Here is a 285,562-nt window from a genome sequence, read left to right as displayed (position 1 = left end):
TTACAAAATGTATTTCACATGACAAAACAAACATATTCTAGACCTAAGGAAAAATACATATTATACCCCCAAATAAATGCACAATATCGTGGGGGGTGGCTTTGTGCGGAACGCAATGGCCGCCAGCTAAAGTTGCTCAGTAGCACACCCGACCACCTTCCGTATATCCGCCTAAATAATCAGATGCCCATGCAGTTGAGGGGCCACCGGAACTACTGCTGAGGCTGGGACACCGAACAGCGGCTTCGTACAGTCGCCGGAAAGTAGAAATATCGGCGCCCCAAGCTGTGGCCTTATTGAGCCAGGGGGCTGCCGCGTTGGGAAGTTGGGCGTGACGCTCTGATCGATCCGGCCCCTCGTGAATGTGAAGCCGCGGACGTAGCTGCTGTTGGACCTGCGGCAGGAAAAAAGGCAGTCCGGGTCTGGAAATCCTGTCCCTAAAGCAAGTGGCCACGGCTTGATCACCTGCGATTGACTGGGAGGTGTTCCTGCCGGGCATGCGTGATTGAGGCCCGCGGAGAGTGCCGTAGTGCGGAGGTCCCAACCGGAGATCCCAGCCCTGCGGCATCCTGGGCACTAGTGCTCTGGCCCGCCCGCCACTGTGAAGGTAAGTGACGGTCTGGTGTGGGGCACTGAGCTGCAGAGAGACTACAGTGCAACTGTCAGTGCTGCGGGGCACCGATCCAGACTTGGCCCGTTGGCCTTTGGAAGGCTGGGAGTTGAGGCAGAGCCTGAGGGACATAGCTGATCAAGCCTTCCCAAGCGCTTGTAGAGGTCCGAGGACTGGTTGGACAACCCAGTTGAGTGCGCAAACAGAGGCCCAGAACTATAACCGTTATTGTCGCAAAAGAGGAGGCACAAAGGGCGCACTGGTCACCAACAGCGGGAAGCACGTACCCGCAGTGACCTGGTGTGTAATGCCCCTCCCCTGCTGGTGCTGGTGAAAGAGGGACGTTATATGTGAACAGCAAGGCAAGACTGGGCACTACTGAGCAGAGAGGATTACCGCTGAGGGGAGAGAGGCCTGGAGCCTACACGAGAGCTGGTCCTGGCTGCTCCATTGAGAAAATGTTGAATGCCAAGGGCGCAAAAGTGACACAACAGACTAAACTAGACACGTATGTGCTGCGAAAGCAGGCCGACCCTGAACACGGTGACAAGGGGAAAAGGACGACTGGATCTGAAGGGGCGCTTCCGGACCTGACGTTAAAAGATGTAATGGACGCCATCTCAGGTGTGCGCTCATCCCTTGAACAGAGGATGGTCACCATCACGTCTGAAGTGATACTGTTCTGAGCTGACCTGACTAAAACAGGAGAGAAAGTGAAACCAATGGAAATCGTCACTGCTAGCCTCATTGGAGACGCAATGCAAATGCAGCAAATATCCAGAACCTCCAGGCCTTTCACAGCTTTGCAGGGAACAAGTTGGATGACTATGAAGGGCGCACCAGAAGAAACAACGTTAGGATTGTAGGTCTGCCGGAGAGGGCGGAAGGCCCTGCCGTGAACTTATTCATGGAAGAACTAATACTTGCATCTTCAGCCTAAGGGGTTGTCAAAAATGTTTGTGGTAGAAAGGGCGCATAGAGTTCCTAGGAGACGCCCAAAGCCTGGTGCGCCTCCCCGCCCTATGTTGGCAAGACTTTCACATTTCAGGGACAGAGATGTCATATTGCAGACTTCGCGTATGGGCTCCCCACCCTTGAAGTATGAGAACTCGGATTTCCTTTTTTCCAGATTTCACCTTGAATGTACAGCGACAACGATTCTTTTTGGAGATGAAGAAGAGATTTCGAGACAGCTTCAGTATGCCTTGCTATTACCGGCCCGGCGTCGAAGCAGATGGCAGGGTCTGGTTTTTTGATGCCCTGGAGGCGGCTGCGCACTGGCTCAAAGTTTGGAGAGCCGCGAAGGACCATAATGCCCACTAAGTGGCGGACCATGCCGGTTCATCTAATGGCCCAGTCTGATGAGAATGTGGTGCTAGAGGCTGATTTTGGTGCCTTGCCCGGCAGTGCCTTCGATCAGCAGTGGCTGAACTTATGTGACGGACAATGGTTTGACTGCATTAGTTGATTGTCCTATTTATCCTTTTTGATGTTGAGTGGGCTCCTCTGACAGGGCGCATTGTTTTTTGAACTTGAGGTGGTTGTGTTGGCGGAGCTTCCACCGCCTATTATATTCTACTTTTAGTTCAAGTTTGGGCAACAGGCACTCTGCATGAATTGATTTATGGGCAGTTCTAGGCCCAGTATGCAGGGGAGCAGGAAGGGGGGGTAATTAGGGTGGAGTGGGGTTGTTTAATGTTCTGTTGGTGAGAACGACATTGCATATTGCTAATAAAGCGATGGGATGCCCAATCTCTGAACCTACACATGGGGACGCACTGGGATAAGACCTTTAACTCCTAAGTTGGAATGTAAATGGGCTCGGGGACAAAGTAAAGCATAGTATCGTATTGCAATATGTCAAGCGCAATGCCCCGAAGGTGGTGCTTCTCCAGGAGACGAACTGGGTAAGTAACTTCTGCAAGGCCATGAGCAGATGGGGCTACCGGCTGGTGGCTCAGTCTGGTTTTACCACAGGTTCCATGGTAGTGGGCATCCTAATCAACAATTACTTTCCGATGTCAATGCAACACATGTGGACTGACGGGATGGGTAGATATGCAGCAATTTCCAGACAGTGGAAGGGGTTGCAGCGCCAATCCTTCAGAGACCTGGGTAAAATGGTGTTGTCATTCCCCGAAAGCGGTCTGGTCGTGGGAGCAGACTTTAATTCAGTGGTGTTGCGCTCTCTTGATCGCTGTCCACCCTGTATCATCAGTCCCTCACAGAGTTGGCTCCCAGACTTCCTTGAAGCCATGGGGCTTGTGGACACTTGGAGGATGTTCCACCCTGAACACATCTGACACACTTTCCATTCCGGGGCTCACAATCGCTTATCTCTTATAGATTACCTTCTCACTCCGCCACCCCAAGCGGGGAACATTAGGGAAATCAGACACCTCGCCCGAGGTATATCTGATCACTCCCCACTGTGGTCAAGGGTTAGAGGAGAGTGGGACAGGTAGCGCCTATAAACCTGTGTTACTTCAGGAACCCAGTGGTAAACGACAAGGTAGTACCAGCTATACTACACTTTCTACAGAACAGGGAATATGTGAGTTCATCCCAAATCCTATGGGAAGCCTTTAAAACTATAGTGCAGGGTCTGGCTTTCTTGCTATTAGCAGGGGTGTGGAAAGAAAAGTCGAAAGAACTAACTCGTTTGGAAGATGAAACCCCCCTCATGGAAGAAGATGGCGGGGAACCAATGACACAAGGTAGGCTTCATGCAACCGACATGGCTAAGTCATTGGGCAGAGACAGAGAGGGTAGGCTCTATGACCTGGGGGACACGGCTGGAAAGCTACTGGCATGGCTGGATAAAAAATATCTGGCAAGTAGACTGGTTCCTGAACTGAAGGGATCGGAGGAAGCTATAACGGACCCGCAAGAGATCGCTAATGAGTTTGCAGATCGCTATCGCTCCATCTATCGTGCAAGCTCTTCCTTTACAGAAGAGGACTCGCAAGCTCTGATCAGGGACATAAGACGTCCCTCCCTGGCCGTAGATGACCGAGACCTTGGAGAAAGCGACTTTACTAATGACGAGGTTGCCCAAGTGATTAGAAGCCTCCAGTCTGGTAAAGTTCTAGGCCCCAACAGGCTGCCAATTGAGCTCTACAAGCTAGAGCCGGATTTGCTTGCCTCATACATGCGAGCCATGTTTAAAGAATGCCGTGAATCGGGGCTGCTCCCACTAAAAGGGTTGACACATTGGTCACTGTACATAAAATTGCAAGCCCAGAGGTGCATGCTTGTCCTACAGGCCCATCTCACTATTAAATGCTGAGCCCAAAATACTCACAAAAATACTAGCCAGTCGTCTGGTTCAAGTAATAGGCAAACTAGTGCACCCAGACCAATCGGGCTTCATGCCCCACCGAAATACAGCCTTACACCTGAGGAGACTACATGGCGTGTTGGGGTGCCGGGGCATGATTCAGGAAGCTGCAATTGTGGTCTCACTTGATGCCGCGCTGGCTTTCGATACAATAGAGTGGCCATATTTGTTTGCAGTCTTGGCCAGGATGGGATTTGGGCCCAATTTTATCAGGTGGGTGCACCTTTTGTATGCAGAGCCCCTGGCGCTAGCGGTCGTTAATAAGAAATCTGAGGTATTCAAACTAAGCCGTGGCACGAGACCGGGGTGTCCGCTGTCTCCCCTCCTCTTTGCTCTTACCCTGGAGCCACTGGCGGCGTGGATTTGTGGAGACCCAGTAATCCAGGGACTAAAGTGGGCTGACACGTGGGAGGACCGCATTTCTCTTTATGCGGACGATATACTGCTTTATCTCACATCCCCCAAGTCGTTGCTCTACAGAGTACTCCATATATTTACCACCTTTGGGAAATACTCTCGGTACACGATCAACTGGAGCAAATCCATGATGTATGGCCTTAGTGGTGAGCCGCCTCCACTACCTAGGGGGTGTCCCATGAAGGAAGCGAAAGAGGACTTCCAGTATTTGGGGATCTTTATCATGTAGACGCCAAAGCTAGCTACGATCGAAACATATTCCCCCCCCTGCTGCTGAGGCTAAAGCAAGATGCGGCCAATTGGAAGATTCTACCGCTCTCATTATTGGGGAGGGCAGCATTATTCAAAATGTCTCTACCACGTTTTCTATATGCGCTCCAGAATTTCCCAGGTCTGTGCCGAAATATTTTAAAGAGGTGGAAAGTCTCCAGAGGGAACTGCTTTGGGATGGTCGCCCTCGCATAGCCCTTCCCAAACTGTCTTGAGTTGGTGTGACGGGGGATAGGGTTTCAGACATTAGGAAGTATTACTGGGCAGCCCACTTAGCAGCCATACATCAATGTATGTACCGACGGGGGCGACCCAGGTTACAGAATGGATAAATGGTTATTGCCGGGAGGTAATTACAACAAGGCCCTCTATTCCAGGCCCAGAAAATGTTCTCTTAACAGGACCAACCAGACACTCAGTGCATGTATGGCCCACAGTTAATAGAAGCCTGGGATGGGAACGAAAGCTCACAATGGCTACTCCTTAGTGGCACTCTGAGCAACTGGGCACCCTGAGAGGTTCGAAGGGGTTTGATAAGAGGGACCTGATAAGGATCACGAAAATAGGGGACCTATGGCACAAGGGAGAAATTACCTCCCTCGCCACCTTGCAACAAGAATATGAACTGGCCAGCACGGAATACTTTACGTATCTACAGGTGAGACGGACACTAACGTCGCACTTGCAGAAGGGAGTATTCCCCCCCCCCCAGATGCTTCGCTGTTGGAAGATAGTTTGCTCGATGGGTACCTTCAAACTAAAGCAGTGTCCTTGACATATAAGAAGCAGATCAATAATGCAGCAGACCCTCTCAAAGTGATCCGGGACCAATGGGTTGGAACTTGATGACGAAGAGTGGCAAGAGGCAGAGGCCTCCCCGCGGGAAGTTGCAATCTCCTCCAGGTTGCGTCTGGTACAATTGAAGATCCTCCATAGAATCTGTGTCGCAGGGACTTGGCTCGTCGGTATGGGAAGGGCATACAAAGGCATGTGCAGGAGGCAAAGTGGTCAGGAGGGCACATTTTTGCATAGCCTGTGGGAGTGTGTGTATATACAGATATACTGGAAGGGGATACATGCCTGTCTAGGTGAGGTCCTCTGACTTGTGGTAGGGATTGAAGCTAAGCGATGTCTTTTAAATGTCTGGGAACCCACAGACTTAGGTAGGAAAGACCGAATTTGGGTCACAGGCTGATGGTAACTAAAAGGAACCTGGCAAGATTGTGTTGGGCCTGGGACACCGCCCAAAGTTGAGGAGTGGAAAGCAGACATGGACTGGTGTATGCTACGGGGAAAAACTGTGTATGTTTCTAGAGGGTGCCCCAAAAAAATAGATTGACATATGGAGCAAATGGAATGGTTACTGTGGTAATATATGTGAACCCCCAGCTGTTCTCTTTGGAAGATCCTGTAACGCCATAGAGATAGCTACATTGCTATATTGTATAATACATTGTATAACGGTGACGAGTGTGACTAGAAGCATGTACTGTAATTTATCTCATCGAATTGTGAATGGAAATGTCTTTTTGTTTAATAAAAAGATTAAAAAAATATATATACACACAATATCGGGGCTCGAAAAATCCACTCTCCCGCCTGTATTTGCGAACCAGATTCAATTAGGGTGAGCTATATTTAGGTTCTACTCACCCTTTCTGGTGAGTAGGAAGACATTATGACTTTTGACCTCTGTCTTTGAACGCAGAGGAAATGTGACCCGATTTAAAAACCTCTTTATGCTCACAAAGTGAATGAGCAATCTTATTACCTTGTCACATTTGATCCGCTTCCAGAAACTGAGGTCAGGTGCATTTCAGTTAGGTCAAGTACATTTTTTAGGTTACTAGACCCTCCAGTCTATGAAATTTTTTATTTTTGCAGCCCTTAATATACACCAAAAATTCCCTCGAGGGCAGGGCAGCAGAACAGTCCTTAGTCTGAGTCTTCTACAGGTCCAGAAGTGATCCGAAGAGTTCGCTCTGATGGTCCAATATGTATACCTGGTGGTGCCACTACCAGGACATGTAAAACGTAGGAGTACATGTCCAAAATGGTAAATAAAATTACTTCTGCCCTAGGGGCTTTTTAAGGCCTCCCTAGGGGTGACCCAGAAGTATTAGAAAGGTTTAGGCCTGGCAAGTTGTGTTTTTTTCCAGGTCGAAATAGAAGTTGAAACTACACATACAATCTGCAATGGCAGGCTGGAGACTGGTTTAAAATGCTACATAAGTGGGTGGCACAATCGGGCATGGCAGGCGAGCCGAAGATGGCAGACATGTAGTTCTGAGGCTCCGCGCCGGGCCATCTGGAATCCTTTGACGTCTGCCCCTGGAGACCCCTCTCTGCTAGGGGGCTTGAGGTAATGGGGTGGATGGAACCTATCATTGCAACGAAGAGGGCCTGGTGTACCTGACGGAGGACATATTCTGCAGAGTATCTCTGACCTGGGAACATAATGGCAGCCCTGTCTCTTGCAGTGGGCAGGTCGATAGTGCTTGATGGCCTAGATCCGAAGTGCCAGAGCCCCAGACACTGCCACAACACAGCGAATGCAGGGGGCTGCCGTGGTGGAAAGAAGAATCCAGAACCCATCAGTGGGGATCCCAAGCCCTGAATCTGAGCCCGGAGGGTGCTTCGTCCCCGGAACAGGCACGGAGGCCGCTCCGGAGACAAACTAGGTGCCCGACTCACCTGCTGGCACGCCCGCTGCTGGGCGGAAGGGAATGGGACCCTCCCGAGTGCAGTGAGATGAGCCTGGCCCATCTGAGGGTAGAGCAGTGGGGCTCTGCGGCCTGGCTGGGCAGGTCCCTCTGTGGCGATTGGCCCTTCAGGTGAGCTGCAGCAGAAGTTAGCCGCGATTGGCGCGGGCTACGGAGTGACCACTATTTGGGAATTGCCACGTAGCGGTGGAAAAGCGGGTCACCCTGACAAGCAACTTGAAAACAGAGTCCTATAAGGCACTACAGTGAGGAATTGGGGACTCATCGGGGTCCGAGGAGAAGGCACACAGGGACACGTGGCTCCCGACCCGTTTGCAGACTGCTGAGTGTAAGAGTGAGAGCCCTGCCCAGGACTGGCAAACAATGCAGTGAGTCCGATCCCTCAGGGGGGAGCATCAGAGGGCTGCAGTCCGGATGAGTTTCACCCTGCAGCGGTGGGACCAGCGCAGACACTATGTGCTCGGGGTGGATGGACTAGCACCAGTTAGTCTCCTAGGAAGGCTGCCCGTTCAATACATGTACTGTGGGGAGGTGGATTCGACCTTCTGCCTTATTCCTTGAGTAGACTGAAATTAAAAGCTCCCCACTGGGGTGCCTACCTAGTGATACTTCAAAGCGGGGTCCTGGGCATACAGCAGGCTGAGTGTGCTACCTGGGTATCCCCACTCCCCATCCTTGAGTCGAAACAGAAGAATGCCTGGACTTTGCCGGGCTGCTACTGATAGACTACATGTGTAAGCTTGGTTCCTTACTGGAGGAGGCATGGTGAAAACCAGACCTAGGCACAGTACACTGCAGGCAGGGGACGCTTCCCTGCCCCCACATGGAGACGGTGAGAATGGAAATGATGAGAAGTCCCTGATACACGACCACCTGGATAGGGTATTAGCTGCTATCGCAGATACGAAATCCATGCTCCAGGAGGACATTGGTGCAGTGTCCGTGGGGCTTGTTTGCTGAGAGCGGAACATCACAAATTATCCGAAAGAGTCAAGGAGATGGGGCAGACGCTGAAGGACCTAATTCCAGACCAGAGAGCCACTACCCACATAGTTGAGGATCTTGAGGCTAGGGTACTCACACTAGAGAATAGGGCAGAGGATTGAATCGCCGCAATAATATTCGCCTAGCGGGCCTACCAGAGGGATTCGAAGGGTCGCATATGGTGACTTTCTTAGAACACTGGCGTTCCACGGAGGTGGCGAAGGACCACCTTACTAAATTCTTTGCTCTGGAGAGCGCACATGCAATGCTGGCACGACCCTTGGCGCCAGGGAGGCCTCCCAGGCCGGTAATGGCTAAATTACTGCACTATAGGGATCAAGCATTACTTTAGAGGACACTGACACACAGCCCCTCCGAGGTGGACCAATAGCAAGGTCCTCGTTTTCCCAGATTTTACAGCAAAAGTACAACAGCAATGAGCTTCTTTTGGAGAGGCTAAGAAGGCACTCCGAGCAGAGGGTATTCAATACTCTGATGTTTCCAGCCCGGCTATGCATTATGCTTGATGGCAAAACATCCTTCTGTGATGCCCCAGATGCTGCCTGGGCTTGGTTAGAAGTGTACAAAACAGGAGAGCCATCGATGAGACGCAGAGTAAAAGTGGAAATACCGGGCATAAGTACAGGAGGCGAACCAAACGGCCAACTGGGAGCTCCATGGCGCGAGGTCGCTCCACTTCGCAGACTAAGGTGGTACTGAAAGCAGCACTAGAGACCGTGGTGGATCTAGTATCCTCGCAGAGAGCAGCGGACACTGGGATTGAATCCTCTGGGAGACGCTCTACAAGTTCGGACTCTGGTGATTCAGCTCTAGGGGGAAAGAATCTGCCAATGATTACTACGCAATCAGCTGATTACATTATATAGCAAAGTCACCTGTTAATTGGAATCTGACTGCCAAGGTGGATATGGACTCCTGTAATGGATGGGTTGGCCAGCGCACCTTCAAGCATTTTACCGGATTTGCTTTGCCAGGCCCCTCCTGTTTTGGATTGCCCCATTCAGACTCACGTGGGGGCTTTCCCTCATTAATGTTTTATTCTTCTTCTTCAGGTTTGGATGGCCATCCGTTGCTGGACTGCCGTGGTATGCGGGAGTTCATGGTTGGGGAGTTAGATTCTTTGTTCAGTGGCCCAGAGGGTGGTTGGCCAGCATTGGGGAAGTCATGGAAACGGAGGGAAAGGTTTACAGCCCGTTATGGGAAGGGAATTCTAGTCTGATACCATGGTGGATATATGCCCCTCAATAAAAGTATTAACCTGGAATATCCGGGGCATGGGCTCAGCTTCCAAGCGGCACAGGATTCACCGTTATTTGTGCTGACAAGGGGCCCAAGTGATCATGTTCCAGGAAACCCACCTCATGAAGGAGGATGTTTTCCGACTACGCCGCAGGTGGCGGGTCATATATTCGCTACCTCTTAATCCGCATACTCCCGGGGCGCACTGCTGTGGCTAAGGGCGGGTACGCCCTTTGAGGTCCTCCACTCTACTATTGATCCAGAAGGCTGGACTATGTACTAGTCCAGGGTAGGTTGTTGGGGAAAGAGGTCACCTTGGGTAGTGTATATGCTCCCAACCAAGATCAATTAATATTCCTTCAGGCCCTAATGGTGCCTTTGTCTTGTCTGGTGGCAGATGAATTACTTCTAGGAGAGGATTTTAATTGTGTAGCTAACATTAGTATGGATAGGTCCACTCACCCTTTATGTGGAACAGGTGCGGAGAGAACATCCAAGGGTTTTTGCGAATTGGCGGCACATTGGAACATTGCAGACATTTGGAGGGTACACCAGGCTATTGATCAGGATTACTCCTACTAATCATGACTCACGCCTAGACATGTTCATATACTCTTCCAGAGTCTGCCCAGGTATCATACACACTGAATTCCTGGGCCACATGCTGTCTGACCACAATCCACAGTTGCTTGCCCTATGTCTGGCTGCAGAGCCGCCGGCGATTCTGCTGTGGTGTCTGTCTGCAACTATTGGAAGGCGAACGCTTCAGAGGCACACTCTAGTCAGCGGCCTCAGAATACTTTGAGATCAACCAGGGTACGGCCAGGGACCCTCTCATTGAATGTGATGCTTCTAAAGTAGTGTAACTGGGCCAATGCATCGGTCAAACGTGTGGGCGAAGAGGGAATTGAATAGAGAACTTGCATCTCTGGAACGACTACATGACCTGGGTAATAAACTGGGCGCGGATGAGACTATAAGATCATAGCACCTTGTGTTGGGACACTACAATAATGAAGCCTTGAAAAGACTTCACCGAGTTCATATACGAGAATACCAAGTGAGGACACATGAGGAGGGGGGCTGTTCGGGGAGGCTTCTGGCATGGCGGTACATCCAGAAACAAGAGGCTAGCCCATAACATAGATGCTAAGCAATGAGTGTGTACCTCTGTATACCCTTTGAGCTATAAATGTAGCTTTCCACAGCTACTATGAAACTCTTTACAATCGACACCAGAAATGATACATAATCATCATAAGGAAATCTCCTTATGTGTAGCCAGGATCTAGACACCCAAATAGACCACGGAGGACCGGTAACTGCACTGGAGACCTGAAAAGCCATTAAAGAGATAGCCAGGGGGAAGACACCCGGCCTGGATGGCCTACAGATAAAATTGTATTCAGTTTGCCCCAACACTGATTCCTAAGCTTGAAACTGTATTCTCTGAATCCCTGCGATTGGGGTATCTACCAATGTCATCCAGGGAGGCATTGGTGGTCTCCCTACCTAAATTCAAGTCCACCTCTGTGGGCCCAACGGGCTATCGCTCTTTATCCATGCTGAACGCAGATTTTAAAATCCTAAGCGAAGTATTAGCAACAAGGCTACTCATGCATATGCTTGAGCTTAAACATGAAGACCAGAACCGATTCATACCTACTAGATCCACCTCGGGATCTGCGAAGGCTGTTTCACGTTCTTGATCTCCCACCATACACCCTCCAATAGCTGGATGCTTTGATAATTTCTATTGACTTGGAGAAGGCGTTCGATTCTCTAAGGTAGGATTTTTTAGATTTGGTCATGAGACACATGGGACTGGGAGAGCTGGAACCGTTGGGAATGCCTGTTATATATGATCCCAACTGATGAGGGTTAACTCTGGAGGGGTGGAATCGGCGACATGTGGTTCACTGCGGCACTAGAGAGGGATGCCCATTGTTACCCCTGTTATTTGCACTGGCTATTGAACCCCTAGCACTGTATGTACAACAGGAGCGGGACATGGGCTGACAGTGGGAGGAAAAGAACATGTGAAATCACTATTTGCCAACAACCTGTTGCCCTACGAGACCACAAGAGTGTGATGAACGCCATAGTACTGTTGGAGAAGTTTGCCGGCTTTTCGGGTCAACTGGGCCAAGACACACCTGTTCCCTGTCAGAGTAGATGTGATTCGGTGCTCAGTGTGTGTCTGCAGGTATGGAATAGTCACCTTGGTTGTTTTGATTCTTGGGTATACAAGTATTCCATGCGTTCGAAGACCTACGGGATGGTTATCTGGGACAAGTAATTAGATCTCTCAAAACTAACATACCGGTCTGGAGGTCCTTAGAACCATCAGTGAGGTTACATATTTCACTTTCTAACATGATTATGCTTCCCAGACCCCTATATTATTTTGTAAATCTCCCACTCTTGCTCCCACGCTTATGGTGGAACGATCTGTACTCGTTGCTCCGAGAGCTGATCTGGGATGGGGGCAACATAGGGTTTCCCTGGCAGTCCTGCAGAGAGCTCCTGAGAAGAGGGGGTTTGGTGGTGCCAGATTTTAAACGATACTATTTAGCAGTTCAGCTCAGTGGCTGGCTTACTGGCTGATTGGTAGGGACCTTGAGTTAGTGGGCCGTATTGGTAAATCCTCAAATGAAGGATTACTACTGGCGAAACTAATCAACCCAAAGGTAAATACACCCACCCCGGAGTCTTGCTACGAATAGCGCTACAATGCTGGAGGAGATGTGTGGGGTGCATGTGCGTGGGGTTCATGCCCAGACCTGCCACTAGTGAGCCTACCACATGGAGACCCTCCCTACCCTTTCACAAGTGCCCAGTTAGCTGACTAGACGATGGCGAGACTAGTGACAATTGGTGACTGCTTTCAAGTGAGAGCTCCTACCCTTTAATGACTTGATGGAGCAATGTGGGTTGCAATCTGGTCAGTTCCTAACGTACCACGTGATAGTTAGGACCTATAAAAATCTATGGACTGGGAGTCAGGGAGAGTGCATCCAGTCTTACAGGCACTTGTGACGCTGGGTTCAGCTCTGCATCTGGTAAAATTGCTCTATAGAGCGCAAATGGAGATGCCCACAAGACCGCTAACGGAGACAAGAGGACATCAATGCTAGGCAGCAAGCTAACGGACACAGAATGGACTAGATTTGTCGAAAGCCCTTAACGTATTTCTAGGGAGAACAGTTTTAAATACAGTCAATTCAATTACCTGCATATGGCATATTTGACCCCATACCGACTCCAGGTTTTGCACGGAGGGGAACCTAGAACCTGCACTAGGTGCCGGATGCCCGATGCGGGTTTCAAACACATGACATGGGATTGCCCATGGCTGAGGAGATATTGGGAAGCAGTCATCGGCACGATTAATGGGGTTTTGGAACGCACCCTCGTATGCACCGCAGTCTGTCTGCTTGAACTCTTCCGCAGGCTCAAAGCCCGTAGGGTAGGCACTAGATCCATAGGCCTAGCATTGATATTAGCGAAATGCCGCATAGCACTAAAGTGAAAGTTGAAGATGAGTCCTTCGGCAGTAACATTGGAGCGAGCCGTAGAAGCATGGTCCAGGGCGGAGGTGAGGGCATTAAAAAGGGAAGATGTACGAGGACTCAGGCAACGCCCAATGGCTGAGCAGTGGACAGAGGTGCTCAGAACATTGAGAACGCACGTTACTGTCAGCACAGATGAAACACAGATAGGTGCACTCCCAGCAGGGACCTCGGAGGAATCCTCCCCTTGAATAATCAGTGACCAATAGAGTAGTAATGGCCCGAGTTGACACACTAGGCTCTGCACGCCTGGGAACCCCCCTCCCCACCTGGCTACACATCATCAATCAAATACATAGTTGAGGGCTCCCCTCGAGGCTGGCCTGCACATACTGTCATTGGGTAATATTATAGTTACTTTTTTCTTTTTCATCTCTTTTTTTATGTTTTATTAGTAACTTTCCCTAATGGCAATAGAATTAGAACTGTTAGCTTCTGTTGTATGTACTGTTGACAGTAATAATGTCGGTCTCCGCGACCGTGACTCCTAGAGCATCAAACCATGCTGCATGGTCAATTGCATAGATACAAGAGGTAAGAGTACGGGATACACTAGACAATAATTTGGCACAACTTAGTTATGCGTATTACTACGATTAATAATGTGGACAGAAAGGACTACGATTAATTAGTTAATTAGGATTAATACCACGATTAATAATGTTGACAAAGAAATGAGGGATAACGCCTATCCACTTATAGCGTTACTTGAATAACCATTTAACAAGGTTTTGATACAAAATGACTGTAATAATGCTTAATAGACAGATGATGGAGAATGACTTGCATAAAGCAAACTTCTGTAGTACCTTGTAAGCCTATATTGTTTTCTCCTTACAAGCCAATAAAAATATTTTGGAAAAAAAAGTGGGTGGTACAATCAGTGTTGCAAGCCCACTAGACATTTAATTTCCAGGCCCTGGGTACAAGCAGCACCCCTACGAGGGACTTATGGGTATATAAATGTGGTAATTGGGTAAGAGACAATTTCACATGTTTAAAGGAAAGCACAAGCATGTCAGCACTGGTTAACAGTGATAAAGTGCACGGAGTCTTAAAAGCCAAAAGAAAAGTATTCAGAAAACAGGACGGGAAGGTAAAAGGTTTAGGGAGGATCCTGCAGAGAGGGCCAAGTCCAACAGCTAACTGGTTGGGAGAGCAATTAGTGTAACCTGCAACAGAAATTCAAAATCAACTTTGAAAGTAGATGAGATTCAGCACCCGAGACCTCACATCGAAAAACACCAACATTCGACGACATGGATGGAATAAGAATTAGCTGTCCAATCTTTGACATTGCTTCTTGTGAGTATCAAATATTTCAAACATTGCCTTTCAGCGATAGCTGTTTATACAACATCCAGACCTCAAAAACAAAGAAGGATTTGTTTAGCACAAAGCCCAATCTCTACACCTTTTGAAAACCTTTTTATACAATCTAAGCACTTTGTGTTGGCCAGGTAACCATATCATCCAAAGCACCAGTCCCCAAATTTTAACTAGAATTCCGGAATACTGTTCATTTTCCAGTTTAGGGGTAATGGACATATCCTTAATAGGAAAGAGTCTTCATATTTAACCACAAATAGTCAATAACATATGTATAATCCCTGGTGAAAAAAAGTAAATGTAATATCCTGTGTTATATATTTGATTTGTGCCTCCTTTATTTCCTAAGTGTCTCCTAGTCTCTGGAGTGGTGGTGATGGGGAGTTCAGAGATTGCGTAAATTGTATGGTTACCTTCTAGGGATTGCCCAATATACATGGTCTGAGTGATGTTGCTCTGCAGAGACTGTTGCCTTGTAACTGACTTGTTAGATAACACTATGACGATTCCTTCAGTGTGCTTTTCTGGTGGGTGTCCTCTTTTATACATGTACTTTTCACAGTTTGGTGATTGAGGTTCAAAAAGTAATTTCAAGAAGAAAAGAGGCAAAAAAATAATAAGTTTGAAGAAAAAAGATCATGCATAGCCAGTGACTTCAACTACCTGGAACAACTAGATGAGAAACGAAAGATCAGAGTAAGACAGCAGTTAACTTAAGCACACACAGAGAAATGGATACACCCAAACAGCCAATGTAGTTATGTAACAGATGATTTCTCCAATGGACTAAGCCAAGACGTGATTGTCGAAGTCTTAAGCCAATGGCAGATAGGAGCTGATCGACGAAAGCCAATGGTTTAAAGTGGCGGTCTCAAAGCCCACTCTGTACATTGCTAGAAAGACGTCTACTTTGACAGCTGTGCTGTCAAAATTCAGACCTAAAAAAGAGCAACTCCAGCCTGAGGACATGTAAAAAGTGACAGTTCTGAGAAGAAGTGCAGCTGTTGTGGCAGTGCATTGTTCCAGCTCTGGGAAAAATACATTGTACAACAAGAAATCGAAATTGAGTGGTGGTGCAGAGAAGACAAAAAAACATTTTTCTGTTATTTTTGTGGCGGCGTGAGTTGCTTTGAATAGAACTTAATGTTATTGGGTACTATGCAGTTTATATCATAAGGTAATGTCCTATAGATTTCGTCTGCCTCTCATTTGATTTTAAATGATGCTTTGTAATTGATTCTACAATGAAACATGGTCTATTAGTCCAGCTCCCCACCTCTTGAGAAGAAAACTTCCTAAAATTCAGGTCTGCTAAATAGGTGTTAAAAATACTGAATCTTGGTAAAGACTTTGGTATGAGCTCGCAGTAACACATTGGGGGCTTTGGTAATACTTCTACCCAATTGTTTCCTTGATGCCCTACAAACTTTAAAAGCAATTGTTTATTTAAGCTTTTCCTCACTTCTTCCTATACAAATGTTTTGAGATGTTTGATTTTTAAAGCAGACCTACTTGTCGCATCAGACAAGAAGAAAACGTTCTACTTGGCCTGTCACTGTTTATTTAGGTATATAGTCCCTATAGATCGATAATCAGGAGATCATGTTTTGTCATATAGCACGGGCTGCAAGGGGGAGTATACATTGATGCCAGTGGCTGGCTGATGTGTATGATGCACATACCTATCAGTGGGAGCAACTCGTGCATAGATAACATTAGCTCTTATGGAACATTAGAACCAAGTATCCGTGCATGGGCTGATAGGTAGGTGACAACTAGCAGAATTTAAATGTACAATGTAGTACAATTTCTGAGGCGTGGCCAGCAGCTGATGGAGTAGGAGCCTTCCTCAGGTGGCTCCCAACTGCCAATCCTCATTCAGTGTCATCCTGCGGATTGTAAACCCCCCTGGCCCCCTTCCCAGGGCTTCTTCCCCTCACCACTGGATAGCTGGCGGAGGTCGGACTCTCCAGAGGGAAGTCATTTGGAGAAGGTTAAACTACTGGGGACAAATGGGGAAGACGAGCAGAAGGAAGCATCTTGACCCAATGGCCCAAAGTCAAATGGGCACGGAGGATTCTACTGCACTGGCCCCCTCCAACGCATCGTAGGACGACTCGCAAGCAGAGCTATAGCGGGCTCGAGACTGGCCGTCGAGACCAAGATTGACACTGTAAGGGAGGTAATAGATCTCTTGAGAGCCGACCATCACTGGTTGGTGGTATGAGTTACTGCAACGGAAATGGAGAATATTAAACCGACCCTAACCACAACCACTGACAGTGGTGGAAGCACAAGTGAGGGTGCTTGAAATGAGGGCCGAAGATGCTGAAAACTGGTCTCGCCGCAACAATGTGCAGTTCACAGGGCTTCCGGAGAGGGTTGAAGGGAGAGACATGGTGGACTTCTTGGAGAAATGGATCAAAGAGGAGGTGGCACCGGAAGGCTTATTCCCATATTTAGCACTGCAGAGGCCATAGAGTGCCTGCGAAACCTCCTTCCCCTGGAGGGCTGCCGTGACCTGTGGTGGCTCACCTCTTGTTTTATAAGGATAGAGATCGTACTCTGACAAGGTCGGCAGAAAGACTTCTTGGTTGTAGACAAAAGCACTGTCTGACTATTTCCTGATTTCTCTAGAAAGGTCCTAAGGCAACGATCATCTTATTTAGCAGTCAAGAAAAAACTGCGTCAAATGGAAGTCCAGTATGCAATACTCTTTCCAGCGAGATAAAGAGTAGTGACCCCTTTGGGTACCTGATTCTTTAGCACACCACAGGAGGCATGGGACTATATAGAGCAACAAGCACCCGCACATGCTCCCCTGGACCAACAGAAGAGAGAGGGCACCCAAGGCAGCGTAGAATATAACAAATCTATTGGGGCTCCCTCCAGAGCCCAAAAGCAAACCATAGCGGCAGTGGCATCTCTGAGTGCCCCCGACTCAAGTGGAGCATCCTCCCCTGTGAGAGAGGATCCACAAGACCCTGACTCTGAACACAGCACCAGCATGATGGGGGGGACCCAGGACATGCCGACAGTTACCCCTGCAATGTCGGATGAGATAATTTGACACTCTCCCGGCGGGAAGATCCATATGAACAAACTCCGAGACTAGGGAAACGGGGAGGGGGATTTATCTGGTGTTGGGACACTCAAAACCTGAACTACTCACTGGATGGGTGAGAGGGTGGCGGTACCGTGACGTCAGACCCAACAGATGTGAGGGAGGCAGGCTCAAAGTTTGAGCATTGTTTACATATGTTTGGATGAGGAGGGTTTGCTCGCTTGTCCTAAGGAGAGGTTAGTTGGGGTTGTTATAGTTTAAAATTTGAGGGAGTTACAGGTCTTGTAGGCCAGACACTGATATTGCAGAATCCTAAGCTGTGCTACCACCAGCATGCATGGAGAGCTCTGCACTGAGGGACCCTCCGGGACTACACTTGCCCCACCCCAATGGTTGGTCCTCAACCTTATAGGATTATTACATGAAACATCAGGAGGATGCATACTATGTCCAAGCATTATAAAATTCTCTTCTACCTGAATAAACGGGGGTTCAAATAGCCCTCCTGCAGGAACCCACCTGTCGGCAAAGGAGGAAGAGGCTCTTAAACATAGATGGTGGGGTCAATTACACTACACATCGTACTCTGCCGTTGCTAGGGGGACAATTATTTGGATTAGGGCGGGGTCCCGTTTCAGTGTACTGCGGAGGTGATAGACCCAGATGGCCGGAATGTGGCAGTAACAGGCAGATTAGACGACCGTGACATAGCAATCGTAAGCATAAAGGGCCCTAGCTCAGACCAAGGGGCCTTCCTGGCCAAGATCACAGGTGCACTGGCATCCTATCTACCTCACTCTGTAATCCTTGGGGGGGGGGGGGGACTTTAACTGCATCGTTGCACCCCAGGAAGGACACTCCCATCCACCCCTTAGAGACGCTCCAACTCCTAGAATAGCAAGGGCATTTATGGACTGGCAGAGCAGATGGGGCTTAATAGTGTGGTTCTGAAAAATCTGGATTCATATTATAGTATTTGACTCGAGAATAAAAACTTCGTCGAAATAGGACGAATTTGGTATCAAAAGACCGAGAATGACGAGTACATCAAGTACATGTATTTTCGGCATATTCGAGTGACGATTTCACCTCGAAAACGTCATTTTTCCTTCTGAACCCTTAGCTGCATGTTGCCCTCTACATAGGCCTTAATCCAGTCGAATTTGATTCCACAAGGACACATACTCCTTAATCGACTTCTTCCTGACCCCAGTACAAGTTAGAACCATTGCCCCAGGCCGAACTCGTTAGGTCAGTTCACTCCCAGTGGCCGAGCAAGATAGTATCTAGGCCCAACCGGCCATAAAACCATTTCAGCACGCACACCTGCCATATCTCGCTCACATCTTTCTTCACTCCTTTTCTTCGCTTATTTTATGGTGGGGAGGTGACCATTTTTATTAGGGGTCCAGCGATATCTGATGAAATGTTGGGCCTTGCCGGATGATTTGTTATGGGCAGCACGACGTGAAATATGTACATGTCATCAGGACTCTGCTTTTCTTTTGTAATCAGTAACCATAAATGAAATACCACGAATCCAAGGAATGTTTTGCCCAAGGGTGAATATTGTGTATAAGAAGAGAAGCCTAACTTCGTGAAAGTGTGCAGTCTCCTGAATATACTTGTATCGTACTTCTAGGACCCTGTCACCTTGGTTGCAGCCAATAAACTAATCTTTGACTTCACCTGGAAGACTCTGAAGTTTCTGCAGGTCTGACTCAGGAGAACCCGAGGTCTCTGGTGTGTTGATCCCCTGGCACCGCTGGGTTACCGGTTCTGTGCCGGTTCTTAAAAACCCAGTACCTCATTTAGCGCCCAGCGTTTGGGGCGATTCCAGTGGTACCAATCAGCCTGAAGATCGTGAGGAGCTTCGTGTGAAAATTCCGGAGGAGGGCCCACCACCTCCTCGACCCCTGCATGTCGACGTGGTCCGAAGGTCTTTACTGCGAGGTTCCCCGCTTCCCGACGGCTACAAGGACTGCTGCCCTGGCTATCGCCCTGATGTTGGACCCTTGAAATTTTCGGTAGAGCGAAACGCTGAGACGAGTCTTCTGGTGAAGCCATCGATATTTTTCAGTTAAGTATAAGTGGAGCGTCTCCTAGTCCTTAGTTGGACTTACTTTGTGGTATCTTGGAGATACATAAAGGTTTTTATTGGTACTTGCAAGCACCATAACCGAAGGACTCGTGTATTCACGAGAAATATCGTAATCGATAAATCCTTTGAAGTTTTGGAACTAGACTAGAGAGCGAGGATGCCTAGTCTTAGACTCGGGATTTGGTTTTGTCTTGGTAGTAATAATAGGGACTCCCGATTGGAGGACTCATGTCCGGTTCCTCCAGTTGGAACTCCGACTTACGAGCTATACGTTAAACATGGGGTAGGCCCCATCGTTTACAACGAGGTATGGATTAAATACACTAGGAAAGATGGTGTTTTAAAATGGCCCCAATATGGTAGCTTTGATTCTGAAATCTTAGACAACCTTGAAGTTAAACTCTTCAAAAAGAAAGCCCGGCCGGCGATGTTTGACTCTTTCCGCTTATGGCGCAAAGAAGCCAAACAGAAAGAAATTAAATTAGCTAAGAAAAATAAGAGAGAAGGGGGACTTTCAGTAATGCAAGCTGCCGTGCAGTTTAAAGATAATGAGGAAGAGCAGATAAATGAGCAATTGCACAGGCAACGTAAAATGGCAAAAGATAAGTGTTATCCAGTTTTGCCGTCTCTTCAGCAAGGGACAGCAAAAGAGCGTGAAAAAGACCAATTAATGTCGCAATTATTAACCTCGCCACCCCCCTATGCGCAGAATGCTACAGCACCCCCGCAACCTTTAGTTGCACAAGCTGCGCCTCTGGCTCTTCCACAGCACTCACCAGCTGTTCTTCAGCTGGCTCCTACTTCTTCGGTGCAGCCTCCTTCAGGCCCACCGACAACTTCTGTTTCTCCTGTGTTTTCTACGATTTTGCCTACTGTACTTTCTACATCTCCTAATGCCCCCTCTATGATTTTGCCTAGTACCACATCTATTATTCCTCATACGTCTTCTGCCATCTCTACCCCCGCCTTATCTCACCCCGTTTTTTCGTCTGTTTGTCCTTCAGTTTCACCTTCCCTTCGGCAGAAAATGGCCAGCACTGTTACTAATCTTCTTTTACCACTTTTCGGGTCGCCTGCTACGACCCCGAACATAAGTAGAAGACAGTTGCGAAGTCAACTGCCTGATTATCAAGAGAGAGATTCCCTGAATAACTTAGCTCGGAAATGGGTCATGGACACTGCAAAATATGATTTACAGTCTGTCATGGAAGTTTTCCATCAATGGGAAACAGCGACACAGAGATATGTGTTCGAACAAATGTGTGTCTTTCTTGGCGAGGATTTAGAAGACAATGATCAAGAATGCATCCCGTTAGAGATGTGTCGTGTGCGATTTAAGTTTGGAGAGGGTATGATTGTAGGTCCCGATGTGGAAAAAGCAGTTGAAATGCTATTATCATATCGAAGTAAGGGAAGTAGTTCTGGGTCACCATCGGAATATAGTGCATCTAGTAGGAAAAAGGCACGACAATACCCTATGAGAGAAGTTCCCCCACAATGGAGAGAGGGTGACGCGACAGCTGTCCCACCTGTCCTGCCCCACTTTCACCGAGTATGGGTACATGTTCCATGGAAGCGAGCTGAAGTTTTAGCACTCAAACAAACACTACCAGATCCGCGTAAAAATCCTGCAGGGTACTATAAAGAATTGTCGCAAACTGCTGGGTCATGTATAATGAATTTGGCCGATATCGATATGTTATTCGGGAACGTTGTTCCACAGCCGTTATGGGGAAAAATTCGTCATGTAGATCATGACCAGGAATTAGATGACACGTGGGCTAATATTACTGCTGCAGATGCACGACAAGTTGGTGGTGCCAAGCCTAAGCCTCTGATAGCGGAACTGCCTGGTAGAATAGTAGATTACATGAAAACGATAATGCCTGCAATACGCGTAAATTGGGATAAGTTATCTGCATGCAAGCAAAAGAAAGAAGAAACTGTGTCAGATTTCTTCACCAGATTTGAAGAAACATTCATTGACCACAGCGGTCAAGATATGACCACAGAAGGTGGTCAGAGATTGTTTGTCGATAAATTTGTGCACAATCTACTTCCAGACTTGTGTAGAAAATTGAAAGATTCAGAAAGTTCTTGGGTAGTCTCATCTTCAGCCCAGATATTAGCTACCGCACAGTACTACGAGAATAGAGACAAAGATGAGAAAGATAAAGTAGAGAAGAAAACTAGAGAACTCAAAACGAAGGTTTTGCTACAGCAAGCCTATCCTCCACGTGGTGGTGGTAATAAAAATAATAATGGTCCGAATCACTACCAGAACACTTTTCAGCAGCCTCAGAGAAACTTGCAGAGATTCGATTACAATCAGAACCGCGTAGGTCCCAACCAGTGTTTATACTGCAAACAAGAGGGTCATTACAAATATGACTGTCCTGCCCTGCCACAACGTGCAAATGGATTTTCTGGCGTAAGAGGTCGTGGTAGTCAGCAAGCGCCTAGAGGTAGAGGGCGTGGAAACGCCCCTCAGGACGCACGTTCCCTTCCACCACAAAACTCTATGAACAGGTTTGACCAGCAAAATAACGTATCTGACAGGACAGCTCAATACTACGTTGATGAGTATTACACGGAAAATGAGCAGTGGGAGAATAATGATTGCTAGGACAGCCTTAGACAAGGAGAGGGAGTTGTTTCAGTTCCAGTAGATCAGAGTGGACCTTACGTTGAGGTGATTACATCGGGTGTGTCAGAACCTTTTCTGTTGGATACTGGTGCTACAAAGAGTTCTATTATGCACTCCAAACTCCCTGGCGCACCTTTGTCTGGCGAAATGAACGTTTCCGTAGGTTTTTCTGGCGCCCCGGTTAGAAATCCGATTTCTGACCCTTTATCTCTTTCTGTTGGTCCTTGTGAATTCGAAGCACCCCTTATTTTGACAACAGGTTGTGGTGAAAATTTACTAGGATTAGATTTGCTAAAAAGATTGTATGCGACTCTGTACTGTTCTCCTTCAGGAGTACAACTGACTTTAGGTAAGAAAGTGGTTTCTCCCATGTATTTGTCGAGAAATACGCTTCCAGCAGAATTGGCACTTCTTCCAGATATTCTTTGGGCTACTGGTCCGAATGACGTAGGTCTTTTAGAAATTCCACCGTATATCGTAACATTGAAACCGAATGTCAAAATGCCACGAATTCCCCAATACAGAATATCCAATGAGGGCGAAAAAGCTTTGCTAGCGATTGTTTACGAGTTGATTGAGAAAGACGTAATTGAAGAAGCACGAGGAAATGTTTGCAATAGTCCTGTTCTGCCTGTTTTAAAACGAACTGACCCTTCTCAGCCACCTGTGTATAGATTTGTGATCGATCTTAGAGAAGTAAATAAGATAGTGGTGCCACAATTCCCAGTTGTCCCCGACATTACAACATTATTGACTGATTCCAGCATCCGCATCCTGGTTTTCGGTGATTGACCTGAAGAATGCTTTCTTCAGTATCCCGATTGCTGAGGAAAGCAGGGATATTTTTTCCTTCAGTTTAGGTGGTCGCAGTTTCCGTTTTAAACGCGCTCCTCAAGGCTACTGTGAAAGCCCCTTAATATACAGTCAAGCTCTGAAAGGCCAGCTTGACGCAATGGTTTTGCCCAAAGGTACCACTCTCGTACAGTACGTGGACGATTTGCTCATCGCTGCGGATACTGAGAAAATCTGTAAAATGGCCACGTTGACATTACTGCGCCATCTATGTGATCTGCATCACAAGGTGTCACTTTCCAAGCTTCAATATTGCCGACAAGAAGTGACCTACTTAGGTCATCTCTTCTCGAAGGAGGGGAGGAAACTGACCCCAGAAAGAATTCAGGCAATAGCTAAATTGAATGTGCCAAGAACGCAGAGAGAAGTACGCTCTTTCTTGGGCATTACATCGTACTGTAGACAGTGGATTCCAATTTTTTCGTTATTAGCCAAACCCTTATTGGCACTAACGTGTACAAATACACCCAATCCCATTCCTTGGTCTGATGAGTGTCAGAAAAGTTTTCTCGAATTACGCACAGCATTATGTTCGGCCCCTGTGTTAGGTAACCCCAACTACAGTAAGCCCTTCACATTATATGTCCACGATAAGGAGGGCTGTGCATTGTCCGTGCTGACTCAGTTATACGGAGATAGACAGCGGCCATGTGCCTATTTTTCGTCAACTTTGGATCCGGTAGCACGAGCATTGCCAAGTTGTCTAAGGGCTACAGCAGCAGCAGCTGTTTCTATTCGACAGTCTGCAGGTCTAGTAATGAATAATACACTGATCGTGATGGTTCCGCATGCAGTAGACACATTGTTAAATAGGACCAAGACACAGCACTTAACTAGTGCTCGACTGTCCAGTTATGAATTGACGCTACTAGCGAGCCATGTGCACATAAAAAGGTGCAGTACCTTGAACATAGCCACATTGTTACCAATTACTGAGGAATCGGATGCTTCAGAACAGCACGATTGTTTCCTCAGAACAGAGGAAGAGACGAAAGGAAGAGTTGATTTATTCGACACTCCTCTCGCTGAATGTGATGGTACATTATGGGTGGATGGTTCATGCTTTAAACTCCCAAATGGTAACGTGACTACAGCATATGCTGTCACAACTTTGCACACAATCGTTGAAACTGCGCGAATACCACATGGTTCAGCTCAAGCCGCTGAACTCGTGGCACTTACGAGAGCATGTGTGTTATCCAAAGGAATGAAAGTGACTGTCTATACCGACAGCCAGTATGCCTTTGGAGTGGCTCACAGTTTTGGACGATTGTGGAGAGAACGTGGGTTCCTGACTTCGCATGGAGCTAAGATTCAGCATGGTCAGTTGGTGAATGAGCTTCTTGAATCACTAACGTTGCCCCTGAAAGTAGCGATCGTGAAATGTAGTGCACACAAGAAAGTGATTGATGATGTTGGTTGTGGAAATGCATTTGCTGATGAAACTGCTATGGAAACGGCAAAGAATGTGATGAGCCGAATGTATGTTGCGAGCCCAGAAAGATGGACTGGTGATGTTGGAATATGTGAAGACACGATAGAAAGTGTGAAGTCCATCCAAGCTGAGGCCACGGAGAAAGAGTTAAGCATGTGGAGAGAAAGTACAGGGAGAATGGATGCAAATGGTTGTTGGATTGAATCGACAAAGCAACAGAGATGGTTGTTACCCGATGCATATGTACCTGCAGTGGTTACGATGGCTCATGGGATGGCCCATATCAGCGCGAAAGGGATTTGCGAGTTGTTGGCCCCAGTGTGGAAGAATTCAGGGATTCCCAAGTGTGCAGAGAATGTTGTCAAGAATTGCATGGTATGTCTGAAGCACAATCCTGGTAGGGGAACCCCAACTCCAGCTGGTCATTTTGCACCTCCTACGTACCCGTTCGAGGTTTTGCAGCTAGATTTCATACACATGGAGAGGTGCAACAACTTAAAATATGTGCTCGTGGTTGTTTGTGCCTTCTCAAGATGGGTAGAAGCCTATCCCCTAAGGGACAATACTGCCTTGTCCACAGCGAAAGCCCTTGTGAAAGAGTTCTTCCCCAGGTTCGGAATGCCTAGAATGGTCTGGTCGGACAACGGAAGTGAATTTGTGGGTTGTGTGATGAAAAGAGTGTGTGAAGGGCTAGGCATTAGGCAGAAGTTCCACGCTGCAAATCACCCCCAATCAGCTGGATTAGTGGAATGTTACAATGGCACGCTTAAACTTAAATTGGCCAAAATCCAAGCGAGCACGGGTCTTAAATGGCCTGACGCTCTACCCTTAGCACTCCTATCCACCAGAATGACTGTGCATTCGCGAATGAAACTAAGCCCCTATGAAATAATCTTTGGTCGGCCAGCCAGCATATGGGGAGTGCCTAGGCCCACGAAGTTTAGCGAGCTGCAACACCCCATTTTGCTTGACTATTTGTATGAACTGACGGCTAAATTGCGTGTTTTATATCAACAGGTCCACAACACCTTGCCTCCGGTCTCTGAGACCCCGGGTCACTCCATTGACCCCGGTTCCTGGGTGTTGGTCCGCAATTTCCAGAGGACAAGAAACGACCAGCCCAGATGGACCGGGCCTCACCTCGTCCTCCTGTCTACAAGGTCGACTGTTAAAGTGGAGGGGAAGGCCAATTGGGTCCACGGGATCCATTGTAAGAAGATACCCTTCCCTCTGCCACATGACCAATGGGTCCGAAAGGGAGGCACTGACTCAGAGCGCACAACTGATGAACGTGTAAAAGAAGCAAAACGTGATTGTAAGAGTGGGAACATTTTTCAAGAAACTACGCCGCCATCAGAACAATTGAACTCTGTGGAACCTGAGCTACTATTTCTGGACCAGACAGTACCCGGGAAAAGACGCTACAATTTACGACCAAGAAAAACAGACTAAAGTAAAAGTGATTTATTTTATGATCAGAGAGAAAAACCTGTGGACTAATAAAAAATACGTTTTTCCCCCCAAATCCTATTTTTAAAAAGTGCAGATTCTCCCATCTAGGTAACTTGCTTATTTTTGTTTTTTTCGAACCGCCATCCGGGTTCCGCTGCTAGGGTCGCGGTTGATTAAAGACTTTTGGGTGCAGCTGACGACAATAGGTCGCTGGTTCCAGTTGGTCCAAGGGAGCCACCCTAGACTGACGGAAGCATCCTTTAGCAGAAACAACCTACCGCCGCGGGCAGCACCTTAGAGAGGATGGAGTTTCCTGATGTGGAGAGAACTGCCAAACAAATGAACTTTAAGCAGAGACTTTTGAAAACAATGAGGAAGAGAATTTTTATAATAATGTGTATTTTTATGCTATTTAGCGTAATGGTCTTTTTGATAAGCTATGTTTTATTCTCTTTTCATGTGACATTCACGCCCACTACATCACCCATACCTCCCCCTACTGTTTCCTCTCATTTTTTCCACTCTTTGCCTGACCACGAATCAAATAGGAGATTAGAGTTCATTAATAACTCCTTCGTTCAGTTATTACACCAACACCAACTTGTAATGAACACAACCAACTGTTGGGTGTGTGGTCTCATGCCCCACACCACGGATAGAGGTATCCCCTATTTGGTCCTGCCATTTAGTCGCAATGGGTCAGTATGGGCATATAGGACAATGTTCATATATGCACGAGAAATCCAACCCCTACGTTCTGTAAAAGACAACCTCAAGACTAGCGCCCTAGTCAAGGGTATAGTTGACATGATCAAGGAAGTCACTTCTTACGAAGATACCCCGGATGATGAGATACTTGCATATGTAGGTTGGAATGTGACCGGATATGGCACTACATTAAGTGAGAAACAGCAAGCCAAGAGATCGTCCCCTATCTGGATCGTACCCCATCAAGGTCATCTGTGTCTGCAAGGTATTGGTAAGAATCCCAGAGCTCAGCTAGGGAAGAGTGTCTGTACAGGAACGTACGTTTTTGGATCTCAGACTTCCCCTGCCTCTTTAGCCGCTAAGGGTACTTATTTCATCTGCCATGATAGAGCCTATACATGGTTGCCCCCTGACTTCTCGGGCTCATGTTTTGTTTCATTCCTGTTACCTCCCACCTACACAGCAGCGGCGGATTACCATCGGACAAGGGTAGTTAGAGGTGTCTTGAGTAAAGAAGACACTGCAGGTCAAGAATTTGGTGATTTTGCAATGGGTGTCCTGCCGTTCTGGGGAGCCATGGCTAACAGCAGAAACATAAGGCAATTGACAAGGGTAGTTGAATCCACCGTGATTGAAACTGCTGGTGCCCTTAGTAACCTGACTGCTGAGCTCCAGTCGGATCGACTGATGACCCTTCAGAACCGGGTCGCTTTGGATGTAATACTGGCGGACCGAGGTGGAGTATGCAAATTGATCCAGTCCAGTTGTTGCATTTTTATTCCAGATAATGCTCCAAACTACATAAGATTTCCGAATCTATTCATGTGGATAAAGGAGATTGGTCATTAATGGGATGGTTCTGGGGACTGATATCTGCCTGGGGATGGAAAATTCTGATGGTCATTGGGATGGTCTTAGCCATTCTCTTCCTGTTCTGTCTATGCATACAGTGTGCTTCTGCAATATGTGGCCTCTGTGCTACATTATGTGTAAGGAAGCCTGTGTCAAGACATGAGCTCAGCACTAGAATGATGTTGCAGCAACATCTCAATGACTTTAGGAATATAGATCTGGACTCAGATTAACATGAGGATAGATTAATTGCCTATGTAAGGGCAAAAGGAGGGTCTGTGGTTCTGAAAAATCTGGATTCATATTATAGTATTTGACTCTAGAATAAAAACTTCGTCGAAATAGGACGAATTTGGTATCAAAAGACCGAGAATGACGAGTACATCAAGTACATGTATTTTCGGCATATTCGAGTGACGATTTCACCTCGAAAACGTCATTTTTCCTTCTGAACCCTTAGCTGCATGTTGCCCTCTACATAGGCCTTAATCCAGTCGAATTTGATTCCACAAGGACACATACTCCTTAATCGACTTCTTCCTGACCCCAGTACAAGTTAGAACCATTGCCCCAGGCAGAACTCGTTAGGTCAGTTCCCTCCCAGTGGCCGAGCAAGATAGTATCTAGGCCCAACCAGCCATAAAACCATTTCAGCACGCACACCTGCCATATCTCGCTCACATCTTTCTTCACTCCTTTTCTTCGCTTATATTATGGTGGGTAGGTGACCATTTTTATTAGGGGTCCAGCGATATCTGATGAAATGTTGGGCCTTGCCGGATGATTTGTTATGGGCAGCACGACGTGAAATATGTACATGTCATCATGACTCTGCTTTTCTTTTGTAATCAGTAACCATAAATGAAATACCACGAATCCAAGGAATGTTTTGCCCAAGGGTGAATATTGTGTATAAGAAGAGAAGCCTAACTTCGTGAAAGTGTGCAGTCTCCTGAATATACTTGTATCGTACTTCTAGGACCCTGTCACCTTGGTTGCAGCCAATAAACTAATCTTTGACTTCACCTGGAAGACTCTGAAGTTTCTGGAGGTCTGACTCAGGAGAACCCGAGGTCTCTGGTGTGTTGATCCCCTGGCACCGCTGGGTTACCGGTTCTGTGCCGGTTCTTAAAAACCCAGTACCTCATTAGATTCCTGGAGACATCTGAATCCCAAGAGCAGAGCTCTCCTTTTACTCCCTGGTGCATGACCTTCACGTCAGATTAGACACATTCCTATGCTCCCTGGACATGCATGCGCAGACCCAATCAGTGGAATGCTTAACGCATACACTGTCAGAGCAAAATCCGGCCCTCCTACACATGTGGTGGGGACACTTGCCCCAACGCATACCAACATGGTGACTGAAAACTGAGGCTTTAGAGAACCAGGTGTTTCTTAAGGAAGTTGGAGAGTGCATTGCGAATTACTTTGTTGATAATGCAAATAGGACTAAATCTTGGCTGACAGAGTGGGACGCATTAAAGTGGTACTCTGCGTCAAGTGCCTGGCGACCTCTAGGAGTGTGTGGCGCACACTCGAGTCAGACCTTGAGACCGCAGACCAGGCATTTCGTCAACTAGAAGTACAAAGACCAGGACATCCAGAGTTGGGCCAAGCCCTACTGGATGCCAAAAAGGAAGTGGCCAAGCAAACGGAAAGGTTACGAAACTTTGATTACAAGAAATATAGGGGACGCACACATGCACAACAGGACAGAACCAGATCCCTACTGGCTTGACTGGCCAACCCAGCTCGATGGGGCTTTCCGATACTCGAAGTAGGGGATACCAAGGGACACATACTATATCATCAGGAGGAGATAAATCGGAGATTCCTAAGGTTCTACGCCAACCTATATAGCACTCGATTGAGACTGGAAGAAGGAATAATCGGGGAATATCTGACCGCTATCCCACTCCTCTCTCTAGGGGTCAAGGAGGCAGATGAGTTTGGGGGTCCCCATAGACATACTTGGAGGTAAGAGCAGCGATAAAAGGTCTGGCCAGGGGCAAAACACCTGGTACGGATGATATACCCATCTATTATATAATGTTGAGTAGCCACCAATTGATACTCTCACCACTGAGTGACTGACTACCCTTTAGTAGGTGGGTGGTTGGTTTTGATCATATTTGGACGATGGCACCACATTCAAATGAAACTAATAATTGCTTCTTTAAAAAAAAAAATATATATATATATATATATATATATATTTGAGGAGCATCAAACCAAGAATTCATAGCTGTACACAAGGAAGATGTTCACAATAGTTTAAATACATGTTAAATACCAAATAGGTACAAATCACTCCATCAGATTGCCCTTAAAATGATTCCATACTTGATGAGCCTCAGTCTTATCGCATTATACGTTACCATAGTTTACTGGTTATAATTATTACATCGCCAGACTTACTTGACTAGCGATGTTATAGCTAAAAGGTTGATTCTATCTATCCAGTCAGCCACCGATACCCAAACTAGGGTCCCCCACTTTTTCGCCTTGCTTCGATATATGTTGCAACCCGAGATAAACCCATGTTGCCAGGAAGAAAACAGCTTGGCTCTGACCCTGCTCAGGCGTGTCGCAAGTATCTTCAAGTAGATCTTCAGGTCGCTATTAATCAACGAGGTGTATATGAGCTGGGATTCTATGGGGACGTCCCCTTTCTCATAAACACCACAAAATGAGTGGATGTCCATGAGCCTGGGTCTGGAAACCCTCGCTGAGCTTCCAGGAAGGTGTTAATCATATCCCCAGCCTCTACAGAATAAAATACACAATAGAATTAAAGCGAAATCTTTTCTGGCCCTGCTGCCTTCCTAGATGCCTGAGAGTTGAGTGCTAATTGTACTTCCTTCAATGCGATAGTAGCATCCAGAGCCGTCTGGTCCTCTTTGTCTAACACTCCTCCAATTATTAGATCAAGATACTGCTTAATTCCACCCACTGACGGAGACCACATTTACTGATAGAGCATTTAAGTAATATTATGAAACACCTACAATAGCTTCCGAGATACTAAGTAGTTGCCCATCCTTGTCCATTAGCATTCACTCAGAGTTCTTATAGAGCTCAATTAATCACCTGTGAGGGTCTCAAGGTGCTGGAGGGGGGTTCTCAAGAAGGAGCTGCATAGCACTGATACCGCTATGCACCTCCTTCTGTCGCATGCGCAATGCCAGGAGCCTGCCCTCACTATCACTATACTTGTGACTCTCATGCCTCTGGGTTTGATACTTCTCTGCTATATTTCCAGTATAAAAGCTATTAATACTAGCTTTAACCATTATAATCTTTTGGAGGATCTCCTGGTCTTCTGCATATGCCTTATTATGCGGAGCTAATTCCATCTTTTTAATTAATCCCAGGCTGCACCCGCTGCTGCACTTTCTTTATTTCTATCTATATCATCTGTAAACCACTCCTTCATGTATTCTGTATATTCCGGATTGAAGTAGTGCCCCTTATCAAAGGTCTATGTTTGAAGCGATCTAGTTGCAGCGATTTCCTGACACTATTATCAGAGGATTGTGTTCCAAAAAGATCCTGTGGAATTTCTCTATACCAACCTACCCCACAAGCACAGGCGAAACCAGAAAATTTCTTGTGAGAGTAAGAGAAAGATGTATAGCCTTGGTCATGACATTTTAGCCTAGCCCAGGCTTCATTAAGTCCTTGATTTCTTGTGAGCTGCTGAACTGTCCTATAAATTATAGGTTTTCGGCCGATATGCATGCCCGCCTGTGATTTCCGAGTAACATCCACGTGGAGATTGAGATCACTGCACACTGCAAGTGAGTTTGCAACAAAGCCAGCTCCACATCTAAATATTCAATTGCTGCTGATTCATCCATATTAGAGCTATATTTGGAACGTATGGGAAAGCATAACCCTACTACCTAACATTCTGCCAGTGCCCACCTCCCGAATTTATCTGAAAGGCAATGCTACACGTTACAAATATTCCTTCTAGCCAAGATTGCCACTCCTTCATGGTGATTCCCTGCATAGTACAGACCAAGAGGATGTACTCTAGGTTCTCACAAGATCTTTCGCCTCCCCGGTTATGTGTTTCTTGCAAGTAGATCATGTCTGTACCCAAAGTTCTCATCCCTTTGGCCACCATGACCCCCCTTAGGCCTATCATTCAGGCCATGGACATTAACTGTGTAGATACGCGACTTTCTTGTTTGCGCCATACGTAATACATAGTAGTGTCTTCATAGTTTGGCTAGTTTCCCATAACTGAGTTATATAGGAGCTGACTTTGCTACATAATTCCTCTGTCTTGGTTAGGGGTCCCTCACGCCCCTCGCCATACTCCTTCCTTAAACCAATTTCTTGGGCTGTTTCCATTAAACAAACCATGTTACTCTTCACATCCCAGCTCTGTATTTTACTCCCCTTAAAAAGCCCTCCCACATCCCACCTCAATCACCCATCTCCCCCCCCCCTTCCACTCTACTGATGCATTCAGACCCATGCTTGGTCTGCGTAATGGTTCGTGCACCCATCTTCCTACCAAGCTTAACCATTATTCAATCATGAAAGAGAAAAATAAAGAAGCACCCTGAAGACAGAAGCATCTCTTATCAAAGTCCAAATAATCACCCTATGTCAAACCCCTCAGACATTCCTACAATACTCCTCAATGCGTGCTCTCCAGATATTCCTTTGCCTTGATCATTAATCAAAAAACATGAGTCCTGCTGTTAAAAATCACCATAAGTCTTGCACGATTAATTAGGAAGGCTTTTGCCCCCTTATTCTGAAACTGCTTTATCAGCTGCCTCAGCCTCCAAGACCGCCCAACTGTGATATGGCAAAAATCTGGTCTCACAAAGAAACAAAAGCCGGTCTACACAATGTTTGGAGTCCGGATGGACATTTTCAAATACCGCCTGTCTAATAATGAAGTTACCAAAAAAGTCCAAGACAGATTGTACAAAGATAACAATTGCTGTCCCTCCATTCTTTATAATTACCCGCTGTAACATTAACTCTATCAGATCAGTTCTCATTGGACATGTTGAGTAGGCTAGAATATCCCTTTTCTTTAATAATGCCCCAAACTAGCACTACTCTTACAGTCCTCCGCACAGAAAGCTCTAGTAAAGGGAGAATTCAACCTGTGGGGAGACAATCCCAATATTGAAAGTGCTGCAAACTTCATTGAATGTATGGTGGCTACGGTCAGACAGAAAACAGACAAACTTGGAAAGCTGACCACATACTTCTTATAGCGTTCACTCCTAATGTTAAAATGGAAAACGTAATGATACAACCTCTGAGATGGTCCAATCACTCCTTAGTATCCTTCTAGCCTACAAACGTAAGACGTCGTACTCGTCTTGAAGTAAGCTGCATACGTACCCAGCTCAATTCAGGCATCTCTAAAACATTACAAAATCTTAAAGATGAAGAGGTGAGACTACCTTTATCCCCAAACCCAGAAACCAAAATTGAAGCATTTTGCACTACACTACTACTATGCTGAATAACCTTGCCCCTTGTAAGAATAAAATCTGGATTGGAACCAAAAAATGATGAAAGTCACAACTTGTATAAAAATGGCATACCAATTTGGTGATTACGTTCAAGATATGTTGCAAGATATATAGAAGATGCATAGAAGAGGTGTTACTTGGATTAAAGACCAGAATATCAAATTGAGATACAGAGTTGCATTTCTCTCTGCATGAAACAATTGATCACAACTATTGTCTCAGACTTCACATGAGTGATTAATGTTTCGACGATTTAGTAACCAAATCATTCAGCCAAGCTATTGTGACTTAAAAAAAAAAATCAGGACAACCACAGATCCTGGTCGTTTATTATCTAATCTCTAACCTGCTGTGTTCCAGCAATAATCACTGAAAAAGAAGTAACAAAACAGCACAACTATGTGGAACAAAACTACATTCCACATGACCATCACCTGAGGCTTAGACCCCCCACATCAGAAAGAGGGTTCCTTATCTCACCGGTGAAGACCAGCAATTAGTTTTAATATTGCTCAACCTCTCAGTGGCATACAACACAATTGACTGTGCAATTATACTGAACACTCTGGGAGTATATAAAGATCACATGAATGATAGTAGCCTATATCTGCATCTGCCTTCTCAATATTAGTTCAATGTGATTTGAATCCATGACATTTGCTCCAAAAATTATACTAGTAGCAAAAGGTTCAGCACCTCTGTTTAAGCAATACATGCTGCCTTTCTCCTAAGTCCCAGGTCAATGTAGGGTACACGTTCAAATGTGCATTGAAGACATTGAAATTCACATTCAGGTGGAAAAGCCCCAGGAAAGCTGGAACAAATTTACAGTGTGAGAAGTTGGCCTGGTATATGCTGTCCATTCTAGTGGGCACCTTGCACTAGTCCAAACAACCCTTATTGAAGGTAGGTTTAAAGACAACCTATATAGAAAGCTATCCTAGTGGTAGCTGTGGAGAGCAGCCTTCGGGCTAAGTCTTGAAGGAATGTAAAGCAGCTTGTTTTACCAGTCTATAATCTCATGAATGACCAAATGAAAGGAGAACCACACCAGGTATATATATATAAAATATATGTATTTATTCTAAACACCTCCTTTAGTCTTTATGAGGCTAGAGGCAAAAGTACATTCAGTAAACCTATTTAGCACACAGTAAATTAGCACAAAATATGGTTAGCCCTAGGGGCGTACCAAACGATATACTATGAAAGTGGTACAAGAACCATGATAGATATAGAGACCAGGCCTAGAGCCTATAGAACCGCTGGGGCAACCAGGAACCACCCAAGGTAGTGACACAGAGGACCCACGGGGGACGCGTGCAGTGTCTAAACGCAGCCGCGAATCACTATTGACTTCTATGGAGAAAGTTGCGATTAGAATTTTAAAGATTAGGGACACTTAGAAGTTGACTTGGAGCAAACCCCTTTAGAACTAGGCAGTTCTAGAGTCAATACCCACAGGAGCACCGGAGTACTCGAGTTACCTCACCCAGGGAAGCCGGTGCATAGGTGTGTTTTCATGTCGGGTTTTGTAGTTTTTTCTATGGCGAGCTGCTGAAAAATGCTGCAGGCGACCAAGTGGAAAGTGTCCGGATCGATCGGAGATCTGAAGAACCTGAAAGCAGAGGGGACAGAGTCTGGGTCACTTTCTAGTGACTCAGCCACAGACTCCTAACAGGTATTACACCCTACTGCTTTCAAAGATCATCAGGCACTGTGGATGCACACCTAGAAACTCTCAATCACACTCAATGCCATCATCTTGGCCATGCTCTAAGCCCTGCCCCCAAACCTTACCCGTGCGCTTCCCCCACATCCTCCCTATGATGCCCTTGTGTGCTTATACCACTCCACGTTGCCTTTTCACCCATATGCTGCTCCCTTACCACCCCGTTGTGTACTCTCATCCATGTGCTCCCACATGTTCCTCTTTCTCTCTATTTGCTTCTCCTGCCATTGGTGCTCCTTCTCTACACCCTCTGTGCCCCACCTCAGTGTTGCTCCATCTTTGTTCCTCCCTGCACCCAGTTAATTCCCTTTCCCCTGTGTAGCTTCCCCTACCCATGCTACTTTTTTTTGTTTACAGATCCAACTCAGACCGGCAAACAAAAAAACGAAAAACGAAAGCAACATTCTGTAGGTATGTGCCTACAAAACAACATGGCTGGGCTGGGTGTTGCTTTTTTTCTCTTTTTAAAAAGACATGCTGCATAGATTCAGGTATTATGTACATTATAGCTACAACCACTGATGAAGGTTTTCATAGGCAATACCTATTGGATTTGCCAATGTTTGTTTAGGTATTGCCTTTACTGTGCTTCTTGCTGATTACTCACTAAATTTCTGCTCTAGGCAAACAAGTCCTGAATGGTCCAGGATGGCAAGGTAGCCCTGGCAGGCTGGCTGAAGGCACGGTTGGAGTGATGAGCAGGGAACAGTGACAATGATAGCTGGGGAGTGGTTCTGCTCTCCTAAGGCAACTTTCATCGTAGTATACCTAGTTTGAGACCCACACATCTACATTCATCTGCACATCTGGGTGGGAATCTCTATACCTATGCCTGCTCAGTACCACAAACTTTAAACAAAAAATCTCAGAATGGACAATCAAGTAAAGTAACCAGCTAAGCGGACTATGATCCTAACAAAATACAATAAAAGGACCTACAGAGATGCCAGATTACTGAAAACCATAAACTGTGCGCCTCTGTCTCACAATTTTTCATCCATCACACTGCTGAGGGCTGCGTCCCATAACACTATAACCGTACCTCACGCACAACACTGAAACACTTCCTACATAGGATCAAAACAAAGACAACATACTTCCAGCCACACACTCCATATGGTGTATCATGCTACACTTCTACGCAAGTGCTTTAGCACCCGACGTAAGAGTAGTGAGCGCTTTATAAACATTGCAATACAATACTAATCTCTTCTGGGTGTGCTAATGCAAGTTTCTTCCTATGGAGACTGAATTCAGGTTGCCTGCTGCCATTGGGCCACCCAGGAACCACCAACCACCTGCACCATAAGCAAACATTGACATAATAAAATTTTGCTTTCATGGAACAAGGTTTCTTTTTCACAAGTCTGAAGAGAAATCAGTAAAAGAGGTGAGAGCAGAGCGGCGAAGAGACTTGTATGCGCTACTGTGGCTATGACGTACCTAGCCATGCCTACTAGGACTGCTGGATCTGCCGGGGATACAGCATTACCGCACAATAATATCCAGGGTGGGTTTAATGGCTGCCTCAGTTTTCTTTGCAGGAATGGGAAATAATATGCTGTTTCTACCTTCCTGGCTGATAGAAGCACACAGTATGCCACTGTATGCTTTGCTTTTCTCAAACAAATTCCCCAGAGTGTTACCTGAGGAGAATTTTTGCAGGAACACAAGCACAATCTCTCCTAACTTCAAAAATTAGAATCAAGCACCACAAACACCGATTCTGCTCACCTTCACCTTTGTTGCAGTACTTGGAATGAGACGGCTGGAGTGGGATGATTTTTAGTGAAAGACTTTAGAACTAGCTCTTATGATACATGTTGGAGTGAGTAAAAATGTTAAGTAAAATCAGTATTAATTATTTTTTTTAATAAAAAGAGTAGTGAATTCACGACCCATGTGTCGATGACAATCGAGACATGGACTGGAAAAGACCAAGACAGAAAGGTGCAGTTGCGGAAATAAACCTGTGGAATTTTAAATGAGAATTTTATGGCTTTTAAACCTTCAGATATGTGCAAGTATGTACTTCATCAGGCTCCACATCATCTATCTGCTCCCTTTGACACAGTGCCTCATTCTAATAATCTGTCCACACTTTAAACTTGGAGTTTGCAATTGTGTGCGCAAATGTCTCCGCTCCTGTCTTACATCTAGAACTTAATCAGTCTCTTTCCCCTTTTCACTTGGGCTTTTCTACAATAACTTGCTAGGCCCTGGTCTGTGGCGCTCCTTCCAGAGCCCCAATGTATTCAATGCCTGTCTGTCTTCACTCTAAATGCTGCAGTTGCCCACAATATACATGCATTACAGTCAAACAGATATTGTAGATTAAAAATGTCCACGTTCAGCGCAGCGCTCCCACGGAACCGAATCCCCACTTTATTGTAAGTCATGAACAGTGCTTCAATAATGAACTCTGAACTGCCTTAATATTTCTTGAATACACTTTTAACAAATTATACTGTTCGACAATAAACGCCCTGTGTACACACCCTGAAAGTCGTCCTATTGCTTGTAACTTTCCTTCTTGAAGATTAGTTGGTTTTTCTACAAGTTAAGGCGAGCTCCCCTTAATATAAATAGCCTCAGAGGCCCGGCCGGGCCCCCACACCATTTAATTAATGAAGAGGCTCAGAGGCCCGGCCGGGGCCCAGGTGTGCGTGCTGTCACCATGCGCACCATTTAAATTATTTAGAGTCCGGGCATGCCGTGCGCACTGCGCACCATTTCATTTGTGATGAGAGGGCCCCTGGAGCTTGCCCCCCCCCCCCCCCCCGCAGCACGGCCCTCCCCCGCAATGCGGTGGCCTGTGTTACCCCCTTCCAGGCCCGGCTCCAGGAATTTTTAATTGGGTGGGCCAAGGACGCATTTGGGTGGGCCACTGCGGGCTCGATTTGTCGCATATATGTCTGGGCAGACTTGCGTCAGGGCCCCCTTTATCTCTTCTTAGTCTTACAAGGCCCAGTAAAACTCACTCTTTTCCAAATCTCTTTTTAATGTTATCACTCTCAAAAAGTGTCTTTCCATGTAATGTTACTTTGATTGGGAAGAGGAGGTTTCTGAGGTGGGAGGATCAGGCAAGTGACACTTCTCAGGCTCCCTCTGTGTGAGCCTTCAGGGAGAATCCATCTTCATTAATACCTCCACCTGACCTCGGACTCTGCAACGCACTCCCTTACAGGCTTGAATATCCACTTCTCTCCAGTGCATCTTATCTCACAGATGACCTTGGACCCCAGCCCCATATCAGGCACCATCTCCCAGTAAAAACATTAGTAAAATCACCTTCATACTTAAAACATTGAATAGAGCAATAAATATAATTAGCATGCACTTTAAAGTATGTTCCACAGTGGCCCTTATGGCCCGACTGCTAATTAAATAAACAAAAACAGAAAGGCCATGACAGGGCCGGCTTCAGCGCTGATGCAAAAGTCTTTTTTGGCGCTGCACCATAAACCTCTTTCTCCAATAAATACCTTTACTCCCACCTTCCAACAGTGCCCCTCATCCATGCATGCCCCCCCCTATTGACCTCTTCCTCGGATTCCCTCACTGCCACACGCCACAAGTGCCCCTCATATCTCCATAGCCCCTCCCCCTCATGACCTCCTCCTTGGAGACCAGTACCCCTTATCTCTCTGTAGCCCCTCCCACTCAAGACCTCCTCGTCTAACTCCCTCACTACCATCCTCCACCAGTGCCCCTCATCGCTCCATAGCCCCTCCCACTACCTCCTCCTCAGACTCCCTCACTACCACCCTCCATCAGCGCCCCTCATCTCTCCATAGCCCCTCCCCCTCATGACCTCCTCCTCAGACTCCCACACTACCACCCTCCACCAGCGCCCCTCATCTCTCCATAGCCCCTCCCCCTCATGACCTCCTCCTCAGACTCCCTCACTACCACCCTCCACCAGCGCCCCTCATCGCTCTATAGCCCCTCCCACCACCTCCTCCTCGGATTCCCTCACTACCACCCTCCATCAGGCCCCTCATCGCTCTATAGCCCCTCCCACTACCTCCTCCTCAGACTCCCACACTACCACCCTCCACCAGCGCCCCTCATCTCTCCATAGCCCCTCCCCCTCATGACCTCCTCCTCAGACTCCCTCACTACAACCCTCCACCAGCGCCCCTCATCGCTCTATAGCCCCTCTCACTACCTCCTCCTCGGATTCCCTTACTACCACCCTCCATCAGGCCCCTCATCGCTCTATAGCCCCTCCCACTACCTCCTCCTCAGACTCCCTCACTACCACCCTCCACCAGCGCCCCTCATCGCTCTATAGCCCCTCTCACTACCTCCTCCTCGGATTCCCTCACTACCACCCTCCATCATGCCCCTCATCGCTCTATAGCCCCTCCCACTACCTTCTCCTCGGATTCCCTCACTACCACCCTCCATCAGGCCCCTCATTGCTCTATAGCCCCTCCCACTACCTCCTCCTCGGATTCCCTCACTACCACCCTCCACCAGTGCCCCTCATCGCTCCATAGCCCCTCCCACTACCTCCTCCTCGGATTCCCTCACTGCCACCCTCCACCAGTGCCCCTCATCTCTATGTAGCCCCTCTCTCATATGCGTTTCATTTGTTGTATAGCGCTACTCATATCAGTGTATTGTGTGTCAGTATTTTACATCACGCACACATTACACAGAGACAATGAATCATAGAAGTATGTAAATCAGTCTACAGGGAATGTCACATAAGCCAATGAGGATTACAAGGTGTATGAATCACATGCCATCCATACTGGTGGGCAGTATATTTTAAGAGGGTTTGGTCTGGGGAAACCCAACCTTAGGATTTAAAGAGTATTCCATGGGGGTCAGCTTTACTGATAAAAATGTGTATCTGCCCAAACACACTCATTTTAGCAACATTAGAATAATGAAAGACTGGGGAAGTTCTAACTATATCACAAAACAAAAAAAGCGAAGTTCTAATTATACCATTCATGTTTGTTTGCAGCTCTTTGGTGGCAGTTCATTGTTCACTGCCTTTTGTTAGGATTGTAACTTCTGAAGTGACACAAGGATCTCTGTGACAAAGGCAGTAACCCACTGAGCTATCCACATAAAAGACAGTGCGTCTGCATTTAAAAAATACTAACAGACAAACGATTGCTCTAAAGCAGGATCATTAATCACCAACTTTCTCTGGGCATTGCCATTTTCTATTGTTTTATTGTTCACCAGCATCGGCTATGATGAAATGATAAAAACTGTTTAAATGAAGCATATACGAAGTTTGTGTCCTGCTGGGCCTGTGCAGATTTTAAAAAGATTTTTTTTGTAACACATTCTCTTACCTACTCCATTAGTCATACTTTGTATCACAGCCTTATGTGATAAGCAGCTGCAGGGGTCAGGGGGTGACTAGGAATAAACAGACCACTTTTCCCCTGCGCTGCATAGAAAAAGAAATATCAATGCAGCAGGACAGGAGGCAAAGGTTACCAAGGGTTACCGTTGTCAAAGAAAGGATTTGTCCCCTTTCACCATGCAGAGATGAAGGGGTGAAAAAAGTAAACAAAGCCTAGTTAACATGTTAATGGTCTTTTAAAGACCTGTTAAGTACTTTGGTGCGGCTGCGAAAATCTTAAACTGTCTGTGTGTGTGCGCCCGGGAAAGCTGTCTCTCCCCGGGCTGACACACACGACCTGTGCGTTGCACGCCTGCCTTCAAGCCCTCACTGCGAGGGCCAAGGCTCCTGTTTGGGTGGGCCAGGCTCATCTTTGGGTGGGCCGGGCCCACCCGGCCCACCCGCTAGAACCGGGCCTGCCCCCTTCACTCAATACAATGTATTAAAAAATATAATAAACAACATATTAGTGTTGTCAATGACTACGGTAATTAATTTACACTGGAGCTAAACAGTTCTCTTTCGCTTTCTTTCTTTCTGGATGGGTGTTGAGGTTGGTGGGTATCACAGGCTTTCTTCTGACTGGACTTATCATGCTGCTATTTATTTTTTAGGGTTGGGCTTGCAAGAGCATGCGCTACCAAGTGCATCTCACTAGCAAGACACTATTATATACAAAAAAGACTTTGATCCTGCCTATTGCTTACCATTTGTCTGCTTCTCTGTCACTCTTCTTTGTAGCATCCCTAACTGGCCAGTGTAGCTGAAACGTCACTTACGATCATGTTTATGTAGCAAGGACCAAGCACAGATTGCTTCATGTTAATCAGTGCCCATACGCTGCTCCTGGTGTGATTGAGGTACTACCCCCACCCCCACTTCCTGCCTGCTGCTCCCTCCATAGCTTTGTTCTTGTTTATTTTCTCCACATCCACCCAAATGTTGTTTCTTCTCTCCCCTCGTGCCCATTTCTTCTCCTCCTCCCCTATGTTAATTCTCCCTCTCCCAACTGAAGCGCTGACCGCATCATAGCTCTTAGATTTTTTCCCCCAGATGGGTTGTGCTGAGATGACGCTGGAAGAAATTAGGGGCAGATTTACAATAACTGGCGTGACGCATCTGTGCCGTAAAGGCGGCGCATTGCTGGAGTTGCGTCGCAAGCGCGACGCAGCTCCAGCAATGCTCTGGGGGGCCTATCTGTCCAATGCTGCGTCAAGCCTTACGCCTACTTCAAGCAGGCGCAGGGTTTTGACGCAGCATTGGCCTAAAAGTGCCTGCGTGAAATCTTGTAGATTTCACGCAGGCACTTTTGCGAGGCGCACCTGCCCCGGAACGCCCACCCTGCGCCGGAACGCCCACATGTGGCGCAGGGCTTTACAACATGACGCATCTGCCTAGATGCGTCACGTTGTAAATGGGTCGCAGGGATGCGCCACGTTTACGCCACCGTTGCGTGACGCAACGGCGGTGTAAACGTGGCGCAAGTCCGACATAAATCTGCCCCTTAGTGTTTTAGAAACCATGGTTGATCATATGTATTGCTGCGACTGCGGGCTCAATTATAAAGCCGTAAGGTGGCTATCAGCCCGGCAATACGAAAGCATCTCCTGCAGTCCCTCCGCTTTATGTCAGCAATCCCCCTAGATGCTTTTAACAAAACTGGAAACGAGAACTGCAGTACAGCTGAGTAAAGCCGTACCTGTGAATATTGAGGCCTGCAAAAAATAGTATGGAAGCAATTCAACACTTCAAAATACGACAGACAGCAGTTGCAGCCTGTGCAGAGCGGCACAGAAGAAATCTCAGCACACACTAGAGAGTACATGACCGGTTGCCCAAACTTTGTGATTTAAGATGACCACAACGTTTCAGTCCAGTTTCAGACAGGGTCAGCACCTGTTTAACAGTGCAGGCCATGAGCTGCAGTGAGGACTGTCCTTCCTCCATAGCAGCCATAAGCAGAAGAACTTGCAGAGGTGCCATCCCTCACAGTATTTCCTTCTCCCTCATGTTCATTCACTTTTCTCTGGCTCTGCTCTCTTCTCTGCCTTTATCTCCGTTCCTTGGTTCTGAATGACGTTAGTGTGCACTCATAGCTCCCAAGTTTTCAGATGGCTTATGTGTCAATGAGTGACATTTTACTGCTAAATGTGTGACACTTCCTTGTGAGTAACTCAAAGCAACGACTAATATGTGAGTGTTTTATTATTGTATCCAGACATATAACAAAATAATCAATAAACCCTAAAACAAGCATGACCTGTTTTTGTACCAATGCTCGTAAGCAGTAGCAGATGAAAGGGTAATAAAACAGATTTTGCTGTGATTTGGAATGAAAAAGGTTTCACTTCTGAAGATATGAGACTGTGAATTAAACATTAGTAAGGTCTATAGAAGGCGAGTGGTCTTCAGAGGGCTTCATTCACTCAGCTGTCCACTTCACATCACTTTCTCTGCAATTCCTCACGTTTATCCACTTACTTTCCTTCTCTCACCACATTTTTTCGAAATTCTACCTATATTCTCTCACACATAATCTACTTCCTCTTCATTACTGTCTTTATGTTCCGTCCTTCAGCATGTACCTACCTGTGTCCAGCCACAGAACCTGTAATTTCAACTCACCTATCAACCTTTAATTCCAGATGAGGTGTGGGTGGCGCTCAACCCAACTTTGTGGGAGAAAGTATTTAAATAGCACAGAGATAATTCCTGGACCCACTGCAAATTTAATTTTTTTCTTCCACAAAATGCCTGGATGATCCCGGGACCAGACTGGTTGATAAAAGAGACATACATTAGGTCTCTAATTAAGGCATAACAATGCTCAAGTGAACACTGGGCCAAATAAAGTTGAATATATGATGATACAACGAATTCCGTTGCAACGCATGCCTTTACCACGCATGCGTTACAACGGAATTCGTTTACCACGGATAAACTTTTCCTCGAATAATTGCGTGGTGACGTCATACGTCGTTAAGAGAAAACGGCCTTTTTTTCCGATTTCTCTCAAACGACGCTGACGCCGACGTGACTTATGGTGAGTTGTTTTATTTGGGGGGGAGACCCCCCCAAGCCCCCCTTTTTTTCTTTTTACCTTTACCACATATGCCTTTACTACAAACATCGTAGTAAAGGTATGCGTGGTAAAGGCATTAGTGGTAACCACGCATGCGTTGTACTGCATGCGTGGTTAAACATTTCGGGGAAACGGCTTCGTTGTAAAGACCGTTTCCCGCTAAAGTTGACGTGTGAGGAGAGGGCAGGAGGCAGCCCCTCTCCTCTAATAAAGTGTAAAGTAAACGTGCAACACATTTACTGTAAACAAGCTGGCTCAGGCAGAGAGTTGGTATCCATAGCAAAAATTCACCTTCTGCTCCACCTTGGCCCGGCTCTAACAGTTCTGCGCTGCACAAACAGAAGTGCACTGGGCGCTCTGGGCCTAGAGCTACAGCGCCTTGTACAGAGGAACTTTTCATTATTAGGTATCATAACGCATTTTAATGTGGTGATGCAAATACTACCATTAAAATGTGTTATACTAACTAAGCAGTGATGCGTTGCACTTGGCAGGGCTGTGCACTGCCAGAAAAGCAGTGAGAAATGCTCCATTTGTGGTAAGGGAAAATGAGAATTCTGAATGATGAAGTAAGTTTCTATCTTATAATGTATTAGATAGATATATATGATAAGCATTTACAATGCAATGGTTTTGCCTTTGTTAAAGTTAGAGCTATTGGCATTGCTCTTGACATTATTTTTATTTATGTTTTTTTTTAACATAAATAAATGGCATTGTCATTTACAATGCCAATAGCTTAATCTCTCGCAAATGCCACACACAAACACTCACATTGACCCCCCCACACACACACACCCACACAGAGCCCCCCACACACACAGGCGAAACCTAAAAAGCACTGTCATAGCCAATAGCTCACGCCTGTGCAATGGATATTGGCTGTGCCCATATCTTTTTGTAATTATATAAAGCAGTGCCGTTGCTGTGCAGCATTCTCTTGACATGAAGTTTGAGCATTTTGCGTTTAGTCTGGTACCAAAAAGATCAATTTGTGGATAACTTCATTCCTGACAACATATTTTGAATGAGGTTTACACTTAGCTACCACTAGTGATTTTCATTGTAATATATGCTTAGCAGATCTGCTTGCCAATTTAGGAGACCTGGTAGGTATAGTGCCTGGCAGTCTTATAAGAAGCCAATGCTGTATTTCTTGTTAATCCAGAAACATAATTAGGGATCTGGTACCACCATGTTTGAATAGATAATACACTGTGGATGTGTTGGCTGTTTGGATCAACAATCTGTTCCTGTCACTTTTTAGAAACAGGTTGGTTCCGTCTGCTCAACATCGGGACCTTAGAACCATGACGTCACTTGGGCGTCTTGGTACTTGTTGCTGGAGTTCTATAAGCAAGAACAGTAAAGAAGGACAACACTTTCTAACTGTACTGCCCTTTACAGAAATATGGCCTACCCCTTAAAATATTGCCTGCTATGTAATGTTGCTGTAAAAAGCTCAATTGCAGAAAGCACTGGCAAGCACATTTTTAAGCTATGTGAAAGTCTTCGATTCTTTGAGCACATCGTATACTAATGGTATTGCTAATGGTTAAATATTAATTTGATTTCGCTACATACTGCAAGTGGATGCATCTGTTTTGTACATAAACAGCGCGCATTGTTTGCTTTCGTTACGATTTTACAGTGTACACATTTTGTTTCTACTACTTTATTTACTTGAAATGGCATATCTTCAAGATAGTCGTGAGATTGACAGCAGCAGCTGCACAGTGGTATTGTAACGAGGCAGGAAGGGTGAGGGATAGGGAAGCGCTCCACGGAAACCTGGCAGACCAGCACTGTTATGAAAGTTTCAAAAAGAAGAAACAGCGACGCAGGGTGGGCATGCAGAACATGGGATAAATGCTGCATTAAAATGTAAGCAGCTACGAGCGCCAAAGGTGAACACAGGCATAAGCAGGAAACCATGAAAACAAGCATTTGCAATGCAATAGGTCTCGGATTTATGAGAGTTTGAGCTATTGACATTGCATACGACAATGCCTTTTATTTTTGTTTTCGTTTTTAAAACATAAATAGAAGGCATTGTGATTTACAATGCCAATAGCTTAAACTTGTGTAAAATCAAGACCTATTGCATTGCAAATGCTTGGTTTGGACTTGTGCCCTGGACAGGGGGTCAGGGGAGTGATAGACCGGCATGACTAAAGCAGAAGGGCGTGGTAACAAAAGGGCAGGGGTGGAGACAGACGCATGGGTAAAGACTAAGGCCCGGAGAGAAACAGAATTGGAGGGGAACAGACAAAAGTGCAGGGGTGAAAGAGAAGCATGGGTAAAGATACAAATGTCGAGGAGAAACAGAAAGGCAGAGGTAGAGACGGAGGCAGAAGAGACGGAGGCAGAGGTAGAGACGGAAGCACAGGAAAGACAGGAAGGCAGGGCAGAAACAGCAGGGCAGGAGTACAGACCAAACACGGGTAAAGACAGAAAGACAGGACGGCAGGGGGAAAAGCAGAAGGGCAAGGGGAGAAACAGAAGGGCAAGGGGAAAAGCAGAAGGGCAAGTGGAGTGAAGGATGGGAAAGGTAGAAACAGGAGCCGTATTAAAGACAGAAAGGCTGGGAAGAAACAGATGGGCAAGGAAAGTGACCGATGGGCATGGAGGAGACAGAAGGGTATGGGGAGAGAAGGGTATAGGAAAAACAGAATGTTGGGGGAAGAGACAGGCGAGTGGAGAATCATATGGTTGATGAAGAAACAGAAGGGAAGGAGGCAGTACAGAAGAAGGGCAGTAAGAAAAGGTTAGGGTATTCCTAGTTTCCATCCCATTCATAGGGGCTGCACGCAATTTTACTGTTCATGGGCGGGGTGGACTCAGGGCGTGCACAAGATCACACATGGTGGCGGTACGGCGCTCATAGAGCTGTGAACAAGGGATGTGCATTATTTTACTGCTTATGGACGAGCCTGCTTGGTGCATGCACCGGAGCACACATGCTAACGTGTAGATCGCTCACAGAACGGGTGACTGCTCCCGTTCACACGGGTTGCATGTTATTTTAATGATTATGGACGAGATGGAGTCAGTGCGTGCACCAGAGCACACATGGCGGTGTGTGCAGTGCTCACGTCGCGGTGGACGATTGCTCCCGGTCACGCGATCTGCACGTGTATTTTATTTTTTGTGGCGAAGTGTCCTGTGCTCAGAGGGAGAGGCAGGAGAGACCCCAAGGAGCACAGCACTCGTGAAGCAAATATGTACAGTATTTATTGTAGCATTAGGTAGCATGCAACACTATGTTTTAATTAGGACTTGACATTTCTCTGTGCAGACGATGGCATATGGTAGCCCCAGCCCGTCCTGTCCACCCGCGTGCCCCCGACACCACCTTGATATCGGTGTATCCATGGTTTCCCCCTCCCCCGCCATCCAGCCTTGGCCAGAGCTCAGCTGTTTCAGGCTGGAGCATTGTCTGCGCCGCGGAACGGCAAGAGTTAACCTCTCTGCCGCATCTGCAGCCTGCTCCACGAGTGACCGGCGGGCTCAGAGCGCGGAGGACCCAGGCAGCGGGGCGAGGGCTCTGGATGCGGGGAGGACGGAGGTATGTCGCCGGGGGTGGGGGCTGTAGGTAAAAGCGCTATCACACAAATACAAAGCACTGATAGGCGCTATAAAGCAGAGGCGCCCTGCCACGGCCTGGCTGGCAGGGACGGGGATGTGTGTGTGATGGGGGGCGTGGGCTATGCCTAAAAGATCCCGGCGAAGAGGGTGGGTTGAGAGCCCAGCTGGGGGTCCGCTGTCACCTGCCGGGGGCAGCCGCACAATAGACAGCAGTGCTCTGATCCTCGCGGTTGTTGGAGTGAGAAGCAGCGGGAGGGGGGCGGGAAGACGGTAGGGGGGCGGGAACGGGGCCGGGGAGACACAGAGAGCGAGGCAGCGGTAGGGGGGCGGGAACGGGAGCCGAGGCAGCGGTAAAAAGCAAAAAAACAAAGCAAGCACTCACCTGGACTTCTTCCGGGTGCCTTCAATGGCGGACCAGATTCGGGGGCGTTCCCGGCTTTCGGCTGACGTCGCGTGACGTCGGCAAAAGCCAAAGAATCTCGGGAACGCCCCCGAATCTGGTCCGGCATTGACGGACAGGCCCCTCGTCCAATGGCTAGGCTCCATTTATGGAGCCAGCCAATGAATGACGAGGGCCGACCCAAACCCACACTACAGTTCTCATTAGGTTTTCGCCTGCGCGAAAAAGATGCGCAGAGCGCATCTTTTCGCCAGGCAAAACCTAACAAGCATTTACAATGCAATGGTTTCGCCTTTGTTAAAGTTAGAGCTATTGGCATTGCTCTTGACATTATTTTTATTTATGTTTTTTTTAACATAAATAAATGGCATTGTCATTTACAATGCCACTAGCTTTATCTCTCGCAAATGACACACACATAGCCCCCCACACACACACCCACACAGAGCCCCCCCACACACACAGCCACACAAAGCCCTCCACACACACACCCACACAGAGCCCCCCACACACACACCCACACAGAGCCCTCCACACACACACCCAAAATGCTTGTAGATTAGATAGTCTATTGCGCTAAAGTACGGACACCAAATGGTTACACTCTGTGTTGGAGAGGAGTTCTCCAGCTATCGAATCGCTGATTCTAAGCAAATCAAACAAGCCTTGGAAAGAACCTTTTTTTTGTTTTGTTTTTTAACACTGGGTATCGCTCTGATACGACATTAATGTTTCACATTAATGTCGTTTCAAGTTCTTAGTGGGAGGCAGCATTTTACTTTCGATTGCAAAATGACACACTGTTGAAGTTTCACATCGTGTGACGTAAGCAGACAGTGCCAGTAAAGAGAAGTCAGGCCATGTGCAAAATGAAGTGAACAATACAGGATGTGAGTATATACATGGGAGGGGGCATCCGATCCAGTGAGAATGTTGAGACTCCAGAGTAGAATGCAGAATAGAGGAGTGGGCAACAGCCCAAGGACAGTGCAGACCACTGTACACACGGCAGAGCATTAACAGAGAACACAGAGCAGGTGGGACAATGCAAATCACAGGGCAAGGAAAACTAGAGCCCAGAGTGCACAAGACAAGTAGCAGTGCTGAACGCACTGTGCGTGCACCAAAAGTCTGGAGTGTGCAAGGTGTATGCCAACCAACTGCAGAATGTACTGGGCAAATAGCACTGCTCAATGTACCTAATGTACTAGTCATCTAGTGCAATGCATTGGGAAGTGCACAATGCCATGCAAAATATGCGTCAGAGCCTGTGGTATAATGAAGTACAAAGGGCAGATATAATGCAGGGTGGTTGAGAACACTTGACATGCAGTAGCACCTTGTAGGGTTTTGTGTATATGGAACATAGCACGATTCGTAGTACAGCACATTAAACCAGATATGACATAGGGGCCTCAGGTACAATGGTAAAACAACACTAATTATATCCGCTGCCAGTACACAGCGTACAAAGCACAACAGAGGCCCACGTGCCCGATGCAGGTCCAATGACACAGGGTTCACGGATCAGGGTGCCCGACCATCCGCATAAAGCAGGGCAGAGAGCACAAAGCCGGGCTCCGTGCGCTGCCTGTGCCCCTCGCACACACCTAGGCCCTTCAGCCACTACACACTGTGAACACCGAGGAGGGGTTCCCCGAGGACCGGGGCGAGAGGGCATCACTCACCGGTGCAGCACCAGGAGGAGGGGGACCCGCCGGGGAAGCTGGGTGAGTCGGGGGCCAGGCAGACACTGGAGACGAGATGCGGGCACTCCATGACGGTGGCTCCAGCTGCTCTCACTGTTGTCAGGCCGGGCAGCAAAACAAGCATAAGAGTTTGTGAAAACAAGCCCACAATTAAACCCACAATACCTAACGCACTCACCGGACTGCTCCCAGGAGGCGGCGGGGGCGCTTGCGGTGTCCTTCCTCTGCCGGGGCCTGGGCTCTCTTCTCGGGTGCCGCGGGCGGGGCTCTCCTGCACCGGGGCCTCGCGAGTTCCGAGTAATGGACGTGTCCCGGCACCCCTCCCTTCTCTGCGGCCGCACTCACCGGTACTTGGACGCTGCAGCTCTTCCTCACCCGGTCCCGCTTCTTAGGGCCGCGTGCTCTCACGGGCGGCGGCGGGGCTCCTCTTCCACCATGGAGCCCTGCCGGTGGGTGCAGCTGCTTCTCCTTGTCCGCGCTGGGGGAGCGGGACTTCCGGGTCGCCCCCTCAGCTTCCGGGTCGTCGCGGGCAGCGCGGCGGCCCGTCTCAGCTACTGCAGGCGGGGAGTGAATTCACCGAGGGGTGGGCTCGCTCGAGGTGAAAATAAACAATAGCGGCAAGGTCCCTGGGCGCCTGCCAGGGGACAATTTAATTACAAAAAAGCGAGGTGAGCACTCGCTAGGGCAGAAAAGCGCTATGAAGCGCTCTGGGTGTTTTTCACGAAACTCCCCGGCCCGAGCAGGAAGGCGGGTGCCGGCAATGCCGGACCAGATTCGGGGGCGTTCCCGGCTTTCGGCTGACGTCGGCAAAAGCCAAAGAATCTCGGGAACGCCCCCGAATCTGGTCCGGCATTGACGGACAGGCCCCTCGTCCAATGGCTATGCTCCATTTATGGAGCCAGCCAATGAATGACGAGGGCCGACCCAAACCCACACTACAGTTCTCATTAGATTTCTCCTGCGCAAAAGCTGCTTGTGCAGCTTTTTGCAGTCGAAACCTAAAAAGGAGCCCACAAAGGAAGATGTGGACTGAAAGCTGGCCAGTAGAGATCTAATCATAGCAAGAGTTCTAAATGACATACAACAGTTCCAACAGAAAGAATCTACAACTTAAAGGTACAACGCAAAGAAACATAACATAAACGTACGTTTTTATCTTATAATGTATTAGATAGATATATATGATAAATAGGAGCCCACAAAGGAAGATGTGGACTGAAAGCTGGCCAGTAGAGATCTAATCATAGCAAGAGTTCTAAATGACATACAACAGTTCTAACAGAAAGAATCTACAACTTAAAGGTACAACGCAAAGAAACATAACATATTACACCACTGTTAGCGTTTTTTTCCGATTTAAATTATTCCATGCACAATTAAGTGTCCTGCCTGTCACCAAAGAGGATCTGTGTGGTTTGTTGCTGTGAATGAGTTTCCAACTGTGCTCCACTCTCCTTATTTAGCCATGTACTTACGTTGTTGTGGCGTAATGGCCAGAGCGGCTGACTTTGGAACTGGGGAATCAGATTCTTCAGCATTCATCTGTTAACTGACCGCACTGTGGCACAAACTTTATCAACTACACCCAACAGATTACGTGCCTCAAACGCACAAACACAGAACACGACAGCTAGTATCAACAAAAAACATTTACAAATCAATAGGTTTACAGTGGTAGCCAAAAGATGAGACCTATTGGCTTTGCATTTTCTTGTTTGTAATTGTATGCACTACAGAGACTATAATTCAAATACCTTTGTCAACGGAATAGGATTTGCTATCAAATAATGACATAATTTGCATTTTTGTACGACTGCAGTCTATATTATTTTTCTTGGTGTCGCACGGTAAAAGCGGGCCCATATATTGTTGCCGTTCGTCTGATTGAAAAGTTAGCATTTTTATTAATGGTATATTGTATTATTTTTAAAAACGAAAGGGTATTACTATTGCTGCTCGCGTGATCATAGTCTTTCTACTGTTTTTACTCTCCGCGGATACCGCGCAGGCTTGAATCTCTTCCGTAGATAGGATGGCTGGTTGGAGACTGCCGTTGCTGCTGCAAGTGACAGCGCTGAGCTGCGTTCTTCTCGCTTCACTGAGCTGGGGTAGCAGCTGGGCATGGCTGCGCTTTCCGCTGCTGCTGGCCTTCACGGCACTGTCCACGCTGGGGTTCTCGTGCATAGCCGCTCCACGGAAGGGCCTTCGGCGAGTATGCGTGCTAGTGCTCGGTGACCTGGGCCGTAGCCCACGTATGACGTACCACGCACTTAGTCTAGCACGCTGGGGCTATGCTGTCAATCTCCTTGGCTTCCGGGGTAAGCTAAGGCTGTTCTTTAAAGTGACATGTAACAGTGCTTTAATTGAGACCGGTAGTCAGTAACGGCACTTCTTATTTTTATCCATTCAAGTACCGACACTTCTCTACCGCCACGGAGAGTACCGGTGTTCCTGTCCGATATATAACGTTTCTTTCTACTTCCTGTGGGGCTGTCAGCGTGGAGCCTGTCCCCAGTATACTCTGACACCAAGCTGTAGCCCTGTGCTGAGTCCCTGTTCAACATCTGCTCATTTGTATTATGTCTTTAACGTGGGGGGCTGTTGAGAATTTCACTTTCATGCTGAATTGACAGAGCAGTGTCCATTCAGACTCTGCTCTGTCAATCACATTCACACCAGCTTGTGCTTTTGTGCATGTGCCATGGCGGCATGAAATGCGTGAAAGGGGTTCAGTAGTTCTGTGCTTTATATTGTTATTGTACAGATCTCTAATACGAGCAATGGACCAATTAGGTATATTTTTCCGAAACATGTCCAGCAAGCAGAGAGTCTTGCAGAATCCGTCCATTGTACCCAGTTAGTTATTTTCTTAGGCTTCCCATTCACTGTGGACAACACACCCCTGTTCAATCACTAACCTGAAACTAAAATATAGCATTTTTGTGGGTTCTGTGCTGAGATTCCTTATGTGCCTGAAGACGCCATGACTCAGTCAGTCTTAGTTATTTGAGGTCTCAAACATATTTCCGTGTGCTACATAGGATAGCTTGAACCAGGACCCTAGTAGTTCCTAGAAGGTTGGTGGCTTAAAGCAGAGGGTGACCGATAGTATGTATTCTATAGTGTGGAGGCAGGGATTTCAAAGAATCTACCCTAGAATATTTTCCTACTCGCCGTCTGATCCCAACTAACAACAGTGTAAGAAGATGGCTACACATTTGCCTTCATGCTCTACTGTGGCACCTCTGGACTGGCGGATTCATGGCTCATAAAGAGGGATAGTTCAGATGTTTGACATCCTCCTTTCAGACTCAAAAAAATGTTTATTGACTGGTTTCCATAGTGCCTAAAAACCACGAATTAACACAGGGTACACCCATCACTGCCTCTCCTTCCCCATTGCAGACCCAATATTACACAGTGTTTGTCCATTATACAGTACTGACCCAAATTAACATACAAAACTGCCAATGCCCAATACCCCACAGTGTTTAGATCATATAATGCTTTCCTACAACACTGCAGGCCTGACATCACCTACAGTGGTGACCAATGGGCACGGTTTCTACTTTGTCAAAGTCGTTCTTCGGATTCTTTCATATGGTCTGAACTGGCCCATCCATATAAATAGAATGGGCTGCATGAATATGCCTATTGCATATAAGAGAAAATTGAGGATGAGCCCTTTAAATGAGGATCTCTTGAAAACTATGATGCTGAAGTAGAGGTGGTTCCAAGGACTGCATAGATACTGTTTGGTGTTACCTGGTTAAAAAGAGAAAAATGTTAAAGCAGTAGTCTGAGAGTGCACATGTTGAAGCTGCTGTGCTGGAGTTTCCCTCCTCAATTTCCTTTCATGTGTGAAAGATAGGTGGAAGGACCATGGCCACTTGCATTACAGACCCCTTAACATATTGTGAATATCTAGAGATCATTTTAGACCACACAGCATATTTCTAAATCACTTTAAGTGCAAGCGGCTGCATGCATATTTTAGTGCGTTATAGCAGCAGACCAGCTATTAATTACTCTTTATGTGTTTATGTCACTTGTGCAGAGGGAATCTGCACATATAAGGAAATTTGAGACTACTAACAAGGTTAATGCAAGTGCAAAATTAATATTCAACTGATCGCAGCGGTACCATTGTATCATGTCCCGCCCACTAGCCACACCCCTTGCTCAGTTTGAGTACCTGCACTTATTGTTTCCCATTTAAAGCACTTCGTGTACAGATGGAGTGTCGTGCTCATGCTGATCATGCCCATGTTCCAGGTATCAGACATTCTGGGTCAGGCAAAACATGGAAGATTTGGGGGTTCGTGCAAACTCACTTAATGTTGCATTGACAAATTCTCTCCCTCTGTCTATTTAATCAAAAATATGCACTCATGTCTGAATGCCTGATACGTTTCAGTGATATAAACACACTCAGATGATAAAATGTGCACTTATAAGAAAACATGCAAATGTTAGTATCAAGGTTGTCCCTATCTATTGCTGTTTAAGTCTCTTTATTAAAATGTCTTTGTTTTTTAACCCTTTTACCTTTCTATTTGTGCTGCTATTGGCCTGGCAGCCATGATTGACAGCATCTAGAATCACTCAAAAACAACCCAGCTTCCGTTTTTATCCACATTTAAAAATAAATACAGACAGGAAAATAAATGTTTTTCTGTCTGCATTTATCTGTAAAAATCAGTAAAAACGGCAAACAGGGAGACTTAGTTTTATTTTCTACCAATCGCCTGCTGTCCCCACTCTTGTTCTGGACTATTGCTGCCAGAGTGGGAGAAAGGATGAAAAGATTTCATGGACAATACAAATGTGGCCATGTAGCACAATAATATATAGACAGTAACCATCACACTTATGCCTTGGAACAGACCCAGTTCCAGATGCGTTCATTCGATCACTTCCTTTGTGGCGGAATAGGGAAATCCAACCTCCTGCCAGCTAATAAACTTACTTTGGATGCATGAGACAAGGCAAATTCCTTATTGGATGGAAATGTAAAATTACACTGGAAACACAACTATGGTTGGGCAAGGCCCTAAAAGAAATCACCAAACTCGAGGGTTTTGCTTTCTGGGATAGTGCTGCCCTCATGCCCTTTACCTCCCTACAGTGCGATTTTCAACTACAAGATCACCAACAATATAAATACAGTTGCCACATGCCCGGAAAGCAGAGAATATTCCCCAAAACCTCCCAGACTATGCCCCTCAGAAGGCAGACTCCTAAAAGGTGAACTATCTGAAAAAGCGTTATCTTACACTTATAAAACAATAACAACATTCTGGATGTCTTCCGGAAATTGAAGCTAACAAACATGGGAAACAGAGATGGGCACACTTGAGACATTGATTGGGAGGTGGCACTAATGTTCCCAATAGAAATTGCGAAAAGGTCCCGGCTACGCCTCATACAACTAAAAAACCTTCATAGGATATATTATTACAGGGCCACCTCTATAAGATGGGCAGAACACCTTCACCCGAATGTCTTCGGTGTGGGAGGGACTGTGGAGACTTCATCCATACCTTGTGGTTATGCCACAGCCTACAGAGATATTGGGGGAAATACGGGCAGAGTAGATTTTGAGCCTAGAATTCCGATGTCCTGATGACCCCAAATACATGCTATTGGGTATACCTAATGATGTTGACCTACCGCGTATGAAACTATTGTTGTGCAATCTGGGATTAGTGGTTGCTTATTGAGATTTAGCCAGAAAGAGGGGGTCTCCCATAACACTGAATCCCACAGAATGGAGGAAAGGTATGGACTTATTTATGGCTGCGAAAAAGTGACATACAAGAGTCGGGGCTGCCCATGTAAATTCCTAAAAAAAATATGGGGCAGTGGAGGACTACTATGGACTTGCTGGCGCTGATGACTCTACCATTGATTTGTCTCAGTGATAATATAGTGCCATGCCACTTTACTTATTTTTCTTTACTGAAAAGGTGTATATCACTGTTGTACCCTACCGGGACTCTTCATACTATCTGAACACTTACTGTCTGGTTGTCTTACTGCCATGCTCGTATGTTTTGAAAAACAAAATACAAATATTTGGGGGGAAAAAAGGCTGCAGTGAGCAACGCTTCTGGAGTGCAAGGAAGGTTGGACGGACAAATGTTTTTGTTTTGTATCTCACTAATGCAAATATGGAAGAAAAAGCTAACTGGCTCAGATGCCTCTGTGTCATCGAGCTAGACACAACAACCATTTTAGATGAGGGAAATCTATTGTTGGGAAGCTCTAGTCACCAATACTTCTACCAGTTAGTCTGTTGGTTCTCAGAGTAATATTGTTAGCCTATATTATCACATCATTTTGAATGGGTCTTCTTGCACACTGCCACGTTATTGTGTTTTATTGGGAAAGCCATGTTAGGTGAGTGAACACCACTCAGGAGTCAACTAATGTGCGAGAAGCACTACGCTCTTTCTCGGCAGCACCACACAAGTTCTGCCCACTCAAATGCTGTAAACATGTGGAGGGGAAACTTTACTAGACAATAATAAAACAGTATACTGCTGCAGGTACACTAATTTGCACTGCCACATTAGCTACTGTATTTTGGGATACTGTCTTTCGCTTCTCTCTTTCACATTACTCACTCCTCTTGTGAGTCTAAGCAGGTCCCCTTCAGGTTCGTTTTGTGCAACATTAATCAAGGCTCAAGTGCAGGTTCCCCAGTTGGATTATGGGTGTGCTCAGTTCAGTACAGTTGCCTAGATACAACCTCACCACAATGCAGGTCTCTATGCGTATCAGCATCTTGTGTCTCTGATCTCGCCTGCTTCCAAGATGAGACGGCAAGGTTGCAAGAGTGGCCCTCAGTCTGGGTAGGTTGCAGCAGGATGGGACAGTCATGAGTCCTTCAGTAAACGCAGGTAATGGACGTCAGTGAGGGCTCATGGCAGGCATCAGGCCTGCTTCTGGGTCAGTGGGCAGCAGATGGGCTACCACTTACTTGTGTGTCACAACAGCATCAGGGGTGTGGAATTTAATAGCATATCTACTTGTCCATGGGGCAGGTTGCTTCATAAATCTACTTGTCTTGTAACAAAATCCACTTGTACCTTTGGTGCCATGTAGCGCTGTGACAAACTATGGCAGCAATCTCATTATATAGGAGCTCTGATATAGCCTCTCTGATTATGCCAAGGCTCAAACCATATTATTGCTTGAATACTTGTAATCCCCTTATGTTGCCACATTTTCGCAGATCTACACACTGGGGCTGAACGTAGTGGTAAGCAATAGTTCCAGGGTTAGAATGCCCTTTGGAGTCTGTGCAAACCTACTAACTTGTATGTTTTAAGGGCTTTCAACATCTCTTCTCTAATATTTTCCTATACTGAGGTATGTTGGAAATTTACTCCTGACAAGGGCAGACGTACACCTTCTTCCAGTATTAGGAAAAAAGTGTTTGGAAGTAAAGTGAACTTGCAAACACTCAATTTTTCACATGAGCTAATCTACACATGCATCTTCGCTCATGCTAACATATAGTTCACAAATATTTTCTAGGAGTACTATTTCTTGTCCCACTTCCGTAAATTCTTGGGAATTCACAAAAGCCGTATAGCTGCACTTAATGCACGGACATGTACCATGGGTACACTTTTGAAACTTTCTTTAATAATTGGGTTCCTAATTTGGTCTAATGTTGACCATGACCTTTTGCGTTTATTAATATTTATTTTCTCTCTCCATTCTGCTCTTTCACAAGGAGCATGTTTGCACACAAAGTAGTTTTGTTCAGTGCCAGTAACTACTGTGGCAGTGTGTGTTTTTTGAGACCAAAAACTATTTTTGCTTTTGCCAATGTTTGTTATAGTGGTGAATGCCCAGCACTTCCCACAGCAATAATGTTTTATAAAAACCATGCCAAAAAGTGTCCCACATTGACAAAACTAAACAGTTGACCACCAATTTCAGACCTACTGGCTTTGCCAATGCTTGTTTATTTTTGTTTCCCATAATTTTATTGAAACTGGTTACACAGATTTTTTTAATTATGAATATTTTTGGGAAATACTAGCATGCATCAACACATGTAACTAAATGATGCTGCAAAGGAATTGTACCTGAAATTGTACAGTGCTTTGGAGAAATGTTTTTTTCCTGCTTTCATTATTCTATCAACATTTTATTTTGAAAGCAAAGGATCATAAATCTTGCTTTCAAGCTTCTGCAAATATTTGCATCAAATTAGAGAGCATTCTGGGAGCATTATATATATATATATATCTTCATATTACTAAACTTTGAAAATGTGTGTACACATTGTTATACTGGAACCACTGTCAGTAATGCAGTCAGAGCTTACATTTACTTAGAGTGCTCACCCTAATAATAAAGGCTTTCAATCAATGAACCACAAATACAAGTTTGAGCAGCAATAACATATGGGCAAAAATATTACCTTAACTACATACAGTGCCCTTCCCTGATCCATAATGTGGTACTGCAAACTGGCAGCCAAAGGGTTTGTTCTGTAGAGGGTTGGGCCTACTTGTCCCAAGGACAAAATTCACATGAAAACTTGTTGCCCTTGACCTCAAACAATATGTCCTGGGCGTCAAACTATAGGAATTCCACATCCCTGAGCACGCTAGCAGCCATTGTATGCATATTGTAAATAGTACCGTGGTGACTGTCGTGTGCACAAGTCTTGGCTATGACGGGCTGTCCACCATAGACCTAGTTTTTTACTTCTGTGACAACGTCAGCCCCAGGAACAGCTCTGGGTTTTGGTGGCTACATTCACCATGGGCATGACTCTTGATTTAAGCAGTGAGGTCAACCTTGATTGTTCCTATTGCAAGGCCGGCTGTCTGCCCGTGATTCCCTCTTGGAACTCTACTTCTAGAGAGACTGCTCCCACCTTCTTTGGACTTGCAGATCGCTTTCTGTAGTCTTCGTTCTCCTGGTAGACCCTCCACAGTAGTCTAGAAATTTGTGGCACTGCAGGGAAAGTTTTATATTAAGGGGGCGGGGTTTTTACCCAATCAATCCGCATGGGACCTGGGTGCTATACGGTGTAGTAAAGAAGGGTCCCAGTGGAAATCAGTACATTTTGATTAAATTTATTACAGAGCAGTAAAAATAGAAATAGATACCAAACAATGTCACTTAATCACAGTGAATGAACCATATTATTTGGTAAATGAAAGTGCTCCAGAAAGGAAAGGGGGTGGGATAGCGTGATGCTGTGAGGGAAGAGGAAAGTGAGGAAATAAAGTTGGTGACAACTTTTGTATTGCGAAATTAATTCAAATTACAATACAGATTACATGGCTTCAGATCTCTGAGCCGAAGAACAAGGGATCGTAACATATCCCGAAAAAGTCAGTTTCTGTTGACACAGGAATATTCAAATTAATGCGGGAGTGTCAACTGAACAAAGGATGAAGGTAGCCGTCGACGTTTCGACCCCACGCTACATGTGTAGGCGTAACTAGTGCCTTACATCGGGGTCTTCATCAGGACAGGGTAAACACCAGGGGAGCACTACAATATCTGCTCGAGTCGAGCAAGTCGCATAGCTTTGTTCGCATCGATTCCACACGTGATATCTTAAAAGCCCGTGATAGTAGGGAAAGTCCTATGTAGTTAACGGACAATGGCGGCGCGTCCCAGCGGATCGCATCAAGTCAGCCGCATCTTTTTAGTGAATTTTGCACGGAGCTCTGCATCGTAGCCTTCCCGCGGTTGCAGACTGCAGACGCGCCGCAGTGCTCCCCTGGTGTTTACCCTGTCCTGATGAAGACCCCGATGTAAGGCACTAGTTACGCCTACACATGTAGCGTGGGGTCGAAACGTCGACGGCTACCTTCATCCTTTGTTCAGTTGACACTCCCGCATTAATTTGAATACTCCTGTGTCAACAGAAACTGACTTTTTCGGGATATGTTACGATCCCTTGTTCTTCGGCTCAGAGATCTGAAGCCATGTAATCTGTATTGTAATTTGAATTAATTTCGCAATACAAAAGTTGTCACCAACTTTATTTCCTCACTTTCCTCTTCCCTCACAGCATCACGCTATCCCACCCCCTTTCCTTTCTGGAGCACTTTCATTTACCAAATAATATGGTTCATTCACTGTGATTAAGTGACATTGTTTGGTATCTATTTCTATTTTTACTGCTCTGTAATAAATTTAATCAAAATGTACTGATTTCCACTGGGACCCTTCTTTACTACTGCAGGGAAAGTAACACCTCCTGTGGCTTGACATGCTCTTTCACTTTCTCAGCAGGCAGGCTGGCTTCCAGGCACTTCAGGTCAGGGGTATAACTCTTCCTGCAAGTAAAGACTCCAATTGATGTACCCTCTCTTCTGGAAACCTGGCTGTCATACAGACACCAGTTCTAGTTGTTGTCCAGCAGCCATTAAAGTATGCTGCAGAATACCCCCTTACTTGGTGAAAGAACTTTGGGCCATATGAATGAAACTTTGGTTTTGCGATTCTCAGATATCGATTTTTTTGCGAATGGCTATTTGAGAATCGCAAAATGCTATGTATGTAGGATTTGCAAATAATTTTGCGAATCCTACATATTCCTTAATTGCGAATCGCAAATTGCAATTCGCAATTAAGGAATACCTCCCCATTCATTCCTATGGGCCTAAAGGCCCATAGGAATGAATGGGAAGACATACTCAATTTGCGATGTTCAATTAGAGAATCGCAAATTGAGAATGCAATTTCTAGTGTGCCAGGGTGTCAAAAGGACACCATGTTGCACCCCTGAAATGTACATGTGTGCACATGTGGCACACATACATGCCCTAAGGGCATGTATGTCCGCCACATGACACTTTGAAAAATGCAAAAAAGTGCATTTTTCAAAGAAATCGCGAATTACCACCAACTTGAAGTTGGGGTTAATTTGCGATTCCTTAAGGCCAAATTGCACTTTTTCTGGGCCTCTTACATTGCATTTAAGGAATGGCAATTTGCGATTCCTTAACCGCATGCGCGCTAGCGTTTTCCCGCTGCGCGCTGCGATTTTGAAATCCCGCGTTACGTGACCAGGTCAGCTCGTCATACGCGTAGCGCAGGTAACGCCCCTGACGAGCTGACCTTGTCATGAGCGCTGAAGGGGTTAAATGCAATCGCAAAATAAGGAATCGCAAATTTTGCGATTCCTTATTTTGCAAGGCAGTTTTGCTTTCATACATCCCACTGAGACAAATTGCGATCGCAATTTGGTATGATACATATGGCCCTTTGAACTGGAGCAACAAAGATTTAAGTAGCTCCCATTCGGTTTGTAATCTCAAGACGGGTTTGTGGCATTTCTTCTGTCAAGTGCGCTCTCCAGGCTATTCTCCAGGCAGAGCCTTTGTGTAGTGTGACGATCTTCATAACAGGGTAGTATCCAGCCTGAAGTACCCATAACAGAGGCCCAAAGAGGTGTGAATTTTCTGCAACTGGCTTTTCACCAGCCAGGCTGAACAGTATCAGGATAATGGCAAAAGGCTGGGTTCACCTAAAAGATCTCTTTCGCCCTGAACAACAAATATGAGATTCCCACCCGAACACCTACCAAATGATATTATCCCAGTAAAACTGATCAGCAGCTCCACTCAGCAGGGGCTGCTTAAGTGAAGTTTAAAGGAGACGTGCCACCTCGATCCATTTGCAGGAATGACCGCAATACTCTTCCAATGAATGTGAAAACAATCTCCCCTACATCTTGTGCATAGTAGCAGGCGGTTTGTAGCTCATATGGATCAAAATTTACCAAAAACATGACAATACATGTTTCTGTGCTCTGGAAGGTCATTCAGAAAAGTTGAATGGTCATATTTCAGTTGCTTAATGCTGCATTTACATGTTAAATTGGAATCAATAGGTTGAAATATTTAAGAGACAGTGTTCCCGTGTGTGAAAATGACAAAAGAATGAGGTTAAACTATCTTGAAATGTGCCACATTATGCTGCATAATTTGCCTTTTCGTGACACATAATTTAGTCAACACTTCTGCATAATTTGGTCCTCCACAGCCACATAATTCCAGTGGCCCTGGGTAGTAGTGAACCAAGAGGCAAGTCAATTGTCATATGAACCCCCCTAAGACTTTTTTTTAACAAAACTGGTCCTTAAGGCTTCCATTACCCTGGCTCACTCATGCCCATACTGTGTGTACTATTCTAGCCACAAACGCACACAATCGACTTGGGTGTTAGTACTAGAATCTAGGTTGCACATTGATGCAGAATGTTACAGATTTCAGAGGAAAAGGGGTCTACCAGCAATTCCTGAAGTGGTAGTACCTTAGAACATCCTGATTCTTTGGCAGCACAGCTGAAGGCCTCCTCATCACTGGCCCTTGCTGTTTGGAGGGCAAATTTGTATTACGACTCCTGTACTCGTTTCACTCGTCTAGCATCTCTTGCCCCTGCTCAACCACAATTCCAGAAGCACAATACAGTTTACCAGATAACAAAACAAAAAACATCTACAGTCACTCACCTTTAATTTAATCAAGGCTTCATCAATCCTTCATCAGTGTTGTAAATGCCTGTGGGCAGCAGAGGTGACTACAGGCGCATGTCAATGACTAGGTCTGCATCCAATCCAGTCAGAATAGTCAACAACTCAATGAATCAATGAAGATATATATATATATATATATATATATATATATATATATATATATTTCCAAAGGAACTCTAAATGCCTTGTATAAAACACCCCCTAAACCAAACAGGCTGTGAGCCACAATATCCTTTTAATCGCTGGCCAATAGCAGACCATTTTAGTCAAAAAGATAGAACAGTCGAACGATCTGCCTCAAAACATATACCTACATTAAAAAAAAAAAACTGCTTTAAGATTACTGAAACAGATTCTAGTATGGCTGTGGTACAGAAGCAACAGTGATTTCCACATGGATGGTTTTAAAACAACAGTGGATTAAACCTGGAATACTGGCATGCCTGTTACTTGACCTCTCCCTTGCCTTTGATACTGTTTACCATCCCAAGCTTCTTCTTGGACTTGTCAACATCAGAGTGCAGGGCGCATAAGTGAAACAGATTGCATCTTTTCTATCAGACAGATCATCTCACTGCTCCCTTCATGTCAGCGCCATTAATTAAATAAAATGTATTTTATTGATTTTCTTCGAACATACAACTGCGAGACTCAGCATTGCAATGTATCATTACACAGTGCATACATATTTACTTGGGACAAGTGGTGTAATTTGTCGACAATACCTATAACCAGTAAACGCAATACAAAAAAGGGGAAAAGCATAGCATTCTCATTTACATTCCTCTGTTACAAATGGCACACTGGTGGTTCAGCATATTGGAATGAGTTCTAACCGAGAGTGGAGAACCGTCAAGCCCGCAGAGTGAACAAGGGTGCCCTGGCGCCCTGGGCATACTAACTGTTTATGTGTGCGGGAGAATCACTCCTACTACTAGTGGAGGTGTGCTGGTAAGTATTGTATAACTCCCCGAAGTTTTTGGGCCTATTGCGTGGTGGGAGTAGCTCACTAAAAAGCTCCGTCTGCGTACTGCAGAAGGTCATGTCGTTCTTCCATTGGGTGATCGTAGGTAGAGGGCCTCGCGACCAGTTCATACCTACCCTACGTTTTGCTGTCAGCATTCCCATATCAACCAACCTGCGTACACCTTTAGGGATTAACCTAGAGTAGCCTAATAGGGCAAGTGAGGGGTCCGGGTCAAGAACCAACTTTGTGATCTGCCCTATTTCCTTGAAGACCAATACCCAAAAGGCCGCTATGCCGGGGCATGTCCAGGCCAGATGGAGGAAGTCAGCCAATGGTGCAGAGCAGCGATCACATTGCGCGTTTTCCCTCCAGCCATACCTGTGCCGCCTCTCCGGCATATAGTATACTCTGTTTAGGTATTTAAAGTGTATCAGTCGGTGTCTGACGTTAAGCGTGATCCGCTTTGTACTGCTTCAGCAATAGGTCCACATAGTGTCAGTTATATCCATGCTCAAATCCTGCTGCCACGCCAGGCGCGCCTTAGTGTACTGGTTTGCTCTGTATGCCATGAAAGAGTTATAAATGGTCGCAACTATGCGCTTTGGAGATTTCGCCTGTATAATGAGTGTTAAAGCAAGAAGTTCCGGTGGTTCTAGGTATTCGTCCCCCAGTAGCTCCCTCAGTACGTGCCTTGTTATATGGAATAGAAATCCAATATCCTCCCAGCTCTTGGCCACCCCGCCATCGAACAGCTCCCCTACTGTGTGTATACTCAGAGTGAGAAGCGCCTGCATGACTCCTCTCTCTCTGCAGGGTGATAGCCATGTGCACCAGTCTAGCTGTATTGCCGGTGAGTAAAGTATTCAAAAAGTGGGGGTGGTGATGGACAGAGTATCTGAATTAAACAGAACACTCGTACCCAGTCAAAAGATCAGGGCTTGATCCATCACCGTTTTTTAGCTCACTGCACCATCCCAGCTCAGAACCTGGCTATATGCAAATTAGTCTGTCCCTGGCCCAGTGCATCATGGGAACAGGGCGACCAAACTACCAAGCCAATTCTTTACTGGAAAGGAAACATGCTTCCGGGGACCGGTTTCTGGCATTACAGCCGTCTGCGGCCCGGCTTGCTTGAATCCTGATGGTGCAGTGAGCAAGGGACTCACATCTGAGAATTGGCTTGGTAGTTTGGTCTGCCCTGTTCCCATGATCCACTGGGCCAGGGACAGACTAATTTGCATATAGCCAGGTTCTGAGCTGGGATGGTGCAGTGAGCTAAAAAACGGTGATGGATCAAGCCCTGATCTTTTGACTGGGTACGAGTGTTCTGTTTAATTCAAATACTCTGTCCCTCACCACCCCCTTTCATGAATCGCTTTGGCCACTATATGAGTGGCAGGGTATGCTCAGACATGAGTCCCTTGCTCACTGCACCATCCGGATTCAAGCAAGCCGGGCCGAAGACGGCTGCAATGCCAGAAACCGGTCCCCGGAAGCTTGTTTCCTTTCCAGTAAAGAATTGGCTTGGTAGTTTGGTCTGCCCTGTTCCCATGATGCACTGGGCCAGGGACAGACTAATTTGCATATAGCCAGGTTCTGAGCTGGGATGGGGCAGTGAGATAAATAACGGTGATGGATCAAGCCCTGATCTTTGGACTGGGTAAGAGTGGTCTGCTTAATTCAGACACTGTTCATCACCACCCCCTTTTCTGTATCGGCTCCGCTAGAATAGGGCGGGCACCATCACTACAGGCGGCGTTTCAGGTGGAGCGCACACGCAGCCGCCATTACAGCGTGGGTCCCGGGCGAGGACAGGAGCATGGGTGCAAGCAGGGCACAGAGGCACAAAAAACGGATCACAAGCAGGGCACAGAGGCACAACAAGCAACGAGGGGGCAGGGGCAGGAGAGCAAGCACAAGCAACGAGGGGGCAGCAAGATCAATCAATCAATCAATCAGAGCATTTATATAGCGCACTACTCAACCGGGGGGTCTCAGGGCGCTGGGGGGGGGGGTCCGCTGCTGCTCGAACAGCCAGGTCTTGAGCTGCTTCCTGAAGGCGAGGTGGTCCTGGGTCAGGCGGAGGTGGGTCGGGAGGGAGTTCCAGGTCTTGGCGGCGAGGTAGGAGAAGGACCTTTCCCCTGTGGTGGCTCTTCGGATGCGGGGGGACGGTGGCGAGGGCGTGGCCGTTCGATCGGAGCTGGCTTTTGGGAGCGTAGAAGTTGAGGCGGTTGTTGAGGTATCCTGGGCCTTCGTTGTGTAGGGTTTTGTGTGCGTGGGTGAGGAGGCGGAAGGTGATTCTCTTGTTGACCGGAAGCCAGTGCAGGTCTTTCAGGTGTCTGGAGATGTGTGTCATGTTTAGGGATTCCCCTACGCTGTCCCTTTAAGAAGCCTGGTATTTAATGAACCAGGAAACAGGGAACGACGCTTCACGTTCCTGCGTCAAGCTTCCCTTGTTTCCGGTTCCGTCCTATTCCTGTTTCCTGACTTCGTAGTTCCTGTTTGTACTTTGCTGTTGTCCGCTGGATTAGCGTATGCGTCCCCTGCACCAACTATTGTGGGCCTCGCTTACGCTTTTGCTTAGCAGCGCTTCGCTGCCACAGGCGTACTTTGTAAGCGCCTAGTTTCCTCTCCCCCTTTCCTTGTGCCTCGCCCGGCGGCCGGGCTTTGCTCCGCCATCCGGCCGGGCACAGCTTCGTTCACTGCTGTGTGGAGAACTTGTTCACGGCTCCATTGTGAACTTCTTCGTTTTCCGCTGATTATTGGTTCCACCCGGCGGCCGGGCTTAGCTCCGCCATCCGGTGGGACTAGTCTTCCCTTTTGCTTCCCAGTATTTTTATACTACACCTGACGGCCGGGTTTGTGCTCCGCTGTCCGGTGTTGGTGTATTCCCCATTTCTTATTTACGTAGTTAGTCAGTTAGGTTTCTCCCTACTTTCTCCTGTCCCCATTCTGTTCTCACATTACCTTCACGGTCCCTGTTTCCAGGATATTCCACTATAACCTTAACTTATCCTGGAACCCCCGTCCTTGGTATTTTGGTGGCACTCTTGCGTGGATCAGGGTGGGTGCATCTATTCCTCACTACAGGGAATCACGGTAAGAGCGCTCATGCGCTACCAATCTTTTTTGCATTATTATTGATACATGTGGATGGATTATATAGATTTCGTTTTGGTTCTCATAGATGGTGGTAAACATCATAAAGACATCTGCAGAAGAAGTGGGTGGAAGGTTCTTTGTGTGCCAGACAGTATTGAAAGTGTCTTCAAAGGCTGTTCCAAGATAGTTGAAGTAAGAAGGGGTTGATTAGACCACTATCAAAACATACAACATCTAGCCTATAGTGCTCATTCACTAATTGTGTCATCCTTATCATAGCTCCAGATGCTGTACCTTATTTCCACCTTCATCTGCTAAATCAGCGACATATTAAGAACCTGGGGTACGTGATATGTTTGTGTATATGTAAAATAAATATTCCAGTTATTGGAGTAGAGCTAGAGTGTTTTGCTTCCTCTTGTCATTGCAGCCTACCTGTTTTCCTGTTACCTTCATTGAAGTACCCCGTATTCACTACTGGAGATTGCCATCAACCATCATTGTCTTCCCCCATCTTTCCTTGTTTTGTTTCCCTGTTTTCCCCTGGCGTGTCTCTCGTACTCTAGTGCTTGATAGAGTCGGAAGACCGCAGGGGAAGGCTGCGGACTACTCTTCAGATTCCTGACGCTCCTGTGGAACCAGCCTGCAATCCTTACAATGTGGTTGCGACGGGGGATGTCCAGGATGAGTCATGCTGAGGCGTTCTGGATCCGCTGGAGTCTCTTCTGGAGTTTGGCGGTGGTTCCGGCGTAGAGGGCGTTGCCGTAGTCCAGACGGCTGGTGACGAGGGCCTGGGTGACCGTCTTCCTTGTCTCGGTGGGGATCCACCGGAAGATCTTGCGTAGCATGCGCAGGATGTTGAAGCACGACGAGGAGACGGCGTTGACTTGTCCGGTCATGGAGAGGGAGGAGTCCAGGATGAAGCCCAGGTTGCGTGCGTGGTCTGTTGGTTTGGGTGCGTTGCCTAGGGCGGAGGGCCACCAGGAGTCGTCCCAGGCGGAGGGTGAAGATCCCAGGATGAGGACTTCCGTCTTGTCCGAGTTCAGTTTCAGGCGGCTGTTCTTCATCCATTCGGCTACCTCTTTTTTCATCCCTTCGTGAAGGTTGGCTCTGGCGGTGGCGGGGTCGTTGGTGAGGGAGAGGATCAGCTGGGTGTCGTCGGCGTAGGAGATGATGTTGAGGTTGTGCTGGCGTGCGATGGCTGCGAGGGGGCTCATGTAGACGTTGAAGAGGGTTGGGCTGAGCGAGGAGCCTTGAGGGACGCCGCAGATGACTTCGGTGGCTTCTGATCTGAACGGGGGAGGCGGACTCTCTGTGTCCTTCCGGCGAGGAAGGAGATGATCCACTCCAATGCCTTCTCCTGGATTCCGACGTTGCTGAGGCGCTGCACTAGGGTGCGGTGGCAGACAGTGTCAAAGGCCGCGGAGAGGTCTAGGAGGATGAGGGCCGCTGTTTCTCCGTTGTCGAGCAGGGCTCGGATGTCATCGGTCACTGCGATCAGGGCGGTCTCGGTGCTGTGGTTGGCCCGGAAGCCAGACTGCGAGGGGTCGAGGGATCCGTTTGTCTCGAGGAAGGCGGCCAGCTGCTTGTTGACGGTCTTCTCGATGACTTTTGCAGGAAACGGGAGCAGCGAGATGGGGCGGTAATTCTTGAGATCGGTGGGGTCGGCTGATGGTTTCTTTAGTAGAGCGCTGAGTTCGGCGTGCTTCCAGCTCTCCGGGAAGGTGGCGGTGTTGAAGGAGGTGTTGATGATGTCCCGTAGGTGGGGTGCGATGACAGCGTCGGCCTTGTTGAAGACGTGGCGAGGGCAGGGGTCGGTCGGAGATCCGGAGTGGATGGAGTTCATCGTGCGGACGGTCTCTTCGGTGCTGACTGGGGTCCAGGCGTGGAGGGTGGTGGTGGGGGGCGGTGGTTCGATCGTGGCGTGCGTCGGTTGAGTGCAGAAGCTGTTGTGTATGTCCGCGATCTTGTTGTGGAAGTAGGAGGCGAGGGAGTTGCAGAGGTCTTGCGAAGGGGTGATGTCGTTGTTTCCGGCGTTGGGGTTGGAGAGCTCTTTAACGATGTTATAGAGCTCCTTGCTATTGTGTGCGTTGTTGTCCAGTCGTTCCTTGAATGCAGTTTTCTTGGTGGCGTGGATCAGTTGGTGGTGTTTTCGGGTGGCGAGCTTGAGGGCAGTCATGTTGTCCGGTGTAGGGTCTCTGCGCCAGGTTTTCTCGAGTGCTCTGCAGTTCTTCTTGGAGCTCTTGAGTTCGTAGTTGAACCATGGGACTTTCTTGCTGCCGGGTCTGCTCGGCGGGGTCTTCAGAGGGGCGAGGTTGTTGGCCGCTTGGCTGGGGTTCATTGTGCTGGTGGGAGGGTTCTTGCTCAGGGAAGTAGCGAGCTGGTCGGCAGTGATCTTGTTCCAGCTTCTGCGTGCAGCCTGATGCTGGTGATGGTGGATCGTGGTCCTTCTGAAGCTGAAGTGGACGCAGCTGTGGTCCGTCCAGTGGAGTCCGGTGGCGTGGCTGAAGGCGATGTCCTTGCTGGATGAGAAGACTGGGTCGAGTGTGTGTCCGGCGTAGTGGGTGGGGGTGGTCACCAGTTGCTTGAGTCCGAGGTTGGCGAGGTTGCCCAGCAGGGTGGTGGTGTTGCGGTCGTTGTTGTTCTCCAGGTGGAAGTTGAGGTCCCCGAGGACAAGCACAAGCAACGAGGGGGCAGGGGGGCACAGAGGCACAAAAACCGGATCACAAGCAGGGCAGGGCAAAGAGGCACGAAAACCGGATCACAAGCAGAGCACAGAGGAGCAACGAGGGGGCAGGGGCAGGAGAGCAAGCACAAGCAACGAGGGGGCAGCAAGCACAAGCAACGAGGGGGCAGGGGGGCACAGAGGCACAAAAACCGGATCACAAGCAGGGCACAGAGGCACAAAAACCGGATCACAAGCAGGGCACAGAGAAACAACAAGCAACGAGGGGGCAGGGGCAGGATTGCAAGCGCAAGCAAGCAATGAGGGGGCAGCAAGCACAAGCAACGAGGGGGCAGGGGGCACAGAGGCACAACAACCGGATCACAAGCAGGGCAGGGGACAGAGGCACAACAAGCAACGAGGGGGCAGGGGCAGGAGAGCAATCACAAGCAACAAATTGGCAGCAAGCACAAGCAACGAGGGGGCAGCGGGGCACAGAGGCACAAAAACCGGATCACAAGCAGGGCGGCACAGAGGCACAAAAAACGGATCACAAGCAGGGCACAGAGGCACAACAAGCAACGAGGGGGCAGGGGCAGGAGAGCAAGCACAAGCAACGAGGGGGCAGGGGGGCACAGAGGCACAAAAACCGGATCACAAGCAGGGCACAGAGGCACAACAAGCAACAAGGGGCAGGAGAGTAAGCACAAGCAACGAGGGGGCAGCAATCACAAGCAACTAGTGGGCAGGGGGGCACAGAGGCACAAAAACCGGATCACACGCAGGGCAGGGCACAGAGGCACGAAAACCGAATCACAAGCAGGGCACAGAGGCACAACAAGCAACGATGGGGCAGGGGCAGGAGAGCAAGCACAAGCAACGAGGGGTGGCACGAGGGAACAGACGCACAACGAGGGGGGCGGAAAGCACGAGGGAACAGACACACAACAAGAGAACAGACGGCAAAAAACTTACCTGCACAACGCCATGACACCACCATCTTTCTCCGAGGCGAGGCAGAAATGCCTCGGAGAAAGCAGCGTAATTTTCTGATTCGGGGGCGTGGTTTTCTTTCTCTCCTCTTCCCATTGGCTGGAAGGTAAAATTCCAGCCAATGGTAAGAGGAGAGAAAGAAAACAAGAAAGAAGGGAAAAAAAACGCCCCGAATCGGAAAAAGACAGGGCTTGAACGGAGTGATGCCCCTCTCCTCCAATGGCTGGCCTCCGTTTAGGAAGCCAGCCAATGGAGAAGAGGGGCGGGTTCAAGCCCCCATACTAAGAAACATTAAATTTCGGACCGAGACTGCGCAAGCGCAGCCTACGGTCCTCGACCTAAAAAGGACAGTAACCACCTGAAGAAATGTATTACATAGAACATGGCCAACAGGTATATTTGCTACTCGATCTCAATTTTTTGTTTCCCCTGGAAACTAAAAAGAGGGCACCAGAAATGTAATGACTTCAATTCTGTCAATTTCAGGGCAATCAATGGAAGCACTGTATAATTAAGAATATGTTGCTGCTAGACAAGTAGGCGTCTTATTGTATTTTTCAGGGGCAGCATCAATGTCAAGGAGCCTGTAAAATTGTCTGTAGAAAAGAAAGGACAGGTCTTAGGATTTCTTTTTACTGTCAGCCCTGTGCGACCTGGGTAGTTCTCATTTAAACCTATCTTCCTTGTCTCTTTCATCCTTCTATCCCTCTCTTCAGGATAAGGTCTAACGTGCTCAACCAATCCTCTGTGGAGGACTTGATCGGCAGGTCAAAGTTTCTCCTCTTGACAAACCTCCCAGCGTGACACCCTCTAATGCTTCTGTGTCCCTATCCATCTTTTTGGCTATTTCCAAAGGGCGTTTTCCCTCACTCAGAAATGTAATTGGGACAGAGGACTATGTTTTCTACAGGGTTGTTGTTAGGTTTGAACTATCCTGGGGTCCAGCATTAAAATACATTTATTTTCTGTCATGTTCAGATCGTTCTGTTATGAGAGCGTCATCACAAATCAATATTAGAACTCTGAACTCTCTCATTCTGACAGATACCCTCTACTTCTAAAGTGCAGGGTAAGAAGGTACTGTTAACCTTATGGTTGTTATTGCATTGCCAAAGACGATTGTGTCCAAAAGAGGTGGGGTTATAATTTAAAGGAGGTGTTAATTTCCTGTGTTATGGTAAGTTCCGGCTCTAATTTACATGTAGCCATAGCAGCAAATGATAAGCAAGCTCTTTTTTGTTTTTGATTTGGGTTCAGTCAAAGCAAACAGAGTTTCTGGAGAAGTGAATGATATATTCACTTTGACATTGAGCCATTATTTCTGAACATATATATTTTTTTAAATAAAGTTTTTTTTCTTTTTTTCTGAAGGTACAAAACCGCATAAGGATATCCTATCTAACGAGAGGATAAAGATTGTGCCAATTTCTGAAGTTAACCTGTGGAAAGGTAAATATAATGCATTTTGAGAATTTACACAGGCGATGTGGAAATGGAGACAACTACCTGTAGTTTTACATCTAGTGATGAGGCAAGAATATTCTTTGTAAAATTGTATTGCCCATTAAAAGACTAGTTATAGTATTTCAGGCCAATATTTGCAATTATGCATTGATCTAATCATCATAGTCATCATCAGGAAATCTTTATTCGGGTTAATTAAAACCACAAAAGATACAGATTAAAAAAATGCATACAATTATACTGCAATTGACGATTATTTACAACCAATCAATCAAACGATCAAAACATTTGGTAAAGCGCACTACTCACCCGTGAGGGTCTCAAGACGCTGGGGGGAGGGGTGCTGCTACTGCTCGAATAGCCAGGTCTTGAGTAGCCTCCTGAAGGTAAGTAGTTCCTGGGTCTGCCGTAGGAGGATGGTGAGGGTGTTCCAGATTTTGGCGGCGAGGTGGGAGAATGATCTGCCGGTGGTCGCTCTTCGGATGCGGGGGACGGTGGCGAGGGCGAGGTTGGCGGAGCTGGTGGTTCGGGGTGTAGAAGGAGAGTTGTCTGTTGAGGTATGCTGGTCCGGTGTTGTGGAGTGCTTTGTGTGCGTGGGTGAGGAGCTTGAAGGTGATCCTCTTGTTGACAGGAAGTCAGTGCAGGTCTCTCAGGTGGGGTGTGATGTGGCTGCGGCGGGGGATGTCGAGGATCAAGCGTGCAGAGGCGTTCTGTATGTGTTGTAGTCGTTTCAGGAGTTTGGCCGAGGCTCCTGCGTAGAGTGTGTTTCAGTAGTCTAACCTGCTGCTGACAAGGGCCTGGGTGACCGTTGTTCTTGTTTCGGTGGAGATCCACCTGTAGATCTTGCAGAGCATGCGGAGGGTGTTGAAGCAGGAGGATGAGATGGCGTTGACTTGCTTGGTCATGGAGAGTGTTGAGTCGAGGATGAAACCTAGCATACAATGCTAGGTTCCATATTCTCAGTTCGCTATTTGGGCCCCGTCAGACCAATGTTACAAATAGTGTTACTACGAAGATAAAATGATTCAGTAAAAGCAATGCAATTGCATTTGTATAGTGCCTGTGTAGCAATCTTTTTAATACATTTCTTCCTCATGCACCAGACAAAGTGTAAATATTTAACCAAACTATGTAGTGTTCCTACGGTGGTATCAGATCTGACTATCGTAAGCAAAACATAGAGTGACAAATCACTTCCTCCTTGGAGCTACATAGGCCTTACAGAAAAACAGTAGATGGGCCACTGATTCCTCTTCCTCATTACAAGCCCCACAAAAATTATTTTTAAAATTTTTTATTTGTAACTTTTCACCACAAACTGAGCGGTCATACACTGTTGCAAGATTATTCTTCTGGGAGTGACCCCACACTTCCGTGGCATAGTCTGCACCACCTAAAGCTTTAGCAATATATATTTCTAAGGCAGGGGAAACAAACCTAGTAGAGGTAGGTTTGGACACTCCATGTATGGATGCATCAAATGTTATGTTGTAGTTTTAGCGTACTCTTATTGATTTACATGTACCAGGGCATATTAGTTGTCAGTTTTACTCCCAGGTCGAAATCCTTCACCCTTTCTAGTACTAGAGCCGCTATATGTTTTAAGAGGATTAAGGGGCCCAGAATTCTGGTTCATCTAGGAAGATATCCCTGGGCATCCGATCGGTGCCTTGCCTGAGGTAATGCCATTTATTGCGTGCAAGGTATCTGTAAGTGCTATCTTTAGTGGTTCTGCATTCATCAACAGAGAGTATGTTGCGAGTATATCTTCCCCACTATTACCATTATCAGTGTATGTGTATATATACAGGGCAACAGTGTTTTTGATCTATTTATAAGGCTGGATATGACAATCTATATTACTTGAATTACTGCGGTTCCCTTTGACCATTATGTGCCAAAACATATTGCAATCCTTTAGTTTTGCCACAGTGAGTAGATCATTCCACTTCCTGCTATCTCTTCACAACTACTTGTATACTTTAGTAAATTTCCCTTGCATCTCTGATCAAACCTAGATTTTTTACTCTTAATGGCAGATATGAGGGTATTTTTTTAGCTCTTTTGCATTCCTTATTAAACCATGTATTGTGAATTTGATTACCTTTGTGGGGCGAGTTCTCAGACCTTTGAAAATATTTAAGTAGGGATGCAAAAGAATTGTTGTGTATATTGACAACTACACAGTAACTGTTATCCAGAGAGGTTGTCAGTCCTATTCTTTCCAGTGCCTCTACCAATTCCCTATATATCCTTGCTGGATGCGGGCGCTTTTAACCACCCGCATTGATCTAATGTAATATTCTCCTTTCTTTGCTTGTTGCAAAACTGGAGACGTGACACATGCTCTCAATCTCTTTCTCTTTGTTTCACACTTTGATTACTTTCCTTGCTCTTTTCCAGGTCATTTAAATTCTTAACTTGCTTTTTACCACTGCCTTCACTGCATTTCTAACCAGGAAGGTAGTCCATTCAGCATTTTTTCTGTGAAGAACATCCTCATTCTACTCTTTTGGTTTGACGTTTACTAATTTGCAGACCATTTAAAACAGGAGATAAATGAAGCACTTATATCTGATAGAGACTACTAGCCGCAGATTCCTTCACATAGAATTATCCCCAGGCGTGAGACTGGATCCGTAAAACTTTTGCCACAGCATCCCTGCGCGCCGTGGGTGGGGCGACACCACGCGACTCCGCCCAGGTGTCGTCCGCGTACGTGACATCAGCGAGGTCACATAAGACCCACCCCGGCGCGCCTACGTCAGTTTTTTCCTTTTCCGCGTGTAACGCGGATCCGGTCCTTGCTACGGGCCTGTTTGGGCCATCTTTTTTCCTTCCATTGTCCCTTCTTTGTGGAACAGTGTGCGAATGCCTTCGGGCTTCAAGACTTGCACGTGTGTGGGCGTCTTATGTCGGCAACGTACCCTCACCTCATTTGTATGTGGTATTTGGGGGAGGATCACGGCACCACTGATTGTGCGGCGTGCCAACAGTTGAAGCCGAAGTCAAGGTGGGAGCGCCGGATGAAACTTCTCATGGCGCGGCTCTACAGGTCTACGTCCTCCCCTCGGTCTGCTTCGGCTTACGGCTTCAGATAAGGCCGTGGTCGTCGTCTTCGCCCTCCTCCGATTTCACGTGAGCGTCGCTCCCCGGTGGGTAAGTGTCGCAGTTTGTCCCCGGGGGCTGGTTTCCGGCCTGCCGGGTGCGTGGGCTTTCCGCGGATGATGCGGCCTCGCGTGTCGTCCTATCCACCGTTTCCTGGTGTTGGGGCGTCGAGAGTCCAGCTGTAGACATACGCGGCAGCTATGCAGGCCACGCTGGCATCTCCTTCTCCTTCCCTTCCTGGGGCCTCAGCGGATCCCTTGCCTTGCGCGGGGCCCTCCGCGGCGGTGGCTCCGACCCCGGCGCCGACTGGTTCGGATCCAGGCTTGGAGGATGTGGTGCTGTTGGGGTGCGGCTCTTGTGGGGCACCTCCTTCAGACCACGGCATCTCTGCCTCGCCACAAACTTCTGCGGGAGTCCCTGTGGTGGTGTCTCGGGAGGTCGCCGGGGCTCGGGTTGCATCCCCGATCCCCTCTGTGTCCTATGACAAGGTGGTCCTGTCTAAGGCCGCGGTGATGCTGCTACGGTGCCGGCAACGGCTGGACCGTGCAGAGTCACAAGGGTCCGTGGACCCTCTTCGTCACGCTCCGGGTCGTGGCTGGGTGGGGACCCCTCGTCCCTCTACGGGACCCTCTCAACCCTCCCCACCGGCGGCTGCCTTGTCGGAGGTTGAATCGTCCCTGGCGCTGCCACATGGTTGCCGGACGATCTCTGCCGCATTCTGGGTTGTGGCTGGTGGAAGGCTTTGTGTAACTCCCCAGGCCCTTCTCGTTCCTCCGTGCAAGCGGCTACCTCGGCGGGGGATGAGTCTGCGTTGCTCCGGCGCCGCCCCGAGGCCAGTTCGGTTCTGGCTCCACTCCGGTCCCCAATGTGGTGTGACTGGGAGGAACCCTGTCCAGCGACGCCGGGTGGTGCTGACGTTTTGCCTCAGGCGGCGGACTCTACGGCTCCGCGCAGGTGTCGTGCTGCGGATTCATCTTCGGACGCTCTGTCTTCTCCGGAGGCCGGCTGTATATTGGTGTCGTCCTCCCCAGAGACTGGTCACCGCGTGGTATCTTTTTCATCGGCGTCGTCAAAGGGCGGTTCCCGCCTTTCCTGAGGCAGAGGTGTTTGTCGGAAGAGCTGCAGGTCCCTCATTCTTCGGCTCCTTCTGACTTCCAGGTCTAGCCCTTGCCTGTCCCGCTTGGCTTCGGGGACGTTCGCCTTAGTTTGCAGCCGTTGCCCACCGAGGAGCTGCTTTCTCCACCCCGGGGCCCTATGGAGGCAGGTGCGGCTTTTGCCCACGCGGTGTCCACGGCCGTGGGCATTTTGCACATGGGTGACCCGGTTGCTCACTTTCCGGCGGACCACCTTTTGGAGATCTTACTTCCCTTTGAGGATTTGCTCCTTTCTTCCCTGACAGGGGATTGGAGGCGTCCCGCCTCAGGGGATCCGGTGCCTCACCACCTTCTGCACCGGCATCTTCCGGCGCCGCGTGACCCGGCGTGCCTTTCCCTCCACCCCTCTGCTGCCAGTCTGCCTTTCCCCTCCCTGCCGCTACTGTTGACTCCACTGTCCCGGGAGGCCTGCTGGCTGGATTCTTGGGGGCGCAACATGTTCGTCTCGACCAGCGCTACCCTGCAGGCCCTTAACACCTTGTGTGTTTTGGCTCGGGCCTCCTCTTGTTTGTGGGACTTGGCTGAGTCTCTGGGATCCGCAGCCTCCCAAGAGACGGTTCAGGTCGACTTACGGCATCATGCTGTGGATGGCCGGGAGCTAGCAGCGTTTATTCTCTGCTCTGCTTTAGACATCTCAGAGGTGCTGGGCGGGCCATGGCTTCCTCAGTCGCCCTCCGTTGCCATGCTTGGCTTCAGGACGGCGTTTTCCCTGAAAATATTCGGGAGTGGCTCATTGATCTTCCGTTTGACGGCACCCTTTTGTTCCATGTCCCGGCTGACTCCGCCATCCAAAGGTTCCTGGCGGGACTCCGTCCTCCTCCTCCTCCTCCTTATCCTCTTCCGCCTTCCCCTCCTCAGTGACTGCTGAGTTGGGCTGGTTTTGGGCCTTCTTGGGCCGCTTGTTCTGACTGTGTAGTGTGCTTTCTGGCCATTGAGTCCTCCTTGGGATTTTGGCATTGTTGGCTGCTGGACGGCCCTTTGTTGCCTTTGTGTGTGTGTTTGCTGGAGTTGTTGCGCAGACTCGGCCCTGAGATTAGGCCTTCTGCTTTGCTTGGGCTGCTTGTCAAGCCTTCTGCGGGGTGTTTTTTTCCCCGTGGTCCTTTTGTTTTTTCCTCTGCTGCGGAAGTTCTTCCAAAGAGGGTTCCCATATCTTGGGACTTAACGTACCCTATGTGGGGTAAGAGTAGCTATTATATAGCTTGCGCTCTGCTAGGGAGTTCTGGTCGCCTTCGGGTGCCGCTTCTCCGTGGCGTTTCTGTATGTTGCTTTTGCTTCTTGAGGTCGTGTGCGCGACCCCTCGTAGTGTTGGGGCCGGGCATTTTCTCACCTTCCTGCCCCTGCCCTGAGGGCTGGGGTGATTCTGAGTGCTCCGTTGTCGGGCGTAGACTGCCCGGTCTTTCTGGGACCCGGGCTGTTCTTCTTGCTTTTGGCAGCTTATGACTGTTGGTGCTGTTATGGCTGGCCTGTTGCCTTCCATCTAGAGGGAGCTTGCCTTCCTTCCCTCTTTTCCTTGGGCTTTCTGGGCTTCTTCTTCTGCTTCTTCCTCCTCTTCCTGTCTTGGCATTGGATGGAAGTCTTTTTCCTCATACACCCTCTGGGGTCACTGGTGTTCTCCTTGTGAGGGTTTCTCTTGCCTGGCTGGGATTGAGTTTCTCTTCTAGCCCGCAGATCTGGTCCCCTGTGGGACTTCCTGTTCCATCCAGGCTGGTGGGGTCCTTTTGCAGACCCTCCTTACCTGTGGGTATGGCTAGGGTATCTATTCTACGTGAAGGAATCTGCGGCTAGTAGTCTCTATCAAATGTACGAGTTACTTACCTTCAGTAACGATGTATCTGGTAGAGACTTCTCTAGCCGCAGATTCCTTCACGGCCCACCCTTCCTCCCTGTTCTGCGAAGACCCTTGTGTTGGTCCTCGGTACGCGCTCCTGGTGGGGGGCTGTGTCTCCCCTGAGTCCCTTCTTTGCTCCTGACAGGTGGCTCCGTCTGGTTGCGGTTCATTCCTCTTCTTAGTTCCTTGGAGGATGGGGTTCCGGTGCTTATGTGCCCAGCTGCTCTGGTTACTCCAGGTTTGGTGGGTTTACCTTCATTCTCTGTCCTTCCCTCCCCTCCCTTCCCTTCCTGCTGAGGGTCCTGGCCCCTCTGCTTACCTCCGAATAGGGGTCATCTGGCTAGGCCCTGCCCTTATTCCTTGGGGGGTGGTTGCCCTCTATGCTGGGGTGGCTTGGAGGTTTGTGTTTCTGTCTATCTTGGGACTGTCTCCTCTTCCTTATTCTGGATGGGGGTGGTGGCCCTGTTGCATGTATCATGGCTTTTCCTTGTTTCAGGGGGAAGACTGTCTATGTACTGGTAGGGTGGCTGCTCAGGGCTCTGCTCTGTTCTTTCTTCTGCCCCTGCCTTTGGACACTGCAGTGTTGCACTGTTCCTTGCGGTGTTGTTTCTCTTCTTTTTTCTACTCTTTCGCACACTGTTCCCATGCTCCCACAGTGTTTTGTCTGGTGGCTCCGCGCTGTGGTGCGGAAAAGTTCTCAGAAGAAAACTGGGCGCCGGGGTGGGTCTTATGTGACCTCGCTGACATCACGTACATGGACGACGCCTGGGCGGAGACTCGTGACGTCGCCCAGCCCCCGGCGCGCAGGGATGCTGTAGCAAAAGTTTTCCGAATCCAGTCTCAAGCCTGGGGATAATTCTACGTGAAGATAAATATCGGAGAATAGATGCTCACGGCAATGGCAAAAATAATATGTGGTAGAGGGGGTATTGAGACACTTCTGTAAGTTATATAAATAAATCTGCATTTGAACCAAATGATTTAACAGGATATACTCTGCAAGGTGGATAATCTGTGGAGTGCTGTGAAGATACCAGACTCTTTGTTAAAAGGAAGTGGTGTTCTTCTTTTTTGAAGTGATCATAGTTGGGCAGCTCCAAGGCTGAAATTAGGGCCAACTAGTTTGCTTCTGCCAGCAGGGAAACAGACCTGACTCTTGATATAGCCTATGAGAGTATCCAGCCTATGGTCAGATTTGAATATTACAATGAATAACTGCACAGGATCATATGCTAAACTTATGCTGAACTTTCATCCAGCTTCCTTGATGTTCAAGTAATGGATGGCTTTGGAAAGCTGAACTGGGTGCGAATGTCGAAGTTTAAGACTTTTTCAAATTGGCAGAATAGTTGTTGTGATGAAAGGGAAGTATGGAATGTGAAGTGGGTTAGCATTTTGAAGACTTTTAGTGTCTGATGATGTGAAGAGTTGGCTATAATGTTGTAGTCTGATTGGGTAACACCTTCCAGAATACCTTCACATGACTCTTGTGACTGGGCTGCTGGCTGGAATCCCTGAATTAATCTCGCCACTGGTGATCTCTCGAGCTTCATTGTAGTCCATTGTTTTTCATCAGCTTTGTTACTCCAACCAGAGACCTGCCATACACCAATGAGTCTTGATCCTTCTCCGTTAGAACAGTCCAACCCGACTGCCATAAAACGTCCTTTCTAGACGAAAACACAAAACCCCCCTAGTCTGGTTGTAGTTAACTGAGGCCTCATTAGTGAGGTATAGCTAGAGTACTGTGGAAAAGTGAATATAGGACCACATTTTGGCATAACTTCGGGTATTTTATGCAACAACAATAAGACGTTGGAAGAATTGCTTGTATTAATGCTAGCAATCGCTTGTGGCCGTACCCATTCCTTTTTTTCCACCCAAAAAGTCTCTACAGTGAACTGCCATATGCAAATTAAATATGGTTCTGTTTTAATAGGAACAGTCGATGGCATGGCAAACCATTGCTGAATGAGTGCATTTATTCATTTTTTGCTGGGATTGATTTCTGAGAGCTTGTTTACTAAGCAGGATTGCATGGCAATCACCTACTGTTAGCATATTTGCACAACATAGAAGCTATTAGTGTATCACACTGCAGGATCTAAAGCAATGCTATGTCTAATTAGTGCACGTTTTACCCTGTGAGCACATACTGTATTAGTCATGTTGTATCATTATGACTGGATGCCTGCAGAAAATATTATTGTTGGGGCCTACAGGTTCATACCTGAAATACTGTCAGGAAGGGTAGTTAGTGAGGTATTCTAACCTGTGTAGCAAGACCCTACACCTTACCTTGTATATCATCATGCCTAATGAATGATGTAATGTATAACACCCTTCCGCCATAGGGCTGGAAAGCAGATCACAGTGGAATGGTGGCTGCAGGCGCATAATTGTGCTCTTGTAAAACATATACAAAATGCCTGGTTCTAAAGGATCCAGAGATCTCTTAACAGGAAGTATTCTAGTCTCACCCTCAGGTAGCACACACAAATCTTAATACTTGCTTGGATAAAGGTGCTGGTGGTATAACATCAACAACACAACTAAATAAATAAATACCATAGGAAGGATAAGGAACAATAGAGCCAAACCAAGCACAGAAAAAGCAAACATGTCTTATCTGACTGCCAAAGGAAATTAAAAGAAGTTCAAAAAGGAGTAAACTAACGTTATTGTAGCAGTCTGATGTAACCAATTTTATTTGATTGGTGATGTTGAAAATGGAAGAGAAATGACTTACTGTGAGTCTCATTAGTGAGAGAGGGTCTAAGTTGTGTGGTAAAAATTACCATTTTTTGCCGTGGTTAACAGATTTACCTTGGGCATTGTTATTTGTATGGTTGTCTCTATGGTTGCACGTCCTACAAAGTGTCCCTGGAATAGTAGCCCTGTGCTGATCTGCCGCCAATGTAATCCTCTCCTTGAAACACAATATTCTTCTGCCAAGGACATTTGTGTCACAAGTGTCCTGAGATCTGTTCCACGATATTTTTTGTGTTGCTTCTCTGCAATGAGATGGGCTAAAATATCAATATACAAGAATGGTAATATACTCGTACATGCCTCCGACACAACTCTAGAACTCTTCTACCAGATTTTCCACAAGATAAAAACACGTTTCACAAACAGAGCTCCCGACTAATTGCAGCGCTTCAACCAATTCCCCTACAGTTTCACCAGAATGCAATCATCACGCACTCTTACAACACCCAAACCCCCTTCTCCCAAATCATTCACACTATTAATACTCGCCCGAACAATACCACAGTGATGCTTGTGAGAGGTACCATTTCTTCTTTGTAAGTTATGGATGCACACACTATAATCCAACTGCACGACGTGATGAAATGCTACCCCACCGTTCAAGCAACGACTATCAAACCCCATTGGCATCCAGAGAAGACAGTTATTTTGATACTCCGATAGCCATAAATTCTCCAACCACACCCCACAATACCCATAACCAAGGCACCCCAGTATGCCAGCCCTCTAGACTCTGCCAGACAAACAATGCGAATGCAACAGACCAACCCACGAATAGAGCTATTGGAACAGGCATAACCCCCGTCCTCTACACTACAAACAATCAAAACCCATGTCAAATTCACATACATACATCTCATGATCACCACAAAACATAACCAAATTAGGCAACTGGATGGTAAACCAGCACCAATTGTGAACAAAAGGGTCAAACAGACGCACACCCCCATCAAGCACACACCTGCAAGACAGATTACACCAACTCCCGCTTACAGAAAAGACATAGCTTACACAAACGGAACAGCACACCTAAGAGATTGGCAGTTAGAAAAACCGAGACGCTTCCCATGTGTCTGACCTGAATTCTAAATACAACATATTTCACAGTGGCACAACCGTCTTGCTCGGCTGGAACACATAATAGTCAACCTTAGGCAGGATATGAAAATGATCTCAACAGCCCTACAAACGGCCCTATGCACCATACATGATTGTAAGCCACAGATGCTGCTTGGATTAGATCCCAACCATGATAACCAATACCCTGCACACCCAAATCAAACATGCAGCCCTGGCCAACAAGACCAGTGTCTGATGGTACCTGTCGGCCCAAGAGAACACGCAATCCGTTATCCAGGTAAGACATCCCTGACCTGTTATAGACATACCAAGAAACCTCCTAGACTCCCATGGCACTTTACTCCAACATACTGACCTTTATACACGCCAACCAATGTAGAAAACTAGTCAAAATCGACATATTAAACCACAGAATCTAATCACAATCCTATCCTCCCTGACCATCTAAATAATCCCCAGATAAGAGTGACAAAACTTAAATGCATGTTCAACAATTGCAGGTCGGCTTCCAACAAACCACGGACTTAGCCAAGGCGATCATGGCATACTATTCTTGACTGAAACATTGCTTAATCCGTTGTCCATACCCATTTCAACCTACACTGGAATGACACGAGGGACCCACAGATCTACATCTTAAAAAAAACTTCCTTAATGACCAAAACCTCATCCAAACATGCACTGAGCTAATACATGGCAAAGGAGGCCACACTTGATCTAATCATATCAAAGATTGGAGCCTTAAGCATGGACTCCCTGAACCCAAAGGACTTGTTCCGACCTCACCAAATAGCATTCCATATTACTATACGAACACAAAAAAATAGAGATCAAGGGATCAAACCCATACATTGGGCTGAAGACACTAAAAACAATCAAAGATGAGCTTGCCTACCTCTATCTTAGCAACCATTCGCTTCCTCGCGATCTGCAGAAAGTGAAGATCTAACAGACTACTACAACAATAACATGACAGACATAATAGAGGTAGCAGCCCACACCTGGTTCAACAAGAACCTAAATAAAGAAAAAAGACGATTCAGCTTGAGGAGAGTCTATGGAGACTTGAACCCTCCACCTTTCAGTTTACCTAACTGTGGAGGAAAAAAATAACACCTACAAAAAAAATATATGGAATGCTAACGCATCTTTCTTCAGAATTCAACTTGATTCAGACATTAATAGATCATGTAAACACCTTCAAATCATCAAAGAGGTCAGCTCCAACAACTCCAATATCATTACAAACCTCTCCACGGAGAAATGCAAAGCATTTGCACCCTTTTTTGAAGACAAAATATTGGAAATTGAAAGAGAAATGGCCTTCGGCAATGAAAAGAATCAAGGGTGGCAAACAACAACGAACAAGTAACTCACCTAGAGCCCACAAATCCAGCAACACAGAGGTTTATGTATATCCCAAAAACAAAAATGAAGCAACAAGGAACAAATTCAAATCCGTAGATGAAGAGGAAATTGGCAAGATCATCATGTCTTTAAAACCAACTTCACAAATCAATGATCCACACCCCTCTACAATCGGAACTTGTCTCCCCATTTGGAAAACAAAAAATCACAAACACATTTCTAACGCAAGGTATTATACCAGATTGCACAAAGATTGCGCAATTAACACCCATCCTAAAAAGCTTGGCACAGATCTAAATACCACCCCAAGGAAACTATGTTACTCCGGCAGACATGCATCAACGTGCTGCCACGAACATTTTTCTTAGATGCTGATTTCCTATGTAGAGTACTTTGAATGTCTTGGAACGGACTCAGCAGTAAAACCTGAGAATGAATGAGCTAAACCAAGATCTGATGTTTATGTACAGCGCTCTGATACCCATGGGTAATGTTCCCCACTTTATGAAACTTTCTAAATAAATACTTGGTGGGAACCCTCTGATGAACATGGGGTCCACATCTTGTTACCTCTTGTGAACTTGGATGAGTTCTGTCTCCATGTCATGGTATGACTAGAAGTTTGTGACAGTTGAATATAACTTGGCTCTTAAGCCATTTTCCTGTGCTCCTGCTACTCTACAGAACTTGATCCTGGGCTTCAGATGTGGCCTCTACCTTTAGACTCCAATCTTCAGATTGGGATTCAAGATATGGCCTCCACACCTGGGCTCACTAGTCTTAGCAATACCTCAGATGCTGCCATCAGTAATGCCCATTTGAAGTATCGGAGATGCACTGCAACAAAACCAGTTTAGATGGTGCAACTTTTGGTACACATTTTCTTCAGTTTACCTCTCAACAGAGGATTGTCACTGGCGCCTGTTGTCTGCAGGAAGGAGGGCAAGGAAAATATCCCTGAGAGTCCCTCCCCGCATTCTTATTGTCCCACGTGATTATCTGTCATATCCGCATGGCGGGAAGCCAAGGGTTGGATGATGTTGCATACTAAAGGACAAACTTTTTAAATCTCAACATCTGCAATTCTGTCTGTAGAGCAATGACGTTATTATGCTTGAGCAGTACAAGATGAAGAACGGATGTATTAAAATGCCTGTAAAAGAACTGCTACCAGTAAAACATATATTTTCCCAACATATGCATGTTAAATGCGATAGAAAATACAGCTTACATGGTTTCCAAATCTTTATTGAAATATATAGATTTAAAGTATTTCTCAAACAAGGCATCTTCACAAGCTGTGAATACTTCTAGGTCACGACCCCCCCCCACACACACACTAGAAAAGACACACATTTTAATATTAAAAGTTCAGTTCATTTATGAAAACATTTGTTATGCTTTCACTATACTGAAAAACATTTCGAACATGGACGTGCAACCTGACAAAACAATATAAAACTGCAGAATAGAAAAAGATGACTGCTCCTTTAAATCATGATTCTAGGTTCTGCTGATCCTACTTTGACTAAACGAGTTCAGCAGTGGAGATGTCAATCTTACTTCAGTACTTTGTGTTCTCTGGCAGAGAAAGATGTTGGAAGACCTCGTTTTGTTACTCAGTTTTATTTTTTTTATTTTGGAGGCATTCTTTTTTCATCCAAGTAGTTGTTTTGCCATTTTTTCTCACTTTAGTAAAGAGCAGATTTTGTTGTTATTTAATATTACAACAGGTAAGAGGAGCAACTGTATTCTATCTTTTAAGTATTGCCCCAGGGTGATAGGAGCATGTCCGCTAAAGATTGACATTCCAATTGCCAATACAATAACACATGTATTTGTAAAGCATTTCCCCCCCATGGGACATCTTCTCACAGAATAACATTGCAGCTTGCTGGTAACATTGATTCAGAAATCACTCCCCGAAATAGGCTTTACATGTCTGTAGTGATGGCTTATAGAGAGCTTGTCTCTAGACAAGTGCCTAGGAGGGGCCCTGCCCCTTGCTCTGTCATCTCCTGTGTGACTTCCAAGCTTCCTGCTAGGTTTCTGCAGTGCCTTCCACCCATCTCTGTTCCTGTTCTCCGACGTGAGTGTCTTTTAGGACTAAGGCTCTCTTCTGCATTGTCTAAGGCTCCAGCGCTTAATATTTCAAACGGGGCTGTATGGTAGCATGTGGACCTATTGGTGCATTAGGTAGAATTTGCTGAGAAAATCAGTGCAGCAAAGCCATTACTCATGAAAGGGAGGCTGCACATCTTTTTTTAATTATAGAAGTGCCATCATGAAGAATATGAAGCAATGTAGAAGGTATCATAGCTGGCTCTGTTCTGGATGGGCATATTCTCTTGTAGATTTTTTTTTAGGCAACAGTTTGATGAAGTTCAGCAATGCTATTCAAGGCTTCTGCTTGCTCTTCATCCTTTATTATTGTAACTTCCAAGCTTAACAGGAAATGTAACTTTCCATTGTGTTACACCAGCCCCTACGAATGACACATTTGAACCTGCACTAGCACTAAAGTGGTTCAGTCTGACTATTAAAGGCTGTTTAGATGCAGGTGAAACAGATTTCTAGTATCCTTGTTCAGTGAACCCGATTTCCACCGAGATTAAAAGACAATCTAGGGCTCGTAAACACCCTGAAGGCAGGTAATATTGTGCACCCAGCCTTCGTTTAGTTGAGGATAGTGTAATAGAGGGCATAATAGAGAATGGTGAGAGGAACTGTAGCAACTCTTACCTTCCCCAAACAGCGTGATCCAAGCAACGATTGTCTTCAGCAACACCACCCCTAAGGAACTGCATTGGCAGGCACGGTACAAAGAATTTCATTTGATGCTTGAGTGCTGGAGACTCCTATCACAGCCTCATTCTCATTAATTTACGTTCAATTATGCTTCTCTTGCTGGGCCATGCATTTGAAGAATAATCTTCTCTTGCGAAAGGATTTTGCTGTCTTAGTAATGAATGTAATGCAGGAAGCAACAGTAATCTTTTTCAAAAGATTTGTGATAGACTAGGAAGGGCAATATCTTACAAAGAGGCCCATTTTAAACCCGATGGGTCTCGATCACAAAGTCTACATTCTAAAACGAAAGTTCAAGAGGATCACTTTCATAGCCAAAACTCAGTTTCTCAACTATTGTGGTTTCATATCTCCCCAACCACAGTTTGCACATGCTGGTGAGGTAGTTCCATAGGTGCTTCCTTTGTTGTTTCGTCATGGTCTTGGGACCGTAACAATTCTAGGTAGTTTTCTTTGACTTTAGGTCTGCTCTGAGGGATTTACAAAGTGCCAGGCAAGAAGTGTAACATATCTTTGATAATTGTTAGTTACATGTCCATAATCGCACAACTGGGAAAGCTTCCTTATCATTTCAGATCTCCGGAACCCTGCGAGCCTGCTCCACCATTTGAGTTTCTTTGTGAACTGGAAGAAGTTGTTGACTATTCTGTAAAGTCCACATTTATAGACCCAGCACTGATAAAACTGATCCTGTCTGCAGGCAGGTACTAGACGGGTCTGAACAAGAACCAACATCACTGGTAGGAACAAACACTGCTAGATGAGCAGATGGGATCTCCAGTTTCAAAGGCATCAAGACATCAGGGAAGACAAGATTTTTAACTCGCCACATGCAGCTCAGTTGCTGACTTTGGTGGACCAAAAATGACAAATTTGATTGGTTTATGGAGCCACCGCATTGTAAAGAGACTGTTTTATTGAGTTCCTTTCTCAGCAATTAGGAAAAGCACTTGAAAGGTCTCACCACTAGGGTTGTCTGTTTTTTGCTGTAATTCATTCCTTTACTTTTTCAATTTTCTGGAAGTGAGAGTCAATTTGTTAATTCGCAAAGATTTTCTGTCCATACTTCAAGGAAATTGGTGTTGGTGCAAACAGACAATGCAATTAGCATGTTCTAAGCCTGAAAGGAAAGGTGAACAAGGTCTGTGGCATTTTCCCCACAACATTAATCTGCCAATTCAAATCGGCACTGTACAGTGCACAACAAGCGAGTTAAAATTCAGTAAAACATAGAAACAAGTTGTTAACCCGATCTTAAAGGATACACATTTCGCTTATCTTTATTTATTGATCATGACTAATTATTAAGGTATAAGAGCCTAAATTAAAGGCTACTTCAGTATCTTGCTACCGTGTTAAATGTATGGGTGAATCCACAGGCTTTATTTGTTCAACCATGCTCAAGGTAAAAGCGTATCACAAACTAAAATATATTTGTGGATTGAAGTTTTGTTGCAAGAAAGAGAAAGCAAATAGAGCTCATACAAGTTGTCCTACAATCCATTCAATGATGAGCTGCCAGATCAACTTTGATGTGTAACATCCCTTTTGCTGAGTTATGTAGGGCTTCTACTTCGAATTTGGTTCACACCTTCTATGTTCATTATTTATTTGACTCCAGTGTTGTGGCTGACCCTCAAGTGATCAGCTATCCCTTAGAAATGCGTTTAGCCTGGGGCTTAAATGCACCCTTCCCTTGTTAGTATGGGTAGTGCCCTGCATCTTTTTGTAAGGTTATGCGTCTGTGGAGGACTCTGTGCTTGAGAAGCGAAACTCACTTACTTATAACAATAGTTTACCTTTGAGGGTATCTCTCCTCGTTCCAAATCCAACCCCTCATTGAAGTGTTTCTCGTTAGTTCCATTTTCAAAGAAAGCCCTCGAGTAGAGTGGAATTTCTGGGGTTGAGCTCTCAGCGCTTTTGAAGGCTCCACTGACCTTAGAAATTACATTTAAAAGAGCAATTACCTTTATCTCCCTGGTGCTGCAGTTTTAAACTTGTATCGCTGTTTTTAAATTCCGATTATAATTTTTTTTTAGTGTTTTGTGTGCCTGACCTGGACTTATTTTAGTTTATAAGTTTCAAGAGAACACATTTTCTGAAGAGTTATACAAAGAAGTAGCCTTTACTTTTTAGTGAATTCATATTCTTGTGAGTAGCATACATACATGCATAGTGACTGCATATAAAGGTCACTAGTTCCTTTAGATCTACCCTATTCTAGCCTTTGGCATTAATGCCATTGACTTCCTCTAGTTGTTACTGGTCGTTGTAAATAATTTTTTTATTTTTATTAATATAGTTTTCTCTTTCTTACTTGCATTACATATTTTCACGTTTGCCCTTACTCATCCGCTACAACTTTGGTGGCCTATTCCCAATAGGGGCCACTCTCCCACAGCTTCTTCAAACTCATAATCGCTTACAAATTTGCAGAAGCCCCTTTCTAGACAAGCCTCCACCAAGTGTGTGCCCTCTGCTTGGTAGTTGGGGTTGCAACTTGTGGAAGCTGTGGTGACGCTAGATACTTGAATCAGGCTTTCTGCCCTGGTCATGTTTGAATAGACCTGTCAAATTAAAGGTAAGTAATGTATCGGTCTCGCATAATAAACCTAAAAGTTCAAAATCTTCACACTCGATAAAGCCCTATAGTCTGTTAGACTTGTTTGTGCTTCTTTTCAGTGGGTCCTCGGATGTTCCAGTATTTTTCAAAAGTAGTCGTGCAGGCAGTGCAGCTCTTTACTGTGCTGATGAAGATTGATGCATCATCCCATCTTCTGCTTCAGGTATATTATCTTTTTCATTTGTAATATCCGGAGCATGTTATTGTTTACTGCACTTCTTACTTGGCATGTAATGGTGTTTTTTTGTATTCAAATGTTATATGAGTATTTAGAGATATATGAACATGTTGATATGGTTACATTTAATTTAGCACCTGTGACTTGGAACATTGTCCTTCCTTGCTCTTTCTGGGTAATAGTTCTGGTGGAGTTTGGTATTTCATTGTTTATTTCTCATCCCAAACTCTCCTCTACTAAGTCATTGCCATGTACAAACACAACCACACCTGACAATTTGCTCGCTGTTCCTCTGAATAATGCCTAAAGAAAACTCGAACCACAAGTTGCTATACCTAGGATAACTCAAACGTCTGCATCTGTTTTATGCTCCGTACCATCACGTAATAGCCTTCACGCATCCTTTCACCTCCAAGGCCACTGATTACTTGCCCTCAACCTCCAAATCCACCATGCCAGACCCATTCCTTATATAATGTTTTTGTTTTAATGTTCATGTTTTTATGCTAAAGTCTGAGTGGTCAGATGGAAAATTAAAGCATTTGATTAAAAGTGCTTTGGATGTGTTACCATTCCATCATCTTAGGAGTCTGTCAGTATGCCTCTCCAATGGGGATTCGGGTGTAGGGTATGTTCTAACTCAGATAGTGTACCGGAGAAGAGCTCTACAACAAGTGTCATCATTAAACCAAGACTAAATACATAGGGCATATCGCACAGACTAGCCTGGCACAAGCGTTTATAAAGTTGAGATAGGTTTTCTAATAATAGATGTAGCGGGCGTTGGAACCCGCTTTTGGCTGGCCACTAAGCTGCTGGAAAGCACAGGCCACCCTGCATCTATCCACGTCCAGCGTTCTTCACCATTTAGTTGTCATTCTTGTTTTGCTATTTTGCAAGGCAAAAACCTAACGTGGCATTTTGTATCTATAAAAAAGTGTTCTTTGTATGCATGGAGTTTCTTTCACCCTAAACACCTTCATTTTTTCACTCTCTCTAACGAGAGAGTGATGGAACTTAATATGAAGACTACATTAGGTGCTCCATCTGATTCCTGTCCGCCCCTAATCTTCCAGGAGATTGCAGGCATTGTAACTCCATCCTTTACCACCCTATTCAACAACATTATCAACATGGATATGCTCCCATTAGACTGGAAAAAAGCATAAATTCCATCGCTGTTAAAGAAACCCACATTGGACCCGAATGAAGAGAACTACTACCGGCTCATCTGTTGTCTTCCTCTAACCGCAAAAATCTTAGAGAAACATATACATTTCACTATCTCAGAATATCTTGAGCATGATGAGTTACTGGATTGAGCCTGGTTTGGCTTCAAAAAGTCTCATAGTACTGAGACAGCATTAGTGGAAGCCTTAGAGGAGATACAGAACATCATGGATAACGGTGGCAAGGCTCTGGTGGTCCTTTTGGCCCTGTCCGCAGCATTTGATACTGCGAGCCACGTTATCCTGAAGCAGAGATGAATGGAAATAGGAATTGGTGAATTGACATACAATCTTGTATGTTCCTTCTTTTCGGATAGAGAGCAATTTGCAGCACTGGGAGATTTTATTTCCACCTCTTTTTCCTTGCCGTGAAGTGTCCCTCAGGGGTCATCGCTCAGCCCAACCCTATTTAACATTTATGTCGTTCTGCTTGTAAAACGTATTAGATCTTTTGGTTTCTCAACCATCGCCTATGCTAATGACACACAAATTGTTTTCTATCACTAGTAACATTGAGGTGGTGGTACAGCGTTTCAACAGCTGTATGCAAGCAGTGATTAGTTGGATGAGTAGGCACTGCCTTAAATTGAACTACGTAAAAAATGAAGTACTCTTATTTGGCAGGGACACCTCATATTGGAATGATTCTTGGTGGTCTAAATCCTTGTGTCCTTTACCCATCCCTGTCCCTAAAGTAAGAAACCTGGGAATAATCTTTGCTTCCACGCTTGCTTTCACTGACCAGACTAATAAGCTGGTCTCCAACTGCTTTGACCAACTAACTATTTTGAGAAACGTTTTGACCTTTATTCTTTTTGAGTTGCAGAAAACAGTTGTTGTTACATTGGTTTTATTGAAATTGAATTACTGCAATGCCCTTTATTTGGGCCTGCAACAGGGCTCCTTAAAAAATTGCAGAGAATACAGAATGCTGCTGCGCGGCTTATTAAGAACATCAGGAAATATGATTCAGTTACCAAGGCCCTGGTGGAGCTCCACTGCCTTACTATAAATAAGAGTTGTTTGGAAGACACTCTGTACACCACGCAAAGCCCTCTATAATACTGGTCCAGCCTACTTAACCCCTTCCACGCTCATGACGAGCTCAGCTCGTCATGAGTTGCGCCTGTCGTACCCTCATGACGAGCTGAGCTCGTCGTGAACCGCGGCTTTTCGCAAAAGTCAGCGCACAGCGGGAAAACCCGCAGCGCGCATGGGGTTAAAGAGTAAATGTGTCTGGTATAATCCGGGAAGATGTCTTAGGTCAGCAACCTCTAAAACGGTTAGAGTACCTAGAGTTTACAGTGCCTCATAGAGTGGTAGAAGTATGAGATACTCCACTTGCAAACCTTGGAACCAGCTACCTGCGCACCTCATTGCCCAGCAGGATTTAATGACCTTTAGGACACATTGGAGACATGGTTATTTTGATCTTTCTAGGAAGATGTGGGTTTCCACATAGTATGGTATATCTCTGTTTTGCAGAAGCTAATGCCAAGATGCCCGTGGGCAAACATTTTGCTTTAAAAAATAAATGTCAAGGACTGCTAGCATTATTTCTTACCTGGAACTGCCATGTTTAATGTTATCCTGAGCTGTACGCAACGCCTCCAGAAGGCCCGCCATGCACATGGTGTTCCAGCTGGTATTGCATAGCTAGCAATCCCGTGGCTGGTGTATGCTGTAATCTTTTCTATTTATTTATAGTTACTAAGGATTCTCTTTTCTTGTACATATGTTATTTTTCCCTTTTTAACTGTTGGCTCAGCTTTCCTGAACTGAAGTTGTGGCCATGCACACACCAAGTATAAGAACGACGTTTGTTTAGCTTTCGTCAGTAACAATTATGATAGTCCCCTGGGTAACTATTATACCATTGTTTCAGTGATAGATTGGTGTGATGCATGTAATTAAATTAAATGAACTTAAATGTCACGTTTTGAGATATTTTAGTTGTGTGACCCAGGGCCTTTGACCACTCTTGTTCTGATAGTTTTTGACCTGCATCTTTCTTTTCGTTTTTTCATTCCACACAAGTGCTCCGATCTCGATGACGTAATTGTCTCTCATGGGAGAATGAGCGTTCACTTCGCTTTGCCAACCACAATCCTTCATCGCTGATAGCTCCCTCATACTCAACCAGCAGAAAATGAAAGTCCTCCACCGGTCCACAGCCACCCAAAGAAATCACTACCCATCCATTCCAAACACTCATGACATGTAAGGTCTTGAAGGTGCGTCATTTGTTTACTACCTGGGTGCTTTATGAATTGTATGGGACCTAAAAGGATAATGCACCTCGTCTTTCGCCAGCTCTCAAGGATTCAAATTTACCTTTGCTTTTTCCTTTATCACAGCCATAAACATTCAACAAATCGGCGAATTTCCACCTTCATACTCTGAATTTTTTTTTGACATCATCTACCAAAAGAGCATCTTAGAGCAGTAGTGCATTCACTGGTCCAATCGAGACTGGACTTAGGCTGTTCAGGCTGGAGTGTCCATTACCCAGCTGAACCCTCTGAAAGGGGCCCTAAAAGTGGCAGCCAAGCTCATGTATTCTGCCACAAAAAACACAACACAACCATTCTGCGGAATGTACACATGTTCCTTATTCCAGCAGGAGGGTAATGCACATTATGCTACTTAACAAGGCTATTTACCACAAAAATCCACCCTAGTTTGTGGAAGGTCTGACCATATCAATAGATCAAAATGATTTGGAAGTAAAGACTTATTTCGACTATAAATCCAAAACCACCTTCATTAGTAAACAATACGAGCTGCCTCATTGACGTGGACCTCTGTTGACCCTAAGGAACAAACTCCATTCGCTGTTTTCAGGAAACATCTGAAAGCACGCCTTTTGAAACTATTCTTCAAATAACATCACCTCCAACTGAACTCTGTCATCCAGAGGACACATCTCTCACACTGCAATTGTGTTTGCGTGCTTCTTTATCTTGTTGTTTATAACCTAAATTATGTCACCCATTACCTGGCAACTAACAGCAACACATATTATGAAGCACTTTATAATTGTGCAGTTAAATAAATGGTGGTGAGGACAATCGGGAGGAAGGGCTGCAGGGCATACTGTTGGCATCCCAAGGTGCTGAAGGGGTCTGGCATGCAGAAGGCCAGAATGGTGGTACAAGGTGGCACAAATGGGAGACGGCCTCAACCACGCAGCCTAAACTACGCGTGGATAAACAACAAAAGCGGATCCACACACGTCTAATCCGCGCATATGCCTTTACAGCGCATATGCATGGTTTAGACGTTAGTGGTTGTAGGCGATCCAGACTCGAAGTGAATGGGCGCGGGGTGGGAGGTGTTTCAGACTTGGAGGTGTTTCAGGCTTGGAGGGACTTCTTGCCCGGACGAGGAACGGCTTAGCAAGTACGATTTCTGGGATGGTTGTGGCGGGGAGGTTTTTAGGGCTCAGGGCGGGTGGTTACGGTACTTTATAGGGCGGAGAGGCTGGTTTTAGGGCTCAGAGTGAGAGGCTGGCTAGTTTGCATGGTTGTGCTTTAAGTTTTTAAGGCTTCAGGACAGGGGGCGTCTGGGTATTTTTTACGGCTGGGGAAGGTTGTAGGGCTCAGGACGAGAGGCTGGGGTCCAGGTTTCTAGGGCTCAGGGGAGGGGGGCTCGGGTCATTCTCAAGGTTGGGGGGGTTGGATTTTAGGGCTCAGGGCAGGGGGCTGGGGTGTGTTTAGGGCTGGGTGGGGGCCGCCTTTAGGTCTGGGGCTGCTTTTAGGATTCAGGGCAGGGGGCTATGGTGTTTTTAGGGCTGGGGTCAGGATCCTACTCTGGGCAGGGGGCTGGGTGTTAGGGTTCAGGGCGGGGGCTAGGGTGTAACCGTAACCACGGATATGCCTTTACCAATTATGTCATTACATCAAAATCCGTTGTAAAGGCATGGATGGTTAAGGCACGGTTATTGTTAAGACTGCGTTGTTCAGCCATGCATTGTTGGGGATTGCATGATTCCACCATACAACCGGCGCAAATGGTCTGCTAAGTTGTAATAGGGGCACAATAAGGACGGTGGAACCCCAAGTAGGGCCTCGTAAAGGGGCAGAGAGGCACACAACAGATGTAAAGGGGCAAGGCTGGGAGGTATACGTGATGTACAGGTAGAGCAGTTGTGCTCTGAAGGGCTGTGGGATGCCGAGGCATAAAGGGGGAAGCAGGAGGCACACACAGGGACTTCAGGGTGAGTGGTGGTCACGCATAGGGACTGCGGGGGGGGTGGAACTCAAAAGGGAGATGCCACAGGAGTTCAGAAGGCATGGATACACACAGAGAAAGGAACCAGGGTGGGGCATGGTAGCATACTTGGGTAAAACAGGGAGATGCCGAGGCCACACATGGGAGGTGCATGAGTGAGGTTGCATGGCATAGAAAGGGCGACAGGGAGTGAGGAGGGACGAGGACACATGATGTGCAGAGGGTGGGTGCACAGAGTGAATCTAGGGTTGCTGGAGGGCACACGCTTGCCATGCAGGACCTTTGGTGGGGTGGAGTGGAGTGTTTCTTGTACCAGGCCTGCACGTGGTAGAGCAAGAAAGGCACACACCAGCACACCTACTGTATACTTTCACACAGCCAATGTCATGCATTCGCTCACCCTCCTCATATATCCCAGAAAGAACAATCCTAGTCTAATACATCCATCAACACGTCTCCACTCAACCAATCTTATATGCCAACATACCAAACATTAAATGTCCACACAATCCACTTCATGACCCCTCATACCCCCATCATACAATCATCCAGCCAACATCATGTGTCCTCCTATATACAATCTTTACTTCCTTACGAAGTACGGTCCGCATTTGTTGCATCACTTCTTCTCTTGTGTTTGTAGCCACCCTGTGGTATACTATTTTTTGTTCTTTTTTCCACAACGAAATTTTTATTATTCGATTGAGTTGAGCAGAGCAAAAGACGTGGTTCCCCACAATCAGGAGAGCGCCACCAAACATTGTAGTACAGCTTACATTGTCATATCGAAACCAAGTAAGAGTAGAATAAGACAAAGTAAGTAGCCCCCTCCCCTACCCCGTCCCCCCCAACAACTCCCAATGCCCAACTTCCCTACTACCCACCCCTTATCCCTCCCTAACCCCATGCACGTGCAGCAGAAACGCAATTGCGATCAGTCGTAAGGTATGACACAGTGAATAGGCCCTCTAGGCACTTCTGCCTATATCTCTTCCTCATGCGCTACAGGGGGATCTAGAGGCAACTCCCTATAATCCGCCCACCTCTTCCAGATCTTAAAGTGTTTACGGGGGCAGCCTCTCGCCTCAAACACAGGTCGCTCCAGTCCCATATAATAATCCAGGCCGGCCTTCCATGCACACAGGGGGGGGGGGCTCGGACTCCCTTCCACGCTCTGGCGAGGTCTCGCTTGGCCACCACCAGTCCCAGGAGCAATAGGTGGCGCTTGTATATGTTCCCACCGACTCCTTCAAGTATGTGGAGTAAACCTAAACGGTGAGTGCGTGGGAGGTCCCATCCCAAAACTTCAGACAAGCAATTCCATACGCCCCTCCAAAATCCAATCAGTCTAGGACATGACCACACTGTATGCAGCAGCGTACCCACAGCCGCTCCGCACCGCAGACATTCCGACGAGCCAATCAGCCCAGCCTTCCAGAGTCGCTCTCGGGTATAATAAGACCTATGGAGGTACTTGAATTGAATCAGTCTAAGCCGCATCGCTATTGCAGTTCCGCGCGGAGACTCTAGGGCCTCCCTCCAGTCATCCTCATCTAGGGGACCAACGTCAGCCTCCCAAGCTGCTTTCAGAGGGAGCAGGGTAGAAGAGCAGTGTGTTACCATCGTCTGGTAGATGCGAGAGATCTTCTTATCACCAAAGTCTCCCATGAATACCTTCGCCTTAATGGGGCTAAACTCAGGGAGCGAGTCCAGATCCGCAATGCTGGGCGTGAGTGCATGGCGGAATTGTAAATAACGAAAGAACTGGGTTTGGGGCATACTGAACTCAGCACTGAGTTCCTGGAAGGACTTAAGAGTAGTCCCGGACATGACATGTCCCAACATCGAAATCCCAATCGCTTCCCAGCCATCGAACCCCGGGAGTGCCGTCAGTTCGGGGAGTCGTCCATTATGCCACAAAGGCGTCTCAGCAGTTAGCCTACCCCACCAACCCATACGACGTAATGCCTGCCGCCATACCACAAAAACAACTTTCGTGACGCACGGTAGCGTCCGTCGCAGCCGGGCCGAGTATAGAATTGTGTGTAATGTATGATCGCCCATCAATGAGCGCTCCAGGGCATATGCCGGGTCTCCTCTGTCACCATACCACCACTCATTGAGTATGAGCAGGTGGGAGGCCTGATAATAAGACAACAGATCAGGGGTGGCCAAGCCACCACAATACGTGGAGAGGAAGCACGTCCTTAGTGCCACCCTGGCCGTGCCCCCAGCCCACAGGAAGCGATTCAATGCAGAGTTAGCCTGCCGAAACCACTGGGGAGGGATGGGATGAGGATAGTTTTGTAATTGGTACAATAGGCGTGGAAGAGCCACCATCTTGAATATTGCTGATCTACCGAAAATGGTCAGAGGCATCCGGGACCAAGTCTTAATGTCCTCTTGAACCTTATCCCACACGGGTACGATGTTGCGCTCCCACGTAATACGGGTGGACTCCGAGAGGAACACCCCTAAATACTTCAGACCGTCGGTTGTTTTTTTGTTCTTTTTTAAGTTCAGAAAAATGTTATTAATGCAAATAAGATGAAAATATACAATATAAGGTAATAATGATGGTTAGAAAAGCATACAGCAAAACAAGTGAGATCAATAAAGAAAGAATAAATAAAGAATTACAAAATAAAATGCAAGTAAAACCGGCAATTAGTAAAGTACACAACGATAAAATACATAAGGAGCTTTGTAATAGAAAGTCAAAATGTATAACAAGAAAAGGAAATATAGCAACCTAAAGGAAGTCATGGAGGTTTAGCAACTTCTTGTTGTAAAGTGGTTCGAGACAGAGAACACCTAGCACTCATATCAAAAAATGATGTGACTGGATCCCATAGTTCTCTCCTCTTTGGGGCTAAAGTCATTGGGTAAACAAATGTCGTGTCCAAGCTATGGTTATAGCATACAGCATACCACCACGAAATGAAATGAAATGAAAAAAGATTTATAAAGCGCGTGGCTGCCCGGAAGCGTCCCAGCGCTGAGAATGCAGTGGAGGTCTGAGGGGGAAGTGCAGGAGGGAGAAGAATGAATTTATGGCTTTTGTGGGAAAAGATATGTCTTCAGAAGTTTACGGAACTTCATGTAGTTCGGTTCAATTCGTAGACAAGTTGGCAGCGAATTCCACAGGGATGCTGCAGTGACCGAAAAAACGTCGCCCTCCAGTGCGGGCCTTCCTGACTCTATGAACAGTAGCCAGGTTGCCTTGGGATGAACGCAGGGACCTGGTAGTTTTGTAAGGATAGAGTATTGTCCCAAGCATAGGGGGCCCTTTACCCTGAAGGGATCTGTGGGTGATACATAGAGCCTTAAATTTGACCCTTTCCCGGATAGGCAACCAGTGGAGAGCTCTGAGTGCTGGTTTTGCCGATGTTCTCTGGGCGGTGCCTGTCAACAGCCTCGCTGCTGCATTTTGGGTGCGTTGAAGGATATCCATGGTGGATTCTGGCGCAGCAATAAAAAGAGCATTGCTGTAGTCTAGTCTAGCTAAGATGTGACCTTGAATGAGCAGCTTTTGAGATTGTGTCGGAAGTAGGGGGAGAATCTTCCGGGCTGAGCGAAGTAGGCCCACACAGGTACCAGCAGTCTTTTTGGCCTGTGTTTTCAGGGAGAGATCTTGCTCCAGCCAGAACCCTAGGCTTTTGAGTTCTTTCTTTGGTTTCGGAAGATCCCCTAGACACAGTGGCCATATGGAGGTGGGAAGGGATGTTATTCGCTGACCCAGAAGCATAAGCTCTGTTTTTGTGCCATTTAATTTAAGTCGCGAATCGCACATCCAGTTATAGATTCCTGCAAGGCAATCATGCAGCTTTTTGAGTTTGTCCTTTTGCAGGGAGATTGAGACGACCAGTTGGGTGTCGTCAGCATAAGTGACGGCTTTAATCCCAAAGGGATTGACAACATCCTCCAGGGGTGCCATATAAATGTTAAATAAAGTAGGGCTCAATGAGGAGTCCTGAGGAACACCACACTGGAGGGGGAAAGGCTTGGAGCGCGCATTCCTTTCACATACCTGGAAGGTTCTGTCCTTCAGGAAGGATGTGAGCCATCGCAGTGCGGTGTCTCTCACCCCTAGGTTAAGAAGGCGCTGGATCAGGATCCCATGGTCTACAGTGTCTAATGCAGCGCTTAGATCCAGGAGGATCAGTAAAGCCGATCCCCCTGAATCCAAGATGCATCTTGCTTCCTCGACCACTGTCAGAAGGGCGGTCTCGGTCCCCTGACCCGGGCGAAACCCTGTTTGAGAGGGGCGAAGCAAATTGTTAGTTTCTAAGAAGGCCGAAAGTTGTTGGTTTACGGCCTTCTCTGCGATCTTACTCAGTCCTGGTAAAAGAGAGATTGGTCGAAGGTTTGCGAAGTCCTCGGGATCAAGTCCTGGTTTCTTCTGCAGTGCTTTAACTACTGCCTGTTTCCAACTAGGGGGAACCACTCCTTGGTCGAATGAGGCATTAATAAGGTCTGTGGCCAAAGGCGAGATGGTAGGTCCCACCTGCTGAAGGATGTGCATGGGGCCGGGTCATTCGGGGATCCACTTTTCATGCCTGTTAGAGCATTTAGAAAGCCTTCTTTGGAAATCTGGTTAAAGGAGTCCAGAGTGGGGCCAGTGTTTGCGGCAGTGGGATCCGCGGGGGCATAACTGTCAGATTTTGGCGGAAGGGATTGTAAGATGTTTTTTATTTTGCTCTCGAAGAAAGCTGCTACTTGGTTGCATCTGGTGTCCGAGGATTCCTGCACCAATGGGGGGTTGGGTATTTTGAGTAATTCTTTTACTATTTTGTATGTCTCCCGAGACGAGTTGGAGGCAGTTCTAATTTTCTCTTCGAAGAAAGAGGCTTGGGCTATTTTCAGGGCTGATTTATAGGTCCTCATGGCTGTTTTGTATTTCTCTTTATTGAGGGGGGCCCAGTCCTTTCTCCATCTACGCTCCAGAGTTTTGCAAATTTTCCTTAAATTTCTAAGCTCTTGGGAGTACCATGGGGATTTAAAGACTGATACGCCTGATAAGATAGTTTGGTAACGTCCTTACAAAGTTTGGTAATGTGTTGGAAGGCCACCGCTAATAGTAAGTCAATTATTTTTATGTTAAAAGTACAATGATCCCAAATAGGAGAAGTACTTCCTAAGAAAATATGAGCAATAGAAAAAGGGTGAGTAGAGGAGAAAATCGTATTGATTTGAGACCATACTTTAACCCAAAAAAAGTGAACTGGATAGCATTTGAAAAGCAAGTGGAGTAAGTCCGCACGTGGTGAAGAACAGGTCCAACATGTATCAGAAGTGTCGGGGTGTCTTTTGCTAAGAACAGTGGAGACAATAAAAGTCGGTTGTAAACAAAAAAATGTGTTTGAGTGGTGTTTGCAGCTCTAGATGATTTGCGTATCTTCATCCATATCCTATCCCATAACTCAATAGGCCAGGAAACATCTAAATCCTCTTCCCAAGCGTCCTCTGTCTTGGTTTTAACGCGTGGTGATGATGGAGCCTGAAGAAGTGCATAGATTTTGGAAGCTCTGGTACCTTTAAGTAGTAAGGATCGTAGTGTTAAAATGTTAGAGGGCTCCTGACACGGAAAAGGAGGGGAAGTGATATAAGCATTATAGGCTAATTGAAGTGCATGCGTTAGTATCAGATATTTAATGCGGAAAGTGGGAGGGAAATGAAAAGTGGCAGCAGCTAGTGAATATGAAATAATCTGGTGCACCCAAATAAGGCCTCGTCTCCAAGATTTCCCAAAAATCGTTTTATTATTTATTAAAATGGAAGTATTATGCCAAATAGGTTGCTCGAAAAAAGAGGAGATAAGAGGGGGTGGGAGGATTTTAGAGGTATGTTTAAGAATAGGAGTAGATAATAATTGTGGCTTGTGAGAAAACGAAAGATATTCTTTAAATGAAAAAGGAGATATAAAAGACTTTTCTAGGGTCGACCAAAGAGGAGAAGACATAGAGGAATCGGAAATCCATCTCGATGCTTGAATTAATAAAAAAGATTTATGATAAAGGGAAAAGTCTGGAAAATTTACCCCACCCTCTGTCTTGGGGCGTATCAGTTTAGATATAGACGTACGTGATTTTTTATGTCCCCATAAAAAAAGAGACAGGATGGAATTGATTTTCTTGAAATGTTTCAAAGGAATAGAGAATGAAATATTAGAAATCGTATATAGAACTATGGGGGAAAGTATCATTTTGATTGTATCTAATCTACCCCACCAGGATAGATATAGAGGATGCCACTTTGAGGTGAGAGTAGTTATTTTTTGTATGCAGTCTTCCATACAGCGAGTGACTGTGCCCGAAAGGGAGGACGTAAAATGAAAACCTAAATATTTAATAGAATTAGGATTCCATGTGAAACCCGAGTCAGTAAAATAAGATTCATAAGTGAATTTAGTAAGGGGTAAAATTTCGCATTTCTTTATTTAATTTGTAACCAGAGACTTGTGCAAAAGAATTGACCTCATCTAAGAACGCAGGAAAGGATGAAGTGGGTTGAGATATAAACAGTAAAACATCATCAGCATATGCCGCCATTTTAATTGTGGTCTGTTGAAAGTTGAAACCATGAATTTCGTTATTTTGGCAGATCCGCAATAAGAAAGGCTCTAGGGCAAGATTAAATTATTATTATTATTACTTTCATTTGCATAGCGCATAAATCACCCGAAGGTCTCAGAGCGCTTGCAGAGAAAGTCCTATCAGAAACCCAAACAAAGCAGAACTAAAAAAGCCATGTTTTTAACTGTCTGCGGAATCTCAAATAGTCAGGTTCCATCCTAATCTGGATGGGCAGGGAGTTCCATGCTTCAGGAGCTGTTTTACTGAAGGCTCTGTCACCGTTTCTAGCAGTGCGAACTCTAGGGACGCTTAGGAGGAACTTGGTGGATGATCTAAGTGTTCTCACCGGGTGGTAGACCTTAAGTTTTTGTTCTAGGTAAGCTGGGCCATGCCCATTGATGGATTTGTGGACCAGGCAGCATAGTTTGAATTTTATACGTTTTAATATTGGGAGCCAGTGCAAGGTTTTTAAGCAGGGTAATGAGGGGGTACGGGGAGGAAGGTTAAGCACCAATCTGGCAGCGGTGTTTTGTAGGACCTGTAGACGGGCCAGCACGGTGGTATTTGTTGACGCCAGGAGGGCGTTCCCGTAATCAATTCTACTAACAATGAGTCCCTGTACTAGAGGCATACGGGCTGAAAGGGGAAGCCATTTAAAATAAATTCTCAGCCTACGCATGAGGCCGTAGCTGGTACCTACAACTTTATTGATATGTTCAGACATAGTCAGTTTATTGTTGATTATTACCCCTAAATTTCTCACTGAGGATTTGGGCTTGGGGCAAGGGCCAAGGGAGGCAGGCCACCAATCCTCGGACCAGATTTTATCTGCCTTTCCAAAGAGCAGAATCTCCGTCTTTCCTGCATTCATCATTAAGAAGTTTCTGGTCAAAAGGGAGAGAGTGGGTAACCCTGTCTAACCCCTCTACCAAGGGAGAAATAAGAAGATATGCCACCATTCGCCGAAATAGCCGCTCTAGGGTGGGAATACAAAAGCGAAATCAGGGTAGAAATTTTTAGACCAAAGCCGAACCACTTCAGAGTATGAAAAAGATATGACCACTCGACGCTGTCAAAAGCTTTTTCAGCGTCTAAAGCTATGGCTGCAAGAGGATGTGAGGACTGCGAGGTCTTGGAAAGAATGTCAAAACATAATCTAGTATTATCTGTAAGCAATCTGCCTTTAACGATCCAGACTGTTCCCTTCCTAAAAGGTCAGGTAAATAGGATTCCAAATGTAGGGCTAGAGCTTTTGAGAAGATTTTATAATCGATATTAACCAAGGAGATGGGACGATGGTTTTTGCAGTATTGTGGGTCTTTACCTGGTTTAGGAAGAATACAAATGAGAGCATCTGAGAAGGAACCAGAAGCAGTGCCGGAATCAAGAAAGGTGGATAAAAGAGTATGCAATTTGTGGATGAGTAATTTTGAGAAGTGAATAAAAAATTCAACTGTAAAACCATCCGGACCCGGAGCCTTCCCGTTTTTTAGCGTTTTTAGCGCAAGAAGGAGTTCTTTGTGTGTTAGATCTGTTTCCAATAAGGAAAGATCTGGAGAATTATCAGAAGGGAGTTGGATTTGAGACAGAAATTGGCGGTTGGAGTGCTCGAAAGAAGATGTTTCGGAGGAATACAACATTTTGTAAAATTGAAGAAATTCTTGTAATATTTCATCGTCTTTATGTTTCAGTATACAGTCTTGGCCAAAAATGGATTCTATGTTTACTTTATTTTGTTTTACTTTCAAATAATTGGCCAATAATTTTCCAGCCTTATTTTGACCACCATAGAATTTAGCACTAGATTTTAATAAATAATTTGAGGCGTTATTTGTGGTATCCTTATTGAATTGGAATTTGTAGCAATGAGTTCAGTTAAACACGCCTTTGATTTAGAAGTATAATAAGAGTGTTCCAGTTGGTTGATTTTAGATAAGAGATCATTAGTAATTTGTTGTGCTCTTTTCCGTTTGCGAGAGACATAGCCAATAATGAAATCTCTAGCAGACGCCTTGAATGCATCCCAAACTACAGGAAAGGAAATATCATCAGTTTGATTCAACAAGAAGTATTCATGAAAAAAAGATGTAGAGGAAGAAAACGAAGTCTGAATCAAGAAGGAGGGAGTTATTAAAATGCCATATCCGAGTGGTAGTAGGTTTTTGTAGTATATCCAAATGTATAGTGACTGGCGCATGATCGGATATCGAAATGGAGCCAATATCCGAAGCAATTAGGGATTGGGAAAGGTGATGTGTAGTGAAAAAATAATCTAATCGTGATTGAGTTTGATGAGGTGGTGAGAAGAATGAATATTCTCGTAGGGTGGGATTGCAAAGCCTCCATGCATCAATGAGTTTGTATTGATTAATAAGTTGTGTAAAAGATTTGTGTGATTTGTGAGGAATGTATAGGCTAGAAGAATGTCTGTCTAAAAAAGGATCAAAAACTTCATTACAATCACCTACAAGAATGAAATTGTCATCATAATGTTGTGTAATATGTGGAGCTAAAGAGGTCCAAAAAGAGGCATCACCAGTTGCAGGAGCATACATGTTCAAAAGGGAAATGGGGACATTATCTATTATGAATTTCACCAGAACCCATCTACCTAATTGATCCATGCAATTCGTTATTATCTTGACAGAAAGGGACTTTCGAAATAAAATAAGTACTCCATTACGCTTGCCATCACCTGGGGAAAAGAAAACCTCGCCCACCCAGCCCCTTGTCAGTTTTGCAGACTCTTCAGCCGATAAATGTGATTCCTGTATGCAAGCAATATCTGCGTTGAATTTGGCTAGGTGTGTTAAAACTCTCTGTCTCCATTCCAGGATACCATTTTTAAAGGCATATGAAAAGACCATAAAAATACAACAAAAGCCAGTTGAAGCATATTCGTAAAGAGCAAGAAATATAAAGGCATATAAAAAAGTCATAAAAATACAACAAAAGCCAAACAAATTATATCCATAAAGAACAAAACCTTAATTGTAAAACTAGCTAGCTGTATGAAATTAGAGGGAGCTGAAAATGAAAAAAGGAGAACAAAAGAGAAAGGAAAAAAGGAGAGTAGCAAGAAAAGAATGTTAGGAATAGATAAGACTTGAAACACATTTGAATTGGAAAGAGAGATAGGAAGAAGATATGAAAAGGAAGGAAATAAATGTAGAGAAAGGAGGACAGAAAACATGAAGATAAAGTGAAGAGTAGTTAACTTACACAACGTATGGAACATAAGACAGGGAAGAAAAAAGATGACAGAATAAAAAAAAAAGATATTGAAAGGATTGGTCAACTTACATAACGTCGAAAACATACAAGAGGGTAGGAGGATGGAGGCCACATAGAACAATGATTGGTCCAAAGCTCTGGAGGGAAGGCGGGAAGGGAAACGATCCCAACGGACTTCAAAGACAAAAGGAAGGAAGGTAACATGTGGGGAAAAAAAACCTGTTTGGAAGGAAAAAAGAACAGTGCATAACAACATTAATAAGTAAAAAAAATGGATTAAGTATACATCCTGAAAGATTTCTTATGAGTAACAGTTATAAAGAACAACAAAGAGAACAGCAAAAATACAAAACCATCAGTTAAGCATAGTTATTTAGAGCTCGATGTAGAAGCCATGTCCATTGTGTCAACATTGTGGGAATAAAGAAAGCTCTTCAGCTTTAACGGATCATCATAAGTGGTGGTTTTATTGTTGAGTCACTTTGAAAAGGCAAGGATGAAATAGCCCATAACCTGCTCCCAGAGAGCGAAGCTGTGGACGGAGGGACAAAAACTCTTTACGCCGGTCTGCAGTAGATTTAGCGTAATCTTGTGAGAAGAAAAGAGTGTTCTCGGACCAAGTAATTCGAGACATGGCTCTGGCAGCTTTTAAAATTGTAAGTAGATCTGTGTATTCAAGGAAGTAGATGATGACACCCCTCGGTCTTTTGACAGCAGAAGTAGACAACGCATTAGGAGGAGGGCCCAGACGATGTGCTCTCTGTATATTGAGATTAGTGCTTTCTGGTAGTTGAAGGATTTTTGGCAGGAATGATTTGAAGAAAGCAAGGGGGTCAGAACCTTCTGTACCTTCCGCAAGCCCATAAATGCGGAGTTTATTTCTTCTATTTCTGTTTTCCAAGTTATCAACTTGCTTATGGAGAGCTGAAACTTGTGCGCAAAGCGGGTCAACCTTAGAAGCAGAAGAGTTGAGAGAAACAACATTTTGTTCCAACAGGGTAACACGATCATCAACATTTGACCAATTGGAGTGTAGTTTTAGTCTCTTCAATGAAAGGGCGCAAGGCCCTAATTTCCTCTAATATAATGTCCATTGTGACCGAAGCAGGCTGTTTGGGAGGAGAAGGAGGATCCTTTTTTAATCTTTTGATGGAGCCTTTATGAGTACCAGACGTTGATGGAGCCTAGGCTGCCGAGGAGCTTTTAGATGATGTGTCAAGTGAATCGCCCATTGCGAGACACTAGTATCGAGAGCTCGTGTGAATTAAGAATTTACGTGAGGTGAGAGATGGCTTATGGAAATCCTTAGATAACCTCCCCATAAAGGAGGTGAGCAATTAAAGAAATCTAGGTGAAGAGTAATAAAATCACAGTTCACAATAACTCAATTGATAGTACAATGGCCTTATGACTAAATATAGGTACCTAACTCACAAGACAGTATAGATACGTGTTAAACAAAGCAACAAATGCCATACGTCAAAGCCGAGTCATAAGCGCCACATGAACAGTCAGTGAATTCAAAAACAGATTATACATGTGCAGTAAAATAATGTAGGCATATACAATAGAAGCACGGAAACATAAGTGAGGCAAAAAGAGACAGGTAAATGCAAATTGGGAATTATCGCCAGAAATGTAGAATATCAAAGCAACACAGGAGGGTATTATGTGACTGGCAATAAATGAAGGAGTACAGTCAGTTAAAAAACATTGAAACAATCAAGGTGGTCAAAGAGCCTCTTGAAAAGTAAAGAGAACTACATTGTGGAGCCTCCTAGAATGCTGAGGCAGGGGTATGTAGCAATAGGAACATGCAGCAACTGCAAAATTGTGATAGAGAGTCCACTATAGCAGAAAAGTACTTGAGAGGAATAAATATTGGTCGCTGTTGAACTTCGCCATATGGAGATGTGAGCGCTAAGAATGGAATTGCAAGAGACTCTCTAGCGCTGTTTATACAGGAAATGGGAGCCGCGTTGAAGCGGGAGCTGAAGCTGCGTCAGCGTTGAGGCAGAAAATGGCTGTGGCAGCGGGCCGTGAATACAAATGCAGCGCGCGAAAAAGCGCTGAAACCAAGGAGCCTGTCAGAGTTAAATTAAGAGAATGTCAATGCGGGGCACAGGCGAGAGGAGAAAGCGCATCTGCGCGCCTGAAGCAGTACACGCAGCAAAAGAGGACCGCTTGGAGCGAAGCTCCGTCAGCGGTTCTGCAAAATGGCGGCTGCGATTCCACAAGCCGGCGCCCCACTCACTTGGCAGCAAAAAGCTTATGTAGAGGCTTCAGGAAGTTAACCAAGGGGCGCCTGTCAAAGCCTCAAGGTTTCCCACATCACCTCCCGCGATTCAGCATCGGGTAAAAGCCGAAGGAGTCATGCTGGGCTCGCCACCGCCTCCGCCTCCCGGGAGACCAAGGAAGGACCGCCATCTTCTTTGGGCGCTAGCCACGCCCCCTACTATTTTTTGTCCTTGAGAATCTTAAGTGCAAGGGGTACCTTACACTATTGCCTTCTCATTTTTGATATACTCGTAGCTGAAACTGTGTAATCGTGTTTGTAGTCTACACTGTCCCTATGCACAGAAAACACTACCATCCCTTATAGGCATGTCTCACCATACACCGACTCTTCGCACACTTGAGCTATTCACTTTTAATATTCATTGCATTTTAAGTCCCCTTTTGTCTCCTGTATTCCATATACCAGTGTTCCCACACATTTACCAATTTTATGTTCTATTTCAGAACAACGTGGTAGTTTGGTGGTAAGCCCCCGTTTTACACTTTTCTAAAACTATTTCAGCTCTCATCTACCATCCCTGATTTATGTTATAAGAACTATATACAGGGAGGAAGGTCGTGCCCTTGCTCCCGAAGTCTGTCCACCGTGTGGTGATCTAGGCTGCTATTTTGAGTCGGCTGGAATATTGTAACTCCCGTTTTCTAGGCTTGGCTACAGGCCTTATGAAAAATCTGCAAAAGGTCTAAAAAGCTGCGGTCCAGCTGACCTTTGGTCTCGCACGTTTTTCTTCTGCCTCTTATGCACCGATTTCCCCCCCCCACACACACACACTGCTGCTTGTGGAGTAAAGAATAGTCTTCGTTTCTCTGCCTTGTCTTTAAAGCTGTACATCACATAGGACCCTGTTATTTGAGGAAGAAATGAACTAACTATGCACCAGCTTGCTCGCCATGTTCATGGGAGGCTTTTCTCCTTGGTATTCCAAGAGTCAAGTGACGTGTTCAATGATGGCAGCTAAACTCTGGAACAATCTCCCTATGACTCTCCGCACAATTCCTTCACTGTTGTACTTTAGGAAAGGCTTGAAGACCTGGCCTTTCAGAGGCTAATCCATCTTTGCTCCTGAGTTTGCTGTACTCCACCAGCTGTTCCAGTGCTGGGACAACTGAATCGGTATTTGGATACTTTATAAATGATATAGCATAGCATACCAGTCTTCATGGAACACCCAGCAGTGGATGATGCCACTTTTCTTATTTTAAATTGGTTACATTGTATCACTAATTCCATTATAATGATTTGTTGTAATGCTTTTTCACAGCCTCAAGGCAGTCCTTAATTGACGAAACACGTGTCATAACGTGTTGTGTTAATTTCGTAATGCTATTTGTGCAAGATACCCGGGCTGGTGGAGCGTAGGTTGGTAGATGTCCTGTTACGATTGTCCTGAAGCTGGCGACACACCCAATGTGCTTGAGTGTTTGTTGAAAGACCACTAATTATATGTTACATGATGTACCGTACCTGTGGAGTTCAAAGATACCCAAAAGTGTCATATTGCACTGAAGTGTGTAGGTTTGATCGACACCCATCTTGTTAAGGTGTTCAAGAGTTGCAGTATGGGAGTGGTTGAAAGAAACCTGTGCCTGTCACGTTTTACAGAAAATCAGCCAGGGAAATGTATTTTCCCCATTGACCTATATTGAGACCGAGACATGTTTAGGCAGGAGACAAATAAATGAAAGCCACTTTGGCTTCAAAAATTGCGAGTCTCTTGTCTGAATTGTGTGTGTAGTTGTGTGTTTTGGGTTGTGCGGTCGAAAGACCCCAATCACTGCAATACTTAACAGAAAATACAGTACATGTGGCGCTGAAAGACGCCCAACGCAAAGAGTTATGAGAATGTTGGTTAGAGCATTGTTGTTTGTATTTTTTTCATTTTCACTGGGTCATGTTGGTCTGGCCAACGGCCATGGTCTGTTGGTGGAGTAGCATATGATTGTGTTTTTAATGTTTGTGTTGTGTAAAGGGAGTGATGATAGGAATATTAATGTTTGTGCAGGTATAGCTCGTTGTAATTTCTGGCAGTGGCCCAGGTTTTAGGGAGATGTTTGATCTGGTTTCTATTTTCTTTTCTGGTTATCTTTATCTGTCGTAAGGGACGGTTTGTAAGTTTGCACGCTACCTCTGGTTTCTATTTTGTGGTTCAGTTATCTTGGTCTGGGTTTCACTCGTGTTTCTTAATAAGAGTGGTGTTTCTTTATTACTTTTCTAAGGAGACAGGTGGGTGGTGCGCAGTTTGCCAGGTTTCCTAATGACATAATCAAGTGCTGGATTACCCAGTCGCATGTTTTCAGTCAGCAGCAGGTCGGCATGGTGGCGTTTCCACCTTCATAAATTACCTTAGTAACATGATCCTAAAAACCGCAGCATGTATATACCTTAGAAATTGCGGTGGACTTCACTATGTATGTATGTATGCTTGAATGTGGTATCACTAGCATGAGCCTACCCAAAAGGCAGCGGAGCGCTGTACATAGTCAAAGCCCAGAAAAAAGTCAGCGAGCAATAGGAGAGGTGGCTGGAGAGGAAACTGTTGATGAATTGTGATGTAGAGTTCTTTAAAGAGGTGCTCTTCAACTCATTCCCTAAAATGGAGCAGCGTAGAGGCCATCTTGTAGGATACTGGGATGTTGTCCCAGATACTGTAGATAGAAAAGGCCTGGCGCTGTGTTTTTTCATTTGTTACACTCTGTGGCTGCAGTGGGATTGCATGCTGTCTGTGGGTGTGCCAAGAGCCACCAGGGTTGGTGTACTTGTCTGCAAGAGAAGCTGAGGTGCTAGTTGTGATGGATGTGTAAATCCTGCAGCTGGCACTACAATCTCAATACCAAGCAGTTCTCAGTAATGCCTCCTGATTAAAACAAATATAGTCAACTCTGTTTAGAACATATTGCTCTTACGTCGTGCCCCTAGCACAAATGTCATAAATAGTGAATGCGCATTAAGTGACGCCACAACCTGACTATGAACTGCTTGACATTTTAAGGTCTTCATGACAATACCGCTAACACTATGGAGCATTCCAGTAAATCAACCTCACGGAATCTTCCATCAAACTTTGGTAACTTGCACTACCCTGAAATGTGCAAGAAAAACATCATATACTGCGTAACCCTGCATGGGAACAACATCACTAAAGCCACCCAATGGTGTTCAACTGAACACTTTCAGTTGGCTCTATGGAGTAACATTAAAACCATCCATGGTATATAAATTACAATACATCAAGGATCAAGCCCGCGTCCCTGTGGTCGAAACGCTTCAAGGCAGGCACTAGCCTGTAATGGACTGATTTGCGACTGTTGAATTAAAGTACTTCTTTGATTTTGTAAGATTTTGGCGTCTGGTGTTCCGTACCTGGATTGTCTCATCGAGAGAACGGTGGACCAGGATCGTGATTTTTCAAATTGCAATATAATGCAATATTTCCATAACCCATTTTTGCAGGTGTGCAAAGTGTAATATGCTATTTATAACAATTGTTTTGTGTAGGGAGCAGTGCTTAATTTGCGCCAGTGGTTTCCGGTGCTCAGCACTGGCACTTAATCATCAACACCGGCACTTTTCACGATCACCAGTTAAGGACACATTAATTTATGGTAGGCATGGGGAGATTAAGTGATTTGCTCAGACTCCCAGGATGTTGAACCTAGTTCCCCAGCTCCATAGTCGGCAGCTCTGGCCATTACGCCACATCCGTTCCCCACTTTCATGGTTAGTAGTTGGTTCTGTTCTAGGCTGCACGAACAGGAGAAATTGGTTGGTGCAAGCTGCCTCCTGATGAGGCCTGGGCATTTTTTTAAAAATATTGTTTTTTACAAATTAACCACAGGTAGGGAAAGGCTATGAATCACGAGCAGTGAAGCCTTGCATGTGTGATGTGTGCCATGCTGGTCTTCTAGGTGCATTGTGTATAAACAAAGATATGTAATCAGAAACAGAGCACACATCCTTTCATAGGCTTGTTGTGTGATGCAGCGATGATCACAAGTTTTATGGGAAGACCTCTTATTTGTTTTTACAGGAATCATTTCTGCTTGCCACAGAATATGGACTTTATGAGCTAGTCTTTACTCACCATGTCCTCTCTGCAGAGAGTTTGAACGTCCTGGCAGCAGCCAAATTGAAACCTACTTGAGCACAATACAGGAGAAAAAGTCTGTTATATTATTATGTTTGTCAGGGCATATCAATCAATTCACTTGGTTGAAGGAAAATGTTTTATTTTTTTCTTCTTTTTAGACATTTTGTCCATTGAGTCTTTCAGGTGGACACCTGAGAGACATTCCTGGCAGTAGTTGAGGCCTACTGTGAAGGCAAGAAGAATATTTGACCGATGGCATGTAGGACGTGAATACCTGTTCTATCCAGTCAGGGACCCTACAGATCCTACTTGGATCTGACCCTGCACTTAGACAGATTAATACACAAATACTACAAGCTCAGGGTCTCCTGTAAATTAAATCATCTCTCTCAGGTCTATTAGTGAGTTCGTCAACAGGGACCTTTGACCACACACTATGTTCCATTTACTACAAAGTGGTTCTTAAAAATCATACCATCTTCGTCCACAACATGTTGAGTGTGATTCACCTGAAGGATACCTTTACAGCCATGATTTTCCTATGCTCGCTTGCCTCTCCCAGCCGAGGAAACCAAAACTCCCTTGATGCCAAATGCAACATTCATTTTTACTTGGTAGAACTTGGGCTAAGGATCATGCAGATCACTTTTTGTGATCTTAGGAGGCAGCAGCGTTGCAGCCGAGTTGAGCATCTTTGATTGGAAGAAAAAAAAAACTCATGCCCACAATGCCAAATCCAACGTTTTGTACCGATGATCAATTTTGTTTTATTTACTCAAGGCAAAACCACCAAGTACAGCTATTTCTTCAGAAAATCTAAAAGCGATGCACCTCTTCCAGCTGAGGGTTTCTCTCCAGTGCAGGAAGGACATTTTTGCTTTCAGCCTGTTGTGACAGAGGCAGGCACCAAAAAAAGCCAGTGGACATGATTGTGGAAGACCAGCGCTAAATAGGCTGGAGCTTCAGATAACATGTCCCCTGTTGGCTGCCCTGATGTTTCTGAGGGTGAAACTAGTGGTGGTACTGCCATAAGGAAAACCTCTGTGCTCAACCTCTCTTTTTTGGCTGCTGTTTAATTACTTTCACTTCCAAATCAGTCCTTTAGTCTTCATTTTCACTTCCAGTGATGATAGAGACTCGTGGCTCGGCCAGGAGAAGGCTGCTTTTAGAACAGGGATTCATTCCTTTTTAAACAAAGAAATCTTATTGCACTCCGATCAGTTGTACTTAGCCTGGGGCAGAGTGGACGTGAAGTCTGACCATAGAGACTCACGGCTCGGCCAGGTGATCGTGGTGTTTTTAAAAATTATTGTCTTGATTTATTGTCCTTATGATTTACGCTGTTTTTGCACATACATCAAGATTTACCTGCTAAGTTGACATACCTGCTCGACCCCAGCACCCCGGTCCGTCGCGGCAAGTGCCGATTGAACTGAGGGTGCCTAGGGGGATAGAGCAGCCACACACTTCGCGCTCTTGTCCTCCGACGCCCTCAGCTTACTTAACTCAATGCTGATCCGAACGCGCAGCGGGCGCGCCGAAGGCGAGCCCGTCTGCACCCGTCCGCACCTGGACCGGGCCGAGTGCTAGAGCCCCTGACCAAAATCAAAAAGGCCCGGGCAGGATTAGCTACTCCAGCTATGCTCTATACACCCTTAATGGGGTGATCTCTTGTCCCATAATAAATCTGCACTCAGAAATTAAACAGTGTCCGACCTGCAACCTTGATTTCTTGTTCTCACTTGTGAATGATTTGAGTTCATGGGGATCACAAGTTCTTAAAACAGAGTTGAAAGCAATCAAGGCGGGTCTAATTAACACTAGGTCCCTTGTAAAGCATAACATCCATGCAGCTGAACTGATTGAATCCCAAGACCTTGCCCTCCTCTTCATCACTGAAACGTGGGCAGATGAGGCATCAGATATAGACTTAGCGGTAGCCATACCGGAAGGGTTCCAGATCGCTAGGGCGGACAGGAAGGGGAAACGGAGCGGCGGCGTGGCCATTATATCGAATAAGAATCTTAAGATAAGGAGCTCTGATAAGGGAAGTAGCAGAGATGGTGAGATGCTAGATTTTCAGATCAAGACCACTAGCTATTATACTTTTAACGGACTCCTAATCTATAGACCCCCCAGATCCAAAATGTCACTTATCCATTTACTAAACCCTTACCTAGAATCCAGTGTACGAGGCGCCGATTACACAATTTTAGGAGATTTTAATCTACATCTCGAGAAGAGCTCGGACACAGCTGTAGCAACACTTAATGATGCCCTGGCAAATCTGGCCATGGAACAGCTGGTTAAGCAGGACACCCACATTGCAGGACACACTCTGGATGGCTTATTTACCTCTAACAGGGGGGTGAAAATACTGGAAACCGTAGTGGTCCCTTGGTCAGACCATAAGGCGATCATTTTTTCAATTGAGACAACAGAAGTAGTAGCCAGGTCCACCCGACAACCAAAGACAGTCACATATTACGACTGGGCCAAGATAAACACGCAGATATTACAAGAACAACTTCAGTCGTTGGTCCCCGAATTGACCCCAGACAGTAATACGGCCACAGAGAAAATTACAAATTGGATAAGTACCGCAGCGAGCGCTGCAGTCCCATTCAGAAAGGTTAAACATAAAAGGAAAACACCATCTCAACCTTGGTTCTCGGAAGCGCTTAGGGTGCAAAAAAGATACTGCAGGAAAGCGGAGAAAGTCTGGAGGGCGAACTATGAACCAGGGCTAAGAGAAGACTACAAAGCCTCATTGGCATGATACAAAAAACTCATAGTGACAGAAAAAAGCAGTTACTATACGTTTAAAATCAACGAGGCCAGAAACTCAAGTAAGGAGCTATTTGCTACAGTAAAGAAACTGACAAAAATAGGCAATAACGACTCGGTAGATATGAGCTCCGATTTCTGCAACACGTTGGGAGACTTTTTTGTTAACAAAGTCTCCGCAGTATATGACTCCTTCAAAAAACAGATTTATCCACAAAGGTTCAGTCAGCTGTAGATGACAATGATATAACTAGGGAAAACCAGTTAAACGTTGAGATTAAGATTGCGCTCCCTACGACACAACAGAGCACCCAGTTTATCTTCAGCCACCATCAGAGGAGCAGATTCTGCAGGCAATTATGACCACCCGATCTGGCTGTCCTTTGGATCCATGCCCTCCCAAGGTGTTAAAGATTTTTCCCGAACTTTTAAGTAAACAGCTGGAAACACTGTTTAGGCAGATTGTAACATCTGGAGTTTTCCCGGAAGCCTGGAAATCCACGTCAGTAATGCCACTCCAAAAAAAAACCTAACCTTGACCCGGAAGATCCAGGCAACTTTAGACCTATAGCAAGGATTCCTTTCGTGGCAAAGGTTTTGGAGAAATTACTGAATAAACAATTAGCCCAATTCCTCTCAAATGGCAATATCCTTGATCACTTTCAGTTTGGTTTTCGAGGGGGACATGGGACTGAAACGGCACTGCTTATGGCAGTAGAGGAGCTCAGGAGTGTTCTCGATGCCGGGGGGAAGGCCGCCTTGGTCCTTTTGGACCTTTCGGCGGCCTTTGACACGGTCAGCCACGAGACACTCATGGATCGGCTGGCCAAAGCAGGTGTTCAGGGCTCAGCTTGTATGCTCCTGGCCTCATATCTGAGCAATAGATCCTTCACAGTAGAGTTGGGAGAAGCAAGATCGAAGCCTTTCAGATCTCCATGCGGTGTGCCGCAGGGGTCCTCCTTGAGCCCCACCCTTTTTAATCTGTACGTGGCACGACTGGCGGCAATTATCAGAGATAATTGGTTCGTTGCAGTCTCCTATGCTGACGACACACAAATAGTTGTGTCCATAGCTAGTGATGTTGAGGAAACTGCGATAAAATTCAAGGCCTGTATGACGCAAATCAAGCAGTGGATGCAGAGCAACTGCTTAAAATTGAACGTGGAGAAAAGGGAAGTTATGATGCTGGGATCGGATGCTAAGGTATGGACACCAGAATAGTGGCCAGTTAGCTTGGGCAACTGTCCGTCCCCGGTTCAGAAGGTAAGAAACCTCGGGATAACGTTGGATAACAAGCTCTCCTTTGATGCTCAGGCTAATAAACTGACTTCGGCAGTATGGTATATTTTAAAAATTATAAGGAAGCTCCTACCTTATATCCCGCTTGATACAAGGAAAATGGCGGTTACAGCACTGGTCCTATCAAGGCTGGACTACGGAAACCAAACTCCAGCGCTTGCAGAATGCAGCAGCCAGACTGGTGTTGGACGTCCCGAAGTACGAGCCAATAGCCCACAGATTGGATCACCTCCATTGGCTCCCAATATCTCAAAGAGTGACGTTTAAATCACTCTGCCTGGCATACAAGGCCCTGCATGGCTCAGGCCTTCAGTTCCTTAGAACATGGCTCAAACCTTACGAACCATTCAGAACCCTCAGATCTGGACAGTTTGCGACTGCTTCAGGTCCCAAGGTTCAGACAGGCCAGATGGGGAGGAAGGAGCTTTATTCTGCAGACGGCTAGGATTTGGAACCTACTCCCACTCACGATTAAAAACAGCACTTCTCTGCTCTCCTTCCGGAAGGAACTTCAAACTTGGCTGTTTAAGGCAAGATAGATCGGAGCAAGCCGGACCATGTGTCTCTGCAACAGGATTAGCGCCAAGACGCCCACGGGCAACCGCGCGCTTTATAAAATAATACATCAAATCAAATCAATCATTAATAATAATAAATCAATCAGTAGCTATGTCCCCACCAGTCCCTAAAACATTAGATGAAAACAATTCACAGATTGACTTTGGATTGCTGTTTAGGGTGCCAATCTGCCTCGGGGATGGAAACATGTCTGCATGGATTCAAACTTATACTTGTGTCTGCAAAGCTGTGTCAAGCAGCTATAGAACAGAGTGTGGTACTGTCATTTTCCAAAAGTTGATAATTGGTGAGAACTTACAGTGAAGGTATAAACATAATTGTTTTTCAAGTGCCTCCCTAATTATACAGTGTCCATTCATTTATCAACATAAATGGTGTTCTTTAATATCAGTAAGAGGAGGTTCAACTTTGTTTACTATATCGGTTGGTGGTGCTTGATATTAGTGATTCTATAATATTTGCTGCACAGGAATAAAAGACTAGGTATGGTGGACATTCTGGGCCTTATCTCAAAGGTCATTTGTCACGCCTGCCTTGATTTTCTCTAGGTGTCTGCAACAATACACAATTATTATAGAACCTTTTAGAAAGCCCTTGTTTGTTGATTAATGTATTTAATTCATTAGTTTAGCAGATGCTTTGTCTTGTAAAAACGCATTGTTTTCTTTAAACGATGCAATCGTTTTTTGGGAGTATCAGTTCATAAATGTTTGCTTCTGTCTATCTTGTGAAGACAGAATCCTCCAGGCCTTCCCAGCATCGCCATCTCTTGGCTTGTCTGCCGTATAAGAAGGAGCCAACTGATCATTGACTGGCACAATTATGGCTACACAATTATGGGTCTGACTCATGGGGAGCATCACCCTATTGTGCTAATTGCAGAATGGTAAGTATGGCTTCACTTTTCTTATGGGCAACAATAATATTTACAGCAAGTTTTTGTTCTGTACATTGCATACCACTCGTTCCCTTTCTTGCCATTGTCAGTTGCATACTTAATAGTTTTCCTTCCTCTTCTTGTGTTTGTTTCTCCCCTGGTGCATAGCTTATATAACATTCTTTTGGTTGAGTACTTGTTGTAATCCTTTAGTCAGTGAACTACTTTTTTCTTTTCTTTGAGCACTCCACGTGAGTGCATGTGTATCGTTGTCTCCTTTATGTATTGCTTCGTAGTAAAAATCCCATGTTCTGTGTTGCTTCCTCTCACCCTAGCCCACCTACTGCTTCACACGCCCCTTTAGCCCTGCTCAATTTTCTTTTTTTAATTTCTTTTTACATCACCCACCCTCCTACTCTGTTGCTTAACACCTTTCAATCCTCCTGTTGCTCACATCATCCACCCCCATGGCCACTACATCATCGCTCCTCCCTCCCTTTTTTCAACTTTTTTTCCTTCTTTCCTGTGGGAAACCTTTTTAATATTTTCAGGTCTCGGTTAGACAGTCCATGTTCTTTCTCAAAGAAACATGTTGTTTTCAATCTGTGGGCTGCAGCCCACCCATTGGCTTACCATTTGCTCGCTCCATTGTCACGCTCATAGCCTTTGTCCCTATTTGTCCATGGTATGCATGAGTCATGCCTCTTGTGTTCAGCCCTCCCCCAGAGCATGGACCAAGTACTTGTGTCCATCCGCTGCTCCCATTTTAGGAGATACTTTTTCCTTTGTGTTTGAGTACTCCACACTTGTGCTCATGTTTTTACAAACTCACTCTCCTCCCACCCGGGTTTCATTTCGAACAAAGCAGTTATTAGGAATCTGAGCACAAAGGCTGCATTTCCACACGAGTGCTTGTGTTTTTACAAGCTCTGTGTCCTCTCACCCAGGCTTAATTTCGAACTATGTATAAATTGGTTAACTGCGCACAAAGTCTGTAGGGCTTATAAATACAGATTTAATGGAGCAAATAAAGTTTTGCCTCATGCGTTTGGTTAAATACAAATGTCCAAAAACACTGTTACATATATGGCAAAGTTACAGTATGTGTATCGTTATAAACATGTGGCTATTTGAATTTTACAGTAAACAGTATAAAATTGCAGAGGAGGAAGATTGGACATTGAGGTGGGGCAAAGGACTTTGGCCCTTGACACGATCTACCCCTTTCACTTTTAATGGATTGGATTCAGAGTATTTAGTTTAGCCATTTAGTTCGACTGCACAGGGCCAGTTTCCCTGTGAAACCACAGGGCTCTATTCCACCCTTACTGTTTAACATCTATAGGATTCCTTTTGCTTGTCTCATTTCATCCAATGTCTTCTGATGCAACCAACATGTATATGGATGACATTCAATTCTATGGGATCATTATCACAAGCCTTCCACTGTCCAAACGGTGGGTGCTTGCTTGAAAGAAATTAGACATTGAATAATGATAAATCATCTGTTACACAATGAAGCAAAACTGAGATTTTACTGTGGGGGCTTACAGCCAGCTGTAATGTTGTGCCTGACTGAGCAGGGCAATCCGCATACAACCATTTCAAGTAGAGGAAGCCTAGGCATAATATTTCATTCATCCCTATTTAGTGATGCTTAAATTATGGCTGTGACTAAGCACTCTCAATATTATGTGTACAGTCTCTTTAATGTGTCGCCATTAGCAAGGCCTTCACATCTCATTCTACTGATTCAAGCTGTAGTTTTGTCCAGACTATTATATTGTTCTGCACTATATCTAAATGTGGCCTAATATAACTTGAGTAGACTATAAGCAGTGTTGAATTGTAATTGTGTGTTTCAAATTGTGTTAGGAAATATAAGTCTCTGTCAGACTGTCTTCCAGTAAAGGAGGTAATTCAGCTCAAGGTATTGGCCTTAATGTGGAAGTCAGTTTCTTAGCTTGGGCCTGACTATTTGAAAGATTGCATCCAATTCAAGATGTGTTCCCATAAATTATGCTTCTCTAGTGACCCAACATTGACTGACCCAAAATGGAAGTGTGTTAATTTTAGGGTATGCTGCGTAAATTATGGAGTTAAATTGTGGCGTGATCTGCTGCCAACTGCATTCCAGTTTTTAATTCTTTTAAATTTAGGCTGAATGACCGCTAATGACATTTTATAGGCTGGTCTACTTCTTTCTTAAACAGAATTTAAATTGGTGAACTGTATTTATTTAAAACATGTTTTGTGATGTTTACTTGTTTTTATGTGTTCCTTGAAGCTTGATTTGTCTTGCATTTGTGCCTGTTAAAAATAAAAAGTATTAATACTGCTACTATAATTACTATAAAAATTCCAAAAGCAAGCACATTCATTTACTCTTAGTTCTCGTTCATTGATTTCAGGTTTAGTGCATATTAGTGGCAAAATCTGTATTTACCAGTCTTATCATTTTGTTTGAATGAAATTTTAATTTTGTACATCTGAGTAGGTTGAAAATGTCTCAACATTCAGCTTCTGAAATATTTGGTAGATTCCACCCCCCCAATGGTCACACACACATTGTAATGATGAACTTATGATAGTGTCGACACCAGTACCATCCTGTCTTTTTCTTGTGTAATTATGGATTTCCAGTTGTTTCTCTGCATTCAGGAAAATGCAGGCAGGGTACATAAAGTGTATGTCGCCACTAGACGAGAGGATATTACCGAATCACCAGGATGTCAAAGGCTAATTATTGGTGACATTCGATGGGATAGTGTCCTTTGTTAGGATATGGTGACTGCAAAGATTTGGTGGCTCCCTACACTAGAATCAGTGCTTGTGGTGACCATCGGCATGTAGTTGGGCTGGGATCTGTACATTGGAGACTACTTTGTTTTTTTACATACGGTTGTGTTAGAATTCTCCCGCTGCATAGAAAATATGCCTGAAAGACCCCGATTTTATATTTTTTTTTTACCAATGTCTTGATGAGGACGGTCAATAAACGCACTTCTCATTACTTTTATATACCATCAATAACCTCTTTTGCAATTCAGAGATGCGCCTATCTTATTTTGTAAACATTTTATTCATTTGGATTAGTGTTTGGGGTTGGCTCGCAAGCATTAACTCATCTTGCCACTGGGCTAAAGTTGTGGTAGGAAATTGGGGAAAAGGTCAAGCAGGACTTGTTACAAATATTCCAATGCTAGTCTGGCTCTCTTATGGACATCCTACTCACAGAAGTGTTACTGAAGAGGATCTGGAAAACACACAGTCTTCTCACTTTCTGTCTCATGTGATAATATGTATGCATAACGACTGAACAGTTACTTACATACTAACTTTATTTGTTCTTTTTGAAGTGTACATAGTTATATTCATTTTATAAAGAGAGCGCTGGCTTGAAATTAACACATTTTAAGGGTGATTACTATATCACAATGCATCTGGACACACCCGTATAACCACACCTTGAGGAAGGTAGAGAGAAATATTGTTGGCTACCTTGTTGCAATACAACAGTATCCGGAGCAGTAGGAAATTGCTGATAAGCACTAGTACTACTTAGTGTTTGTCTCCTGACCCAGATAACAGACTGGGCACATACTTATATTTATACGTTTTGGTTGTAAGCTGTGGCCAACGTTGAGCAATCTGGATAAAATCAGGGATACACACTATTTGTGAAAGCAGTTGGACTTGAATCCTACCTGCTGAGCCACAGTTTACAGCTCTACCACAGATTGGCTTAAGATCCACATCCCACATAGATGGGAAAGAACATTGTGGACTTGTAAGACGGATTTACTGTGATATATGAGTAACTTTGCCTGATTAAATTGTGATTGTAGCTGAAGTTCTTACTCACTGTAAAGCAGAGCTGAAATGCACCTATATTGTACAATATAAATGCGCAGAGAGTCATTTAAGCTTTAGAAATTATCTATTCTTATTACAACTCTAACATGACCTAAACATCATTTTTGTAACCTTGGCAGGTATGAAAAGGTCTTTGGTCAGTTGTCCGACTTCAACTTTTGTGTGACAAATGCAATGAAAGATGATTTGCAGGAGAATTGGAACATCAAGTAAGCCTGAAATGCCCTCTGTTGGATTGTGATTTTAATTTGATCATCAAAGATTTGGAAAAAATGAGAATAATCCTAATGGTTGTTGCAAATATAAAAGCAGGCATTGTAGCCAGTTGACTGTGTATCTTGATTCTGGTACCTTTTTTGAAGGTATCTGACAACTGTTTACTCTTCAAAGGAATCAAAGGGAATTCAATTGGCTAGTATAGGTGTGGAGCTGTACTGGTGAGAAGAGAAGACCATATAAGAGGATGAGAGACCACTGTGCAAGTAGTTATCTGAAAGAGACAAGTTAGTGATAGATTCCTTACCTTAGAATTACCCCCAGGCGTCAGACTAGATCTGGAAAGTTTTCGTCAGCAGTACCCCTGCGCGTCGGAAGTTGGCGTTGTGCAGCTCCGTGTCCGTCTTCGGCATCGTGATCGCCGGGATGACATCGCGGTGGTTACTTAGACGCCGCTCTCGCGCGCTGACGTCAGTTCTTTCTTTTTCTGCGCCAGCAAGCGCAGATCCGGAGAGAGCGGTACCCCGAGTCAATTTTTGACTGAGTTTTTTGGGACTTTTGTCTCTGTCTTTTTGAGTCTTTGACTCCTGGGGATGCCCGGTTTCAAGTCTTGCAAGGTTTGTTCCCGCGTGATGTCGGTGACGGACCAGCACCGTGAGTGTCTCTACTGCCTGGGGCGCGACCACGACCCTGCGCCGGGACATGGCTCCGAAAACTTTGCGGAAGCCGTCCCAAAAGTTACTTGAGGCCTGGGAGTCCGCTCCGCGCCATTCAAAGGTCCCGGTCCCGCGGGAGGTCGAGGGACCAGTCGCAGAGCCACCACCATTGTTAAAACAAAGTCTTCGCACTGTGGGTCAGGTAAGACGAAGCACAAGAAGTCGAAGAAGCGACATCGCTCTTCGCCTTCCCCTAGCCTGTCCCGCGACACGGCTCAGGGTGCGGGTGGTGCCTCCCCAGCGGCTCTGGCGGAGCCTACCCATCCTTCCAGGGTCTGTCAGCGACTCCGGCCAAGCTGCAGGAGTTTCTGTCAGCCATGGCCCGCCTCTTTGGGCCGTCGGGCCCCGCCGGCGTGCCTTCAGTCCCTGCGGGTCCGACTGGGGGTCCTTGCCCTTCTTCATCGGCGCTCCGGCCCTGACATCGTCAACTGCTCCGGCGTCAAGAGACCCCCATGGATCCATGCAGGAATCCCAGCCGATGTCGGTTGGCCTCGTACGATCTTCACCGACTTCTACGGCACCGCCACCGGCCGGCTACCCTGCGGATGTCGTCCCCGGCTTCCACTCCGACGTGGAGACGGTGCCGGAACGGTGTCGATAGACGCCAATTCTGACGGGGAATTGTTATCCCTATCTTCATCCTTGTCCAACTTTCTCACCTGCCCAGCAGGTTATGGAGGACGGGGAGGACTGGAAGGGGTCTGAAGACCCTCTAGCAGCTCAATGCCAGTTAGACCCGGACTGGGCAGAGGATTTGGGGGACGCCAGTGATCTGGATTTCTCACCAGAACCTGGCGCACTGTCTCCTTACACCGTGGCTACGGAGGAGGGTGGTACCTATTCAGTGGTGTTGCTTAAGGCAGCAGAGGATCTCCACCTCAAGCTCCCTACAGTGGCCATCAGGACTAACCTCCTGACAGAAGTGCTTCGGTCGGTGGCTTCCTCCTCGGAGCCGCTGCTGCCCTTTAATGATGCACTTTCCGACGTCTTTTTGGGCATCTGGTCCAGGCCCAACACAGGGAGGATAGGAACATGACCCGACGCCATCGCCCGGCCCCGGGCGACCCAATCTTCCTCTCCCTCCACCCTACCCCTGAGAGCTTGGTTGTCCAAGCCTCTGCGTCCCCAAGTGCATTCCCTTCCGCATCTCCGGACAGGGAATCCAAGAAACTGGAGCAGTTTGGGAAGAAGATTTTCTCTTCCGTCAGTTCAGGGCTGCGGTCTGTGAACACTGCATGCCTCTTGAGCCGTTATTCCCACTCTGTGTGGGATACGGTGGCGCAGGTGCTGCCTCATTGTCCGGACGAGGCCCGGACGGTGCTCTCCCAAGCTATTGATGAGGGGAAAGATGCAGCCAAGTTCACAATTCGTTGTGACCTTGACACAGCAGACTCGCTAGGCAGAGCGATTTCCACGACAGTGGTGCTACGCCGTCACACCTGGCTGAGGACCACTGGCTTTTCTGGGGATGTCCAGAACACTCGGATGGACATGCCCTTTGATGGCACTCGCCTTTTTGGAGACAAGGCAGATAGTGCGTTGGAGCGCTTTAAGGACTTGCGGGCTACGGCCAATTCCTTGGGCCTTTCGGCCACGCTCACTCCTTCGGGGTCTGCTTTTCGCTCCTTTCGTGGCCAAGGAAAGGGCACCCAAGCACGTTTGTTTCAAAGCCACAGGCCTGCGCAGCAGCAGTCGTAGCCGCGGACGTGGGACCCGCGAGGTGGGTCACGGGGCCAGTGGGCGGGTCATTCAACCACCTCCCCTGCCACTACTGCCTCCAAACCTTCCTAGTCCGGTGTTTCAGGCCCACCAACCATCAGTGGGCGGCAGATTCGCCATCACCTCCCCCACTGGCACACCATCAATTCGGACAGGTGGGTTTTACAGATTGTCTGAAGAGGCTACACCCTCCCCTTCGAGACCACCCCTCCAGCCATGCCACCTCAGTACCACCGCATGTCGGGGATCATTTGGCGCTTCTCCAGCAGGAAGTTGTGGCCCTCTTGGCCAAAGGGACCATCGAGCGCGTTCGACGCCAGAAGTAGGTTGTGGTTGTTACTCCCACTACTTCCTGGTTCCAAAGAAGGACAAGGGCCTGCGTCCTCGCTTAGACCTTCGGAACGTCAATTGCTTCCTTCCGGGAGGAGAAGTTCAAGATGCTCCCACTTGCTCAGGTCTTGTCTGCCCTGGACCCCCAAGACTGGATGGTAGCGTTGGACTTGCAGGGCGCTTATTTTCATATCTAGGTCTTGCCGGCCCACCTGCGTTGTATGCGGTTCACGGTATGCCACGAGAACTTTCAGTTCACCGTTCTCCCTTGTGGCCATACCAGCGCCCCTCGGGTGTTCACGAAAGTGATGGTGATGGTCGCAGCTCATCTGCGCAGATCAGGGGTTTCAGTCTTCCCCTATCTCGACGACTGGTTGCTGAAGGCTGGCTCGCCCCAGGCAGCCGTCTCCCAGCTCCAGACTACAGCCGACCCCCCCCTGCATTTGCTGGGGTTCTCCTTCAACGTGCCGAAGTCACACCTGATTTCCTCTCAGACGCTACTCTTTATCGGAGCGGTTCTGGACAAGGCGCAGTTTCGGGTTTATCCTCCCGAACAGCAAGTCTGGGACATTCGGGCTATTATTCCGATATTCCGGCCCTTGTCCTGGGTTTCGGTCAGGATGACCTTGAGGCTGCTGGGCCTCATGGCCTCCTGCATCCTGTTGACCAATCATGCCAGATGGCATATGCGGGCTCTGCAGTGGGACCTGAATGTCCAGTGGGCGCAGCATCACGGGGACCTGTCCGAGTACATCCAGATCTCAGAGGGCACCGCACAACAGTTGCAGTGGTGGCTCACGAACCAGCATTGGGTTTGCGGCAGATCCCTCTCCCATCCCCAACCGGAGTACACAGTGGTGACGGATGCATCCCTCCTAGGATGGGGCTGCCACATGGGAGAGGCGGAGATCAGAGTCCTCTGGTCTCCGGCGGAGTCCAGGCTCTATATTAACCTTCTGGAGCTCTGGGCGATCCTACTTGCACTGAAGGCACTCCTTCCCTCTGGCAAGGGGAGAGTTGTGCAGGTGTTCACAGACCACACCACTGCCATGTGGTACTGCAACAAGCAAGGCGGGTGGGGTTGTGGACCCTATGTAAGGAGGCTCTGCGACTCTGGACATGGCTGGAACATCAAGGCATTTCCTTGGTGGCTCAACACTTGGTAGGTTCTTTGAACGCCAGGGCGGACAAACTCAGGCGCAGGTGCATGTTGGATCACAAATGGCGTCTACACTCGGAGGTGGTGCAAGGTCTCTTTCAACAGTGGGGAGATCCTTGGTTAGATCTATTCGCCACCGAACAGAATGCGCAATGTCAGCAGTTCTGCGCGTTGGAATTTCCAAGGCTGCACTCGCTCGGCAACGCTTTTCGTCACAAGTGGAGTTGCGGTCTATTGTACCCCTTTCCGCCTATACCACCTCTAACCAGAGTGCTGAAGAAGATCAGGCGTGACCAGGCCCAAGTCAATCTTGTGGTCCCAGGCTGGGCTCGAAGAGTTTGGTATCCTGAGCTACTCAGTATGAGCGTGGATCCCCCCGATCCAACTGCCTCTTTGGGGGGATTTTCTGTTGCAGCAGCAGGGACGGTGCTCCACTCGAACCTGTCTAGCCTCCACCTCCTTGCGTGGACATGGAGCAGCAACAGTTGATTCCATTTGACTTGCCGCCTGAAGTCTGTGATCGCATTCTGGCAGCTAGGCGTCCATCTACTAAATCAGTATACGCCTGCAGGAACAAATTTGTGGCATGGTGCACAGTAAAGGCTGTAGATCCCCTTTTTGCCCCTCTTTCAGAAGACCTTTTGTCCCTTCTTTCTTTGACCTGGCAGGTCTCTCCTCTGGGCACTATTAAGGGCTACCTTTCAGCCTTTCTCAGGCTCCCTGATCAGCCCTCTCTTTTCAAGTCCCCTGTCGTAAATAGATTTCTCAAAGGCATTACTCACCTTTTCCGTCCTATTCCGTTTGTGATGCCGCAGTGGGACTTGAATCTGGTTCTTACTTATTTGATGTGCGCTCCTTTTGAGCCACTTCACAACTGCCCTCTTCGTTTATTTACTTTAAAGACTGCTTTCCTGGTTGCCATCACCTCCGCTAGGCACGTGAGTGAGCTCCAGACTCTTTCTTGTAAAACTCCTTTTCTGTCTGTTCATCTGGACAAGGTTGTGCTCCGCACTCGTCCTTACTTCTTGCCAAAGGTTGTTACTGCTTTCCACATCGGGTAAACTATCACCTTGCCCACTTTCTTTCTGCCTTCGCACCCTTCCAGAGAGGAAGAGAGGCTCCACCGTCTGGACCCAAAACGTGCGCTCTCATTTTACCTGAATCGCACACAACAGTTCCGGGTGGATGACCAGCTCTTTGTTGGCTATATAGGCCCCAAAAAAGGACTGGCTGTACACAAGAGGACTATCTCCCACTGGGATCGTCTTTTGTATAAAAGCCTGTTATTCTCTGGCTACAAAGGAACCTCCGGTGGAGCTACGCGCCCATTCTACCAAGGCGACAGCAGCTACTACTGCATCGGGATGTGGTGTCCCCCTGCAAGACAAAATTTCATAGGAGATCATCCAGCAACGAGTGATCCGCAGATAAATAATTCACTTCACAGTTACTCCAGGCAGTGTGAAAAGTGAGGTTGGGAAATATGGCTTGGAGATTGGTGGTTGTGTGGGAAATCTTTTTGGAAATATGTTAGAGCTTTTGTAAGTAGAAACGCACATGGCTAACTTCAAACTAGAAGTTTTTTTTTTTTAAAACTTGTTTTTATTAGTCAGTGTTTCCAATGTATCCAGAACAAGGACATACACGTACATTTTCGGGATCTACAACCAATAGACATCCAGTAAACTAGAAATTCTAAATGTGGTCAGCAATGGGCCAGGAACCAAAAAGTAGAATTAGGGCGATCTGATGCATGATAGTAATTCGGTCTCAGAATTTGAAGTGTGTACTCCCTATGTTGCATGAAAAGCATTTATGTTTGTACCTTCTGTTCATTTGAGTTTTCTTACTTCACAGGTACTTATATTATATGTAATTTCTTTTTACCTATATGACGTTTTTCCCAATTACAGAGCAATCACATTGTATGACAAGCCCAATGCCTTCTTTAAGGAGACATCACTCAAGGATCAGCATCGACTGTTCCTGAAACTGTCTGAAGAATATCCCCCTTTTAAATCAGGGTATGTATTACTCCAGGGCAGGCATAACTCGAAACTGTTCTTTACTATCAGATTGTCAGTAAAAGGGCTGCCTTTCACTGTTTGGTTAAATCTTTTACGAACGTTATTCCTCATTGATCATAGAAGTTATTATTTGATTGAAAAGTTAAGGCGCTCATGAGGCGCCTTCACTTCTTGGTGGAAGAATTTTACTGGTAGGGCATTACCGAATTTCTTTTCCTAGACATGCGTTGGGATTGGTGTGAGATAAGACCTTGTTTTGGTACCTTTGCCATAATCAATTGTCAGCAACACAATATGAAACCATTCATATGATGGAAAAGTAATGATACTTGAGTTTTTCTCATGTAATTATATCTGCTGTTAAGGGCCCTAATTTCCAAAAGTTTCGTATTAAAGATGGAAATGTATCCATTGTAATTTTTACTTTCTGGATATTCACAAAGATGCTTTGAAAGCATAGAAATGTATACAAATCATAGACTTTTCTTGTGGTCTATTTCTCTTATGCCTACTCCTGGGGATTGTCCTTTGGGCAGACAATTTAATGAGTATTTTGGCAACAACCTGCATTTGGATATGCGTTTTAGTTTTATGTGTTTTCCCCCAGGAAATGGTTGCAAATAGGTGGGTATTCACTGCATTTTACAGGATCAAACAGACTTAAATGGCCTTGGTCTTGCCTCTGTCCATAAAATTAATACTGTCAACACCCTGCCATTTTTTCCGAGGAAACATCCTTTACAACGCAACTTTTACCACGCAGTGCCTTTACGACGCAACTTTTACAACACAAACCATTACAACGCATTGCACTGGGGGGCGCTCTAGGATAGGGAATAGGTTTAATTTACTATCCAAAACCTTCCCTACTATCCACGGGGACTGGAGTTGGAATAGTAAATTAAACTATTCACTATCCAGCACCCCAAAGCACTATGCGTTGTAAAGGCATGCGTTGTAAAAACCGCGTTGTAAAGGCATGCGTGGAAAAAGCATGCGTTGTAATGTCATACATCCTTTTTTCCGTAATGGCTTACATCAGAGCATGCGCTTTTTCAACAGGGTGTTCTTTACTTCATCTGACTCCTCCTGGTGGGGCTAAAAGTGTCCTGCCTTTACGCAGAGCTAGCACTCCAGCAAACAGGGAGTCTTTTCCATTTATCTCTACCCCAAGTAGTACCATGGTCACCTTGGGGCTAAGTGCTTGAAGATGCTTATTAGGTCAATCAGTGGTTTGCACTACCTACGGATAAACTGAAGATGAAATAGTCCCATGCAGTACTACAAAACAAATGGTTATGCTTACAGATTTAAAACAATGTTTTCATTTTCGTGAAACAAGTTTTCATAGAGTCATTAGTAAACCAATCCTAATCCAATTTTACTCAGGCGACTTCCTATTCATTGCCCATTTTCGTGGGGTTGAGACCAAAGAACCAGGTGGAACTTTGCCTGATTGTCCAGTTCCATCGTGTTCCTTGGAGTCAGCTGACAAAAACCTTCCTTTAAGCGGAACTTGCTTGCATTGGGTTCATGTACAGAGGGTCCTTTGGATTTGCCATCATGAATTTCGTGGATGGTTTCACAAGTTGAAGATTCATCAGTTGAAATGATCAGCAACGTGACTGGTTCTTGTCGGCTTCATGTGTCATGATTATGCGGTTCTTCGTTATGAGATCATGGTGTGAAAATAAGGATGGTACAGTGGGGCAGAGGCCAGCATGACAAATGGCTTCGCTTCCATTTTCTTTCAGTTTATCCAGCACAAATGGCAATGTTTTGTGCTGTATCTGTGTTGCTCACTAGGTTCTAATATTTACAATCCCTAACTGATCATTTCTGACAATAAAAGCAGCAGAATGTGAAATGTAATTTTAGATCTACTTTGACTATAAGTTAGTAGGTACTATAGTGTCATTTCGTTTTTTGTGATTCCTACATTTCAGTTTTTACCTATTTTCGATACTCACATCAGTGCAGGCACTTGATTTGTGTCCTCCGTTGCTCCCACTGGCAAACCGTTCCTTGCGGCAGTGAGTCAGTCAACTGTAAAAACCTATGAAACCTATGATGGGGCCTGGTGAAAGGGGTTGAGTGGGACTTCTACCTGCGTGAGGCAGGTGGAACCCTGTAAATGACTGCGTTCACGCAGTCTGTGGGTGTGTTTCCAGGACTTTCACTGTTCTGCGTGCAGGGTGGAAGACTAAACCTAGCCAAGGTGCTGTGTAACTGCGCCTTATGATATACAGCATTAGGTTCTTGCAAAATTCATTCATACTCTGCTTTGGCCTACAATTGCAAAGAACCACTAGTCAAACCCCAAACTAGCAATATAATTTATTTACAATCATCTCCCCCCCCACCCTTCATAAATGTCAAATGTACTTGTGCTTTGAACTCAAGAGACATTTTCCTTTTTTCCAGTCCATCTATTGTGTTTAACTATTTTAGCTGAAATGTTGTTAACATTTTTGTATATAATATGTGTACACTTTCATACAAAAAAAAAAATGTTAATTCCCAGAAGGATGGCTACATTTTCATTACCGATAAACGAAAGGATGATTTTCACAATTTTTGCATATAATTATTTGAGTGACAACTGTTTTGTGGTATTTTTAGGGCTCGCACTGCGACGCAATCGCGAAAGCGATTGTCGCAGTGGAGTCCTATTGTAATCATTCTGGCTTTCAAGGACTAACGAGGTTTGGGACAACAGACTGGCACGCGCACGCATGCAGCCTGCCAGAATCGGATCAGGTCGCGCGCTCCGATTCCGGCAGGCTCTTCAGTCACCATGAATCACGCACGCACACAGAGACACACACACGAGCGCACACATACAGACACACACCACACGTCCCCAGACCCCCCCCGCCGCCGCCCCCGCCCACACACACATGAGCGCACACATACAGACACACACCACACGTCCCCAGCCCCCCCCGCCGCCGCCGCTCCCGCCCACACACACACGCACACAGAGAGACCCCCCAACTAACCTCACTCACCGCATCGCCGGACTGCAGCCTCCGTGGGGCTCTCCCTCGGACATGAGAGCCCCGCGTCACCACTCCTCTGGCCAGGCACTCCGTGTGCGCGTGCGCGGGCTTCTGAAGACGGAAGTCCCGCCCCGCACCAGATTTCAGTTTCGCTCTTCTCTGTAGTTCAAAACTGGCCCCGTCCAACAGCCGCCTCTACAATCACAAGCCGCCCTAGGGTAACGAGGATCACAACCCCTACCCCTCCAGACGAAAATGAGGAGGAAGAAGAGGACGAGAACGACGAAGACGAGGAAGATGTGGGTGTAGAGGAAGTGTCAAACTGGAGCCAGCCGCCCTCAGGCGTAAGATTTAAACTATTGAGCGCGGGCGAAGCCAGTTGTGGAGCACAATTGTGCAGCTCCGCAATTACCCGACAGCGTCTCAATCCTGGCATGCATCTCCGGTCTACCGAGGTAATAGTACAGTCTCCTTGCTATGCCTGCCATCCCGAGCAAGGCTGCGTCCCTGTCCACCTCTAAGCTCGCAGGTGTCTCTGCCACCCCCAGGTGCTCAGTTGCCCCCAATGCCCACGCCCCGAGGGCCCTCCGCATATCATTCCGAAGCGGCGGGGCACTCTGGGGCCCGGGCACTCACTGTCCTCACCGAGCCTGAGTCCAGCCTTCCCTACAGCTGAAAGCCCCCAGAGCTGGCAGCGGGTCGTGCAGGCCGCGCCATGAAAGTCTGGCTGAGAAACACCCCCCCCCCACCCCCTTCCTTTGTAATTAGACTCCTTGCGGCCTTTTCTTCGGCTGCCAAACGGATGGCCCTTTGACATCGTACCCATAATGCGACTCCAGCATTGATGCTCTTTACCGGAGCACCCATAGCGCACGCCAGGACCATATCCATTTTCTGGTACTTCGATGACATTTATAAATCTGCCCAGGATCACAAGATGCTGTTCAGGCTAACAACACCCCCCCTCCTTCCCCCAACTTTGTAATTAGACCCCTTCCTTCTTACCCTTGGGCACCCGACTCAGCTATTGCTGCACTTTTCTTTAACACGTGCCTGCCCCTCCGCCCCCCCCCCCCCTCTGTGCCTCCACCTCCCCCCCCCCTCTGTGCCTCCACCTCCCCCCACTGTCGGCCAACCAAGCCCCATGCTTGTGCAAGCACTGCGCTGCTGCCTGGCCCCGCTCCCTTTCCTCGGGCAGAACTGCGCTGTGCTACCAAGAGATTCTCGCAGACGGGCTCCTGCCCCTGTGGGATGCCCGCCCTGTGCGACCCCCGCATCAGGCCCGGCCCCCCAGCGCCATCCTCTCCCACAAAGCACTACCTTGCTCCCTAACATACTATCCATCCTAAGGGCCGAGGACATGAAGACTGGGCATCTAACGGTGCACAAGGGACACCAGCTGCTCGCTTCATCCTCTCCTTATGTGCGGGTTCGAGCCACTAACTCGCTCTGTGAGGGAATTTAGACTGGGCCTCGCACCGCTTTCCAGGGACACCAGTGTCTCCTTCCTCTCGTGCGAGTTACTACCCGACCACCAGTCACTTCAAGAGCGGAGGACTGACTACCTTCCCACTCGTCCCACCGGCCTATCCCATCTTGTGCCTGCGCGCTGCCCACCTCCCTGCATGCCCTCAATACCCCCGGTCCATCAGCCTACTCTGTCGGTTGCCCAAGCATCTTTTCTATTCTCGCTCCCTTGTTAACAGCGCCTCCCAACAGGCTAAATTATGCTGTTAGAAAAGGCAGATTATGCGTCACATTTGGTGACAGTATTGGGACTGAGGGACCGCTTTTGGCGCGTTGCGTTTGCGGAAAAGGCTGCTGTATTGAAAGAAAGCAAAGGCCAGATACACTGCAACCCAGCTTTAAGAGTCGCCGGCTCCGCATGCGGTAAATAACAATACGCGTCTTACACGTCCGTGCATTAATAGGCTTAGAGACAATAATGTGAGCAGCGGCCGGGGTGCTGTGCCTGCGCTAATCTAAAGCCGGGGTGTGAGGGCAGCCCCAGTGCGTGTGGCCACCTAGAAATGCCCGATGCATGAGGGCACTGAGGAGATGCTGGTGCGCGTGGGCACCGAGGCTTCAGAAGTACTTGGGGGCACCAAGGCAACATAGTATATGTTTTGAGGCAACGCTAGGGCACATGGGCAAGTCCACGGGGGCACCGGGGCAGACTCAGTGTATGAGGGCTCCGAGGCAACGCAGGCACACGGTCACCGAGGATGCATCGGAGTATGTGGCCAGAGCTAGTTAGTGCTGGAGGGCACCGAGGCCAGTCTCAGTACATAAGGCACAGAGCATAATGGTGCCGAGATAACCCCACTGCATGAGGGCACAGGGGCAGCGCCAGTGTGCGAAGTCTCAGAGACAGCGCAGTGCCAGGGCCGTAGCGCATTGTATTCGTGTTTCATCCACCTCTTTCTTTTTTCTGGCAAACACAGTGCGTACAGTGCGGACTGCTCTGTCCTCCTGCTGCATCCAGGTCCTATCTCGTACAGCCCTAGTGAGTGCACTTCCGTTTCTGCTCACAGGGAGGCACATTGACTGCAGTCCTGCCCTGACAACCAACGTGTCTCTGTGCAAACCGTGCTGCACGAGGCAATGCTTCCGACACTGGCCCCCTGTGCCCAGGCAAGGACCAGCTCTGGTGCTGTGGCGCCTCCGAGAGGTGGTAATACACATCAGTGGTAGTGCACTGGGACACTCGGCTTCCTCGAGCAGCCAGCGCCTCCCACTCCACAACGTGCTGCCTGGCGCAGTCCTGCTCACACGAGCCCATCCAGCTGTTGTGCTGTGGTACCTCCAGGATGTGGGCATGAACACCAGGGGCAGTGCACTAGTCCAACCAAGGGGTAGCTGCACACTTGCCCGTACAGCACTGGTGCCAGGAGGGGTCCTCCTCTCCAGAGGGGGCAGCGGGTTCCGTTTGAGGCATGTGTTCCGAGAGGTCATTTAATGATTTCCCATTACAGCTGCAGAAACAACTCTCGCAGCGTGAGTGGCACACATTCAGCGCAGCCCAAGTTTAGACCAGGCAGGCAGGGGTTTCCCTTTATAACCGGCCCCTTCACGCAGGCGATGACACTGTTCGCCCACAATTTTCTGTCACGTCCAGGACTAAGGTTCCAAGGCCTCCAGTCTGTCCTGCAACACTTACTTGTTTTTTTAGAGGAAACACTGAAGGATTAAAGCAAGAGTAATTACTGGGCTTTCAGCTATGAAGGTGCATCATAACTGAAAGAATTGGCTCAGCAACCACGCTGAGGAAGGAGCGACCTTGGTAGCAAAGAGCTCTCCAACACCCCTGGCAGCACACTGCAGCTATTGCAACAGAGCAGGGCTGTCCCAGACAGGGCCCGCTGTACGAAAGCATCGATAGTTCGAATTTCGCATACAAATGGACTACTTTATGTACTGCAAAATTGCGGAGGGTGGGAATCAAAGTTCCTGAGATGTGTGTGCAATTAATCAGCTCCTGTGTATTACTCTTTACCTTCTGTCTTTGTACACCTCACAAGAGAGCTGCCAGTAAGTCACATGCAATCCCTGCTACACCCTCACACACCCTCACGCTCACATACCCCCAACACTCACACACCCTCACCCTCCCTCACCCCCCTCACACCCCCTTTCCCTCACACCCCCTTTCCCTCACACCCCGTCACCCTCACACCCCGTCACCCTCACACCCCGTCACCCTCACACCCCATCACCTGCACACCCCGTCACCCTCACACCCCCTCACCCTCAAACACCCTCACCCTCAAACACCCTCACCTTCACACACCCTCACCTTCACACACCCTCACTCCCTCTCGAACTCACACACCCTTACTCACCCTTACACCCTCGCCCTTACACCCTCACACGCCCACCCCCTCCCTCACACACCCCCTCCCTCACACACCCCCTCACCCTCACACACCCCCGCACCCTCTCGCCCCCACATCCTCACACCGCCTCACCCTCCCTTACACCCCCTCTCACCTTCACACACCATCTCTCACCCTCACACACCCTCTCTCACCCTCACTCACTCACCCTCACTCACTCACTCACACTCACCCTCACCAGCATAGCATCACAAAACATAGCATAGCATAACAAAACACAGCATAGCATAACAAAACACAAAACAAAACACAACATAGCATAACAAAAAAAAGGATAGCAAAAGATAGCATATCCTAATTATTCCCAACTCTCCTTATTATTAAGCAACATCTGAGAGTTTGCAAATCATCTTTATACACTAATTCAGAGTTTTCGAAAAAATGTATGCAATGCATTGTCATTCACAATGCCAATAACTCAAACTTTAATGCTGCGAGACCTATTGCATTGTAAATGCTTGTTTAAATAGTGTTTGCACGGTATTGCAATAAGTCTTTTGTTCATGTGTGAATCTATGTATGCAAGCTCTGGAACGGCATCCCTTTATTCTTCAGGAATGTCTGTACCTTTCTTCAAATATAGAAAAATGCTGAAAAGATACCACTTTAAAGAACACTACACTGTGGAACAGTAAATAGTTCAACCCCCTTTCAGAACCCAGCATCCATGCCTACATTCATTGTTATTTTGCCTTTGACCATGTACAGCCCTCTGCTTCCTGTGCAGCTCTGTTCGTAGTATAAATACTTCTTACATATAGTTTATTGAACTGCAACCAGAAAGAAAGAATATTTATTTGTTGATTACTTAAAATCATTACAATCCGCAAAGTACATATCCAAAACAGTCAGATTAAAAATATACAGATACAGTGTACATTTATATCCAAGACGAGATCTACAGCTAAGCCCTGACATAGTTTGTTTGACTACAGATAATCGGTTTACTAAAAGAAAGTGCATTGTGCCTACAGCATTAATTCACAAAACACAGTACTTTAAAACAAAGACACAAAAAAAAGCACAAAGGGATAACATATAGGACAAATTTGACCATAAAATACAATTAAGCTAATGAACGTTTAGCAGCAGAAATTAAGGTGCCTTGTGCCAGCAGCTAAAGTTGTCAAGTAAACTTTTAGAATAAAAAGGTACATAAAAGACAACCCACAATTATGAAGTTGCGTTAGATACGGCATTTGCAATAAAGTGCTTTTAAAGTAATAGACTTTAACCAAGCTTCAAAATGCCCACCCTCTCCCTAAAAACATTTGAAACCGATATATAAAAAAAAACTGCCCTTAGGCCATCAAACCCAAACCCATAGTTTGAGGACGTTACTATATGCACTAGGGTTTCCTCACAAGACCCACATAACCTACATAGGTTGGAGGGCCACTTGTTTCCCATTTTGGTATTCCATCTTTAGTTGGATATCTCCCAAAGCGCAATAACATACATTTATTCTTAATTAAAGGTTTTAAATGAAACAACAAATAAGGTTGGGGATCCAGTTTACCAAAGGAGTTAGCAATTGACCATAGATTTTTTTTTTCCTTAATTCATCTTTATCCATTATAGTTGACAATAAAATAGCTGATTGGTTGATTGATTTTTTATAAATCACTTCGTCTACTAAATTTTGACAATTAAAGTTATGTTGACACTCATTTAAATAAATTTGCCAACTACTCGCATATTTACTTCTCATTATCTCAAGCCAGCACTGATTTGCAAGAGAACCCTCTTCAGCTCGAGACAATGTCAATAAGGACTTTAGAAATGTAGATTGTCGGGCCAAAATCTGTTTTTTAGACCAAATTCTAGTCTTATATTGGCACGACTAATATATCTGGGAATCCTAAAAACTGATTTATATGTCCTTAATTCAATGTCATCAAGAATGTTTGCGTCTTTTCCGCGAAAAATAATGGAACCATAATCCAAAAATGGAATTAACTTTCATAACCCTCAACAGATGATCATAATTTGGGCATAATGGCTTATCTCTCAGTTTTCTAAAAGCAAATTATAGTGATGTTCCCTTAGCTTCAAGGTTATTAGTGCTGCCTAAATGACATTCTATCATCAAATGTGATTCCTAAATATTTGTACGATTTTACACATTCAATGACCAAACCATTAATATTCCATTCTTTTATTCCTAGTTTACTTTTTCCCACGGTCATTATTTTAGTTTTTTTTAAATTTATCTTTAGACCATTTGAGTAACATATTGGTTAAAAGAATGTATTAGTCTTTTTAGTCCTATAACAGTTTGGCTTAATAAAATGGTGTTGTCGGCATATTGTAAATATTTAATCTCTTTGGTGGAGAAGTGTGGCTCACTGGTTAGAGGAGGCAGACCTGGAAGCAGAGGTCAGCCCGGGACCAGGGTTCAATTCCCGGCTCGGCGGGGTCTTGAGTCCTAAAATGTCCATGGACTCGACAATTCTCGCTCCGGTGCCTACTCGATTCATGGGTTCACACTCTGCGACTCAGGGCAATAGCTTGCTTAATCTCCACAACGGCCCCTCGCGGCGGGATGCCTGGCTTTCACCTTGCGGATACCCTGCCGGGGTTATCTCACAGGGGAATACCAGGACGGGTTCCCTAAGCAAGCGCTTAGAAACCGCTTGGTGATTTGCGCTATATAAATTCCTGTACATTTACATTTACATTTACTTTGCCCAAAATAGCAGGGGAGTGGGCTGGGAGATCAGACATAAAAAGATTAAAAAGGCAGGGTGCTGAGACACATCCTTTTTTCAAGCCAATATTGGTCTCAAGGCGACAAGTTGTATGTCTTCCGTCGCCGACTTTGATCTGTACCCATGTGTTCAAGTATAATAGTTTGATCATCTTTAATAAAGTGTTAGATATACCCCAATTAGTTAACTTCAACCATAGTACATTTCGTGGCACAGAATCAAAAGCGGCTTTTAAATCAATGAAACAAATATATAACTTTTGTTTCCTATATTTGGCTCTTTCACCCAATAATGTCAATAAAATCAAATTCGTGTTGGTCGATTCTCCCTTTCTAAAACCAGTTTGTAAATTGGGAATCAGATCCTCTCTCATGGCCCATGATTCCAGTTCTTCCAACAGACAACTAGCAAAGATTTTCGCTTCTACATCTGTTAAGGCGATTAAGCGATAATTTGCGGGATTGTCTTGGGGACCGCATTTATAAATTGGTTGGATGATACTTCCCTGCCATGATTCAGGAATTAAGCCTGTTTTAAGCACATCATTAAATAGGAGAGTTAATACCTCTGGCCAATGTTTTAAATTTGCTTTAAAAACAGCGTTCGGAATTCCTTTCCGACCAGGAGCTCCATTTGATCTAATATTATTTATTACTTTTTTAACTTTATCAACCGACCATGGCTCGTTATCAAAAGAACTTAAAGGATCATAGACACTTAAGTCTGACCCGCTATTTTTTATGCTTTCTAGTTGGCCATGATGGGTGGGATTAACTTTACTTGAATCATACTGTGGGCCTGGAGGAACAGATTTAAGGTTATTAAAAAAGTTTACCCAGCTTAATTCTTCAATAATGGCACTATTGCCTCTATGATTACCAAGTTCGAGATTATTAATGATACTCCAAAATGACCGTGAATCTTTAGATTTACATGCAAAATGTAATTTAACCCAAATTCCTTCATAGTACGCTTGTTTAGCCTTCCATATTTCGTTCTTGTATCCCTTTTTCAATTGTCTAATTTGTTGGGATATAACAAAATTAGAAGTTCCTTCTGCTTTCCTATACAATGCTCTTATTGCTTTATTAAGACTTCTTTTAAGGTATAGTAAACGATGAGAAAACTACCCTGGATTCTTTGAAGTCAAAGTTATTCCTTGAGATGGTATAGAATTAGGAAAATTAGCCTAAAGAGCGGAACATAAACAAGGCCAAAGAGCAACCATGGCTTTCCTTCAGCAATAGTATCTTGGACATTTAAAATGAAACGGGAAAGGACTTCCAATATATCCTTTTCAGTTCTCTCATTCAATATTAACCTTTTACGGTTAAATGGAATAGGAGCATTCTTGATTATTCTTGTTTCCGGTAAATTATCAAAGGAAAAAGTAAGGAAAATAACTTGTGGATTATGATCACTCTCAATCATTGGTACCACCTGATAACTTTATAATGAATTAAAAAGTTTCTCAGAACTTATGGAGTAATCAAAAATAGAAGGACTACACGTTTTATTAAATGTCGGTGTATTGTCCTTATCTTGCATAATCTTAAGGTTAAATTTTATAAACTCTGAATTATTCCATTGGGATGAAATTTTCGAATGTGTATTCAGCTTTTTACAGGAAAAAAGGTGCATGTTAAAATCACCAGAAATTACTATCATTGAATCTAAATGGTCGTAATATAGCACTCCCACTATTTCCCATAAACACGAAAGTTGAGTGGATCTAACCTTTTTTTCCGAACTTAAATAAACAAAAAAAATAATAATTTTTTGTTTAGAAATTAATGTAATACACTGGAGCCATTTTGCCTGAAGGTCAGTCTCAAAATGATTAATATCCAAGTTCACAGAAACATAAATAGAAAAACCGCCACTAGAACGACCAGTAGTGGCCTTACGAATAGTCCCATTCGAATATTCACAATAGCCAATAAGAGGTTCACTAAACATATTCCAAGTTTCCTGGAACATTAATATATCAAAGGTATTAAAAAAACGTATTACATCCAAATCTTCAAGAAGCGATTTAAGACCATTTGTGTTCCAAGAACAGATTTTAAAAGGGTTTTAGTACTTTGTCAAGGGAAAACGGGCATCAATCTTTCTTCACTGAGTTTCCATTTGTCAATGTCAACAGAAGCCAACTCCAATCCTCAACCGGATTGGTTTCTTTCTTTAACTCTTCACATATTCGAAGACCTGGTTAACAACTCCTGATCTTAATACCGAACGACAAATTAAGCTTTGTTGATGGACCAGAGGCACCTTTCAGAACTCTAACATGTGGTTCTGGACCTATTTTTTGTTCACAAATCTTTAAGACCGGGCTGTAAGATGACTTACTAGAAATCAACAGAGTTGGATATTGGGACCCATGAATTCTCCAAACTTTGATGCCCCATTTCTCAAATTGATTATTGTTAGCGATTATTCTACTGACAATTTCATCACTTTGCCAAGTTGTAACAGTTATTTCATTATAAAAGTTGTTACAATCTTTCTTAAACTCCACTGATTCCAAATCATCTGATGTTACATACTTCAAGGCAGCAATTGCATTCAATAGTTTCAGAATATGTCCACGGTTCAAGATATCATAAGGACCTCTTGTAGTAAACTGAGGGCAAAGACTACTTTCTTCATTTCGTACGAATGATCCGAAGCCTCTATTTCATCCTTATTTATCGAACCAATTGGGGCCCTCTTCCCAATAATAGAAGCCGGGACAGGGACTGTCGATTGACTTGATACATGGGCTTCTAATATCTTTTGATCATGAATACGTGGTTGATCAATATGAATATTATTATGACTTTGATGGTTAACATTATTTACAATTTTCTGAGTGAAGGTATTTTGTTCTCCACGTTGATCAACCAATTATTTAGGAGAGCGTTCATGCATAATAACCCCTGACTTCGATGGAACAGGAATTTTAGGCCACAAACTGACATTGGACACGTCATGGATGAGAGTATTAATGGTTTGACCATTTTATTTAACCTTTGAATTAACCCCAGCTGCTCCCGCAGATCTAAAAATCGGAAATAGGGCTTTCATATCAGACTCATTAGATTCTTTAATTACAACCGCTCGGAGAGGTTTTTTTTCCTGTGATATTTTATTGTGGGTTTTCCTTAACCTTTTTCTTGCCCGTTTGGACCGAGTCAGACAGAGTCTCAGAGTTTGTAATTTGTATTCGCCTCAGAATTTCTAATAACACTTGATGCTTGATTTGCTTCAGGACAGATCTTATTCGCCTCATCAACTATCAAATGATCCTTAGATTTAATACTTTTAGGGCTAACTTGAGATACCTTAGATATTTTCGAATTGATGGCATAATTCGCAGGTTGTTCATTCGTATCGGTGTTTTTACTATTTCTGCTATTCATATTTTCTTGTGAATTCACTGATTTTTCTATGGTGATCAATCCCGATTGAACTGGATAATTTGAATTATTTTTTGCCACAATTAAATTAATGTTATCGTCATTGGTAATCAATTTACCTTTGGTTGTTCTACCTGACATCAGTTTTACTTCCTGTTCGATAGAGCTAACGATTGACGGTAGATCTGAAATTTTGTCAATCAGTTGTGCACAAGTACAGGTTATTAATTGATTCTCATTATTCGATTGGTGTTTGGTTCTCAATTTGGTCAATTGGAGACGTTTTGCGTCTATCCCTACTACATGGGAAGCCAATGTGTTTAAAATATCAACCTGGATATTTAACCCCTTCGATGCTTGTGACGGAACCATTCCGTCATCAGTCACGGTTGAGCTGTGCTGATGACGGAATGGTTCCGTCACGACTGCACCCTGTTCTGGAATGTCCAGCACAGGGGCGGAATCGGCGCCGCACGGAAGCGGTTAATTTATCCGAGTGGAAATTAAGAGCATTAGTGATTGAATCCATAGTATGGAGTAAATACTCCCATATTCCACGGTCAGGGCTAGAAGGGTTATTTTCTATATCACCAGATCTAGCTTGGAAATTCCCATCAAATTTAGTTGATAAAGATAGATCTACTGGGTTAAACTGATTATTTAGAACTATATGTGTGGATTTACTTTGCTCATTTGAGATGGGAATGTTTTCAGCACTAGCTGTACCTGGAACCAGTAATGATATATTAATGATAAAACTGTTCTCCAAAATGATACTTGACTGGTCCAAATCAAAAGGCCTTGCATTGCCAGATTTATCAGAATGGCCATTTGGACTAGATGCTAATTCAGCTATCGCTGGTATTGGTATTTGACACCCCTCTTGGTTTCTGACTCATCAGCGATGTAGCCTAACATAAAGACCTCGTCGCTTACGTTCTGGTCCAGGCCCGAGGAGATGTTAATCACTGATCTGATCTCTTTTGGGCTATTAGCCGGCAATTTATAAAACTCCTCCTCTCTAGTTGCTGGAGATTCGTCAGCCGTAGATATCAAAACAGATTGTGTAACAGAGTCCTGCAAATTTATTTGGGCTTTTGTCTGTAACTGACCAAAAGCTGTTAATAGTGGTTTGGGGGTTGGTGGCACTTCATCCTTTTCTGAGCCAGCGTTTTTGATCCTGACTTGAGAATGACCTCCATCTTTTAATTCCTCTATTTCTGAGGACAACTTAGATTGTAATATTGCACACGGGTTAACTCTTTTTGCACTTGTTGACGATGAGGGTGATGAAGATGATAAACGATCATTGACAGTCTCATTATTTTTATTACTTTGTTGTTTTTGGTACTGTTTTTGGTGATACTTAAAAAAACTCTTAATAGACGGCTGAGTAACATGAATTTTATTTTTGCAGTCTTGTCCAGGATTTGTAGAGGTAACTGCCATTTTGGCTGGATCATTCGTACACTCATTTATAGAGACACAAGCATCAATGCTTTCCTCACTCTTTTGACTGTGCTTCAATTGAGGTTTGGGCAGTGCCCTTCGCTGTCGGCCTGATCTCATTATCTACCATTTACAGAATAAATTAAGCGTGATACCGGGCGGGCAAGCAATCTAACAGGACCTTGCCTCAAGAGTGGGGGGCCAGGCAGGGAGCCAAGTGGGAGACCAAGCGGGAAACCAACCCGCCCGGTCCTGGGCCGGTCCCGGTCCCTGCTTACCGCTTCGCAACTCTGCAGCTCTCCTCTTCGGTGGTGAGTTTTCCCTGCAACGGCGGCGGCGTTGTTCTCTCAGTGCTCAGCTCAGCATTCACGACCGCACGCAGCCCACAGCCCGCTCTGCTCCTCTACTCCTCGCTCACTGCTTGGCTGGCTGACCGCGAAACGTGCGCTGGCTATTCCCGCAGACCGCAGTTGCAGTGATTTCGCTATTGATGGCTCTACGTTTGACTGCTATGTTGTAGCGATGGCAGTACGCCAAAAACAAGTCAAGTTTGACTAGAGAAGTGAAGTTCTGGGAGCTCCTATTCCAAGGAGAAACCGTGAGTAGCTGATTGATTAACCCAGCTTGTAGCTCAACTGGGATTTCATTGACTTTCAGCTCATTGATAAACAGTTTTGACAATTTTGTAGGGCAATGCGAGGTAATAGCAAGGCAAGGGGCAGGCGAGGTGGGGCACGGGTAAAAGGGCTCACACTCGCCTCCTTCCCTGCCCGTCCGCCTCCTACCTCAGCTTTCCTCAGCTTCCGAGCTTCTCAGTTTCCCTCTGCCTCTACTGGTTTCCTCCACAACACTTTCGGCTGCCACTGCCCTGCCTAGCTAAGCTTCTCGGCTAAGGCCCTCAGGCTTCTCCACAGCCACGTCTCCACGGCCTCTCAGCCTGCAAGCCCCTCCGAGACCTAAAACCACCGGGCTGCCTCCACGGAGGGCGCCACACACTCCGAGGCTGTCCGCACCTTCAGGGCCACACCGTCTGCCCTGTCAGCTTTCCTGTCAGCTTTCCTCCACAACCTCTCCTCCGTTTTCCCACCACGGTTCCAGGCAAGTCAGGCAAGTCTTGGCAGGTATTGGGTCTCGCACGCCGCCCCCGCACTCGGAGCGCTTGGAACACAGCACAGCCTCGCTCTCCAGACTCTACCAATCGCCCAGCAGGATGACGTATAGGAACTGCAACCAGTCTCGCTAAATATGACCTAATTCAAGATTTGTATTCCCGGATCCCATCAAAAAGTGCTCTATTTAAATATATACATGTGTGTTAAAGGCATCTGTCTTTTCATTATGACTGTTGTGTAAAATGATCCCAGTTTCGCATGTATTGTCGACCAAAGCCAATCTTTGCCTCCAAAATAGATTTATACATGTTGTATTTACTTCCAAGCATGGGTGACAGGGAGGGAACCCCTTTGTCAGGCCTGTGATCTTGGGAGCGGCATGAGCTTTTGACAAGAGCGCCACATGAGAATTTTATGAGTTTTAGTTCTCCAAGACAGCCTGATGAGGACAGAGTGCTGGAAGCCCCTCATTGACACAGTTGTGATCTAACTGCACAAACAGCTGGTTTCAGGTCATTATAGAGATATGGATCATACCTGCCTCTCTTTGATGGTCCTTCCAACCACACTTGCATAGTAGTAGCCGTACTCCATCACAACTTTCCCTTCAGGTTCCAGTTGCACGTGCACGACTCTAGCGTACACTACAGTGGAACCAACCTTCAGACCGTGCAAGAAATTAGTTTATTATTTGGATGGGTGGTTACCCACCTCAAGGAATAATCACAACCCATGTCAGGGTGAACTCTCTAAAAGTCACTGAATTACCCCAAGTTCAAACCCTGATAGGTATGTTACAGAGCAGACAGGCTTAACTTAGAGTAATATGCAAAGTATTTATGCAGTACCAAAACCGTAATACAGTCAAAATGCAAAACAATAAAAACGCCAACGTTTATATGAATTTTTAAATTTTTGAGTAGAAATAGCGCCAAGAAGCACAAAGTGTCCATGAAAGTTTTTGATCATGGCAGACCAGGACCTAGGTGGAGCATGTGTCTTATACTTCAACCACTTTCGTCCTGGTCAAATGTTTTATCTTCTGACTTTAGTCTGTAATTTCCAATCAACCTCAGGAGTACACTTCTAAAATCCCCCCAGGCACTTAAGGCTCACGGGATGTCAGGCAGAGGCTAACAGCAGGGTTAAGTCCATGTCCAGTTGCCAATGGTCAGCTGGGAAGTTGCAGGAAAGGCATTTTGCAGGTTCTTGCATCCCTCAGCATGAACAGGAGGTGTGCCTTATGACCCTTGAAGTCCACTCCTTTGTCCTGGGTACAAGAGGGAGCAGGGCCAGTCCAGGGCTTCAAAAATGTAGAAGAGCTTAGTCACACTAAACTTGGGCTCTGAGTCCTGGGGGGGTGTGTGGGTAGTGTACAATGGCAATCCTTGCGTAATCCCCGTTGGAAGCTGTATTTTTATTGAGTGCACCAAAATGAGATACACTATGTAGAATATCCAGACGACCCATATTTGCTTACAGTGCTTAAATTAATCATCCCAAATGCTCTCTTCTGTTGTAGTGTGGGTGAGAAGTTTAGGCGTACCAGAGGATAGTATTAAGCCTTTGTTGAATGCACAATAAATGAGACGCACACTCAAGAAGAAACTCCACACCAATTTAGAAAAATAACAGGTACTTTTATCTATTTTTTAACTCCAAGACGTTCGTAATTGGGCAAGTACTTTCCGAGATATCAATTTTTACAGTGAAGCAAAAATCTTACACAAATGCATTTTTTTGCACTATAATGCTTTCCTAAGGAGAAAGAAACATATACAGTATACAGTTATTTACAGTCGTATTTTGGGGGTCCCCTTAGGACTTAAGGTGCTAGGTGGTCAAGGTCACAAGATCTGCCAGCAGTTCAGGTTTACCTGCTATAGAGTGTTGTTGGTTGGTCTGTCTTTGCAGTGTTGGAATCCGGAAGGGACTTCAAGCAAGCTATGGTTGCTGCAAGGAGTATTGGTGCAGGGTGGGCCCTAGTGTCTCGAAACTTGGTGGGGCGACAGATCTGATCCTCTGAAGCACGGTGACCTCCTCCTGGATATCTGCTGCGTCAGTGCACCCAGTGATCAGCAGAACGGTGAAACAAATGTTGCAGTTGCAGGGAAGTGGCTCCTCCACTTCAAGGGAGATGCTGATGGCTTGGCGAAGTACTGGTGGCCCTCCTATGCATTTGGAGGCTGCACAGCTGCAGGACGAGTCAGATTGTCACGATTGTCAGGACAGGAGTAGGCAGGCAGGGTTTGGCACCAAAATCCACCGGTTGTCCACAGTTTTCACTTCTTCGGGTCTTCTTTGTCTTTTTTTTGTCAGGTGAACCGGAGTTCCTGGTGTCAAGGGGCCACCTAAATACTAAATGTAGGGGTGCTAAGGTGCGTGAAGGGTAATAGCCAATGGGCTACTTACCCTTGGCATCACTACATCCCCTATATGACTACTTCCTGTGGGGAATGGGCATAACCCTGTCCCAGATTTCCTAATTTCACCAAAATCAATATGGTCGAAGCTTTCCCTCGTGGAGCACATCAGGCAGCCCGCCTTAGTGGTGTGACTAGCCTATTGGTGCAACAGGCCCACTTACATCAATAATTTCCCGAAGTCCTGATGCCAGATGGGCCTCAGGTCAGGGGGTGGCATCTCCCAGGTCTTGGGAAAGCAGTGTTGCATACCAAAGGCGGCAGAGACTTTGAAGTCTCTTGCCTTGATATGCAGATTCACTAGCCATCCTGCTGGAGGAGGTGTAAATACCTCCTGCCAGAGCAGGCATTGTTTCTGACCTGTGAGAGCGCAGACCCTTACATCCAAGGGGGTCAGAAACCTGCCTGTGGTGGCATGCTGGACGATACCAGTCAGCAAGCACACCAAGGGCAGCCTGTAAGTTTTGCAGGGAGGGGGCGGACGGGACTCACACACGCGCACACATACACATAACACTCACATACATGTGCACAGACACACACAAACTCATTCATTCACAACGCTCTTTCCCAAACATTCATACATACAATCACCAAAGAATTTTAAAAGAAAACAAAACACACACTTACCTGCGGCCAGCTCTATGCTGCCTTGGTGGTTCTAGAAGGCTTGGGACTTCTGCCTTCCCTCATTGGCTGACATAAGGTCAGCCAACGGCGGAAGACAGCAGTCCCAACGTCATCACAGAGTGCGATGGGTCAGTGAGACTACTAACCCACCCCACTCTGTGATGAAGTGTCATGAATTGACAATCGACCCTGGGCGCTTCAGGGCTTAAAACTGAAGCGCCCAGGTGCAAGGCAATCAGTGACGCTACCCCTCGTCACTGAGGGGAGGGCCTCAGGAACTTTTGCTGAGCTGAGAACGTCACAACCACAGGAGCATTGACTTTCTCAGCCCAGCAAAGTTCAGTTCAGGCAGCCAGGAGCCAGCGCTAAATGCGCATGTCTGGCTCCTGGCTCCCAGAACTGAAAGTTAACAGTGTCTGTCAGGCTGACCTTTGTTCGGCCTGACAGACACTGTTCATATGGGGCAAAAGGTGGAGGGGCATGGCCCCTCTGCCCAAATGGACCTCCGCGCCTGCAGCACACTAAGAGACTGGTAGGTTTTCGGGGGGCACCTCTAAGGTGATCTCTGGGTGCATATCTTATTAAATCCACTAGTGGCATCAGGATGGATTTTTTAAGACAGGGTGTTTGATGCCAAACACCATATGTTTCATGTCGCTGGTGAACTCGTAATGACCAAATCCCAGTACATATACTTAAGATGGCTTCCTTGCTCACTTGTACTATCTAGTAATTGAAGTAGACAGCACAGGTGCAAACCTGCTTATGGAGTTATGTCCTCATGTGTAATATAATGCACCCTGCCTTAGGGATATAGGGCGTGTTGTAGGGAGGTCTTATTGCATGCCGTATCTGTGGTCATGGCACACACGGTGGAAAATTGCTTTTGGGTGCTAGTCACTGTAAAGACTGTTAATATTAAATGTATACATGTCCTACTTTTAAATTCCATTCACCCGGTCTTCTGGACCACAAGGCCTACATAGAGGCGACTTATTAATATTTAAAAGGGACGTTTTAACCAGTCAAAATGGTTTATTTTGACAGGTTAATTTTTAGTTTTTACACTGGTAGTCAGGCAACACAAAGTAGGCCTGAAACCATGTTTTCACTGCCACTGTAGCGGATAGCACAATAGATGCTGCAGTCCACTAGTAGCATTTAACTTACAAAACCTGGGTCATTTTGTACCATATTATAGGGACTTATAGGCATGTTAAATAAATCAATTAGGAGTATGCCAATTCCACCATGTTAAAAGGGAGAGCACAGGCTCTCCACCATTGGTTAGCAGGGTTAAAGTGTATGGAAATCTAAAGCCAGCAAAAATATAGGGGTAGGCAAAATGTGGAAAATCTGGAGGGACCATGCAGCAAAAGCAGATTTCCTACACAGAGTAAATCTTAATACAAGGAAATCGGTTGCTCAACTATTTTATACGTTCATCTGTGAAAGTGGAACCATAGAAAATAACTTTTGAACTTTTATAATTTTGGAAAGATTATTACTCAACAGATAAATTAATGCTGGTCAGGAGAATGCATAACATACATTTAATCATAACAAAGTAACATTGAACAAATAATTGCAAAAGACTCCAAATATAAAGAATGTATTTTGTGCGACAGATCTAAAGTGTTTCAATTCCACATTCTTTACATATTGTTTTGCTTTCTCATATTTTGTTCAGAATAGACTCAGATGAGCGTGAAACACAGAAATCTGCATTCACAGAGTTGGACACCAAGACTGGCCGTGTAAAACACCGTGCTGGGCGGCCAGCACTTCTGATTAGCAGCACCAGTTGGACAGGTATGGGTTGTTTTTCTACATTGCAGTTTCGTCGATAGAAGTGTCTGGCTCACTAAACAGATGATGTCACTTAGTGTCAAGTGTTTCTGTTATGCAAGTCACTATTTCATCCAGTTGATATTGTTGTCATTTCATGTGGAATTATTGCACAGGAGTTATATAGATGCATGTCCTTCAATGAGACCATTGTCTGATGTGCAGTGTATCATAGCTCTACCCGCTTGACTTCACCTACCAATGTGATGTTTATCCTAAGTCTGAGTGTATCCATCAGTTGGGAGTGGCAAAACTTGCATATTCCAAAGCATTAGAGTCCTTGTTCCAAGACTAGATTTGTCCAGCCTGGGATGAAAGGATTTCTGTAGCCTTAAAGCTAGGACTATAGCTATTGCTTTGTTTAGATGCAGGTACAAGAATTGAAGACTTGACCCTGGAAAGATCACCCACAAAATTGTCAGTTCTTTTTTCTAAATTGTTTATGAAGAATTCCACTGTTCAATCACCCTGCCTGGGACTTCAAAGTTAAGAGAAAAACAATTAAATTGAATAAACCTCCTTTTAATAGAATTTAAATAGCCAGACTGCTCTACTTTATCTTGGGAATTACTGCATATTTATATTGCATTTTCTACTACTCCAGGGATAGCCCCGGCATTTATAATTGTCCTGAGAGCTGTGTAACTGACTTAGCCGCATGCTAGACTGCTATGCACCTGATTACACGGCAGCCACTTTTCAATTTAATTCCTTCTGAATATGCAGCATACTAGGCTGTGCGATTGGTTCCTGGGTTAAAATTGTTCCAGCTCTTTAATATGTCTCAACTGAGCACCCATCTCAGTTTAAAGGAAACATCTTATGGGGGAATGAAACAACACAAACCGTGAAGTCCTAGATATCTGTCACCAAAGCCTCACAACCCACTTTCCAAAAATATAGGCACTATATGAATATTGTTGATCTAAAGTTGGTGGATGAGTTGAAGAGTGCACCTGCCTAGAGGCCATACATATGAGTCTATGTGTAATTTTTCTAAAATAGATGATGCCTCAAGAGTGCCAAAGACCAATTTTATATGTGTCTACCATGAGAGAAAGGGATTGAAGAAATATATCCCTCTTTAATTCCCCTAATCCTGCCCTTCTCTGTTGGAACACCTGAAAGACACCAACATTTAGTGTACTCTGTCTCCACATGCCTATCTAGAGGTTACAGAAGAACCAAAGTGAAAAATTGTGTGTACAGATTGAAAGAGAACTCTATTCAAAACCTATCCAATTACTTTGTCCTTGATTTAAACATGATGAGAGCCTCTCTAACTCTTCTGTGACAACATTAATGCATTAGAACCCTATGGACAGGATAGGAGGAAGGACCACTTTCCCATGTTTTCTTGGCTTACATAATCCGTACTTTCTGTGGGGCCTTCAAGACAGGGGCTTTGAAGGATGGTATCTGATTCTAAAATCACATTAAGACATGCATATGTTGATGAGTTTACAATACGTACAGTTGATTCTTGTCGCTGTGCCAGCCACCTTTGCAGAAAAGATGCCTTTTGGATCTCACAGCTGATGCATTTGAATCCCATGGAACACCTACTGAATAGCCACTGCTCTTCCAGAGGAAAAAATAAAATAGGGGTTTTAGAAGATGCCCACAATTGTCCCAAAGCTTGATATTTTTCATCTTGGGAAACTGAGGTGGGGATGGGATTAACAAAGAATTTATGACTTAATATCTGGTTCAGGGCACCTACCTCCTCGGTATGCTGTCAACACATAAAAAAGGCACGTGAGAAATCACCTGACCCCATATGTGCCTGATGGCCTTTTTTGGACTTCAGAAGATTGATGGTAGGGCTGTGGAGAACGAGGGACGATGGCACATATTTAGTGGGCCTGCAGGGCTCCTGGATGTTTTTTGCAGACAGGTTATGACCTGCATCAAAGATGTCACAGGTATAGGACTTTAAAAAAAAAGATCATGTTATTGTTCTGTGATTATGGAGGAAGAACTATAATTACCCTCTTACCACTCTATCAGGTAAACTCTTAAACCATATGTTATTGACTGCACATTTCAAGGTAGTTCACACATGGAAAATGTTTAGCTCTCCTCCAGTATCAACTTGGTGATCAAAGATATGAACAATATAGGCAAGGGAAGCATTGACAGCGATTATATGAGATAAGAGGAGCAGTTATGAGAATGTCTGCCTTCATTCCGATCTTATAATAATAAGGTGAATCGTCGTAGAAGAGGGCCGGGGTACATTACACAGATGCTTCATAGATCAGGAAACTGCCTTCCCAGTGCCTCCAAATGGGTCTTCATCAAAAAATTATTTAGTGTACAGTTTTGATTCATTCCTGTAAGAAATGTGTGTGCTGTCACTAGATCTTCAAAACGTTACTCCAATGCATGGACTGTTATATATCTGTTTTTATTTCTGTTATTCTTTCTTCAGTAAACCTCAATATTATCGAAACTGGACTGACAAACGTCATGTTTATTAGAAGTATATCTCGTACAGGAGAATTGGAATGTAATACTGTGCTTGTTTAGTTGAAATACTCACTGCTATGATAATCCAATCACATACAAAAATAAGTGTTTTTCAGGTGTAGGAGAGCAATTTGTGGCGGAAAGGAAAGAGGAAGAAACAGGAAGTTTGCTAAGGCTAATTGACCCTAAACGTTCTTAATTTTGGTTGGAGTGCAAATGTGTAACTTTCAATAAAACACTTTAATATGTTACTATGTCATGGTTGGCTTTTTTGTTTTTCAATAAATATTATCAGTGTGCTAAATTTTATTTTTTTTCTCCACAGAGGATGAAGATTTTTCCATTCTCTTAAAAGCCTTGGAAGGTAAGATTAAATAAAAAAAATAATCTTCTCGTTATTCAGAATACATAGTTGTCTGTATCTACTCACTGTGCATTTACCTTATATCTTACATGCTGTTCTTATTTTTGTTGCTCTGCGAATTGCATGTCTGGTGTTTCGCTCTTTTTGTCTTGTGCAGCTCATCCTACATTTTCACAACAGAAATCTAACTTTTAAGTTGTATCAGGGTGGTTTGTATGTGCAGTTAACCTGTGAGCTCTTACCAAATTCCTATACTCTACATATTATGTTCTTATGGCAGTTAGACATTATGGTACTAGTGTTGTGGTTTACATTGTTCACTTGGACCACAGGCGATATGGCATTAAAGCATATATTAACAAATTGTGCGCCACAGTGTTTGATATAATTTTTCTTTTGAATCGCTGGCTTTTTTCCCAATATAAAAATCAAACACTATGCTTATACACATTTAGACACGGGTCACACAAAAACAAAAATATACTTTGGCCACACACAAATGGAAATGCAAAGATAAGGACACTGCCTACACATAAATTGAAACAGGCACACTGAAAGGGATAATGTAGCCACTTTGAACTGGAGGTGCTGTGTCCACAAAAAAATTGGTGAATGTAATGGTCACCCCACCATTGGAGACCATTGAGCCACACAAAGTTGAATTGCAAGTGAAGACTCGTATAGTGACATCATTTTCCCAACATTTGCAAGTTTGGTGGCATTAGTAATGGGTGATTTTCTCCTGAGCTGTTATGGATTTACTGTCAGGCCTCTAATATCATACTAATTTAGTGAGCAATATGTGTGAAAGTGAAGTTTGGATGATGTCATCAGTGATGTCATTTGAGATATCATTTGAGATGTCATAAGTGATGTCATAAATGATGTAATAGAATAGGTCACGAGTGATGTATGTCCGGTCATAAGCAGTACATGGTGGTGATGCAAGATCTAGTTAGTACTGCTAACTATAACTGGTGAATGTAGGTTTTTTGTTGTTGTTTTTTTTCCTTTTCAAAACGTTAATTTTGTCATTGAGAAATTCAACTAACTATAACACTACTTTAACCTTTGTTTTTTCAGTGAATTTTTAAGGTTTTTTTTTAACACAAAAACAGATATTTTAATTATGCCAAACTATAACGTTACTTTAACATTTTGTTGTTTTTTCAGTGAATTTCTAGTTTTTTTTTTAAGCTAATTATTTTTGTAAGTGTATGTATAGTAAAATCACTTTTATATTGTGTGTGCAGACACTTAAGCCTCGCTACTTTGACTTCTCTCTTCAGACAGATTCTCACTAGCCCCCTAACTTTTTTACGATCCCGTGAGATTTTACATTTTGGGGGGGTCGAATTACACTCTTTGATAACAGTACTTCTACTCTATAGTTCCCACTACTTGCATATGGGGATATCGTGGGCTCTAGGCTCTAGACTCCCAGCTTTCCTGAGTATTAAAAGGAGTGTAAGGAGAGACTGACTCCACTGACACTTCTCCTCAGAGTGACCATTATGCATAGCAGTGTGTATTAGAGACTGGCCTCTCTCTGCTGAGACTTGCCTCTCAGATGATGGGCGACCATAGTAGGGTGTATGAAAAGACTGGCATCTCCACTGAGGCCCCTCTATTGGATTACGGTTGTGAGGAGGGATTGGTCTTTCTGCAGTGACCTCTCTTTCAGATGACAAAGATGCATAGGGTGGTTCGAAGCCATGTCCATGTGACAATTTTTCTGATCAGGACACTTTGTACTTTACTCTTTTTTGTGAATTTTATTTCAGTCTGCGTACAAAATATATTCTTCCTCTTTTGAGCCCATGCCAATTTGTCTAAGCAAGGCCAGCATTATTATACCTGCAGATGCTTTCCTCGCCCATGGTCTGTTTTGGAGTTGCTTGTTATTTTTCTAGTGCTATAATAATTAGGAAAAGGATGCCTCCTGTATAGACACATTTTTACTTTCCCTGATTAAATGTATATGACCCTTTTTATGGATGAATTTTATATGTTGAATTTTTATAGTCTGCGTTTTTAACAGTCATATACTTATTTTTATTCTCTATTTTTACATGTTTCTAGGGGACATTACATGTGTAAACTGTATTTGCTGTGTATTTATTGGTGCTCCATTGTCTTGTCTCAATAACTCCTGCTGGTGTGTTTATTGTGTGCTTTTATGGCTTTTATTAGCTGCATAAATAATTTTTGACTGACTGACTGCATAGGGTGAGGAGAGAGATTAGTCTTTCCAGTGAGTCCTTTCTCTGGGCTGATGGGTGTGCATAGGAGGGAGCAAGGTCTGTGCATGAACTGGGCTCTCCTATGAGACATCACAGATGATGGATGTGTGTAGTAGTGTGTGGGGAGGGAGTGCCCTCTCCTGTCGGACCTCTCTCTCTCATATGACAGGTGTGCATAGTAGAGGGTGTGGATGGGATGACCTCTCCTTTCAGATCTCTCTCTCACATAATGGGGTGTGTAGTAAGGTGTGTGAATGTACTACCCTCTCCTTTCAGATCTCTCCCAGATGACAGGTGTGGATAGTAGTGTGTGGGGAGGGACTTGCCACTCCTGTCAGACCTCTCTCTCAGATGAAGGGTATGCATAGTAGGGTGTGTTGATAGAGACTGGCTTCTCCGCTGACATCTCTCTCTCAGATGACAAGTGTGTGTAATAGTGAGTGAAGAGGGACTGCCCTCCCTGCCAACATCCCTCTCGCTAATAATAGGTGTTTATAGTAGGGTGTTGGAAGAGACTGCACTCTATTCACAACTCTTACCAAGCCAATGTGCGTAATAGTAGACTCCAGTAATACTCCTTCCTACAGTAGCAAGTGTGCATACTACAGTGTATTCAAAGATCACCTACTCTACTTTTCATGATCTTCCGAGATTGTAACATTTAAAAAAAAAAAAATGAGTTAACCATTTACTCATCACAGTATATTGTGTAGTTCCTATAAACCTATATAGGATCTGTACGTTTAGACAACATATACTGTAGGATTGGAGTCAGACTGACTCTAGACACCCCTACCGGATATGTTAGCTGGTATACCAGTTAGCTCACAGTGCCACTAGAAACCCCTCTTACCGAGGAGAGAATAGTTCTTGGCAGCTATCGAACATGACAACCCTGTCCCATCCGGGATTGTGGAAACTGTGTACTTTTCGCTCAGTCACTCGCGCTCACTTTGTCTCAGAGAGATACTCAGAATAAACAGTGGGGACGTTTCTCAATAAGCATTTATTGAACCAGCGACATACTAGTGTAAAATAGGTGTGCTGAAACAACCATTAGACAGTTACAGATATAAATGATTATAAGCACTAACAGAGTAAAAGGATGGTAGATTTCTACCATTGTGCTAAAACAATGAATACAGGCAAGTATATAAAATACATGACAGTAAAATACTTACTCCTATGAGGCGTCCCTAACTAGATGTACGTGAATGTACCTAGCATGTATGTGGGTGTAAAGGCCAAGAATCCTGCTAGAATAAAGTCAAACCCATTACCTGAAGTGAGAGACTGTGGGACCCCGTCTTGGTCTCGAGATGGACACACCGGAACAGATGTCAAACCACTGCGAACTGGAGTGTCTGCGTGCAGTAGCCTCAGTGTCTTGCGTCAGTGTGTCGGCATGGAAGTCCATTTCTCTGCTCTCTATCTCAGCAAGAGATTATGTATATATACCCAAAGTGGTACCCCCTGGGGATATACCTTGTTGTGTCATGTTGGGCTAGGATGACGGAAGGAATGACCCTTATAAATAGTTATTATGCAGGAGATGGTAGGCCTGTTGTCCTGCTGTGATTCCAAGAATCCTTATGCATAATGAATGAGGCTTAAGCTTTTCGGAGAAAACCCCATGTCATCTTTATTACCGTAACTAGGTAAAAGGTCAGTACTAAGAACCGTTATGCAGTGTAATGGTGGGGGAGAATATAGGTGAAAGGTTGGTGATTCCCTGAGCCTATATTGGGGTACCTATAGGGAACATAGCAAGTACTTATCTCTTATACACTCCTTCTCAAAAGCAAGGGCCACAATATGCATTCCTACTAATAGTGTAATTAAATCTCATCTAGTCCTTTTTACTATTCACAAGGCTGCAAGATCTTAAAAATTAGTTAAAACAATATATATTTATTATCTTCCCAGTAGTTATCCCTTAGACGCCTCCTTTCTAAATCTAGGGGTACAGCAGGCCTTTCTGCTGCCCCCATATGTAGCTTTTTTACTCCATTTCCACAACACCTCCAACATTTTTCAGTAAACGGTAATGGAGGCCATTTAATTTTTACCCTTCCAACAGCCTTCCAATCAAGGCACTCATTCTTGTGGGACTCACAGCAACCTCTTGCTCCTGCGAGAGTGCAAAGCTCCCTGGAAAAACTGGCCTTTCAACCAATCACAGTGCTTAATTTTTATTTTGCGCTCACACGGGGAGGCTCGCAGGACTCTCTTAAGACCTACTGCCAAAATATACAATTATTATGGACCCACAGAGCTGCTCACAGACCCACACACCAACTCAACTACTCACACATCTACTTACCCATCCACTTACCCACACAACCATTCGCACACCCATACACTCACTCACACATTGATGCCATGGGACTCCGTTCCTCTGATGGGCATTGCGTCCCACTCAAACCTGTACTACGGTTCACAGTTAGATTGGTTCATGGTCGCCAACTGCCTTTGCCAAGATTCTGTGCTTATTGTCTTTTCAGGAGAATCCCCCCCTTCATGAAATTAAAATATTCTGGAGCTTAATGCCAGCAGGCTGGCCATGTTCTCTATCTCACTTTGATAAAGGGAAAGGTAGTCTTGATCCTGCCCCCACAATACCAAACAATGCACTATTTGAACATAATGACAATAGTGGCGGTTCCTGCAGGCCTAGTTATTGCGTTTTGAGCAGCACATTTTTATCTCTAACATATTTATCAGGGCGGACAACTTGATGCCAGTAGCCAATCATCCGTGATTATGAACTGTATTGTCAAGGGGAGTGCACAGTTTGTATGGTTTGGGGAGGGGGCGGAGGCTTCTTCTAGGAAGACCTTTTTTCTTCTTTTATGAACATAACATCCTAGCTATTGAGAGTGTCTGTCGCAGGAAGCTTACAGGAATGCCTTTGTAGTCGCCTAGACAAAGAATATACGGTGATTCCCTGAGTGATAGCATTTGGCCTATGCTCTCTTGGCAATGTATAAAAGAAAAAACACACACATTTAGTTATATTTACATAAATGTATTCTTGTTATTAAGAATCCAGTGGCAAGATATGGACTCAAGAAAAATAACAAGAAAAAGGTAGATGCTCCGAAATGCGGCGCAGTGCATGTGAATAGTGACAGAGGTGAATAATCGTGCACCGTGTGATATAAAACCGGTGACTTTCGAATTCATTAAAAAACTTTTAAAAATAGTTTTCTTAACCTCATTGCAATAAAAAGGTAAAGGAAAGGTTTACTCTTCTTGATCCCAAAATTATCCTTGTTAGGTTGAGCCTGGGCAGCGCATTCGCTGCTCTGCGAGGCATGCTGTATTCAATTATGGACTTGAAGCTCTAACCACTCTCCGCTCATATTTTTATTGGCTTATGTCATTGTCCTCTGTAAATGCTGGCTTCTGATTCGTGAATAGGTTTGTTATCCCTCCTTAGTACCGCCTTGTCTTCATTTGTAACCTCCCATGAGGACTGGCCCTTTTACTTCTGGTGTTCACGGTATGTCTTATTTAGTATGTAAGCACTATTTTCTTTAATGAGTTACTCCTACTGATCGCACAACATGCTTTCCTGCAACATTCAGCGCGCCATGCACGCTTGCACTTTCCAAGCAGAACTGGACAGTGGCGGCTGCTTCTTTGAAATTAAATAGGTCTCACATTTACAAGAGTTTGAGATATTGGCATTGTAAATGACGATGCCTTTTATATATGTATTAATTATCAAAACAAATAAATAAAAGGCATTGTCATTTACAAAGCCAATCGCTTGAACTCAAGCAAATTCGAGACTTATTGTATTGCAAATGTTTGATTTTTATGTCGCTGGGATGAAGAAGTTTAGAGTTAATGACCATTCGTTTGAGGCATTGGTTGGAGTGAAAAAAAGCACGGTCCTCTTAACATAAAGTCTCTTGTATTATCTATTTATGCGCTTAAATTTTGTGTGAACTGGTAGTAAAAGATGCCCCCAAAAAATCATAGTATACTGCAAGAGGTGAAAAGCAACTTCTTCACTGCCCGAAGAAGTTCCTACTGTGAACAATTTCTACAGATGTACACCTAAGTGATTGCAAATGTACTGCATTAGTGACACATAAAGTGCAACAGTAACACTCTAAATATATACTTAATGATGGGAACTTACTTAAGCAAAGAGAACAACACAAACTTCAAAGGAATAAGGGTCTAACATGCAAGAGGACCGACCGGCTTGCCGAGGTGCAGATGCAATTAAAACAGTACCCTGCAGAATATTATACATTAAGCACCAGGCAAAAGGAGCAAAGCCCTCATGTGCCAGTAGTATCCTGTTTAAAAGAATAATAAGGATATTAATAGGACAAAATTAGAGTCTATGCAGGGCAAAAAAATGCAAGTGGTAAAGTCAAGACAGTGCCCACAATATACGGCAGAACTTACCTGAGGCAAAACTGATCAAAACCACACAACATGTAATTCGGAATCCCCAAAGAAAACCACGAGTTGGAGTCCAGGTGGCATGCTCTCACAATCAGGGCATTTAAATGAAGCTGGGCGTGAGTGGATGAGGCTGATTTGATGGCAAAGCATGGAGGCCAATATTATACATATTCTCTTTTTGCCAACTCACAGCAGCAACTTGAACAAACATTTACAACTTAGAATACAAATCCTTAAACATTCTACTCCATTTTATAATCCCATGCCAGGCAGCAATCTTCCTTCTTTGTTGCTGCTCACTACTAAGATAAGTACAATGAGTTTTGAATTTGTCGATTAAGTGTTATTGGGATGGATTCTTTTATTTAACCGTGGTTTGTGTGTTTATCATATCAGCTAATAGATTGTCAGTTGATTAAGTGTGTTGTGAAATCACGCTTGAGACTGGTGAACAGGATGTTAAAAAACTGTTTGGGGCTGTTCAGCCTTTTGTTTTGAATAAGAACGTGATATTTTTGAGGTAAGCCCGTGACAATTTTGTAGTGAACTTTGTTTGATTTGAGTAAGATTAAGGTTTTTAATTGCTATTGAAATTTAAGATGAGGTTAGCTGTGCTGGTTTGTTGAGGTAATGGTGGTTATGGGCACCTCGTTTTGAGTGGCCTTTTGCATGTTGATTAGCGAACGCGTGACACAGAAAGTTCTGAAGGAGGCCGGTCAGGTGCGTTATCCACCGGCGTGTAGGCGTATGAGTTTCTGGCACGTAGCACATTGGTTTATGTTGTGGAGTTCAGTCATAATTAAGCCCTGAGCAGAAATAAGTTTTTAAGACTTTAGAAGAGTGAGTTTTGGTTTATGTTGTGGAGTTCAGGCATTGAGTAAGCTCTGAGCAGAAATAAGGTTTGTAAGACTTTGGAAGAGTGAGTTTGTGAGCGCTTATCTCTTGAGGTTTGGAGCACAGGACTGACCGCCGACCGAGTCCAAACAAGGTTTGGGGTTTCGCAGCTGCCGTATGCACGTCCGGAACGGGCGACCATTTTGAATTGGGGAATCATAGGATTTTACAAAGTACAGAGAGTGGCCATATTTAGGGTTAGGATAATCGATTTCCTAGTCAGTTTCGTGTTGACGCAGTGCTTAGCAGGTGAAGAATGCTGGTCTCTGATGTTCAGTGAGGAAAGAGGAGGTTTTTCATTTTTTGGAAGAATATTTGGAATTATAAAAGACTATTTAATAAAAGATACGTTTGCTACTTCACAGAAGGAGTATGGAGAGTAGTTGTGTATCAGAGAAGAGTTTAGATGATAAGATGAGAGAATGTGTTACTGAGGCAGTTTATTCTTTGGCAACCCAGTTGGCGAAGAAAGTAGATTGTATGGAAAGGCTGGGAGGAAAATTTGGTGGTAGTAAGGTTGAGGACGAGCAGTTTTGGTCTGTAAAGGAGGCAGCTGTTAAGGCAGATGGAACAAATTGGGGGCCGTTAAGTGACTCAAGAAAGAAAGCATTTGCAGAAAGAGAAATGTGTTTTAGACAAAAAGGACATTACGGTCCAAAATAAAAACAGAGGGCAACTCGGATGGATTGGAATGGGAAGGCTATAAAGGCTGGAAAAAGGGATTACAGAGCGGTGGCCTGTGATTAATTTTCCAGCAGTGGGGACATAGCGATATTGTGTTCTTCTGATTTGTGGACATGGATGATGAAGAAGTGGAAACGAAAATAATAAAGAGCGCTTTTGAGGGAAAGGATTAGGTTGCTTAAGTGAAGGATCCTTTGGGAGACTATATGTTTGCCCCACGTACCCTACAACATCCTTTGTCCCTTCAGTGGGTTTCCGCGTGGCATGTGGAAGAATATGTGAGTTTTAGATTAGGTGGGATAGGCCTAAGGAAGTTAGAACTAGACTTCGCTCTGAATGCCCAAGGCCTTCTTTGGTCAACACAGTGGCATTTACACCCAAATTAGACTCCAGGATGTTAACATTCTTGAACAGGTCTGGAAGAGGTCCCAGAAGAGGACTGGTCAGGGGTTTAAAGGGTTGTTAGGATCGCTAGCTAGATGTATTTGGTCCCATAACAAATGTTTTTAACATGTGCGAAGAGGCAAATTTACAGAAGAGTGCTGTGGATGTATTTGAGCTGTGGCAATGGGTGCAGAGAGCTGTGTGTTTTCTGGAAAAAAACTAATGCAGCTTTGTGTTCTGAGCATAAGAAAAGTTTCCTTATGAAGATTGACCCTAAGTTAGCAGAGCTTGCTAATAAGAACTCAGACCAGGATGCAAAAGGCCTGCTTTTTGAAGATTAATTTGTGAAGGCAATAGCAAAGTATGCCATGCATTTAACTCCACGCAAAAACGTTCAGAAGAATATCAGAAAGAAAGGTATTTAGCGGGGCCTGGCGAAAACAGGGTCGATTCCCTGACTCTGGATTTGGAATCACGCGGACGTCTTTCTCTCATGCATTCAGACCATCTGGATATCAGGCAACAGGGTTCTATTCCCAGAGACAAAGGGGAAGAGTAAGATCTAGAGGAGACAGATGGGCAAGAGGTCAACAAGATATGTTTGGCAAAAGTGCCTTTGTGTATCCGAATAAACTGGGTGGCAGATTCACCCATTTTATTTAGAGAGATGGAAAGGGAACGGCTGATCTTTGGGTGTTTGACCGTGCAGGGGTATTGGGTAGTTTCGTAGAGGTTCTGGTGCAGGAAATTTGGCCAATGGCCCCAAGATTCTCAAACGAAGAAAAGAGGATGGTAGATCAGGAAGTAAGGTAGCTGGTGAACAAAGGAGCCATAGAGAAGACATGTTATGTTGGGGTTTGTGAGCAGTATATTTTTGGTGGAGAAGAATGACAAAGGAATGAGGCCCGTAATAAACCTGAGGAAATTGAACAATTGGCTTCAGTACAACCACTTCAAGATGGAAGGGATTCCTATGACTGAGAGACTGATTAAGGAAGGGAGACTGGTTTGTACTTGTAAATTTGAAGGATGCGCACTTCACAGTCCTAGTTTGCAAGGAGCAGAGAGACATTCGGAAATTCCATTGGCATGGGGTAATGTGGAGGTTCAAGAGCCTTCCATTTGGCTTGTCGGCTCCCTGGTGTTCCACCAAGGTGATGAGGCCAATTGTGGCTTGGCTGCGGACAAGAGGTGTCTGGTTAATAGTGTATTTGGATGACAATTTAATTTTGTTAGAGAGCAGGAAATTAGCATAGGAGCGTATGGAGCTAGCAGTGCGAGAGTTAGAGGATCTTAGGTTTGTAGTGCACAGAAAAAAAGCTTGTCTGTAGCCAGCTCAGGAGATGGTCTTTTTTGGTTTTCAGATTTGGTATGTTGAAATTACCCTTGGAGAAGGTGAAAAAGATTCGCAGGATGTTGGTGTTGGAGAGGGAGAGGTGTGGCGCCGCGGCCAGGGTGACTGACTCCGGAATCTGGGGATCACGGTTCGATCCCCGGTGCCAGCGGCAGATTAGCCCAGCACCATGTGACTCTGGGCAATAGCTTGCTTAATCTTCCCGATGGCCCCCAGCGCCTAGAGACCCTAACGGGTGATGGTTCGCACTTTACAAATGTGGATTATTATTATTATTATTATTACAAATATGGATTATTATTATTATTATTTTATTATTATTATTATATTGTTGTGCGTATGGATACGTGTACCTCCGATAAGCAGGATGCTTGGTTTGCTATCCGCATCAATACAGGCAGTTCCAGCCCCACTTCATTATCGAGCTTTGCAGAGGTTGACGGCCAAGTATCTAAGCAAAAGGTGAGATATTCCCAGAAGGTGCAGTTAGATGCATAGACGACAGGGGAGCCGGAGTGGTGGCTGGGAAAATTGGAAGCCTGGAATGGAATGGGCCATTTTTAGCTACATTGTGGATATGGTTATAGAATCGCATGCCAGCTTTCAGGGTTGGTGCGTAAGGTGTGGTTCCCTTGCAACAGGGGGAAAGTGGACTGTTTAGGAGGAGATGCATATCAACTACCTGGAGTTGTTGGCAGTATCTTTTGCACTAAAGAGCTTTGTCAGAAATCAGGTGAAATGTTGTGTATTACTAAAGATGGACAATGTATCTATGGTGAGGTATGTCCAGAAGTTGGGAGGGCATTGATTGAAGGCTTTAGCGGATTTTGAAAAGCAATTTTGGCATTTACTACGGTACAAGCTCAGTACATACCTGAGATGAGCAACAGGGAGGCAGATTGAAATTCCAGGAAGTTAAAGGATTTTAGTGATTGGATGCGGAACAGGTAAGTTTTTAGGGCATTGGACAACAGATGGGGTCTATAAATGGTGGATGTGTTCTCAAACAGGGTGAATGCTCAAGTGTGCAGGTATTACACCTGGAGGCCGGATCCGGAAGCGGAGGCAGTGGATGGTTTCTGCAGCATTAATTATGCATTCCCGCTGTTTGCTTTGATTCAGACGTTAATGTTGAAAGTGAGGAGAGAGAATGCCGAAATGGTGCTAGTAGCTCAGTTTTGGCCATCCCAAGTATGGTAGCCAGACGTCAAGACGTTGTTGATAGATGATCTAGTTCTTCTGACAGAGGTTTTGTATCTGTTAGTGAATGCAATGGGAGAGAGACACAAGTTGGTTTTACAGGGGCAGTTGAGATTGATAGGATGGTTGATTATGGGAGAGCTTGGCCGGAGTCCGGATTATCGTTGGAGCCTTCAAAGCTCATCAAGGAGTCCTGGGCACCAAGAACATCTCAGGCATACAGGTTGGCATGGTAGAGATGGGTTTGTTGGTGTGTTTCTCAGAGTTTGGATCCCATATCATATACTGTGGTAGAGGTGGTTAATTTTTTGACAGAGGTTTTCTTGAAAGGAAACTCATACAGTTCTGTCAATATTAGTAGGTCGGCGATTTCAGCATGCCTTGAGTTGGTGAATAGTTTTCCTGTGGGACAGCATGATTTAGTGAAAAGTTTGTTGAGGAGTGCGCGGTTGAGAATACCTCTGGGCCCAAAGTATTCCTTTTTGTGTGATGTAGATCTAGTTTTAAGGGAATTGGGTAGTTGAACGTAAAATTAATTTTTGGATTTAAAGAATCTGTCGCAAGAGTTGGTCATGCTTCTTTGTCTAGTTTCTTTTCGAAGGGTGCCCGATGTTAAAGCCTTGAAGGTAACATCATAAAGTTATTTACCAGTGGGAGTTTGTTTCAGTTTCAGTAAAAGGACTAAGACAAAGTCTGGGACAATTCTTTTATCCAACTGTTGCAAGAACAGTAGATTGTATGGTTAGATGTTTGCATGAGTATGCGTGGAGAACAGAGAATTTGATGAGTAAGGAACAAACGCAGTTGTTTATATCATTCAGGTTTCCTTTAAAGTCTGTTTCAAGCCCTACGCTGGCTAGGTGGGTGAAAGGGGTCATGAAGAAGGTAGGAATTGATCTTGCAAGGTTGGCAGCCCATTTTGTAAAGGGGGCTTTTACTTTCAAGGCTTTACTGGCAGGAGGTAGTTTTAGCAGTAGCAGATTGGTTATTAGATTTGGTGTTTAATTTTTATTTTATTTTAAGCCAGTGGAGTGTGCTGTGAGGAATATTATGGCAAGGCTTTAAACATTCATTATATTGGCCTCTGTGCCTTGCCATGAAATTCAGATTTTCCACAGCAGGAGGTGGGTAGAAAATTATTTTATTAATGACACAAAGGCTGATATTATTCCCACTATATAATTCATTTTCTATGATTTTAGGAGGAGGTAACTTTGGGAAGTAAATAAGGCCAGGGGAGTTTTGGAAGAAGCTTATTTTCACTTCGGGGGCTTTTAAGCTTGGAGATGAATTTGTGTTCTTTCAGTTTGCAGCAAAACAAAAGGAAGATAGCTAACGGGAATGGGATTGTAAATGTTTTTTCAAGTTGTTGCTGTGAGTTGGCAATAAAGAGGATATGCATAATATCATCCTCCGTGTCTTTGATAAAATCATGATTTTTCTACCGTCCCCTGCATGTGGAACATCTGAATTGTCTCGCAGTCAACCACTTGTATTGGTGTCACAATGTACGGGTAGGGCATAGCGAAAAGTCGTGGGGATTGAAGTGCAGGCCAATTCCATCCCGCACATTAACAAACCATGCCAAATGAATGCACACATTTTCTCGATGGATGTCAAATTAAATAACAATGAAACCTACTAAAGGATAAGTGTGCAGATTGAATTAGTAAAATACACAAATGGAATTCAAACAAGACCCTCCAATGTAATACAGTCATTAAATGCTCGACATTTTAAAGCTGTATATGCTTAAACCACAAGAAAAAACAAATGTCTTACTTTATTTAAGTTCCCACCAAAGTACATCAGTGTCACAAGGACAGTTCCCTGTGGAGATTAGTGGTAATTGTCCATAGCCCCAAAATTGCCAACAATATAACAAAAATACCATAAACAGAAAGAAATACCAGGGCCCATACAAACCAGCGTAATTGAGTATGGGAAAATACAGATATCTTCACCACCGATAAAGAATCAAAAGAAATAAAAAAAGAATCAAAAGAAATAAAAAAAGAGCAATCATTAAAAATACACATATGTACAGTAAAAAGGGAGGAGCTGTTTTTTTACAATAGAAAACATATCAAGCACAGCGCATAGCTAGTGAGTCGAGGTTACAAAGTCACAGCAGTGGAATCAAGAGAACACCAGAGCAAACTCAAAAGGAGGACAACATCTGTATAGTGTCGTCATTTATATTAAGGCCAGTGATGGCAGAATTCAACTGATCGATCCATCGACATTCCAGGAGCGTCAAAGTTCGAGAGATGTTGATTACTTTTTCAGTCCTACAAACTTGCTCAATCACTTGCCATTTGATTTGTTGTTTTGAGTGGCCCATTTGTTGAAAGTGTTCCACCAGTGGTGCAGTTGTGATCCCACAATGTACATGTGCTTCAATTTATTTGTATAGCCTCACCCCTTGCGGTTGATGCTATCCTAAGTGAACCCTAGTCATTTGATCATACATGCTGGTCTCCTTGGCAGCCTCTCATTTCTCACCCCAGGCTCTGCAGGGCAACCCAACATCTCTTGGGATTACATTGCTATGGCTATTGATTAAACTGCTGTGTTGAAGCACCTAATTTGCATGTCTAATGCATTTCAATGCGGTGACAGTCAAGCTTTGCGTGTCAATGAATATCTGTTGGGTGGTCCACTTACCATCCATTAGGACGAGTATGAGGCCCTCAGTTTGCCTTCTTTTACAGCAGCTGACTATAATACTCCCACACATTGTCTACGTTATATAGTAGGACAACAGTGACAACAGGCTGTAACTCCATTTCACTTCACAAGAATGTCCTTTTGGTTTGTAAGCTCCTTTGACAAAGACAGCATCCAATGCTATCCTTTGTCTTTACCAGTTTGTGTTTTACCTTTTGTACCTACCATTTTATTGGCTGTGTTATGTATCTTTTGCCTTTCAAATTAGTTTCAACTGGGGGTTTTGTTGGTTGCAGGTTTTGCTTATTGCCTTTGACCAATGTCCCACATAAGGGTAATTTATTATGGGCCAGCACTACACTGGCCTTGCCCAAAGCCCACATCCAACCCCAAACCTGGACAAAGAGAAAAGCCATCTCCCAGGTGATATAGTGTCCGGTGGCAGGACTTGGGTGCAAAGCAGGTGCAGGGATGTTATAGTTATAATGAGCCTACCTGCACTTAGTTGTTCTCATGGATAAAAAGGTTAGCGATGTACAAGTGTTGGCACAGCTTGGTGGAAGACTTCTCACTTATTGTTGATTGCTTTGTGACACCACCCAATGACAAACTACAGTTATGAGATTCCTCCGAATACTCGCAGGGTTTGGAGATGGCAGTGGCCATCTTGGGTAGCGAGCCTGGCCTGCTCCTGTTTTATTACGTCGTTGTTTGGTAGTTGAGGTTTGATATTACTGAAGCCAAGACCTTTGCTTTGCGGATTTTTGATCCGAGTTTTGAATTGAGTATATTATACTTTGAGAGTTCCTGATAGACATTCTGGGTTTCAGAGAAGCATTCTGGATTATTCACGTAGAATAGAAAACAAACGTTTAACTGTTACTTGAATTTAGGCAGCATTTAGTGATCTAATGGGACTATTGCATTATTTTATGAAGTAAGAGGAAGGATTCTATAATTTAGCATCGTTGCTTTGTATGTATATGTGATGAACATTTAAGATAGAAGAGCTATTTAGGAAGTGATACAAGTATGATTACGATTATAAATCACAGAGTTAATGAATGTCAGTTATTCTCCAGTTACGCTACAGACAAAACCGAAATGAAGCCCATCCCTGTGAGAAGGCACGTACATTTGAAGCTGAATGTAGTTATTTTATCAATAGAGAAGAAGGTTAAGCTGCATTCACTTAGTTACTTATACCTTTCAGCATTTCTGTTTTCATATAAGTCCGCCTCATATCAAGGACACAGTTGGTTATACAGAGATGGGTATATCACTGTGAGAGCTAGATGGTGAACATTCATGACCGGTTATAAAAAATCTCTTATTGTATCCATTTCAACCTGCAGGTGTCGGTTCTCAACACAAAGGTGGAGCAAAAAAGTGGTATCTGATGCTTGTTTTTTCTCCTATCCCATTTCCTCTTCCTCAGTTCTACTATGTTTGTCTCATATCATCCTGTGTGGAGCCATTAGTGTTTGAGGTGAGCGGTGGAAGAGTACAAGCTGAGGTACTGGGTTTTTAAGAACCGGCACAGAACCGGCAACCCAGCGGTGTCAGGGTACACCCAGAGACCTCGGGTTCTTCCTGATTCAGACCACAGAAACTCAGAGTCTTCTAGGTGAAGTCAAGGATCGATTTTATTGGCTGCAGCCAAAGTAACAAGTGTCCTAGAAGTACAACACACAGGAAGTATATTCTCTGGAGACTGCTTGAATTTACAAAGTCAGGCTTCTCTCTTTATACAGAATATTCAGCTTCAGGCAAACATTCTTCGAATTTGCAGTATATCATTTACAGTTCTTTGTTACAAAAGAAAAGCAGAGTCATGATGGCATGTACATATTTCACTTCGTGCTGCCCACAACAAATCACCCGGCAAGGCCCAACATTTCATCAGATATCGGTGGACCCCCAATAAAACAGGCACCTCCCCACCATAAAGTAAGTGAAGCAAAAAGAGTAGAGACGGGGGCGTGGCTAGCAGCCAACGATGGCGGCCGCAGCTTAGGAGGGCTCCCGTGAGGAGGCGGCTTCCCACTGCAATCCGTCGTAATTATCCTGATTTTCAAAGTGCTTACAGGGGTGGATCGGACCCAGAGGCCGTGCAGCACCCGATGGTTCAATTTCGAGACGGCGAAGACCCTGAAACGGCGCGACATCGCTTAGCTGAGATCAGCGAGAGGTGGGGCCTAACGCTCTCCTGGAGACAGCGGAGTTGCGTAAACTACGGACCTGGCCGGAAATAGACCCTTGGCGGCGGCGGTTGGCCGGATGTACCGGCGTCCAGGGCGCACTGCCGCGACACTCTGTACGCCTCTCCCGGCGGCATCGGCGGGGCCCCAGGACACCCAGTGGCAGTGGGTCCTTGTGTGATCGCGCTTTGGGGCGCCGCCGACAGCGCCGAGCACCGGGCAGTCGGACCTGCCATCTTGGGCGCTGCACACACGCCCGGTCCAGGGCTTTTCCAATAACCACCCCCGAGGAGCCGCCCGCCAAGGCGGAGCGATAAAGACCTGCGGTAGCGGGGAGCCTCTGGATGGCTGCTGCGGTAGCGGTCGCCTAACGTGCCCACCCACAGTCGACGACAGGATCACTCAGCACCGGCCTTCCTTGGTTTAATCACGGGCCTGAGCGGGTCTGAGAAGTCCGCAAGACCGATACCATGTCCAACAGAGGCCCCAGGCATAGCGCTACTCAGGCAAAATTGGACAAATTCGCTTACGAGAAGCATACTCCCCCCCCCCCCCCCCCCCAAGAACAGCGCAAGAATGCGGGGAAAACGTCGGAGTCTGAGGGGGCGAAGAAAGCCGGCGCTGGCTCAGGTGCAGGCGACGGTGGGAGCGACGGCCACGGAGGTCACCCTGATACGGGCAGACCTCCAGAAAATGAATGAAAGGGTAAAACAGGTGGAGGTGGTCACTAAATCGCTGGTTGAAGACGTGTCCGAGTTACAAACGGCGATGGGACGGCTGCAAGCGGACAACAAACTGCTCAAAGACAAGCTGGATGACCAAGAAGGGCGCTCCCGGCGCAATAACGTTCGTATTTTAGGAGTGTCGGAGTCTGAAGACAAGGGAGCCATGGACCTGTACGTGGAGGAATTAATCAAAACCAGACTCCAACCTAAAGGCCTTTCGGACTTTTTTTCAGTGGAACGGGCCCACAGAGTGCCGGGGGGCAAACGGAAAACGGGTGGTCCGCCTAGACCAATACTGGCACGACTTTTCAATTTCAGAGACCGCGACGCCATTTTACAGGCCGCAAGGGTGGCGCCGCCGATCCAAATACAGAACTCGAAATTCGCCTTCTTCCCGGACTACACAGCGGAGGTCTCTAGAAAGCGCAGAACATTCCTTGAGGTAAAGAAAACTTTGAGGGAAAAGGAACTGCCGTATTCAATGATCTTTCCGGCCCGGCTGCGAGTGGTGGCGGACAAAAAAGTATGGTTTTTCGATTCTCCTGAAGCGGCCCGGGACTGGCTTGAGGGGTGGCATAGTGTGGACCGACAGCGGAGGAGACACAGGTCTACCCAGGATCGCGGAGGCGACAGCAGAGCTGGCTCACCGACGTCAGGGCGTGGAGGAGCGGAGAACTCTCCGTCCCGTGGTTTCGCGGGGGCTGGTGGTGACGAATGAACCCCATACTCCAATCTTCATGGACAGGGCAATCGCTGGTTTTTTTGACACTGTTTGATAGCTGCAATTGGACTCTGGCGCGAACACACCAACGGCACGCAGGGATGCCGCCTGCTCGGGGAGATGCTCTCCCCCCTACACGCAAGTACTCTGGTTGCGGGATGGGTCAAGCACTCTGCTCAGTTGGGGAGGCGGGCAGTTGAAAGTCCGTTAGGCAGGGTAGCAGGGAGGGGGGTTGGGGAGGGGGTCGTTTTGTTACAGTTAGGAATGTATATAGATAGTCGAAGACAATGCTTAAATGTCAGTATGAGTCAATGCGAGATGGGTGGGTTTGACTGTGATCATAAACCTCCGTGATGTCCCTCGGCCCTTCGCTGTGCACCGGCATGGCCGCCGTGCCCGCTACACCCCTTGGCCGCTGCACCATGGAACCCGTAGTACCTAATGGCTGATAATTCGGTCCCAGTTGGGGGGGGAAGCGGACCCTGAGTCACAATGCCCTCCCTTACGATTACTGTCTTGGAACGTGAGAGGTCTTGGGGACAGGGTCAAACGAGGGTTAGTACTGACTGCTATTAAAAGACAGAAACCCACCATAGCACTGCTGCAAGAAACGCATCTGGTAGGGGGGCTACCAAGGCCTTGGATAGAAGAGGATATAAAATGTTAGTTCACTCTGAGTTTACGTCCGGTTCCAGGGGGACCGGCATCCTGATACAAAAAAAATGCACGTTTCATCCCCTTACTTACTAAAACTGATGACCAAGGCTGCTTTGCGGCTCTGCAGGGGCAGTGGGAGGGGAATCTTCTTAATTTACTATCTGTGTATATACCACCGGCGTTGCACTCGGTTCACCTCCCGAAACTAGGTGACTTTCTTCTGACTCTCCCCGAGGGTGAGATTATCCTGGGGGGGGGACTTCAATGCAGTTCTGGACACACAACTTGATAGATTCCCCACACCGGTTCAGGCGGGTGGGGTCCCCTGCCTTCAGCGGTTTGTAACGGCCTTGGGACTGACTGACGTATGGAGGCATTTACACTCTGGTACAAAACAATACACTTATCTCTCAGCCGTGCACGGCAGTCTATCTCGCATTGATCACTTCCTGACGCTGGGAGAGGGACTCCAACTTATAGACGACATGACGATTCATCCACGAGGGATTTCAGACCATTCACCACTCACGCTAACACTTTCTTCGCAGGCACGTTCACGCAGGCGCATTTACCCCATTCACGCTGCCTACCTCAGGGTTCCCCGGGTTCGCAAGGCCCTTAAGAATACGACACAGCAATTCTTCCGGGAAAACATACACTCAGTGCGTTCCCCGGAGATACTGTGGGAAGCCTATAAAACGGTCCTGCGGGGACAGGCCATTAACTCCATCACGGGTCATAAAAAACAGTTATCACAGGAATTAGTTCATTTGGAAGTGGGTTTACAGGATCGGACAGCGGCCCATGAGCAGCGCCCCTCTCCACTAACCCTGCATGCACTTACCCTTCAACAACAACTATACGACGATCACCTACGTATCCAAGTAAAGGGGCACATAGCCGACACTCGAAATAGGATCTATGAGATGGGCGAAAAAGCGGGGAAAATGCTGGCGTGGCTTGATAAACGGGAGGGCAGCTCCAGGGGGATCCAACGCTTGAAGGACGAACATGGGGTGGTACACACTGACCCAAGACGTATTACGGAGTTACTCGCGACCCATTTTGAAAGGGTGTACACCCCGGAACGGGTGATCACTCCTGAGATGGCCACAGACATCCTAGCTCTAATCGAGGTCCAAACTTTGTCCCCGGAAGCGTCACAGGAGTTAGAAACGGACATCACCGCCGAGGAGGTTCAGCTGGCGATACGGGCACTGAACCCGGGCAAAGCAATGGGACCCAATGGCATACCCATTGAGTGGTATCAAGCAGTGCCTGGATCCCTCAGTGAACATCTGCTGGAGATGTTTAGGGAATGTCTGGAGAGAGGTTCCCTTCCGCCAGACCAGAGAGTGGCGACCATAGTAACTATCCCTAAACCGGGCAAACCGCCTGACGAATGTTCCTCTTACCGCCCCATATCCTTGCTAAATGCCGAAGTTAAGATTTTGGCTAAACTCCTAGCGTCTAGACTCCTGCCCCATTTGTCGTCGATCATTCACCCGGATCAATCCGGGTTCATGCCACACAGGAACACGGCGTTGAACCTGCGGAGGCTGCACGGAGTGCTGGCCAGAGCGGATTCTATCGGGGAATCAGCGGTGATTTTGGCACTTGACGCTAAGATGGCATTTGACCTCGTAGACTGGGCGTACCTTTTTGAGGCACTGACGCGCTTGGGATTCGGGCCCCGCTTTATTGCATGGGTCAAGCTGCTGTACACTGACCCTGCGGCGCACGTGGTAGCTAATGGACATATCTCGCGCACGTTCCCGCTAGGGAGGGGCACACGACAGGGATGTCCCTTGTCACCCCTACTGTTCGCGATCTTCTTGGAACCCCTGGCGACCCTCATACGGACCACGCCTCTCCTTAAGGGCATATCATGGTGTGGGGGAGGGGAAGACTGACTGTCGTTGTACGCAGACGATATGTTGATTTATCTAACACACCCCGAACGCGGAGTACCGGCTCTGTTGCACATTTGTGACACACACGGCAGATTTTCCGGCTATACGCTGAATTGGACTAAGTCGGAACTATATGTTTTGCGGGGCAGGCTCAGAGCCTCGGCGAGGAGTGCCCTCTGGTGATAACAGGCTCATCATTTAAATACCTGGGCATTCACGTCACTAGGGATCCAACGGAATTCATGGATAAAAATCTGAAATCCCACCTGGATAGATTTAAACGAGATGTGCAGTTTTGGTCGGGTCTTCCGTTGATGCTCCTGGGTAGGGCCGCACTTTATAAAATGATGGCGCTGCCACGGTTTTTATATGTCCTCGAAGATACACCCTATCCCGTGGCCCCTAGTTTTTTCCAGAAAGTGGCAGCGCTGGTTTCTACCCTTCTTTGGGGGAACCTCCCTGCGCGCATTGCGCAATCCAAGTTGCACAGAGGCTGGTACGACGGTGGTATCGCCCTACCTAACTTAAGACTGTACTACTGGGCAGCACACCTCAAGCCCATCAACCAGTGGATTCACGCGCCTCAAACTGAGCCAGCGTTCCGGGCGGACAGGGAACAACTGGGCGCGACAAGCCTGCTGGGACCACTATTCGATCACCGCAAAGTTCGTGCCCTACTGGGGCCCACTAGACTCACAGTGCAGGTGTGGCACACTGCAACGGCGGCGCTGGGTTGGAGGGGAAAGATTACCGGAATGACCCCGCTGTGGGATTCTCGGATGTTGGGCAATATGAGAAACAGTAAGGGTTTCACGCACTGGGACACTATAGGGATCTCCACTGTGGGTGATCTCTGGGAGAGGAACGAAGTGATACCCTTTCCCAGGCTGCAGGAACTCTATGACCTTGGTGACAGGGAACTTTATAGGTACATCCAGATACAACATGCATTGCTCGCAACCATTCCCCCCGGCATGACACTGCCTGAGTCCTCGCCATTAGAAGACCGCCTCCTTACTGAGTTTATGATGGAAAGGGCGACATCACTCACATACCGCAAACTGCTCAATAACTTCCCTGATCCAACACTCCTGTTGAAGGCGAAATGGGAGGGTGACACTGGCGGCATGGATGAGCATGAGTGGAATGAGGCACTTGGGTCCCCTAAGGAAGTGGGCATCTCGGCCCGAATGCGGCTAGTGCAACTTAAAATACTACACAGAGTTTATTACACTAGGACCATGCTACACCGCATCCACAGAATACCTCATCCTTACTGTCTTCGTGGGTGCGGGAGGAAGGAAAATTTTTTCACACCATATGGGAGTGCCCCAAGATCTGTGAATACTGGCAACAGATACTTCGCACACTCTCACAAACATTAGACCGGTCGTTGTTACCAGACCCAAGAAGGTGCTTGTTAAACATATGGGACCCTACTGACCTTTCCAGATACGAACGGCTCTGGGTCACCGTCGGATTGATGGTGGCAAAACGTGACATCGCTCAGCGCTGGGGGGCGGCGGACGTGCCGACCAAGTCGCAATGGTGTCTCACTATGGACAGTGTGATGATAACAGAAAGGGCAGTTTATTCTAGCCGGGCCTGCCCAGGGAAGTGGAACAAAATATGGACAAAGTGGAATGTGTACAGGGGGGACATTTGTGACCCTTTGCAGGAAGATGATTTAGATGGCTCCGACGAGGACGAGGAAGAGGGGTGAAGCTGAGCGAGAAAGGCGGGGAGAGGGGAAGTCAGGGTTACGGTGCGGGATCTCCTATTAGACTTACTACTTTGGGGGGCGAGTGACGGTTGTAGGGTGAGAAAGGGGGGGAGTAATTGCTCAAAAGGGTGGGGGACTAGTGTAGACCTCTCACGGGAGGAACATGTAACTCGGATTGTGTTGATTCATGCAAGATCGTAATGCTAATTCCTAACGGTTCAAGTTAGTTGTTGTTGTTTTACAAAAAAAAAAAAAAAAAAAGTACAATCAAAAACCTCATCCAGCGTCGATACAGATATTTGGAAAGCACTGATATTTTGCAGCGACTTTATTTAGATCTATATTGAGACTGTTGATTTCACTAACTCTCAGTCAGTGATGCTGCATTTTGTACCACAAAATGTGTTAGCGGCCGGCCCGCAGGGTTGTAGGCGCTCCGCTGTGTAATATACAAGTGCAATAAAGGTTTTTAAAAAAAAAAAAAAAAAAAAAGAGTAGAGACATATGTGAGCAAGATACGGCAGGTGTGCGCGCTGAAATGGTTTTATGGCTTGTTGAGCCTTGATGCTATCTTGTTCGGCCACTGGGAGGGGAACTGACCTAACGAGTTCGGCCTGGGGCAATGGTTCCAACTTGCACAGGTCATAGGAAAGTCGATTAAGGAGTATGTGTCCTTGTGGAATTGAATTCAGCTGGATTAAGGCCTATGTAAAGGGCAACACATAAAATGGGAGCCAAGGGTTCAGAACGCAAATGACGATTTCGAGGTGAAATCGTCACTCGAATATGCTGTAAATATTTGTACATGGTGTGCTCGTCATTCTCGGTCTTTTGATACCAAATTCGTCATGTTACAACGAAGTTTAATTCTCGAGTCCAGAATAATTACACGAGTCCAGAAGTTTCAGAACCCCATCCCTCCTTTTGCCCTTACATAGGCAATTAATCTGTCCTCATGCTAATCTGAGTCCAGATCTATATTCCTAAAGTCATTGAGATGTTGCTGTATCATCATTCTAGTACTTAGTTCGTCTCTTGATACAGGTTTCCTTACACATGATGTGACACAAAGGCCACATATTGCAGGAGCACACTGCACGCATAGACAGAACAGGAAAAGAATGGATAAGACCATTCCAATGACCATCAGGATTTTCCATCCCCAGGCGGATATCAGTTCCCAGAACCATCCCATTAACGACCAATCTCCTTTATCCACATGAATAGATTCGGAAATCTTATGTAGTTTGGAGATGGCCTGGTACACTGTTGGAGCGTTATCTGGGATGAAAACGCAGCAACTCGATTGGATCAATCTGCATACCCCACCTCGGTCTGCAAGTATGACATCTAACGCGACCCTGTTCTGAAGGGTCATAAGTCGATCCGACTGGAGCTCAGCAGTCAAGTTACTAATGGCATCAGCAGTTTCAATCACGGTGGACTCAACTACCCTTGTCAATTGCCTTATGTTCCTGCTGTTAGCCATGGATCCCCAGAACGGCAGAAAACCCTTTGCAAAGTCCCCAAATTCTTGACCTGCAGTGTCTTCTGTACTCAAGACAGCTCTAACTATCCTTGTCCTGTGGTAATCTGCCGCAGCTGTGTAGGTGGGGGGCAACAGAAATGAAACAAAACATGAGCCCGAAAAGTCAGGGGGCAACCATGTATAGGCTCTATCATGGCAGATAAAATAAGTACCCTTAGCTGCTAAAAACGCGGGGGAAGTCTGGGCTGCAAAAACATATGTTTTAGTGCAGATACTCTTCCCTAACTGAGCCCTGGGATTCGTGCCATTACCTTGCAGACACAGATGACCCTGATGGGGTACAATCCAAATCGGGGATTATCTCTTAGCTTGCTGTTTCTCACTCAGAGTAGCTCCATATCCAGTCATGTTCCATCCTATGTATACTAGTGTCTCATCTCTCGGGATAGTCTCATAAGAAATACCTTCCTTAATCATGTCTACTATACCCTTGACTAGAGCACTTTTTCTAGGATTGTCTGTTACAGAACGTAGGGGGTAGATTTCGTGTGCATATATGAACATTGTCCTATATGCCCATACAGAACCATTGTGACTGAATGGCAGGACCAGATAAGGGATACCTTTATCCGTGGTGTGAGGCATAAGACCGCACAACCAACAGTTAGTTGTGTTCATTACAAGTTGGTGTTGGTGCAAGAGCTGAACAAAGGAGTTATTAATGAACTCCAATCTCCTATTGGATTCATGGTCAGGAAGGGGGTGGAAAGAATGAGAGGAAACAGTAGGAGGAGGTACGGGTGATGCAGTGGGTGCAAATGTTACACAGAAAAGAGAATAAAACATAACTCATCAAAAATATCATTACACTGAATAGCATAAAAATACACAATATTATAAAACTTTTCTTTGTCATCACGTTACATAATTTGCGTTTAAAGTTCGTTGGTTTGGCAGATTTCTCCATCTCGGAAAACTCCATCCTCTCTAAAGTGCTGCCCGCGGTGGGAGGTTGACTCTGCTAAGGGATGCCTCTGTCAGTCTAGGGCAACTCCCTTGGACCAACCAGAACTACCGACCTAACGTCGTCAGCTGCACCCCAAAGACTTTAAGCAATCGCGGCCCTAGCAGCGGAACCCGGATGGCGGTTCGAAAAACAAAAATAAGCAAGTTTTCTTCAGATGGGAGAGCTGCACTTTCAAAGAAAATAGTGTTTGGAAGGAAAAAGAATTTTATTAGTCCATGGATCTTGGTCTCGAATTGCAAAAGAAATCGCTTTTATTAGTTCGTTTTTCTTGGTCTCAAATTATACCGTTGTCTTCCAGGTACTGTTTGATCCTGGAACAAGAGTTCAGGCTCTGTAGTGTTCAATAGCTTTGATGGTGGCACAGCCTTGTGCGAAATGTTCTAATTTTCTAGTTCAGAGTCAGTTCTTTTTACACGTGCATCACTGAAAGGTATGACATGTGGCACGGTATCAGGTTCTGGGTCAGCGACACCCTTCTGGACCCACTGGTCATAAGGCAGAGGAAAAGGGATTTTCTTACAATGGATCCTGTGGACCCAGTTGGCCTTCCCCTCCACCCGAACGGCTGATCTTGTGGAAAGAAGGAGGAGATGCGATCCGGTCCACCTGGGCTGGTCGTTCTTAGTTCTCTGAAAATTCCTGACCAAGACCCAGGATCCAGGGTCTATCTTATGTCCCGGAGTCTCAGAGACCGGAGACAGGGTGTCGTGAACCTGTTGATGCAAAACACGCAATTTAGCCGTCAATTCATACAGATAATCAAGCAAAACAGGGTGTTCAAGCTCACTGAATTTTGTGGGTCTAGGCACTCCCCATATGTTGGCTGGCCGGCCAAAAACTATCTCATAGGGGCTAAGTTTTACTTGTGAATGCACAGTCATTCTGGTGGACAGGAGTGCTAAGGGTAGAGCATCAGGCCATTTAAGACCTGTGCTCGCTTGGATTTTGGCCAGTTTAAGTTTTAAAGTGCCGTTGTAGCATTCTACTAATCCAGCTGATTGGGGGTGATTTGCAGCGTGGAACTTCTGCCGAATACCTAGCCCTTCACACACTCTCTTCATCACACGACCCACACATTCGCTTCCATTATCAGACCAGACCATTCTAGGCATTCCAAACCTGGGGAAGTACTCTTTCACAAGGGCTTTTGCTGTGGACAAGGCAGTGTTGTCTTTTAGGGGATAGGCTTCTACCCATCTTGAGAAGGCACAAACAACAACAAGTACGTATTTTAAATTGTTGCACCTCTCCATGTGAATGAAATCTAGCTGCAAAACCTCGAACGGATACGTAGGAGGCGCAAAATGACCAGCTGGAGTTGGGCTTCCCCTCCCAGGATTGTGCTTCAGGCATACCATGCAATTCTTGACAACATTCTCTGCACACTTGGGAATCCCTGAATTTTGCCATACTGGAGCCAACAACTCGCAAATCCCTTTTACGCTGATATGAGCCATTCCATGAGCCATTGTAACCACTGCAAGCACATATGCATCAGGTAACAGCCATCTCTGATGCTCTGATAATTCGATCCAACAACCATTTGCATCCATTCTACCTGTACTTTCTCTCCACGTGCTCAACTCTTTCTCTGTGGCCTCAGCTTGGATGGACTTCACACTCTCTACTGTGTCTTCACACATTCCAATATCACCAGTCCATCTCGCAGGGCCTGCAACGTACATTCGGCTCATTACATTCTTTGCCGTTTCTTTCGCGATCTCATCAGCAAATGCATTTCCACGACCAACATCATCAGTCACCTTCTTGTGAGCACTACATTTCACAATCGCCATTTGCAGAGGCAAGGTCTGTGATTCAAGAAGCTCATTCACCAACTGACCATGCTGAATCTTAGCTCCCTGCGAAGTCGGGAACCCACGTTCTCTCCACAATCGTCCAAAACTGTGATCCACTCCAAATGCATACTGACTATCAGTGTAGATAGTCACTTTCATCCCTTTAGACAACACACATGCTCTCGTGAGTGCAATTAATTCTGCTGCTTGAGCTGAATTATGTGGGACACGTGCAGCTTCAACAACTGTATGCAAAGTCGTAACAGCATATTGCTGCAGTCGTGTCACCATTCGGGAGCTTGAAGCATGAACCATCCACCCACAGCGTACCATCACATTCAGCAAGAGGAGTATCGGATAGATCTACTCTTCCTTTCGTCTCTTCCTCTGTTCTAAGAAAACAATCGTGCTGTTCTGAAACACCTGATTTCTCTACAATTGGCAACAATGTGGCTAGGTTTAAAGTACTGCACCTTTTTATGTGCACATGACTCGCTAGTAATGTTAATTCGTAACTGGACAATCGAGCACTAGTTAAGTGCTGTGTCTTGGTTCTATTTAACAACGTGTCTACTGCATGTGGGACCATCAAGACTAGTGTATTATTCATTACTAGACCAGCAGACTGTCGGATAGAAACAACTGCTGCTGCTGTGGCTCTTAAACAACTTGGCAAAGACCCACATCATTAGGACCAGCGGCCCAAAGAATATCTGGAAGAAACTACAATTCTGCTGGAAGTTTATCCCTCGACAAATACATTGGAGAAACCACTTTCTTGCCTAAAGTAAGCTGTACTCCTGAAGGAGAACAGTACAAAGTCGCATACAATCTTTTTAACAAATCCAATCCTAGCAAGTTTTCGCCACAACCTGTTGTCAGAACGAGGGGTGCTTCGAATTCGCAAGGACCAACAGAAAGAGACAAAGGGTCAGAAATCGGATTTCTAACTGGGGCGCCAGAGAAACCTACAGAAACGTTCATTTCGCCAGACAAAGGTGCGCCAGGGAGTTTGGAGTGCATAATAGAACTCTTTGTAGCACCAGTATCCAACAGAAAAGGCTCTGACACACCTGATGTAATCACCTCAACGTAAGGTCCACTCTGATCTACTGGAACTGAAACAACTCCCTCTCTTTGTCTATGGCTGTCCTAGCAATCATTACCCTCCAAATACTCATCTTCTGTATAGTAATCATCAACATAGTATTGAGCTGTCCTGTCAGATGCGTTGTTCTGCTGATCGAACCTATTCATAGAATTTTGGGGTGGAAAGGGACGTGCGTTCTGGGGGACGTTTCCATGTCCTCTACCTCTAGGCGATTGCTGAACACCACGACCTCTTACACCAGAAACACCATTTGCACGCTGTAACAAAATAGGACAACTATACTTGAAATTACCCTCTTCCTTGCAATACGAACACTGGTTGGAGCCTACAGGGACACGTGGCTGAGTGTACTCGGCTCTTTGCGAGTTCCTCTGATACTGTTGAGGCTGCTGAAAATTATTCTGATAGTGATTCTGGCCACTATTCTTTTGATTACCACCACCACGTGGCGGATATGCTTGCTGTAGCAAAACCTTCGTTTTCAACTCTTTAGTTTTCTTTTCTGCTCTATCTTTCTCGTCCTTGTCTCTATTTTCGTAATATTGTGCAGTAGCCAATATCTGGGCTGAAGATGACACAGCCCAAGAACTTTCCGAATCCTTTAACTTTTTACACAATTCTGGAAGCAGATTGTGCACGAATTTATCGACGAACAATCTCTGACCACCTTCTGTGGTCATATCTTGACCGCTGTGGTCGACAAATGTTTCTTCAAACCTGGTGAAGAAATCTGAGACAGTTTCTTCTTTCTTCTGCTTGCATGCAGACAACTTATCCCAATTTACGCGTATTGCAGGCATTATCGTTTTCATGTAATCAACTATTTTACCAGGGAGTTCTGCTATCAAAGGCTCAGGCTTAGCACCACCTACTTGTCGGGCATCTGCAGCAGCAATATTAGCCCATGAGTCACCTAACTCCTGATCATGATCTGTATGACGAATTTTACCCCATAAAGGCTGGGGAACAACATTCCCAAATAACATATCGATATCAGCTAAATTCATTATACATGATCCAGCAGTTTGTGACAACTCTTTGTAATACCCTGCAGGATTTTTACGCGGATCAGGTAATGTCTGTTTGAGGGCTAAAACTTCAGCTCGCTTCCATGGGACATGTACCCATACACGCTGAAAGTGTGGCAGAATAGGGGGGTCAACAGATGTGTCGCCCTCTCTCCATTGTGGGGGAACTTCTCTCATGGGGTATTGTCGCGCCTTTTTCCTACTAGATGCACTAGGCTCAGATTGTGACCCAGAACTGCTCCCCTTACTCCGATATGATAACAATATTTTCACAGCTTTCTCCACATCAGGACCTACAATCATGCCCTCTCCAAACTTGAACTGCACACGACACAACTCTTGCGGGTTGCATTCCAGATCATTGTCTTCCAAATCCTCACAAAGGAAAACACACATCTGTTCAAAAACATATCTCTGCGTCGGTGCTTCCCATTGATGGAAGACTTCCGTGACAGACTCTACATCATACTTTACAGTGTCCATAACCCATTTCCGTGCTAAACGATTCAATGAGTCTCTCTCTTGATAGTCAGGCAGTCGATTCGCAACTGTCTTCGTCCCATGTTAGGGGTCGTAGTAGGCGACCCGAAAAGAGGTGAGAAAAGGTTGGTGACAGTGCTGGCCATTTTCTGCCGAATGGAAGGTGAAACTGAAGGAAGAACGGGTGGAAAAACGGGGTGAGACAAGGCAGGGGGAGAGACAATAGCAGAGGAGGCATCAGGAGAAATAGAAGGAGCACTAGGCAAAATCGTAGAGGGAGCATTAGGAGAAGTAGAAAGTACACTAGGCAAAATCGTAGAAAGTACAGGTGAAACAGATGTGGTTGGTGGGCCTGGAGCAGGCTGCACCATAGAGGCAGGAGTCAGCTGGAGAACAGCTGGTGGGTGCTGTGGAGGAACGGGAGGCATAGTTTGCACGACTAAAGATTGCGGGGGTGCCGTGGCATTTTGCGCATAGGGGGTTGGCGAATTTAATAAATGTGACATTAATGGATCTTTTTCACGCTCTTTTGCTGCCTCTTGCTGAAGAGACGGCAAAACTGGATAACATTTATCCATTGCCATTTTACGTTGCCTGTGCAACTGCTCACTCATCTGCTCTTCTTCGTTGTCTTTAAACTGCATAGCAGCTTGCATTACTGAAAGTCCCCCTTCTCTCTTATTTTTCTTAGCTAATTTGATTTCCTTCTGTTTGGCCTCCTTACGCCATAGGCGGAAAGAGTCAAACATTGCCGGCCGGGCTTTCTTTTTAAAGAGTTTAACTTCGAGGTTATCTAAGATTTCGGTATCAAAGCTACCATATAGGGGCCATTTTAAAACACCATCTTTCCTGGTGTATTTGATCCACACTTCGTTGTATGTGATGGGGCCTACCCCATGTTTCACATATAGCTCGTAAGTCGGAGTTCCAACCGGAGGAACCGGACATCAGTCCTCCAATCGGGAGTCCCTATTATTATAACCAAGACAAAACAAATTTCCAAGTCTAAGACTAGGCATCTTCGCTCTTTAGTCTAGCTCCAAACTTCAAAGGATTATCGATTACGATATTTCTCGTGAATACACGAGTCCTTCGGCTTTGGCGCTTGCAAGCTCCAAATCAAAGCCAACTAAGGACTGGGAGACGCTCCACTTATACTTAACTGAGATATCGATGACGTCACCAGAAGACTCGTCTTAGTGTTTCGCTCTAAAACTTCAAGGGTCCAAATCGGGGCGATAGCCAGGGCAGCAGTCCTCTGTAGCCGTTGGGAAGCGGGGAACCTCGCAGCAAAGACCTTCGGACCACGTCGACATGCAGGGGTCGATGAAGTGGTTGGCCGTCCTCCAGAATTTCCACACGAAGCTCCTCACGAACCTCTGGCTGACTGGTACCACTGGAATCGCCCCAAACGTTGGGCGCCAGCTGAGGTACTGGGTTTTTAAGAACCGGCACAGAACCGGCAACCCAGCGGTGTCAGGGTACACCCAGAGACCTCGGGTTCTTCCTGATTCAGACCACAGAAACTCAGAGTCTTCTAGGTGAAGTCAAGGATCGATTTTATTGGCTGCAGCCAAAGTAACAAGTGTCCTAGAAGTACAACACACAGGAAGTATATTCTCAGGAGACTGCTCGAATTTACAAAATCAGGCTTCTTTCTTTATACAGAATATTCAACGACAGGCAAACATTCTTCGAATTTGCAGTATATCATTTACAGTTCTTTGTTACAAAAGAAAAGCAGTCATGATGACATGTACATATTTCACTTCGTGCTGCCCACAACAAATCACCTGGCAAGGCCCAACATTTCATCAGATATCGGTGGACCCCCAATAAAACAGGCACCTCCCCACCATAAAGTAAGTGAAGCAAAAAGAGTAGAGACAGATGTGAGCAAGATACGGCAGGTGTGCGCGCTAAAATGGTTTTATGGCTTGTTGAGCCTTGATGCTATCTTGTTCGGCCACTGGGAGGGGAACTGACCTAACGAGTTCGGCCTGGGGCAATGGTTCCAACTTGCACAGGTCATAGGAAAGTCGATTAAGGAGTATGTGTCCTTGTGGAATTGAATTCAGCTGGATTAAGGCCTATGTAAAGGGCAACACATAAAATGGGAGCCAAGGGTTCAGAACGCAAATGACGATTTCGAGGTGAAATCGTCACTCGAATATGCTGTAAATATTTGTACATGGTGTGCTCGTCATTCTCGGTCTTTTGATACCAAATTCGTCATGTTTCAACGAAGTTTAATTCTCGAGTCCAGAATAATTACACGAGTCCAGAAGTTTCAGAACCACAAAGGTTAGTGCTTTCTGACACACAGTCCCTCAGCAATAAACGTTACTCTACCTACACAGTCAACCACCCGAAAGAACCCCCATTTCACCACCACAGACCAAAGAATGAACATCTGACATCGAATTCCCTTCCATTGTAGTCGAATGCAAAATCACCACAGGGCACACAAGTGCAGGATACCTTTTCCTCCTGAAGACAGGCCAACCCAACAGTAAAAATGAGCTGAAAATGGAGTAGAAAGCAAAGCAAACATTCAAGTCTGTTGGTGCATTCAGGAAATGGATGATTGTTTGAACCCAAGAAAACATATCCATCTCCTGAGATCGGACCCAATTCCCTCGACGCTTATAAGCCTGGTGATGAACCACCCATCCACACAGCAAGCGCAAGACAGGGCTAAATTGAAAACTCTAGATGCAAGTATCGGTGAAAAACCTTAATGGCACATCTCAATACTTTGACAGTCTCACAGTACAGACTTGTGGATGTTAAGTGGCTCTTACCCAGAGAAGAACAGAGTACGTTTTGGTGGAAGCATCTCCCAAACTCATTCTACCATACCAAATGAGCATTACAGCACCCACATGTGTGAGTTTCCTTGAATTAACAGTACCAGCAAACAAGGCACTGTCTCGCGTCTAGGGTAACTGTTTTTCAGCTTAACAGATCAACTTGTCCGGTTGTATGATGGAGTCAAGCATGCCATTACAACACATTCCTTAACAACGCCGTCATTATAACAACCAAATATTTTACCACGCATGCCTTTACCACGCATATGCCTTTACCACGCATGCCTTTACCGCACATATGCCTTTACCACGCATGCCTTTACAACAAAAAAGTAAGTATTTAGCAGGTAAGTATAAAATCTTTATATGAATATATATGAAGGCTTTATATTTAACTGCAAAATGCTTAATTCTTTGAAAAGACTTGTATAGTAAAGACATGCAGTATAAAAAATATTTGTGTATATATATATATATATATATTTGTATGTATTTTTTATAAACGCCTACATATAAGTATGTATGTGTGTATAAATGTTTACATATATATGTACTAAACATAATTTTTGTTATATATGCATAAATGTTTTTGGTTTTTTTACACAACGAACACCTCTTCTGGTTCCCAGATGAAAGGCACACACAAAGTTTTGTCAAAGCAAGGATGCTTTATTTGGTGCTTAGCCTCCCCCCCACCCCCCTTGACAGAGGCGTTTCGCCTCGCGGCTTTTTCAATGTTGTTTTGTAAGTGTAAAGTTCAACCATATAAACTCTTCACACGTCATAGTTTGTTATAGACATAGAAGATGGACTTTCCATCATCCTTGGTGCTGTACATTTCTATAGCGGCCATCTTACAGTGTGGTTAACATGGTTCTCAACAATAGAATATTTCATTATAAAGTGCATGTGCGAGAAATTATATTATAAGAATAATAATTACTGAAAAAATAAATGAAAAAAATGAAAAAATGAGGTAAATTCAAAACAAAACTTTTTTGCATAAAAATTCATCAAATTCAATCTATGATACCTCATTAAGTAATCACATTAGGGAGATGAAATACATGCATTCATTGTAGCTATTGGTTTTTATATACAACCTAAATGTGATTTCATAATTGTGCCCTGAATGGGCTTTTAGCCTTGTCTAGTTTTTCATTGCCGCTCCTATATTCTTCCAAGATTCAGATTTGAATTGGAGCAGGGTTAGGGGAGTGTGCTACTGTATGATTTCTTGATATTGGCATTTCACATTATCATTCTAGATGTGTCCATAATTCTTCATCATTGTTGAGTCCCACTGGGCTCATGCTTTGCAGCTCAATGATGTAGCAGGATTCCATGGCTCTAAGTTTTCTTAATCTGCCTCCGCCCCTTTCATGCTTTTTTATCCCGTCAATACAATAGAACTGTAACAGGTCCCTGTTACTTTGATGGTATGTTTCGAAATGCCTTGCGACGGAATATGTTGGATCTTTATTTGTAATGGCACGCATATGCTCTAATATGCGTTTTTTAGTAGGGTTCTTAGTACTGCCACTGTATCTTTTATTACACGGTCAGATTAAGCAATAGATGGTGTATATAAAAAAAAACATATATGTATATGTAATACATGTTTTAACAAATGTATATATATTTTTTACCCTTAACACTCAAACCGTAATCCCATACCCACCCCAAAAAAATGTGTTCCCACCCAAAAATCCTTACCTACCCTAAACCATGAAAATTCCCTTGCTACCCAAAAACCCATACACACCCTGAACCCTACATATTGCCTTGCCTCCCTAAAACTCATACCCACCCTAAACCCCCCCCAAATCCCCTACCAACCCTATAAAATACTTTGCCACCCAAATATCCATTCCCACACTAAGCTCTAAAAAAACTATTGGCAGCCATCAATGCCTCATGTAAGCATCTAGGTCAGGTAGTTTGGGAAAGAAAAGTCCCTTCCACGAACAGCAAAATCCATTTTGGAATGGGCTGTTTCGTTTTTAAGGGACTCCTGGTATACAATAAGGGAGAGCTTCTTGGAAGCTACCTTAATATCCATTTGGAGCATCTTTAGCACTTATCAAATAGATTGTTCTCCAGTTTGGTGGAAAGGATACTGGTGAGTGATCCTTGAATTTGATTGCCTCAGTTTGCACCTGGGAAGCTATGGGTATGATGTTGAACTTCAGTATTGGGTAAGGAACTGTGGAGCTAGCATTACACGTATGGCAAGTATTGTTTGGGAGGTTGAAAACAGTTTTGGACTTCTGAGTTGGGTACACTGAGTGGTTGTGTTTTAGGGTACGTGTTTGTGTGTTTGCCTTCAATTCTTTTGTGCACCTAAGATATTTGTGATACTTGTGGGCAGTTGTTAATAAAAAATTCTCTGTGTGAATATAGATCTACTAGGTTTTGTGCCAAACCATGCAGAATTTTCTACTAGGACTATTTGCCTTAGCTGGAAACAGGTTTTTAATAATTACGTGATCGCCGCATTTGGTCCAAACATTGGTCCAAACTTCAGAATGAACAGATAAAAAGATTGTATTTATGAACTGACATGGAGAAGAGTGTGTAAAGAACCTTTGAAAAATTACCAGCCTTTCGACAATTAAGAGAAAATGATTCAAACAATGATATATGACAGTAATTTAAAAAAAATCATTTGTAGCAGTGTTTGGAGGCAGCCCAATGCATGGGTTCTGTGGTGCTTCACGTTAGGTATAACGTGGGGCTGATAGCAGGAACCGGCGTGCCCTGTAAAACGCAAGCCATATTCGGTCTGTCCTTGTTACATGAACCGTGTAACTGTATGTGTCTACACATTAAAGAATGATCTGGCGTCTCAGTACACTCATCCCCTGTTAGATAAACCTCTTGTTCATCCTTGAAACATCTGTATGTGTATGGGAGTGACCAGACCTCATGAAGAAAACCGCTACCTAAGGGTTCAAAACGACCTATTGGCACATATTTCATACAATTTGAAAACTTATATAAAGCAAAAGGCAGCGTTATTAAACCGTGGATAAGCCACGTAGCAGCAGTGGCCTCTGCCACAGAAAAAGGTAAAGATTCCAACCTTTCAATATGGAGCATAGAAAAGGAAGCATCACGCATTGAAAGCAAGCGTTGTTTGTCTGTCAAATTAAACGGTGCAAATAAAGAGGAAACGTTCATGTATCCCCAGGGAACTTTACCCATTTTCAGAGTCTGAAGTGTCCATGCAAACTGCATGATCGAACGTAATTGATTTTGACCATGGTATAATACAGATACTTCATCATGCACAATATCAACAACAGACGACACAATATTATCTAATGTGTAAATTCTAGAGGAAAGCACGTTAATGCTATTGTCAACAACTGCAAGAACTTTCTCAAGATTTGCCTGATCAATAGCCCTAAGGCGTGAAGCAGCCTCAATCTGTGAGAGTTTCCAAATTTCATTGTAAACACCATATAACCAACGTTTCGACCTGCCACTAGCTGGGCCCTTAATGAAATCATTCAAATCCACGTCTGCATTCAGTTTGGAAAGGTGATACTTAACCGCAGGTAAAGTTGAATGTTTCAGCCAAGCTTGACACAACTTGCCCACAGAGTAAGAGGTGACAGTATGACTCAAATCAAAACGGGGATCAGATCTAACAGCCTTAAAACCGTCAGTTATATTTAAAAATCTCTTTTGGCAAGAATCAGCACTACGGTGCCAAAGCAGCCAACCCTTGGGATTCATACTGGAAATGTTAAAGGAGGAATTCAGAAGCAGAGCCTGTATATCTCTAATGGACAATTTAGTAAAATTACTCCAATTCTCATATTCCTCCAACTCCGGGAAAGACGGGGTGTTTAACCTTTTAGATGTAGCCAATCCAAAGCATGTTGTCTGGGAAATGGTTTCATTTAAAAACCACATATGATGTGGGATGAGACATGCACGGTGCAAAGCCTCAGTGCCTCGTACCTGCCAGGCTCTTGAGCCCCAAACTGATTTAAGGTCTATGGAATCCTTCCATAGCTCATACCCCCCAGTAACTAATTGATCCAGGAAGGCCTTCGAATACAACAATTTTGTATTTGTAAGTCGAACCTTGGACAGTGGCTGTTTGTGAAATTTAAAATAAAAGGACTCGGGATTGGACTGATTAAAGTCAGTGAAATAAGTATACTTTTTAAGAAACGTTTCTGAACTCCCTTGTGTAGGTGCTGGGCAATGTTCCCACTGAGTAAAATTAACCGCATCCCTTCGGGAAGATGTCTTGTGTAAGAAGTGATTGCCATAATGTTGGTAACAGAACAATTCACCATAATTAGCAGATTCTAAATATAAATCCTCAGCATCAAAGGCAGCATAGTATTTCAAATCAGAAAACAAACTTTCCACAGCATTAACATCCCAATCATCAGAACGAATGTTTTGTTTCACCACATCCCCCATATTAACTCTCAGTACATTAGGGACATTAACGACTTCCGTTGGGCCATGAATCTGAAAACGAACTGCATCCCACGCGATTCCATCCAGAACAGGCCACGCTGTGATGTTAACCAAAGTCAAGTCTCTTTTTAATCTGTGTGCAGAAGTTGCAAGAAAGGAAAAATGGCGTTTAAATCTCAAATGTACCTATGCTAACTTAACACGATATAAGGATATATAGGAGCTATACAACACCCCACCATGATCCGAGAACGGACTAAATAAGGTAACAGAAGTGCCATCACATGAGAGCAGAATCCATTTATAAACGAGCATGAATAAAGATTCAATTATAAAAATTAATGCTAAAAAAATAGCCCACAAATATAATGTGGCTCAAGCCAATAGGCAAGGAAAAATAAAATGTCTTGACCAAAAGTCAATAAAGTCAAGAAAATGCTATCAATCAGCATGTCAATTTGAGGCAGTGTCTAAGATAAGACCGTATATGAAAAGTAAGCTGCAACAGCCTCCAGGAGGAAGTCACTGTCCTCATCAGAAAACAGTTCAGCCATCCAATTTAAAAGATGAAAGGAACATACGTGATCTTCCAGCACCGGATCCTCTATAAAGATACGCAAATCTCTGATGACAGTCCGGGAATCAGCGCTGCGATGTGGCCATACCCACACAAAGCGTGTGCATGAGTCAACTGCTACTAAGATGTATTTATACGCAGTATCAGATGAAAATGGACCGCAGTGATCTAAATAAACACAGCCTAGTGGTTTATTAGAAATGTACAACTGAGTCTGAGGCGGACGCGTAGCAGTTGAAGGTTTAATCTGCTGGCATATGTCACAAAGAAGGACATAATCACGCGTCTGTTTGTACAGTCCCCGCCACCAGAAACGTTGTTGTAGTTGCGTTACAGTGGCTGAGACGCCCGCATGCGCAGACGCCACACCTTCATGAGCCGCTGTAATCAAGTCTGTTCTGCGATCCGAGTTGGGAATCAGCCGTTCCCCAACATCAGGAATTGTCACAAAAGGAACCTTTTCGGGACTTAAGTGGTATTTATACTTCGAAGGGAATCCCGAAGGATGTTTACTTCCCTTCTCAGAGGCAGCAATCGCTGCCAAGATGTCGCTATCAATCTTGGTTTTAGACCTAGTAACTGCTGCAACTAAGTATGTAGATACTGCTGATTTCGCCGCTTCATCAGCAAGCGAGTTGCCAACAGCGTGTACTCCCACTCGCTGATGACCGAGAGTATGAATCACATAAACGAGTGGCAACATAGCCTTAAGCTCTGCCACTCGAACCCAGATCATTTTATGTTTTATTGTGCTACCCTTGGAATCATGAAAATCATTTTGAATCCAAAAGAACAAGTTTTCATTGTAAGACTGGACACAGTAGTAAGAATCACTTACAATTAGAGTAGTAACACTTGGATCTGCGTACTCCAAAGCTAGTAAGAGAGCACGAAGCTCTGCCAATTGTGCGGTGCAATCGCCCAGGGGCAACGTGTGTACCTCCCTGGAAATGAACTCATCATTCAACATAGCACCGACCACAATGGCGCATGCGGAAACGTAGGCATGTTTAGAGCCATGCGCAACCTGCGCCGACCCATCAGTGTAAATGATGCAATGGAAGTCCTCCAAAGGTCGCATCGCCAGAGGAGCAGGGTGAACGAATTCATACTGCAAGTACTCCTGCGACCGTAAGGAAGCGTCAAAAATAAACATGACATCCGTGGATGACAATGACGCAGCCCACTGAATCCACCGAGGGTGCAAAGCCTTTGAATTTGGTACACTTGCTTTCGTGACTGCCTCCAAATGAGGACAGGGTGTTACCACTAGCATGCGTTTCCCCTGTGACAGAGCTCGTTCCTTTAGAATAGCCATCTGTACAGCAGTTAAAACCTTTTCTATGGTGGGAAACCGCATCTCAGCCGAAGTGTACAAGTGTGACTTGTAAGCAATAGGTACCGTGTCACCTTCATTAAAAGTGAGGTACGTGAAACCCACCGTCCCAGGAATTATTCTTATGACCAGGTTGGTGTGGTTATCACGAGTCAGTAAATATTTAGAAGCGAGCAGATCAGCCTGCAAGGATTGCAAAATGGCTGAATGCTCAGGCAGCCAGCATGATTTAGAGAAAGTCGGTTGTATCAAAGCATACAAAGGCTTGATACGCTGGGCATATTCCGGAATGTAAGTTCTGCCGAAATTCAAAAAGCCCAGTAAGGATTGTAATTTTTTCAGTGTTGTCGGTGCGCGCAATTGTGCGCACTTCTCCAAGAAGTGAGGAGCCAAACCTCTACCTTCATTGTTGAGCTCATAGCCCAAAAACAACACTGTGTGTTCAGCAATGTGCGATTTTGCAAAGTTGAATTTGTAACCCATGTCTGCGAAGTTGCAAACAAGAGAATTTACACGACACAGATGCTCCCAAATATCGTCGTCTGTGAGATATATGTCATCCACATACGAAAAAGCATCAGGGTCGAGTGCCTCCAGAATAGAGACAATTCGAGCGGTAAATACACCAGGACTATTCTTGTAGCCCATTGGAAGACGCCGGAATTGCTTTTGGACTCCAGCGCTTGTAAAACTGGTCCATTGGGAGCTAAAGCTGTCCAATCTGTGGGCATAAAACCCATTGGATATGTCAAGCGTTGTCTTGAAACGCTTACGCACGAGACTATCCACTAGGGCAGAGCCGTGGGTATTCTGTACAGCACAGTTACGGCAATGCGAGTTTAAATGCCGGTAATCCAAAACCAAACGATATGATCCGTCAGGTTTATTCACAGTAAAAAGGGGATTATTCATCGGTGACACACACGTTTCAATAACTCCCTGATATTACAATTGTTCAAGGATTTCCGCGACGGAAGATTTTGCTTCACGCCGAATGGGATATTGAGGTTGAGGCTGCGGCTGAGACCGCAACTGAATTTCGTGGCAAGGCGACAATTTATCCCAACCACATTGGTTACGGTACAGAGCCGGCGCGAGAGCCCGAGCCCACTCTTCTGCAAAATGCTGCGCATGCTCTTTCGAGACAGTGTTCGCGAAACTGGGTAGGATTACCTCCTCCCCTCGCGGCGCCGCGAGCACAAAAGGTGGGGGCCAGTCAGCCTCCGAAAGTAAAATATCATATGTAGAAGACAGATTCTCCCAAAATACACCTTTAACGGTACGCTGTATGTCACCTTCAATTAACAGGACAATTTCATATAGTCTTTCAGGGGGAGCAAGTCTCGTATCCGCTGTTTCTATCACAACGTAGACATCAGTCGCTGTCACCCTCAGTAGTGGACGCAGCGCCTCTCTGACTATGGTTATCTCCGCCGCGCTGTCCAGCAAGGTCAGAGCCCACGTCAGATTCCGAAGCCGCGTTCTCACTATCTGTGGCATATCTATGCGCTGTTAAGGCTGCGACTTTCTTTTTCGCAAACTGCGGACGCCTAGGCGTAGAATCCTCCTGCTTCACTGCGCCGTCCGTCTGGCGGGACTGACCACGTCCTTGTTGGCCACCACGTCCACGTCCACCCCCTCCTCCTCCACCGGTCTTCGGGGCCGATGTGTCCTGAAAGGAACGAGGAGAGCGTTGATCAGAACCCTGAAAACGATCAGGTGATTTAATCATCGCGCGGTCGCGCAAATCATAAACTTTTTCGGATGGCGCAGGAGCTTGTATTGCAGGAAAAGTACCCTGAGTCTGCATTGTCTGCTTCCCCTGTGTCTGTTTTTTAGGCCAATTTTGTTTCTTGGACTTTGGCTGGGCATCTGTCACTGCAGATTGCCCCTGTGGTTGTTTTTTCTCCTTCACTGGAAAATATTTCAGACCTCTACTTGTGCGGCCAATCGTTTTATAAGCGGCCACCACAATCTTTGCTAACTGGCGGGGTTTGTCGGCATCGGGCAGAGCAGCCAAAGCATTCGACACCTGAAAGTTAACTGCATCTCCTTTAACATTGGAGAGAATGAGATCACTTACAATCTCAAAAGAACCACACAGGCGCATACCCAATTCAACCGCTGCCTCTGGACCGTGATCATTCTGAACACGTCTAACGATTTCAGGCAGGGCAGTCATAGACGGGGTGCCGAAGCACCGTGTATAAACTGCCGCAAATGTTTTTCCCCAGCTGTCACAGTCAGCAAGTTCAGGAGTAATATCCTTCGGGAGAGTAATCGTCAACATTCTATGTTTATCAGCAGGAGTAGAATTCGGAAAAACCGCTTCCAGTTGATCAAACTTCTCTGCTAGCCAGAATGGGAAGTCATCGTTGTCAACAGGACGCGCACCAAAAACCGAATTTACCATCACTGGATTGAGACGCATTCCGCCTCGTTCCATGGGAGCGGCCGCACCCCCCTGGGGACCACCAGGAAGATGTCGACCGATGTATTGCACTAAAGCACGAATCACGGAAATGGAAACTACATGTAGCCTGCGAATTTCTGCCAGGGTACAAGCCCCGTGATTCGGGTGCGGGGTAAAGCCACCCAACGCAGGCCAATTAGTACCTGGAATTGAGAGTGGACCTAACCTCGCACGGGACAAAGAGTGGGGGAGGGCGCCATCAAACCAAACTCGATGCTGCCAATGATCAATAGGTATTTCCAATGCCCTGTATGGCGTATATTCAGCCGGGACATCCGAGGCGGTGTAGGAGTGGTACAAACCAGAATTAGCGTCCACAGCCGGAAACGTAACCCAAGAGTAAAACAACTCGTAAGGAAACGCCGGATCTGCACTTACCACGAAAATCACAGCCATCCCATCTACTGGGACCTGGTACGTCTGAAGATGGTTGCGTACCGCTACGCGACTATGCTGCGCAATAGCCACCGCTGCCGCCATTACAGAATTGGAAACAAGAAAACACAAAGAATACTTTGTAGCACAACTGGGTAGTAATTCAAAGAAACCGTTTAAGTAAGAATCAAGCTTGAATAAAGACCTATTTCAAAAAATAGGTAGGTTTCACCAACACCCCGTTTTCCGGAAACGGATGTGAAGGGGTTAAGGCATGAACGATAAACTACTCGAGTGTCATGATATAAGACCACCGAAACCGTTGGGCGCCATGTTGCAGGGTTTCTGTACTCACACAGAACTGTGCACAGAGGAGTGGAACCTCGGCAAATTAGGATGTCCCAAAACTTACCTTAGCAACCAACTCACCCCTTACCGAGCTAGCTACAGTGTCTCATTGGACATATCAAACACCCAATGTTTAGACAAACCAGAACATGAACTTACAGTACCTCAGGGTACGTGGGACTCATGAACACTCTTTCGTTATATTATCATTACAAACCAGATCATGGAGTAAAGAAGACACATGTGCATTTGAAATGTTTATTTACTAATGCCGTCTTCTCAGGCGCAGTATCTTTGATAATACAAGTATACTTATTATCAGTAGCAAAATTATCAGCATAGTTACTAAGACATAAAAAGCGAATGGTGACAGCATGTTAACATGCTGTAATGAATAAGAGTTAACAACACTTATATCTCACCCTCCCTAACACATATATTATATTATTATCTAAGAAGGTCTCTTTGGGTTGTTTTAGGGCGGGCCCATACCTTAGTGTCCTAGCATGAAGGAATCACATCAGCATACACCAGCTCTCTCTGCATGTGCACCGCATCAAGTGTGTTAACAATTCTCGTGCAAAGCAATATCAATCCCGCCTCAAGCCCAAGTTGGCAAAGGCTGCACTTGTGTTATGACTATGAAAGCGTGGAGATCAGACCTCATAACAATTCCATATCGTGTTGCTCCTGAAACTTCAGCACTCTCCGTGCAGACATGGTTTATTAAACAAGACTGATATCAGAGCAATAACATATTATTCTCACATACACCACGGCAAACCACTAGGTTGAAAGCTAAGTCAACAATTAAGGGTCGTGTGCAGAAGTTGCAAGAAAGGAAAAATGGCGTTTAAATCTCAAATGTACCTATGCTAACTTAACACGATATAAGGATATATAGGAGCTATACAACAGTAACAAACTGTTACTGTAAATTATGTGTACCATGGCCCCATTTTACAAGAACATTACTTGCAATTAACTGTTACGATTTGCAGGATGTTTTAGGATTGTTTAACTCATAGCTTCATCCCACAACATTTACGTTTTTAGGTCTCGGACCGGAAGGCTGGCTCGTCAGCTTCCAGGAAGAGATTTAATGTTTTTGAGATGGGTGCTTAAACCCGCCGCTCTCCTCCACCTCTCCTCCATTGGCTGGCTTCCTAAACGGAGGCCAGCCATTGGAGGAGAAGGGAGTCACTCCAAACAAGCCCCGTCTCTTTCGGATTCGGGGCGTGTTTTTGGCGTTCTTTCGCCCTGTGACGTCACCCGTCACTCAGAACGCCAAGAGCACGCCCCGAATCCGAAAATGTTAGGAGCTTTGCGTCCGCCATTATCCTGCTCCTTACAATGAGGTAGGCCGCTGCTGTCTCGTTCCACGCCGTGTCTTTTTCCCGCCCCCCTCCCGCTGTCCATGTGTTTGTTCCCGCCCCCCTCCGGCTGATTAGGTCCACCCGGCATTGCCCCGCTACGTTGCAGCCTCGAGGGGGCCCACCTGTTTTATTTATGTAGGTGGACGGGAGCCCACCCCGTACTAAGGAAAAGAATTCACCGCCGGCCCCGGGGATTCGTGGAGGAGATGCTTTGCCCGCCTCCCTGCTCAGGGCAGCGCTGCCATTGGCGGCCCACCGAGACAGGAAGCCAGGCAGACTCCGTGTGTTAAGAATTGAGGTTAGAGTGCCAAGTTGTGTTTGTGTTAGCTGGTGGCAGACGGTGAGGCAGGGATATTGTGGTGCGAAGGTAGCTGTCCTGGATGCCTTTGATCTGGCTCCGGCGCTTGTTTTCATCTTCTCACATATGTGTTGACATCAGTAACTCTCAAGAAGTAACAGTAACCGGAAAATGCGCTGCGGGGCAAAGCGCATTATGTGCGTCTTAAGGCAAATGCGCTATATTTGTAAAAGACGTCTTGGGTCGCGAACTTGTAATGTGGACTAATCGAAAATAATGTCCCACGGTGGCGCAATACACCGTGTTTGCTGTCCCAACAGACAGCCCCGTTCCATCCAAAAGTTACTATCTGCGTGCACTGATAAAGCGGCTCTGAGTCTCATTATAGGTATTAAGTACCCAATCCATAACTTTGCTGTTCCAATTCTAAACGCTTTGCCATATTGTTGCACGCCGTTGTCTAAATTCACTCAGCGCCCTTAAACTGCGTGTGAAATTGCCTTTAGCGCTTTCCTATCTTAATATACCCACAAACGAAGCTTGTTGAAACTTTTTCAATGGTCTGCGATTGCTAAGGAACAAACAACCGTTGTTCTTAAATGTATTCAAATCAGCTTGTTTCACCTCGACTTGTCAATATATCGCTGGACACTACCTTTCCGTCCCTTCAGGGAGCGCATCGGGGGAAGCATAAACACGCCAGACATATAAAACTTGTGACTGAGGTGATAATTTTAAACACGGTGTACATGTGCATCGGGAAGCGCGGGAGCAAGAACCTGTGTGGGGGTAAATAGGCATGTAAAGAAAGGATTCACCTATTTCCTGGTCTGTTTACTATCAGTGTGTAAGTTGGGGATTCTAAAACCAGGCGAGCGCGACATTTGCATTACAATATTGAAAGTAGCGGTCATAGTAATTGCTCTAGCCTAGGGTGTCCTTCAGTTCCCTCTGGCCTTTGACCTTAAAGTCTGCATGGGCTCTTCGCTTAACTCTGCCCCCTCATCAGCTGGGATTGGCCCCTATAGGAAGTGTGAACTAAGGCTTGTGTTTATGATTTGCTCGTGTAGCAGATACTATGTGGAGTTTAGTTTTTAATGGGTGGCCAAGTTTGTCTGCTGTTAATGGTGTTTTTTTAGAGCAGGTGCTCTCTGAGCTGCATTGATTGAAACCTGATGGTGCCTTTTCACAACCCTAGTGAACATCCCCGTTGGCCGTTTCCAAAAGAGTTTGTGCTGGACCTCTTTAATGCATCAGCATTTCACTACATATTCTAAAGGTGAGTGTGTTGTTCATAAGACGTCACATATATCTTGAAAGGAAGTGCCCTTTCCTTGCAGCCTGCCATCGGATGAATGTAATGCCCTCTTACCAGCCAGTTATTCAAAAATAACATTTTAAATAAATACTTCTCTATGCAGTTCGATAATATGTCTATGTGTCCTTGCGTAATGTACCTGAGGCTCATGTTAAGCGCCCAAAAACCTTTGTGTCTAGTTCGCGCTACATAAAACTATTAAAAAAAATACTTCCACGTTCAAGAACACTAGATGTTACAGTGGCACCCAAGATAATATGCTGTATAGATAAAAACGTATAAGCTTCTAAAGGCGGGACTGATTGCATTGCAAGTATTCACTGACATCTTTCAGCCTTACATTCCAGGACGCTCTTTGCGTTCCAGCAACCAGCAACTTCTTAAAACACCCAGAATCAAGAAAACCAGACAAGGTGGCCGTGCCCTGGCCCACACTGGACCCATATTATGGAACTCACTACCGCTTGAACTAAGGTCAATCACTAACCACTTGATGTTCAGATAAAATCTAAAAACCTATCTGTTTCCCAGCTACTAACGCTACCTCATTCCTGAATACATTGTTACTCTTACCTCCATCTGCAGTTATAGCGCGGAGATACCCCTTCGGGGGTCTAGTCAGGCGCTCTATAAGCAAATAAAAAAAAAAAATAAATAAAAAAAAAAAAAAAAAAATAATGCTTGTTTTTTATGTAGTTGGTGTTTGACAGCCTATTACAGACATTTTGCAGAGAAATGTTGTTTTTGTTTCATTCATAAAAATATTTCTTTTAGATAACTATCTCACATATGAGAAATGGGAGGGTTGTCACAGAGATTATTTACTGTAAAATTAGTGAGCTGCTGCTGTGTTACAATATTACAAACATGTCACTATCCCTGATTATTAGATGTAAACCTATTTAGAAATTGGGTGAGTGTGCCTGTGCACTGTGGCCTGGCCAAAGAGGGCATGAAAGGGTTGAAATAGAAGCATACATTCAAAGCTGTTCTGAACAGGGGCCCATAAAATGCATTTTGTCCAGGGCCCCCAAAATTGTTAAGATATCCCTGCCGCGCACAGAACCATCATGTAAAGGGCATAGAAACCAGACATAACACAAACCAAAAATTTCAGAAGCATCCAAAAAGTTGTGTAGGAGCGATCACCAACTAGTGACTACCGTTAAAGCAACGGAGCACTGTTCCAAGACGTGTTCATTTTAGTTAGTAGTCGATAGTGAGTAAACCCCAAATAATGTACTCAGCTCAAGGGTGGCTAGTCACTACTGTTAAACTAAAGCAGCACAAAAATTAATAAATAGCGAAGCGTAAGGTCAAATCCTTATCTTATATACCTATACCATATAAAGCTGATGTATGATTCCTCATTATGCAAAATACTTTAAACAAATGTTTTATGTGGTTTAGTTATGGCCAAAGAGGGCAGAGCGAATCTTACAACCAATAGGGAATACGTGAGCTAAAGTTCCACAGTGTATTCATTTTAGTTGCCAATATATGAATAAAAGAGCTTTTCCTTGGTTCCTGTGCTTAAGACTTACTTTTCCTTAATTTCTATTGGCTGTAGCATACTGTTTCTTGAATTTTCCAATGCTTGTTCCTGTGTTGGTCCTTGTGTTTTTCTCTCATCAGTTTCCCATTGCCGAAGTACTGCTTCCACCCGCTTTTTGGCTTCTTGTAATGTGAGCATGTGAGGGGGGCTCTGTGTGCTTTAATGCCCTGTGCTTCTCATCTGCCCTCCAGCTGCAGCGCTCATGGTCCCTCATTGGTTACTTATGTCCCAAGTTCCGATGTTATTATATGTGCTGTCCACTGGCGTAACGAAAACTGAGGGGGCCTCCCTGCACGGTGCGTAGAGGGGCCCCCTCCGAGCTCAATCAGGAGCTCTCCGGCCAGAGTGCACTGGGGGGGTGGGGGGTGGGAGCCACCGCGGGGGCCTGTGTTATGCTTGTTTTCTTGCCTTCTGCCCCCTGATTGCACTGATTTTTCTTGCCTTCTGCCCCCTGATTGCACTTGTTTTTTTTCTTTCCTTCTGCCCCCTGATTGCACTCGTTTTTCTTGCCTTCTGCCCCCTGATTGCACTCGTTTTTTTCTTGCCTTCTGCCCCCTGATTGCACTTGTTTTTCTTGCCTCTGCTCCCCTGATTGTGCTATTTTTCTTGCCTCTGCTCCCATAATTGTGCCATTTTTCTTGCCTCTGCCCCCCTGATTGTGCCATTTTTCTTGCCTCTGCTCCCCTGATTGCACTAGTTTTTCTTGCCTCTGCTCCCCTGATTGTGCCATTTTTCTTGCCTCTGCTCCCCTGATTGTGCCATTTTTCTTGCCTCTGCTCCCCTGATTGTGCCATTTTGCTTGCCTCTGCCCCCCGAATTGTGCCATTTATCGTGCCTCTGCCCCCCGGATGGTGCCGTTTTTCTTGCCTCTCTCGTGCCTGGGGGCTGTAGTTCCGGATAACCAGCTGAAGTCTGCAAACATCCGCCTCCGAGTCCAGTCAGGTGAATTATCACCACTTTACCATTGGTTGTAGACAGAGACTGTCTATAATGGCTGCAGTAATACGTACCTGAGCTTAACACTCAAAAGCCAAGAATCGGAGCGTGAGAGGTGCAGATCTGACAGGTCGTTAGTGGCTATATGGCAGTGTTATCCCCTTCAAACCGACCCTATCCACAGCATTTATTGTATGAAGCATGCCAAACCCCGTAGCTGCCTCTCAACTGATCTGCTCTGTGGAAGTTGTGCAAGGGCTTGGTTACCTCACGCTACATTTCAGGACACTAAGCACCAGTGACCGTGGGGGTCTGTGGAAGGAATTTTTGAGTCAAATGTGTGGGGCTCTGTGTGTGGGGGGGCTCTGTGTGTGTGGGGGGGCTCTGTGTGTGTGTGGGGGCTCTGTGTGTGCGTGTGGGGGCTCTGTGTGTGTGTGGGGGGCTCTGTGTGTGTGTGTGGGGCTCTGTGTGTGTGTGTGTGTGGGGCTCTGTTTGTGTGTGTGTGGGGCTCTGTTTGTGTGTGTGTGGGGCTCTGTGTGTGTGGGGGGGGCTCTGCGTGTGTGTGTGGGGCTCTGCGTGTGTGTGTGGGGCTCTGCGTGTGTGTGTGGGGCTCTGCGTGTGTGTGTGGGGCTCTGCGTGTGTGTGGGGGGCTGTGTGTGTGGGGCTCTGTGTGTGTGTGGGGGGCTCTGTGTGTGTGTGGGGGGCTCTGTGTGTGGGGGGGGCTCTGTGTGTGTGTGGGGGGGCTCTGTGTGTGTGTGTGGGGCTCTGTGTATGTGTGTGGGGCTCTGTGTGTGTGTGTGTGGGGGCTCTGTGTGTGTGTGGGGCTCTGTGTGTGTGTGTGGGGCTCTGTGTGTGTGCGGGGGGGGGCTCTGTGTGTGTGGGGGGGCTCTGTGTGTGTGGGGGGGCTCTGTGTGTGTGGGGGGGCTCTGTGTGTGTGGGGGGCTCTGTGTGTGTGGGGGGCTGTGTGTGTGGGGGGGGGGCTCTGTGTGTGTGTTTGGGGCTCTGTGTGTGTGTTTGGGGCTCTGTGTGTGTGTTTGGGGCTCTGTGTGTGTGTTTGGGGCTCTGTGTGTGTGTGTGGGGCTCTGTGTGTGTGTGGGGCTCTGTGTGTGTGTGGGGCTCTGTGTGTGTGTGGGGCTCTGTGTGTGTGTGGGGATCTGTGTGTGTGTGGGGCTCTGTGTGTGTGTGGGGCTCTGTGTGTGTGGGGGACTCTGTGTGTGTGGGGGGCTCTGTGTCTATGTGTGTGTGTCTGTGTGTGTGTGTCTGTGTGTGTGTCTGTGTGTGTGTGTGTGTCTCTGTGTGTGTGTGTCTGTGTGTCTCTGTGTGTGTGTGTGTGTGTGTGGCTCTGCGTGGGTGTGTGGCTCTGCGTGGGTGTGTGGCTCTGCGTGGGTGTGTGGCTCTGTGTGGGTGTGTGGCTCTGTGTGGGTGGCTTTGTGTGTGTGGCTCTGTGTGGGTGTAAATGCAATAGGCCATGCATTTGCGAGCGATTAGGCTATTGGTATTGTAAATGACAATGCCATTTATTTAACGATTAAGCTATTGGCTATGTAAATGACAATGCCATTTATTTATAATTTAAAAAAAAAAAAAATGTCATGAGCAATGCCAATAGCTCTACCTTTAATAATGCAGAGACCATTGCATTGTAAATGCTTGTTTTACATGGTACTCTTAATGATTTCTTTGTATCCCTAATAGTTAAAGAGACACTTCATTTGGACTTGTCTCGAGTGCAATGGAGTGACCAGAGAAACACTTAAAGCCCCTACATAGTATTCTAGGAACTTGGATTATTGATTGATAGGATGGAAATTACTTCATTGCCTATTTGCAGTCAGAAATGAAATACTGCTTCCTTCGAGCTTATTGGTGATTTATATGTTGCTGCAAGATATTTATAAACAAAAAAATTCATGTTTGCCTTAAAAAATAAATGCACTTTTATTTATTTTTTACATTTTTTGCTTGTAGATTATGAACAGTTCATAAGAGATGGGGCCAAACTCCCGCCGCTTGTGTGTGCCATAACAGGTAACTAAATTACTTGCTCAATGTTTTACATTTATGTTTAAAATGTTAAAGGTCTTCTCAGACAGATTTCTCTTTTTTATTAATCTGTGTATATATATATATATATATATATATATATATATATATATTGGTGTGAAAGTGGAAGGTGCCATTCTTTCCAACCAGTTTAACAGGTCTACGCTCCTAAAGACCCTACCCATGAAGGAATTGATTGAAATGGGCTCTTTGGGACATCTGTCGCGGAGACATTGTTTCTAAGGCTGACCGGTGGAGAGTGGCAAAAATAAGCATTGACTTCCTTGAGCATGTAGATTCTCCTTGATGTTATGTTGTTGAGGCATGCCACAAAAATGTATGGATGGGGCTTAGGAAGGACTCCGACAAGTTCAGCGGTACCGTAAGATGCACAGCACTGTAAGTGTCAGATGAACTATCCTAAGTAATGAAGTCTCAACTGTGAGAAGTGATAGTTGTGCAGATTAAAGCACAATTAGCTAAGATGAAAGCCCGGCCTTGGCAAAGCAGCATAGAAAGTGTGGTTGGAGATGACCAGTGTAAGAGAGGACGCATCTCCTCTTAACAACAATCAGTGAAAGAAGAAACAATGAACTACTAACTTCAGGTCAACAGAAAGCTCAACATTGAATGGTTAATGTTTAAACCAAACAATGAAACAGTTGAAGGGGGATAATTACAGTCTGAAGAGCCTACAGTTATTATCATTTAGCAAAGCATTTGCCAAATCTTTGGATTACCAACACAATTCAAAGAGGTAATGGCAGTCAGAAGACCAGGTAGCTAAAGTGGCCAAGGAAACTCCATTTGACCGACAAAGAAGAGCCATCCATTAACTGTTTGCCTGAAATAATAATGAAGTTTATCAGGAAGAAGAGAACGAGAAATCACTGATCTAGGAAACTGAGACCAGGGAAACAAGAAACAAGAATGCAGATGTTGATATTGAAGTGCACTCAAATTCCAGGGCCCCAAAACAATGCTAGACAAAATACAAGGTAGCAGAAGAGGAAATATCAGAGGAGAGAAGCTCTACAAGTTTCACTCAACAAAGGAATCCTATCTGCAAAAGGTCTCCATCTCACAAGAGCATTTAGAATCTCTGAAGTTCAGAAGGAGACACCTGCACCAGGAGATTCAGTAGAAAGTCTCACCTAAACTGGCTAGGTTGCAAGCACCATCTGGCACAAACTGGGAGACTTCAGAAACCACCAGAGGCAAAACTCAGACACTAAAGACTTTTCCCAAATAGATGAGAGGATCCTTTGTTGGAAGCTAGACCATTCCAGAGGACTCTACAGTAATGTTCCATCTCTGAACAGTGCCCTCACCTCAGACATGCCTGCCCGTGCCCAGGGAGAAAGCCTGCATATCAGAGATACGTGGTTAACTGTCTCGAGCTTCAGCGATTAAAACTCCTGAAGGTTCCGTCTGCCTTTACTATGGGGGTACTGGAAAACTGGTCCTACAGAAGGTTGTGCTCTGAGACATCAACTACACACCTTATCCATCACCTTTTATCTTCTTTCTTAAGCCAATTTGTGACATGCTCTTTCTTGGGTTGCACAACCCTGTACAAGTGTAATCTGAAACCAATTCACATGCCCCATCCAATGTGGGACTTCAATGCAAGTGATATGTAGCTTAATCCATAAACTCTTTGCATTCATAAGCTTATCTTCACTGGCCTTAAACTAATAAAATAGAAGACTGCTTTTTAGGTGGTAGTTACTTCTATATGTCTAGTTGGAGAGCTTTGGCCTCTTTACTCTTGCAGAGATTTGTTGCCCGAACCTTTACTATCTCCTTCATCTGAGGCTGAAAGGAACCTAGACTATCTGGTTTCTTGAGTTCACTTTTAGGTCTATCAAAGATACATTTCCCTCAGGAAGGCACTTTAGACTTATGCAGTTACCTAACCAGGAAAGAATGCTTTAATGCACTTGTAGGCCACTAAGTTCTTTGTTGTATCTGTGAGGCGGGTGAAATCATCCATGCATAGTCAATACTGTATATGTGGCATTCATTCACCATATTGCTTTAGATGCTCTCTCCCGATATTATCCTTGGATTTCTCCACATTAATTTTCTAATCCTATGTGTTGCATATGAGCTCTCCATCTGGTTTGACTAGGCTTTTGGTTTTATGGTGTAATCTTCCCCTGAAAGTCCCAAACTTTTAAATATTCACAGAGCCCATTCATTTCCCCTGTCCAGTTATCATGGTCTTCACCCTTTAATATTTAAGGCTTTAATCACTAGAAACCTTGTATCATAACAATTCAGACTGTGTACCACTGATGAAGCCCTGCTGGTTAGGGCTGCGCACAATGCCATTTTCTCGGGTAATAAACCCATGCCGGGTAGAATGGGGGTAATTTCTTGATTGCTGGTAGAATTTGGGTTACAGATATGGCCTCTGTACTCATAGGCTATTGCTATGGCCCATTCCATTTAAAATTCAGATGGGCCATGTCCCACCATGAAGATGCCTAGTGAAATATTATTGAAAGTGAAAGCTACTACTATGAAGTTTGGTTTCAAATGTTTGGTTTTAATAATTATAAGAGAAGATGTATTTTAATCACTAAGGTACATTTATGTTTGTGGTTAGAAAGTTTTACACCACCTAAGTATGAATAGATGTATATATTGGTATGATCCAGCTGATTCCATTAGTAGCAAGAAGGAGTTGAGCTTTAACTTAATTAATGGGTCTACTTAGTTATTCTTTCATCACAAGCCTTCTGCTTCCATTTTGTTTTAAGCAATTCATTCTCCTACCAATTTTACATAGATGATCCTGAACTTCAATAGGGATGGCAGGACTACTCCATATCCAAGAATGCACAGATCATCAGACCCCTTACTAAATACCTGGCAAGTAAAGGGGCATGATCAGAATGTACCTTTGATTTATTGGATGGTGACTGTAAGGCATGGTTTGATACTTAAAATATAAAGGGCTTCTCAACTGTGGTTTAAGGGACTACCTAAAAAAAAAAATAGGACTCCATAAGCAATGCTGCTCCCAAGCATAGTTTGTGATCCATAAGGGGTGTCATGGACATTACCAAATACACTTTTCCTAGATAGAGGACCGGTGTTTGGGGAATTATGGTACATTTTAGCAGATCAGCAGCTAATATAATGCAGTATTTTATCACTCCCTTTCAAAAGTGCTAGATACTTTCAATTATCCATTTTTAGTATTTGCCTATGCTTATTTGCTGCTAAATAGTTGCTTTTATACTCTGTGTTATTCCTTTACATTTCAGAACTATGTTGGGATCCTCTACGTATACAAATGACCGATCTGGGGTTTCTGGAAGGTCTGGAGCAGTGCCCGTACTGATCCACCCCTACTGGGCGGGGGCGTTGGGCAACGAGCACCTTGCTCATTTTCCATGCTCTGCGTAGTCTCAAGCTATCTGTGTTTGGACCAAGGGAAATCTAGTCTTATTCTTTTACATGGTAAAATCATAAAGTGGCAGCCTTTGCAGTACAGCCACACAAGTGCAGCTAGCAGAAGAATCTCATGATTTACATCTTCATGTGGGTCAAGATACATACTATAATCAAAAACTGATTGCAGCTTATTAGGAAACTGTCCGTGGAGCCAGCAGAGTCTCATTAATCAGAAACGGCTTTTGCAGCTGGCATACAATTTTACACACATCTCTCAATCCATCTAAATCTTCTCCCAAGTTTGGGTTCGGTATAGACCGGAATCATGCACTTTTTCTCTGCCTGTAATCATGTTTTCAAATCTTTCAGCTTGTGGTAAAAATGGGGCCATCACTCTGCATCTCATCCACTGCAGTAATTTTCTTGCCAGCATGTGACCCTGCTCCACCATTTGGTACTGCAGTTGCTTCATTTTCCGACAAGGATGGATGCCCAGTATTAAAAGTATCATAGAGTAAACATGCTGCCTTTCAAACAACCACTTGCTTCCAAAAGGTTTGAGTGGTCCTACTTGTCCAGGTTATGTGAGGTAGGTCATCCTCTGTCGTATGACACCGTGGCCAACTTCCTGAGAGATTGAAAATACTTACTGCAGTTGGGTAGTTTGATCTATGGATATATTTAAAGTATATCAGATTGAATCGGGGTTGCACAATGCACCCATGAACATAGAGCAATGTCTCAGTACATTTCATGTCTGTGAGGCTTGTTTCACAGTTCCCGTCCCACTTAGCTCTAATAGGTAACTCTTCTCTCAAGTAACTCTCACAAAGCGCCACTCTATGTCAATTACTATAGCTTTAGGAGGACTCTGTATTCAGACCCAAGAACCCTTTCCTTGTGGCATGCTTCACCCTGGATAGCTTGGCGTTCAATAAAACATGGCCCACCCCAGCCCCCATCTGTGCATTTTCAAAGTAGACAGAGATTCTTTTTCGTATAAATCTTCCTTCCTTTAAATCTTTTTACATCAATTTTCCATCCGACCAGCTGCCCTGGCTTTTAGATATAAATTGCGGAACTCGTGCTGGTCCCCGCAGTGGCAGGGCTAAGAAGCTAGGAGTACTTTTAACCACTGACATGGATAGCCGGGACCATGTTTATGACATATGAGCCACCAAATGTGAGGCCCACTGCCTCCTTGTCAGCAGAAAGAGACACATTTTAAGTTCATATTGCTGCGACAAGAGTGTAGTAGTCTGCCTTCCCTCCCAGGGGTCACATTAAGTCTTTCTGATACATTTTCAATCTGAGACGGGAAGTAACAACATTTCATGTAGGGAATCCTAGGTTCGCCCTTCTCGTATGGTGATGTTAATCTCTGTGGTCTAGCCCTAGGCGGGTATCAGACATTATCAGGAATTAAAGTATTGTGTCTAGTTCAAAGTAAATATTTTGGGGGGATTCAGCAGGATAACCCCTGCTATTCTATCCATCATGAAAAGTGGTAATCTAGACTGCAAGACACAGCCTCATGTATCCTGCCCAACACTTGGCATACGTTTAGTATAATGTATATGCCCTGATGTGCAAATCTAATGTTAAATTAATTTAAATCAGTGGTCTTTCATTGCAGCCCCATCAAGTGGGATCTTTCCTCACCAGAATGGGCCCATGAACTCAATGGGAAAATTGGAGACTTGGACCAGTTAGTAGAGAAACTTGATAGTTCTCCATATAGTTTGAAAACTGGAGGTGTGGAACAGAAGCAGAAGCGGAAATGCCAAAATATCATCCCCATATTTAGACACAGTATAATTAATGCACTTGAGTGGAGAAGCGTGGCTCAGTGGTTAGAGGCGGCATACCCGGAAGCTGAGATCAGCCGTGGACCAGGGTTCGATTCCCCGCCTTGGCGGGTCTCGGGCTAAAAATTTCCACGGACTCGACAATTCTCGCTCCGGTGCCTACTTGACTCACGGGGTCACACTCTGCGACTCTGGGCAATAGCTTGCTTAATCTCCACTACGGCCCCTCGCGGCGGGATGCCTGGCTTTCACCTTGTGAATACCCTGCCGGGGTATCTCACAGGGGAATACCAGGACGGGTTCCCTAAGCAAGCGCCTTGAGACCCCTGGGTGATTCGTGCGCTATATAAATCGAAAATTCATTCACTTTAGGAAATCTGGCTTTTCTGTCTGGTCACTCAAGATTTTGCCCTTTTTGCTGGATCCTATATTTTTGCTGGCTTTACGACTGTGTGCACTTTACCCCTACTAGCTAATAGTATAGTGCCTGTGCTCCCATTAACCATGGTTAAGTTGGCCTATTCCTAATTGACACTTTTCACTTGCCTGTAAGTCCCAAGTATATAGTGTAGAAAGTGTACCCAGTGCCTAGAAGTTAACTGCCACTTGTGGAATTTAGCACCTATTATGCCATCCACTATTGTGGCAGTGCAGACATGGCTTGCAGCCTATTCTGTGTAGACTGTTGCAGTCTAAACATACACTACGACCTGTCAAAATAAATCCCTTTGACCAGTAAAAACTTCCCGTTTAAATATTAGAAAGTCACTCTATGTGAGCTTAGTATCCCACAAGGTAGTATTCATGGGTATTTAAAAGTGGGACATATAGAAAAATAATACTGCCCTGTTCCTATTGTGACCAGGCCCTAAATTTCACTGTGAGGCCTGGCTGTCCATTGTAGAAAACCAGAGTATACATTAAAATACTACTGTATCTCTGGAATGAGACCAGCTAGAAAAATTATTAAACAACTATTTGTGTTAGTTATTAAAAATCCAATTCATTTGTGAAGTTGGATTTTTAATAAATATTAAGGCAAAGTAACTTTAAAAAAGTTACCCTCTACCTGTCTGAACCGTCAGCAGACTGATTAGCCTATTTCTCCAACTATCAGCCTGTGTCCATCCTTGAATAGGTGTGAAAAAGGTATGAATTGCCTCACAGGAGTGAACAATAGGCTGACCTGAATGGGCAAAGATGACTCTTTTGAACTGCACAGAATATGCAGGGGGGCGGCAAGGGGCATCCTTTTGACGACAGTGTCAAGACCTGCTTGAGCCATATTTAACACTAGGGACACACTTAAAACGGAGAGAACAGGATGGTAAGACAATTCTTGTGTATCTACTGTTCAGTTTCTGGAGGACCCTGCTTTTGTACAAACAGACATGTGTCTCTTGGTTAGTTGTGGGTAGAGTGCCTGCCTCAAACTGGGTTGTAGTGTTAAATGTGGGAGAATGCTAGGACTACCATAGTATACTCCCCCCACATACATACACCACAGCCCTCAGAGCCCAAATGTAGTGCTTCCCCAAGACTTTCGAAATTTTCGCTGAGACACATAGCATTTTCGGCCTGTTTGCAGTGAATCAAACAGTAACTACTGAAAACGTGGGTAGGCTTTGCCCCAGGAATTTTTACCACATTGGTTGGGGCATGCACAGGTTTCACCCCTCCCATTTAGTTCGTTCCAGACAATGTGTTGCCTTAAGGCACAGACTTGAGAATACTTTCTGGACCTACGAAGGCCAGAAGAGTGACTGGACCTGCTGTTTGTGACCTGAGAGTAGCCCTGAAGGATTGGACCTGCTCCCTCTTGTTCCCAGAATAATGAACCAGACTCCAAGGGTCAGTTTGCTGACCAACTGTGTGGTTACAAGGAGACAACAAGATGCCATTTCCTTGCAGTACCCAGCTGACTAGTGGCACCTGGAACCTGCTGTCGGCCTCTGCCTGACACGCTTCCCTGATGTCATGGTGGGCTTTAGAAGTGAACTTTTGTCCTTGATTGGGACTTAAAAACTAAGGAGCCAATTATGAAACCAACCTCTCTGGTTTCAATTCTGATTTCCTAATAACAATGTAGGCAGTCGGAATTTAAATCGGCCGGTCATTCCGGCTGGATTGAGATGGGCTCAAGGAGCATATCGGCCAGTCGGAGGCCCCAACATAATTCCGGAGGTCAGCGTTTCTGCCGTCAGGATTGTGACGGTGTCTGACAGGCTTTTCATGTGGCCCTTCTATGTAGTATTTTAGGTTCATCTTCCCCAAGAGTAGTTTGAGAACATGGTGGTAGTAGACTGCTTTCATCAGTACAGCAGCTTTCAAATTGGCTAAAAATCCAGGAGCATTTCAGACCGGCCTAAGTTCTGAATGTGTTTACACATGGCCCCGTATTTTCAAAAATGTATATAGCATCTTCGCTCACTTCTTTGTCTCCTTTCCATTTTTCCAACCTGTCCCTTTTTCAAGCAGATTTTGAGTGATAGAGGCATAAAAATTGATAAAATAATAACATCATTTCTGATGGATGTTTCTAACTACAGATTCTTCACCTTTAGAATATCCCAAAGTTCAGATTTTTTTATAAATGTCAGTGCTCCTGCATACTAGTAGGCGATACCGTGTTGATTTCATTCTGTCATGGAAGTGGCAAACTGAGCCAGATAAAAGCACCACCTCTGCACTCTAATTTCAGTTCCTTTTTTGATGTGCTTAATATGAGATCTGGATCTTGGTCCACTTTGTGTCATCAGTTGACAAGTTTTATCTCTACATTTTGTCCGAAAACCAGTGTGCAAGGGAACATGTGCCCTCCTAAAACTACAGGGTTTAAGTCTCATCAGGACTGTCAAAAGCTAATGTCTGTGACAGACCCACACAAGGAATGCCTCTGGTATTTGGATTTGAGGCATGACTCCAAATAACGCGAAGATGAGCCCTCTTTACTTCTAAGGCAATCTGGGAATGTGAAGCGAACTTGTACATAATTGAAAACTGTAAGTAATCTTGCAATGCCCGCTTCCACTCAAAGACGAGGGCACAGACACGCTCCCACTCTTTATGCAATTTCTGCAACAGGTCCTCATTGTAGTCCAAGTCTTCCGGTAAGTAGAAGTTGAAGCAGAAGCACAAGATGCCTAAGCAGGATTTGTCCAAGTACCCACCACTCTTTGCCAGAGATGTCACATGGATGTCAGGGTGCCCCTCAGTACCTTGTCCTACACAGAAGAATGGATTCCGCAGCTGATCCCAATGCACCTAGAGTTTCTCAGGCAGTTGGCAATGTCGCAACAGGTGGAGGCTGTTGAAGAGGCCCTGGGGCCTTCCGCTTTGTCTGGCATGCCTTTGGGTCCCAAAGATCGTCGGAGGCTCCAGTCAGGTTCCTGCCAGCGGTTCTATCTTGGCACAGTCTCTATGCTCCTGAATCCAGCTCAGGTTCCGCACTGGCTTTGATGCTGATTTTGACTCTGGCACGAAAATCCATGCAGGTCTCTTTGACATCGATGCTGGTCCTGACACCCGAGAAGGGCTCCATACCACTTCTTGTCTCCAACTCGGAGCCAAGCTTGTCTTGGTCTTGACAGATGTGCATCCCGAATCCACCCTGATGCACCCTGTCCCGGAACAATGCTTCTATCACAAAGCTGCCCACCAGCGCTTTACCAGCTTTTCGGTTCTGACTCTGACCAGAGTCTGCCACCCTTCGGAGTTGATGGTGGGGATGATGGGGGTGCTTTAACCCCCACACTATGATTATAATAACTTTTATATGGGTGTACAGGAGAACAGGGGGTTGGACACTCCCACAGATACTGGATTAGTTTGTTCCATAGTCCGTCAAAGAAGGAAAGTGCATCTTTTGCTGTGGTGATACACAGCACAGCAGAGGTATTGGATTTACAACTTCTTTCTATTGAAGTCCAGACGAATGATCTGACTAAAGTGTTTGTACCTCTATAGTCATTGCCAGGCACCTGGGCTAAGTCTTGTACTTTCCCACCAATAAACAGGCAGATAGCCAAGCGCCACACACCCGCACCTGGTGATCCTGATATTTTTAAAGCAACATTGCATGTCACAAAGTCTGGTGGTCCAAGCTTCCACCAGTTGGGTAAACCTTAAATCTTTTGCTACGACAGAGTTGAAGAGAATTTAGACAGTTTGGTAAAGGAAATGTTTTTAATGAATAGCCTAGTTCCGCAGGTGGCCAAGACCGGCTGTTTATTAGGAAAATATTCCCTTGACCTCTGGGACGTAGTCCACAAGATCTTGCCAGCAGTCCCTTAAAAATGTCGAGTCTCCCTGGCTCAAAGCATCCAGAATGGTCAGAATGCGACCAAATGTGTGACACTTGTTTGGACTGGCCACTGACTGCTTGGACAGAGTCGTTGAAACTAGCAGGTGCTTTGCTGTTTGGAATGGATAAGATCCACTGGCTTCTCTGGAGACACGCACGCGTCATTTATTATTATACCTTTCGACAGGTCTCGAGTGCTTTGCAAGAAGTCTGATTCTGCACTGGAACACTTTAAAGAAAACCAGGAACCGGCACATTCCTTGGCCTTCTCTAATCATGCTAGACAATATCCTGGCAGCTTCTACTACTCCAGAGGATTGTCGCACTGGCAACACCAAGGATTACACCCTATGCAACAGACACCCTTCCTCTTTCGAGGACTGGAATCAAGAAGACAACGTCCGGGCCACCAACTTCCCAGCTCCCTGCTGCTTTAGCAGCAGCCTTCAAACTACTTTAGTTCACCCTTGGTGCCACACGAGCACTACGTGGGAGACAGGAGAAGATATTTCCTTCAAGGGTGGCAAAATACAACATCCAACAGATAGATCCTTCGGATCGTTCAATGGTGCTGTACCTGCCACCCCTCCCATCAGCAACTCTTTGCCTTGCTTCAAGGAGTCCAGGCTTACTTGGCCAAAGGAGCAATAGTGGTGTTTCCAGACCTGGAAATAGGGACACGCTGTTACTCCTGCTATTTCTTCATGCCAAAGAAAGATGGAAGACATCGTCCTTTTTCAGGTTTCCGCCCTTTGAACTCTTTTTTTTTTTTTTTGCTGAAGGACAATTTTAAGTTGGCCCTGAGTCAGTCTGCACTGGATCCAGGCCACTGGATGGGGGCTCTGTTCATTCAGGACACCCCTATTTCATGTACCCGTCCTGCAGTCAAAGACGCTACTTACAGTTCACGGTAGGAGAGGAGCATTTTCAGTTTGCATTGCTCCTCTTCATCCTCCACAGTGCCCCTGGGTGTTCACGAAAGAGATTGTGGAGGTCGCAGCAAACCTTTGGAGGTTTGTCACTGCAGCTTTCCCCTACATCCATCAATCGCTATTGAGGACAGGCTTACTACTGTCAGTCATAGACCACCTCCAGATGGCATAAAACCTTCAGGCATCTACAGAGTTCCCTATTGGTATACCGAAGTCACACCTGACTCCTTTGCAAAGTCTCCCTTTCATTGAAGCGATTCTAGATACAGTGCAGTTTTAAGCCTTGTCTGCATGAGAGCAAATCCAGGGCATTCCTGCTATTTTCCCGATGTTTCAGCCTTCGTCCTGGGCCTCAGCAAGAGTGGCTCTGATGCGTCTTGGCCTCCTGCATACTGCTTGTTGACTATGCTAGATCGCATATGCAGACTCTACAGGGGAACCTGAAGTCTCAATCACAACAGGAACCGATCGCAAAAGATCTGCAGTGGTGGCTGGGTGACTGCAATTGGATCAGCTGCAGACCTATCTCCCTGCTCCACCCAGAGGTGATGGATGCATCTCTGCTGGCCTGTGGAGGTCATCTGGGAGGGGTGGAGATCAGAGGATTCCACATCAACCTGTTGGAGTTACGGACCATTTGCCTGATGCTAATAGCCTTCCTACTGTCCATCAAAGGGAGGCCAGTTCAGTTCTTCACAGACAACACCACTGCCCTGTGGTACTGCAACAAGCAGGGTAGTGTGGGGTTCTGGGTCGTGTATCAAAAGACTATTCGTCTCTGGAGCTGAGTGGAGCTTCAAGGCATTTCTCTGGTGGGGAACCAGTTTGCAGGATCAATTAACAGCAGGGCAGACTGACTTAGCCAGCAGTGCATGGCAGATCATAAGTGGAGGATATATGCTCAGGTGGGACAGGGCATCTTCCAGCAATGGGGAATTAGCCTGGCTAGATCTTTTCACTACTGTCGAAAGTGCAATCAAAACCTTTGTGTGTTGGAGATTCCACAAAGGCTGTCTCTCGGAGATGTCTTTCAGCTGCATGGCACTCATTTACAGCATTCCACTTTTGACTCTCCTTTCTGGGGTTCTGAAGAAGATCAGGGACAATTAAGCACAAAGTCATCCCAGTGGCTCCGCATTGGGCCAGTATAGTGTAGTATCTTCTGGACATGATCATCTGTCCTCTGATCAGGCTGCCTCTACTGGAGGATCTCTTGTCTCAGCAAGAGGGCAGGGTCCTGCACCTGAACCTGTGCAAATCAACACCTCCTTGCTTAGAGATGGAGAGGCGACAGTTGGTTGCATTTGATCCTCCTGTCAAAGTTGTGGGTGCCATCCTTGCTGCCAGGTGTCCTTCTACAAAGTCTATCTACTGCTGTCACTTGGACAAGTTTGTGGCCTGGTATGGTACACATAATAGGGACCCGTTAAAGGTTAAACTATCCGATGTCTTGTTTGTTTTTATGTCTGGGCCAGGAAGCATTTGCAATGGACCCCATTAAAGGTTATTTGTCAGCCCTTTTGGCCTTTGTGTTTGCTTTAATTCTTCTACCGACCACTTTCCTCGGGTGGAAATAACTCCACATTGAAGTCCCAAGTCCCAAAAAGGCAGGCATTCAATTCTATTACTAGTCGAAGGTAGTACCAAAATGGCCCTCCTGATCCAGACCTACAAATGATCTAACCACCACTGCATCTCCATCCTGGCCTTGTCTAACCGGGAATATAGCTTATAATAGGTGCAGTCCTTCTTTAGATGTGATGATGCCTTGAATCTCTAATATGCCTTGTAGTTCAGTAGTCCCATGGTGACAACTTAGATCGAGAAGGAGAACAAGTCTACAGGCCATGCCAACTGCCTCAGAAAGACAGGCCCAAAGCAGAGCTCTCCTTGTCTGCCTTATGATAATACTGACCTTCCTCAAAAGCGGCTTCTGTGTGGCTGTGTTTAAATCTATTACAAATCCTAAAAAGGTCATCATCTTACAGGGCAGCAGTTCGGACTTGTCCTTGATGATACTAATGCCAGATCCTGCAGGAGATCTACATGCTTACACAGCTCTGCATTCAGCTGAAGTAGGCACTAATCCGTGAGCAGAATTTTACCAGAAGCCTCACCCTTCTTGATCTCTGAAACTCTACCACTGGCTTAAACATTTTGGTGAAGTACCACTAAGTTAAAGACCAGATAAATCAAGGGCTGCAAACTTGAACTCTGGCCTTTTCAGGAATAATGTAGGGATCCGTGGTGAGTAGAACCTGATCTTCTAGACATAAGTAAAAAATACGGCGACTCTGAGTAGATGGGTGCTTTTCATCTTGAACTCCCAGAGGTTGACTACTCAGAGATGCCTTTTGTCCTTCTTCTCCACCTAAACGCTGTTGCGTAAGAAGCCCCTCTGTTCAAGAATGTTTTGAATAATGATCCCTTTTAATTCCATATTGGTTACCTCATGACTTATCAGAGCTATAACCTCCTTTGTAAAGCAGATGAAACCATGGAACTCTATGTGAAGTCCCTCTATTATCTGTAGGTCTCTGTTTAGCAGTCGTATTTATGATTAAAAGCACCACACTGCCTTCCAGTTTTAGAATGGGAAAATTTATAATTTTTACTTAAATATCTTCCTGGGAAATGTTGCGCTCCTCTGAAACTTCCACGCCTTTTGTGTTCTCTCCCAGACCCTCTTAATTGGAACATACCCCTGAAACAGTTCTGACCCTGTCACGGGCTACTTCTTTAGAGCATTGGCTTCTGTCTGAGCCCTAGCTGGAAGAATGACCTTTTCAGTCCTGGCAGAAAGCTTGTGTCCAAACACGTTTTTGATGGAGGCCCTGTAGCTTGACCACAGAGGTGACTGGCCACACACTTGCTTAGCTCAATAATAAGGGGGTCCCTTTCAACTGGCCTGCCTTTGAAGGGGCTAGATCCCTCAGATTGCAGTCTTTCATCAGTGGAGAACATTGTCTGTCCATGGTCAAAGCACAGTTTGATTTGCCCAGGAGATATGCAGCAGATTGTTCCTTGGTGAAAAAAGTTATCTTGGGACGTTCAAGCCTCTCCATGAATGATAAAACATTTTCTTGGGGTCCTTGATTAATTTTGCCAGGAACATTGAAATACTATGTCAAATTGAGGTGGAGAGGTCTACCTTGAACCTGTCAAAAGCCCTATCATTCTCCAAGTTCTAGCACCATGATACGCTCCAAGTCCATAGTGGATTGCCAGGCTTGTTGAGCGTTGAGTCTTGAATTGACTCGTACAGGATGTCCCCTTCATCTGTCCTATCATCCCTGACTGCATGTTCCTGTGTGGGGCTAAGGCAGCATAAGAATTTGCATATAGTAGTATGCCTACTAGAATCCCCATAGCTGTCCTCTCAATTGTAGTGTGAATGGCTGCATAAAAGCTAGCCCCATCTGGGATGAATTCCTACTCCACCTCTTCATAGTGTTTTTCCAATAGAACCTCGGCCAACAACCTGGTTTAGGATATTATGAGGCTAACTTTAATTCAGGTAACAAAACCAGGGTGTTCTTCACAGCAGCTGGGCTGTATCCAAATGATAAGGTGCAAAAGAACTACCAACATGGGTATATATGGCCTGTAAAAGTCAGAAATAGTGCCAAGTGCCAAGAAAACTGTCACTTTACTCTCTTAAGGGTTATGATACCCGGTGTTATAATTTAGTGCTTCAACAGGGGGGGGTAACCAGGTAGGGTTTTTATTAAGGTCCAACATACTTGCCCTGAACGGAGAACAGCCATAACAACGCGGGGATTACCCCGCACTGCCATTACAACGCGGGGATTACAACGAAAGTCGTTACAACGACTTTCGCTGGAGGGCGCTGTTGGATAGGGAATAGTTTAATTTTCTATCCAACACCTTCCCTACTGTTAACGTGGGCTGGAGTTGGAATAGAAAATTAAACTATTCCACTATCCAGCGCCCTCCAGCGAAAGTCGTTGTAACGACTTTAGTTGTAATCCCCGCGTTGTAATGGCATGCGGGGAAAAAGCCCGCGTTGTATTGACATACAACCGCTCTGAACAATCAGAAGCCGAAAGGGTATGCAGTTCCTTAGTGGGTCACCCAGCGGGTGAGTACAGAGAGATAAGGGGTTGACAATCAACATTGGGGGGCCAAGAGTCCTCCAAGGGGGTGTAAGTAAGGAGGCGGGGGAATTCCTCCTTTCGGAACTAAGGCCCTCACACACCCAGCCAGCTAGGTGTAATGCTTCATCATCGGGACTGCTCCTCGTCAGGCCGGTGCTGCAATACCAGACGGGCACCCAATGATGGGGCTCTATGGCGGAGTTACTTACCTGTAACTTCAGTTATCCAGTATTGGTATTATAAAGATGTGAACATATTTCAGATTGCCTACTTATATTGTGTGATGTTACTCTTCCTGATTAATATTATATGACTACTCTTTGGAATCTAGTCATGTTTTATCATTAACAATGTACTTACTTCACACTTATTGGTTGGTAAATATAATGATTATGGGAGTGTATCACTATAAGTCTCCCACCATCCGCAACCGACTCTTACCTGGCATACTGCTTACTACTCTGATTCAGGCATGTGAATCTATGAAAGATACCCCAATACTGGATAAGAAAACAAGTTACTTACTTGTAACTTCAGTTATCCAGTATTGGTATCTTTCATAGATTCACATGCACCCACCCTCCTCCCCGGAGAGTCAGTTCTCTATTTTTTGGGATACTCATTTCCCACTTGTGCTAACGAAAATCTGAGGAGAATTGGCTCTGCAGAGAGGGTTCTAGAGGGTGCTGTAATCTGATTGGCTGGGACAAAATTCTTAATCCTTTTAGCATAATGAGGTAGATAGGCTACGGCAGTTTAGGCCTCAGGCCTTTCTCTTATGCCTACTACTATAATTTACTTTTGGTACTGCTTTTTTATATACCGTGGGACTCCCGCCTCGGCGACGGGGACTGATTCAGGCATGTGAATCTATGAAAGATACCCCAATACTGGATAACTTTTGTTCCATGCCGTTTGGTGAGGTGTGGGTGAGGGACCCAGGTTAGTGTAGATGTTATGTGGTGAAGGTGCAATTTAAAACAGGATAGGCAGTCCACAAATGTATTTTAATGAAGTGGCTCCTACCTGATTAAAATAAAAATTAGAGCGGCAAATCCTATCTTCAATTTAGGTGGTTTAAGATTATAGTGCTCTACTCTATACTGGTTATAATTTAGGGCTCACACCATCTAACTTCTGGGATCATGTCCACACCATCTACACAAAAATTGCAGACTGCTGAGGAGTGTCATGGGGGATCAGAGATGGTGGTGCCACCATAGGGGGGAAATGGTGGGGAAAATAACAAGCTCAGGCCAAGTCGGGCATGTCTGGCATAAAATAGGACAGTGGTCGAAGAAATGACTACGCTGTCCTAAATCATTGTTGTGCTCTCATGTGTTGCGTCAGTGAAAGAAAAGAAATACTGCCACCCACTTTTCAGCATGTAGTGCCTTCTGTCAGCCGCTTAAAGCACAGCTCTTGATGCTAATAAGTCTGAGGTTGTGGAGCAGCTCCTGGCCCTACCTAACATGGAGCAGTTGATTTGGCTGTTGTGTGTTTAAGTAGTCACAAAACAAAAGGAGATACCCTTAAATCCAATCGGGACAGGGTGAAGTATTACAAAGCAATAACCGTCCCTCCTACAAACATACAATGTCACTCTTGCCACTTATGTGGTTATTAATTAAAAACATAATATGCAACAAAACTAAAATACAATTCTAAGTACGTCAGTAGAGCACTGCACCATAAATAAACAGAACAGAAATTACTTAATAACATCAGATTTTATTATAAAGAAAGAGGGATTAACCTCCACCTATTAAAAAACAATGTACATTTCATATACAGAAAAACCAGACAGTCGACGCGGCGTTTCGGTGATTTCAATATCGAACACCTTCTTCAGGACGGTTTTCTCTAGTCTTTACATGGAGACTAGTAATCGGGCTTTAGTTTAAAGACAAACAAGTCAGCTTTATGATTTGCGTTTTTGCCGGTCCTGGTATGGGTAAAAATACAATAACCTGCTATGGAAAGCAGGTTATTGCATTTTGACCCATACCGGGTGTGTTGTAGTTGCCCTACACAGCCCAAAGGTCATGATGCGTGTATTAAAAAAATTGGACATGCATTTTTAAGAGTTACATGTCCAGGTAGTAAAAAAACTCCTACATTTGTTTTTCACCACTGTTAGTGCCTCCTGTCAGCCACTTGAAACACAGCTCTTGATGCTAATAAGTCTGAGGTTGTTTAACAGCTCCTGGCCCTACCTAACATGGAGCAGTTTATTTGGCTGTTGTGTGTTGTTGTTGCCCTACACAGCCCAAAGGTCATGATGCAGTGTATTAAAAAAGTTGGACATGCATTTTTAAGACTTACACTGTTAGGCCTACCTCTCCCATAGGATAACATTGGGTTACCTTATTACATTTATTAAGAGGTAATTTTCAATTGGAAGCAGGTAGACTGGTCACGTTTGGAATTGTAATTAAAAGTCATCTTTAATGGTGAAGTAGGATTTTTAATCACAATTCTGAAAGTGCCACTTTTAGAAAGTTGCCTTTTCTTGTCCTAATCGTTTGGTGCCTGCAGCTTGATCTTGGGCCACATGACTAGGTGTAGCTGGCAATTGGTCATTGTGTATTGTTGCCAGACAGTGAGACAAAGGGAAGATAGGTGCTGGCAGGATGGGCCACTTTGACTTAACGAGGGGGAGAAACTGTCACCTACCACACACACACTTCACAAAGGCTCTGCCTGAGCACCCCTCACAAAGGGTTTGTCACTATTCCTTTGTGACTCCAGACAAGCTGGGGCCAGGTCAGGGAGGAAGGGGATGCCCGACACCTCAGGGGGTTGAAAACCTCTAGAAGCTTCCTCGACTTGAAAGTGGGCACCGGGTACAAATTATGGACCCTTAGCCCCAACTCTTCAGTACTCTTCTGGACCTGTGGACTCTTCCAGGAAGGCTGACTGCCACTCTGCTGGACTGCTGCCCGGAAAGACTGCTGCATGGGTGTAAAGGACTGAATCTGCAACTCTAAACCAAGGACGCTTGAGTGACTCCAAGGATTACTTGGCTGGCCTCCTGATGAGAATCCTTAGGGACAGAACAGGCTTCCTGCAACCTTGAACCCAGGAGCTGGACTATGCCAACTGTGAGTTCTGCCCTCCCATGTGGTGCCACCCTAGTCCTGGACCCTTGGAAGTGGGCCTGAAGGTGGTCTGCTAGCCCATCTGTGGATTCAGCAGAACCAATGCAACTCCTCTGTGGCATGCTGCATCTCCCACATACCTGGCACATCATTCCTATTACCGAACTCATTGCCCTCTAAACCTAGGGATCGCCTCTGATGCGCATATCTCCCCAACGCACTCCTTTGTTACTGTGTGACACTTCGCAATGCAAGCACATTGCCTTGCTCAATGCAGATCTTCAGAACTACTTCTGTGCTACGCAATTTCTCGCCCAGACCTCTCATCGCCTCTGCTGCGCTATGCATCCTTGATGCTAGACTCTGCATCTCTTCACAACCAGGATTAAGGTACTTTGTTCAGCAGGACTAAGTGGGTCCCTGTAGCCCGTCCGTGCTCTATTGCACTCATCCTGAACTTGTGACTTTGTCCTAGACTGACGTGACAAAATGACAACAATTAGCTCTTTGTGCTTTTTGGTGCTATACTCACTGAAATCTTTAAAATTGCATATCTCCAATTCTAATGATTTAATTGTTTCGTTTTGGTCTGGATTTATTTATTGATATTTACCTTATTTTTTTAACTGGTGTGGGATTTTTCTTGTGTGGCATATTCTTACTGTTTGAAGTGCTGCATAAGTACTTTACTCATTGCCTCTAAGTTATGCCTGACCGCTTTTGTGCCAAGCTACTAGAGTAGTGTTTCCCAAACTGTGGTCCGCGGACCCCCAGGGGTCCCTGACACATTCCCAAGGGGTCCGCAGGCAGCAGTTTTAAAAGAACTGCAAAGTATCTTGTTTAATTAGCAGTTTTCAAAGAACAATAAAAGTGTCTAGATAATGCCAGTGATTTATGTCCCTGCTGGAGAGAGATGAGAGTTTTGTCTGGTGGCAGCTATGACGTATCCAATGTAGCACAGAGGGTTAATATGCCTACTGCAAGGAAGTGTACCATGAATTTTAAGAAACACTATTTTATGTGCATAGGTCAGTGGGTTACTGCTTTTGTCACAGGGATTTTTTTGTTACTCTGCAGTTCATGAGTGACAGTCGTAATCTAGCAAATAGACCTATACACTGTCATCAAAGAGCTGCTTGCAAACTGTAAGGTACAAGTTAGTAACTTATGTTTTTTCCCAGTCTTTCATTATCCTGATGCTGCTAAAAAGGTTTATTTGGGTGAAAATAAATTTTTATTGTAAAAGCCAATGCTAACCACTGTGTTATTTTCTGAATCCTGGGTTTGTGCTTCTCCAGAATAAGCACCCTTTAAAAATGCCTACCAGTATGAATGACGTGAATTCTACACCTTGTAGTCCCCTTTTGTAACATTTTCTATACACTGATTTACATGTATGATTCACTGTCTCTGTATGTGTGTGATGTAAAGTGCTCTGACAGCCTACAATGGTATGAGAGATGCTATAAAAAATGAATACACATGACAGAGCGGGGCTATGGAGAGATGAGAAGCACTGTTGGAGGGTGATAGTGGGGGAATCATTGACAAAACCCCAGAAAGATTGTCGTATTCTGGTGCATAGTCAGGTCTTCATTTACTATTCATTAAAAGCTACTACAATTCAATATATAACGATATGTGTTGTAGACTACACCATTCTTTCCTAAATTGCTTGGGGGGAGAGCCACCCAAAGTCCCCTTTGTAGTGGTCAGGCTCACTCACTGCACTCAGTGTGTACCGTATGGGGACTGGTCTGAAATCAATCAATCAATGATCAATCAATCAATGCATATGTATAGCGAGCTACATACCTCTGAGGGTCTCAAGGCGCTGGGGAGAGGGGGGGCGCTACTGCTCGAAGAGCCAGGTCTTGAGACGTCTTCGGAAGGTGAGGAGGTCTTGGGTCTGTCGGAGGTGGGTCGGGAGGGTGTTCCAGGTGTTGGCGGCGAGGTAGGAGAAGGATCTGCCACCGGAGGTCTTTCGTTGGATCCGGAGGATGGTGGCGAGGCTTGCGGAGCGGAGCGGAGCGGAGCTGGCGGTTGGGGGTTTAGAAGCGGAGTCTGCTGTTCAGGTAGGCTGGTCCGACGTTGTGGAGTGCTTTGTGTGCGTGGGTGAGGAGCTTGAAGGTGATCCTTTTGTCAATGGGAAGCCAGTGTAGGTCTCTCAGGTGGGGGGTGATGTGGCTGCGTCATGGTACGTCGAGGATAAGTCGGGCGGAGGCGTTTTGGGTGCATTGGAGGCGTCGCAGGTGCTTGGCCGGGATTCCTGCATAGAGTGTGTTGCCGTAGTCTAGCCTGATGCTGACGAGCGCCTGTGTCACCGTTCTTCTTGTTTCGGTCAGGATCTACTTGTAGATCCTGCGTAGCATGCAGAGGGTGTTGTAGCAGGAAGAGGAGACGGCGCTGACCTATTTTGACATGGATAGGGAGGAGACGAGGATGAATCCTAGGTTGCGTGCGTGGCCGGTTGGAGTCGGTGCTGTTCCCAGCGAGTTTGGCCACCAAGAGTCATCCCAGGCGGAGGGGGTGGACCCGAGGATGAGGACCTCCGTCTTGTCCGAGTTCAGTTTCAGACGGCTGCTCCTCATCCAGTCGACCACGGCCTTCATTCCCTCGTGTAGGTTGGCCGTGGCGGTGTGCGGGTCTTTGGTGAGGGAGAGGATGAGCTGGGTGTCGTCAGCGTAGGAGATGATGTTGAGGTCGTGCTGACGGGCCACTTGTGCGAGGGGGGCCATGTAGATGTTGAACAGCGTTTGGCTGAGGGATGAGCCCTGGGGGTCGCCGCAGATGATGTCGGTGGCTTCGGAATGGTAGGGTGGGAGGCGGACTCTCTGAGTTCTACCGGAGAGGAAGGACGTGGTCCAGTCGAGGGCTTTCTCTTAGATACCGGCTTCTTGGAGGCGTGTTTTTAGGGTGTGGTGGCAGACCGTGTCAAAGGCGGCTGACAGGTTCAGGAGGATGAGGGCTGATGTTTCTTCGTTGTCCAGTTGGCGCCTGATGTTGTCTGTGGCGGCGATGAGGGCTGTCTCGGTGATGTGGTTTCTTCGGAATCCGGACTGGGACGGGTCCAGGATGTTGTTGTCTTCGAGGTGGCGGGTCAGTTGTGCGTTGACGATTTTCTCGATGACCTTCGCCAGGAACGGGAGCAGGGAGATGGGCCGGAAGTTCTTGAGGTCCTTGGGGTCCGCCTTGTTTTTTTTTAGGAGGGCGTGCTTCCAGCTTTCCGGGAATGTCGCTGTTTGGAAGGAGATGTTGATGACCTTCCATAGTTGGGGTGCGATGGTTGTGTCTGCTTTGTTAAAGACGTGGTGTGGGCATGGGTCTGTCGGTGATCCTCAGTGGATGGAGTTCATGATCTTGCATGTCTCGTCTTCGATGACGTTTGTCCAGGAGGTCAGGTGGTTGGTGCGGGTGGTGTTTGCAGGGGTGAGGTCTGGCATGGTCCGGGTAGTCGTAGTATTGAAGCTGTTGTGGATCTCTGCGATCTTCCGGTGGAAAAAAGTAGCCAAGGAGTCGCACAGTTCTTGTGAGGGCGGGACGTCGTTGGGGTTGGAAAGTTCCTTCACGATGCAGAAGAGCTCTTTGCTATCGTGTGCGTTGTTTTCCAGACGGTCTTTGAAGGAGGATCTTTTGGCCAGTCTGATGAGGTGGTGAGGTCTGCGGGTGGCGTCCTTGTGGGCTGCGTGGCTGTCTGCTGTGCGTTCGTGGAGCCGTTTCTTCTCCAGCTTCCGGCATGCGCGTTTGGAGGTCTGGAGCTCGTCGGTGAACCAGGTGGCTTTCTTGCTGGCGTGGTTGATGGAGGGTCTCTTGAGTGGTGCGAGGGTGTTGGCGCAGTCGTTGATCCACTGCCTGAAGTTGCGGGCGGCGGTGTCTGGGTCGGTGGCGTCTGTTGGTGGGTTCTGGCCGAGGCTGGTAGTCAGTTGATCTTTGGTTACTTTGCTCCAGTAGCAACGGGCGGCTGTTGGGTGCGGTGGTGCGTGGTTGGTTTCTTGAAGGTGAAGTGGATGCAGCGGTGGTCGGTCCAGTGGAGTTCGGTGGTGCGGTTGAAGGTGACGTGGGTGCTTGTGGAGAAGATGGGGTCCAACGTGTGGCCGGCGGCATGGGTGGGTGCAGTGACGAGCTGACTGAGGCCGAGGTTGTCGATCAGGTTGGTGGAGTTGGCGTCGTTGTTGTTCTCGAGGTGGAAGTTTAGGTCCCCCGAGGATGATGTAGTCCGTGGAGGTGAGTGAGTGGGTGTTGGCGAGGTCGGTGATGGAGTCACTGAACGGTGCCCTGGGTCCGGGGGGTCTATAGACGAGTGTTCCTCTGAGAGTGGTGTTGGGGTCGGTGTGGATTTGGAAGTGCAGGTGTTCGACGGTCTTGAGGGTGTCGTCTGTGTGGGTGGTGACCTTGAGGGTGGGTTTGTGGACGATGGCTATTCCTCCTCCGGTTCTGTTGGCGCGGTCCCTTCGGGTGATCTTGTAGCCGTCCGGGATGGTTATGGCGATGTCGGGCGCCGAGGAGTCGTTCCACCAGGTCTCGGTCAGGAAGGCAACGTGGGGGGCGGTTGTGTCGAGCAGGTCCCAAAGCTCGACGGCGTGTTTGCGTGCGGAGCGGGTGTTGAGGAGTATGCAGCGGAGGTGGTTGGGTCCGGTCCTCGGAGGTTCGGTGGCTTTGTTGCAGGTGAAGCTGCAGGTGTGACAGGAGAAGGGTCCGTGAATCCGTTTCGGGGCGGCCTGGAAGCAACGGAGGTCACTGCCGGGGTTGAGTGTGAGGAGGGTGCTGGCCTCGTATCGGAGATTGGAGGCATGGTGTTGAGTCCAGGGGGTCTGGCGCTGGGCGCGGTCCAGGCGCGGAAGGGGCACAGATGGGCTTGCCTCTGGCCTGCCAGCGGCGCGACCGTGCAGCGTCCGCCATTTAAGGCAGAGGGTGGGAGGTAGGATCAGCTGGGAGGCGGGGCGGCGAATGGGAGAGCGAGGGGGCGAGGCCGCAGGTGAGCAGCGACGGGAACGGGACTCGGGGCATACACTCATTCACTAACAGTTCTATATAGTCACTCATGCATGTACTTACTCATCATATGTACTCATACACCTATACATCCTGTTACACACTAATACTCATCCATATAGTTACTCACACACAAATTCACACATGCAAATAAACTATCAAAAAACATTTACGTGATTATACTGCTATATACACACCACTACACATACTTCTACAGAAACAGAAACATATTTACTCTCTTAAACAATCAATTATAAAAACACATACTCACTAACCCACCCATACACACAATCATCCACCCATACAGTCTTGCACACATGCTGTCTTCAAAATACATACAAATAGTGAGTCACTCATTCATGCATCTGTGCTCTAAGTAATATCCCCCACCGAACCATACAGACACTGATACTGATACTCAAAAAAACAACTAATAACCCATATACACACTCATGTAGCTACTCACCAACCCATGCAGCCACTTATACACAAAGTGAGACACAGATACAGATATTTAAATATTTAAACATTACTCGCTAATATATGTATTCACTAAGATACATTTAATAAGTCAGTTAACCAATCAATTTTACACAAAAAACATCCATTTAGACATTTATTTACCCATTTATTCTTCCATCAACCTTTAGATATACATATATAAAAAATATTTATTTTTCAGAAAGATACACATTCACTGGATGATGTCATCAGTGATGTCATTTGAGATGTCATCAGTGATGTCATGAGTGATGTCACTGACCATGTCATGAGTGATGTAATATGTGACGTCATCAGCAGTGCATTGCACGTGCAAGTTATAGTGAGTCCAACTAACTATAACGTGGGAATTTCAATGGTTTTATGCGAGTAAAATTTCCACCTAACTATAACTGGTGTGAAACCTATGGTTTTTTCAGTGAATTTAATAGGTTTTTTAAATCCTAATTCCTAACTATAACTGGTGTGAAACCTATGGTTTTTTCAGTGATTATATATATATATATATATATATATATATATATATATATATATATATATATATATATATATATAATTTCTATGGCAAAATGAAACCCCTCATTTTGTTCCTTTTCAAATTAAATGTATTAAGTGTTACCACTTTATTCCAATCAAGATGACTTCAGGTGTGCCATACTTTTGTCATAAGTAAGACTGTTAGCGTTCTAGTTGTTCTTTAGAACACTCTGGGACATTCTGTCATTGGGCTATAGTTGGGCTACATCTGGCTGATATTTGGGCTACATTTGTTTTTTTTTGTCTCTGGTGGCCATCTTTGGGCTACATTGGGCTACATTTGGGCTCTAACATATATATAGCCCAATGTAGCCCAATATATATTTTTTCAAAATTAATTTTCGTTAAAAACTACTGGAGCATATATCTTGAGACATAGCAAAGGCACATCGGGGTACCAGTCCCTACAATTTTGCCAAGTTTGGTGGAAATCCATTCAGCCGTTCGGGCTAAAAGTGAGTCCAACCGCCCTATGGAAATTAACATGGGGAAAACACGTTTTGGGACCCCCCCTTTTATCTCGGCCCCCGCTTGACGGATCCCCCCGAAACTTTCAGGGAAGGAGCGGAGCGCAGCGAGGCAAAGTTAAGGAAAATTACAGGCAGATCCCTCATTCGGCGCCAAAGTTATTCCCAATAGAATGTTGCGGATTTCCTATGGAAAACGATCCTAACTATAACTACCTACTGGCGACCGCCAGTAGGTAATATATATATATATATATATATATATATATATATATATATATTGTTGTATTTTAATAAAGTTTTCAATCACGTATTCAAAAAAGAAATGTTCAATAGAATCCACTTTCTGTCCGTAGTTTTTATTTTCGTATTCTTCAGTTTCCCAACGAAGACTTGTTCATAACACATGTCCAAGTTCACATAGTACAGCCGATACCACAGTTCAAAGGCTGTTTTTGAACCGAGGTATCGGCTGTACTATGTGAACTTGGACCTGTGTTATGAACAAGTCTTCGTTGGAAAATTGAAGAATACAAAAATAAAAACTACGGACAGAAATTGGATTCTATTGAACATTTCTTTTTTGAATACGTGATTGAAAACTTTATTAAGATACAACAATATATATACTGTGAATGCTCAGGGATACCGATAAAAACCTTGATCTTTAGCAATTGCCAGCAATTGTGAATCAACAGCACGGGGTGGTGGCTATTTTGGGTTCCCTTGGAGCAACTTTTTGATATCTAATTATATAAAAAATATTTATCCATCAGACTTTGCGCAGTAAAAACCTCACTACCCAACTACAGAAACTAATTAAAATGTTTTACTTTGGGTTGTCAAAATGTGTATCAAGTGGTGGTAGTACATTTTGAGTTGTGTCTGTATTAACATATTTATGTTGCTTTTCTGTAGAATGGTTACCTTTAGTGACATTTAATCCTAAAATATATATCTCTTTCCAACAAGGAAAAGGACCATTGAAGGATCATTATATTCATTTAATACAGCAGTTGCAGTTCCAATACGTTCAGATTTGTACACCTTGGTTGGAAGCGGAAGATTACCCTGTCCTTTTAGGTAAGAATCACTTTGCTGGAAATTTGATACAAAGTGCTAAAATTTGGTGTCAGATCACAACTATTACTTTCTTTATTCTTTCATAAACATTACCCCCATTTTAAGGGGATGTATCAATACTGTTTATTTCGACACTTGACATAAAATATGAAACAAAGGATCATGGAAAAACTGTCGGATGGAAGTAAGTACTGCAAATGTTTCAGGATGATAGGCTTTCAACGCACTCTAGAACTCAGCGGGGAGTCAATTCCGTATTTTTGACAATGCATATACCTACCAGAGCTGGCTGAAAGTGGAGGCCAATAATCCTCACTTAAAGTTAATTTGTACATCAATATCCGAAAATGATCCTGACTCAAGTTCGATAAACACGGATGATTGCAGTTTTAGACCAAGCACAGGTATGACATTAAACACTACACATTGAAGTCACCTTTGTTGATAACTCTGTAGTAGACCTTTTTTTGTGAAGACAAATTCCTAGTTTTTTTTAAGGCACAAAATAATTTGAAAATAGTTTCCTAAGTTCACATTACACTTTCGTAAGAACAAGGGAATCTTCTTGCCTGCCTTCCAGAATTCCTCTGTTACAGCAAAGGTGTGCTGCACAGTGAAGAACGAAGTCACGTCTTCACTGCTAATTTAGGAGAATTAAAGACTTTTTTCTTTTAATTTTTTTTTTCACTGAGTTGATTCATTAGTTCCCCTTCACAGAATATTTATTTACTGTAATAAACCGATAAAGTCTCTGCCTTTTTTGGATCCATATTGATTTTTTTCGTAAAGCTAAATAACTCCCTCATCATAAAATTATTTTAAAGCAATCACCGATCTAAAAGAAACATTTTCTGTGTTTTTTAATTGAATCATATCAAAATTGAAAATGGACATGATAAATAACTAGGCTCTATTAGATGGCGTACAACATTGAGAAATGTCCTCTCCTTGAAAGTTGCCTGAATAAATAAAGGAAGAGTTCAGTTGATAATGGCTTCAAGGCCCTGCAACCTTCAAGATGTCTAGTTAGGGGTTAACTGATTCCAAAATGGGTGTTTTTCTTGTTTCAGCTGCTGCCAAGCCTTAAAAATTTGGAACATGTATAAAGATACTGGACTCCTGAACATGACATTCAAGTTGACATGCAACCCTCCTCCTGACTCAATATTGTGTCAGGAGTTCAGTAGAAGTTTCCATCATTCAATTCTTTCACTTGATGGATGGGCAAGAATAATTATTAGGATGGATTAATTTAGCAAAAAAATGTAAGCAGTACCTCTGTCACACTTGTTTCAGTTGTGTGTTCCCTAGTCCACTGTGCCGCCACAGTAGGAGGTCATTATGGAGCGCCGAGGGAGTTACATAGTATGGATAATAAAGATTTTACTTCAGGCTTGGATTCCAGACAGTTCTCCCGCTGGAGGAAGGAGGGGTGCTTCAGGCAATGAGATTTATTTTGTGGGGAGCAAGTAAGATCATTTGGGGACCTAGACAGTACATATGATCTCCCTGAAACCGAACAATTTAATAATTTTCCTTTTCGATATTGGGTCTTCCTCCTTGGATGAGATCAAGATCAAATAGTTACCTAATGCTGTTCGTTCGTGAAGTCCTTTAGATCCCGATTTATACTGTGGCGGACGTAGCAATCTCTTTTGAAATGACAGAAGACCTAACAGTCTCCAGGCTAGAACTACTCCTCCTGCCAAAGTTAGACATGACTGCCATGCTGGCGGTCATTCCTAACGGATTGGCTGGAACCGCCGTCATGGTGGTTCCTGTCAGTGCTGTTTACAATTTGGTGGAGAGCTCCATCAACATGACGGAGCCCTGCACTAAGCTAATTTATGTTTTATTTACAAAAAAAAAAAAAAAAATCCCCTCGCCATGGGAGTCATCTTCTATTGCGAGGGAGCCATTTAGCAGATTTCACTCCCCCTTACCTGGCGGTGATGGGCAGTGAAACTGACCTCTAGTTTCTCCCATCTAATTTAGAAGGATAAAGTTAGAGGTCTGCATCTGACAGCCGTTACTTCGCAGGGCTGTCGGATGGGTTTAATCACAGCAGAGAGGGAGTAGTCGCTGCTTTTAAATTTGGCGGTTGTACTATTATCTTGGACGTGCAAATCCTCTGTCACAGTTGCAACAGAGTATAATACTGGCAAGATATAAATGAGCATATGGCCATGTCTGAACTGGGGTGGCGTGGTGAGCAAAATAATGATGGATTAAACCCAGATCTGTGACTGGGGTGAATGTTTTGCCAATGTGCAACATTCCGTCCATCATCTTGTGTGTTTTGCTGTTCGCCCTATGTGGGAAGGGTATGCCCAGACGTGGGTCCCGTGCTCACTACGCCACTGGAATCAAGCTATCCTGGCTGATGACAGCTGATAGCCGGAAACCGGTTCTAGGATGCTTGATTCCGGTCCAGGGAAGACATGGCTTGGCAGTTCGAGCTGGACTGTTCCCATGAGGCACAGGGTCAAGACTAAACTGGGGTGGCGTGGTGAGCAAAATAACGATGGATTAAACCCAGAACTGTGATTGGGGGTGAATGTTTTGCCAATGTGCAACATTCCGTCCATGATCTTGTGTGTTTTGCTGTTCGCCCTATGTGGGAAGGGTATGCCCAGATGTGGGTCCCGTGCTCACTACGCCACTGGAATCAAGCTATCCTGGCTGATGATGGCTGATAGACAGAAACCGGTCCTAGGATGCTTGATTCCGGTCCAGCGAAGACATGGCTTGGCATTTCGGGCTAGACTGTTCCCATGTGGCACAGGGTCAAGACTGATTTGCATATGGCCATGTCTGAACTGGGGTGGCGTGGTGAGCAAAATAACGATGGATTAAACCCAGATCTGTGAATGAGGGTGAATGTTTTGCCAATGTGCAACATTCCGTCCATCATCCTGTGTGTTTTGCTGTTCGGCCTATGTGGGAAGGGTATGCCCAGTCGTGGGTCCCGTGCTCACTACGCCACTGGACTCAAGCTATCCTGGCTGATGACGGCTGATAGCCAGATACCGGTCCTAGGATGCTTGATTCCGGTCCAGAGAAGACACGGCTTGGCAGTTCAGCCTGGACTGTTCCCATGAGGCACAGGGTCAAGACTGATTTGCATATGGCCATGTCTGAACTGGGGTGGCGTGATGAGCAAAATAACGATGGATTAAACCCAGATCTGTGACCAATGTTCCCTCTAATTTTGTTCCTCTGTGTGCGGCAGTGGAGGGTCTCTGTGCGCTGCAACCATGGCTATGTGCGCCAGGAACCAAACCGCGCGTGTCTGCGGCGCCAAATGGCACTCAAAAAGTTTACTTTAAAAAGTGAAAAGATGGTGCATTTTCACACATACAGCGCCAAAATAAGGGTCTTAATGGTAGTTTACAAATTGGATAAACACGCCATGACATGAATTGGTTACACTGGCAAGTACACTTCAAGTTTAGAAAAGCACAAGACTTCAATGGTGGTACCATCATAAGATTTTAATAAATATTCTTAACTGGAGCACAGTTCATTGGGTGGAGAAATGTCCCCGTGCTCTCTCTGCCCGGTCTTTCCTTCTGTACCCCTCGCTGCCTCGTGTGTCTGCCCGGTTTTCCCTTCTGTTCCCCTCGCTGCCCCCGTGCCTCTCTGCCCGTTCTGCCTTCTGTTCTTAGCTGCCCTTATATTTCTGTATTCTGTATTTTGCCTCTGTGCCATTCGTTTTTTGTGCCCGTCTGCCCTCTAAGCCACTTGTTTTTCCCTTGTTTTTGTGCCCCTTTTGCCTTCTGTTCCACTTGTTTTTCCCTCATTTTTTGTGCCTTTCTGCCCTCTGTTCCACTCATTTCCCTCATTTTTTGTGCCTTTTTGCCCTCTGTTCCACTAGTTTTTTTGTGCCTTTCTGCCCTCTGTTCCATTTCGTTTTCCCCTCGTTTTTTGTGCACTTCTGCCCTCTGTTCCAATAGTTTTTTGTGCCGTTCTGCCCTCTGTTCCACTTCTTTTTCCCCTCGTTTTTTGTGCCTTTCTGCCCTCTGTTCCACTTTTTTTTGTCTGCCCTCTGTTCCAATCGTTTTTTGTGCCTTTCTGCCCTATGTTCCACTCTTTTTTGGTGCCTTTCTGTCCTCTGTTCCACTTCGTTTTCCCCTCGTTTTTTGTGCACTTCTGCCCTCTGTTCCACTTCTTTTTCCCCTCGTTTTTTGTGCCCTTCTGGCCTCTGTTCTAATCGTTTTTGTGCCTTTCTGCCCTCTGTTCCACTCGTTACTTGTGCCTTTCTGCCCTCTGTTCCACTCGGTTTCCCTTGTTTTTTGTGCCCTTCTGCCCTATGTTCCACTCGTTTTTTGTGCCTTTCTGCCCTCTGTTCCACTTCGTTTTCCCCTCGTTTTTTGTGCCCTTCTGCCCTCTGTTCCAATCGTTTTTTGTGCCTCTCTGCCCTCTGTTCCACTCGTTTCTTGTGCCTTTCTGCCTTCTGTTCCAATCGTTTTTTGTGCCTTTCTGCCTTCTGTTCCAATCGTTTTTTTTGCCTTTCTGCCCTATGTTCCACTCGTTTCTTGTGCCTTTCTGCCCTCAGTTCCAATAGTTTTTTGTGCCTTTCTGCCCTATGTTCCACTCGTTTTTTGTGCCTTTCTGCCCTCTGTTCCACTTCGTTTTCCCCTAGTTTTTTGTGCCCTTCTGCCCTCTGTTCCAATCGTTTTTTGTGCCCTTCTGCCCTCTGTTTCACTCGTTACTTGTGCCTTTCTGTCCTCTGTTCAACTCGTTTTTTGTGCCTTTCTGCCCTCTGTTCCACTCGTTTTTGTGCCCTTCTGCCCTCTGTTACACTCGTTTTTAGGGCCTTTCTGCCCTATGTCCCACTCGTTTTTTGTGCCTTTCTGCCCTCTTGCCTTCTGTTCCGCTCGTTTCCCCAGCCGCTGTGGCCTTTTGTTTAGGTATCGCTGTTAATCAGAGCCCCTTCACGGGCTCCGATTAACAGCAATACTTAAACAAAAGGCTACAGTCTGCCCTGCGCTTTACTAACAAAAGCGTAGAGACAGTTTCCAATCACAGCGCGTACTTTAGCACACGCTGTGTTTGGAAACGGACTACCAGCCGCACAGCAGACATAGAACAGCCTGGGGACATGGGCCTGTCTCACCCTCCTGCAGAAGAGCCCTGGCTGCCACCAGCCAAGGGTGCCAGGAGGCATGGTTCACCCTCTCACCCTCCGGCATGAGAGCCCTGGCTGGCACCAGCCAAGGGCGATAGGGGCCCACGTGGGCTCAGGCCGCACAGCAGACATAGAACAGCCAGGGGGCATGGTTCACCCTCTCACCCTCCTGCAGAAGAGTCCTGGCTGGCACTAGCCAAGAGTTCCAGGGGGCATGGGTCACCCTCTCACCCTCCTGCAGAAGAGTCCTGGCTGGCAAAAGCCAAGGGTGCAAGGGGCCCATGTGGGCTCACGCAGACATAGAACAGATGCACATATCAGCCCCAGAGGTTGGAGCAGAAACGTGAACTCTTCGACTAGCCATCATACATCTCTTCTCTGTGGCTTCGGATGTTTACCTCTGGTTGACAAGAAAACCTCATTTTAATTAGAAAAGAAAAATGCTTCCAGAGTGCGCTCTCCTTCCTCCTGAGGACAGATGTCTTGTGCCTGCCGAGGATGGTGCATAAGTATCAAACAATAGCAGAAGCCGAAAGCATGGGTGTCTCTGGCACACGGTGCATGCATAAGTGTCTCTGGCACACGGTGCATGCATAAGTGTCTCTGGCGCGCGGTGCAAGCACAGGTGTCTGTGGTACACAGTGCAAGCACAAGTGTCTGTGGTACACGGTGCGTGCATGAGTGTCTGTGGTACATGGTGCATGCATAAGTGTCTGTGGCACGCAGTGCATGAACAGGTGTCTGTGGTACACGGTGCATGCACAAGTGTGTGGTACGCAGTGCATGGACGAGTGTCTGCGGTACACGGTGCATGAATAGGTGTCTGTGGCAAGGGTGCATGCGTAGGTGTCTGTGGTACACAGTGCATGCATGAGTGTCTGTGGTACTGCTACTCACTAATAAAGGAATAACCTTTAGGCATATCTTGAGGTAATCTTATGCATCCTGTTACACCTAGGACCTCTTAGCAGGAGCAAATTTTGGTTGGAAGCGCAATCTAAATTACGAAAACAATAACTCTTGGAAAGCCCCCATACAAGTTATCTAAAAGCAAGGCACGAACAGCAAGTATTTTAACTTTACCTCCAGAAAGGGGCTTCTCCGCTGCCATGTGCTGTGACAAGTCCAGGGCTTTTATTCAGTGTACGAGCTGGCAATGCAATCAGGAGACTACCTACTCTACTTCCTAATTTCTATTTTTCTTTAGCTTCCTGACTGAGCGAAGTAGTCCGACACTTTTTTAGACTGGAAAAATAACCGCTAAAAACTTTAAACAGTACGTAATCACCACCTACTGGAAATAGATGTCATCTCATTGTTATTGTTTTTTAGTTTTCACCTGCACAGTCAGTCCTTGCGAAATCGCTTGTATGTTTCCCTCTTGCTATCTGCCCATGTCTGTCTCCTGACCTCATCCTCAACCCTCCCCTCTCGCATCACAAACATTTTCACAATGGCTCACAATCAGCCCCCAACCGCGCCCCCTTAAGAGAAGACATTTAACAAGTCCGTGCTTTTGGACTTGCTAAATGTTTTCTCTTGAGGGAGCGCGGTTGGGGGCTGATTGTGAGCCATTGTGAAAATGTTTGTTAATTGCAGCGCATAACGGGGCTGCAATTGACAAATGTTTTCACAAAGGGCCACAGACAGTCCACAGCCACAGCCGTAATTACAGTTTTCGCGCCGCTCGCGTTTTAAAAGCGGCGGCGCGAAAGCACTCACAGCATGTGTGCGCGCTTCCCTTGGGACTCTGCGCGCTCGGGGGTAAGCAAGGTGCGCATGCCCGCGCGCGTTACAGGGAACACTGTCTGTGACTGGGAGTGAATGTTTTGCCAATGTGCAACATTCCGTCCATCATCTAATGTGTTTTATTATATAAATGAGCCCTTAATCTTTAATATATACTCCACCCAATCAGCCTACTAAATTACCACCAAAGAAACATTTGGAAACAAAGATTGGCTTAGAGCGCGACTATAAGCAGTGGGAAGATGTTGTAATCCTGGAGATGTATTAAACCCTATTTACAGTCCTGGCTATGTCATGGAATGTAGTGATACAAGACTGCACATGAATCACTCATTCGAGAGCTCGGTGTCCTGCTGTACAGTTGGTGCTGTACCTTCATCCATGAATTTGAATGAACCCTTCATATCAACCAGCGTGAAGGTGTCTTAAATTCAACAGATGAGATTTGCATAAGATGTACCCCAAAGGCAACTGGGCAGAAGCGAAGTCATCAGGTTGACTGTGCTGAACCTGAATTTTCATCTGGGCTACAAGACACTGTCATACTACACACTCACTTACAAGGATGCAGAGTCACAAAACCAGTTCTCATTTCACTCCAGTGGAAAAAGCTGCCAAACTTCACTTACACCGTCTTAAACATCATTGGTGTAGGGACTAAAAAGAAGAAAATACGTTGAAATTCAAAGTCGGATGTCAGAATGTAAATATGTACTGCTTAAAATTAAATCCAACAATTACTTCTATAAAAATTTAGAGGCATCAAAAAAGCAGGAGGATATTTTGTAAAGAATTAAATAATTATCTTCCTCTGAAAGAGTGACTCCATCCAAAGTACCATCCCAAGATTTTTGTGATACTTTGAATATCTTTTTCATACATAACATAGTCAACAACAGCAAGTTCCACAAAAAAACACCATCAATTTGCACACATGGACTGATAATAAAAATCCTCACCAACTTCTCGTTTTCAACCTTTTGGAGGAGAGCAGTCTTCCAAATCTGGTTGAAAGGGTCAAATCAGGCTCACCAATCGACCCTTGTCCATCAGCGCTTATGAGAAACATACCAATGCCATAGAATCTCAGTTTTTAATGTATTGAATAAATCAATTAAATAAGGTTCTGTCCTTAAAATTCCAGCGTTAGCCTACTTTTACATAAGCAGGAGGATGACCCAAGGTCTTGAAAAATGTTCTCCCAATAGTCTTGCTACAATATTAGGCAAACATTCTGGTGGTACATGTGTTTCAGGAATTTTTGGATCATCTACACAATTTTTAGTATCTTCAGCCATTGCAAGTGGGCAATAGCACAGAATCTGTGGTAATGGATGACCAAAACTCAATGGAAATATTGCACAGACCTCTGCTCTGGTGTTATTGCATTGCATCTATCGGCAGCCTTTGACTGTCTCAACCATAATATTCTTGTAGACCGGTTAGAGGCAGCAAGGTTCAAGGATTCTTCCTTGACCTGACTGAATTTTTTCAAGACAGTACCCAGGCAGTCCTACCTGCACCATTTGCAGCAACCTCCACACTTCAGGGATCTTCCTCATCTCTTCAATTTTTCTGCCATACCCCTAATAAGAAAATTAGCATCTAGAGGAAAAAGATTGTATGACTAAGTGGATGATTCTTCGCTTCTTCTCTGCTTAGATAATACAGAGCCCAAAAAGATTCAGTGAGGTAGCTCCCAAGCAGACAGGAAAAGGAAGGAGCTGTTTCATCGGAAATCGAGGAAGAACCGGAGGGAACCAACGAAACAGCACCAGACACCGAAGTACAAAGAAGATGACCATTTTGCACCAATGCAAAATGGTCTGGCAGTTTTCAAGCTGAGGACATCACAAGGTCCTCAGACCTGTGGCCGAACAATGCTGGTAAAGCATGGAACACACGTCATTCGGGTTCTGCCCTAAGTGCCAGCACGCGTTTGCGTAGGAAGATAGCCATCAAGTCTGCAACTTGTCTGCCCAAGCACCACATGCCTTTCAACCAAAGAAAACAAAGGTGCATGCACTGCTTCATGGCTTAGGTATAGAAACTGACTCCCAGAGCGGAGGACACCTACAGGGATGACAACACTGAAATGGCACAGCAGCAAGATCCTGACGCTGACACAACGCCAAGAAGGAAAAGCTGCCAAAAGAAATGTCGTTCAGGGATACCAAAGGATGAAGGCATACGGGCAGTGGAAATCTAGGACAGAGCTGAAGGGGTCAGGCTCTGAACCCAAGAAGTCTACTTAAAGCTCAAAGATAGCAGAAGGCAAACAGAAGCCCAAAGAGCCCCTCCGATCCAAACACAGGCATACCACAGGAGACGTGCCCTCAGAGCTCGCCTCGCCCCAAAATCGTGATTGAAAGCACAAGAGTAGAATTGACCCAGGAGGGAGAAACTTTGGCTCTGAGAAAAAGGCAATGGTGATCTATATCGATGCCAAGGAGAAAGCGCTTGACAAAGGGAAGAGGTACCTCAAAATTGTAATAGAGGTCTTAATCAATAAAAGAAGGTGACCGATGACTCCTTAAAGGGATGCAAGTTCCTGCTCCTGTCCTCAAAGGAAACCCCAGTTAATATGAAGGTGAAGAATTGTAGTTGGAACTCCTGCTAACACGGGACACAGTGGAGGAACAGGAGGAGGCCCTTCAAAATCAAAGAGGAGTTTGGTGATGGACCCTACCAGGAATGAGTTCCTGACCAAATAGGTGCCCACTAGGATGGGATTATCACTTGATGCTCACTAAAGATTGTGTGTATATAATACTTTGAAATGAAGTGAGCTAAGTAGGTTCACCATTTGGATTTGGCCTCTAAATTACAATCAAAAGTGATATGTTATAACAAAAAGGATCAGAGGCAGTGTACAGTTATAAAAGTGAGGTTCAAAATCCTACTAGAACCAGAGCTACAAATATATTGTGTTTGTTTATAATTGTATATTGATTTGAATTGTATATTTTTCACAATTGTGTGATCTTGTCTCTTAAATGTTGTGGTGTCTTCAGTGTATGTTTAGAACTGTATTTGTATATATTGGAACATTGGAAATAATGAATTTTTCATCAAAACAAAAGTATGAAATGAGGAAAAAATACTTGAAAGAAAAATAAAAAATAATTGCTGCAACCAGATTGTTTAGATCTTCTGGCCCTTGGGATAAATGTGATGTTTGAATGAGTATCAGTATTGGCACTTCTTTGTGTTTGTTCTTACTATATTGGTCCGGCCTTACTGATTAAGGGCCAAACTCTTTCTTGTTATTACAGTGGTATAATTGTTGGCAGACACCCACAGTGTCAAGTTTTAAGTGGAGCAATGGGAGCATTACTTTCTGCTTGAAACATTATCGCCTTCAACAAGAAGAGCCAACTTCTTCCAAAGCTCCCAATTGTATTGGATCAGGGAAGGGAAGCCTTCAAGGAATCAGCCACATTGAAGGCTGTCACTCCACACACGCATGCTACACATGACCAAGTCTACATCAATGGACCAGTGGCTACTGATTACATCATCATCTCCACAGCATGCAAATCCGCCAATTAACTGCCATCAGTGGGCCATCCAAGAGAAAGCAATCGGGTGGGTGTGGTGGGCCCGAAGTTGGAGTGGTCGATTGCAATCCCGTGGAGGATTGCAACTAAGACGCCCTGCTGAACTAGTATGCCCACCAGCAGTGAAATAAGATAGAGAGCAAGAGTTTCCTGCAGCACCTCCCTGAGCAATATCAGAAGAGATGGAAAGTACTAGTCCAGGAGGGAAAGAGGATGAGCAATTCCTCCTTGAAATCTGTTTGAAGTCAGCCCTAGTCACTGTAGACACCACCAGCAACCAACTATGCACCGTGACCAACCTCAGGAGGCACGCTGACTGAGGGTATCCAGGTTCAAGCAGGAGATGCTGGAAGTTGAGGTGAATATGCCCTTCACGGTGGACTCTTTTTGGACCGGCATTCGACAAGTCCCTTCAGAGAATGAAGGACAACAAAGCAGCTAAGCCCAGTGGTGCACTGCAATTCAGGGGGAAAAAAACCTCAATGAAGCAGAATGAGGGTATAAGGAGGCTCTTAATCTTCAACCTCTCATTCATCCTTCACCTCATAGAAACCAAGCCACAGCACACCAACACAGTAGCAATACACAGGTATTTTGAGGGAGGGCAAGCTGAAGCGAGTTGCTGGCTACACCAGCAATTGACTTCACAGAATGCCTGGCCCTACATTCCCCACCACCAGTAATGGGCAGAATCTGAGGATTTCTCAGCAAATGGCATAGCATCCCCTCCAGCAAATGGAAACTCAACGTAATCCAACACAGACATTGTATAGAACTAATAAAAACCAGCACCCAACATCTAACCACGGGCAAGACCCAAAAGCAGCAAGGATATTATACATGAAAAATGAAGTCACCTACCTTCTGTGAAAAGAGCTATAGGAAAGGTGCCACAATCTGGAAGGCCATTAGGAGTACTCTCAGCCTACTTTCTGGTGCCAAAAGGCTAGCAGAGGAGCTAGTGACGTGGCCATTACAAAGAAGCACAACAATAGTAGCAATTCACTTACCAGGAGTGGAAAACACAGGCACAGACAGACTAAGCAGGCAAAACAGCGAGATCCACGGATGAGAACTAAACATGCAGATTCTACACCGGATCTTTTTGTATTTGTTTACAACAGAAGAAAATGCAAAATGCCAAGACTTTGCATCCTGGTACCCAACCCACCAGTCATTGGGAAATGCCCGATCGATTGAATGGTCTGGAAGATTTGATTATACCTTTCCACTGATTCCTCTGGTAATAGACCGGTACAGACAGGCGATCGTGATCCTCATTGCACGGGCCAGACAGTAATGGTTCTCCAACTTAGTGGGGCTGGCACAGGGAAATGTGATGTCAGCACGGCAGGACATTCAAACAATGCAAGTGGACAAAGTGTTCGACCCAGAACCAAAGGCACTTTGTTTGGCAGTATGGCTCCTGAGGACATAAAATTTGAACATCTCCAGTTTCCCAAAAGAACTGTGGATCTATTCAGAGGCAAGAAGACCAAGGACGACCTGGTGTTACTCCAACAAATGGAGCTGGTTTAGAAAATGGTTCACAAAACATAGTGACTCTCTGGTTGCAAGAGAGGATGCCCCGTCCTACAATCCCTCATGCACATACAGGACAAACGGCTCCCCTGCTCCACACTTCAGACCTAGCAGTCATTGTGTCATACACAAGTGGTGTAATAGAAAGGATTTGTTTTCTGAACACTGGTGGTCAAAAGGTTCCTCAAAGGAGCAGAAAGACTAGCGTCACCCAGAGCACCGACAACACCCACATGGAACCTCAATCTGGTACTTACACAACTGATGAAATAACCCTTTGAAACCATGCATAGTGGAGTATTGGAATTCCGCACCTTAAAAACTGCCTTTTTTGGTAGCTATATTATCACTACGCAAGGTTAGCGAGCTGCAAGCATTAACCGCGCAGGACCCAGATACACAAGGATAGGGTGGTAATGAAAACAAATCCTAACATCCTGCCAATACACATCCCGGGGTTCTTCCAGCAACCAAAGTCGCAAGCAGAGTGTACCCTACATCCCCTCGATGTCACGAGGGACATCCAAGCAAGCAAGCAAGGAACCACAGGTGGGACAGAGAGTACTCACACCTGTTTGCCGCCGCCGTCCCCCGCATCCGAAGAGCGACAACAGGAGGAAGATCCTTCTCCTACCTGGCAGCCAAGACCTGGAACTCACTTCCGACCAATCTGCGCATGACCCAAGACCACCTCTCCTTCAGGAAGAAGCTCAAGACCTGGCTGTTCGAGCAGTAGCGGCACCCCCCCCCCCTCCCAGCGCCTTGAGACCCTACGGGTGAGTAGTGCGCTCTACAAATGACCTGATTGATTGATTGATTGATTGATTTGCAAATACGAACTTGTTCTCTACCCAACCTGGAGTGTTATGGTGTGTCATAGAGTCAGGTGCAGGGGCCTAGAGTGGTGTAGAATTGAGTGGAGTGGTGTAGAGTGTTGTAGAGTGGAAGGACGTAGAGTGGAGCAGAGTTCAATGGAGTACAGTGTCCGAGTGGAGTAGAGTGTTGTAGAGTGGAGTTGTATAAAGTGTTGTGGAGTCGTGTAGAGGGGAGTAGTTTGGCATAGAGTGAAGCAGTTTAAGAGAGTCGAGTAGATCGTCGAAGAATGGGGTGCTGTAGGAGAGTGGAGTGGCATATAGTAGAGTAGTGCAGTGGTGCATGGTAGAGTGCACTGGCATAAAGTGGTGCAGAGTAGAGAGGCGTAGAGTGCTGTGTCATAGAGTGGAGTGGTGCACAATGTAGTGGCGTAGAGTGTAGTGGCGCAGAGTGCATTAGTGTATAGTGCAGTGGTGTCGAGTGGGTCAAAGTAAATTGAGCTAAAGTTCAATGATGTAGAGTGGTGTAGAATGCAGTGGCGTAGAGTAGAGTGACATACAGTGCAGTAGTTCAGAGTAGATTGGCTTAGACTGACGTGGTATAGATTGTGGCATAGATTGTATTGGTTTTGAGTAAAGTGGCATAGAATGCAGCAGTGTAGAATGCAGCGCCGTAGAATAGAGTGGGGGTAGAGTGGAGTGACACAGGGTAGATTGCAGTTGCATGGAGTGGCGCAGAGTGGAATATAGTGCTATAACGTGCAGTGGTGTAGAGTAGATTGTTTCAGAGTAGAGTGAAGGGGCGTATAGTGCAGTGTCATAGAGTGCAGTGGTGCATAGTACAATAGAGTGGCTTAGAGTGGATTGGCATATAGTGCAGTTATAAGAGTGTAGTGTGCATAGTAGAGTACATTGTCAGAGTAGAGCGGTGTTGAGTGAAGTGACGTAGAGTGGAATAGTGCAGAGTATAGTGCAGTGTGGAGAGGTGCAGAGTAGAGTGCAATGGTGTGGAGTGGAGTGGTGCAGGGTAAAGTGGAGTATGCATGGTGTGGTAGCACACTGCCATTACAGACAACACATATTCAATTGAAATGACCATTAAATTTACCCAGACATACAGTTTTACTGATAAAAGTATACAACGCACAAACGATAATGTGAGGAAATACCATCCCTTAGTGTATTGATTTGTTTTGCTCTGATTAAAAGATTTGTTTCCACCACACTTCAGAATTACCAAAAATTAGCTTTATTTGTGCTTTTCATATTCTGAAATATATGCACAGTTCCTTTACAGACATTTACATTTTGTTTTGTGCTAAAAAAAATCATCATGCAGCAACCTCGAATAGCCAGAACGATTATCACATGAATCCTCTCACTTTGAAGTCAGAGAAAGAAAAGCGAACAGCAAGCTCCCTTGAAGACCCAACCTAACACTTGACCTCTGTCTTTGAATCCACAGTAAATGTGACTAGATAAGAATAAGATTTAAAGGCCTGTTTACAGAAATGTAATTCTGGTGGAAGAATACAGTAAATAAGGTTTGGGCAAGGGAAGGGACAAACTCAAGATGGACAGCCTGAAACAAATTAAGTCAGCAAATAGAAAGCAAGCAAATGTGAGTTACAAATCACAAAGCCAATGGTAAGCAGTTGGCAGAATGCATTCACAGCAAAGCTTTCTGAATGTCCCCAATATGTCGTTGGCAAACCAGACAGCTGTGTTGTCTGGTAGGCTTCCAGCTACAAAGTTTATGTGAGGATTAGGATATATTATATGGTGTGGGTAAGCGATGTCACCGTGTAATACTCACAAAACCATTTTGGGTCCAGTCAGGCTTTATTGTAAAACCTTTAGCTCAACCCTGGGTAGCTGTGGCTTCGACCAGTAAGGTTTAAATAAAGATGCCCCAAATAACAGAATAAGAAAGACACACAATACAAATGAAATCTGATACCTATTGTTATGAATTTTTAGTCACCAAGATGAGCAAAATCAACTGGAGAGTTATGGAGATAAAGATTTTTCAGTAAACGTGAATCTCAGCTTTTTAGGCCAATGTGCAAACAAGCATTGGTAACTGTAAAGTTCGAAAACCTTCTAAAAGTTTGGAAAGAGTTATGTTTGACTACTCCACACGGATGACCAATTCCCGCAGGATGCAGGTTCAGGGGGTGAGGCGGGGGGGCAATAAGGAGTATTTGGTCTGTTACTTGGTTACCAACGCAGTCCCAAGTCCAGTTCCACTAGGATGCTGTGTGGTCAACGGTGACCTTCCTTCGGTCCATGGTTGCGATGGGGCGACTTTGGCCATAGGAGTCAATGTCCCTCAAATACCTTTTTGATCCAGCAAAAGTCCAGTTACGACTAAGCTACTGGTCTCTGGTAACAGCAGGTCCAGTAATTTGCATTGGTGAGAGCTAGTGCCCATTTTTAGGGGCCGATCTGCACTGTGAATACTGTCCCTGGACCGACGGACTCAGGCGCAACATCTGAGCACTGAGGAGTGGTCTTCATTGCTACACATTCGAGGTTAGCAGTGATTTGATGAAAGTGGCTACTGACTGGCCAGAATGTGCTACTTCTGCTTTTATTGCCATGGTGCTGGAAACCGTGTTTACAAAGCTGTCATTACATCGCGTTCCTTTACAACGTAGTCGTTACAACGACCGAGTTGTTAGAACGCGATGCCTTTACAATGCAAGTCATTAGATCGACTTGCTGTAGGGGGGGGGCTCCAAACTAAGGAATAATATCATTTACTATTCCAACACCTTCCTTACTGTTGCGCAGGCTGAAGTTGGAATAGTAAATTTTACTATTCCTAAGTCCAGTGTGCCCCCTACAGCAAGTTGATCTAATGACTTGCGTTGTAAAGGTTTCGTGTTCTAATAACGCGGTCGTTGTAACGACCGCGTTGTAAAGGAACGCTATGTAATAGCATGTGATGTAAGATGCTATATTCCCTGGTGCTGGAACAGGGAGTCAGCCGACTTAGTCTTGAAGTTCACGGTTTCTGTCTGGAGCTCTAGAGCGATTTTTCCATGAGCCAGGCACTACAGGCACATTCCTCTCTTTGCTAACCCAGGGAGCAGCAGGTGCAGTCCGGCGGTTGTGCAGCCTCTCTTGCCGATGTCCCGAGATCAGCAGGCCAGTCCTTCTTTGCTCCTTTCTCAAGCCCAGATGTGATGTTAGGTTCAGGGTGCCAGGGGTGTCATATTTATGCCCTGAAAGTTCTCTTAGAGGATGAAATGGTCACTAGCCTGTGGAATGCCAGGTTCCCTCCCGCCGTATGATGTCTTCTGGCTATGTGTGGCATCTTAGCTATCCCAGAGTGCACTATTCTGCCCACTCGCAATTGTCTGAACCCTTTTCCCGGTTTCGGGAGCTTGGTAGCCCACCCTAGAGGTGTGGCTACCCGGAGTTTGGCAACTGGTTTCCCCTGTCTGTTTCCAATGCCAGCCTGTCTACCTCAACAAAGAAACAGCCCCTCTTGAGTAACTGAGCCACAGAGTGGCAACTTTCTAAAAGTTGCTTTTCCTTAAAAGTGACATTAAATTTGACCTGGGCATCAAGTCGGGTTTAATGCTACAATTAGTATGATATCATAAAGTACCCATTTTAGTAGTCCAATTCAGAAGTTATCAGGGCAGAGATATCAGCCTGCAACTCTTTACTTGCCAATGGGGCAACTAGCCTTTCCACAGTAAAAATTACAGTTTGGGCTTTTACTGTTAGTACACATTAAAGTATATGTCTTAATAATATACATCTCCCTGTCTTAGGGCTCAATAGGGTAGACTTGTATATTATTCAGGGAAGTCTGGGCTTTGCTATTGGTTTAAATGGCAAATTTGAACTAGCAGTTTAAAAACCACTCTTCCAGGCTTCAGTGTGAGGCTGGGGGCCACTTTCTACTTTGTCACACTCAGGGTGGCACAATCAGAGCTGCAGCTCTGAGTGGACACTTTTAACTTACAGACCCTAAGTACCCTTGGTTCCATATATTAGGGACTTATTGGTAAGTTAACTCATGTCAATTGGGGTTAGCCAGTGCATACTCATGAGATCGAGTTGGGGGTGTGGCAAGGAGGCGGGTATAGAGGCAGGACTATGGGCAGAGTTAATGGAAAACATTTAAAGGGCTCAAGATTTTTTTTTCAGTGCAAATGATGACCAATTGCTTCAATCTATACTGTACTGTTGGTGTCTTTACATGTATTAAGTTGTACTAATTGACAGATTGTTGAAAGGTAACTATTGGGTTTCTCTTTTTGTCAGAGGCACCAGTATATTACACAAAACATTAAAAGGTGAGCAGACTTGTTTTACTGAAAGATGAATGATCATGTTCCAATAATATGGCATTGCATTAACAAGAGCATTCCAGATTGCTAACAGATGTGAGGTTCTTTATGAGAGCCGCTAGAGTTATGAGACAGGGGAAAACCAAATTATGCAGCAGAGTTTGCATCAAGGAAAGATAATAATGCGTCATAAAAGACAATTGCTCTTCAAGAAAATACAACTACAGTGTAATGCTGCAGAGTTTGTGGCAGTATCACTTCACTATTGAGTGATTTTTAAACAGCAACTCTGGGTAATTTTGCTGCTACTTTGGGACTTGGAATAATTCAGACTTTGCACTATCCTGTAATGTTTAAGTTACTGACCGCCTTTATGGCTGACCCCATCGTCCTGTTTGAATTTCTGTAATAAATCTTTTAAACTTATTTTGCTGATCTAGAACTTAATTATTGATTGGGCCTTTACTGGATCTATTGTATTTTTGATGTGTGTGGAGGTGCCTTTAACTTTGGGTAATTAGCCTCATGAAATTGAGGTTTAACACAGTTTCCGAATCATAAGTTCTGTAGCCAGGTTATTGAGGTACATTTTGGGGTGTTCACATTTGGGAGTATCCCATGGCCACAGCTTAAAGAAGGTACTTAGGTAGGATGGCTGGCACATGGAAGTTTCAGACTCAGGTGGTTGAGAAGTGTAAATGTGAGGAGGCATCCTACGTGGAGAAGAGTACCAGAGGGGAATAAAAAGATTGTTATAGGAGTTTAAGGATATCTGTGGTGGGAGTGGATTATAAAGGACAGGGATTGAAGTTGCCAGCATGGGGTGCAAAATATCTGACAAGTGACAGAGAACCTGAAAATGGAGTATACCCTTTGATGAAGGACAATAGAGTGAGGGGCAGAAGACACCTGATAGAATGTGTTGGATAAATGGAAAGGGAGGAGAGTATTAGGAGTTGGACCTGGTAAATAATGCGAGAGTAAGCACAGATTAGAGAGAGCCTCAGATTTCCTTACTGATTTATATACCCTGATACTCTTCTGTAAGCTCTTGTGCCCTGCCTCTATGACCCCTAGGTAACCTACCCATCTGCCTGTGAGTGGCCCTTTCCCATTACTTTCTTTGGACCAGAACCCTCTGCAGTCCCCTACTCTGTACCCTCCAGTGGTCTTGAATCTGTTCCGCTGCGCCATCCAGTGCGACTGTCCATGTGTTCTCTTGTACCCTTTTGTACTCTCTGAAATCTCTCCTCTAAACCCTCACTACACTGCATCTCTGCCCTCTCCTTCTGCGCCCTCAGTGCACTTTATCTCTACACTCTGATACCGGTGCTACTGCATCCTCAGTGCGCTGCATCTCTACCCTCTGGTAAATCCGCCTATGTATCCTCAGTGTCACAATGAAGTCAATTAGTAAAAAAGGATATGGATTGTACACGCAAAAACATTTGTCAGTGTCTTTAAGCTTCAAAGCTGGAGTGAAGAGAGCAATGGGGCGAAGAAGAAATAAAAGAGTTGGTAATAGGAGTGGTAGTAGGAGCAGACCGTGCAGCATTAGGCTTGTGAGCTGTGCCCCTGAACCAAAAAAAAGTCAGTTACAAATCAGGAACTGCAGTAGTAATGCCACAAATTCAAATAACACCCAATAGGAATAGGAAGGCAAAATTATGGATTAACGGGCAGCATACAGAGTATGCCTGACGTATGAGAAGAGAGCAGCCCCCAACACAACTGCACTACAAGAGGCAATTAAATACAGGAAAAAAAGACTACATCCTAAAATGCAACTCTGACCCACATCGAGTGGAAGAAAGCCGTAAGCTGTCATGCCAGTGATCCTGGGAGAAGCAAGTTATCTGGGGTCTCACAACAGAGCAATATTATTTCACACTTTCATTCACTTTGAGATTATGTGCCACCCAGCAAAACCTAGTCCAAAATTCTGAGGGGCTAGTTAAGGGATGGAGGCACATATAACCATGTTCATATGAGCGCGGTGTTACTGTCACTCGTGTAGGTGCCTGGCCCCAGCCCTATGGAACTCTATTCCAATCATGGCGCGCAGCACACAAGATCACTGGGCATTCAGAAAACCGATCAAAACCTGGCTGTTTTCATCCATCTAGCACACGATGGGCGTGTATGCTGCGCTTCCGTTCCCTGGGCCTTTAGAAACCGACTTTACCTGGCTGTCTTTCCATCTAGCTAGCAATCACTTTCCATGGTCACCCGTTCTGCGAGCGCTGGGACGCCCGGTTGCTGGGGCAGCCATGCGCTATACAAGCACTCCTAACATAACATAACTGTAGATGATGGTAGACAGCAAGCCTGCTGTAGCCTCTGTTTCTGATATGAGAGGAACCCTGTACCCACATGTGCCTGATGCTCAAAGCTTCCCTTAACCCTGCTCCTTCTCCTCAAGTCCAAGGCTTGGCTTCCACCCTTGGGTGCTGTGGGTTCCATGGTGCACCCACTCCCACTATGTGGCTCACTTTTTTTCATAAATAGCAGGTACAGCCAGCTTTTGTGTCAACTGGCGATGACCAGTCTGGTACACCTCACCGTGCGGTGGAACCCTGCAAATTTCTAAGCTGCTGTAGTGGAAATTGCAAGACTTTCCCCTACTGCAACCACTGGGCCACCACCACATTTGGGGAGGGGCAGCCATTTGGCACTTCTCATTCATATCACTGTACTGCTCACAACCTCATAGTCCTGGATGCTTCCACAGCATTGTAGCAGGGAAGACAGGCCTGCAATTCCCCAGCTAACCATGATCCTTCTTTTTTTTTTTTTTTACTTCTCTGCCCGCTCCCTCCTTCCATTGTGGGGGGATGTGTCCTGGCCTGTAGTGGCGTGGGTGGTTCTTAGGCTCCCTGTCTGGCTTGAAGGGTCTAGCCCTCTGGCCACATCTGAAATTACAGCTACATTCTTGGGTCAATAATTACAGTAGTCTGTGTACCACTTTGCCAATTCACTATTTTTACATGGATGGAAATACAGTTTTCATGTTATGCTTTTGTCACAGCACAGTAGTGACACTCTGTGGGTGCAGAACTCCCAAGTTGTAATGCATCCAGAAGAAGGCAGCCAATAAAGGAGAAACCGCGCCTAAAATAGATGGTTTTACTCTATTTAGCTCTAAACTGCAGTTATGGTCCCGGGAAGTTACTTGAATTTGCATCAATTTTCTTTAAAAGGAGGTGTAGGGCTGGCTGTATGTGTCCCTCTCCCAATGGAGACAGTCTTTGACATGCAGAAAAAATCAGAATTTTCCTGTTTGTGATTATTGTAGGATGTCAGTAACATTCGCAGTTTGGGGGATCTAGTCATTTCTGCATCTGAGGCAGGTAACTCGATATCGGCTGCTCTTAGTATGATAAGAGCTCTGCCTCGAAAAATCCTTCCCTCCAGAGGTTAGTTTCAGGTGAAGCCCTGGTCCTCACCCACCTGAATGGAGGCAACACTCTGCTCAGCAGCCTCCTTCACAATATTCAGACACCCATGAAAGCACCTTAACCACTGTAACTCTTCCCGTCATGGGCTTGTAGAAGTGTGACAGATCCACCCACACTGAAGGAAGAAACAATGCTGGCTCACCACCAGGGCTCAAGTCATCTTCATGACCAGTTGCATCACCTGCGCAGTCATAAGAAACAGAACACTAATGTTCCAGGCCTAGAAAAAATCCACTTCAGGTGAACAGTCCCACTTCCTCTACGGTAGTGCCAAGAGACCAGTGATGGAGAAAGCAAGAAGGAAAAAACAGAGGAAAAACATTCTCAATCTCCACATCCATGATCTGGAACAACATATACAAAATTGCTTAAAATCTCACGCGAATCAGAAAGTAAGTGGAAATACATTTCTAAAAGGATCACTAGCTCCCTGACTTGAGAGAAATGTACTTGTCATATGCCTCATATTAAAACATAGCCCAGGGATCTTGCACACAGTTCAGCATTTCGATTTCCATATACCAGATACACAGCTTCTTTCTGGGCTGCATGGAAGTAGCTGCAGTGAAAGTAAAAACAATTAGTGAGTAGCACTTTTTAATAAAAAAACCTTCTTCAAGCAAAGAACGCGAGCAGCTAGCCACCTGCTGTCCTCCCCGCTCTGCCCAAGCTGTAGCATGGTAGCCTGGAAGGTGAGGTACCATGGTGAAGCGCTGCAGCCGCCCCTGCAGTGCACATGGACACATTCATTGTTTTATGCACGAGGAGATTGGGGCGGCGTGCAGGGCACTCACCTATGGAGTGGCAGAAGGTTCCTTGTCGCTGGGTCCTCAATCAGACTGCCACTGGCTGGAAACCTGCTTCTTGCTCGTTGGTGGAATTTTATGGCTGTTTCCCTTCCTGCTGTGCTGGCAAAGAAGAAAGGGAAAGCCAGAGCTAATTGTGCTTTTTAAAGGGCTTCCCTTTCTTTCCGCTGCACAGCTACCTGGTGGGTGACATCACACTTTGCTTTGCCGTGGCACATCACTGCCACTGTGTGAAATTACAATCATTTGAGCTTGGCCGCAGTGTCGAAATGCGATGCATACTCACATGACTATTTGTGACTTAAAATGCCGCTCTGATACAGTGAGTACCAGTATTCTCCTTGGTAACGGAGAAGTTCCGGTAATTTGGGGGGGGGGGAGAAATGTCGGTACTCAGTATCGGTGAGTACAGGCCCATTTAAAGCACTGGGGTTAGCCAGTTCAACAGACATTTTGTAAAGGGTTAGAACACTGGCACCGAGGTCTGGTTAGCAGGCTTCAATGCACTCTGAGTCGAAAAACCAGCAGCATCACTCCAAAACTGATCATCCAAAAAGAGGCATTTCCTTATGGGGGTGTACAACTTTCCCAGCAGTAGGAGATCTTTGATCCAATAACTGAAAATCCTGTGCATGTGTTATTTAATCAATTCCATGTTCGTTGTGCCGCCCACTTGGGCAATTTACTATGTTTCGTCCCAAAGACAAAATTAAGACTTGTACGTTAAGTACTTCTTGCCAGAAACCGGTTGCAAATTCATGAAATACAGATTTTTATTTAAGTTCTTCACATTTTTTCTAATTGCAGGGTCAGCAGATTTAGGTGTATGCCTTCATAAATCATCCAGCGGGCTTGATCTCCCCATGAAAGTGGTGGATATGTTTGGCTGCTGTTTACCTGTATGTGCAATTAATTTTAAATGGTAAGTACCTGCTAAATCTGGTGGCTTGATTGTTTTGTTTTGGATTAATGTATGCTTTGTTTATTTTGTAAATTGCAGTGTGGTAATAGGGACATGTTTCCATTAGTGAAGATTTAAATTACATTTAAAGTGTATACTTCCTTAGTTTGTTTTACAACGTATGTTGGTTCGAACTCAGTGAGTTCCTCTCTTACGAAGTTCCAGAGGTTGTGCCTCCAATTGATGCTACTAAAGGGTAATCTCTGGACAATAGTCCAGAACTCCCCAAGTCCCCACCCAAAAATTGGCGGAAGGGGATGTACAATTCCCAGTAATAGGAAATAACTTGCAAGAATAGGTGCTTCTGCTTTGATTTCTGCATGTTTTTCTTCAAATTCATGCAGAAAGTAGGCCGAGGGTCCAGATGAAATACAGTATGGCTGCAGTGTTTATGCACAGCTTGAAATCCCAGTAGGGCCAGTAACTACAGTTGCCATATTACTTAGCATCTGTTATGAGGGCCTGTGAGTTTAATGGGGTACCACCTAACGGCAGCACAAACAGAAAATGCACTTTTGTCACTATTATAATTGCTATTTAATGGATAAATGCTAGATTACTGGTACAAATGACCAACATTTGTCTTGGAAATCCTCATTCCTGCTCCACATCACTTCAGTCATGGACAAACCTTGTACTGTCCTCCCTCATAGTAAATTAGCCCTGATAACCCACCCATCTTCCTGCCCAATGTCATCTGGGACTTTTTCAGTAATCTGTTCATTTACAAGTTTTTTAGATGAATAGTGCCTCTTTGTCAGAAGGGTCCATACTTACTTCAGACATTAAAAGATATTGGTACCTATTCACAAGCTGTATTTTATAGTAAGTTTGTAGTACTACGAAACCTACTACAAAATACTATTTATAAACCGTCCTACATACAGAGTTTACGCTCCCACATCTCCTATCTTTTTTTTCTGTGCAAAGATGTCCACCCAAAGTGCACTTGTAAGCAGATGTGGACATGCAGGGTGAAAGCGGAAACACAGCAGTTCACCATATGAAAGACGACTTGATTTGTGCCATCCTAGCGGCCATACGACGGTTTCAGAAATCGCTGTTTCTGTACTTTGGAGCAGACTTCTGGGACAGTGTGCTGATCTCCACATTTATCACACCGGTTCTTCAGTGTGCTCACTTACTATCTCAGGACAGATTAACATGTATACTGTCAAAGATTATATAATAGCAATCTCAGAATGTCTGCATCTGCAGGCTCAGTTCTCATTTAAAATTCTTACTGTACCTAGATTTCATAAGGGTTTCTCAAATGTCCGTGTCAATCACCTAAACCCTTCACCATACATTTGCCAGAATTAAAGATGGTTCGACCTGTTCTGTTAGGGATTCCTTTCAAGCCACTTCACTTGCTTACTTTATAATCTTTATCATTAAAAAAAAAAACTTTTAAAAAATGTGGTCAAATTGTGTATTTTAAAATATGATTTCAAATAAAATTGCTAAAAAAGTAATAGACTCAGGAAGGGCAACCATGAAATATTCCTGTACAATGAATCCTACCCCTTACTAGGAGTTAATCCTAATGAATTATTTTAATTTACCATGGGGCTATTATTTTGTCATGGGTTCCTTGTAATGACAAGAATTACTTCCAATATACCAATGTAACAATTTTTCCATTGATGCTGCCCATAAATTATTGGTGCCCCATGTGTCAAAAATGACCTCCAGTATGTCGTGGCTTGGTGTTTACTGCGGCTTCTTAGATCCAGCTGACCTAGAGACCTTTTTTGTTTAGACCTTAATTAAAGTAGAAAAACAAGCAAGAGTAAGGGATGAAGTATAACGTTTTTATTTTACAACGGCTGGGAGAGTGATGAACCCAGGTAGGATTGCCACCCAACTCTCAAATTTGCTACAGCAGGTAGCCCTTTATATAGTCTATTTTTGCTGAATCATTCATTCTAATCATGTGACCGACAATGGACATATTTGGCACATTTAAGCAACATTACACAACTTAAACCAAGCCTCCCACCTTCCTACGTTGATTGGTACAATCATCTGACTATGTGTTGTTTGTGCCATCTGACTACGTGTTATTTTGTATGTGCATTCTGACTATGTGTCTATTTCTAAAACCTCAGCACAAACAGAGCGCGTAATCGGACTACGTGTTATTTGATTTGTGCAATCTGACTATGTGTCCTATTTCTATTTCTAAAACCTCAACACAAGCAGAACATGTGATCCTGTTGCAACATATTTGGATCATCCCTGTGTCTCATCTTTCCCAACTAAATTGACCTCAAAGCTAATTGGTTGCCTGCCTCCCACCTCTCTGTTCCTCCCCTCACATGATCATTCTCAGGAGGAACTGGTTTGTTTGTTGTACTAGACTTCTTGATTTGTTTGTTTTATTAATTACTGGCTACCGTCCATATGCATCAAAGGTTGCATCTGTTTTCTCCCTGAGCTCATCTACTGTAATTCATTAACTGCATGTGGGTGCAGGTGAGGTTTTTCAGTGGCACTATCTCAGAGTACCCCTCCTCACTATATATATTAACACTTTCTATACTAACACCTTACTGGATGATGCTTTTGAAATGTGCATGGATGATACCAATGATCAACCTGGTTAACCTTGCACTACCCTAGAGGGAAGAGATGGGTTAAACTGATGTTAGTTAACAGCTCAGTGCTCATCCTCATACTCTCTTGGTGTTCCTTTGATGTAGTATAATGTAATCCCCCTTCTCCAATGTCCTTAAATGCTGTTGTAATGTGACGTAGATGGCAAAAATCATCTGAATTAGAATTAGCTTCCAGTTAGCACCCTTCGAGTCGAGGGTGCTAACTGGTTATTTTTTTTGCATGTCCAAAAAGTCTGGTCTGGGTTCGCTTCTAAATTTTGCATGTTTTGGATAGCTATTTCTTTTGTGTCATATTATTGGGTATTTCATTTGAAAGGTTGACATAGTTGCTCAATTCCTCTACAAGCCTTCTAGTTTGCCCAATGCCTGGTCCATACTAAGGCCGCATATATCTGTAATTACGCTAATATAATTATCAAAACCTCTCCGGCACACCAGAAAGTTCCTACCATTGTTACCCATATAATTATGGCTGCTTGAGTTTCTTATGTTCATCAGTCCAGTTAGTCTCTGTAATGGTAATATCCTACAACCCACTTGTCTCGCTCCATGATATATGGTTGGATGATGTAAGAAAACAAATTACATTTTTATTGGATATGGAATAGGGCGTTTTAGGCGCAGACATGTATTTTTTGGCTGCAGGTCTAAGAGGTCAGGGTGGTGTTCAACTTTAAATCTGCCTGTCTATGTTTAACAAACTATTAATCTTTATAGTGTTGGTTACTCTGATTGCTGGGTTGACATAGCTGCTGAACTCTTACCCACGTGCTCTAGTTGGCTTAAAGGTCGGTCACTAACGAGGTTGTTTACAATGTGATGCCACTGATAGTTATAAAGCCTCTCCCACGTACCAGCCAGCTCCCACTGCTGTCACTTGTGAAATAATGGCCTCTAAAGTTTCCCATTTTCACCTATCTGTTTTGTCAGTATAATGGTAATATCCTACGATCCAGTTATATTGCTCTACCTAGACTATTGCTCCCAAGCTTCTGCCTACTAAGTAGTACTATACTGCACCCTACCCCAAACAGTTTCTCACTGTTATGCTGGACCCTCATATCTCCACATTGAATGTAATTCCTCTCAACACCAAAGATCTTAACCACCAAAAGGTTTCTGGCTAAACCCACACATTTAGGGGTGACTTTGTTTCTCCAGGAAACCAAGATTGGTTATAAAGGTGCAATATCTTTGTGTAACAGATGGGTGAATGATCTATCCTCCTCCATGGCAGTCTAAAAACAAAAAGTGTGCTCACCATAATCTAAAAAAAAACCCTGGATATCAATTATTGCCTCAGACCAGGATGACAGTGGCAGACGGCTGCTCACTCTGCTTCAATGCAGTAACACAGACTTATTTGCTGTGTGTGTGTGTGTGTGTATATATATATATATATATATATATATATGTGTGTGATCAAGGTACGTTGTGTACCGAAACGCGTAATGGCCGACATCCTGAACAGCTAATAAAGAAGATTGTAAGCACTTATCTGGGTCTGTGCTCCACGTTCTTTTCAGGAAGCGCAAGCGACTGCTCGTGGGAGTGGAGTGGTGCGATATATATATATATATATATATATATATATATATATATATATATATATATATATATATATATGTATATATTTATATATATATATATATATATATATATGCTCCTAATAGTAATGGTTCCCATATGTGGTCCACCCTGTCGGCTAAATTAACGCTAATTCCATTTAATGCCTGAATAGTTCTGGGTTTCAGTTTCATTTTGCCAATGGACGTCATCTTAGACAGGTACTCTGCCTACAAATATAGAGTCCCTAAAGCTCACAAAAGCAATGGGATTTCTGTGTACATCTCATGGCCTCGTCGATGTCTGGAGGCTACACAACCCTACCGTTAATGACTTTACCTTTTGTTCTCCCCTCTCTACAGTTTTTCGAGAATCAATTACATAACAGTAGATCGTTCTCTCCTACATGTTACATTATCTTCATCCATTGACGCCATCACAATTTCTGATCACACTGCCGTCTCCATTTCCCTTCAGATTCTTTCCCCTCAAACGAAAAATTGTACAAGGCGTATGAACACTGAGGATCATGAGAACGAATCAGATGTGCAGAAATTCATAAAGAGCTAATATTGTATTTACAACACAACAGCTCACTGTCTCCTCACCTGTCACTCTGTGGTACACCCTGAAGTGGTGCCGTTAGAGACCAAGTGATAAGTCGCATAGCTAAAGTAAAAAAAGAAACCAAATCCTCCTTAGGCAACCCAAGAAAATGTATTTAGGTGCTCTAAAGTTCCATCATCCTTAACAATACTTAAAAGGCTGAAATACGAATACAACAAGATAATCGGTAAACGCACTCGCCTATCGGTCAGTGCTATGAAAGATGGTAAACTACTTTATATAAATAAAGCTGGGAAGTCACTCTCAGCCCATTTAAAATTGAAAAGAAATTCCTCCTTAAATCAGAGCATTAAAGATCATTAGGGCACAATGAAAACTAAAATATGATAATGTCAAAGTTATCCAGAAATTCTACGCTGAGCTGTACCCCCTCTAGATTTCCACCCTATAGAAGTTTACCTAATGAAGTCCATTCTGCTTTGGATAGTCTGAATCTAAACAAGCTGATAGAAAGAAGCGACATTTGGAATGCAGTTAAGCTTAATCCATATGGCAAATCCCTGGGTCCAAATGATCTACCCATCAATTTCTATAAAACATTTGCCTTTACAATAATAGACCCCTTGGAATCTGTCTTGAACCACTTTGCCTCATCTGGGATAGTCTTGGTTACCCCAGCAGAGGTCACAATTATGGTAATATCAAAAGAGGGAAAAGATCACTCTGATCCAAGAATTTCAGATCGATTTCCCTAATCAGTGTAGAGACTAAATCTATGCTAAATGTCATATTCCGCTTGTATGCGTGGTGTGTGCCTGCTGGACTACATGTCCCAGAAATCCTAGGGTTAGTTTTTCCACACTGTCCTCGCTTTCCGTTTCTATATAGGCTCTGCCTTCCTGGAAGCGGGTGCTTGTCACTAAAGTTTGGACGCCTATCGAGAGAATTGTGTTTCATGAAGAGCCTGTTCCGAGGAGGATTTTTGGATTCCTGATGTAAAACGTGTGTTCGCGCTGAATTCAGACGCTCCACGAGGAGGAAGAGAAAGCGGTTAGCGTTTCTGTGGTGTCTATCGTGGATACGCTGGACCCTGAATAGCGAGGAACAATTTTGTTTATGATGCGTTTGTTCGCGCCTGCACGGAGACTCGTAGCTAGTTAGTAAAGCGCATGCCGCGCTGGATAAGTTAGGCTCTGCTTTGTTTGGTACAGAACGTGTGTCCATTGGAGAAATAGTAATTAGTGGGAGACGAGATAAAGCCGCCTTCGGTTGAATTGCTGTTTGTGCTGTAAACTGGAAAACAGAATTCTTTGAGTTGGTTACTCACAGATCTGAATACCTATCTGGATCAGATAAGTACATTTGCAATCGAAAGAGTGGTTCTCAAGACTCCTTAGAGTAATCACGAACTGCTTCAAGAAGTAGAATTACCTTTGGTTTTTTCTTTTCCTTTGTTTTCTTTTTCTATTTTTGTGCTTAGAGAATAGTAGCAACGGCAGTAGTGTTTAATAGTAAGTTACTACACACACATAGTTCATTGATAGAAAGAGTATAGGGTGTATGTGTGTATGACCTGTGCTCTTGTCTTTGCAGGGTCCTGGGTTAGGAAAAAGTGAATTTCCAACGTTTGTAACCGACCCCGACCTGCTGATTTACACTGCAGCTACTTTATGGTTTATTTCTCCACTTTTCCCCTTCCCTCGTTTGTGATACCCTTGTTAGAGTTGTTTGTATCACTCACAGGAGGTACTTCACACGAGGGAGGTAGGAAACAGGCATCAGACATCGCTCCTGCTGTATCCGGTTATATAAGTTTAGTTCACTTCTGTTCAGTATATGACACTAAAATACTAGCTACTCTCCATGTTCCCTTGCTCACCAAGTTAGTCCATGTTACTCAGATGGGATTTATCAATGGCAGACTATCGAGTGATATTTGCATGTTCTGCCCTATCATTGAAAAAACATCTCCTCCCACATTTTCCCGCAGCAGTGGCTATAGTGCTAGATGCGGTAAAAGCCTTAAATAAGATATCTTGAAGTATCTGAAGGCCACCTTATAAAGGTTTAATCTTGGCGACCTATATTTTAAAATGGTCATGTCCTTATATGTAAATCCATCTGTGCGAATCAAAATTAATGGAGATATGTCGCCGTCTGTGGTGTTACAACAAGGTACCCACCAGGACTGCCCACTCTCTCTATTATTTCTTCTGGCTATAGTTCCTTTGTTATTAATGATAAACCAATGTAATGAAATTGGTGTACTAAAATTCGGTCAGATGGTCTTCAGAACAGCTGCCTATGCGGACGACATTCTAATCTTCACAGAAGCCCCGGATCTTGCTATACCTTCTGTTTTAACCATTATTAATACATTCTCTAGCTTTTCCGGCTACTCCCTGAACATGGATAAAACTGAAGTTCTGCCTCTGAATGTTCTCTGTCACCTTTGTGTGGGAACTCAAATTTCCAATGGTAATCTAAGTCAATCAGACACTTAGGTATATGGCTTTATAATAACCTGGTGGAATTCATATCTCAGAACGAACTTAAAACAATTGATAAATTTAAATACCTATTCACGGCACAGTCCCTCAAATATATTTTATAGTGAGGTAGATTAGAAACAATAATGATGACCCCCATTCGTTAATTTCCTGGTAAGCATGCTACCTATGTGCCTTTCCAAATTATTTTTTCACAACATTAGATAAGATTGCCTCTGGTTTCCCTTGGCGTAAGCAACCCAAAATACGTTTAAAAAAAGCTCAGGTTTCATGTGAAAGAAGATGGCTGCAATGTACCAGACTAGTTCAACCACCAAACTGTGTTTCTAGCAGCATAGGGCACACAATGGCTGGAATTGGATCCAATCAAGATGCCTGATTGGCTTAATTTCAAACAATATATTAGCCACCCATTTCCACAAGTTGCAAACTTCCCTGTGTCTCATCACACCTTTATTCACACCAACATAATTTTTAAAGACACAATTAAAGCTTTACTACTGGAGGACAAAGCTCTCTCCTCCAACATTACGAAATCCTACTACATCTCACTAAAAGACAATAAGAAGTTTTAAACATCAGTTTCCTCAAATATTGGTCTGAACTGGGCTAGCAAAGGTATCTCACTTGTGGCAGATCTATATGCAGGAGCTAACCCCTTTTTCAGACCCTAGATCGGCCTCCCTGAACACCACATCAGCCTATTCAATGAAGGACCTAATGGAACTAAATATGAAAAAAACAACGATTATAGGAAAGCGACCCTCTAGTTCCATGATGTGGCATCTGGAAACAGCAAAATTCAACTCGGCCATTGAATATAACTATCTAAGATTGCTGTTTGATAGACTTGGGTCCTTCAAGCAGGACAAAGCGTAAATGCTTCTGAAAGCTAATTTCCTATCAATGGCCAATCAGCAGCTCCAAACAAAGATCGCCAGACCATCGCTTGCGCCACTCCTGCAAATAAGTCAGGCAAAATTGGTACATAGCATAGAGTGAGGCTCTAAGTGGAATAGATGGCCTTCTCCTGGATAAGATCATAGCCAAAACCATTGGATCCTTATTCCATCTGCCTCGGCATACATCAGCTCCCAAGTTACAGCTGGAATTTGGCCTAACAAAACAAATTTTGACCAGGCAAGGGGTGTTCATTAAATGTTGCTTTAAGTAAAAAAAATGCAAGAGCCTACCGGGCATTGTCTTTGACAACTCTGGGTCCAAAGACTGTATGGGTCGCACAGATTGGCTACCCCAATTTAAAACCACGGTGAACTAACAAATCAAGAAAATCGCATTGCTGGCTGCCAAAGAAGCGTTCTCCAAGCGATGATATGCTGACAAAATACCTTCATAATTAGACAGGGCACCTAACAAATGATCGTGGATAGTTTTGTTTTCATTGGAAACGTGCCAATTCTACTCAGTCATTAAGTCCCATAGGTTACATACTGGATAAAGTTCAGTAGATGGTGATGATTGTCCTGGCATCCATTTCCTGCCAATTCATGTATTAGAAAGAGTAATGGGCAAATGTTGTGTTCATCGTCCACAAGAATGAAAAGTTGTCACCTAATTCTATGGTTTCATATTTTTATTTTCATTATTTTGGATTCCAGTGATCAGTTTCGTTTGGAAAAGCATGAGCGATCTAGACAAATGACCCCTTGCTGAATTCCAAATGTTGTCTACCTTTCAGAAATATATATTATTGCTTTCTGTGTTCGCCTTTGACCTTGACACTTCTGTTTCCACCAAAAACACAGGGAAAATTACTACTACATAGACAAATGCAAAAACGGTGGTATTTTTTAAACAACTTTGCCTTTTCCTGAAACCTTTCAAAATACACTTTATTTCACACTGCACTTTTACTCGGTTAAAAAAGTTAATATATTTTTTCTATTTACTCTATTCCCTTCAGGGGAATACATAAACTCTGAGTATGTTAGGTGACATTTATAAAGCGCACTGACACCGGAGGTTTCCTGGCGCTGCCTGACAGAGTAAGTAGGTGAGTGTAAGGTCAGAAGAGAAGGAATTAGCCTAAAGATGGGAAAAGATGAGTTTTGAGCAGTTTCCTGAATTGAAACAGAGTCAGGCTGGACTTGATGGTGAGGGGAAGAGAGTTCCAGTAAGCGGGGGCTAGATGGGCAAAGCGACGGCCGCCGAATTTCTTGGTTTTGATTTTAGGGGCGGCTAGCAATTGAAGATGGGCAGATCGGAGGTTGCGCGTGGGTCAGTGTGGGGTGATAAGTGTGTTCAAGAAAACAGGGCTGGTGCAGTGGAGGGCTTTGAACGTGAGACAGCCCAGTTTGAAGGCCGCCCTTTGTTTCATCGGCAACCAGTGGAGTCTGTGGAGCATGGGTTTGGCCGATTGCCACTTGGGGATTTTGTAAATGAGGCGGGCCGCCTGGTTCTGTACTACCTGAAGGCGGCGAAACAGAAATTGTGGAAGTCCATAGTACAGGGAGTTGGAGAAGTCCTGCATAGTACCAGGGAAAGGATAACCTGGACCAGTGCGGCGTGAGGCAGTAAGTGGCTGACTTTACGAATTTTTCGGAGTTGGTACATACAGGAGGAGGTCACAACGCTTACTTGGGCTTTGAGGGAGAGCTCGCCATCGATGATCACCCCCAAACTTTTTACAGATTTGGCCGGGACTGGGGGAGAACCTAACTCCGCAGGCCAAAATTGCGGGCCCCAGTGAGTAGGGCTGGATCCGGGGAGAAGAAGCTCTGTTTTCCCAGGATTTAATTTAAGTTGGTTGTGGTTCATCCACTGTTGGATGTGAATCATGACGGTGTGAAAGTTGCTGTCGGCATTCGGGGAGTTGAGTGGAAAGACAATCTGCAAGTCGTCAGCGTAATTATACACTGTGATGTTCCATGACTGAAGAGAATGGATCAGGGCCGGAGGTAAAGGTTGAACCATTAAAAACCCCAAAAAGTGGCAAATAGCAGACAGATTTGACCTGATTGTAGAAACACAGTTAAGGAGTCTTAATTGCGAAGTGTCACAGACCTCAAAATAAGGTTCAGCTCTGTGATGGAAAAGCCTCAGCATATAAGGGGTTAAGCTAGCAAATACATGTTTTTCATTTTGGATAAACAACATAGTTGCCCTAAACAAAAGCTAGTTATTATCTGAAAACAACACTATTTCACCTCGGAATACCATCTCGCTGTGTCTCCCCAACAAAATGTATCTACACTTCAACAGTGACTAGGTCAGATGTGCCCCCTTAAAACTACTTGGTTCAAACCCTGTTGTTGTGTATGAATTTAGGACCCTAGTGTAATTTTCCCGATTCAAGCCCATATATAGGTATAAATCACCCTATCCTTATATAGGCATAGAAATCATAACCATATTTAGAATTGCTTGAACATTGATTTATCCAAGAACTCATGGAGTTTTCAAAGAACTGAGTCTTTGATGACGTTATTATGTCCAACCTTACGTCCAACAAGGCACCTTCAAGGTATAAATATACCCTCACTTGCCCAGGCAAACACACAGTGGTTTGGAGCAGTTTGACTATCTACTTGCCTGACGCCCTGCTACAGCAAGTGCCGAAGGAAGCCGAACCTCCAGCAGACACACTGAGAGAGACGCTGTCTTTTCTCTTGCCGGGAAATCCAGCTCCAGTGTTTCCAAGCTACCCTTGCAGGTTGTTGGGAAATAGAGTCCTGAGAGAGAGCTACCAGACCTCCTACATTCTAAACCAAGGTACGGAGCTGATTAGATCCTTAGAGAATTCTTGGATAGATTCCTGGCAAAAGAATACTGAAACTAAGCTACACCTCACTTGCTTCTTCCCTTGTACTAGACCTAGGTTATGTACACCGGGGTAGGCGTATTTTAGAAGCACCAGGTGAGTACTTTTAGTCTTTATTTATTAATGTATATATTCTATGTTTTTTATGGCTTAGAAACCATATCATGCTTTTACAGTATTATTTTATAATACTCTTCATACTGTACGCCTTGTACTTTGCAACCAGTATTACGATTGTAGCAGTTCATTTTCTCTGCATGAGAAAGAAGACTGTTCAATAAATACTTTTTATTGAAAACGCCAGTCTCTCTATTTCTCTGCACCTCTGGTGAAACGAAGCATGCACAATTGACTGAGTGAAATAACTATCTATTGTTTCTGCGACTCTAGAGATACATTTCTTATTCTTGGGAAACAAAGTTGTCATGTTTATGCGGTTATCAGAAACTAATCCCTTCTTGTGTATTCGAGAAAGTTTCTAGTGATCTCTGAGCTAGCTGGCACTTACAATTAAGTCTAGTATATTCGATAGAGACCTAGTAGACCTAAGTCCTACGTCAAATCTATAGGATATATTATTCCAATGCGCAGAGCCAATTGGGAATATAAGAACTACACTACACTGTTGGAGATGTTGCAAGTATATATCCCTTTTCAGATCAACATGACATCTGCTTATGTTGTTTGGGATTGGATCCTGAAGCCATGGCCTGCGACTCCTGTGCTTGTATGCAACTGAAGGCCATCCGGAAGCGGGAGGCCCAGCTGTTTTTGTCCAAGGCCAACAGAGGAAGGCCAATGTGTTCACTATCACTTCTAGGTAAGTCTCCTGTCAGGAAACGATCTCCCCAAGATCTTTAAATAAAAAGCACAAAAAGCAGCATAGGAAGAAGTCATCTTGTTCCTTGAATAAATAGCCCTGCTCCTCGAACCATTCTGAAACTCAGTGTTATTCCCTGACTCTAGACTTTTTCTCATCGTTAGATAAGATCCTGACCCTGAAAAAGTTGAAACCAGAGTTTCTGGCTCCATTAGCTGGTTCCACACAGGATTTGGTCTTCCACCTTGCTATGTTGGATCTGTACATGATCATTCCTGTATGCTGCAGGTTTTCCGCAATGGGAAGCATGATCATACAGGCATGGCAACGCTGATGCTGCACCTCCACCATGCCAGCGCCCAAGGAGAAGTTGAAACCTGTCAGGGCATTGTTCTCCACTCTGTCGGAGCCTCCTTCGATACAGATATCACCCACTAAGCTGACTAGGACAATGCCGTCGATTTCGTAGGAAAACATTTGTGTGGTAAACAAGAAGGTTAATGCAAACTTCAATGATGTGCCTTTGGCAGAGCACCTTCCTAGAACCACAGAGATTCACTGGATGAGTTAGCTCTTTGGCTGAGACTATGAGGTCATAGCAATGCCTGTTAATAAATATGGCCCACACAGGGTGTTGATTTGGGGGCTGATAATCTCCATCACACATTATTACAGTGATGCTGGCCGTTTCTGCATTTACAATATGCAAGAGGCCTAGGCACTTCACCAGAAGGTAAGATTCCAGAACACTTTGGTCCTTCTGCAGAAGAAGTTTCCTCATTTTGAGCTGTCGCTTAAAAAACACCGGAAGCCTTGGTATTAACCTTTTCCTATTCAAAGACAAAATACTATGTTTTGACTGAGATCCTCCAACCCTCCTCCTTGGTGGCGGAGCCTTTTGCGCCTAATATTGAGGCTCTCCTGTGTACGGTCATGACATCTTAGAAGAAACCATTTTCAGGCATAGCTTTTCACAGACCGATAATCAGAGGCCATATGCCTGCTCCTTTTGACCTACACTTTTTGTCCTGTCACACTTTGCCAGAAAGCTTGGTAGTTCTTATTGTTTCTTCAATGAAAAATCTGAATGCCTTTCCTATAGCACCTCCTGATAGAGAGAAAAGATACATATCTACAGGTTGCAAAGTCCTTGCTTCCAATAGCCTAGGAATGTCCCCTGCCTTTTGGGCTAATATGTTCATGCCCTTTGGTCGCTGATGGCTTGGACACCTTAAAACAGATCCTGAAGTGCATTGTTGGTCCAGCAAGCACCATGGCTAGATCCATGGGCAGGGCTACCACGCTGCACCTACATGCCTGATGCATTCTACTGGCTTCTCAGGAGATGTCTCAACCACACTCAATGACAAGCCCTTCAACGGTGTGCAGATGGTTTGTGAGAAGTCAAACTCCTCCCAGAAACACTTAAAAAAATAACAGAGCCATGGCTCAGTGTATGAACTGACCTAAGTGGCAGGCCTTTCCTAGTAATACAACCATGTTACATACAAATCGGCCCTAATTATATGACAAATATGCCATGCATTAACTCATTAGAGTTGTATGTGGAAGGCTTAGAGCCAAGAGGACTAATATTTTGAGTGTATAAGCAGTGCACCGTAAAAGCCAGAGTTATAGGTTATGCACTATGGCTAATGGAGGTGGGCAAGTTATAGTAATTTGAAGGTAGTGAGTAAATTATACATTTCAGGTATAACTATAACTTTAGAATTTCTAATGTTTGTGTAGTTTAAGTTTGGCTTGTACAGAAAGAATAAATAACGTTTTACGAACTATAACTAAGCTTTAACCTTTGTTTTTTCCCCCACACCTTTGCTTCACTATAATACCTACCTCATTTCTAATGATCTTACTACAAATCAAGAATTGTTTTTGAGTACCACTTGAATCGGTGCTGAAAGCTTTCTCCCTACCCGCATCTCCTGGTGATGCCTAAAGCACCTTTCCCAGTTGGAGAAGGATTGCAATTGTGTTGGTAGTGGTGGGTACAGATTAATAAAGACCATTCATCCGCTAGTCAAATGACCAAGTGGCTTCTGGTAGAAGGGTAGCATTCGTGAGCCTATTTGGTGAGAATAAGTAGTGCTGTTCGTTATTAACGATCAGGTCTCCACGACCCACCACTCTTCCGTTTTCCTTGACAATAGCTTAATGAATTGACTGAATTCTGTATTATGCTTTTAACTTTGAACTTACTAATTGCATGGACTTTATAACCGGATATTGTCAACGTTTTCATTTCAATACAAAATTAAGTAAATACATTAAAAAATAAGGTACTGGGGAAAAAAACTGAAAGCCATGTGCCATGCTCTTTCTTTGATATATTGCAATGTTAATTGTTACACATTTTATTTTGACAGTTTACATGAACTTGTAAAGCATGAAAAGAATGGATTGGTATTTGCAGATTCAAATGAACTTTCTGCACAGCTTAAAGTAAGAATCATTTATATTTAATAAATTAATTTTTTAATCACAATGAATATTTTTTTAATTTTCCTAGCATATGCCAATGCTTGATTGAAGGGGCTAGAATTTAAATTTTGTTCAAATGTATTTTACTTGACGTGTAATCCGAAGCGATGGGACCCTCACTAACAATGCAGAGCAGGCGCCATCTTTGTAAATCTTATTGCTCAATCACTTTGTATCTGTTGGCATTCATGGACACATGCAATTCAGCAGATGCCCATTTAAGAATAGACACTACACAGCCACACAGCTGGTAGGCGCATGCCAAAGGCAAGCCTGTCAGCAGCCATACACATTGTATCAACCAACCTTACTTGCACAGAGCTTTGAGAGTAATTTTATTTTACTCTTTTTATTTTTTTAATAAACTGAATTTTATTAATTTATGAATCTTAGAACAACCCACAACAGGTCTTCAGGTGCAACAACACATTAAAATAAGGCTATAATAAGTACATCCGCATATCCCACATGAATATATCTATCATGGTAGTCAATAGTACTCCAACCATTTCCCCATATCTTCGCACACGCTTTTTGGGACATCCCCTGGTGTAATATACGGCCTTCTCTTGAGTTGCACATTAGTTATTCGCTTGTTTCCAAAAGGTCAGCAGGGGAAGAGAAGACTCCCGCTGCCACCATTTAGCTGTATCTCTTTGCCAGTGCCACTCCAAACCCCACCAGAGTATTTACTCCACCGGCATCACATACCCCTTCTAGGACTCCAACTGAAGGGGCAGCAGTGAGATGTCAATGGGCCTTTCCAACAACCTAGACAGTACCTCAGGGATTTTGCCCAAGTATCTCGCAATCACAGGACAGTCCCACACCATGTGATAGAAGTGAGCAGGGGTCCTGGAGCAATGCTAACGTGCTGGTGACTTTAGTACACTTGCACGCCAGAGTCGCTCAGGTGTTTAAGTCATATGCATATGATTAAACAATATAAGCCTAAGCCGTGAGGAAATAACCTGCATTCTTGGCACCCACCCACTTTTCCCATCGGAACTTGAGAGGCACAAATAGATCAGGGGAGTGTACCATAAGGGATTTATATATCCATGAAACCAAGGGGCTACATTCAAGAATTTTCCCTAAGTATCCATAAAGTTGTTCAAAGGCGTGGTGTAGTTAGGTGTATCTAAAAAACTGAGATCCATGTAGGCCAAACTCTTTCTGAAGTGCCTGATAGGACTTATGGTGTTCACCCTGCCAGACATCTCCCACTCTGCAGATCACAACCCCATCCCACCCACCACACCCTTCTAGGAAAGATTTCTAGTGTCGCCATCGGCCTACCCATTGGGGCGGTTGCCAGTGTAGCCCATCGATCTCATTCAGTTCACCGCAGTGCCATGTGCCAGGTCTCGAAAACCACCCTTGTGGGCTCAGGGAGGGAAGATGGAATAGGAATGCCGTACCGGAAGCCCTTGATCTTATCCAGATCCATCTCAGCCACCTCTAGCTGAAACACCGGGCCCCCTTCCCTCCTCCACTCGGCCACTTGTTTACCACTGCTGCCCAGTGATAAAGACGCACATCCGCCTTACCCAGACCATCGTTCCATGTACATTGAGGACATTTCCCATAGCTACACAGGAAGGTTGCTCAAGCCCAACGAAGGCTCGAAATTTGGCCTGCAGCTGGTGCCAGCAAAACTGCTGCAGTTGTAAGAGATAACATTTTAATATGTAAGGCCGGCAGGGAGGGTCATCATTTTAAACAATGTTATGCGGCCCAAGACCTTGAGAGGCAGCTTCGCTCACCATTTGAGGTCTGATGTTAGGTGGGACGGTAAGAGCCTGACATTCAAGCGAGACCTGGCTTCAGGGGGCCAACACTGATTTGGACCAGTTGATGGTAAGTCCCGATGCCTAACCATACAGCCCAAGAATCTACATCACCCGAGGAATCGAGATCACAAAATATATAGAGGCACATCTTCTGCATAGAGTGCTGTGCGGTCTTCCATAGCCACCCCCAGTCAAAGCCCCAAACCTGAGCTTTACAGAAAATCCATACCACCAGTGACTTGATTGCCAGCGCAAACAAAAGTGGTGATAGGAGGCATCATTGACGGGTGCCCTCAACCAATCGAAAATAGGGCAGATAAGGTACCCTTGATCCACACCTGTCCCTTAGGATTAGACTAAAGCACCCACACAGAAGCGGGTACCTAGCCACATCTTAATCAACACTTCCCCCAGAAAGGCCCAGCTAATCGAATCAAAAGCCTTTTCAAAATCCAGAAGAAAGGCCATAGGATCCTCCAGCTGTGAAAGATGTACGAGTAGAATAACAGCGTCCCCTATTAGGGTCCGTCCACTTCAGCACAGCAAATGCCCCTATGTCCAGGGGTTGTTTTAAAATAATTCAACTTAGAGTAAATTTGGGTATGATGTATTTATTATGTCAAGGCAATATTCACCTTTCATCCGCCTTGTTCCACATCAAATTAATTCAATAAATCATAATCTTCTCATAACAATTTCATCCAAGAAAATGTATGTTGTATTATTAATAAATTTAAAACCCCTGGTTGACGCGGTGATTAGCTGGTACGAGGGCCTGGGCTACTACGCGTCACTGTATGTCTAAAATAAGGGTCCAGAAAAGGTGGACACAGTCCTCGAGCCCTGAAGAAATGGCCGCTAAAGTTGGCAGGCAATGAAACATGTAATAATAATAATATAAATCTTTATTCGGTTTTCAAGGTACATAGAAAAAACCATAAAAGAGTTGCAACAATAAAATACAATTGATTAAAAGTTATCCGTGTAAGTAAAATTAATAAGAAAGCTCCCAATTACATCATCCTAAGGGACATCATATTGTAAGAGTTATTACCTTAAAAGGTGGATTTATCATTTAAAAGGTATATTAGATCGTTTTTACCTTAAATAACCAGGAATACATTCTTAGAGATTTATTCTATGATTAAAAATGCATTTAAGGAAGGTGCTCACGCTCTTGCAAACAAATTCAGAGTCCAGGAATTGCAGCCGTAACATAGCTGGACGACATCTTCTAAAGCCCAATCGTCTCAGTACAGGGACTAACCATAGTTTCCGGTGTGGGGCATAATATTTGCAGAACAAGATAGTGTGCATTGTCGATTGTTCTGCGGTTTCGTCACATGGACATAGCGACAAACGTTCGTCCCAGGTGTTTTTATGGGGAAAGGCTACTATTCTGTGGAAAATATTTAGCCTAAATCTGGTCAATAGGAATCGCTCAAACTGTGATTGGACATACGTCAAGTATGGTTCCATCTCCAGGGTCGTCATCACTGCCATGGAGTGACGAACCGAGGATTTCTGTGACTCTGTACATATACGCAGTTCTTCCACGTGGGACAATGCCTTTATTTTTAGTTCCTTCTTGGGTATTTCTGAAATGAGATCTGGTGTCAAGTAATATTTGCTAAGTCCTAGATCAGATAGGAGGTGTTTTATGTACATCAGCCACTCAATTTTCCCCACGTGGTCCATTGACATACAGTCTGCCACCAGTTGCTTTGTGGGAGTATTTTTTGTGGAGGTCCAGATGCGACGCCACAGTAGGAGTGGTTCGATTTTTGCGAGGTCCTCGATATGGGGGATCCCCAGTTCAGTGTGGCTTGCAAAGGTGGACACTCGTTTGGGGACTGCCAAAAGAAATCTCAAAAAGATGTTTTCTGCCACCTGGAGGGAGTTAGTGTTTTTGTGCCCCCAGAGGCCAGCTCCGTAGAGTGCTGTCGAAAGGCATTTCGCTTTATAAATTCGGAGGAGCTCTACAGGTGGCCTTTTACCCAGCTTTTGTGCAAATTTTATTAGGGCCGCGTTTGCCATCAGAAGCTGATGTTTACGGGCCTCTATCGCTGGTTTCCAGTTTAGCTTCGAGTCCATCATTACACCAAGATATGGGTAATGCTCTGTTAGTTCTAGCCTTTCCTTGTCTAAATAGATGTTCTTCCCCCTTTTTTTACCCTGCCCCACCACCATAAAAATTTTTTTTTTTTTGTTGATACGAAGGTCCAGTTTGCCCATGAAGCTTGCGTAGCGTTCTGTGGCTTTTTGTAGTTCCCGTGGTGTGCGCGCAAGTATCACCGCGTCATCTGCGTATAAGAGTGCTGGTATCAAGCGTTCTCTGACTCGAGGGAGGTCTTGGGCCCCCTCTAACATCTCTATCTCAAGACCGTTTGTATATAATGAAAAGAGAAAGGGGGCCAGGACACAGCCCTGCCTGACACCGCGCTCAACTGCAAATGAATTCGAGAGTTCTCCCCTGGCTCCAAAACGTACCCTTGCAGAGGCATTTGCGTATAATTCACGAAGAAAAGTTACAAGGGCCGGTTCTACACCCATTTTGGCGAGGATTGTCCATAGTTTCGAGTGGGAGACACAATCGAAAGCCGCAGAGAGGTCGACGTAGACCATATATAATCTGCCTCGCTTTGCTGAGGCATATTTCCCTATAATTAAGGACAAATTTAGGGCCTGCTCAATTGTCCCAAAACCCTCCCTGAAGCCAAACTGAATGTCCGAGAGGACCTTGCCATCGTCCGCCCACTCCTGGAGTTGCTGGAGAACCACTCTGCCCAGTACCTTCCCATGAGAGTCCAGGAGGGAGATTGGGTGATAGCAAGAGGCGTCCTCCCTGTTACCTTTTTTAAAAATGGGAACCATAGTGGATTGCGTCCAGGATTTAATTAGACCGCACTTCACTACGGCATCAAAGACCCTTTTTAGGATAGGGGCCCAAAGTTCTAGATTGAACTTAAAAAAGTCCACTGGTACGCCATCCGGGCCCGGGGCTTTCCCACTTTTGCTAGATTTCACTGCACTAATGACTTCAGTTAAGGTAATTTCTATTGGGATTGGGAAGGAGTTGAGCTGAATATTCCCAACGTTCTCTTCTGTTGGGTCAGTTTCTGGCAATTTAGCAAAGATGTTTGAGAAGTGATTGACCCATGCCGACCCGTCAATTGCCACCTCTACCGATGGCTGGTTATTATTATCTGACAGGAATGGGGCTTTGACCAGTTTCCAAAAAATATCACTATTTCTGGACAGGGAGCTCTCGTGTAGTTGGTCCCATAGCGCTTGTTTAAGCTCCTGTTTCCTTTCCCTGCATGCTAGAGTGTACGTTCTTCTTAGCCTCCTGATCTCATCCTGATCTCTGGGGACTTTTGACAGTGCTCGCTTTAAATTTTTGTGTGCTGTGGTGCAATTGTGGTCAAACCACCCCCTTTCCCCCCCCCCCGTTTCCTTTACACTTTTTTGTTAGCAGCTGTTTTACCTTGTCTAAAATTTCCCCAAAGTTATCCAAAACCTCCTGCTCCCCCGTGTTGACATCTAAGCATTTTACTAGCGCCTCGTAAGTTGTGCACACCACCCTTTTTGTTAAATCTTCAGCGTCTATCTTACCCCACCCTAGGGCGTAGCCATTTATTTTAGTAAGATGTATGTTATGTTGTGCAAGGATGGAATTTACGAGTGAGGGTGGAAGCAGACCCTGGTCCAAAAACAAGTCTATGGCCAGAGCAGCATGGTCGCTTAGGGTGTTTATAAGGATTCTAAAATGTCCAACCTTGGTTCTTAATGTGGCTGTAGCCAATACGTAGTCAATCGTTGACTCACATCCCCTGCCCAGGTAAGTAGGGTCCAGTTGCCCATTAGGGGGTTTTGACCTATTTAGTATTAGAAGACCCAATTCAGACATAGTTTCGTTCAAATAATTTCCCGCCTCTGAGTGGTTAAAATGAGTTATTTGGCCATCTTCTTCATCTACCACCCCACAAAGGTTAGTACAGCTTCTATAGCAGGGGTGTTGATTGAAATCACCCCCCATATAATGCTTGGAGGATCGTGGGTTTTATTTTGTTTTGTCCAGGTTGCAAGTTTCTTCCGGAGAGCCCCTAATGTGTGCAATCTATCGGCTTCTGTTAAGTTGTCATACAGATTTACCATAATAATGACCTTTTTCTTCGCGAATGTCAATTTTAATGCCTCGTAGTTTGGTTCTAGTGCAAGAGGAGTGACCTCTAAGCCCGATACGGTGTTAGCTAGGTCATCAACCCCCCTTTGGCTCTACCGTGCTGGACGGCTATGGCTGAGGAGAAAAATGTTTTGTACCCTGTTAAATGCAACTCCGCGGTTGCCCATGTCTCCTGTAAGCAGATCACCTGATAGTCCTGCACATAGTTTAATAGGGACCCATCGGTAATTTTTTTCTGAAGCCCCGCGATATTCCAATAGAGGAGTTTCAGTTTTGCTTTTCTCTGGGTTGTATTAATTATTTCTGTCGCGTCCACTTCCTCATGAGGGGGAGTCTCTAGAGTCAATTGACCTTCCTCTCTTACTGTACTGGATCTGTCAGTTAGTGTAATTTCCAACATGGGGGAATTACCTTCACTAGACAGTCTATGTACTGGACCGTCTGCGGCCTCCCGCGGAGGGGGAATTTGATCCTCATTTATAGATATTAAATCTCCCAGTACGTCTTGCTCTTTGTATTCTATGACATTCCCAGGGACATCCTTTTTCGAAGTTATAGAGTCCTGCGCATTAGTAGCCTCAGGAAGAGGCAGCTTTTGCGGGGCTCTCCACTGCCGTCTAAGTCAGTCCACTTCATCTAACCCATAGAGCATTGAGTAGTGGTTATATGTAGGGACGTTAAATCCATAGTGCGGTGGAAGATTGTTATTGCTATGAAGCCCCCTATTTAACTGAGAATAGGGGTGGTAGTTGTCCAACCTTTGGCGTGGAAATCAGGGAAATCGGGGACCCACTTCTTTCCAGTCCAAGTGAGGGTTTCTTACTGGGATAGATTTTGGATAGGAGTTTGGGTCTCTTGGGTAAAAGAAGCTGACATAATGGGTGGAGATGATGTCCCCCCCTCTTGTTTCGTACCAGTCTCCAATACACCTTACCGCTCTATGATCTTGAAAATTTATGATTAACACGTCCCCAGCTCTATCTTTGGGTCTTGACCCCACCCAAGACGCACGCCTCACAGATAGAATTTCTCCACTGACATGGGCAGGGAGTGGTCTATTCTGTTCCAGCCAGTGGATTGTTTTATTTTTTAAGGCATGGTGGTCTTCTCTGGCCCCTCTTTCAAGCTCTGGTACGCCTGCCATAATAATTGTGTATGGGGCCGATTGTGGTGGTAGGTCTACTGTTCTTTTTATTTCTCTTGGTGGGTGTTTAGATAGTGACCCCCCTTTATCGTTACCCCTCTCTTTAAATACTGGTTTTGGGGTTTTAACTAATGGGGGATTTTTAGTGGGTCCTTTCTTGTTACCTTCCCTTTTATCGCTAGCCTGAGCTACTTCCAGTTTTCCCCCCCCCGAGTATTAGCTGCTGGGGAGAGGTGTTCCTTACTCGTTGATGGTTTATTGGTTTTGAATAAGGCTTTTTTTCCCCTGTATGCTGGGTGCTGTTAAAGGAATTGTGCTAGTCGAGGGCTCTTTAGTTGGAAGGCTAATGGGTATTATATGATTGCCAGTAGAGTTATTAGCATGGCTGTTTTGGAGAGCTAGCAAGGCGGTAGTGTTCCCTTTTATTTGGCTGTCCAGCCTATCTAGGTGTGCACTTATCATTCGGGTTCTCTCTAACAAAGGGAGTAAAAGAGATTTCATCATAACCTCCAATTTGTTGATGAGATCCCCTTCTAAATGAGAGGCATTAGGAAGTCCTGAAAAATTGGGGATTGCAGAGGGATTGCTTATCTCCACGGAAAGGGAGGGTCCTGTCAGCTCTAAAGGTCCTATGGATTGAGAAACAGAGTCACTAGTTTTTTTTATTTCTGATTGGCATGTCGGAGATAGGGACCCCCTTCTTTTCCTTTTTTTTGATTCTTTACATTTCTGATCTATGATTGGTGGGGAAGCTGAGAATAATTTGGGGGAGTTTAATAGACTAGATATGGTTGATGAGGAAAAGTTTATAAGGGACGCATGACTAGAGGAATTAGAAATATCGTCATCCTCCAACCTTATCACCATTGGGGGAATAGTGTCCTGGGCCAGATCTAGGTGTATCCTATCTGGGGAGATAACTTTGGCTAAAGCCCCCAGAGAGGAGCGTTTCCCAGTTAATAAATCTAATGAGAGGCGCTTCTCAGTATCCGCTATTTTCTTTTCTAGTACGTTTGTGACCCTCTTAAAGAATTGGTCGATTGTCCCAGTGGCAATCCCATGTGTGGTATTCACTGTTATAGTGCGTGATTTTCCTGTTGATGTTGACATGGTTGACTACTGAGGGGTAGCGCTTATGGTAAGGAACTCCGGGAACTAGATGGTCCGAAACGTAATAGGTATTTTCTACAGTGTTTACGTTTTTCTCACTATATTCAGGCCAGGCTCGGCGGACAATATTGCCGTATAAGAAATGTCAGGGACTGGGCCCGTCCCGTCCCTTGTCGTCCTTTGACGGCCTTAGACGGCCCGCCCTTTGCCCGGCCTTCGCCCCGCGCGCGTCCCGCGCCGCGGGATGACCAAGTCGATTAAGTGCTCACTGGCGTGGGGGCGTGTCCGCCGGGGGAAGAGGCACCAGCTGTGGGCTGTGTTGAATGCTGGGCCTCGCAGTCCCCCGGTAAGGCGCCCTGACGTTTGGGTCTCGAGAACCACTGGGAGCGTTCAGGAATCCGCCGACTGCGGACAAGCTCCCACCAGTGGCCAGACCACGTCTCCCGAAGCAATCAGCAATTAAAGCCCTCCTGGGCTCGCTGAAACCTCCGTATCAGCAGCAAGGTAGAGTTGCAAGTGAGCGGCACCCGCAGAGCGGGTGTCGCAAAAGGTAAATGTGGGTCAGAGGCGTGGGGGCGTGTCCGCCGGGGGAAGAGGCACCAGCTGTGGGCTGTGTTGAATGCTGGGCCTCGCAGTCCCCCCGGTAAGGTGCCCTGACGTTTGGGTCTCGAGAACCACTGGGAGCGTTCAGGAATCGGCCGACTGCGGACAAGCTCCCACCAGTGGCCAGACCACGTCTCCCGAAGCAATCAGCAATTAAAGCCCTCCTGGGCTCGGTGAAACCTCCGTGTCAGCAGCAAGGTAGAGTTGCAAGTGAGCGGCCAATGAAACATGTCGGACCACCATTAAGTGGTTTGAACACATGCAGTATATTTTTTAATTTGAATAAGCACACGGGTCTAGAATAAAATTGGATTTGTAATGACGGTGTGACTTATTTCAATATTAACTGCATGGTGTTGAACTGTGTACGTGTGACACAGATGTTCACCTTTAATTTATTTTTTGGATGTTAAGCACAAATATTTTTTGTTTTGACGGGGTAGCAACCTATGATGAGAAACGTGGGCATAACCGGTGATCATTGACCAGTCAAGCTCCTTGGGTGTTGCGCATGTGAGGTGCTACCTTATTCGTTCACATTTTTTTCACAAATTGGGCACAAATTGATTGATACACTTGTGATATTACTGGGTATCTTCATTTGACTACAGTGACTGCTGAATTAGAGAGGTTCTTTTAAAATAAAATACTAAGGCCACTTTGATGCGGGGCAACACTTTTGAAAAAGAAATTGGTTGTTGTAGAGGTGTAAATATACTCCCATACCCCACTTATAAAGTCGAAAAATCCTTTCCAGTGCCTTTGCAGACTAGGTCTTATTGCTGTTATTTAGGAAGACTGGTAGCAACTGGTTCGCTAACACTTTCACGAAAATTTCACCTCTGAGTTAATTAGTGATATCTGGCAATATTACTCACACCGATCGATTGGTCGGCTAGGCTTAGGAAGGACCTCTATGGTCGCTAAGTCAAGCTCAGATGGAAAGTGTGCCTTGCCAACTGCCTCCTGATAAAGGCTAAAAATGTGAGGCATCAACTGGGCTTGAACGTATTTATAGTATTCCATGGAGAACTCATCCAGGCCCTTAAGTTTACCTGGCTCAACTCTAGGGGGCGGTCCAAATCTGTCCTGTCGCTCGGGATATCGAACACCAAGGGGCTGGTTGCCTCCCTTGGAGATTGCTCCCTATGGGCTTATATGGCTACAGAGGATGTTGCAAATTCAGATGCTGTGTCTACAGCTGTTGATACCATCACCCCTCTCTGGACAAAATAGGGGAAACCACCCAGGAGGCCAACTCTCACACTGCCAACCAATACAGGAGTTTGCTTGAGTTGTCCCCACTCGTAAACCCGGTGTCAAATCCATTCAGCCTTAGTGGGCCTCCTCAAGCACAGCTAATGGAGTAACTTCTGCTTCAGAGCCAAGTGGTGTAGGCCAACCATACCAGCATAGTCTTTGCGTTCCAATCCCAGGATACTGGATTCTAGATCGGTGATCTGCTGCCACTGAGCCCTCTCTTGTCCTTTCATATATGACCTAGCCACCATCCTCTCAGAACAGCCTTACTGGCGAGCCACAGGGTTCCCCGATTCAGTACTAAGTAGCCCCCACCTCCTGGGCCAGAAAGTCTTTAAGGGTTGCTGCAGTAGAAACCAAACAATAAGTCCCTGCATTGGGCAGGGTCTTTTTGGGTGGTTACCAAAAGAGAGTCACCGGAGCATGGTCTGAATTAATCGGGGTGAAATATGAGAGCTAGAGGTTCCTAGAAGAGCTGATGCTGGAAGAAGGAGATCACCATGGGAAGAGAGAATTATGAGCCAATGGGTGGTGGGTGTAAGCCGAAGTTCCAGAGTTCCATACCCTCCATGCATGGCAGAGGCCCAGAACCTCTGACCAACTGCGTAATCCCCTACTCTCCCCAGCCCAGCTAATCTTCAATGGGGATCATAATGTTGTTGAAGTTATGTTATGTTATGTTATATGACTTTTATATAGCGCAAATTACCATCAGGTCTCTAAGCGCTTCTATAGTAGAGTGAGCAAGTCACTGGGGCAGAAATGTCATGGCAGCGGCGGTAGCAGGAGCCACGGGCGCGCCCGCTGCGCGTCCGCCCCATCAGCTGATTTTGAAGCTGCGGTGGGCGAGCCAGTAGAGCGAACTAGAGCGCGTCTGGAAATGGTCCCCAACAATAAAGGTTATTCCGTGAGGGAGCCGAGGGAACTGCGCTTGCATCTCCTCTATAGTAATGCAGTAATGTAGGAGGAACATAGACACCGATGACATGGTAAATGCGTCCCTGTAATGTGCTCTCCACCACCACATACCTTCCCAAGGGAAGCAGGTTGACCTTTGAGACCACCAGTGAGAAGGTTTTATGGAGGAGCACCGCTGTGCCTCTGGACCCCCTAGTGTACCCCGCGTAAAAGACCCTATCAAACCCAAAACAGGCCAAGAGGTAGCAATTATTGCTAAGAAGGTGAGTTTCTTTTGAGAGCAAGACCGACAGGCCGTGGCTTTTTGCAAAACAGAGCGCCTTCCCTCGCTTTTTGCAGTCATTAAGATCTTTGACGTCCACATCATCCATATATAGGAGGCCTTTGTCCATAGTAAAAGCCATCACAGCTAGTTTGGCCCCAAGAAGCCTGTGTCCAAATTGGGACAACCCAGCTTAGGTAGGGACGATGTAAACATGCAGTGTACCTGTGGTACCCCCTGTCATCAACATGAAACAAGAACAACAAAACACATCACCCACTTCCCCCTGCACCAAACTTCCCCCCCCGAAACATCTGTCGCGTACCCCACTAAACCGGAACATAGCTTAAGAGAAAGTTCAAAAATGTACACCTGCGCCATCCCAACACAGTTATAGGAGACTTTGGTGCTGACAGAAATACAGAAAAGAAGAGTCAGGAAGACTCTAGGCCCTGTCCTTTGAACCTGCTGATAAATTCAGAGCTAATGTCTGGGGGTGCTGTTATTGCAATGTACCCAATATGTGGGAGCCAGGATGCTCGGACCTCAGTTTCTGGTCTCCTAGTTCAGAGTGAGTCCACTTCAGACCCTCGGCAGCACATCTTCTCTTCCCAGAGGGCCCAGATGCAAATGGGTATTAACCCCCCGCCCCCCCCGCCCCCGCCCCCCCCACCCTCCAATCTCAGCACCAAATGCATCCTCGGGGCCCACTGCTCAATCACCCATTCCCCTGCAGCCTCAGTTGTATTAAAGAAAACTGTTTTAGAGTTGCAATGCGATAACTGAACTGTGAGAAGAAAACTGTTTTATAGTAATGAAAAACCTGCAAAGTTGTGCCTTGACCTTATCATATGATTTTAATACCCTGTGAAATGGGTTGCCAGCCTGGTGGGCTTCTTGCAGGATATGATCCCAGTCTCAATAGTTGAGTACTTTGGTACTAACCAGACAAGGCGGGCCCGGGGGGGGCGGGGGGAGGGGGGGCTGCGTGACAGGGATCTATGTGCCGGGCTCAATCTCAAAACAGGAAGGCAATGGTCAGGACCAAATCCATCCCTCAAGAAATGGCTCCGGCGTCACCTTATTTTACTCTTTTTTTTTTTTTAAACCTTATTTGTATTTTCAAGAGTACATCTCACAATGAATAACCATTAATCATTGTCACAGTGAAGCAACACATCATATCATAAAACCGTCCGTCCTATGGTCACGAAACTTAATATTATTCATTTAGCAGTCCTTGGCAGTGTGATACACAAATCATAGAGCAATCAACATATAGGTACAGCAATACATTCAAAGCAGTGGCAAATGAATTGGTACACATCCTCTAAGGCACATAGTCTGTTCAGGTGGTACAACAGGTCTTTTTACATGTTAGTGGAAGAATCGCCATTCGGTTCCGTGTCCCCATGTGATAAGATATATTTCTGAAGGGGCCCCCATATGTCTTTGGGCTTAGAGGTGAGTGGTAGTATGTGGTATATTGTTCCTGGCAATAGAGTAGGTCAGCCATCCACTCCTTGAACTTTGGAGCTCTGCCCCTGCCCCATCTACATGCCACTCTACGCTTAGCCAGAAGAAGCAATTACGCAACAAATTTCCTGTGTGAAGCAGCAGTCTGCGCCGTATGTCCCAATAAGGTGAGCAACGGATCTCTCTCCAGACTAACACCTGTTATACCATCCAGCGCTAACAGCACCTGCTCCCAGAAATCTCGCACAGCCTGGCACTCCCATGCCAGGTGAAGAAATCCCGCCCCTGGTTGCCGACATCTGTCGCATCTATCCGTGGCAGCCAACCGAAACCTAAGTTTCTTCGCCGGCGCATAATATAATTATGCAAATACTTGTAATGTATAATACGCAAGCGACTACTAGCCGAGATTTGTGCTGTTTGCCTGCAACAATACTGCCATTGTACATCTGTAATCTCTCGTCCCAACTCCTCCCCCCAGTGCTCTCAGAATCCACCGTGCAGTCCTGGTCTATTCTCTTGGATGCGTTTATATAACCCTGATACCAGATGCTTCCCATCGGTAGACTCTAGCATCTGGTGGAGCGGGAGGAGATTTGCCGGTTCGTGGGGGAAGTCGGGGTGTATAGAACGCATTCCTTGTCTAAGACGTACATAGATAAAGATATCTAGAGGCGTTGTCGTCAGTCCCTGAAGAAAGTGCTCCAGCGACCTGAACTTTCCATCATGAAAGAGATCTCCCCAGGTAGTGACCCTGGCACGCTTACAGAGTCCCTGAAATCCCTGCTCCTGTAGAAGTGAGCGATCCGTATGATACGAGAGCAGAAGCCGCGACAAGTATAGAACAGGCAATTCAAGCACCTCCCTGACCTGATGCCATGCAGCCACAGTACACGAGACAGTGGTAGGTGATGCCACTCGCGTACGAACGTGGCCTTGTATCACACCAGTTAGCGGTATCGGTTCAGCCAACCAATCTGCCACGGCTATTTGTGGCATATAGCGAGGGGGTTTTACCCAATAGTATGCGTAGTGTGCCTGCGCACTCAAATAGTATAATTCAAAATCAGGGATATCGAAGCCTCCCTGCTCATATGGCTTCGTCAATATTGACCACTTAAGCCTCGACTGTTCCCCTCCCCATAGTAGCCTGAATAGTTCGGTGCGCAGTGTTTTTAAACAAAAAAAAAAACCCGGGGCATAGGGAATATTAAGGAACAAGTAAATGAACTGAGGAAGAACAACCATTTTTATCAGGGAGGCCCTACCGGCTAGCGAAAGAGGCAATGAAATCCAGGGTGTTACATTCGCAGCTAAGCGTGTTATGGCCGTGCTGTAATTTGCCCGCAGTGTTTCCTCCCGATCTGCAGTTATTTGTATACCTAGATACCGCAATTCCGTCTCGCACCACTCTATTGGGAAGTCTAACGGGAATTTGTATACTGCTGGTGTAAGCGGGAAGACCTGGGATTTCCCCCAATTGATGCCTATACCAGACAAATAACCAAATCTCACAAAGTCGCGCAGAATGGGATTAATATTTTGTTGTGGATCTCTGACATAAAGTGTAATATCATCAGCATACAACGATACCAATATTGGCCGCAAACAACAACGAAACGCCTTATCCTGATGTAATTGTCTTAGTCCACAAGCCAAGGGCTCCACCGCGAGGGCAAAAAGAAGCAGTGACAGCGGGCACCCTTGTCGTGTGCCCCTAGAGATCACGAGTGGTTGGGATAGGTAGCCATTTATTAACACCCTTGCCGTAGGGAGATAGTACAGTAACTCAATCCAAGACATGAACTCTTGAGGGAAGCCCATTCGCCGCATCACCCCAAACAAATAGTCCCACTCCACCGAGTCAAACGCCTAAGTGGCATCTAAAAAGACCGCGGCGAGCAGGAAGTCGGGCGCAACATTTTGAATAAGTGAGCAGAGGGTCCTGAGGTTGCGTGATGTGGCTCTACCAGGCACAAACCCCGATTGATCAGGCAATACAAGTTTGTCAAGTAACAGGGACAGTCTATTGGCTAATACCTTCGCTAAGATTTTCGTATCGCATTTCATTAGGGACAGCGGCCTATAAGAGTTGCAAGACTCCGGCGGCTTTCCAGGTTTCAGCAGGGACGTGACTATCGCTTCTCTCATTGAGGGCGGTAGCGTACCCACTTCCAACGATTCCTCATACACCTCCTTCAGCACCGGAGCCATGACGTCGATAAAACCCTTATAGAATTCCGCCGGAAGGCTGTCTGACCCCGGCGCTTTCCCATTCTGGAGTTGCATTTCGCTTCCCTTATTTTGTCAAGTTCGAATGGGATGCTTAAAAATTTCCGCTAGGTGTCCCCGAGACAACCAAGCGCCACCTCTCTCATGGATTCCTCCAGATCCACGATACCTCGTCTTTGGGATGTGTACCACGCGGAGTAATGTGCAGTAAATGCCTCTAGAATACTCTGAGTCTCGATGCAACGGTCCCTCCAACTCCTGTATTTCTATAACATGCGCGCTACACCTAGGGGTCCGCGTCAGCGCAGCCAGTACCTTTCCTGGTCTCTCACCCTCCCCATATCTACGCGCTGTCCAATACTTGCCCCGAAATTTCACCTCTCTATGCGCAGCATCCTCATATTCAGTAAACGTTGTGCGAAAATCCTTTAGTATTGCCCTTCCTCCCCCCTCACCATGTGTCTCTCCATTCCTTTCAAGTCACGATCTAATTTACGCAGTGTATTCTGCAAATCTCTCAGCACCCCAAAACTCTTAGACATGCGATACCCGCGGACCGTAACCTTGAACGCTTCCCATATTACCTCCACACTATCAACAGATCCTTTATTGCGGACGAAGAAGTCTTTGAATTCCTCCCCCAGTTCTGCGCGGAATACCAGATCCAGAAGGGCCGTAGGTTGTAATCGCCAGCTCGGCCTAGGCCTACCATATCCTGGGAATGAAAGGGAGACCCTAACTGGGCAGTGGTCAGAGAATGTCAGAGCCAGATGTACAGCACTCGTAACAGTCGGGCATAACCCCCTAGTTAGCAAACAATAATCTATGCGCGCCCAGGTTCCTCTATAGGATGTAAAGTGTGTGCCTTCATGCTGTAGGGGATGCATGTGCCTCCAACTGTCCACCAACCCACCTTCCACTAGGATTCCCTGCAGCACCTCCTGTGCCCTTGTGCAATGCTGAAGCCCTGCATTAGATCTATCTGCCTGCGGATGTAGCGCCACATTGAAGTCACACTCCCCAGATTATGTGAGTTGAGCCCGCCAACAAAATTTTACCCCAGAGATTCGTAAAAAATTCCGGGCAATCCGTATTGGGCCCATAACAGTTCACTATTGTAACCGTGTCTCTACCCAGGCGTCCCCACAATATGACGTATCTCCCCTGTGGGTCCTCTAGAACACCCATCTTCTCAAATTTTGTGTGCCTACTGAATAGTATGGCCTTACCCCGGGCATAGGAGGAGTAGGATGAAAAGAAGCGGCAACTCGCCCATCGGCTTGCAAAGACAACAGTGGCGCTCGGTGCTATATGTGTTTCTTGTAGAAGTGCCACCTGTATTTGCTGTCTATCCAAATAGGACAGTACCTGTTGCCTCTTCCTCGAATCCCCAAGGCCCCGAACATTCCATGAGATCACCCTAAGGGTGTTACTATCCTACTGTGCCATCGAGTCAAGTGATTCCCCTCTGCTCCATGTTATGGAAGGAACTGCCTGTCAATTTCTGCATACGTGACCATGTGTCTCAGAGAAAAGAAAATTGTGTCTTTGTCCCACTGTGAATATCGAACTGTCCACCCATCCTCCCACCTCCCACTGAAGCATCACAGTATTTTGCTGCCCCCCTCCCTCCCCGATAACCTCCATCTTACCAAGCAGGCCAGCCGGGCCTAACTCATCTCCCCGTACTTCCACATGGGAACGTTCAGAAAACATTAACCGCTTAGCATTGAATTTGGGGCTCACCCAGTTGGGGAATACGCCTAGGTGACACACGAAGCACCTCTTGTCGGACCACACACCACTCATTCGCTGCGGTGCCAAGGTTCGACTCGAGGGTGACCGACAGCGTATCACTTCCTCCCACCCCACAAAATGTCAACATTACAATGACCTCAATGCATACGTGCGTAATGTCCTATCCGGGAAACAGCCTGAACAACGAATTTTTAACAACGAGTGGCCTTAACAACGACTCGTAAACAACGACCTGCAACTGAACCACGACCACCTCAACAACTCCTACATTAAACGAGTAGCCTTAACAACGACTACAAACACAAACAAAAATTTAATACGTTTTCATTTATCTTGTGAGGCCAATATATGGCAGTGTAGGATTGTTTTAAGATGGTTTTTGTGCTGACGTGTTTTTAAAAAATCGATTTAAATAATGGATTTGGTTTAATTTTACATTGGTTATGCCGCAAATTAAGTTAGCATTCTAGTTGTGAAGATTAATCAGTGCTAAAAAAGTATCAAGCAGCTACTGGAATATATATAATCATTTCAAGAACAGACCACCCGGCACTTCCTTTCTTTATCCGATTCTAGCAGGGGGTTTTTCATCACTACGATCGCCCTTAAAGCGAGGTTTCATTAATTTATTTTCCACCATTCTACTCTATTTTCTGCCATTATTTCTGTAGCTATAAGAGTATTTTCCTGTTTGATGACAACATCCTAAAACAAAGTGGCCCAGTTCGCAAAGTAAAACGAGATTTAGCTGAATAAAACGTAAAAACCAGCAATATTTTACTTAAATACAAGACTGGAGATTAACAGATAGTAGCAATGTAGAATAATGACAATACAATCTGAGAAAAACGTCTAAGTGTAAATATTAGTATTTAAAAAAAAGAAAAGATAGCAGGTTTTCATTTACACCAGTTTAAAAATATGGGTAGATTCGGTTTAAACGTCAAAAGAATTAAATTTGTGGTTCAGTTAAGTCGTGGTTCAATAACTTAGTGGTTAGAATTTGGTCGTTGTTTAGCCTTCGTGGTTTAGGCACCCGTGATTTCAGAGGTAGTTGTTTAATCATACAACCATCCTATCCCATACTTTCCTTAGGAATAGATGCATCAATCGTGTCCATCACTTCCAAAGTGCAGTCCCATAGCGCAAGAGAACCGCACACTTCAACATCTATTCTTCCTCTGGTGACTGCGATCTTGGAGAGTCCTCTGGGTCCGGTTGCACTATCTTCGGTCTCTTGAGATGCTTTAGATAGTCCTCCACCTGTTGCGGGTTAGTGAAGAATTTTTGCGACCCCTGATGAGTAATTCGAAGGCGAGCCGGATATAGCAGCGCTTAGTCGATTTGAGCTTGTCTGAGTTTTTGTTTAACTCCCAAAAACTTACGTCGCTCTTCTTGCACGTGGAGCATGAAATTAGGGTACATGGTAATAGGTATGCCATCATATGTCAATTGTTTTTTCTCCCGGGCAACACGTAAGGCAACCTCTCTGTCTCTGTAGTTCATCAGGCGAGCAATAATAGGTCTAGGAGTATTGCCAGGAGAGGGCTGCGGCCCCAAGGTTCGATGCGCACGTTTGACCACAAACTGGGAGGAGAGAAATTCTGTACCCACTACTGCTTGTAACAACCGCTCCACATACTCCTCCATTTTCCCAGTATTTGTGCTTTCTGGCACCCCTAAAATTCGTATGTTATTCCTCCGGCTGCGGGCCTCAATATCCTCACTCTTTACCGCAATACCCTTGAGCAACTTGTCCATTTTCCGCCGTTGCTTTTTTCAATTTAACGGTAGAGTCCTCCACATCTGACACGCATTGCTCCGCCTCTTTGAGTCATTCTTCGTGGCCTTCTATTGTGCGGACAATGGCGTCCATCCGTGTGGGGACTGTGTCAATCTTCTCAGCCATAGTTGCGAAGCCTTGTCGGACTTCACTTAGAAGCGACTTGAGATCATCCCCAGGTCCCTGTTAGGAATCCTGCTGAGGGGCTCTGGCTCCAGGGTCCCCCTCCACATTTTGCTGCTTGGCGTTTTTGTTTTTAGAGTTGTCAAACGTTAGGCGCGGTTGGCGGGTGTCCGGTCTCCCCGTTGTAGCTCCAGCACCCGACGCTGGCAGGCTCCTTCTCCCTCTTCACTGTTACTCTTACGAAGTTAATTAGCCCAACCACACTGCCTGCTATAGTCCACCACGGCACAGCCTTCAGAAATCAGCCATGATATAAGCATATACTATCAGTCACAGTTATTCTCCCAGCCCTCCCGTAGAGGCCCAGCCACTGCAAATCAGATAGGCTACTGTAGTTGGGGCGAATGCAGGCTGCTGTCCGTGGTTACCCCAGTTGTATGTTGAAGTGACACTGTACTGCCTCCTTAGTGAAGAGTATAGACAATGTCGCCCTCTGCATTGTGTGGTATTGGTCGCACCATCCAGCCTCTTTCCTCACTCCAATGCTTCTTGCAATAACGGCAACAGGCCAGAGCACAAGACTTCCCTCCTCGAAGGCCAGTCTCCAGCCCCCACTCCAGCTCTCAGTCCTCTGGTGGGGGTGCAGGACCAAGCGCCACAAATTAAATTCCCCCTTCAAGTTCGAACTCAGTCCCACGTGTGTACCGCCTGCAAAGCGCCTACCTCGCCAAACCACTAGGGGATATTATGGGCCATGTCGCCTCCCAGGCCTTGTACCACTGATTTTTTTTTTGTAAGGCTTTATTGACATCCGTGCAGTTTACACAGCATTTGCCTACAACCCGGAGGCCGGCTGCTATTTTATCCGTAGTGTCATTTAACAATTGAGATCCATTCCTGCGAAAAAGTGCCAGTATTAGTAGCAGTTTAACAACATTTATCAGGAACACGGCAGCCTGTGCTAAAAGCATTAAGTGACGCCTTATTTTTTAGTTGTTATAAACTTAAAGTAACTTGTGACTCGATAGATCAATTGAGCATTACACAACCTTGCATTCCACTTGTTCGACTCATCTGAGTAAGCCCAGTCCGATACTTCTGTACTTTCCATCGCTCTCAGCCCCTCCTGTTAACTTAATCTCCCGCTATCCTTCCTAATCCCGTCTCCTCCCAACCAGTACTCCAGCACTCCAATCCTAGTCTACAGCGTCCTCTTCCTCTGAATCGTCCGTGTCCTCTTCTGACAGTGGTTGTACCACTGATTTTACTGTCCACACATGCCCCTCTCCAGCGCTCCGTGCAATAGCGGCAGTAGGGCTGTCGTTAGGACTTTCCTCTCCACTTATTGTCAGTCTAACAGCTTCTAGCCCCCGTGTCGGCAGGCAGCCCTTCAAATCAGTGCACCACAGATCACCATTCAATGGATGCCGGTCTCTGCTGGATTACTGCATACAGCCTCTTCCCTCCTGCCCCCCCCCCCCTACTGCGCCGATCTATCTCGAGGAAGGCTGCAGCCAGGGGCCTGTATTGGCACTGAACCGCCTCCGGGGGCGGCCGTGAAGACAATCCGCGATAGCAGCGGGCGGCGCCCACAGCAGGATGCCCTCCCTCGGGCCGTGAACTCACTAGGCGCAAGGTCCACGTTTCTCGTCCCCAAGGTGGCCACAAAACTCCTCCGCCAGCCAGGCATTCTCACCTACGAGCCCCCAGGTCAGTACATTATCGGTGCAACGCGGCAGATTCCCTCCTTACCGCGCTACACAAGCCGCTTGTCAGCTCCGTCTCGGGCGTACACAAAGGCCCCGCAGTCACCTCTCCATACCCCAGGGCTTCTCCGCACGGCCACTTCACGGCCCAGCTGCCTCGTGGTGAGCCTGGGGCTCGCGTAGCCAGTCACTCCGCCAGTCCGTTTCAAGGGCAGCCAGCGTTTCTCCCGGTGCACACCTCACCCTCTCTGCAGCCGCTCAGATCGCCTGCTCTAGGCAATTTTCAAGCCCCGCAGCAGTGCCCGGAGTTCAGGATAACATTCCACACTTTTAAGTTCTAAGTGTGAGTGGATAGGCGAATAAATGCCGAATTTTCTCAGTCGGTCTGTGGGAGCCTCACTCCATGGCGGCCATTCCACCCATGCGCCACCTAGCGCCCCCACCTTATTTTACTCTTAACAACATTCTTAGTGAGGAACCTAAGATTAGTTTTAGAAGGAAAACATTATTTCATCCTGTAAATTTAAAGAAAGTTCACGCTGGCTTTTTAAAGAAGCCTGAAGAGCGTGACAAAATGATTTAAACAATCAAGAAATTAAGGGTGGCCTCTTTAATGGCAGCAGTAATTACGCAATTACGCAATTATGCAGTAATTAAACTGCTGCCTCATAGGAGAAAGTCAGTTTAAGATTCCTGTCTTATTATTATCCTATATTATTATTTGTGCCATGATCATCGATCATTTAATCACATCCAATTTAACCTGCTCCACCAAGTAAGGGGGCCAAAGAAATGTGGCAGAATATGGCCCAAAATGATCACGATCCACTCACAATTGGTAGTAAAAGCTGTGATCACTTTCATTGGTTAGAGATTCTAATATTTAACATCAATAACTGGAAACACATTCAATTTGGTAGCTTATTGCATCCCACGGCTGTCACACAAGTTCCTTTCTAATGGTCAGGAAAACTAACAATTTAATGGCATTCGATATTTGATGTTATTGTAACCAGTAATTTTAGAACATGAGCTGGAAATAAATCCAATTTATCGGCTTGTAGGCTACTTGATAGCATAGCCACCTGTAATCTTACACAAGGAATAATTGTTCCAAAGCCTTTGGCCGGTATACCCTTCATTTGATATTACAGACCTTGGACAGTGATGAGACTAAGCGCTGTCGCTCTTACTTGGTCTGATAATTAGTACTCTGCAAAGATTTTACGTTATATATTTTCAGAAAATGAGATAATCAAAGGCTGTGAAATAATATATCTCATAAACAGAAAAATGTAAACAAATGTTGGTGAAGCTATTCCTGAAATTGATGTACCTCAGGCTTCAAACGAACCAGTGAACAAGATTGAATACAATGAGCTCACGTATCGGGGGTCTCCAACAACTTCTTCTATAAAGACAGCTGAGTTTTAACAATAAAAATCATATCAAGCTACTAATAGAAAAACCTTTACAGTAGTTGCCACATCAGACACGTTCTTCATATATATTTATGTTCATATACGCAACATTTGCAGTCTCACACTTGAGGAACCCTGCTTCTTCCCAGCTTACACACAGTAGGGCACACATCTTCAGGGTCTGCTTCCGCAGGAACTTTGCTGCATGTATATTGATTATGTTACTGGCTTCATTCTGTCAATCAGATTGTAAGTGGTTTGAGCATGGAACTTTGGAATCGGTCAGGGTGGCTGCCACTTCTAGGGTCTACCACTTAGCAGTGCTAACACCTGTACAATGCAGAAGGCAGCACGGCTAAGTTTCAGATCCTTGGAATTATGTATTAAGCTGGGCTCCATGTCCAAGAGTTACCTGTTGGCAGCTGCTGAGTTTCTAGTGCCTCTCCAGCTATCTGTTGAGATCCCTAATGCACAGGATGTTAAATAAAGCAGCACCCTAGTCATCTCTACTTGTCAACCATGAATATGATAAGTGGAAGTGGTTTACTCCTAAGTTAATATTTTAAAGTTTGTATTGAAAAGATTAACAAAATGGAGAAGTAATTATGGGCAGCAGAACAGAATTAGTTATCTAAATCACCTAATTGGAGAGGTAAAAAAAAGTTATTGAGGAGAAATTAAAGCTAGTACCGTTTCAATTGAGCTGTTTAGGATCCTAGATTTGTTTGGCAAATCCCCGCACAATGAGTAATGAATTACTACCCTATCAAATTCAAGTGTAGAGATTTAGTACTTATTTATTTCCATGAAAATGAAACCAAAATCAGAAACTGATTTGTGAATTCATGATGGCTATTGTACTGTAGAGACCCTATGGACTGAGTAAGCTAGTAGACTGGTCAAGTTTGAGGAGTTCCTTACCCTTTCACTCGTGGAATTTGAAACACTTTGCTTGGTTCTGCTAAATTTAGGCTACGTGGCCCTAATACATTTGCAAGTACCACACTCTGTAATAGACCAAACTAGTGTACGTTTGTCAGTTGGAATACCTGGATGTGTAATGTTTATTACAGTGCTGAGTGTTGTCTTTAGTTTTACACTAGCTCCGGTGACTTTCTGTGTGGGAAGTCGTAAGTCTTGTAAAATACAACCCTTCTGTTCATGTATAATGATTGCATTTAAGGGTCTTCTTAAAAATGAATCCATTCTAGACGCTTTTGTTGTACAGTTTATTTGAGATGAAAGTAGCCTTGAACTGAATTATTATATCTATGCATCTCTAAATGGTTTCTCTGTTTTCGATGTCAGATGATCTTTACTGGTTTTCCGAGCTCTTCGAGCAAAATGATCAAGTTCAGGAAGAACTTACGAGAAGCCAAACAACTGCGGTGGGAGGAGAGCTGGGATCAGACTGTGCTTCCCTTGCTAAGGAACAACTAAATTACTTGAGACGGTTGATATGATTGTGCAATGCAAGGAATGATAACAGTCTTCTGTGTTACACCAGGAGCAGCAACATGTGCTGTATTTCTGTCATTTTGAACTGCACTGGGAACACCTTCGCAGAGGAGAATAAATATAAACGTTACTTCTTAAAATTATTTACTGGACCTTTGGAGACTAGAACTTTGTTTTGTAAACTTGCACTGCTCTCGTTGTCATTTCAGATACAAATTTATTTTCTTATTGTGTTTATAGACAATGCGTCTGGAACAGTAATCGAGAAAATGCAACCTGAACAAGTTTGCTAGATTGCATCAAACTATTTAATGCAATTATGAATTGTTTCCTTATACTGGTCAGCTCATACAAAAAGAATATTAATACAATCATGTAATGTTGTATGCTGTTGTACTTAAAAACTAATGTCTATGTATTGCAACATATCTAACAAAAGTTCTTCTATTTTTATATTTGCTTTTTGTTGTATATTATGGTTGGTCCTAGCACAAGACGTATTCACTCCTGGTTGAAATTATATGAAAGACTAATGTAATAATTACGGACAAAGTGAATTGTTTCAAGAAATAGCCAACATGAAATTGTAATCAAAGACTTTCTAGTGTTTACATATGCAAGACACCAGACATTGAAGTTTTTATCAAAATGGTCCTTAAATTAAAGTCTTCTCACTGGAGTAAGCTTTTGAGTCATTAAATGGTATGTCTTTTCCATTCTTCGCACAATAACATGATAACTCCACACTTAATTCATATAAGGCATTAAGATTGCTGCAACCATCATCATCATCATAAAACCTTATTCCATTCGAAAAGAATCATAAAAGTATACATTTGGAACATACAAATTGACAAATGATATATCAAAAAGGTTCAGATGCACAGCATACAGAAAGTGATAAGCACATTATCAGTAAACATTATATTCTATAAAAACAGAGTTCAATAAAACATCTAAAAAACACAATCTAACATGTATAATGTGCACTGTGCATTTTTAAGTTACAATATCACATATATAAGTTGGTTAGCCTCTCACACTATCCAACCTAATTTTACAAACTTTTAGTTGCATATTTGCATATTCTGTCAACTAAAGAGACCGAAATAAAATTTACTATAGATTGTCAAACTACAGCATCCTATATATCAGTGTGTTAACCTCTCACGCCAACCCACTTGGTTTTTGCAAGATAGCTGCAAAGCAAAGAACAGATAAACAAAAAATATATTCATATAAATTATACATTTCATGATTTTCAATTTCTTTCAATTTAAAACACAAGGTGTCAAAACAAGAATCATGTTATCAATAACGATTCCTAATTAAAAGTGCCAGTCTAATGAAGCTAAGCATAGCGCTACATATAGCAGCAGTGTGTAATGATCTTAAATGCTCAAAACCTTCTTTAAAATTACAAGGTCTGATTTCCCTTAGAATGGGTTTAATAAATCGGTCTCTTGGAGTCTTATAGAGAGTGCAAAAGAGTACAAAGTGCATTGTTGGGCTTCATTATCACATGGGCATGGAGGTAGCCTCTCACACCAACCTCCTTGCTCCGGGAAGGCAACTAGAAAGTGCAGTGTATTTAATCGAAATCTTGTCAGATAAAAACGCCATTGTGTGTGTATAGTTAATGATGGATAAAATTGGTGCTGTAGTTTACCTGCCTGGTGTAATGGTAGTTCATCATTTTTTGACGAACCCAAATTATTACGGTAAGCATTCTTAATTACCATCTTTGTATCTAATTTCATAGAATCTGGGTTATTATAAAAGTTTCCGAGGCCAATTTTGTAAAAAGTTTCCTTCACATAACACAACCATGGGATCTGCATGGCATGATCCAAATTTACACAATCTTTTAGGATTTCTTTTGAAAGCTGCAAATCCTCCAAGGACCAGATTTTTCCCCATAGGAGCAATGGGGACACATGGATAATATCGCTCACAAATTCTAAACCCAACTCATTATGACAAAAAATGCTTGGAGAACTAATCGGAGCTGATAAAAGACGTTTTAAAAACTTGTTCTCCATAACTTGTAGTTGGGCGCATTTATGGTATCCCCATACCCCCGCTCCATAGGTCGCGACAGGCAAGCATTTAGATTTATACAATATCTTCAATTCAGCAATAGGTTTTTGGCCTAATTTACTTGCAAAACGAAAGAGGGTCTCTATTGATCTTTTGGTATTTTGTACTCGTGACGTTATTAACGGGTCCCAGCTCAGAGTTTTGTTAAAAAGATTTCCCAAGTAGTTAAAATTTGGGACCTTTTCAATGATCAAATTATCTACAACAAACCTACGAGTTTTTGTTCCGCTTGGACCGCAGACCATTGTGAAAGATTTTGTGAAATTGACCTTAAGGTCTAAATCCAGCATAAATTCATTGAAAGCATTCAAACATGTTTGCATACTGTTTGCAGTTAAGGTCATTAACACTGTATCGTCAGCGTAGGACAATAAAGGTATTTGTTTGACGTTTATTTTAGGGAAGTCTGAACATTTTTCCAATAAAAATATTTCTAATCCATTTGGATAAACTAAAAACAAAAAGGTAGCCAAAATACAGCCCGGACGGACACCTTCGGTTGATGGGATGGGCCTTGTCTTTTCGCCCCCAGGGCCATATCTGATGGCCACTGAAGTAGCAGCATGTAATCTGCGCAGCAGGGTGACTAAGGGTTCCTCAAACCCCATAGCCTCCATTAACAACCACAATTTCTCCCTGCACACAGTATCGAAGGCACTGGATAAGTCCATGAAGGCCAGGTGCATAGAAACACCCCTGGCCTTCATGTACTTACCCATGATCAGGGCTAAATTGAGACATTACTTCGTTGTCCCCCTACCCTTTCTAAACCCATACTGTGAGTCCACAATAAGGCCACAGGAATCTGCCCATGTCTCCAGACGGGTCAAAATTACTCTCCCCATTAACTTGCAGGAGGCGTCTATTAAAGAAATTGGCCTGTAACAGCAAGGATCGCTTTTTTCACCTTTTTAAAAAATTGGCACAACTACTGCCTCTTTCCAGGATGACGGGATATGCCCAACAATAATTGCCTTAAAGACATTAAGGAGCAATGGCGCCTATACATCAACATTATGTTTAAAAAGATCCAATGGTACAGCATCAGGGCCTGGTGCCTTGAGGGGAACACCTTTTCTTAATGCCTCCTCAACTTCACCCAAAGAAAGTGAGAGGCTGAGTTGTTGTGCAGTTTCGGTATTAAAGCCAATTTCGTCCTCGCCTTCATTTGTCAAAACGGCACCCTTCGGGTTAAAAATTCTAGAATAATGGGTCTCCCAAGTCTCCCCGGTTATATGGGATATTATACTTCTTTTTTCATTACTGCGGAAGGGGTGATTTATTACCTCCCAAAACAGTCTACTGTCCCTCAAATCAGATGCTTTTTCAAGGTCATCCCAGGCTTGCTTTTTCAATTCCAGTTTTCGTTTGTCAATGGTATCCTTATAATTTCTCCTTGCCTTTTTTACCATTTCCTTATCCCGGGGAACTTCATGTAGTGCCTGCTTCAATAAT

At 45.1% G+C, this 285,562-nt stretch overlaps 1 protein-coding gene across 2 annotated transcripts; it reads left to right on the top strand.

Annotated features, from left to right (window-relative positions):
- The first annotated feature begins 51,003 nt into the window (after nt 1–51,003).
- On the top strand, nt 51,004–284,501 carry ALG1 (ALG1 chitobiosyldiphosphodolichol beta-mannosyltransferase). 2 transcript variants are annotated; one of them, XM_078662966.1, is made up of 13 exons: nt 51,004–51,335; nt 70,645–70,722; nt 87,538–87,641; nt 114,716–114,864; nt 118,851–118,940; nt 124,785–124,895; nt 145,213–145,334; nt 148,168–148,206; nt 196,757–196,816; nt 221,971–222,081; nt 244,257–244,371; nt 258,660–258,735; nt 281,858–284,501. In XM_078662966.1, the coding sequence occupies exons 1-13, from the start codon at nt 51,050–51,052 to the stop codon at nt 281,987–281,989; spliced, it is 1,473 nt and encodes a 490-aa protein (XP_078519092.1). In that variant the 5' UTR covers nt 51,004–51,049; the 3' UTR covers nt 281,990–284,501. The 2 variants fall into 2 exon arrangements, with proteins under 2 accessions (XP_078519092.1, XP_078519093.1); XM_078662967.1 differs by lacking the exon at nt 51,004–51,335 and having other exon boundaries at nt 70,646–70,722; nt 114,712–114,864; nt 281,858–282,686.
- Nucleotides 284,502–285,562: the final 1,061 nt, after the last annotated feature.

The sequence above is a fragment of the Lissotriton helveticus genome, chromosome 10 (assembly GCF_964261635.1).
Source record: "Lissotriton helveticus chromosome 10, aLisHel1.1, whole genome shotgun sequence".
In the NCBI taxonomy this organism is placed as follows: Eukaryota; Metazoa; Chordata; class Amphibia; order Caudata; family Salamandridae; genus Lissotriton; species Lissotriton helveticus.
Note: the sequence above shows the minus strand (reverse complement) of the source record. Positions and strands in the feature narration are given on the sequence as shown.

Bases quoted from the DNA above. Each gene is read 5' to 3' on its own strand.
- ALG1 (XM_078662966.1), top strand. From the start codon at position 51,050: ATGGCTGGTTGGAGACTGCCGTTGCTGCTGCAAGTGACAGCGCTGAGC. The intron at 87,642-114,715 runs GTATATTATCTT...TTGTGAAGACAG, and splicing joins CATCCCATCTTCTGCTTCAG to AATCCTCCAGGCCTTCCCAG. The intron at 244,372-258,659 runs GTAAGTACCTGC...TTATTTTGACAG, and splicing joins TGTGCAATTAATTTTAAATG to TTTACATGAACTTGTAAAGC.